At 42.8% G+C, this 288,358-nt stretch overlaps 1 protein-coding gene and 1 long non-coding RNA gene across 3 annotated transcripts; both read left to right on the top strand.

The window, feature by feature from the left end:
• Positions 1-31,608: 31,608 nt before the first annotated feature.
• Positions 31,609-151,451, top strand: SCY2 (SecY protein transport family protein). 2 transcript variants are annotated; one of them, XM_086790984.1, is made up of 14 exons: positions 31,609-31,940; positions 66,105-66,142; positions 66,282-66,782; positions 67,001-67,089; positions 124,553-124,632; positions 124,773-124,862; positions 125,002-125,093; positions 125,604-125,687; positions 147,323-147,464; positions 147,723-147,839; positions 147,947-148,070; positions 148,331-148,454; positions 148,607-148,713; positions 150,774-151,451. In XM_086790984.1, exons 1-14 carry the CDS (start codon positions 31,735-31,737, stop codon positions 150,861-150,863), a joined length of 1,884 nt encoding a protein of 627 aa, XP_086647110.1. In that variant the 5' UTR covers positions 31,609-31,734; the 3' UTR covers positions 150,864-151,451. The 2 variants fall into 2 exon arrangements, with proteins under 2 accessions (XP_086647110.1, XP_086647111.1); XM_086790985.1 differs by lacking the exon at positions 125,604-125,687.
• A 127,456-nt stretch (positions 151,452-278,907) lies between these two features.
• Positions 278,908-279,969, top strand: LOC147607060 (uncharacterized). Its single transcript, XR_015264912.1, has 3 exons — positions 278,908-278,992; positions 279,156-279,327; positions 279,470-279,969. It is a non-coding gene; the product is annotated as an uncharacterized LOC147607060 (long non-coding RNA).
• Positions 279,970-288,358: the final 8,389 nt, after the last annotated feature.

The following is a 288,358-nucleotide window of genomic DNA, read 5'->3' on the forward strand; positions in this document are numbered from 1 at the left end:
GATACTTTTACACTGAGTCGTGCAGGTTCAATATCCAAGTCATCCTTGTCAAGCAAGGTGAGTGAAGCCATGTTCACATGTAGCATTTTCCCTTGATATCTCTATTGTGCTTTGGCTTCCCTTGCCTTGGCTTCTTCTCAAGCTTGTTTGATTTTTTCCTTGACTACCTCTTTCTTTTGTTTCAAAAGATGCTCTTAGGCAAGCATTTCTTAGGTCAGGGGTCTGAAATACTTTTTGACTTTACTCCCATTGATGTAACCTTCCATTTCTACCCCCTCGATAGTTTCAATTTGGACAGACCCTTGAGGGATGATTTCGGACACTCTAAAGGGTCCTAACCCTCTGTAATTTAGTTTCTTTTTCTTGGTGCTCCCAACTCCATACATGAGGAGGAGATCCCTCGTTTCTAATTCTTTGTGTTTCAGCACAGGTTATGGTCGAACCAATGTTTTCTTCGTAGTTTTTTGACCATAAGCCCATGTGATGCAATCAGCCAAGTTTCATCCAGTTAAGTCAACCAACCTCTCGATTAACACATTTTCCATGAGCCTTTCTTGTACGGAAATTCGTTGACTTGGAACTAAAAATTCCATAGGCATTACCGCATCAATGCCATAAGCTAGACGAAAGGGAGTGTATCACATTGCTACCTTATATGATGTACAATATGCCCATAGTGTTGCAGTCAACTTGTGTTCGCAATTAGTACGACTGGCTTCTAAGGTTTTAGTCAAAATAGCACATAAAATCTTGTTCGTGCTCTTTGCTTGGTCATTTGCTTATGGGTATAAGGTGATGATTTGCGATATACTAGAAGGAATCCTATAAGTAAATGTTCAATCACCTCATTAATGAAATGTGAACCCCAATCACTGACTAATTCAAGTGGGCAGCCAAATCTAGAAATGATCTATTCATATAAGAACTTGGCCGCCGTAATTCGAGCATCAGCTCTTTTAGAGGCTCTCACCTCTGCCCACTTAGTGAAATAATCCGTGGCCATGATCACATAATGGTCTTGTGAGATGGATGTGTTGCTGGACTAATGGATCTAACAAAATCAATACCCCATTTCTCAAATGGTTGTCTCAAAATCACATGGGTGAGTGGCATCATGTCCTTTTGTTGGGGAATAGCAAATCGTTGACATTCCTCGCATCTCTTCACAAATTCTATGGTGTCCCCGAATTATGTAGGCCACCATAGTCCCGCTTGAAGCACTTTGCGAGCAGTAACTTCACTAGCAAAATGTCCTCCATCTATTCCCGAGTGTGCTTCTTCTAAGATTGTGACAAACTTATCCTCCCGCACATACAGGATATCATCCTTGCCTAGCTTATATAATTCTCTAGTAATCAATTGGTAAGGTACAGCCAACTTAATAAGCAGACGCATTTTATCCTTGTTCAAAGGTTGATCTTGTGGGAAACCATGAGCTAGATAGTCGGATATTTCCTTGTTCAAAGGTTGATCTTGTGGGAAACCATGAGCTAGATAGTCGGATATTTCCTTGCTCCACTCAGGCACCATGTCAAGTTTGAACAGACAAGCATCTGGGAGGTCATCGTCAATGCTGGTTGCAGGTTCTCTATTTGGGATTCTAGACATATGGTCTGCCAAAACATGTTGTGTTCCTTTCCTCATCATCATGACCGTAAAGTCAAATTCCAGGAGTAGAGTGAACTTGCGTGTGATCCTTCTTATGGTGCAAGGCTTGTTCACTAGATATAATAGGGCCTGATGGTCCACACAAAGAATACAAATTTGTTAGCTAGTAAGTAATGTCTGTACTTCTTTACAAAATAAACCATGGCCAACCCTTCCTGCTGCTAAGTGGTGGCATAGTTTACCTCTGCATCATTCAGTTAACGAGTGGCAAAGCAAATTAGGTAATCTAATTTAAATTCCCCAAGTTACGCCAATACGCATCCTATAGCAAAGTTTGATGCATCAATGTGTATGTGGAATACAAGATCCTAGTTGGGTGGTCTCAGGATTGGTGCACTAGTAGCTAGTACATTCTTTAACTTATCATAGGCCTCTTGGCATTCCTCAGTACATTCTTTAACTTATCATAGGCCTCTTGGCATTCCTCAGTCCATTCAAAGACAATGAGTAATCTATATAATGGCCTGGAAATTTCAGCATTAGAATATGATGAAGCATCGATAATACCCAATGTGGCCCATAAACCAATGTATACATTTGTAGTTAATTGGTGGGGGTAATTCCAAGATCAAGTTTACTTTTCTCTCATCTGTGGTGGAAATACCATTCTTAGACACAATGTGCCCTAAGATTACATTGTGCTTGACCTAGAATTGACACTGTAAAGGGTTTAAGAATATACAATATAATCGACATCTCTTAAACACCTTTCTCAAACAAGCCAAGTGTTCAGACTAGCATGAGTGTGCACACAGATCGTCAATGAATACCTCCAGTCACTTTTGAATGCCATGCACATCAATCATTGAAAACTAGCTAGGACATTGGTGAGACCAAAAGGCATAACGTTACAAGCATATGTTCCCCATATCGTATTGAAAACCATCTTGTGCTGGTCTTTTGGTGCTATGGACACCTGATTATAGCCTGAAAATCCATCTAAGAAGGTGTAGGCTTCTTCACCTGCTACCCATTCTAAAATATGTTCTGTATAAGGCAGTGGGTAGTGGTCCTTCCTAGTGGCTACATTGACCTTTTTGAGATTAACACAGACTCTCAATTTTTCATTCTTCGTTGGCAAAATCATGATTGGTGAAAGCCAATATGTGTGCTCATTTTCATAGATGAAATCATGATTGGTGAAAGCCAATATGTGTGCTCATTTTCATAGATGAAATCCGTAGTGACGATGAGTTTATCAATTTCCTTCTTTACAATCGCTGCATATTTCAGAGTCATTTGGTACGGCTTTTGCATGAATGGTCTCAATCCTTCCATGTTCAGAATAGTGTGTTGAACCACCTTGGGTGGTACACCCTTCATTTATGTGTAGTTCCAAGCAAAACAGTCTTTGAATTATTTTAAGAGAGCAATGAGCTCTTCTTCTTCAGTCGTAGTTAAGCCTTTAGCAATGTAGATAGGTTTGGTATCTTCCCCCCTGGCTCTGCAATGTCGACCTCCTTGACTTTCGCTGGTCCGTCTCGTAAGACATGGATTGGCTATTTTCCTTTACTCTTTTGGCCGTCAATTGGACCACCTTTCGTTCATCAATGGTGTATGTTTTAAAATGGTCCATCGAGAGTATCCATCGAGAGTAGGTATGGCTTGTCATCCTCCTTATCTTTTGTCCGAGCCATCACTTTCCTTGCCTTGCGCTTGGCTTCAACTAGAGCCTTGCGCTTGCCTTCAACTAGAGCCTTGCGCTTGCCTTCAACTAGAGCCTTGCGCTTGCCTTGCGCTTGCCTTGCGCTTGGCTTCAACTAGAGCCTTCTTTCATTTTCTACGTCCTGCCTTCATGAGTTTAGGCGTTTTCGGCTCTTGTGGCATAGCCTTTTCCTCTCATTTTCCTTCCACGGTTATCTTACTCAACTTCTCACCCTAGTTCTTAGAAAACTCCTCGTGCACCTTAGTGACCTCGAGATATCTTAGCCACCACTAGGCATGCATGGGTTTACTTTGTAATAGGGCATTTCATTGAGCAATATACCTCTTTTGTTTTCACCATCTCGTGAGGTGTTGGGTGTTGTTGTTGTTGCAACCTTGTAATGTAGACCCTTATGTGCTAGAGGCTTCATCCTTTGTTTCCTCTTCTCTTGGTTGCATATCTACCATGCACACTGAGGTGGTAGAAATATTTCTCAATTCAACGTATTGGGCTCCTCTGGGGAGGTAAGCACATGCATCTAGTTTTCACTAAAATCTAGAGGTGGAAGCGATGCGTACATTTCAACCTCTTCCTCTTCCACGGAATTCTCCTTAACTGGTTGATAGACTTGTAAGGATGTAGTTTGTTATGTGGTGACCAAATCATTTCCAAACAATTGTCCTTCCATGGGATGTGCCGTCCATGTATGTAGATAGATTTTTAGAATTAGGCGAATCCTTTCAAACATACACTTGATCTAGCACGCCTAATCATGCACCAATTTAGCTTCCCAGGGTCTGCCCAAGATAATGTCATATGAATCCGGCTGTGTGCAGAAAGTCTATTACAACAAATGTATGATGGTAGCGGAACAAAAAGACCTTAAGTCTAACATTTTTCAATAGCCCCATTGGTCTTAAGGATCTTGTAGATTAGATCTACTCTTGTCAATTCTAGTTTTTCCAATTTTCCTAACATCGTTTGGTAATAATGCTCACACCCACACCTTTATCCAAGATAGCCAGTGCTTGGTACCCGTTATGGTGGATTGGAATCGTGGCATTCATATCATCACTATCATAATACCGGCTCACTTGGTTGACATGTATTTTGATGAACCTAGGTGTTCCTTCTTCCTCATGCACTAGGTTTTTCTCTGCCAGAGGTGACTGGATCTCCTCTGTAGAGTGGACATGGGGTTCATTCTTCCTTCAACTTAGTCCTTAACATCTGCCCACAATGCCGGTGTATTGCGTAACAATGGTCCTAGTGGCATATTGATGTGTGGACAGTATTGCTGTTGCGAGATTGCCTATGTCTCTAGGTTCTTTGGCAACAAGTGAGGGCTCCTTCCACGTGTTTGTCGCATATTCAACCCTAGGGAATGAATGGTTTGACAAATCTTGATCTTCTTCCTCAAACATTCTTGCCATGAGATCACTGTGAGTCCCTTCCTCGGAATCTTCTAGAATTGGAGTAGGTACATCCAATCTCCTTTCCTTTAACGACTCATTTCTTGGTGGATACACTGTATCCCTAGACTGGTTAGCCCTCAATTTGGCTTCGTGATTGCATTAACACTCTTCGACCAGGGCCTTAGCTTCTTCAAGCTTCCTTATTTCTTCTTTAGCATTTGGATATTCTCTAATCCCCTTAGGGGTTGCTAGTCTCTTCCTTGCAGTTTCTTGGGTATACCCATCCTGTTTCGGCACTTGGTCACCTTCTTCCCTTTGATTGGGTGGATTTGGTGTCAATGGTATCTTTTTTGGATCCATCCTGAATTATGACCATAGTATCTCCCTTACCCACTTTTTTCACTCTTCTCCTTCTCCCAGCCTTAGAGGTTGTAACACCTCCTGGGTTTTTCTCTTTGTCCACTTGTTTTGCTTGTGCTCGTGTTAGGACATTCAGTGGCGCGATGTTTCTAGGTTGCACACTTATAGTCCTGGTGGCATGGTTAGAAGTAGAAGTAGAGCCACTGGCACGATATGGGTAGTCCTTGATCAGATGATCAATACCACACTTAACACATGAAAGTGGTGAACTGGTTGAGCTAACACTAGATAATCATTTATCTTATGATCTCGGACTCCTCTCCGAAAGCAAGGCAATAACTGATCATCAATTACCCTCTCTCTCAACTTGCATCTCTAAGTTCAAGTGTTTGAGCAAAGAAACATAATCTCGTATATGGACTCATTATCTTTTTGCTTGATGTTGTGGAGTTGTGCCACAGGACTCCATTTGTCTCACCACTTTGAGCGAAGCTTGGTATGAACACATTTTTAAGCCAAGTGAAATTGACTTTTCCCCCATGCTTTAGTGTTTGATACCATTGGTGGTTTTTCCTTTCTAGGGTCAAAGAAAAAGCAAGTATCATGGTTACAACGCTCACTGGCCCACATGTTTCACAGGTAGACTCAAAGACCTCTACGTGTTGGATTGGGTCCACATCTCTTGAGAATTTTTCCACAAGCTTTGAAATAATATGTGGCTTCATCTAGGATGGTATGGATTCTAGGGCAGTGCCTAGTTCCCTAACCATACCTCTGCCCATTTCAACAGTTATATTTAGCAAATCCGCCCTTGTGACCGCATTTAGATCTATGTTAGGATCCACAATTGGCCTTCAAGGAGCTACCCCTACTTAGACCATGTCCTCTTCCTGCATTGATTCTTCTATTCAATTCAGGTCTATGGTTGGGTCCAGGTAATTCCTCGTTGCCTAGCTAATTGTTAGCAGCCTCAGCCAGAGTTGGTCTCCCTCCTTCTATTATTCCCATCCACATGCTATCAGTGGCATTTCAGTGGCATTTCTAGATGTTTTTGATTCTTTGACACGTTGTTGGAATGGATTCAAATTCTCCATTTCCCTCATTCTTCGCGTATCGAGCTCTTGTTTTCTTAAGCTCAATAGCCGCAATTGTCACTCTGCCTCAGCCATCTTCAAGTCTATTTCCACTTCCTCCAATGTGGGGAAGAAGACTTAACCTGTCCTAGCAACGTTTTCCTTATCTCTCCTAACCCTGGGAGTCATCCCACTAATCCTCACTGTGTTAGTATTCCTGGGGCAAGAAGATTGGGTTTGGTAAATATGGTCTTAGACCGTATCCCGACGGGCCCGTGCGCCTGCAGATTGTGCTTCATCTTCTCCATGCCGTGATGGAGGTTGAAAAATCCCCAGGCCATAACAAAGGTTCCGCTTAATCTCGTAAGAGAAGAGGGTTTTTCTTCCTTTCTAAGGCTAGAGAATCTTAGCCCTTCTTCCATGGATTCCTCACTTGTTTTTATGGTGGTCATATTCCTCCAAGCTAAAACACTCAATTGAGTGCTCCGCTGAGGCCTGAGCCAACACTTTTTTAGTAGGAAGAACCTGGGTGATTTAATGCATTATCATCAGGGGTAAGATCATCTCCAATGAGTTTCCCAAACCTCAAGTGCATGAGAGTATGTTTCAACTGGCAAAATAACTACTCCAACTGTTTCACCGAACTGTCTTTTCTGGTCTTAAAGTAGCAAACCTCGTGAAATAGCAAACAATGGTTCACGTTATGAAGTAGTAGACTACTGCAGTTCACGTCGTGAACTATGTTTCACACTGCAGAAACTTGTGTTTCACATTTCGAATTTTCAGCTCATAATTACTTTAATTCGAGTCGAATAGACTCCAATGGTGCAATTAGGGTACTCTCTTACCTTTGGTTTGACAACCCTTAATTCGTGAACTAGCAGTCCGTGAAAGGTTATTTCGTGAACTGCTAGCACGTGAAGTATTAACTCGTGAAGTAGCAAGTTATGGTTCACGTCGTGAAGTAGTCTACGCTTTATGCCATAAAATAGGGTGTGATACACGTCGTGAACTACTTCGCTGCTATTTCACGACGAGATAAGATTTTTTGGTTTCGTTGTGTCAAATGTGTCAGGATAAGATGCCCTAATTTTAGTAATGTAATCCCAAGATTCCTGGTGTGCTGATTACGGAAAGGGTTTCATACCGTGAAGTAGTAGGTTATGTCACGTTATGAACGGTTTCCTGCACTTTCACATGTTTACAACCGCGTCAACAGAATGATTGTTTCGAGGGTGATTTCCCTATCAAAATGATCCAGAAAGGTTAGGCCAAGGATTAGGAATGCAATGCAAGTCACGAGTACAACCAATGGCTCCTTGTTTTTGTAATTTTTGTGTTTTTTAGAAAAAACATTACAATGCATGCCACCAACTGCTAGCTCATGCTGTAGGTGACGAAAAACAACAAAATTGAAGGTAAACGAAGTGTAGCTTTCCTCTAGGTACTACCAAGTACTCACCCACACTTCCAACACACGATTTTCCAGAAATACTGTAATTCCTTCTCTACCACTCAAACCTTATCGACACCATTTCTTCACAATGCACCTTCGAAATGCAAAGGCAATAGTGAATCTTGCATAGTGGGAGCTGAAGCTCTAAGAGGATGAAAGAAACAATGGTGTTTCCTTGGCAGCGATGCCAAAAATGTTATGGGCTACCGCACCTCCCAAGAGGGAACTCCAAACAACCGCAATCGGGAGAGCAATAGACAACAACAATCATTTGGGTACTTACCAACGATTCGAGCTCACGTCCCTTGAGGCTCCCCAAGCTTGCTTTTGGAAGCTCCAATCCTCCGATCTCCATCTCACGCTGTCATGCGGAGTCGCTCGCACCACAATGCAAGGCAATCTACCTCTTACTCTTCCACACACATGCATAGAAGAGGAACATGCACTAGAGCACACTCTCACTCTCTCTCTCTCTCTCATAAGACACAGCAAGAGCTCTCATAGCACAAAGGGGGATTGTGTCCTTTTATTATGAGAAATTACCTTATATACATTTGGCCCTTATTCACACTTGGGCGCCAAAAACTTACTAACTAAGGCCTTGGGTGGCCAGTATCTCAAAATGTATAACTTTTATAGTGCCTTTACATAACACTTATTAATGTCCTCAATTGGAGGAGCATCTTTTTTAATCCAAAATAGGATTAACAAGGAGGTTGAAGATGGTTAAGAGCTGTATATACCATAGTTTGAACCAAGTTTGTCAGCTTTGAATTTTGGATGCAACATGCGTGTCTAACCATAATTGTTCGTGGATAAGGGCTTGCATTTGAAAACAAATTGTTGCTAATTTAATGGAATACTTTAATGACAATGGAATCAAAACATTTGGAAGGTTTGAAAATGAGGAGGAGCACAGAGAATTCCATGCTAGAACCCACTTAGATTCGAGTAACAGAGCAATTGTCAATGCTACGGTACTTCAAGAACCTATTAATGAACATCAGACTATTTAGGCACATAGAGATATGGCACGATGCCCTGTTTATTTTAATTTAAATGTGCTACCTATAGATGAGACCGCTCCTATTGATAATTTTCAATCTATTTGTTATGATGTTGGTGATGTGAAAGGTATTAAATCTAAATGTCACTCTATAAGGTGTGTGTTTTCATTTCCTCAAGATATTAAACACCCAGCGACTATGGTGGTATATTCCAGAGATTGTACTCTTCACTCATTTAGGAGCCCTTTCTTATAAATGCCATTTTTGTGGTACTCTAATTTGGAAATGTGAGGCGTCAGGAAAGCTTGGACAATGTGTGGGCAAACATTGTTGTACAAGTCCTCCTCCTGCATTGGTTGGGTTGTTACTTGGTAATGATAATGTAAGTAAGGAATACATAAAGAATATATGCTCTTATAAGAATGCCTTGGCATTCGTTTCACTAGGTGCTCACTTGGATAATCAGTTCACTAGGGAGGAGTATTCAATTTTTGAATCCATGGAACTACCTATCATCATGTTGGTTCTGTAATACCAGATGAAATAGGAGATACGGCTCCCAAATTTTCTCAATTATATGTGTATGATACGAAGCATGAATTGGAGAATAGACTTCATGGGATGCCGTGTTTAAATCATAACGTGCTTGAAAGGTTGCAAACAATGATGTATGAACATAATTCGTACGCTTGTGCACTTTGTACAATGAGAGAAATGTTACAATCAAGTCCACATGCAGATTTGAGAATGGTCATCATCTCACTGAAGCACGATCAACGTTAAGGCAATACTTGGTTCCTACAGAAAGTGAGGTAGCAGCTATCATGATGGGTCAAGGAGATAATTTTCATGTGGGATATACAGATATTCAAATAATGTTTCGCACATGTGCTATAAAAAAATAATCTAACTTGCATCGTTCATATATGCCTCTATTATATGTTGTTCTATTTCCTCGAGGAGAGGATGGTTGGCATGTTGGAATTCCAGTCCATGGTAGAAATAGATAAGGTTCAAATGAGGAGACAAAGACTGTAACTTAACGGCAATATTATGCATATAGACTACAGATAAGGGAAGATATAAATGCATGCCTTCTGCGCAGTGGTCGACTTTTGCAACAGTACATTGTTGATGCATATAGTAGCATGGAAGAATCAAAATTAGTATGGATATGCAATAATCAGAAAGCATTGCGTGTTGAATTATACCAAGGCCTTTCAGACATGGTTAATTTAAGTGATGGGGTCAATAGCGTCTCTAGGGGCATTGCTGGACGTAGGATAGTTCTACCAACTACCTATACTGGGGGGCCTTGATATATGCATCAATTGTATGACAATTGTTAGGAAGATGGGTTAACCTGATCTCTTTATTACCTTTACTTGAAATCCTAAGTGGGATGAAATAAGCAATGCTTTACTGTCAGGCTCCTATTGGGTTAAGCTGCCCAAGATCGACTTGACTTGACGGCATGGGTTTTTTATGAGAAGTATAAGGATATGATGCACTTATTGGTGAAAAAGCATTATTTGGAAGGATAGTGGGATTTGTTTCTATTATTGAATTTAAAAAAAGAGGCTTGCCACATGCACATATATTATTGATATTGAAAAGCGGATGCAAACTGATTGAGATTGCTCACTACGATATGTTGGTATGTGCTGAACTTCCTGATAAGGTGATGTTTCTTGAGTTGCATAACATAATCAATCATTATAATGTCCATGGACCACCCTGTGGGGAACTAGATATGTGCTCTCTTTGCATGGTTAACGAGAGTTGCAAACATCAGTATCCTCGGAAGTTTTCTGAGACTACTAGCGTTGATGACAATGGGTATCTAATTTACATGCAGGGGCGAGACGATGGTAGTTTCATCCAAGTGAAGGATCATAGGGTGGATAGTCGATGGATTGTCCCATATAACCCTTTTCTCTCTATGAGATACAAAACCCATATTAACATAGAAGTATGCTCTACCATTATAGCAGTGAAGTATTTGTATAATTATGTATACAAAGGACATGATAGAGCTACTATAGAGTTGCAAGATACACATGGGGTTATTGACGAGGTTAGTCAATATCTGGATGCACGGTACGTGTCCGTGTTAGAGGCTAGCACTTATACCAATATAATTTGCATGATGAAATGCCTGATATACAAAGGTTGCATGTTCATCTCCTGATGCACAATAATGTGATATTCAATGACCAAGATGATTTGTGTGATGTAATTAGTTGTGACAGAAACCAAAAAACTTCTCTCAACAACGAATGGTTCAAAGCTAATCAATTGTATGCATATGCAAATAGCTTGCTATATGTTGATTTTCCTTGCAAGTGGGTGTGGAATACAGCTCTTCAATCATGGACTAGAAGAAAAAAGGGAAATATAATTCGACGTATGTATAATGTTAGCCAGAGTGCAAGTGAGCAATGTTACTTACGCATGTTACTCACAGTGTGCAAAGGCTGTAAATCTTTTGAGGATGTACGAGCAGTGAATGGACATTTGTATCCCTATTTTAAGGCTACATGTGAAGCCAGAGGAATGCTGAAGAGTGCAAGTGAGCAATGTTACTTACGCATGTTACTCACAGTGTGCAAAGGCTGTAAATCTTTTGAGGATGTACGAGCAGTGAATGGACATTTGTATCCCTATTTTAAGGCTACATGTGAAGCCAGAGGAATGCTGAAGAGTGATGAGGAGTGGTATATGTGTCTTTAAAAGGCTGCATTTTAGAAAATAGGATTCCAACTGTGTCACTTGTTTGTCATTATACTGGCTTTTGTGAGCCTATATCCCCGGGACAGCTTTGGAACAAATTCTCCACGGAACTTTCAGATGATTTTTTTCATGCCTTGCAAAGCAGAGATGGTTCGTTGATGTTGGTGTTTGTCATTCTATAGCAAAGAATCAAGCTTTGTTGTACATGATGCAAGACCTCTTACAACAATATGGAAAGCGGCTACATGATTTTGAAGGATTTCCTAATCCTCGTAGATCAAGTGTTGCCACTGTCAACAATGGTTTGTTGATGGAAGATCTGATGTTTGATTCTGTTCAACAAGCCAATTTGTCTATTTCCATGGAAAGGAGTCTAAATAGTTATTAATTAAGAGCATTTGATACTATCCTTGAGGCTATTTCTTTGAACCAGGGTGGTGTATTTTTCCTTGATGGACCAGGTGGATCAGGCAAAACATATCATTATAATGCCTTGCTATATCGATTACGTGGAGAGAATCAAGTTGCATTGGCATGTGCATCATCTAGAATAGTTGCATTGTTACTTTCAAATGGTTGTATAGCACACTCACGTTTCAAAATCCCATTAGTTATTAATGCTTTCAACACATGTGGTATCAAAGCTAATAGCCCATTGGCTAAGGTGTTGAATCTTGCAAGGTTAATCATTTGGGAGATGAGGCTCTAATGATGCATTGGTACGCATATGAGGCTTTGGACAGGACATTGAAAGACATTATGCAAAGTGATATGGTGTTTGGTGGGAAAGTTATGCTCTTTGGTGGTGACTTCAAGTAAATCTTACCCGTTCGGCAAAGGGATCGCGTGAGGATATTGTTGATGCAATGTTCTGCCCGTTACATGTTTGGAGATATGTGAATATTTTAAAGCTCGCCCAAAACATGCGGGTCAGATAGAGTGCTTATGATTGTACATAACAAGAATTTGTTAAATGGACTTTACAAATTGGAGATGGCTCTATAGGGGCCATTCAAACAATCAAGGCAGAGTGGTAATTCCACCACGAATGTTGATCCATGGCAACTCCCTTTTGAGTTTGGTAGAATGGGTATACAAAGATCTTCTAAGAGTGGAGGATTATGCATGCTTCTTCAAATATTGTGCTATTCTTGAACCACGAAATGTAGAGGTTGATGAGATTAATGAACTAGCCTTGAGTGCATTACCCAGTCTTGAAAGAGAATACCTCAATGCAGATTTGGTTGTTTCTTCTGATGAGAATGACATAATATTGTATCCAATTGAGTACTTGAATAGTTTGAACTTAGGTGGTGGTTACCCTCCTCACTCCTTGCTTATAAAGATTAATGCTCCTATCATGTTGCTCCACAATTTAGACCCTGGTTGAGGGCTTTGTAATGATACCAGATTGATATGCTTTTTCAAAGACCGTGCTATTCTTGCACCATGAAATCTAGAGGTTGATGAGATCGAGTGCATTACTTAGTCTTGAAAGAGAATACCTCAGCGTAGATTCGGTTGTTTCTTCTAAGAATGACGTAATATTGTATCCAATTGAGTAGTGCTTGAACAATTTGAACTTAGGTGGTGGTTACCCTCCTCACCGCTTGCTTCTAAAGATTAATGCTCCTATCATGCTGCTCTGCAATTTGGATCCTCACGCGGGGACTTTGTAATGATACCAGATTGATATGCAAGCAATTTCACTCAAAGGTGATAGAAGCAGAAATCATTACAAGTACAAACATTAGATACATGGTCTTTATTCCTAGGATAATATTCATACTAACTATGCTTCAATTGCCTTTTGACATGAGAAGGAGACAATTTCTTGTGAGGTTAGTTTTTGGTATATCAATAAATAAGTCCCAAGGACAAACATTGAGTGTGTTGGGACTTTATTTGGCCACACAAGTATTCACACATGGACAATTGTACGTTGCTATGTCACGTGTTAGATTATTTGATGCAGTGAAAGTGTGTGTAAAGCTGTGGAACACAAAAGCAGCATAGAAGGTTCAAACGAAGTCCTCATAACCAATGTTGCCTACAAAGAGGTATTGCAAATGGCATGCAGAAGAATGTTAATGTAATCTATGCCCAAAAGGTAGAGAGCTATTGGATATAGCAGCCTACAAATGCATGAGATTATATTCATAGATATCTTTGTATCAATGAAGTAAGCATCTGAAAAAGGAGAATCTTTGCAAAGATGTGACATGTGCAATCTATGTTGTCTTTCAGTAAGCATGCATGCTTTGAAGTTTATTGATGTTTCTTTTAGAATGACAATTATTATATAGAGATGCGAATACATGAAGTTAAATAGGACATGGATGTAAAATCCTACTATTTATCTCACATTGATGCTACACTTTTTGGTAATATTGATTTGATACGTATAAATCTACTTACATTGTGCGGATTAAATGGTTAACATTGACGTAAAGCCACCATGTAGATCCACAATAGGGAGTGCCCCATCATTGCTCAAGGGGTGGTTCAAATTGTTGAGATGGATGAGTACTATTTGTTTTTTTAACATTTGGACAAGCAAATGTTTGCTTTTGACTTGCTTTTTTATATAGTGTCATTATTTATTTTTCTTGCTTGGCTTAAAATACTGAACGTCCATAGAGAGAGAGAGAGAGAGAGAGAGAGAGAGAGAGAGAGACCTCAAAGTCTAATGTAAATTATTAGTGTAGTGAGTGTTATATTTGATATTTGATATCATGGGTATATTAGGATGGATGTCAAATATTTCATTTTTTATTAGTGTTATATTTGATATCATGGGTATATTACTTAGGATGGATGTCAAATATTTCATTTTCATAATCATTGTTTTTCATAATCTATTTAATATCCATGGCTCAATGATATCTTGATATCTTGATATCCAAGCACTATTTCATCTCCTACTCACTATTGTCACTCTCATTAGCTGAGTCATGATCACCAAATACAATTCTCACATTTGTCCTCTCTCTCTCTCTCTCTCTCTCTCTCTCTCTCTCTCTCTCTCTCTCTCTCTCTCTCTAGCAAGATTGTCTCTCCTTTATGCGCCCCCAACCTGGGATGAATGAGGCGGTGCTGTTTCAGATGATTGTGCCCTTTGCACAACCGCTGAGGTCTCGGTCTGCACCAAAGCTGTAACCTCCGCAAGACCCACTTGCAGCCCATTCTGAGTGATTGGATACAAAGCCAACGCATCATTGTTTGCTCTCTCCACCTCCGCTTGTGTCTCTCGAACCCAACCCTCATCAAATGTGAATGAGTTGAACAACCCATGCATCCTTCCAAACCTCCCTCTTTTGTGTTTGTTCATCTATATTAGTCTTTGGTGTTGAGGCCTTTCTACCTCTCTTGGTCACGAGGGCTTTGTTGAAAACTTCAATCTCCTACACCTCTGCATCATCTGTTTGTTGGACTCTACATTTTATTGGAAGCTTTTTTACCTTTTTTGGGACAGAAACCCCAATCCACATCACTTCTCCCTTCTGGAGGCAAAGATGAGATCTCCATCTCTGCTTGTGAGGGTTGCGAACTTTGATGCACAAAGCGTAAACGCAAACGGTGAACCATCGAGAAAGCGGACAAAAGAAAAGTTCCTGGAACAAGTGGGGGACATGTAAATGCCGAGGATGAGGATGCGGGCAGTGTCAAACTATTGGTTGGAGTGACTGGCACATGCATGTCAGGAAAGTAGGATGCATGACCTAAACGCGTGGCACTGGGCCAATCAAATACCCCGCCATGCAACCCTGCCTTATACAGATAATACATAACAAAGAGATAATACAGAACAAAGATGATACAAAACATGCATAACAACATGCAGAGTTCTTATGAAGTGTTTAAGGATGGGAGCAAAAAAACGTAGAAAATACAGCATGCTAAGATTCCTATATTTTCTGTATAGGATGCTATGATTCCTGTTGTATAGAAAAAACGCAGAAAATACAACATGCTATGATTCTTGTTGCATATTTTCTATATAGGATGCAGAGTTCCTATGAAGTGTTGAAGGATGAGAGAAAAAAAATGCAGAAAATACAGCATGCTATGATTCCTATATTTTTTTTATTCCTTCTGTTGTATTTTCTACATAGCATGTTGTATTTTCTGCAATAGAAAAAACAGCAAGTAGAAACAAAAAAAAAAACGCAAGAAAATACAACATGCAGAAATGCAAAAAATACAATAGAAAAAATTACAGAAAAATACAACAGAAAAAAATGTAAAAAATACAACAGAAATTCCAACATGCAAAAACGCAAGAAAATACAGCATGCAAAAATGTAGAACCTCGTCATGTCTATACAACATGCAGAATATATAACATGCATCAGAAAATAAAGAAGATATGGAGTTTGAGGAGCAAGAAAAAAAAAACGCAGAATATACCTGGATGGAGATTGCTCTGCAAATCGATCTGGTGTGCTGAAAATTGGTCTGTAGTAGCAGCCCCCAAGCACAGAACCTGATTTATCATTGTAGAATGGCGGGAAGGAACGACTGCATAGTTCACCAACTAATCGCCGATTGGCTAGAGATAGGTGTGCCCAAGTTCGGGCAGCCAAGCTTGGCTGCCCACGCAAAGGCAAAACAGGAGGAGGAGGTGGAGGCCATGGTGGCATACGAGGAATGCAGGCGCGAGGCGGTGCGTAAGGCGCTAATGCATGGCGCCTGCATTCATTGGTCCAACGCCACGCGTTTAGTTGGGTGCGAGGTAGTGTGTAAAGTGCCTTAATTCATTGTGAGCAAATTGGGTGACTAGTAGCTAGTAGGGAGGTGATTTTTGTGAATATATCTATACAGGATTAAGGGAGAGTGGCCCTCCCTCCACGTGGGCAAAGGAGGGGGGCCTATTTCAAAATACTGCCTCCTCCTTACAAGCGTGACGTTCACGCTTGCATTTGAAAATACCCAGTCACGTCACGCTTGCATTTGAAAATTTGAAAATAGCCGGGTCCAATCAATTCCAGTCGCCTGCTGTTCCACGCCTGCTGTTCGCCTCGACCTCCACACGGTGCAGGTACGTTTCTAAGGTTCCCTCCACGTGCATTGTCTGCTTTTACTCCGTGTCCATTGTCTGCTTTTACTGCAAGACGTCTTTCATGTCGGGATTGCGATACAGAGAAACGTGGGTGGTGTTAGTGAGGATGGAGAGGTCACATGCAGTTCTGTGTAAGGCCATCGACAAGTATAGCCATTCATATGAGGGAAGGCAAAAATACAAAGATGAGAGGGACTGATAAAAAAACAAGATGACCTACATCTGCACGAATTTGTTTCAGCTTTTCTGCTCGCCATTCTGGATCCCACCATCTCTGTTGGCCACCTCCTCTCCCTCCTTCACCACCTCGGCCGCCTCCTCTCCCGCCACCGCCTCTGCCTCTTCCACCCTGTCGGTTTGGACCTCCCCCTCCTCCTCGCATGGCCATGGAGAACGCTTTTGACAGCTGACTCCTATGTTGCACCACTGAAACAGGGGATGGAACCGGAGGAGCAAAGGGACACCAAGATCTACAAAGCACAACTATGTTGAGCTGCAATCTGCATGGGTAAAAGGACAATTGCGTCAAAAATCTACAACCTGCAGCAACAACTAGGCAATCTGCAAGTGACAGCAAGCCACAATTAGGTCAAAATACGCAAGAGGATTCCTCATAGCATCAAAAACGCCCTAGAATATACATGCAACACACAGAGAGAGAAAAGAGAGCAAACACTGGCATGTTGGCACCGTGTTTGCTCTACCTGGACCCCATCGATGATACGCCTGTCGCCCACGTCGTAAGGGTGTCGTAAGGGTGCAGCGTCGGGTTGCAGCACATGTTCATAGCCCGCATCTGGGTGAGTTCTTCATGGCGTTGATGAGATGGAAGACGGAGCCGCCCATAGCCCGCATGGCCTGTTCCAACAACAAAAACAACTCCTCTGTTTGCATGCAACAACAGCTCCTCTGTGTTGCATGCAAACAAATTGTGAAGGTGGTGATTGTGAAGGTGCTTACATGAGAGTGGGGAGGCACGAAGGGCAAGTAGGGAGGCAGGGAGGGGCGCTGCTATGGAGGAGAGAAGAGAAAAAGGTTGAAAGAGACATTCTCTATGAGGACTTGGTCTTTGAGTAAGTCCACAGAGCTGTGAAATGCTGAGAGCTAGCTTTCTGGACTGACTCAAAGACCAAGTCCTCAAAGACAAAACACAAAACCAGAAACACAAGCCGACTCCAAGCCTGGACGTAGAGGCGGCACAGAGAGAGAGAGAGAGAGAGAGAGAGAGAGAGAGAGAGAGAGAGAGAGAGAGAGAGAGAGAGAGAGAGAGAGAGGGAGGAGAGAGAGAGAGAGGGAGGGAGGGAGGGAGGGAGATGATGCATGCATGTCCACCACGGCGCCCAGAAACAGTGAGAAGCTCTCTGCAAACCGACTCCAAGCCTGCAGCCAGCCTGGACGTAGATTCCACCAATGCGCCCAGAAACACTAAGAAGCTGCAAGCCGCCTCCAAGCCTTGACGTAGCCCAGAAACACTAAGAGCTTTGCCCAGAAACACTGAGAAGCTCTCTGCGTTTACGTGCAAGAAGCTGACTCCAAGCCTCTGTGCAAGAAGCCCCGACTCCAAGCCTCTGCGTAAAGGCGAAAGAGAGAGAGAGAGGGAGGGAGAGGGAGGGAGGTAGGCAGGGAGATGATGCATGCATGGCATGTTTCTCCACGTGGCGTAGAGGCGGTAGAGAGAGAAAGAGAGAGAGAGAGAGAGAGGGGGGGGGAGATGATGCATGCATGCGTTGACGTGGTAGAGAGAGAGAGAGAGTAAAATGATTTAAAATAAAAAGTGATTTATCTCTCTCTCTCTCTCTACGTCAATCCCCAGTTCCCCACGCGTTCACGTGGTAGAGAGAGAGAGAGAGAGAGAGAGAGAGAGAGAGAGAGAGTAAAATGATTTCTCTCTCTCTCTCTCTCTCTCTCTCTCTCTCTCTCTCTAAATCGTTTTACTCTCTCTCTCTCTCTCTCTCTCTCTCTCTCTCTCTCTCTCTCTCCCTCCCTAAAATAAAAACTGATTTATCTCTCTCTCTCTCTCTACGTATCTCTCTCTCTCTCTCTACGTCAATCCCCACGCATTCACGTGGTAGAGAGAGAGAGAGAGAGAGTAAAATGATTTAAAATAAAAAGTGATTTATCTCTCTCTCTCACTTTTTATTTTAAATCATTTTACACTCTCTCTCTCTCTCTCTCTCTCTCTCTCTCTCTCTCTCTCTCTCTCTCTCTCTCTCTCTCTCTCTCTCTCTCTCTCTCTCTCTCTCTCTCTCTACCGCCTCTACGTCAATATATATACAACAAAATAAATCACTTTTTTATTTTGAAAATCCAAAATCATTTTACTCTCTCGAGAAAGAGAGACAGAGAGGGAGAGAGAGAGAGAAGGAGCCGTTTGTATATATATATACAACAAAATAAATCACTGTTTATTTTGAAAATCCAAAATCATTTTACTCTCTCTCTCTCTCTCTCCCTCTGCCGCCTCTACGTCAATGCATGGTGGTGGACATTTAGAAACTTATATATATATATATATATATATATATATATATATATATATATATATATATATATATATATATATAGAGAGAGAGAGAGAGAGAGAGAGAGAGAGAGAGAGAGAGAGAGAGAGAGAGATTTGAATTATACATTTTATTCGAAAGAATCGTATGTTTTCAGTAAAAATTTAATCGAATAATTTGAAGAAACTTATTGTACGATAGAATGTTACTAATATATAAGCCAGCCAGATTTGATATTTTTGTTGTTGTGAAACTTTACTGAACTTTTCCTCTTTGTAGAGTAAGAATGTAAAACTTACAAATGGATATTTAAATATTAAAATTATATATTTTCTTAAGCATAATTTTTCATTTATAAGTGAATAGTCTATTACATATTTTTAATATTCTAGATTACATTTTTGAAGTGAATAGTCTATTAAATATTTTTCCTCTTTGTAGAGTAAGAATGTAAAACTTGAAAATGAATATTAAAATATTAAAATTATATATTTTCTTGAGCATAAATTTTCATTTAGAAGCTTAAGGGAGACTGGCCCTCCCTCCACGTGTTTTGTTATACACACACACACACACACACACACACACACATATATATATATATAGAGAGAGAGAGAGGGAGAAAGTGTAGAATAATTTGGGTTTTTTAATTAAAAAATGATTGAGAAAAAGTGGTTGCATTTTTGCTAGCCTTCAAATTTTTAAAAATTTTGGTTATTCTATGTATGCCAGGCACCTCAGTTTGCTAGCTTTGAGCTCCACGTGGTCGTGCCTTCGCCTCCTCGAGCTCCTCAACCGCCTTTGTAGAGTAAGAATGTAAAACTTAAAAATGGATATTTAAATATTAAAATTATATATTTTCTTAAGCATAATTTTTCATTTATAAGTGAATAGTCTATTAAATATTTTTAATATTCTAGATTACATTTTTGAAGTGAATAGTCTATTAAATATTTTTCCTCTTTGTAGAGTAAGAATGTAAAACTTAAAAATGGATATTTAAATATTAAAATTATATATTTTCTTAAGCATAAATTTTCATTTAGAAGCTTAAGGGAGATTGGCCCTCCCTCCACGTGTTTTGTTACACACACACACACACACACACACACACATATATATATATATATACATATACATATATATATATATATATATATATAGAGAGAGAGAGAGAGAGAGTGTGTGTGTAGAATAATTTGGGTTTTTTAATTAAAAAATCATTGAGAAAAAGTGGTTGCATTTTGGCTAGCCTTCAAATTTTTAAAATTTTTGGTTATTCTATGTATGCCAGGCACCTCAGTTTGCTACCTTTGAGCTCCACGTGGTCGTGCCTTCGCCTCCTCGAGCTCCTCGACCGCCTTTGCCTCCTCCAAGTGCAAACCAGAACTGGTACTGCGCTGCTACCTTGAACTCGATGCAATTGTATACATGAGTGTTGTAATGAATTGTTTTATAATTAATGATTCAACCTAATATAAACATCAATTCAAAACCTTCCTAAAAAGTCAAAGACTGATGACTTTTGATTAATGTGATAAAGATTTGGATTGTTTTGTTTTAAATAAAATATTTATTTATATAGAATATATATATATATATATATATATATATATAGAGGACTACCTAAAGATTTCAAACAAAATGTATTATATATATTTATCTATACCTTAAACTCGATGCATTCATGGATGGGAGAGGAGGCTATTCACATGAACGGCTTGATGTCAACGGTGTGGCCAACGGCAGCCCCTTCGCCATGGCAGAAGGAAACGATCGATCACTGTCTTGGTTTTTGTTGTGATACCTGAGAAGCCCATGGGACCAAATCCCTTCTGCATTGCATTGCCCCTCATACCTCTTATGCTCGAATTATTGACATACACGCCTTCAAGAACAGATTCCTTTATGAAAGTTGGCACAGTATGTGTCCTCTACATGGGGAACATGCATGTTGTTCAAACAATGTGTCCTCTACATGGGGAACATGCATGTTGTAATGAATTGTTTTATAATTAATGATTCAACGTAATATAAACATCAATTCAAAACGTTCCTAAAAAGTCAAAGACTGATGACTTTTGATTAATGTTTGATAAAGATTTGGATTGTTTTGTTTTAAATAAAAGATTTATTTATATAGAATAAATAATATATATATATATATATATATATATATATATATATATATATAGAGGACTACCTAAAGATTTCAAACAAAATGTATTATATATATTTATCTATACCTTGAACTCGATGCATTCATGGATGGGAGAGGAGGCTATTCACATGAACGGCTTGATGTCAACGGTGTGGCCAACGGCAGTCCCTTCGCCATGGCAGAAGGAAACGATCGATCACTGTCTTGGTTTTTGTTGTGATACCTGAGAAGCCCATGGGACCAAATCCCTTCTGCATTGCATTGCCCCTCATACCTCTTATGCTCGAATTATTGACATACATGCCTTCAAGAACAGATTCCTTTATGAAAGTTGGCACAGTATGTGTGCTCTACATGGGGAACATGCATGTTGTTCAAACAATGTGTCCTCTACATGGGGAACATGCATGTTGTAATTAATGATTCAACGTAATATAAACATCGATTCAAAACGTTCCTAAAAAGTCAAAGACTGATGACTTTTGATTAATGTTTGATAAAGATTTGGATTGTTTTGTTTTAAATAAAAGATATATTTATATAGAATAAATAAATATATATATATATATATATATAGAGGACTACCTAAAGATTTCAAACTCACATGATATTTTACATATTCGTAGGTGAATCCCTTGGGCCCGCACTCTCATCCATCTTTTTAAATGAGTTTCCTAAAAGCTAAAATTAGGTGAACCGCCTTCAGACATATATAGATATATATACAAATACATATACATATATATATGTATGTATATGCATATACATATATATATATATACATATACAAATACATATACAACCATATATGTATGTATATGCATATGCATATGCATATGCATATACATATACATATATATATATACATATAGATACATATACATATACATCATGTGGATACCTTTTTACCATTCATTCACTTGAGCGTAGTTGGGTCTTAATCTATTCTACGTACGTGTCATTTAGTTTCTGATTCACCGTTTCGATTATTTTCATAATCCATTAAGAAATAAAATTTAAAAAATATTTCATTAATATATTTCTTAATGATGTACAGTATGGATAACGAGGGGGAAATTGTGAGGTGTTCCATGGACGTTCAGGATAGAGGCCATTGTGCAGAGTATTCAAGACCTCAACAATCTGAGGTAAGAGAAGATAATGAGAAGACTCAACAAATAATGCATGCTTTTAAGCAATGCCAGAGGAAACTAAAAACCTCTACTAAGTGGGTGCGACGTAACCATGGTAAGAAGACTCGAAATGGAAAGAAGACAATAAATGTAACATCAGAGAATATACTCCATTTGGTCAATGACACAAACTCCCATGTGTTAAATGTGGAGAGCTTGATTGTTGGTCTTGGTCAGTGCATAAGAAATCATGGAAGTGGGGAGAGCAGTTCAACTCGAGAATCAGTTTCTGCCATTATAAGTAACAATCACGAGATTAAGGATATTGTCGAAGCTACCTACCTCCACGTAATGGATACATGTGGTGCTTTCGGAGCACACCTATGTGATATTGGTTGTCGAAAGACAATTGATGCTATAAAAGAGCAACAAGACAAGTTAAGTGCCCATGTTGATAGGCTTGGAATGGAAGTATCAAGCCTTAAAGTAACATTGAATAGGTTTGGGGCTTTGCTTACCCAAATGAGTCGTAGATTGCAAACACGTGGAATGTAATTACTCAATTGGTTCACCAATTAGGAGTTGATCTTATGATCCTTTTATAACACTTATGACACTATTATTTTTTTGTAAGTTTGGGCTCTAAGTACTCTAATGATAATGATGGTCGTTTACTTACCAAAATGAGTTATAGATTGTAAACACGTGGAATGTAATTATTCATTTGGTTCACCGATAAGAAGTTTTTGTTATGATCCTTTTGTAATGCTTATGACAGTATTTTCTTTTTGTAACTTTGGGCTCTAAGTACTCGAATGATAATGATGGTTCTTTTTGTCTCTCAGATATCATTGAGAGAGAGAGAGAGAGAGAGAGAGAGAGAGAGAGAGAGAGAGAGAGAGAGACAGATTGATTTATATATGTGGATATAATCTCTTAGTATTTATATGGAGATTATAGAGAATGTCTCTTTTAATGGTTTTTTATAGGAAATTCTCTTTTTATGGCTTTTTGTCTCTTATATGTACATGGGGGGAAGAGAGAGAGAGAGAGAGAGAGAGAGAGAGAGAGAGAGAGATTTCTAAGCTTGGTTTGGTCATTGGTAGACATTGGATGTTGATTTTATAATGTTTTTGTAATATTTGTGACATTGTTATTATCTTTTTATAAGTATATATGTAATGTTTTATGATTATAGATTTTGTCTGTTATTTTTATAAATGTAAGTTTTAAGGAAAACTGTGAAATGAAGTTAAGGGGATGGAAAGAGCTCTCATCTATTCTACTTTGTGGATCAATGTAGGTACATTAGCTTTTCATAGGACTGCCATATTGTTGATTTGTCATATAGTTTGGGTCTTCCTTAGTCTTTTGAGGTAAGCTGCCAAAACTTTACTTTATTTTTGTTTTTCTTCTTAATTGTATGTTTATTTTTAGAATTTATGATTTTTAAATACGAATAGTTCGATATAGTTTGATAAGAGCATAAGGATTTTAATGCTCATGAGAAAAGATGAAACTTGGCAAAGATCAAATAAGTTTATGACATTTATTTACCTACATATAAGCACAATCTAGCTTGAGTCAAAGGGATGGATATATATATATATACATGTATATATATATATATGCATATATATATATATATATATATATACATGTATATATATATATATATATATATATATATATATATATATATATATGCATATATATATATATATATATATATGCATATATATATATATATATATATGTATATATATATATTCATGTATATACATGTATACACACATATATATATATATATACATGTATATATAGATGTATATATACATGTATATACACATGAATATATAGATGTATATATATATATATATATATATATATATATATATATACATGTATATATATATGTGTGTGTGTGTGTGTGTGTGTGTGTATATATATATATATATATATATATATATATATATATATATATATATATATATATATATATATATATATACATGTATATATATATATATACATGTATATATATATGTATAGATATATATACACATGAATATATAGATGTATATATATATATATATGTGTGTGTGTGTGTGTGTGTGTGTGTGTGTGTATATGTATATATATATGTGTGTGTGTGTATATATATATATATATATATATTTACATGTATATATATATGTATATACATGTATATATACATGTATATATATATATATATACATGTATATATATATGTATATATATATATATATATATATATATACACACATGTATATATGTATATATATATATATATGTATATATATATATATATCTATACATATATATATACATGGATATACATCTATATATACACGTATATATATATTCATGTATATACATGTATATACACATGTATATATAGATGTATATATATACATATATATATGTATGGTGTGTGTGTGTATATATATATATATATATACATATACATGTGTATATACCCACTTGAGACTAGACCGCTTAACGTCGACTTAGAGGATTATTTCTACCCAATCGATGGGGAGACTTGAACCCAGGTGGGTAAATGTCATCCCAAGACAGAGAGAGAGAGAGAGAGAGAGAGAGAGAGAGAGAGAGAGCTTTTTAATCTTTTAGTATGTATGTGAAGATTGGAGAAAATCTCATGAGGGATTGTATATTATGTGTATACACAAATATTATAGAAAAAATATTGCTATTTTTATTCAATGTTTACTATTTTATAATAAAGAAACTGACTTTACTATTTTATAATAAAGAAACTGACTTTACTATTTTATGATGGAATTAGGTTTATAGCAAGAATGGTAGAGACACGTAGTTTGAGGCGTCCTCTTCAGACCATTTCCTTGAATGCTCCAAGGAAAAGAAGAAGAAATGAAAAAATAAAATGTGCACAGGAGTCAAGGGATAGTGAACCTCATTGTTGTGATGCAAGGATGCATAATGTTAGCTGTAATACCGGTGATGTATTGATGCAAGAGACTCATAGGATTCTTGCAGAAAACGATACCTTTTGTGCACAAAGACAAGTAGCAAAAGAAACTTTGATGTGTTTACCTCAATCTAGCACTAAGAGGTCTCAAATTGCCCTGGGTGGAGATAAAAGGATATCTAACAAGAGTGCTAGAAGTGTTCACCGTGAAATTGCTAGGAATAGGACTCTTTTGAAAGAAATAACAAGGGAAATGGCAAGTGGAGTTTATTCAGGGATATCACTGGTTGAAAGTTTGAGACTTACAAGAAGGTACCGTCGCTTCATCGCTAGAAATAGGACCTCTTATAATGCAGCTAGAAGAGTAAATGAGGGTAATGCAATTACAATGTGTTCCTTTTTTGCCCATGAAGAGAGAGAAGTACCATTTGCTAATACAATAAGAAGGGAGAGTATCGAAGAGATTCCCTCTTATGTATTTGAAAAAAGAAAGGGAGGGATTTTGTCTATCCTCCATGAACTCCCGCCCGTACAAGGTACACATGCAGCTACTTGGCCTTTGGTATATTCGTGCACTTTAAGTCACTCATTAGGAGGGATGACACATGAGTGTCGGTTTTGTGGAGCACAGTTATGGGCAAGTGAAAAGAAGATGAGTTGTGGACAGGTTCTTGGCAAATATTGTTGTAAACATGGGCGTATGTCTGTTCCTTCACTTGCTGAACCACCTGAGCCATTAAGATCTCTTTTGATTGGTAGTGACACTACAAGTAAAAAATTTCGAGAAAACATCAGGGCTTATAATAGTGTGTTGGCTTTTTCATCATTGGGTGCACAAATAGATGACTCTCTCTTTCACAATAGTAGTGTCTATACTTTCAAGGTGCATGGGACTGTTTATCATCGGATTGGGTCCTTGGTCCCCAATAATATGTACAATCCTAAGCCACAGTTTGCACAGTTGTATGTGTTTGATACTGAGCACGAATTACAAAATCGACTAGGTGTCATGAATGGATTGGAATCCACAACCCTAGAAGCACTTCAATCGATGATGCACACTTCTAATCCATTTGCACAAGCTTTTAAGTATGTGGGAAGAATGTTGAGTGACAATCCAAGTTTGGATTTGAAAATGACTATATGTGAGACGAAATCCACATCTAGGCAGTACTCAATGCCAACAGCTTCGGAGATTGCTGGTATCATGATTGGTCAAGGTGATGATCATAATGTTGGTCGTCGTGATATTTTATTGCATACTCGAGAAGGCACATGCAAACACATCTCTAATTTGCATAGGTGCTATATGCCTCTTTTGTACGTCATGTTATTTCCAAGAGGGGAGGATGGATGGCACTTGAGAATCCCTTATGCTGATGCACAAGTGAGTGCATTGAGAAATGGTCATTGTGTGACTCAACGACAATACTATGCTTGCTACGTGGTGGAAGGTTGTTGCAACAGTTTTTGATGCCTATTTGCAGTGTTGAAGAGTCACGATTATCTTGGCTACGCCATAATCAAAAAAGTTTGCATTCAGAGGTTTATAGTGGTTTAGCAGACATGCTTCATGTGGAAGGAAGTGGAAGTGGTATTGCAGGAAGGACAGTGGGAAGTAGAATAGTGTTACCTTCCAGTTTTACTGGTGGGCCACGACAAATGTATCAACTTTATCAGGATGCCATGGCAATTGTTCGTTCAAAGGGCAAGCCCGATTTATTCATTACTTTCACCTGTAACCCAAAGTGGCCAGAGGTATTAGATGCTTTACTCCCAGGGCAAAGTGCATGTGACCGGCCTGATTTGACTACTAGAGTATTTCACCAAAAACATTCAGATATGATGAAAAATATCGTGAAGAAGGACCTCTTTGGTAAGGTGATTGGACATGTGAGTGTCATTGAGTTCCAAAAAAGAGGATTGCCTCATTCACACACGTTATTGATCTTGGATAGTGCCCATAAACCTAAGACTCTCCAAGACTATGACAGATTAGTATGTGCCGAATTGCCTAACAAGCAAATGTTTCCTGCTCTGCATGATGTCGTGTTGCATTGCAATATCCATGGGCCCTGTGGGCCATTCAATCCAAGTGCAATTTGTATGGATAAAGGGAAATGCACAAGGAACTATCCACGAGCTTTTGCACAAGAGACTACTGTGGATGAGAGTGGTTACCCCGTGTATATGCGTCGAAATGATGGAAGAACTGTGGCATTGAAAAAGTGTAATGTTGATAATAGATGGGTTGTGCCATATAACCCTTATCTTTCAATCACATATAATGCTCATGTAAATGTGGAAATATGCTCAACAATATCAGCAGTGAAATATCTTTACAAGTACATATACAAGGGGCATGACAGAGCAACAATAAGATTTAGCACTGTACAAGGTGGGGATGTTAATGCTGCTTGCGTAGTCGATGAGATTCAGAGGTATTTGGATGCACGTTACGTCTCTGCATCAGAGGCATGTTGGAGACTCTTTGAGTATGATTTACACAATGAGAAGCCTGATGTGCAACGGTTGCAGGTACACTTAGATGGGGGTCATCATATTATCTTCAGAGATGATGATAATATTGCAGATGTTTTTCAGAGGGAAAATGTAGGCAAGACTACTATGACTGAATGGTTTACCTGTAATCAACAACATCCTGAAGCAAACAATACATTGTATAGTGATTTCCCTCAACAATGGGTTTGGAACTCCAGGTTGAAGAAATGGACCAAAAGAAAGATTGGAAACACTATAGGGCGCATGTACTTTGTAGCTCCTTTGGCAGGTGAGGCATACTATGTTCGCCTACTTCTTACAATATGTAAAGGATCTAAGTCATTTGAAGATTTGCGTTCGCTCAATGGTCACATCTATCCTTCTTTCAAGGCAGCTTGCATTGCCAGAGGGATACTGGAAGATGATTCTGAATGGGTTGCATGTATGGAGGAAGCATCATCTATGCAAAATGCCTTGCAATTAAGATGTCTTTTTGGTACTATATTGATATTTTGTGAGCCTTCCTGTCCAGGAATATTGTGGAAGAGATTTCGAGAAGAAATGATAGAAGATTTTCTATACCAGTTATCGAGAAGCAGGGGTCAGTTTATTGGTATTGAACAATTAGCTGAAACTCATGCACTACTACATTTGGAAGAAATTCTTCGTGCTCAGAGACGGACATTGGCAGATTTTGAAGGGATGCCTGAACTAAACAGAATTGATTTGGAAGTCTTGGGTGAAAATACATTGCTTTTGGAAGAGAGATCTTTTGATACTGTGGAACAATATAACCTGTCAAGTGCTATGGAGTCAACTTTAACAGATAGCCAGCGTGTTGCTTTCGATGCTGTAATGCATGCAATTGCGACAGATGCAGGTGACATTTTTTTCCTGGATGGTCCGGGGGGATCGGGCAAGACCTATTTGTATAATTGCTTGCTTGCGCGAGTACGTGGACAAGGGTATGTTGCTTTGGCCACTGCATCGTCAGGTATTGCTTCTCTACTCTTGGCGAATGGACGTACTGCACATTCTAGATTCAAGATACCTCTGGAGCTAAACAATTCTTCAACTTGCAAAATCCCTGTACATGGACAACTTGCTGAGGTTTTGAGAGTTTGTAAGCTCATTATTTGGGATGAATGGATATAAAATTGAGGCTCAGCACTTCGTTCACATTGTGTGGGGGCTAGGTGATGGCCTCTATAACACCACCAATAGACACACAAGAAGAAAACGTGTAAGGATCAGAACTTGGAGACCCTAGGATCCTAGCTCAAATGACAGCATCAACTCAGGCTCAATCCCCTAACCTCTGGCGGCTAACACAAATGGGAACCTCTACACCTTTCAGTATGACCTAACCACTACCTCCAACCATCCTCCACTATCACACCTTAACTTCAAAACTTCAAATATTTCACCCAAAAGTCTCTTAGGACCACAGCTGACGAGTAGCTGACCTAAATCTCTCAGGACCACAGCTGACGAGTAGCTGACCTAAATCTCTCTCAGCCCCAGACAACCCCAGACAAATCATATATTAATTGTACTCAAAAGAAACACAATTTGATGACCCGATACCAAAACAAATGTATGCCAACATTAGAACCAATGATTCATCGTTATGCTTTCGAAGCATTGGATAGGAGCTTACAAGATGTATTATTCTCAGATAAGCCATTTGGTGGAAAGATTGTATTAATGGGAGGAGATTTTAGACAAATCTTGCCTGTTATTATGAAGGGAAGACGTGAGGATATTGTTAATGCAGCATTGTGTCGTTCCTTTCTATGGAACTCTATCAAAGTTCTAAAGTTACCTGGAAATATGCGTATTCAATCAAGCAATACTAATGGATGCAATGAGTTTAAACAGTGGGTCATGAATATTGGGAATGGAGTGGATTGTAGCAATGATAATACGATGGTGACACTACCAAGTAATATGGTCTTGCAAAGATCGAGTCTTAAAGACTTGGTACATTGGGTATACTCTGAATTGGCTATCACTACGACATATGCTTCATACTTTAGTGAGCGTGCTATTCTTGCTCCGATAAACAGTCAAGTGGATATTGTGAATAAGACAGCTTTGGATGCAATGCCTGGTGAGCCTAAGCAATATTTCAGTGCAGATTCAATTCTTGAAAATGATGAAAATTCATTCCTGTATTCCATAGAATTTTTGAACACAATCGACCTTCGGGGCAGATATCCACCTCACTGCTTGGTTTTAAAGTTAGAAGCTCCTGTTATTTTGCTTCGTAACTTGGATCCAAGACGTGGACTCTGTAATGGTACGCGGATGATATGTAAGGCCTTTCACTCTAAAGTCTTGGAGACTGAAATCATCACTGGTACTAAAGTTGGTGAAAGAGTATTTCTTCCACGGATTACCTTTATATGCAGCGAGGCCCAACTACCATTCACCATGAGGAGGAGACAGTTTCCCGTGCGGCTGGCATTTGGCATGTCAATAAACAAATCACAAGGCCAAACCCTAAATGTCTTGGGGTTGTATTTGGTGACTCCAGTGTTTACTCATGGACAACTGTATGTCGCGTTGTCACGAGCACGGTCTCCTCATGCTGTTAAGGTGTTACTTGAGGATAACGCTAATGTGGAGTGTTCATTTGATGATCTTCAAAGTTATACACCTACAACAAACAATATTGTTTATAAGGAGATCTTAATGACTTCAGAGTGACAAGTCAGGTTTCTTATTTAAGTTCTGCAATTTGATTAATTTTGTTGTGATTTCTTTTTTTATACATATTTGTCCATGGTAAAAGTACCTATTTTTGTTGTTTATGTTTTGACAGACATGTCTAAGATTACCTTTACATTGGACATGCCTTTGTCGAGGATAGTACGTGAGTTTTTCTCTATATTTGCTTAACTTTTCTTGATTACAAAGTATGGAACATGACATTCTATACTAATGTCTATCTGTATACAGAGCCACCGCTATGGTCAGCTCCTATTACTGCAGGTCACGTAGCAGGGATTATGATTGATGCTTATAGGGATGGGTAAGTATAAGTGTAATTGTTAGGCATTGTATGAATATTTTTTGAACCTATATATAAATAATTATATAACCTATTTGTTATGCTTTGATTTTAGGATATTACATGACATTGATACGTTTATGGTAAGAGTTGTCGACGAAGGCATTGAGATGTACGGGATTGGTGTTCCTGATGAGGAGTGGGGTGTCTATTTGTTTTGGAGAGAGATGGACAGATGCTTTGCATCATTTGAGGGGTATTCAGTACCCGATGAGTGGTTGTTTCTTACATCCATCATGGCCATTGGTATTCGTTATGCGTTTTATACTAGAGCTCCTCATGTACCATTTACTCGATGTTCTATTGTACGAGATAATTTTGATTATGTTTTTCTATTATAAGATTTTTTTGAGATTTTATTTATCGATGTGTCGTTATGTGCAGATTTGATTTATCATTGTTTCGTTTGTGCAGGTCCTTTGCATTCATCGATAGTAGAGCATGTGCGGGATGGATCACCGCTTTACAATAGAGAGCGTATTGTGATGAGGAGACAATTGAATGATCCTTCTCACAAGAGAAGAATTCAATTTGTTGATTCTGACATTACTGACTGAGAATACGTATTTTGTGGTGCATTTTGAGAATATGTAATATTGGTCCTTTTTTGCATCTTCGTATGCTACATTACTATGATATTTTTGTTTTCGCCATAAATCTACGAGACATGGATGTTATTTTGAGATATGTATATATAAAGTCACTTGAAATAATGTATTGTGTTTACTTAAAACATGACCTAAATTGGAAAAACTGAGTTTATTTTTTCTAGAACTCTACCTGTCGGCCGCAGCAACGCGCGGGTCCAATACTAGTATATTTGAACTCGTGTGTTCAATTTTAATTTAGCATATATTTTTTGAATGAGGCCTTGATCATTTTCGCCATAGCTAGGACTCAGGATAGCTTTATTACTCCTGCGTTTGGAGGACATAGGGGCAACGAGGACGAGTCCTGCAGGAGTCACCATGCAGGCTCGCAGAAACCAGCTCTCCTGTGTGGAATCCACACGCCAGCTTAGTTCCATACCTTCCTTCCTCACCAAAAAAAAATCGTTTCTATGCAAAACCTTCGTTCTCCGTGTTGCTGAAACGACCCTGCAGTTCGAAGGACACAACCCAAGTTGGGAGCTTCCCCGGACTGTGCGATTTAAGAGCTTCTTCCGCAACACCAGGTAGCTTTCAACATCTGTTGCTTCAATGAATGTAAATTTGTATTCAAATTTTTGTTCTTAACAAGCCATAACTCTATAGTGGTGTGAGTATATTTGCCTGAAAATAGGTGAAGTGTTTCTTAAATACTGTCACATATCATTTTTGGAAATTTGTCAATCTTTGAGTTAATTTAGGGGGTTTACAGAACATGGGTGGAAGCACTTGTGTGTGTGTAGAAAAAGTGGAATGAATCCCAAAAATTTTCGAACATCCTGCCCGCTCAGAAGGTTGGCCTGCTGCTATTCCCCATCCATATTCCCGCCCCTGCCCGTGGGTTTTTCGCCTGAAAATCCGCTTCCACCCAGGAGCAGATGTGTAAACACCCTTAGAATAAAAATGTCAATCTTTGAGTTATTAGAAAATGAAAATATGTGAAATTTTCACATCGAGAGTCATCATTGCGGAGGCTAAGTCAGTGAAAGTGGTGAGTTTACTGCTGCTTTGTGGACTTTGACAGTGTCTGGCGGATACACCTTTTCAAATGAGTCCAAGAATTGACCTTCCCGTGAAGGATGGAAGGGGAGCATGGTTAGTTAGTACGAAAGGTACGATACGGTACGGTACGATAAAATACGGTACTAATTGGTACCTTAAAATTTTTTGAGGTGCGGTACGATATTAGTACGTTAAAAAAAAATACTTCCTAAACTAAAAAATTGTAGACAAGAAGTTACAAAATAGTAGAACCATGAACATAATGTCATCATGCCATTAGAGTACAAAATTGCTACAAAAGGATAGGCCAAAAACTATATCATCATGAAGGCGGTGATTGGAGCTCGAGGATCCCCGCCTCACATATGTGCGAAGGCCACCCTTTGCCGATACGAGAGCTAATTAAAGGAGTTACTTTCTGCCCCCCTCACTCCGGATCCTTCTGCTTAAACCAATCCGTGTCCATTAAACATGTTTCGCGTCCGCATCCATAAAGTAAAGTATCCAATTTTAAGGGAAAGGGAGCAGCCAATATGCTTCAACATTCGAAGATAGAAGGCGGAGGCCTATGAACTCCAATTGCTCGGCCCCGTCCATGCTGACTCCTGGTGCTGCGAGTATCTGCTGCCACAAGCTCACTATAGAGCTCCATGAAAAGTTAGAGTCTGTACAGTGTACACAAAACATAAAAGTTATGAGTCATGACAAGTTAGAGTCTAGACTTGTCACTTACCTGCGTGGGACTACCCATACTAAGAATGCCCTGCATCATGCGCAAGTTAGTGCGGCAGTAGACGAACCGCTCTAACTGTCGTGTGCTTAGTCGATTGCGTATCCTCGTGTGTATGAGAGAATAGGAACTCCAGTTCCTCTCACATGCACCCGTAGAACAATCCTGGGCTAGGACCCTTAAGGCTATGGGTTGGAGATGCTCTAGTCCATACCCAAAATTGTCCCACCAAAAAAGGGGCTTCACAAGTGACTCCCTCCTCCAGCAAGTGGGAGACGAAAAGGAGGTTTGACCTCGTTGATCAACATAGCAGCCCAACTCCTCTAGAAAGGCATTGTGCTCATCAACTGGCACAGCTCGAAGCATATATGCATCCCGATCTTGTCGAAGCTCCCTATCGGTGCAAACTACTGGAGACTTGTAGGCTGGATGTACCAATGCTGCAAACCCGTGGATTGGTTTGTGCATCCACCTCCATCTCTTCTGTGCAATCTCCATGATTTGTGCTCGCTCGTCAAATGTAATGTCTGTGCAAGCCTCCAACTCCACAAGGGCAGCTCTAAAGAAGTGGACAAGAAGGCCCATGGTGGACCCCTCGCAATTCGTCATCCGCAAGAGCCTATAGAATGGAGTCATAGCAATGACAATTGCTCGGACTCTAGTCCAAAATCTCTCCTGTAGGCAAAAGCGTTGCATGGCTTTGGCCTCTTCAGTGACGTGCTCATCCCATTCGTTCCACATGGTGGAAACAACTGTCTGGCGAAGGGCGGGCCTCACATCGTATAGACGCTCCAAAACCAGCCACATGTAGGCAAAGCGGGTGGCCGATGGCTTCTTCAAGTCAAGCCTGCTATGCTCACGAAACATAGCAAGCACCTTCACCTTTAGCATGAAGAAGTTGACAATAGATGTAGCTTGTTGCACAATCCTCTTCACCCACCCGAGCTTCGCCACATCCTCCATGAGTAAGTCAATGCAATGACTCGCACATGGAGTCCACACAATGGTGGGGAATTCCTCCTCAAGCAAGCCGCCCATGCGTCGACAATTTGATGCATTGTCGGTGATGACTTGCACCACGTTTTGAGCCCCAACCTACATGGTAGATAAATCATATGAGTTGAGGGCTTTGCACAAATGACAAAATCAGCCACACTTAAGTAAAATAATGCTTACCTCTATGATCGCTTGCCTAATATGGCGGTAGATGAAACTCCCGGTAGTCTTTCTCCCCCTTCTCCCGGTGTCAACCGCACGCAAGAAGTATGTGCCAAGCGGGCAAGACACAAGGATGTTGATAATGCCACGCTTCCTTTGATCACTGCATCCATTTGTGAGAATAGAACATCCATACTTCGTCCATGCGGCTCGAATCGGGTCAAGGGCTCGATCAATTCTCTCCTTCTCTTCATCAATCTTCCTCGTGTGCATAGCCGTGTAAGAGACCCCCGTCCACCCCTCACATGGGCCCACATTCGCAATCGTCGTCACCATCTTCTTCCATTGCTCCTTTTGGAGTACATTGAAGGCAAGATTGCATTCAATAATGGTGCGAGCAATCTCTATCTCCGCAAGGCGTTGCCGCTCCTTAAGGAATGCAACCGAACTCTCACACTACCTGTGACTTGGTGGAGAGAGGGTTGCACTCCTTCACGCTCCACCACCCTTTGCCTTTTGCCCGGTGCGGAGGCGGACCGTGCATCCGTGGAAGTGGCAGTGGAGGATACACCACTGAAAGAGCCGGTGGCCGCTTCATCATGTGCCGATGGTGGTGCTGGTGGTGGTGCCGGTGCGTGTGTTGATGATGCTCCTCTACTTGAATTTGAGCCGCCGCTCATCTTCGAAATGTCATCGGCAATGCTTTGCGGAATCTCCTTGCATGGGGCAACTTGTCCCCCAATCTTTGAAAGGTGCTGGAGAAGCCTTGTTGTTCCACTGGTGTATGACTTGCCGCAATATCGGCATGTCCAATGATGGGAGTTGGACTTCTTGGTGTCCTTCTCCACATTGAGGCAATGCAAATCAAAAGCCTCATGCTTCTCCCGAGGCATGATGGATAAGAGAAGGGCTAAAGCGTGGAGTAGAGGAGAGAGCGTAGAGAAGACGAAGTATGGGAAGAGCTTGGAGGAAGAGAACTTGGAGTAGAGGCTCAAGTGGGATGGAAGGAGCTTGGAGGAGGGTGGAGGAGGGTGGAGGAGAGGCTTGGAGTAGAGGCTTGGTCCTTGAGGCTTGGAGTAGATGGAGGGTCGTGGAGGAGAGGCTTGGAGTAGATGGAGGAGAGGCTTGGTCCTTGAGGCTTTTATAGAAGGACTCAGGAGAGATGAAAGGAAAACAACCAAAAAAACAGGCAGAAAACGGCCAGAAAGATGGGCAGAAAACGGGTACTTCCAACGGGCAGAAACAGGCGAAATTCGTACCTGATCGTACGGATCCGCACAGTACGATTCGTACGTACGGCCAGATCCGTACGACGTACGGAACTAAGCATGATGGGGAGTCATGGCGCTGTATGAGTCAGTTACAGGGAGAGTGATAGCACAAGCCCCTTCCTCTGCTTCTGGCCGTGGAACCCCGATGACGATGAAATCAACAAGGTCATATGACTCCAGCACAGACTCCATCATAACCTTCCAGATGCCGTAATTGTTCCCGTCCAACTGACGGTCCACTGGGAACGTGGGGAGAGTCGGGATCTTCACTTGCTTCTCAGCCATCTCTAACAAATCTGCGATCGCGGGGATGTAACTGAAAAAGGGTGGGTGGGTGGGGAAAAAAAAGCTTAAACCTGCAAGTGGCTGTCCAGCACCTTAGCCCGCCTTCCTCTTGCAACTTCTCTTCCTGACCAGTCCAAAACAGTCCAATCAGCAACCTAGCTATCCCCCTCTTGCTCAGAAAACTCCCAAGATCTATCAAGAGCCTAGGGCTCTGATACCATGTCAAAATATGCAGCGGAAATGATAACCAAACTTGGGTCCACAAGAGCAAGTAGAATGCAGAAAATCAGCACCTAGGGAGAGTCTCCCTGGCTGCCTTGCTTTGTTCTCTGTTGTGTTTTCTTATGAGCAGAGAGGATCTTTTGTAGCCCTACGGGCATTTTTATATAACTAATGAAAAGATCTCTTCTCGGAAAAAAAAGTAGAATGCAGAAAATAGACAGCACAAGAGACACTGAGAGATAGGCGTGTAAACTCTTCTCTATACACAAGATCCCATACAAAACTGAATGATAAAGTGGTGAGGAGCATGGGGCCTATTTATATGCCCCATGGATGCAGTCGGCCAGCGCATGAGGGCTCTCCACGACTGCATCAAGCAGTCGGCCAGCAGAGAATATCTCCACGACTGTGTAAAACATGTCGGCCAGCCACCAGCACATCCACGACTGCAGCATAGGCAGCCGGCCAGCCACCAGGAGCACATGAGGTGCAGTCGGCCAGCACCATGGGCTCCTGCCAACATGTGGCATCCATCCACACCATGGAAAATGGGGAAAAAATATGGGGAGTGAGGAAAAATGATAAAACACCTATACAGGGCAACAGAGGCCCTGGTGTCTGATTAAGACAGGAGATGACTTCTAACAGGTGGAACTGGATGCAATAGAGAAGAACAAAACTTGGGAGTTGGTTTTGAGGCCGTATTCGGAGCAAGTCTGGATAGAAAACTGACAAGGGAAGGTCAGGAAAAAGAAAGAGAAGCCAATGAGGAATAAGGAAAAGTGAACACAGGGCAAAGTACGCCCACAAAGTTAGGAGCAGCAACCCTTAAGAGGAATATGACGTGTGGGAGATGTTAGAAGTCATCTCCTGTCTAGATTTATACACCAGGGCCTTTGTTGTGGGTGTGCCCGCCCTTATGAGGTGTTTTATCATTTTTCCCCACTCTCCGTATTTTTCCCCTATTTTTTCCCATTTTTCTGAGGCTTGGGAGGGCTGCCAGGTGATGCCAGGAGCACTCTGAAGCTGGCCGACTGCATCTGTAGCAGTCGTGGGCTGTCTGAGTGCTGGCCGACTTGTTCTGTGCAGACATGGGGCACCAGATGCTGGCCGACTGCTGTTTTTCAGCAGTCGTGGGTTTTGTCCAGTCGTGGGCCTCTTCCAGTGCTGGCCGACTGCCCTCTAGGGGAGTATATATAGCTCCTCAGCCCCCATACCTCATTTGTATCATATTCGGGATCTTCTTGTGTATATCAGAGCAGAGTTACACGCCTACATCTCTCTCTTTTTGTGCTGTTTTTTCTGCCTGCGTTTTTGCTCTTGTGTTCCCAGATTTGGTCATCATCTCCGCTGCATATTCTGACATGGTATCAGAGCCTAGGCTCTAGATAGGTCTTGGGATTTGTGTGAGCAAGAGGGGGCTGTTTTGTGGCTGATTGGTGGACTGTTTTGGACTGTTCGGGAAGAGGAGAAGCAAGAGGAAGGCGGGCTGATTTGCTGGACAGCCACTTGCAGGTATCAGTTCTTCTTTGTTCCCACCCACCCACCCTTTTCAGAGTACATCCCCGCTATGGCAGATCTGTTAGAGATGGCCGAGAGACATGTGAAGATCCCGACACTCCCCACGTTCCCGGTGGACCGTCAGTTGGACGGGAGCAACTACGGCATATGGAAGGTGATGATGGAATCCGTTCTGGAGTCCTACGATCTCGCCGATTTCGTCGTTGTTGGGATTCCACGGCCGGAAGTAGAGGAAGGGGAGTTACCGTCAACCCGAAAGGACCGGGAGGCCCAGACACAGATGTGGGATCGTGTCAACGCCAGGGTCCGTTCGTTTATTTTCCTCAACTGCACACCACAGGTAATTAATCATATAAAGCATATGACGCTGGCCAGAGGTATTTGGCAGCATTTGGCCTCACTTTACAACAGGGTATCGCCCATGAAGAGGATTTCCTTGGAAGTACAGATGCGGGTTATGAGCCCTGCAAAGTCGTCGACGATGCGGGAGCATATTAACAAGCTGCAGGCTCTTCAGCAGGAGGTTCTTCAGGCTGGGAAGGAGATATCGTCAGAGGACATGGCCATCACGTTGCTGTCACATTTGCCCTCTTCGTACTCAGCATTCTACTCGTCGTTGATTACCAGTGGCAGGCTCAGCACCATCACGTGGGAGGAGCTTGTGCCCATGGTCTTGGACCAGGAGGAACGATTCACGAACCCTCCTCAGGGTGGAGGTTCGGAGGCCTTTACTGGCCAACGGTCGAAAGGCCGTAACTCGGGCAAGGGGAAGGCTTCATCGGAGAAGTCTTCTGAGAAGATGTCCGACGCTGACCGCGAGAAACTAAAGGCAGAGAGGACCTGTAATGATTGTGGCGAGAAAGGCCACTATTGGAGGCAGTGTCCCAAGCGGAAGACCGAGAAGGGTGAAGACTCCTCAGCAATCACGAAGACTCCGGCTTTTGTGCACCTGGAGGTGATGGACACAGATGCTTCATTTTCTTCAGGCAGGGAGGAGATTGGAGGACTTTCCGCAACGGATACTCGGGAATGGATTCTCGATAGTGGTGCTTCCAGGCACACGACTCCTTCCCGTTCCGGTTTACAGGATCTCTGCAGGCTTTCTGGTCATATTCTTACTGGGGATACGTCCACTATCCCAGTTCACAGTGAGGGCAGGATGGAGATAGTTCCCGATGGCAGAGGGGGGAAGCATTCCTCCCAGGTATTGTATGTTCCGGCACTTGGTTTTCATCTGTTGTCAGTGCATCAGGTTTGCAAGACTGGCGTACGGGTGGAGTTTGATGAGCATTTTGTTGCTCTCCGGGACAAAGCAACAGGCCAAGTGGTTTGGGAAGGTGGAGTGGAGAATGGAGTCTACAGGCTTTCAGCACTCTCTCTCCCAGGTCCTCAAGATTGTGATGAGTGGCAGTGTGGTAATAGCTACTCAGGTGTGGATACGCTGCAGGTACAGGCTTTCCGAGACCAGGTGGTGGATAGCTTACCAGTAGATGGCAGCAGTTGGCAGGAACTTTCCAGTACTGAGGTTGGTAGTTCTTGTGTTCGTGAGTCAGAGGAAGCTGAACAGGTCACTTATGCTCTGATGTCTCGTCGTGTTCGGGACATAGAACTTCCAGTAGTTGAGGATGTTCTTTCCACGGGGACCTTTCGGAAAGCTAGGCAGGTGGCAGGTGCTTACTTGCAGAAGGAGGTGGTTTCTCCAGGCTTTGTGGTTCCGGATTCAGAGGGGGTGGTTGACAGGTTTCAGAAGGCCTTGCGTGGTCTTCAGAAGGTTTCCAGGACTTGCTTGTGCACCGTAACAGGTGTTGATCCTTGTGAGCAGTGTGATGTCTCTGTGATTCAGAAGCTGTATGGTTCATGGATCTGGTTGATGGACACCGGATTGGACGGGAGCTTCCTGATGAGGCAGTTGAGCTCTTGGTTGCAGATGTCTCTTTGTGAGGCAGGATTGCGTTTCCTGTGGTTTCTGCGGCATGCGAAGGATCATGGACTCTTGTACACAGGAGGGGGATTGTTGGATGGAGTCCGACTCCGCGGTTGGAGTGACTCAGTTTGGGGAGGAGATTCGGACACGAGGGGATCTACTTATGGCCCAGGAGCAGTTTTACGGAGCAGGAGGAGGTTACATTGCAGGTTTGGGCTTCCACTGGAGGAACCCATGGTCATCCAGAGGCACTTTGTTCGTGAACAGATTGTTGCTGATGACATCTTGCTGGAGTTCTGTTCGACGGAGGACAGTACAGTGGACCTCTTCACGAAGTCGCTCTCAGGATTTGCTCAGGCGGCACCCCAGCTCCCAGTGGTTGGTTACACAGCCAGGAGCTGAGAGGGGGTGTTAGAAGTCATCTCCTGTCTAGATTTATACACCAGGGCCTTTGTTGTGGGTGTGCCCGCCCTTATGAGGTGTTTTATCATTTTTCCCCACTCTCCGTATTTTTCCCCTATTTTTTCCCATTTTTCTGAGGCTTGGGAGGGCTGCCAGGTGATGCCAGGAGCACTCTGAAGCTGGCCGACTGCATCTGTAGCAGTCGTGGGCTGTCTGAGTGCTGGCCGACTTGTTCTGTGCAGACATGGGGCACCAGATGCTGGCCGACTGCTGTTTTTCAGCAGTCGTGGGTTTTGTCCAGTCGTGGGCCTCTTCCAGTGCTGGCCGACTGCCCTCTAGGGGAGTATATATAGCTCCTCAGCCCCCATACCTCATTTGTATCATATTCGGGATCTTCTTGTGTATATCAGAGCAGAGTTACACGCCTACATCTCTCTCTTTTTGTGCTGTTTTTTCTGCCTGCGTTTTTGCTCTTGTGTTCCCAGATTTGGTCATCATCTCCGCTGCATATTCTGACAGGAGAATCTCAACAAAATGAAGCTAAACATAACATTGGATTAAATGTTTGATTTGATGATGCCCAACTACAAGCAAAAGATTCTCCAGACCATAGTGTCGAGTGAAAAGTTGGTGCAAATACCCGTTGAGGAAATGGAGAATCCAGCTACAGAATGTAGAAATGTGGAAACAATTCAGGACTATGACACAGCTGTTCTAAAAGTGACCATAAAAATAATAGGGTAGACGATGTCACGCGTCATTCTAGATGGAGGATTTGGAGTGAATATAATATCAGATAGCCTAGCAAAGAAGCTAGGAATTGCAAAAATGCAGCTTGCTCCATTGCAGATTAGAATGCCTAATCAAAGAAGGGTTCGGTGAGTTGGAATCATCAAGGGAGAGAAAATTGAAGTGACAGGATGTATATTCCGTATTTAAATGACTGAGATCGCGGGGTGCATATGCCATGCTGTTCGAAATACCGTGGCTTAGAAGTAGATGAATCAAATACAACTGGGAACTGACAGGATTACAATCTGGAAAGGAAAAAGAAGGTATGCATCTTGGTTTCAAGGAAGGACAAGTTAAGTTTAGCCACAGTCGCCCATTGCATGCAGAAGGTCTAAACTACTTGGAAGGGGTGGAAGATGACGATAAACAACATACCCTGAGAGAGAACTCGAACATGCTATCACTCTTCAAAGTAGACATAGAGCGGATTGTCCAGAACTACGATCCAAAAGTTCTAGTTACCCAACTTGAGGTGCTAATGACTGAATAAAGACAAGACAATCAAGATAGGATAACAGAGATACAGGCAGAGCAAGAGCAGGCCATGTTTGTTCTCAAGCATGAACATGACAAATTTAAGAGACATAATATCAGAGTGCAGGAAGATAAGCTTGAGGAGATAAACCTAGGAGATGATCAAGAGCCTAGAGTAGTCATAGTTAGTGCAAAATCGAGTAAAGAATTCAGAGAAAAACTCTTGGAGCTATCGAGATCCTACAAGGATGTATTTGCATGGAACTACTTTGACATGAAAGGAATTGATCCTATCTTCTATCCGTACAAGATCAATCTAAAGGAGGATGCAATTCCTATAAGGTAGAGGAGGTACAGGATTCAATCCTAACTACACCAAGCAGGTCAAGGAAGAGATAGATAATCTATTGAGAGTGGGATTCATCTATCCCATAGATAGAGAAGAATGGCTATCACCCATAGTCAATTGTCCCCAAGAAGAATGGAAAGCTTAGAATCTGTATAGACTACCAAAAATTGAATGCCTCCACAATATCAGATCCAGTTCCCCATACCATTCATATATTCTCTATGAGATACACTCATTTTTTAAGGGATTCAATAGTTACAGCCAAGTGTGCATGGATCCAGAGGATAAGGAGAAAACATCCTCTGTGAGATTGAATGGGGGGCTTCCGCCTTGAATGTGATGACCTTCGGGATGAAGAACGCTCCACACGTTCCAGAAAATGGTGCAAGAAATATTTTATAAATATTTGACCACCTTCATGAGGGTTTTCATAGATGATTTCAGTGTGTTTGGGAAAAAAGAAGACTAAATAAAGCACCTCATGATGTGTCTGAAAAAATGCAAAATGGCCAGACTGAGTCTCACCCTGCTAAGTGTGCCTTTGGGAGACTAGTCACAACAAGCGGAACCCTATTGGGGTACATATTGTGCCTTTGTGACTGGTTTCAAGCAGATCCCTATTGGGGTACAGTGTGCCTTTGCAACTGGTCACAAGTGGATCCCTATTGGGGTACATAGTGTTCCTTTGCGACTGGTCACAAGCAGATCCCTATTGGGGTATATAGTGTCCATAGAAGAACTAGTAGTGGACCTAAAAAAAGTGGAGATCATAGGAAATCTGCAACTGCCCAAGAATACCAAGGAGTTAGCTAGATTCTTGGGATTGATCAAGTGGCACAATAGGTTCATGAGGTTTTTGGCCAACATGGCAACACCCCTATATAGTCAGACCGTGAAGGATGTAGAATATGTCTAATCAAGAGCATGTCAGTAAGAATTCTTGAATCTAAAATGGATGTTGTCACCCGCACCAATTCTTCAACAACCAAATTTTAAGCTTGTGTTCCATGTGTTGGTGGATGCTTTCGACTTTGCCATAAGAAGTGATTTAATGCAAGAGTCACATGAAGTCTAGTTTTGACCGGTGTATTATGCAAGCAGAAGACTGTCTAAGCCAAAGACAAACTATTTCACTACAGAAAAAGGATCATTGGGAATGATCTACTCAATCAAAAAAATCAGGCATTATCTACTGGGTAATGTCTTTGAATTTCATGTGGACTACAAAGCACTCTTGTATCTAGTGAACAAGCTAGATCTAGCAGGAAAATTAGGCCGATGGATGTTGTTGCAAGAGTTTCAGTTCACCACCCATCAAGCACACCCTAGGAAACAAACATGCATTGGAAGATTTCGTGTCCAGACTGGAGTCACGAGAAACTGCTTATGGGGTGGAGGATGATTTCCTAGATGCTCACCTCTTCATCATAGATGGAGAGAGACCAAGTTGGTATGATGAGATTGTTCAATTCCTTTCCTACTTGTCTTTTTCGGAGTGCATGTCAAGAGATTAGAGGAAAAATATGACTCTCCGAAGCAAGTCATTCATGGTGGTGGCAGGGCAATTGTACAAGATGGGCATAGACCACAATCAAGGAAGCTACTTTCTCAATAAAGTGATCAAGAAGATGATAGAGCAATACATGATCATACACAAGAAATCAACAGTCTACTATACCCACAGGCTAATGTGGAATCCATGAATAGAATCCTGAAAGGACTTCTGGTCAAGATAGTCAATGAAAATAGGACAAATTGGGACACAAAACTACATTCTGCATTATGGGCATTCAGGGATAGCTTAAAAGAATGTGAAGACTTCTGCCATTCAACATGGTGTATGGGCTAGAATCAGTAGTGCCCATGAAATTTCTCACAAAAAGTCTTAGAATAGCCGTGGAAAAAAGATTCTCTCCAAAAGAATCATAAGTTCATAGAATCAAGCAACTTCTTTAATTGAGATTGTGGATAATTGAGATTGTGCAGAAAACAAGGAAGCTCCAAGTGGAGAGGAACACAAACTTTAAATCTTTAAGGATGGAGACACAATCTTGTTATTCTCCTCAAGAATGGGACCTCCCCCAAGAAAGCTGAAGATGAGGCCCATACAAAATCATCAGAAAATGGGAACGGGAACCTTCAAACTAGCAAGCCCCAATGGAGAAAGGTTAAACAAACTGGTGAACAGATATAGGCTAAAGCCTTATCATGGAAGGATGCCAGAAGAAGAAGAGACACAAGCAGGACAAGCGCGTCAAGAATTGGAAAGCATCCAAGGAGAATAATCTGAATGTTGTCAAGATTAGGAATGGGAATCAAGACAAGATTGTGGAAAGAGAAAGGGCAAAGCTGAAGATCTAAAAACAGAAACCATCAATGTAAATGTAATTTCAGCATGTGTAGAAAGCAAAAAGATAGCTGGCAATTGCATGGAGGTGGTAGGAAAATTGATGATGGCGCCAAGTAATAGTGTGCATGGATGGAAAAGAAAAGGTGTCACATCAATTTTTCCCCACCACTACTCGGCCATAAACAACCTTGTAACTTGTGCAATAGGCACTGATACACAATATTTAAAAATAATTTTAAAAAATCATGAAAACATCAAGCAATTATGGCTGTACCAAGGGGAGGCGTGTGCTAGGACAATGACTGGGAGGCACTGTAGTTTCTTGCTCAAATGCCTAAACGCCTAGCTAGCATGTTCCTATTGTGCAAAAGCTATATTTTTCTCTACTCTTTGCTTTTCTATGCTACCTACCCTCCCCTTTCTAAACTTTATTGTGATCCCTACCCTCTATCAGCCTTCTCTAGCTATCTATTGTGCAAAAGCTTTGTTCCCTACTCTTTGCTTTGTTGTAGTACCTACCCTCCCCTTGCTAAACTTTGTTATGATCCCTGCCCTGTATCACCCTACTCTAGCTATCTATTGCTTGGCATTATGGTGGATTTTGAGCACCTGTCATCCACCCTATACAAGGAAGCAGATAAACATACATTTGGCTAGAGAAGATGGGCTTGAAGGAGTTTGCAAAGCTGCACTGGGAGGAGCTCCAACATAACTTCAAGGTAGGAGAATAGCTAGAACATCTTTAGCATCCCAACCTCATCACACTCCCCTCAGGAGAGAAGAGGGAGTTCAACCCCTTTGTACGTGTTTGAGGTGTTCCGCTTGTTGCCGGTAGAAGGTGAAGTTAAAATAAGGCATACAGAAGATGATGGCCTCATCACAAAATTCAGCTTGTTGGAGGAAAAAGAAAAAGAGTACAAAATAACCAAAATTGTTGATGAGGAGAGGAATAAATAACTTGTGTTTAATAAGGGTATAAATGGAGGAGCAACTAGAACACAAGGCAATCAAAGAAGAAAAAATGGCCACTTTTTTGGTGGGAGTCATTTGGTTATCAAATGGCTCAGGTACAAAAAGTGGTTTTGAGAGTCTTGTCACAGGTGACTATTGAATATATAGTGTATACTCTAGTCTCTAGAGTCGTAACTACTAACTAGTTCTTACATTCTAATTTCTAACTCTCTTATTTTTCATAGGATTGCTCTTCGGGGGCATGTGAAAGGAACTGGAGTTCCTACTCGCTCATACACACAAAGATACGAAACCGTCTCAGCACCATGCAGTTAGAGCGGCTTGTATATTGCCGTGCTAACATGCGCATGGTGGAGAAGATGCATGACATGGAGATCTCCAAACAAGTAGAGATCTCCAGAGTTCAAAGTTGAACTCATTAATAATGATTTATAAATGCATGGCTAAAGTCTAATAATTTATAAATGTTTGAACTTTGCTTTCAAGTGAATGTCGACGAGTTCAAGTTGACAGTGGAGTGTCCACAAGGAGCGAGATCCAGATGAGGAGGCCATATATGCTGATCTCTATAAGGAGCTAGAGGAGATTGACCGTCGAGTTTCTCGTACTTGTAGAGGTCGTGTAGCTAGAGGTGGTACACGAGTAGGAGGTCGCGGATGCACTGTTCGGCGTCCGACTTCGACCTTGATGGCTACATATGTGAGGCTCAACTTCGAGGAGCACTTTAGCACCTGTTGTTGAAGAAGAGGATGCTCCTATTGCAGGCATCAGAGAGCCCAAGTACGATGATGAGGGCAATGTCCTTAGCGAGGGCAGTTTTGGGTTGGCCTTTGATGATGGAAGCACCTCTAGCAAGGGCATTCCTTCCCCTAGTGATTTCTCTGAGGAGGAGGACTAGAGTCTAGACTCTAGTCTCTAGAGTCTAGACTTTAGACATTTTTGTACTTAGTGTTGTGACTAGTCAGTGGTCACAACACACTTTTTTGTATTTCCTATTGTAGGCCGTGAGCCACGACTCTTATTTATGGCATGTTGAATGTTCAGTGTTCATGACTCAAGTTTTTGTACTAGTTTATGTCATATGACAAATTACAACTTCTCTAGACTTTGCATCTCTAAATATGTACAAATATCTTTTTTTCAAGTGTTTTTTAAAGCGGATCGTACCTCAATCGAACTTATTTTTCAAAATTTAAAAGTCCCGTACCGGTATCGTTTTTTCGTACCTTCGTTTTGTACCTGACAACTATGCTGTAAACACATGTAGAAGCACAAAATACAGCCAACAAAAGCATGCACCTTGATGCTTGGCAACCAAGCACAGGAGCAAGGCAGCCTGAAGAAGAAAACGCTGATGTGAGAAGCCTTCGGGAGAAAGAAAATGCAGCTATGATGAGAAACGTAGCCACTGTTTTGATCGCTAGAAAATGTAGCAGAGGGAACGATAAAAAATGCAAAGTAGAAGGCAGCCAGGTACCTAAGTGACTGATACCATGTTGGAGTATGCACAGGCGGAAGCATAGAAATGAAATGAAATGTTATATTAACGTCTTCAAAAGGCCATAATGACCTATGAGACCAAAAAGTTACATCATGGTGGATCTGATACAATGTCTGGATAAAAAACCAGAAAATGAAAAATAAAGATGATACTACGGGCACCTAGAAAATGAAACTGGAACTGGAAGGTAAACAGAAACCCTTATAGGGTGTGAATATAGTGAGGGGGGGGTACGCTATGGAGGTGAGTGGAGTACAGTGAGGGGATACAATATCATGTGGGACGGGGGGGTACACTATGGAGGTGCCTCCATCTCATAATATGTGCCGCATCGGACGCTGGCGGATCTCCTCAATATCCTCTGTGGTCAGCACCCCGACTGGGTGTCCCGCATGTCTCGCAAGAATAATCCGAATCCGCCGCTGCAACCTCCGTCTATGCTGGGACGCCCTCCTCCATAGTCGTGGGCGTCTGGACCACCCAAGCTCAATCGCACGATCAATCAGTGTACCGCTGGTGTGGGCGGTATCCATGTCCTGCTGCTGCTGTGGTCCATCTGGCGCAGTGATGGCTGGACTAAAGAAGTCTGTAATGTGCCTTTTAGTCTGGCTCTCTGTGCGCCTAAGCAGGCTATCTCTATATCTCCACAGCTCAAGCAAGAACAATCCCAAACACCTCTGGTCCTGGTACCCCATGACTCTGGAAAGTGGTCCAAAACCCTCTCTGAATAAACAGTGGAAACGACCACGTATCTCATAGTATGCAGTACAATGGCATATATAATGCAGCTTTGTCTCTGGCTCCCCATGGCATACTCGGCATATCCTGGCCTCAGCTGGTATACCTCTATATTGGCCAATCTCAATCTCAAGCTGGTGTGAGGATGCGCGAATCTGACCAATAGCACATCGTACTGCATGAGACAAGTGTGCATCCATGTAACTGGGTCTGATCACAAAACCATTTGCTGTGAGCTGAAGAAAATGCTCTCTGTAGAAAGCCATCTTCGTGCCCAGCTCCTCAGTCGGCTGTATCCATGTCCTCCTAATGTCCATCCAGCTGAACTAAATCCTGACGGATGAGTCTGGTAATCTCTGTCCGTGTGAGAGTGAGAAAGAAAGAAAGAAAGAAAGTTATATTAACGTCCACGGGAGGCCGAATCCGACCTATGGGACAGATCAGGTACATCCATTTACATTCCACTCTGGGTATCGATGCCAAAGAGGCATAAAATTGAAAAAAAATAACTCAAAATGAACTCTTAAGACTCTTAAGAGTTTAAGTTACAATGGGTTCTATTGCATCTAGTTCGAAATTGAGGTTCAAAATAAAAATAGCTATATTTCATCCATGGATGGATTTGCTCTTGAGGGGGGTGGGGTACGGAATTCTTTAATGATTGCTTGTCCTCCTCTGTATATTGCCCATTTGCCATTCTTTCTTGCTTCTTTAACTTTATTCAGCTCTGCCGATTTGTTCTTGAGTTGTAGCGGGGTGAGTTCATCAGCTATCCATACCTTTGTCCCTTGGAGAGACCTTGTTTGCTTCATCACTGCTATTTTCTCATTGTTGTCCATATAGGAGACTTTTGCCTGTGTACCCTTTACTATAATAGAGATAGGGTCTCCTAAGTCCACGAAGGGGACTACTTTGCTCAGTTGTGCTGTAAGTACATCTGTATCTAATATGTAGTCTTCTCGAAGCTCTTGAGCTATGTCTGCCCTATCCCAGCCTTGAGGAAGACCACCGACTCTGATTACCTTTTTGTTACTTTCCATTCGTTCCTTTTCTTTGACCGCTGATATGACTTCTTTAACAAAATCTTGTGAGTTAACTGAATTTACCTTTGAAACATGGTTTGTCGTTTCTGTTTGTAGTGTTGTAGGTATGGGTCCTTCTCGTGCTTCCTCTTGCTTCGTCTTCATGGCTTGCACTTGCACTTTCAGTTCGTTGATTTGTTCATCTTTCTTGATAGTCTCGTGTTTCAGTGCTGCTAATTCTCCCTGGAGTTTCTTCAGTTCTTGCATGAGGTAGGCTTCCCATGGTGTCGGCTTGCTCATGCAGAGAATACTGGAAGGGAGGCAATCTGTCCATGCTAAAACCATGTGCCTGGAACCAAGATATCATCTGTCCATACCAACAAGCCGTGTCTCCCTGTAAAGCTAACTGTCGGGAGGACTCAAGGGCGAGGCGTGCGAGAGCAAGGGAGAGAGAGAGCTTGATGACAAGATCACCTTTCATTATAGCATGAAGCTTTTACAATGGCAATAGCCAACAAGAGAAGTGTTGCACTGTGCTTGGATTGGATTGATGAAGTGATTATGAGGAGGCCCCTTTTATAGTGATGTAGGGAAGCTGGCCGACAGTCCATGACCTACAAAAATGGATAAAACCCAATAAATAGGCAAAGCCTCAATACATTGAGATGCACAATATTCTAACAGCTTTTTGGTGATCCAGACAGATGGAGAACAACCCATCCCAAAGTCCATTCCAATATCCGAGGACAAAGAGGAGTCATCAGGTGAACTTCAGATTTTTCTCTCCGAATCCATTGAAGAGGAGGATGAGATGAGCAACTCCATAGTGGTATTTTTCATGCTAGCTGAGCATCTAGAGGCAAAGGGGCTAGTTTCAATGCCTGGAGTTCCTGAGGAGGCAATGGGAGAGACATCATTGGAGACAGTAGGTCCAATAGCCATGCTATTGGAGTGAACCAGTGTGTGGAGAAGAGAGCGAGCAAGCGAGCTCGCCAGACGATCTGTACCGGGGTGGAGCGGTGGATCATTGGTTTCAATTTTGCTCCAAGTTATGTAAAAGGGGATGCCATGTGCACTCTCCTAGGTGTGATGTGGACATGCTACTATCCATTGGCTACCTCAGAGGTTGAGTGCGTGGCCGGATTCGTGTGTTTTGTAAGGGCTCTTGTGATAGATCATTTTTAATATTATTCAGGCATTCAATGAGAAGCCTAGTGTGGACAGAGTTATTGGGTTATTGTGTGAATACACTTAGTTGGACATTATTATTAGGGTTGGGAGTTGGTAGCCAACTAACCAACATTAGACACTATAAATAGGAGTCTAGGCTTTAGCCATATTCATTTTTTGATCATCATTGAGTCATTGAGAACTCAAGAGCAGTGCTACCATTGAGTATCTCTATTTGACATTGTATATATTTCATGATAGTAAGACATGGTAGAGTAGGTCATCTCTCTCTACTATTTATTGAGCATGAAGAAGTAGTTTGTGCATGGGTTTAAGTCTTTGATTAGGTACTAATCGCAATCAATCAATTCATAAATACGCTTTGGCAAGTACCCATGTTATAGTTTCTCTCTCATGGGCTTTGTATGAATCACTTACTTCCATTTCCCTGAAGTTTGGATGCACCACTATGATCCCTTATTAGACAAGATATTAACCGGCTTGGCCACTTTGACCTTCTTCGACTACATATCCACAACACATGGCTAGATCCACTAGAGCCTCCCACAAAACTTTGTATGAATCACTTACTTCCATTTCCTTAAAGCTTCTCTCTCATGGGCTTTGTATGAATCACTTACTTCCATTTCCTTAAAGTTTGGATGCACCACTAATAGACAAGATATTAATTGGCTTGGCCCTTTGCAAGATGCTGAATGAAAATTATTAAGACAACGGAGAGAAGAGAGAGAGAGAGAGATGGTGTAGAGTTTTCTTTGTATGAATCACTTACTTCCATTTCCTTAAAGCTTCTCTCTCATGGGCTTTGTATGAATCACTTACTTCCATTTCCTTGAAGTTTGGATGCACCACTATTAGATAAGATATTAATTGGCTTGGCCCTTTACAAGATGCTGAATGAAAATTATTAAGACAGCGGAGAGGAGAGCGAGAGAGATGGTGTAGAGTTTTCTTTGTATTATAGTACAAAAAGGTGACATAAATGTTTGTACGTCTTCCTAGCCCTTGGTCTACCCCCAATAGGGTGACCTGTGGCCTTCTACATGCTTCTACTGACGTCTAAGCTTCTTCATAAGGTTGTGTTTTGATGCAAATGATGGCTTATGCTTTTATAGACTTGGATGGAGCTGGTCAGCCAGTAGAAGAGGCTGTCGGCTCGTTGATTTGTCCACGACCTGATAATTCAGCATTAAATTTTGACTCATTCACACATGTGGTCTTGATGTGATCCATGCTGCTCACTGGCTGCCCAAACTTATACCGATTGCTCCTATGCCCATAAACTAGCCTTGCTAATGTCCTAAATAGGGAATATGCTGAAATATTATGAGATTATTCCATGAAAAGGGGAGCACGTGACATCCCCTCGTGCTAAACTTGATGATGGGGTGGACACTTCGTCATCCTTCCTTCCTCCCTCCCTGGACTTTTAACTTTGACTTAATGCTTGACTTTGACACTTTGTGTGAACACCTTCCACTTTTGATCTCGACTTCCAAGTCTTGTTGAAGAGCTGAGTATCTATTCGATTGCCGTCCCCTTGCCTGCAATTCCCTTTCCCTTAACACAACGGTGGGTCACTTGTCGGAATTGATCATGCCTATTGCTAGGCCTTTGGAACTGATCTAAGAGCTAATGATGTACTGATTCTGAGTACATACCCCTAGAGAATTCTTTCCTCCAAATTTGCCTGTTACAGACCACTCCATATGCTACCTAGCTGCATTCTTCTGATGGATCTGTGCACCTTCTCGGGACTATGCTTAGTGAATGAGCCTAAATGCTGTGATACCAATGTTGCATGCACGGAAGCTTTACTGCTTAATTCACAGTCCTAAGATGCTGAATGAAAATGATTAAGGCAGTGGAGAGAAGAGAGAGAAAGAAAGATTTTATTAACGTCTTCCAGAAGACCGAACTCGGCCTATGAGACAAATCAGTGTATGTGTGTGGGGTATCCTTTGTCATCCCAACAAAATGAAAAATTACTGAACTAAAAAGCTGAATCTGGGTGTGCAATAAGTACAATGAGTGGGGGAGGGGATGGAGCTCTACTACTAGGAGAATGCAAAGCTATATGCATGGAGTATACAATCATGATATGCAACCTAGCTAGCTCCATCCTGTACCATACTGGGGGTATAAAATGGTATACATCAATGAAGGGGGTGTCCACAGCTCCCTGAAGAACATGCCTGGGTCTGCTCTGAAGCGAGCCAGTCGCTCCCCACCCTCTCTGTGAAACTGAGCTCTGATCTCTGTCATCTCTCTTTGGTATAGGCGTGGTGTCCAAAAGCCAAGTGTCCTCTGTCTCCTGCGGGCTGTGAGAGTCTCTGCTCTCTGGAGAGTAATTCCCTGCTGTGTAGGGGCTGGGAGTGGGATGGATCTCTGAAAAAATGTAGTAATCTGTGTCTGTCGTCCCCCCTTTGGAGTTGTCTGAGCGTGTAATGATGTCTCTCTGTGACGCTGTATGTCTAGAATGAATCTCCCCAGTATGTGTTGGTCTGTTGCCTCAAAGATCTGGCGTAGGGAATGTGGCTCTTTGAATAAAATGGGAGATCTCTCTCTGATGGCTGTATATGCTCTGCATGTGCATACATAATGCTCCTCACTCTCCACCTCCTCTCTGCACAATCTGCATACCCTCTCCTCTCGGGGGATCCGTGCTGCTCTGCCAGTCTCGATCTCCAATCGATGTGATGAAACTCTAAGCTGACCAATAGCCACTCGGGAGCCGTGTGGTAAAAAGCCCTCCATGTATCTAGGCCTCTCTATAAATCCATCATCAGTGATACTCATGAAGTGATCTTTGTAGTATAGCATCTTCGGTGGAAGAGACTGTGTAGGCGATATCCATGTCTCTCGTGTATAGAGCTGCCATAGGTCCTGTCTCAATACTCTGTTCTTCTCACTATGAGAGAGACGGATATGTGGTGCATCCCTGTCATACTGGAATGGTGGTAGACATGCTTAGTTCCGTACGTCGTACGGATCTGGCCGTACGTACGAATCGTACCGTACGGTACTGTACGGACCCGTACGATCATGTACGAATTTCGCGTGTTTCTGCCCGTTGGAAGTAGCTGTTTTCTGCCCGTTTTTCTGGCCGTTTTCTGCCCGTTTTTTTGGTTGTTTTCCTTTCATCTCTCCTGAGTCCTTCTATAAAAGCCTCAAGGACCAAGCCTCTCCTCCACCACCCTCCATCTACTCCAAGCCTCAAGGACCAAGTCTCTACTCCAAGCCTCTCCTCCACCCTCCTCCACCCTCCTCCAAGCTCCTTCCATCCCACTTGAGCCTCTACTCCAAGTTCTCTTCCTCCAAGCTCTTCCCATACTTCATCTTCTCTACGCTCTCTCCTCTACTCCACGCTTTAGCCCTTCTCTTATCCATCATGCCTCGGGAGAAGCATGAGGCTTTTGATTTGCATTGCCTCAATGTGGAGAAGGACACCAAGAAGTCCAACTCCCATCATTGGACATGCCGATATTGCGGCAAGTCATACACCAGTGGAACAACAAGGCTTCTCCAGCACCTTTCAAAGATTGGGGGACAAGTTGCCCCATGCAAGGAGATTCCGCAAAGCATTGCCGATGACATTTCGTGGAAGATGAGCGGCGGCTCAAATTCAAGTAGAGGAGCATCATCAACACACGCACCGGCACCACCACCAGCACCACCATCGGCACATGATGAAGCGGCCACCGGCTCTTTCATTGGTGTATCCTCCACTACCACTTCCACGGATGCACGGTCCGCCTCCGCACCGGGCAAAAGGCAAAGGGTGGTGGAGCGTGAAGGGGTGCAACCCTCTCTCCACCAAGTCACGGGTAGTGTGAGAGGTTCGGTTGCATTCCTTAAGGAGCGGCAACGCCTTGCGGAGATAGAGATTGCTCGCACCATTATTGAATGCAATCTTGCCTTCAATGTACTCCAAAAGGAGCAATGGAAGAAGATGGTGACGGCGATTGCGAATGTGGGCCCATGTGAGGGGTGGACGGGGGTCTTTTACACGGCTATGCGCACGAGGAAGATTGATGAAGAGAAGGAGAGAATTGATCGAGCCCTTGACCCGATTCGAGCCGCATGGACAAAGTATGGATGTTCTATTCTCACAGATGGATGGAGTGATCAAAGGAAGCGTGGCATTATCAACATCCTTGTGTCTTGCCCGCTTGGCACATACTTCTTGCGTGCGGTTGACACCGGGAGAAGGGGGAGAGACTACCGGGAGTTTCATCTACCGCCATATTAGGCAAGCGATCATAGAGGTAAGCGTTATTTTACTTAAGTGTGGCTGATTTTGTCATTTGTGCAAAGCCCTCAACTCATATGATTTATCTACCATGTAGGTTGGGGCTCAAAACGTGGTGCAAGTCATCACCGACAATGCATCAAATTGTCAACGCATGGGCCGCTTGCTTGAGGAGGAATTCCCCACCATTGTGTGGACTCCATGTGCGAGTCATTGCATTGACTTACTCATGGAGGATGTGGCGAAGCTCGGGTGGGTGAAGAGGATTGTGCAACAAGCTACATCTATTGTCAACTTCTTCATGCTAAAGGTGAAGGTGCTTGCTATGTTTCGTGAGCATAGCAGGCTTGACTTGAAGAAGCCATCGGCCACCCGCTTTGCCTACATGTGGCTGGTTTTGGAGCGTCTATACGATGTGAGGCCCGCCCTTCGCCAGACAGTTGTTTCCACCATGTGGAACGAATGGGATGAGCACGTCACTGAAGAGGCCAAAGCCATGCAACGCTTTTGCCTACAGGAGAGATTTTGGACTAGAGTCCGAGCAATTGTCATTGCTATGACTCCATTCTATAGGCTCTTGCGGATGACGAATTGCGAGGGGTCCACCATGGGCCTTCTTGTCCACTTCTTTAGAGCTGCCCTTGTGGAGTTGGAGGCTTGCACAGACATTACATTTGACGAGCGAGCACAAATCATGGAGATTGCACAGAAGAGATGGAGGTGGATGCACAAACCAATCCACGGGTTTGCAGCATTGGTACATCCAGCCTACAAGTCTCCAGTAGTTTGCACCGATAGGGAGCTTCGACAAGATCGGGATGCATATATGCTTCGAGCTGTGCCAGTTGATGAGCACAATGCCTTTCTAGAGGAGTTGGGCTGCTATGTTGATCAGAGAGGTCAAACCTCCTTTTCGTCTCCCACTTGCTGGAGGAGGGAGTCACTTGTGAAGCCCCTTTTTTGGTGGGACAATTTTGGGTATGGACTAGAGCATCTCCAACCCATAGCCTTAAGGGTCCTAGCCCAGGATTGTTCTACGGGTGCATGTGAGAGGAACTGGAGTTCCTATTCTCTCATACACACGAGGATACGCAATCGACTGAGCACACGACAGTTGGAGCGGTTCGTCTACTGCCGCACTAACTTGCGCATGATGCAGGGCATTCTTAGTATGGGTAGTCCCAAGCAGGTAAGTGACAAGTCTAGACTCTAACTTGTCATGACTCATAACTTTTAAGTTTTGTGTACACTGTACATACTCTAACTTTTGTGCCTTAATGTGTAGGTCAATGTTGACACTTTCACGTTGACGAGTGAAAACTTTGCAAGTGTCAATCAACAACCTGATGAGGAGGAGGCCAATCTTCATGGAGCTCTATAGTGAGCTTGTGGTAGCAGATACTCGCAACACTTGGAGTCAGCATGGACGGGGCCGAGCAGTTGGAGTTCATAGGCCTCCGCCTTCGACATCGGCAAAGGGTGGCCTTCGACATCGGCAAAGGGTGGCCTTCGCACATATGGGATCCTCGAGCTCCAATCCCCGCCTTCATGATGATATTCCATTGCCCCCTCATGATGATACCCCACTGCCTAGAGAGCCCTTGTTTGATGATGATGGCAACCTACTTAGCGAGAATGATCCCCAGAGTGTCTCGTCCACCTTCGAAGAGTCCTCTTCAGAGAACTCTCTTGATGGACACTCTAGTAGTGATCATGTTGATGATCATGCAGATGTTAGTGATGATGTAGACTTTTGATATGTTATAGCTCTCTAGGCATTGGGCATCTATCTCCTTCTAGCCCATCGATGATGTATTGTAGTATGTAGTATCATGTATGTACGCATGTTGGCGGTCGCCCATGCCATGAGTTTTTGGCCTATCCTTTTGTAGCAATTTTGTACTCTAATGGCATGATGACATTATGTTCATGGTTCTACTATTTTGTAACTTCTTGTCTACAATTTTTAAGTTTAGGAAGTATTTTTTTTAAAAAACGTACTAATATCGTATCAGGTACCAATTAGTACCGTATTTTATCGTACCGTACCGTATCGCACCTTTCGTACTAACTAACCATGGTGGTAGATGATCCATGTCTAGGCCATGCTGTGAGAACCAATGTGTGACCTTTGCATACCATGATCGTCTGTCTCCTGCCTCAGCCAGGTGTCTAGATGCCTCAAAAGCTTTGTATGACAATTTGTCCTGTGGCATCTCTCTGAATCTGTCTAGCTGGCATATAGTCTGGAATATGGCCTCTACCATCATAGGAGGCGCAGCAAACTCTGATCGGATAATGTCATGAGGTATTGACGGTTTGCTGTGTATCATGTGTGCCATCATGAGGGCCTGTGGTCTCTCTATCTGTGTCCACCAATGGGTAGCAAGGCCTGGCGCCCATACCGTTGCTCCATACATCAGTGCTGGGGTGATTAATGTGTCAAATAGCCACCCCTTCGTCCGGGGCTCCTGAAAATGCGCCTGGTGGTGGCACTGTCTCTCTAGCATAGTCAATGCTGCATATCCCCGTGTCAATCCAGCTTTGGCTGTTGAACCCATGGTGAAGTGCGTGGCTGCTGGCAGAGAAGGTAACCCCTAGGTACACGTATGATGTCACCACCTCCACCTGGCGTCCTGCGAGAGTGAATGTTAGCTGACTCCTGCCCTGTCTCGATGTATGAAAGAACATAACCTTGGTTTTCCCAAGGTTTACAGTAAGACCCCTCTGTGTGCAGAAATCATGGAGTGCATGTAGATGCTGCTGTAGACTTTGTGGAGACTGAGACACTAATACAATATCATCAGCATAAAGCATAATATGTACTGAGGTACCTGCTAGATCAATTCCATCTCCGCCTCCCCGTGTAATGAAGTCAGCCACCTCATCAATGTATAACCCAAATAGCGTGGGGAAAGTGGGCATCCTTGCTTCACACCAATGGTGCTAGCAATAGTCTCGGGCATACCTCCTGGGCATCTGACTCGCCCAAAAACCTGCGCATAATAGGGTGACCTCTAGCCTTCTAAGCTTCTTCGGAAGGTTGTGTTTTGATGCAAATGATGGCTTATGCTTTTTTAGACTTGGATGGAGCTAGTCGGCTAGTAGAAGAGGCTGTCGGCTTGTTGATCTGTCCACGACTTGGATAATTCGGCATTAAATGCTGTCTCATTCACACGTGTGGCCTTGATGCAATCCATGCTGCCGACTGGCTGCCCAAACTACTGCTGACTGCTCCTAAGCCCATAAACTAGCTTTGCTAATGTCCTAAATGCTGTCCTAAACAGGGAATATGCTGAGATTATGCCATGGCACGGACATGACTCCCTGTAGCCCCACGGCAATGGGTGACTTTGGCGGTTGATAACGGTACATACGCATAAATGGGCTAGAACCCGTAGCCACGGTGGGGATGGGGGTTGCCCTCTATTGTTGCATGTGCGGAAGCCTTGTTGTACTGATCCACAGCCCTAAGCATGATTAAGAACAAGATGCTGATTAACACATGATTAAGATAGAGGAGAGAGAAGAAGAGAGATTAGTGTCAGGTTTTCTGTATTTTAATATGGTACAAAAAGGTTGCATAAATGCTTGTACATGATGTAGGCCCTTGGTCAGCCTTGGAGGGGTGACCTTTGGCCTCTACATAACTCCTACTGACTTATGAGATGGATGATTGAATTATGAACTTGCTAATGCTGAATTTTGATTTATGCTTATGTATATGTGTGGGATGCCAGTGGGCCAGCACTAACTGCTGTCGGCCTGTTGCATGGACAAAACTGTCATATTCCTGACTTTACACATGTGGAGGAACACCATGGAAGAGTAGGCATAGACCCTGGTGTGTGTTCCAGGCATGGTTTCCGTTTAGTACATGTGGAAGGGATCCATGGAAGGATTGATATCCTGGTGTGAGTTCCTAGCATGGCTTAGTACATGTGGAAGGGTAGATACCGTGGTGAGAGTTCTAGGCATGGCCATGAAGTCTCATGGAAGGGTGGACACCCTGGTGAGCATTTCTGGTACTTGTATGCGCGGTGCCCGAGATAGGTTTTGCACAAGATAAATAAGTTGGCAGGTGGAATCTAGAATATTGTGCATAAAGCATTTGTGTGATGTGACATGCATGAATGACTTGTTTTAGTTGCCTAGACAATGTTTGGTATTTCTGCATGTGATTGTCCATGGGCTCTGGGGACGCTTGGAAACCCTCTGGATGCGTGTGTGCACACCTGTTTGGGACTGAGGCGGTGGTCTTATGTGTTTTGTAGGTGGTAAGCGACCCTAAACTCAATTTATAGCTTATATTTTATTATACTAAGGTTTATGAGTGCAGGTGTTCACATACACTTAAATTTGGGTAGACAGTTTATAAAGTGTTCACATACATTTGAAATTGGGTGGACAGTTTATAGAGAGTTCACATCAGTTGGAACAAATTTTTAATGAAACTTGGCCATTACTCAGGCGTGGGCACTCTACATGCAAGGTTAGCTTCCACGAGTTGCTAATCTAGGCAGGAGGAGCTCAGAATCAGCTAGGCGCCCTACTTCTGGTAGTTTCTGGAGTGCTGGACACTCTAGGGTTTGGATAGGTGTTAGTTTGCATGCTGGCCAAGACTGTAGGAGCTGATCGACTCCTTCCAGGGCTGCATAAGGGCTGATTGCTTGCTCCTACAGGTGCTACAAAGCTAGGCGCTTCTTGCCCTCTCTTCTTTGGTGCAGGTGACTACTTCTGGCTCACTTTTGGGGCTGGTCAACTGCTGGACAGCAGGCATAGGGGCTGGTTTTTGATGCTCCAAAGGCCTTGAACTCAAGGTAATCAACAGGACACCCTTCTCTACACATGGGGTGATCTGTTCGACAAGATTTTGGGCTGAAAACAGGGCTGTACAGTCCATTTCAGCAGGGTTCTTTACGACGAAATCGAAGGCAAATGGTGTTTATACCTACGTGAAGTCTGTGGCTCTAAGGGCGGAATCATCGGGTGGCTAGAGCTAAGGTTTTCATGGCTGGTTATTCGGGACAGCTCTACTGCTAGAGGGTGTGATCAGGTACTAGAGTATGGCTGTGCCCGAAGGACTCTTGGAAGACTGAGACCGAAGTCTCAAGTATTTGTTTTACTTGTTTTCATCATATTGTGGATGTATTTGGTGCCAACCGGCAAAGTGCTTACTCTCGGGCACCCGTTTTCTTGTACAGGAACACTTTGCTGGTAATAAAGATACCTCGGGAGGGGCTGGCCCAACTTCAGCCCCTAGTGTATGTCTTGTGCAGGCTTTTATCTCTGTTTGCAATGGTTTTAAAGCATGTTCATGTGTTGTCAGGTGCCTATGTATTTTGCCATGATCATATGTATGGGTTAAGTTTTTCTGTGCACACGTTTCCGGATTGTGACAGAAAACCCCGAGGAAAAAAATGATTTAAATGCTGTGCTTGTCTTTTGGTCTTGCCCACACCTGCTGCCCCTTTCTGTAGCCTCTGGCCGCTTGCTGCACAAGGCTTTGCTGCCAGCCGACATGCTGTTTGTTGCCAGCCAACAAGCCCCTGTGACATCCCATGAGGTGGATGCTGCTGAATATAATGCTAATGATGTTGATGATGATGTGCTGATGAAGATGACGTTTCTATTGAGGAGGAGGATGATGATTCTACTACAGATTCTACGCTGATGATTAGGCAGGGATTAAGAATGTTCCTGCAAATGTTTAGCCATGGCGTGGGTGTGCACGTGACATCTATGGTCTCGCTGTGCTGAGCCCGCCAAATGTGCCATGTTGCAAAGCTGCTGATGATTTCCCACCTTTGACAAGTGCTAGGGGGATCAGTCGTCTACTGAAGAGTCGGGGTCGGGGATAGATTCTATCTTGCAGTGGGTGAGCTTGAGGGCTTGACCATGTGCTGTCTCCTCATAGTGGAGCAAGGTTGCATCCGTATATGTACGTACCTTATGATAAGGTACATTTTAGTGTACGGTCCGGTATTGTGCCGTATGGTACGGATCCGTACGTGGCAGTTGTTCCCCAAGATCCTCCCGTAGTTACTGATTTTTCACCGCCCGTAGGTGACCGCCTATAGCCACTTATTTATCCACCCATAGGCGATGCCGCTGAGGAAGCACCAAGGGGGGTTTTGAACCCAAGACCTCTTGGTCCTAGGGAAACACCTTCACCACTTGAGCTATCACCTCATTGGCAAGTACGTGGCAATTTTTAAAAACATTTTGGGCCAAAAAAAGCCCTAGACCGGTTGCCGTTACCGATTTTAGCTGACTTATGCAAAGTGCGAATGTAACCACTCATTGATACAGACATTGTAGGGAGAGATGATGATGATGCGGTGCCAGCTGCTGCGGTCACTGCCATTGCAGAGCGAGAGCTGAGAGTATGATAGTGAAGGAAACATGTTGATAGATGGAGATCTTGAATCTTCATCTTCTTCATCATTTGATGGTGATGAAGTGGATTGATCATTGAGCGCTTTGCAATGTGCAGTGATAGTGACACTAGTGACTAGAACTATTTTTTTGTCTTCTCTAGATAGTAAACTGTCTTTTAACTTTTAAATTTTGATTGATTGCTTATAGTATGTAACCCGTGGCATTTGAGTCATGGGGAATTGAACGTTTGAGTGATTCCATTTCATGAAACCTATTTATGCTTCTGTTTACTGATAGCTCTCATTTTGTTAATTGTGTTGTTGTTCAGAAATGAATTGTTTTTCAAATTTCAAGTTTGCAATTTTTCATTCATTTTTCTGTATATATATATACTATATAGTTTATTTTTTATGTTTTTACATACCTTACGTATTCAATGTACCTCAAAATCTCAACCCGTACTTGAATGTGTACCTTACTTACCTGATTCGTACCGTGCGTTACGTACCTTTTCACCTTGTAGTGGAGGGTGGGTCTTGACTCTGTCACCTAGGCAACTACCCAGAGAGGTGATGAATAGTTGAAGAATCCTCCCACACTTGCTGTGCTTTGGGACAGTCCCAAAGGCAATGTCACTGCGACTCTTGTAGTTGGCTGCACCTCATGCACTGTGTAGGATGATCACCAATACCTAGCCATGTGCCAATTGCTAAACTCTTGTGAGCTACCTCCCAGAGGAAAAGAGAGATGCCCCAGGCTATGTGAGTCTTGAGAACTCGCGCCCAGAGGGTGACTATTGGGCACTTTGAAGAGGCGGTTCTAGATCAGTGGGCAGAGTCGCTCCTCGTTCGAGGTCGGGGGGAGCTGCCCAAGGGATGGCTTGAGGTGACCCCCAGCTCTCATCAAATTGGCTACAAATTTATCCTTAAGGACAGTGCTTAGGCCTCGGGATCGGGCCTCTGTGAAGATCCATCATACACTGGGAGTCCAAGGGCCGCTAAGTGAGGGGGTCCGAGTTGAGATCTGGTCAATTAGAAAGGCCTTCCAAGGCTCGCTACCAAGTAGAAGGCCTCTGATGATCAACTTGCTCGGTAGGGCTCTACCGCTCTGCTTTGCATAGCCAGATCAGTGATGCCCAATCCTCCATGTGCACAAGGCTGAGTAGTCACCCTCTAGGCCACTTTGGCCTGAGCTAGCCAGCCGTCGGACTTGCTCCACAGAAAGTTTCAGATCAATCTCTGTATAACAGACCCATGCACGCTTTGGAAAACATCCAGTAAGAAGTGATGTACCACATGGTGGCGAGGAGCACATGGTTGGCCACGATCACGTGGCCGGTGGGGGGGGGGGCGGTGCTCCAATACAAAAGTTTCTTCCAAATGCTCAGAAGAAGGGGGATTGGCTGCTGTTGCTCGGCTGAGATGTGAATTCCAACTTGACACCTGAGGTCTTTGACAAGAGTGCCCTTGGGGATCCATCGAAATGACTCAACTGGGTGCCAAGCTTGGGGTGGGTGAAGATCCTACCCAAAAACTACATGACTTGTGCCAGTTGGTCTGAGCTCCGGAGGCTAAGTAGAAAGACTTGATGGCAAGGGCAAATCTTTGAAGGTTCCGGTTCTCTGCTAGGGTCCATGACACTTACCAGAGTTTGGCCGCATACCGGGGAGACTCCGCTTCTCCAAATCAGACCAGAGGATGGACGGACCTAATCTCTCGTGCATTGACAGATTTTGTGGATGAGTGGGCTTGCAACACAATTGGTTTGATTGATATCCTTGCAAGCACCACATTGTCAAGTTCATTCGCCAATTGTCCTCCTAGAGGACACATGGAGACCATAGCGTCAACACAGTGTCCGCATCCTTGACTGCTTGATCCAGGACCTAGAGATCGCCAGAAGAGTTGAGGAGATTGGAAGACCCTCACTTTGAGGCCAGGAGAGGCAGCAACAACGGTTGACTCTGGACTACAAGAGATCAGCACCCTTTTACTACAGAGCGCAGCTCAGGACAGACTCCTCGATTCAGAGAGCAGGAGAGGAGTCTCCGTAGAGGCCTACGCTCCCTCCAACGACTGCACGAACTGACCCGAGACAGTTCATGGTTAGAGTCTCATACGGAGGCAACCCGCACAAAGATTCGATCGATTGAGGAGAGGAGAGTGGAGTATCGATACCATGCCAGGGCCTCCTTTTGGACTCAGGCCAGGGACAAGATCGCCCGTGATTTCTTTGAGATAGCAGGACCTCACCATCGCAAAGATGGCATTCAGAGGTTGAGCCGCCCAGATGGTACCATAGAGGTAGACTCCCCTCAAGTTCAGACCATAGCAAGAGGTTTGTTGAGAGATCTCCTTTCAGTAGATTCCCTCACCTTGCAGGCGCAGGTGGCGTGGGAGAGAGTCTAGCAACATACGCGACAGGTGGTGCTCCCAGGCGTCCAGGCCCTCTTGTGCTCCCCGTGAGGTGGTACCTTCAGCTATTTCTACCTCTTCGTGTTGTTAAAGAAGAACCAAGGCCAGAGCTTGCTTTGCCACTTGATCAAGGAGCTCGGGTTTTGGATCTACCTCCTTACCCTTAACTAAATCGATCACAGCAACGTCGCGGACCTCAACCTCATCATCGGAGCCTTGTTCATTCAATATGAGAATGAATGTTAAATCCATGACAAAAAGTTGGTGCCGATGTTTCCCTTAGCACGGGCAACCATTTCCTGAGTGGAGAGCACCTTAAAGTGCCTATCTTCTTGTACAGCTTGTTGGTACCTATGCAATCTCTTAGGATAGTTTGCATCGGTCTTGTTGATGTATTTCTCTCTCATTGAGTTGTGAGATTCACCTCGAGCCCTTCCATGGGGCAAGTGTCCAGGTGAGGATGGCTTGTCAGTCTCTCTCTTTCTATGTCATTGGGATCTCATGAAAGGCGGTTTCATGGCTGCCTTCAATGAGATCATGGCCTCAGGTCACATGCCGGAGCGACTCTCTGAGGGACTGATTCACTTATGAGGGTGGTGATCGTTTGGAGATTTGGTAGTCGGCCCCATCACCCTCCTAGGAAGCGCTTACAAAATCCTCGCCAAAGCCATCAGTTGACGCCGGCACCCTCATCTCCCCGACCTGATCCATGGTACCCAAATTGGCTTCATCGAGGATAGGAGCATCTTGGATAACATCTTCACCTTTTGGGAGGTGACGAGGCTTCGCAGGGAGGACATGATGGCAATTCTACTTCTGGATATTGAGATGGCTTATGATAGGGTCGATTGGGCTTTCTTGGAGGTTAGTTAGGTCCTCATCTAGGGGGCCACTAGGGTCAGGTTTCCGATCTCCACTTTAGTTAGACAAGGATGCTCCCTCACCCCTTTCCTCTTCCTCTTCATGGAGGAGGTGATGAGCTGCTTTCTCTCCGCATAGGAGATAGGACTCCAGGGGCTCTGCCTCCCCATCAAATCCCAAGAGGAGCTACCTGAGTTCGCATACGACACAGCCACCTGCCTATCGGGTCCTCAGGGAGAGGACTAGCTCCAAGGGACTATTGAAGGCTATCTAGATATTACCTCCATCACTCCGAAGGGGGGTTTGTTGGATATTTCGGAGTCTAGTAGTGTGTCCATTAGTCTGAACACCCCTTAGGCTGTGAAGAGCCCTTATTAAGGTCTAGGTCAAAAGATGAGGCTTGATGCCTACAAAAGCAATGAGATGGTGGAAGTACTATCATAATTCATTCATCCTCTATTGTGATGAGATATGCCATGGACATTATTGTATGACTTTGGTCTCATAGGCCCATTGGGTCTTTGGTAAACGCTTGATCTCTCTCTCTCTCTCTCTCTCCCCCCCCATGCACCATTGTTATGACTTGAGCTTCCATCATATGTCTCTACTTGCACTCTACTCCTACACACCTACCATGGATATCTTTCATCCGCCGTAGCTTGCTTCCTAGTCTTGTGAATATCAATACTCTACCCGCTGAAGAACCGGGTTGCCCTCAAGGCTCTGGAGCGCAATAACACGAGGAAGATCCTCTGGGGATGCAATGCAGACTCTGATGGACGGGATGCCCACTTTCCTGGACACCACTGATGCGGCCGTCTGCAAAACTTGCCTTATTGATCGATTCAGTGGGTGATACTCCTTCTGGAGGTCGGGGAAGTAGAGTCACAGGGAAACCGAATACACTTGTGAGGGGGTCAGATGTAAGGTCGAATCCATGGTGCCATCTTGCGAAGAATGCCTGAGTTCTGCGTATCATGAGGTGATGGGACGTTGTTGCAGCACACGATCAACCAATGTTGTTGAATTTAACTCCCCATGAGAGTGGCCAAGCCCAAGAAAATGGATGCTCGTGATTTTGCCGAGCTTGCCGATGAGTGCTGCCTAGAGAAAATCCCAAATTTGCCTGTGCACAGGGTGGCTCCCCACGATTTTGCAAACCAATGAAGAGGTGGTGAGGGAGGATACTGTTGAAGCTAAGAGTTGGAGGTCCGCCTCTGAAAATAGGCAAGTGACAATGACCTCGGAAGGGGATGACAAAGTGGTTGTGGTTGGAGTCGACGGGAGGTGACTGGGTGGAGAAGTCGGGGATGAGGCGTGCCAAAGCCGGAGATCCCAGTAGGTAATCTGCGTATTAGCTGCCTCGGTGTGCAACTCCGAGCTACAGGAGGTGTCTCCGAGATGCTGTCACCTTCTTGTCCTGTGATGATCTCACTTGAGGCCCTTGTCACTGATATGTCTGATGGGGTTATCCAAATCAAGTAGAGGAACCTGGCGGCTCCCGGTCCTGGTGTTGAAGTCTGCCAATAGGACTACACCAAGGCAAGAGAACTCCATGATATCACTGTAGAGTGGTAGGAAAGGTGATTGGCCATGCTGCTAAGCATATGGGAAGTGGCTTGGTGGGAAACTGCATAACTATAATATGGATAGCTCTCCCTCTGTAGCCGCACCCATAGGTACCGTGCCTCCTCGTCTTGCCAGACGATGGTGTTTTGTTTGGCAGCAAGAGCCACCATTAATTAGTGTAAGTCTGGGGTTTTGGATTAGTGATTCTCTGTAGGCAGATTGGGATTTGGATGTGGGGTTCACTTGGGTTTAACTGGCCTCAGACTTGTCACCTCAGCTCTACACCTGTCATTGTAGCTTTTACTCGCCATTCTATTTCATGGGAGGTGGAGGCAGAAGCAGCTCATACGGTAATAGTATTGCCTCCTCAAATGAAGGATGTGTCCCTAGCCTTTCCAAGATATCTTCTAACACCTTGGCTGCCAGGTTGGCATTGACATCTCCCCAGCACAATAGTTTGCACCTAGCATTATCAGAAAACTTCAGCATTGGAGCATCTTGAGCCTTGGCGGTTAACGAAGTGTTGCAGGCCACTGCTATCACTTCTTGTTGGGTTGCTCACAGGGGATGCATTGGCCAGTTCCGACGCCTCATTTGGAATTTTCCGTTAAAAGTAGTGTGATAAATGTGTGTAATGACAAACTTTGCCTAAGCTTGATGATCAAATGTAATAAGGTTCAATTGTATGGTTGATAAATGATATGAAGAGGTGCAAGTGTGCACGACTGTGGGAATGCTATGAAAGGTGGCAACCACCTTGATTATTTGTAATCGTGTAATCATTGTTCTTCATTCTTTGGTCAGCATTAGATGGCACAGTACACACTAGGGCTAGAGTTGCTTGGGAAACCATTATCCTATCCAAGCAAGAGGGGGGATTGAACATCGTAGATCCAGAGGTGTAGTGTAAGGCGTTGCTTTGTAAGATGATTGTCAGAGAAAGTCTCCCTGGCAACTAAGCCTTGGAAGGACTTTCTCATGTAGCAGGTTACGAGGTTTACCTTGGTTAGGGGAGGTGACTGGATATACAGCCCACGCTTTATCTTTTTGAAGGCAGAGCATCGGCCTGCTAGAGTGTGCCATTGCAATTCCATACTACCATGAAAATTTTAGGCTTTGAGGAGGGATTCTTGACACGTCAGCCATCCAGAAAGATTACTGCCCCCTCAGGTCCCCCTCAGGTTTGGAGAAGCCCCTTTGCTCACACATTTTACAATCTGCACTTGGTTACTGATCTTGCAATTTGGAACTCAGTTTAACATATATTATTTAGTGTTAATGGCATTCTAAACTCCAATATTTTTATGCAGGGTCCATGGCATGCGGTTGCTGACTTTATATGTTCCAGGTTAGGCTTTCAACCATTCCGACCAGTCATCATTTGATTATTGAATGCCTCCTTGGCTTTTGGTCTGTTCAACATAATGTCTTCTGTATCTTGCTCAAGGGCTTCTGATAGACCCTCTTTCTTACTTTGATGAGCACAGCAAATCAAAGAAGAGTGTATGCAGCTAAACACAAACCAACTGCAGCTGATATGAATGGAAGTTTAGCCAATCAGTTGGACAACAGGGATGGGTATGACGGAGACTTGACAAGTGTATATCAGCAGTCGCAGGGCTACACATCAGAATGCACTGAAGGGTCATCATCCTTAGAAGGACTTGACAAAGGAGTGGATGCTTGGAAGTCTTCAGAAACATCTACTTCTTTCAACTTGGAGGATTCCTTGGCAGAAGCAGAACTGCTATCAAGGTCAATGCATGTAGGCAGGAAACACTTCAAAAACAGGTTTCTCCTTCTGCCCAAACTGGGTACAACAATCAAAAAGCGTCTAGAATCCTTCTTCAAAAGTGAAATCCGACAACGGGCGCTTGTGACGCTTTTGATGCTTATTGCTGTACGTGCTGGCCATTTCATACCTCTTCCGGGTTTTGACCGACGGTTTATGCCGGGGGATTACCTCATGTATGCTTCCAGTGCAGGAGGTAGTTACTCTTAACCCAGATTTTTAAGATAGGAGGCTTTTATATTAAAGATTTTGAAGTGATATCGATTCTTCTCTTGTATATGGTCAGGATTAAGTTTCAAAATATGGGAGTTTTTGGTATGTGCATGTGCTCAAGACTTGCTTGAAGTGAGGGCCTGTTTATTATTTGTCTATTTTGTGATTCTAGTTTCAACTAAGCCAGTAACTGGTTTTCAGAAGGGGCCGGTGACCTTGTTTCAGAAATGCGACTGTCTCTTTTTCAGCTCGGGATCGGTCCATACATGGGAGCTTCAATAATCATGCAGGTTTTCCCTTTGATTAAGTCCCACCACCTGCTTTTTCCCACCCAAAAAACCTAATACTCTTACACAGCTTTTTTCGTTAATCAGGCCCAACTGGTTTTTTAATGCTTAATTTACTTTCTGGATTAGAAGCACTTAATGCTAATAAGATTCTTATAAGGTTTATGGGAGTTTCCTTATCGATGGCTTTGAAGAACTGTGCCACGGATGAGACTATACAACCAGCCACATTCCCATTCAGGATGAGAGCGCACACAGACCACTTCTGACATTAACAGAGGAGGGGCTTATACAATTGCCCAAATATCTGGGAATTCACCTGTGAGATGCATTAAGCATAGCTTTGAGTATCATCACATCAGTTGCACGTAGTGACTAGGTGTGAGAGAGTTGACACGAGCACATGGAGCTCTGAAAGTACAACGCATGTGACACAAGAGGTGGAGACTGATGAGCATGCACTACTTTCTTGTCCAGCATGCTGTGAGACCTCTGAGGGTGTTTTCCGAACGTGCACGTATGCGACACGGGGTGGAGACTGATGAGCATGCACTACTTTATTGTCCAGCATCCTATGAGACCTTTGAGGGTGTTTTCAGGAATTGATGACTAGAGATACGTGGCCCTTTTCTTACTAGACATAAGAATGGGAAGAGGGAAGGAGCAAAAGGGGGGAAAGGCCAGAGGGGCTGGGTGGGAGAAGAAGAGAATCTCGAAGGTAGGAAGGAGATGGGAAGGAAGGCGGAACAGGAGTGCCCGTAGTAGTGCAACGCGATGGTGTGACAATGCTGACGGGAGAAGACGAATGGTAAGCTACCTATGGCGGTGTTTAGTTTGGAGACCTCAAGGGTTACGAGTTCGGCCATCGAAAGATCCCCACGACATGTTGAGGAGAGTAAAGGTGAGTGGTTCCCTCTTTGCTAGCTCTTAGCCTTAACATTTTTGGCACCATTGGCAGGGAGAAAATCCCTTAGCTTTATCATTTATTTTTCTCTCATCTACGGTTTACCCATTGCTCACACTCTTGAATAGTGGAGTGTCACGAATGAGAGTGGGATTTGATGGAGATTTGTGTGGAAACGGTGTGGTTTTTGCTTTTTTTTTTTTTCTCTCTTTTATGTTGCACATGATAATGAGGAGGAAGGGGAAATGCACTGCAAGGGGGGAGAGGGCAATGGGAAGGTGGAAGGGGCAGTTAGGTAGTAGAGGGACCTGAGTTGAAGAGGCCCCCCCCGCCCCCACTCCCCCCATGCGCGGACCTCCTGGTCCTGGCCTTAACAGTTGTTCATACTACCATAAATGTAAAAGGGGTGCCCAAACTTGGGCTGTCCACATCTTGTTAAAGAAAGGGGCACTTGTTTCCCTCATTTAAATGTTTTTTGCATGTACATATTAGCCATTAAACCTTATAAACAATAAAAATGGGCCAAGGGTAATACTCACCACCTGCAAAATGCACAAAATACATCATGTACATATTACCCACAATAAAATGGGCCTAGGGTAATACTCACCACTTGCAAACTGCACAAAATACATCATGTCACGCCCAAATAAGATCATGCACATGCGTCCACGGGATTCATAGGCATCTCCAATCCTGTGGACATTCACAGGCATTTAGTCCAAGCAATGTGCACACCATTCATGTGCACGCATGCATGTCGTATGCATGCCCATGGACATTCACATGCATTTAATCCAAGCAATGTGCACACCATAAAACAGGTGCACGCATGCATGTCACATGACAAATATGCTTAATGCATCATGCACCATTGTTTTGACCTAACTACCTAGCAAGTGGAGCTGCAGGAATGAAAAAATTATGTTATCAGCTTGGAGGAAGGGGAGAAAAGGCATTGCCCAAGGGCGGAGGGGGGAGACATACCTAGCGCTTCACCATTGATAATCAGTTACTGACTTGCTTTGCCAGCGAGGTAGTCTAGTGGTGTGAATTCTTTCAAAACTACCTAGCTCCCAGTATCGCACAACAAATTATCGTGCGGAACACACGTTGGCTTTATGCAATCCTGCCCTCTCAGTGTGCATTTGACCCTAGAAACCCTAGTAATGAAGAGAGCTGAGGCACTTGCATATGTAACTCGTCTATGATCATTCTCTGGTTTTGGAGTAATGTCCTCCTTGGACTGCTTCTTCGTGTGTGCCCTCTCAGTGTGCATTTGACCCTAGAAACCCTAGAAATGAAGAGAGCTGAGGCACTTGCATATGTAACTCCTCTATGATCATTCTCTGGTTTTGGAGTAGTCTCCTCCTTGGACTGCTTCTTCTTGTGTGACGAACAATCTCTTGCAATGTGCTCCGTGGGGTTACACTTGAAATATCGCCTTGCCGACCTCTTGGCTTGGAACTCTTTCCAAGAGAGTGTAGCAGGTTAGGTTGCCCAGGTACACTAAGAGGATATGGCAGTTCACTCTTGGACAGTATGTCCACGGGAGTCACAGGATAGAACACGAGGAAGAAACGATGGCATAACACACTTACTTAAGCAATATTTAATTAAACTGGATAAGCAAGGAAGAGGTAAGGAACAGTGCACAAGAATAATGTACTCCACTTGTATTAGTACGAACCAACAGTTACAAACGCCACTCAGTGCACCGTGCACACTCATGAGTGGTCACAGTGAGGGATACCACACTCTGCTTAGGACGGAATGACACAATGAACACATAACTCAAGTACAATGGAATAGCACCGAGTAACACAGGGTAGCCTTGCAATGGACAAGGTGGAACTACATGATAGCCTATATCCTTTTGAATAAAGTAGAACACCTCATAACTCTGGAGAGTCACGAAGATGCCGTAGGTGACCATTGGTGAGCATCTTCTATCTTTGGAAGGTGCCAGATGCACGTAGGTGTAGTAGTGTGTGCATCTCCTTTCTTGGGGTGCGGTGCCTTAAATGCCTTGGAGCGGTGTGTGTCGGGACCTTCATGCTACTTGGAGCATCTTGGACCGCAACAATGTAACATTGTAACAATCCATGGTGGCTACAGGTCTCTCACCACTAGAGAACTCATCATCCTCGATGAAGCAAAGAAAAAGGAACATATGGGATGGTAAAGCCAAGAATCAATAACATAATGAAACTTAAATGAATGGATAAATATGCTGCCATTACATTTGGAATTGTGTTACTGTTCAATTGGTGGTGAGGCTCTCGTGTCAAGCGCCTCAACATTGTGTTAGCCTACATACACCTCCTTTTGCCCAAGGAGCACTACGTGAATTCAATCAATGTCCAACAGTGAGTTGGAAGTGGAGAGGGCGAGTATGAAGGCCTGTGTGTGGGGGAGGCGATTAGGTGGTGCGAAGGCAACCATGGAAGTATGCAGAGGGGCGAGTAGGAGGTGCGAAGGGTGACTATGGAAGTATGTAGAGGGGGGTGAGGTGCAAAGGGGCGATTGAAAGTATGAAGGGGGGCCGAGTATGAGATGGTGGGGAGGCGAGTAGAAGACGGTTGCCAAAAGGAGACGTGTCATATGCACTCTACACTGCAATGCATGGTGACAAGATGGCTCATCATCAATGCAACACTGTACAACAGTAGAACCCTTTAGGATTTGATATTTGTTGTACGCCGTGACCCCATTGTAATCCTCAATCTAGGATATGTCAGGCATGAGCTACGTAGGTCATTCCTCTTCCTTAGAAAGTTAGTCAGTCAGTCAAAGTCCCTTAACCCACTTGGAGAGAATCATTCATGCATGTAGAAGTCAGTAGAAGCCTTAGGGTTTGCATTAGATCATGTTTGCATTTTGCATAACATTCATCCCATATGCATATAGACCATCTAGACCATTGCAGAAGCCTTAGGATATCATCCAGTATTTTATCCTATTTATTTGGCATTTTTTTTCATATTTTTGCAGCATTTAATACCATTATTTCACATATTATCTAGTTGTGTAGCTTTATGAAACCTGTGCCAACCAACCGACCAGCCATCATACCCATATAAATAGCATCGCTTATTGCATTCATTCCTCATTCAGCCATCAACCTTCAAGCGTTTCATCCTTCAGCACAAGGAGCATCAACGATTGAGCATCCAATCCTCATCATCAAAACGCAGCACCATTCAGCATTCAGCCACTTCAGAACCTTGTGTTTTGAGCATATACACAGTTTTCAGCATTCATCATATCATTGTTTTGCTACAGCCCTTTCGGTGAAGGTAAAACACATTCATACATTCATTTTCAACATACATTCACAGCCTAGAACAGTCCCAATCAGCCCCGTCTCTCAGCCTCAGATTTGCAGCCTTCCTACATTCCATTGGAAGAGTGCATAGGCTTGAGATCGGTCATCATTGGTGCTTCTACAGCCGTGTACAATTCAGCCCGACTCTTGGTCTTTCAAAGATCTTGTGTTTGTCTTATCTACAGTCCAAAGTTAGTCCCTCAGTCATTCTCTTCAAAGATAATAAAGCAAATACTCCCAGCAATAGGAGGGGGCCCTTTAGTGGGTAATTTGGGACCCAATAAGATGTACAGATCTATCTCTCTCTCTCTAATATCTTAAAGTAGTTTGAAGTGTTCAAAGTGGATTGCTAAAGACTCGCGAAACTTAGGATAAAGAAGGCGGTGTGAGACTTGTGTGACAGGATCCCTTATTACGCATAATTTCGCTTCATGTTACAAGACGAGCAAGAGATTTGGGTTGGGGGGGGGGGGGGGGGGGGGGGGGAGCACGGGCAGGTGGTGTAGCCAAAAGGGGGCGAGCAGGAGGGTTGACGGGGGGGTGAGTAGGAGATTTGGGGGGGGAGGGGGGGCGGAGCATGAGGAGGTGTGGAGGGGCCGCGTAGTCTACATGACTTCTATCCTCTTCCCCTCCCCCCCCCCCCAGGGATGACGGGGGGGGGTGAGTAGGAGATTTGTGGGGGGGGGGGGCAGCATGAGGAGGTGTGGAGGGGCCGTGTAGTCTACATGACTTCTATCCCCCCCCCCCGAAAAAAATAAAATAAAACATAAAAAGAAAAACCCAAAAAAAGAGAGAAAAAAAAGATGTGCTCTTCATTCTCTCTCCTTCACACCTTCTCATGTTGCATTCAAATCTACCAACATCTCCTACTAACCCTTGGGCACCCACATTAGAGTCTCCCCATCACCTCCCCTTCATACTCGCCCCCTTCACACCTCCATTGCCTTCTTGCCTCCTGCTGGCCTCCTTCTCAATTTGCCCCCCTTCAGACTCCTTGGTTGCCACTTTCACCCGTGTCATGCTCGCCTCCCCCCCAACTTCATACTTGCCCCCTTCGCACCACTTTGTACAATCAGAGTAATGCTCCTTCTATCGTGTTAAGTCCCAAAAACCAAAGCAAGAAAATGAATGTAGAACATAATGGTGATGAAATCGTTGATGACGAGCTATGGTAGGGGAAATTGGAAGTGGAAGAAGAGATTATGGGGAAAGAAAATAATAGGGGGGGTGTGAAGGAAAATAATAGGAGGGGTGTGAAAGAAATATTAGAGAGGGAAGAAATAAGACAGAGTAGAAAGAGGAACAAATAAATAAATAGGAAAATTGAGAAATGATAGTGGAGGTTGTGTGAGAAAAGTCGAAGATCTTAGGCTGCCTGTTTGCAGAGGCACATTGTGTGATGGCTTGTGTGCACGAGAAGCTTGGGTGCCTCTACCATGCTGGGAGCCCACCTTCAAGGACAGAGAAGTGTCATCGGTATCCCCATCATTGCAAGCATTGACGTGACTAGAATCCACTTTGGGGCTACCAAGGACATCAGTTGTTCCATGGGCTTGCACTCTGTGGCCTGGCATGTAGCCAATCAAGGATTTCTGAGTCATCACTGTAGGGTATCACACCCTTCTCCTCTTGTGGAGACTCATGGGGCATTACTATGTTGGCTCCCCGGACACCATGATCCACACCATCCTCTAGTTGGAGTTCAAGGTGACCAGTTGCTTGAGGAAGCCACAGCTTGTCATTTTTCCAGTCATGAAGTACACTAGCTTGCCTCAGCTAGGGACGTCCGATCAAAAGGGAGTAAGCACCATGAATTTGGGGTAGCCTGATCACCACAAAATCCAGAAAGAAGCTAGTGCCTTGCACATCTACTCTGACATGCTCCACAATGCCCATGGGGGTAACATCCTGCAAGTTGGCCATTTTGACAGAGAAGTTGGTAGGTGAAGTCAGGCAACAGATTCACTCTAGATCCTCCATCAATGATGGCACCAGAGTGAGAGATTCCATTGATCTGAATTGTGAGGCAAGGACTGCGGTAATCAGTGAGGGAGGTAGTGGAAGAACCAATCCCTAGACAGCCTGCACACGAGTCGCCCACCACTAGAACACTCTGTATTATCCGGCTTGGCTATGGTCTGGAGCAGAGTGCTGAGTTGTTGGTGCATAACTGGACTGGAGTGGATTAGGTCATACAAGGAGACTTTTGCTTTGAATTGGTGCAGGAGGGTAACCATGGAAAGGGGTGAGTGCCTATCTTTGGAGGGTTCTTCTGGGGGCTTCCCAAGCATGGGTGGAGCAGTCTGGAGATCCTGCACAGCTTGTAGGAATGCATGATCTATGTGACATTATTCAGTAGTGGGGAAGAGTCCTTGGCATCCTGACTGTTGGTGGAGGCACGTTCTGGTGGTCCTAGAGCCTTGCTCTGAGCCCGAGTGAGTTCTGCAGCAAGGGGGTAAACCTCATCTGGATTCTTCTTGGGGCAACTAGGAGATACATGGGAGAATGTTGGTTGGGGGTTGGGGTGAGCCATGGAAGTTGAAGGAGTAGCCTCAGGCTCACCTACTGAAATCAAGTGAGAGACAGGAAATGAGAAACCCCTCTCTGAAGAGATAGTGGAATCTCTCCCGAATCTGATAATATACAGTGCACCTGCATATGAAGGGCTCCTCTAATTCTACCTCCTGCCGGCACATAGTGCATATACTCTCCTGATGAGGTATCGACATGGCTCTCCCTATCTCTATCCTTAGGCGATGCGATGACACCCGCAACTGGCCCACTGCAATCCGCATGGCATGTGACACGTATATGTCAAGATATGTGGCCCTCAGTATGAAACCATCCTCTGTAAGCCTCATGAAAGTATCCATGTAGTATTGCCATTTGTGTGAGAGTGGCTCATGTTTTGTGATCTAGGTATCTTGTATGTATAGTCCCAATAAATCATATCTGATCACCCGGTTCCTGTGAGTGTGAGAGAGCCCGATGAATGGGGAGTCTGGGTCATACTGGAGTGGGGGAGGTGATCCATCGTGAGTCCCTACCTCATGAACTAGGTGCATACTCGGCTATACCATGACTCGTGCCCATCTGCTGCTAGCTGCTGGGAGGACTGCAGGGCGAGCCTCGGGAGTCTCTAGGGGGCCATGGCATTGATCCTGTGAATGTATGTGACTGTCTGGAAGAGTGCCTCTACCACCATGGGTGCTGTAGCAAACTCTCTCCATGAGAGCAAGAGAAGCATCAATCTAACCTCTCCAGCATGGCTCATTGAGAAGACTAGTCCTGTAAAAGTGACTCCCAAGCACACATATGAGTGCAGTCTCCATTGGGCTGCCCATGTAGGTGAAATTGTCACATGCACCCTGCATTGGGGTACACACATTGACACATTGGCATGATCATTGACCCCATTGTGAGCCCTCAGTCCAGGGACAGTCAGGCACGAGCTATGTAGGTCAATCTCCGAGCCATAGAGCTCTTGGAGAATTCATCAGCTAGAGTGCATGTAGCAGTTAGCCTTAGCCTAGGTCTTGCACTAGAAGTGTAATAGCAATGAGCATATTAGGTCAAGATGACCAGCCCATGGCTGGTATTCCAGTTGACAGGCAGGTTAAAGGCTGTTTACAGCCCTGAACCTCTTCTAGAGGCAGCTGACAGCATGGGGTAGCTCTATGGACCCGGTCGGCCAGCATCAAATTAAATCCAGGCAGCAGATCAGGTCGTGGAGCGGACAAATAATGCCAAAAATCAGCATTAAATGCTGTGCAGCGAGCATTTAATGCTGCACAGTCTGCTGCCCATTCTTGCTGTTGGCCGACTAAAACTGTTTGACAGCTTTATACTAGCCGACTAGCAGCCTGAAGCCATATATAAGTAGTCGCATAATCCCTCATTCATCATTCAGTATTCAGCAAAGTTCATCAGCAGTTCAAGCAGCTGATATTTGGCCTATCATCTCCAGGCAATCATTGAAGATCCTCTTCAGCATTCAGCCAGTATATGTGCAGTCCTTCAGCTATTTGGACTTGCATAAGTGGCCCAAATAGTCTTTTGCAGTGCCTCGGATTGGTGGATACTCAATGGACGTATGGTGTTCCTCGTCCTTGCGTATGGTGTTCCTCGTCCTTGTTTTCTCAAGCACTGTACAACATTCTCCAAAGAATAATATAAACAAATACTCCTGCTTGCAGGGGGGTGATTGGGACCCAATACTATGTCATCTACTTCACTTCTATTCTCTTCTTTCTCTCTACTCTGTGAATTGGATGCTAAAGATCTCACCACATAAAGGTATAAAGAAGGCCATGTTGTGCGTTACCACGATCAACCTCATTGCATGTAACATTAGTATCGGAGCATCAGGTTGGTGACCCGACTCGGCTACCTAAAGAAGTGAGAGCATCTGGTAGATGGTAATACTGCAGTCCGGAAAAAAACACCTAGGCCTCCACCATGTCGGGAGAGACATCCCATCAAGAAGAAAGCCAATAGAAAGTTATGGAGGCACAAAGCTTTGAACTTGACACACCAAAAGAAAGTATGTTTCTGCCAAGCATAGAAGAGCTCTTGAGAATAATGGAGCAAATAAATTCTCTGAAGATGTAGCTTGCCCACAGAAAAAGAGAAGCCCAAAGAAGGCATCTCAGATCTGGCACATATGTTCTTCAGTATGGAGGAACAAACAAGAAAAGATGATGAAAGACGTGAAGAAGCAAGAAGAAAAGCAACAGAAGAAAAAAATAGAGAAGAATAGAGACGTGCGGAGGAACAATGAGATAAGGAAGCCACATGCAAATATGAGGAAGACTAGCACCATCGAGAAGCCGTCGACCGAGAGTTTGAGCAAATACTCAACTAGGAGGCTATGCAAATTGAGCATCAGTAGACAATAGCGTAGATTCTGGCATCTCTCCCCGAAATGCCTTCGAATACCTCGTCCTCCACCGCCGCTTCTACCACCTTCATATGAACCTCTCCAAATTTTAGTAAGTATGATAAGTGTGATCATGCTATTGTTACTCAGTTTATTCATCAATTTGAAGCACATTTTCCTTTAGCTAAAATTACAAATCTACAAGATAAAGTCCATGTGGCAGCCCCCCAACTCACTGGGGAAGCTGCTACTTGGTGGTAGCATCGGTCACAACTTCACACAGACTCCATCACAAGTCAATTTCAATTTGATTGGACTACCTTCGTGGATAACCTCAAAGCCCGTTTTCTTCCACCACAGTACATGACCAATCTTGCTTAGTCTAATGCAGTTCAGACATCACCCGGAGTGGAGCAAAGGATGGCTGGTCTTTTGTCTCAATACAACAACATCATACTTTGAGATGATCTCCCAGGACCGTTGCATAGAGTTGGTTTTTGGTTTAGAGCCTCCCAGTAAGTTCCCCTACCGCCTTTCTAAGGCATTGGAGAGCCAGCTTGAGCAATAGTTATCCTAGCTACTCTGGTCTGGATTTTTTCGACCTTCCTCCTCCCCATTTGTCGCTCCAATTCTGTTTGTCCAAAAGAAGGATAAGACCACATGCTTATGTGTGGATTACAGGGCGCTCAATAAGCTAACTGTTAAGAATAGATTCCCCATGCCCAGAATAGAGTACATCCTAGAACGACTCAATGGTGCAATTTTTTTCTCTAAGATGGATCTTAAGAGCGGCTACCATTAGGTTCGGATCTTTGAGGCTGACATTCCAAAAACCGTCTTCAAGACTGAGCGTGGCCACTATGGACTCACCAACGTACCAGCGATGTTTAACAAGACGATGTCTCCGGTTTTTAGGGATCTCATTGGCAAATGCATCTTCATCTTCCTGGATGACATCCTTATCTTCTTAGGGACTACAGAGCAGCATGAGCGAGACGTGGCACAAGTTTTGCAACTCTTGCAGGACAATGAGTTGTTTATTAATGCCAATAAGAGTGAGTTTGGAGTATTGGAAATCCATTACCTGGGATACATCATCAGTTTATCAAGTATTAGCCTCGATCCTAAAAAGGTACAGGCCATTCTTAATTGGGATGTTCCCACTACAGCCCACAAAATCCGCTCATTTGTGGGTCTTTGTCAGGCCTACATTACACACATGGATAAGTTTTCTGATCTTGTATCACCTCTCACCGACTCGCTCAAGGGTGTGAATACTCCTAGTCAGAAAGTGTCCATCATGGACAAGGCTTTAGAGGCATTTGAGGCAATGAAGAAAGTTGCCTTTGACTCACTAGTTTTGAAGTTGGCGTCATGGGAGGATCCTTTTGAGGTGATTACGGCTGCCAGTAACCTAGCCATTGGAGCTGTTTTACTGCAAGATGGTAGGCCAGTGGCTTATTATAGCCGCAAGTTGAATAACGCTGAAAAGAATTAATCGGTGTATGACAAGGAGCTTTTGGGAGTGATGACCGCGCTTAAACATTGGAAGCACTTCCTTTACAGGAGGGACTTTACAGTTAAGACTCATCACTAGGCACTTAAATGGTTGCAAACCATGCCTAGTGTCCAATGAAGTGACATGCAATCCAAATGGAGTCAATTGTTTCAACAATTTGAGGGAATGATTGAATATTTCCATGGTAAGAACAACTCCTTTGCTGATGCTCTTAGTCAAAAGGCACAATCCAAACATTGCAGAAGTCCATTGAGCTAAAAATTCAAGGCAAAGACCTTGATAGCATGAAGGCACATTATCTGGATTCGGAAGAGTTTGAGACTCAATATGAGTTGGCCCTTAGTTCAGAACTAGGTCACTACAGTATACAAGATGGTTGGTTGTTTTTCAAGAACCGTCTTTGTGCGCTATAGGAAAAGCGCCAAGTTCTTCTCCATGATGCCCATGATTCTCTTGTCAGAGGTCATAGGGGTATCAACAGTACCTTGGAGAAGTTAGAGAGGTCATTCTTGTTGGTCGTGTCTGCCCGACCACCTCCGGCTCGTTTGTGTGTGAACAGGCTTACACACGGGCATTTTTTCCATGTGGCTGGACAGTTTTTTTCCCGTGTGAACACACTCCAGTGTGTTGGGCACTTGCCCTACCTTCATTTCATTTCATAGAGTTGAGTACATGTTTCCGGCATCTCTCTCTCTCACTCACGTTTTTTGCAGAGATTGTCTGTGTGTCTGTGACGTGTGTGTGCAGGAGCAGCCCTCACCCCTTCCAACTGTCATGGCCTTGTGAAAATGGAACAGCACAAGTGTGGGCATGGTGGTTGCTGAGCAAAAATATTAAATGATTCACATTTGGGGTGCTCGGACAGAGATAATGATGTGTGGACATCTCCAGGTGTGAAGGGGGGAACTAGAACATTAATATTTTAATGTTTTATCTATAAGTTGCCCCTAGGCCTTAGTGGCCCCTAGGGAACTTTAATGTTTATTAAAGTTGGGGCCCTAGGACAATTTTGGAGAAAGAAAGAAAGAAAGAAAGAAAGATTTTATTAACGTCTTCCAAAAGACCGAACTCGGCCTATGAGACAAATCGGAGTACCTGTATGGGGTATCCTCTGTCATCCCAACAAAATGAAAAAGTACTGAATAAAAAAGCTGAATCTGGGTGTGCAGGGGATGGAGCTCTATTACTAGGAGAATGCAAAGCTATATGCATGGAGTATACAATCATGATATGCAACCTAGCTAGCTCCATCCTGTACCATACTGAGGGTATAAAATGGTATACATCAGTGAAGGGGGTGTCCACAGCTCCCTGAAGAACATGCCTGGGTGTGCTCTGAAGCGAGCCAGTCGCTCCGCACCCTCTCTGTGAAACTGAGCTCTGATCTCTGTCATCTCTCTCTGGTATAGGCGTGGTGTCCGAAAGCCAGGTGTCCTCTGTCTCTTGCGGGCTCTAAGTGTCTCTGCTCTCTGGAGAGTAATTCCCTGCCGTGTAGGGGCTGGGAGGGGTATGGATCTCTGAAAAAATGTAGTAATCTGTGTCTGTCGCCCCCCCCTCTGGAGCTGTCTGAGCCTGTAATAATGTCTCTCTGTGGCGCTGTATGTCTAGAATGTATCTCCCCAGTATGCGCTGGTCTGCTGTCTCAAAGATCTGGCGTAGGGAATGTGGCTCTCTGAATAAAATGGGATATCTCTCTCTGATGGCTGTATATGCTCTGCATCTGCATACATAATGCTCCTCACTCTCCACCTCCTCTCTGCACAATCTGCATACCCTCTCCTCTCGGGGGATCCGTGCTGCTCTGCCAGTCTCAATCTCCAATCGGTGTGATGAAACTCTGAGCTGACCAATAGCCACTCGGGAGCCGTGTGGTAAAAAGCCCTCCATGTATCTAGGCCTCTCTATAAATCCATCATCAGTGATACTCATGAAGTGATCTCTGTAGTATAGCATCTTCGGTGGAAGAGGCTGTGTAGGCGATATCCATGTCTCTCGTGTATAGAGCTGCCATAGATCCTGTCTCAATACTCTGTTCCTCTCACTATGAGAGAGACGGATATGTGGTGCATCCCTGTCATACTGGAATGGTGGTAGATGATCCATGTCTAGGCCATGCTGTGAGAACCAATGTGTGACCTGTGCATACCATGATCCTCTGTCTCCTGCCTCAGCCAACTGTCTAGATGCCTGAAAAGCTCTGTATGATAATCTGTCCTGTGGCATCTCTCTGAATCTGTCTAGCAGGCATATAGTCTGAAATATGGCCTCTACCATCATAGGAGGCGCAGTAAACTCTGCTCGGATAATGTCATGAGGTACTGACGGTTTGCTGCGTATCATGCGTGCCATCATGAGGGCCTGTGGTCTCTCTATCTGTGTCCACCAATGAGTAGCAAGGCCTGGCGCCCATACTGCTGCTCCATACATCAATGCCGGTGTGACTAATGTGTCAAATAGCCACCCCTTCGTCCGGGGCTCCTGAAAATGCGCCTGGTGGCATTGTCTCTCTAGCATAGCCAATGCTGCATATCCCCGTGTCAATCTAGCTCTGGCTGCTGAACCCATGGTAAAGCGTGTGGCTGCTGCAGAGAAGGTAACCCCTAGGTACACGTATGATGTCACCACCTCCACCTGGCATCCTGCGAGAGTGAATGTCAGCTGACTCCTGCCCTGTCTCGATGTATGAAAGACCATAACCTTGGTTTTCCCAAGGTTCACAGTAAGACCCCTCTGCGTGCAGAAATCATGGAGTGCATGTAGATGCTGCTGTAGACCACCTGGGGACTCAGACACTAATACAATATCATCAGCATAGAGCATAATATGTACTAAGGTACCTGCTAAATCAACTCCATCTCCGCCTCCCCGTGTAATGAAGTCAGCCACCTCATCAATGTATAACCCAAATAGCGTGGGGGAAAGTGGGCATCCTTGCTTCACACCAATGGTGCTAGCAATAGTCTCGGACATACCTCCTGGACATCTGACTCGCCCAAAAACCTGCTCATATAATGCATAGATGCCCCATGTCATATCTGCTGGTATGCCAAGAGACTGCAGGCGCTGAAAGAGCCTCTCTCGTGGTACTGTGTCAAATGCCTTGCGGAAATCCACAAAGCAGCAATAGAGCTTTCTCTTCCTCACTCTGGCCTGATCAATCATACATCTCAAAGTGAATACATGGTCAGTGGTAGAGAAAGCTCTCCTGAAGCCTGCCTGCCCTGATGAGCGTAAACCTGCTCGCTCAGCATATAAGCTAAGCTCCTGCTCCAGCACTGCACCATAGAGTTTGGCTAGCACGTGGCCAACCATAATCGTCCTGTAGTTGCTCGGATCGAGCATATCCCCTGTTTTGTGAATCGGCACAATGGTGTGCATCGTCCACTCCGTAGGCAAACCCTCTGCTAGTGCCCTGTTAAACAAGTGTGCAAGAAAAGGAGCTAAAGAATCTACTGCATATATGAGATGCTCACCCTACAGGCCCATATGGTCGGCGGCCCGTCCATGCTGTAGGCGGCGGATAGCTTCCTGTACCATCGAGTGGGTAAAGAAGCTAGCTGTGGTAGGTCGAGGCTCCTGTGGCTGAGGTATAGGTGGCTGCTGTGGGGCATGGTATAGACCCTCTGCATATGTGTGCCATGTCTGTGGGTCTGCAATAGGTGTCGGGGTCCGGGGCTCTCTGAAGTGCCGCCATGAGACAGGGCTATCTCTACTCATGAAGAAATGAAAGATCTCTAGCTCCTGTATCTCTGCGAAGGCCCGCCTTTTGCGGCGAGTAAGTCTCCTCATCTCTCTCCTCGACTCCTGCTCTGTGATGGCTCCCAAGGCTCTCTGTATGCGGAGTCCTGAGTATAGGGCTCTGCACTCGTCATCATACCATCTGTTCTGGGGCATAGTCCCAGGTCTCGCAGGCTCTCCTGAGTGTACACGATGTGGGAAGCTCTGTAATGCAGCCGTGTGTAGGAGTGATGCGAGCTGGGCTGTAATGGTATCCATAGATGCCAGGGGATCCATGAGTAGGAGCCCATCCTCTACTCTGCCAGTGTATATGTCTGCCATGTCATGTGTGAAGTAGATGGTAGTGTGTGGCGTCGGTATGTGGGGGGCTGGTGATACTGGTGATCCGGCTAGTGAAAATGCCAAGTATGTATGATCTGCCCCAATAGGACGAGGTGGAATGGAGAATGAGGTGACAAGCTGTGATGCCTCCAAAGACCCCATAATGTAGTCTACCACCGTGCCTCCGGTCCGTGTATGACCCCCATGTGGGAAGCATGTCAGCCCTCCTGATCCCGGCCACTGTAGCATCCCGTTATAAATAACGAGACGATGCCTGGCTCCCAACTCTAGTAAGTGGTCCCCATAATGCCCTCTGTCTGGTCCAGTGTCCTCTGATGCCCGACTAGCCCCTATCTCCTCTGGATCCACAGGGTGGAGGATCTCCATGTCATCATAGTCATACACCTCACACTGTCTGCTCTGTGTGTGGGCATTGAAGTCGCCCGTAAGAAATACTTCCCCTAGTGTAGAATAATGCATAATCTCCTCTGACAGACAAGTGTATGGCGAGGCTCCTATCTCCTCCTCCTGTGGCATGTCCTCTGTACTGACGTAGGAGGATCCTGATGGAGAAAAGTAACATAGAGCTATGTATATAACCCTGTCCTGTGAGAGCTGTAAGCTGATCCACATGTATCTGGCCTCTGGATCCTGTGCTACCACTCTCAGTCTCCCCTGTAGCTCCCGTCTGAATAGGACTGCTACTCCCCCCGACCCTCTCGAGGTACCCTGGCGTGTGGTCCTCCTATATGCTGACTCCCACTGGAATCCCTCTACTCGAGGTAGCCCTCTCTCTGGGCTCTGATGTGTCTCTGTCAGAAGTATGATGTCTCTCCCCACCATAACATGCTCCAGTCGTCCAGGCTGCACCCATAGTGAACCATTACAGTTCCATACTGCTATGTGTATCTCTGTCAGTGGCCTGGTCTGTGTCCCATAGGCCCCAAACCGCTAATCCATGGGCCGGCCATCAATGATGACCCGACCATCTCGATAGAAGGCCTCTCTCATCTCTCTCTCGATTGAGCTTGGGTGGTCCAGACGCCCACGACCACGGAGGAGGGCATCCCAGCATAGACGGATGTTGCAGCGGCAGATTCGGATTATTCTTGCGAGGCATGCGAGACACCCAGTCAGGGTGCTGACCACACAGGATATTGAGGAGATCCGCCAGTGTCCGATGCGGCACATATTATGAGATGGAGGTACCTCCATAGTGTACCTTCCAGTTCCAGTTTCATTTTTTAGGTGCCAGTAGTATCATCTTTATTTTTTCATTTTCTGGGTTTTTTTATCCAGACATTGTATCAGATCCACCATGATGTAACTTTTGGTCTCATAGGTCATTATGGCCTTTTGAAGACGTTAATATAACATTTCATTTCATTTCATTTCTCTCTATCTTTTTGGGGAGTCGTGCATGCCTCTCTCATCTCTCTCTCTCTCTATCTTTTTGGGGAGTCGTGCAAGAAACAAGTGTGGAAGAGAAAGGGGAAGTTGGTCGACTGCTGGCTCTGGTTTTTGCTGCTGTTTTCTGTGCAAAGCTGGCCGTACAGTCCACGTGCTGCAGGCCGTACAGTCCAGGAGGAATCTGCCCGTACAGAATTGCTGCTGTAGGTACAGGCTGTGCTGATAGTAGCTGAAGACGGGTACAGAACTGCTGCTGGTACAGTTGTACGGACAACTGTACGGACAGGGCAGGTGCTGGCGGCGCTAGACAGAACAGGTACAGGCGGCGCTGAACTCAGGCTGCGCACAGGCTTATACAGGTGAAGGAACCTGCAGGTACAGCTGTACGGACTACTGACCTGTACGGACAGGTACAGTCGGTTCTAGATCTGTTCAGTTCTGAGCAGTAGCAGGCAGTGTATCTCCAGCTGCAGGCTAAGCTTTCCCACAGTTATCTGATACATCAGACAAGTGGTTGCAAGAAGGCAAGTACACATTAGTACGATTGGCTTTGCAAGTGCAGAACCACGAGCTGATTTGGTAAGCTCTAAACTTGTTCATCTGTCTTTCTTTCCATTGGCTTATGTCTGCTGCAGAGTTGTGCTATTTGGCCCCTTGTGAGAGAAGGTGTATGGCAGATTGAAAAGGGTGGAAACAGAGATTGGACAGTGAATGTATGTTTGTGCTGAGTTGTGGAATCATGTGCATGAGGTATGCCAGATGTATGCTCAAGGCTGTCTTGCTGAATGGTCTTGGCTGATCAGAGGGAAGCACAGAGTGTTGCTTTGAGACACAGATCTGTGTGTGTGAATCCTCTGTGCTAAGAGGTATTGTGGGCTGCCAGATTGGATATACAGGTGTATTCTCTTGGCTGGTTTTGTTGTACTCAGCCTTTCATATTTTTGAAATTGAATAAAGAAATACCGCAAGGGGCGCCAAGCTTTGGGGCCAATAGGTGTCGGTTTTATTTTGGATTTGGGGCACTCTAGCTCCAATCACATTTGTTTTTATATCTGGACTACAAGTGGAAGGGTGACTGCTAGTCTACCGAACTTTGGTTTCTACCAGAGGCCAGTTTCAAGGTTCCGTTGCTCGGACCAATCATCAACTTTCTTAAGGGGGTGAGCTCGTGGTTGACTCGAGGAAAGTCATTGCTGAAAAATTCAGCAACATGTCTGATACAGAAGATGAGTACTTCTATCATGAAGAGGAAGAGCAAGAGACCTCTCCTGAGAGAAATGAATCCGAGGTTATTCTTGCAGGAGAACAGGCTGCAGATGTTGAGCAGTATGAGGATGTAACACAGCCAGAAGATGTGCTTGGTAAAGAGGAAGATGATGCTCAGTTTAAAAATTGTTTGGCTGGTGTTATGGATGTGTTTATGCAACTCACACAAAGTGAGAAGTTTGCTGAATTTATGAGATCCCGTACAGAGCCCGAAAAGAAGAAGAAGAAGGTGCGTTCTAAGAACCTTCCGCAGGGTCATAGTGGTGCCATTCCACAGGATCCATCTTTTGGACAGTTTCCGAACATGCAGCATGCTTATGGAGCTAACTCTCAGAGTTCCTTCTTTGGACAGCCATCTATTCCTCAGCAGACTATGCATCCAGGTTATTTTGGTGGTGGCTCGGTGTTCCAATCTATGACTGGGGGTTATCCTCAGGGAGGCATGGGTATGCCAGGGCCTTTTGGAGCTAATTTTCAGCCTGGTATGCAGGGGAATATGTATGGTGGTATGCAGTCCGGAATGCAAGGAAATATGTTTGGGAGCATGCAACCTAGAATGCAAGCAAATATGTATGGTGGCATGCAGCCAGGTATGCATAATGGAATGTTTGGAAACATGGCTGGAATGTATGGCATGCCAGGTGTGGGAATGGGTAATGTTGACCCTATGATGGGCATGAATGTTGGGGGCAGCAATCTTGCGAAGCCACTTCCATATGATAATCTAACGCCTATGGGTAAGGCGAAAGATTATAAGGAAGGGGGAGCTGCTGTGAAATTTGATACATTCAGTGGAGCCAAAGATAAATTAAAAGCACTTACCTTTTTACAGCAGTTTGATGCTGCTTTTTCTGGTGGGAATTACACAAAGTCCTCTAAAGTGACAAAAGCTGCCACTTTTCTCAAAGGCAATGCATTGCAGTGGTGGTCTACTCTTCTTCTGCAGGGCATAGCACCCACTACTTGGGTACAAATTAAACAGGTGTTCTCTTCCGTATGGCTCACATCTACATTTGAGGTGGATGTTATGACTGCATGGCACAAGTTGGATGCTTCAAAATGTGAAAATTTGGAAGACTATAACAAGAAGTTTTGGGAAGCTTTACTCCCAGTGACTTCTTACCGTGCAGTGCCTTTGTCTGAGCAGGTAGAGAAGTATTGTTGTGGGCTGCCCAAAGAGGTGCGTGCATGGTTAGTTAGTACGAAAGGTACGATAAGGTATGGTACGATAAAATACGGTACTAATTGGTACCTTAAAATTTTTTGAGGTACGGTGTGATATTAGTACGTTAAAAACAAAAAATACTTCCTAAACTTAAAAATTGTAGACAAGAAGTTACAAAATAGTAGAACCATGAACATAATGTCATCATGCCATTAGAGTACAAAATTGCCACAAAAGAATAGGCCAAAAACTCATGGGAACCGCCAACATGCGTACATACATGATACTACATACTACAATACATCATCGATGGGCTAGAAGGAGATAGATGCCCAATGCCTAGAGAGCTATAACATATCAAAAGTCTACATCATCACCAACATCTGCATGATCATCAACATGATCACTACTAGAGTGTCCATCAAGAGAGTTCTCTGAAGAGGACTCTTCGAAGGTGGACGAGACACTCTGGGGATCATTCTCGCTAAGTAGGTTGCCATCATCATCAAACAAGGGCTCTCTAGGCAGTGGGGTATCATCATGAGGGGGCAATGGAATATCATCATGAAGGCGGGGATTGGAGCTCGAGGATCCCCGCCTCACATATGTGCGAAGGCCACCCTTTGCCGATGTCGAAGGCGGAGGCCTATGAACTCCAACTGCTCGGCCCCGTCCATGCTGACTCCTGGTGCTGCGAGTATCTGCTGCCACAAGCTCACTATAGAGCTCCATGAAGATTGCCTCGTCCTCCTCATCAGGTTGTTGATTGACACTTGCAAAGTTTTCACTCGTTAACGTGAAAGTGTCAACATTGACCTACACATTAAGGCACAAAAGTTAGAGTCTGTACAGTAGTGTACACAAAACTTAAAAGTTATGAGTCATGACAAGTTAAAGTCTAGACTTGTCACTTACCTGCTTGGGACTACCCATACTAAGAATGCCCTGCATCATGCGCAAGTTAGTGCGGCAGTAGACCAACCGCTCTAACTCTCGTGTGCTCAGTCGATTGCATATCCTCGTGTGTATGAGAGAAGGAACTCCAGTTCCTCTCACATGCACCCGTAGAACAATCCTGGGCTAGGACCCTTAAGGCTATGGGTTGGAGATGCTCTAGTCCATACCCAAAATTGTCCCACCAAAAAAGGGGCTTCACAAGTGACTCCCTCCTCCAGCAAGTGGGAGACGAAAAGGAGGTTTGACCTCTCTGATCAACATAGCAGCCCAACTCCTCTAGAAAGGCATTGTGCTCATCAACTGGCACAGCTCGAAGCATATATGCATCCCGATCTTGTCGAAGCTCCCTATCGGTGCAAACTACTGGAGACTTGTAGGCTGGATGTACCAATGCTGCAAACCCGTGGATTGGTTTGTGCATCCACCTCCATCTCTTCTATGCAATCTCCATGATTTGTGCTCGCTCGTCAAATGTAATGTCTATGCAAGCCTCCAACTCCACAAGGGCAGCTCTAAAGAAGTGGACAAGAAGGCCCATGGTGGACCCCTCGCAATATGTCATCCGCAAGAGCCTATAGAATGGAGTCATAGCAATGACAATTGCTCGGACTCTAGTCCAAAATCTCTCCTCTAGGCAAAAGCGTTGCATGGCTTTGGCCTCTTCAGTGACGTGCTCATCCCATTCGTTCCACATGGTGGAAACAACTGTTTGGCGAAGGGCGGGCCTCACATCGTATAGACGCTCCAAAACCAGCCACATGTAGGCAAAGCGAGTGGCCGATGGCTTCTTCAAGTCAAGCTCGCTATGCTCACGAAACATAGCAAGCACCTTCACCTTTAGCATGAAGAAGTTGACAATAGATGTAGCTTGTTGCACAATCCTCTTCACCCACCCGAGCTTCGTCACATCCTCCATGAGTAAGTCAATGCAATGACTCGCACATGGAGTCCACACAATGGTGGGGAATTCCTCCTCAAGCAAGCAGCCCATGCGTCGACAATTTGATGCATTGTCGGTGATGACTTGCACCACGTTTTGAGCCCCAACCTACATGGTAGATAAATCATATGAGTTGAGGGCTTTGCACAAATGACAAAATCAGCCACACTTAAGTAAAATAATGCTTACCTCTATGATCGCTTGCCTAATATGGCGGTAGATGAAACTCCCGGTAGTCTTTCTCCCCGTTCTCCCGGTGTCAACCGCACGCAAGAAGTATGTGCCAAGCGGGTAAGACACAAGGATGTTGATAATGCCGCGCTTCCTTTGATCACTCCATCCATCTGTGAGAATAGAACATCGATACTTCGTCCATGCGGCTCGAATCGGGTCAAGGGCTCGATCAATTCTCTCCTTCTCTTCATCAATCTTCCTCGTGCGCATAACTGTGTAAGAGACCCCCGTCCACCCCTCACATGGGCCCACATTCGCAATCGCCGTCACCATCTTCTTCCATTGCTCCTTTTGGAGTACATTGAAGGCAAGATTGCATTCAATAATGGTGCGAGCAATCTCTATCTCCGCAAGGCGTTGCCGCTCCTTAAGGAATGCAACCGAACCTCTCACACTACCCGTGACTTGGTGGAGAGAGGGTTGCACCCCTTCACGCTCCCCCACCCTTTGCCTTTTGCCCGGTGTGGAGGCGGACCGTGCATCCGTGGAAGTGGTAGTGGAGGATACACCAATGAAAGAGCCGGTGGCCGCTTCATCATGTGCCGATGGTGGTGCTGGTGGTGGTGCCGGTGCGTGTGTTGATGATGCTCCTCTACTTGAATTTGAGCCGCTGCTCATCTTCCACGAAATGTCATCGGCAATGCTTTGCGGAATCTCCTTGCATGGGGCAACTTATCCCCCAATCTTTGAAAGGTGCTGGGGAAGCCTTGTTGTTCCACTGGTGTATGACTTGCCGCAATATCGGCATGTCCAATGATGGGAGTTGGACTTCTTGGTGTCCTTCTCCACATTGAGGCAATGCAAATCAAAAGCCTCATGCTTCTCCCGAGGCATGATGGATAAGAGAAGGGCTAAAGCGTGGAGTAGAGGAGAGAGCGTAGAGAAGATAAAGTATGGGAAGAGCTTGGAGGAAGAGAACTTGGGGTAGAGGCTCAAGTGGGATGGAAGGAGCTTGGAGGAGGGTGGAGGAGAGGCTTGGAGTAGAGGCTTGGTCCTTGAGGCTTGGAGTAGATGGAGGGTGGTGGAGGAGAGGCTTGGAGTAGATGGAGGAGAGGCTTGGTCCTTGAGGCTTTTATAGAAGGACTCAGGAGAGATGAAAGGAAAACAACCAAAAAAACGGGCAGAAAACGAGCAAAAAACGGCTACTTCCAACGGGAGAAACAGCGAAATTCGTACCTGATTGTACGGATCCGTACGGTACGATTCGTACGTACGGCCAGATCCGTACGACGTACGAAACTAAGCATGGGTGCGTGATTATTGTATCAAGACTCGAGTAACGAACATGTCACAGATGATAGAGAATGCTATGACAGCTAATGCGTTACTCACTGGAGGTTCATCTGGGTTTAAAGACAGTAAGAACTCGAGCAAGAAAGCTGAAAAATCTGGGCATGCTTCACGTGATGCTAAAGGGTCTTCAGAGACGCGGTATAAGAAGTTGCCAATGCCCAAGAGATCTTCTGAGGAAAGATAGGCTTTGAGAGATGCTCGAAAATGTTTCTACTGTACTGAAGAGGGACATATGTCATTTAATTGTCCCAAGAGAAAGTCCCAAAAGGACACTGACAATAAAGGAGAGCCCAAGTCAAAGAAACCAAAACCTTCTGCAGGGTTAGTTCCTGATCTTGTGGGGGAACAGCCAGGTGGTGAAGAGACAGAGTTGTGCAGGGCATGGGGCAAAGTGAGAGATCAGAATGCCTTGACATTCTTTGACACAGGTGCTAGAGCCAACTTTATTTCACCGGATTTGGCTGGCCGATTGGGGATTCGTGCAGAGGAGATGGGGCCGTTATATGAGGCTAACATGGCTTGTCCAAGGTATGCAGAACCCGTCACTCCTATCATTGGGAAGCTCAGGCTTCATTTGCAGGGTTATGTGGACAGCGAAGAGTTTTTCATCATGCCACTTGATGGCTGTGATGTTTTGTTGGGTATGCCATGGTGCCACAGAGTACATGCGGTGGTGGATACATACAATAGGAAAATCACTCTCACTCATAGAGGGAAAGAACATGTTTTGGATGTAAAACTTGAAGGAGAATCTGTTCCTATTGTATCAGCTTCGGCAATTTCATCAGTAATGAAAAAGCATCTTTTCGCGTACTTGATTTATGTGAAGGATGCACAAGATGATGAGTCTAAGTCTAATTTGTCTATGCTAGATAAGGACAGGACTGATTTCTTATGTGGGTTCGATTCCCCATTCCGAGGATCGATGACATTTTGGACCGCTTATAGGGCTCCACAGTCTTTAGTCGCATTGACTTGAAAAGCGGGTATCATCAGATACGTATTAGACCTGAGGATGTGCATAAGACAGCCTTTCGAACCACGTTTGGATTGTATGAGTTCTTGGTTATGCCCTTTGGTTTGACAAATGCACCTGCCACATTTAACAGAATGATGGACAGGATTTTCAGGCCTCATAGAGCGTTTGTGGGCACATTCTTTAATGATATGATTGTGCATTCACAAACTGAGGAAGGGCATAGAAGGCATTTGGCCATTGTGTTTGCAGTACTCAGGAACCATAGGCTGGTTATTAATGGCAAGAACTGGTTATTAATGGCAAGAAGAGTGAGTTCTTTTTGCAAGAGATACATTTCTTGGGGCATATTGTGTCTAAGCATGGAGTCCGTATGGATCTAGCAAAGGTGGAAGCAATTCTTAATTGGCCAAATTTGAGGACTGTGCATGATGTACGCAGCTTTCTAGGATTGTGTTCCTATTATAGGCGATACACACGGTATTTTGCTGAAATTGCTTCGCCTCTTCATGCCTTAACAAAGAAGGCAACTCCGTTTAGATGGGCTGATCGGAAAATTACAGCTTTCAAAAAGCTCAAAGAAAAGCTTACTTCGGATCCAGTATTGGTGTTACCGGACCTCCGAAAGGCTTTTGTTGTCCAGTGTGATGCATGTGGAAGTAGCATTGGGGCAGTTCTCATGCAGGAGGGACATGTGGTAGCCTATGAGAGTAGAATATTGCAAGATGCCGAGAAGCATTTACAGGTTTATGAGAAAGAGATGTTGGCAGATTGCTCCTCCTTGATTTTTGTAGGCGTAGCATGTCTCCCCCCTTCCTAATTTGTGTGCACGGTAGGTGGACTATTGGGGCGTGTTTGATGCTCTTTTTTTTTAGCGGAGATCTCTGCAAATTTTTTATTAACAAACAAGAAAAGAAAAGAAAAGAATAAAATTTGCTATTGGTGCCAATCACCGAATATAGCCTAGGGGAAAAACCCAATGGGAGAAAAGTGCCCTGGCTTGTCGATCTTATTATGGAGTCACTGAGCTTACTCTTGCGCTGGTGGTGGATCCGTGTCCTCGTCTGCTGGAAAGATGGTATCAATTTTCTCAGGATGCAGGGACAACCCCTCACAAAAACCGGCCTCTGGAGAAGGTGGTAGAGGAAGGAGTGCTTCCTCACTAAAATATGGCATTGGTTCTATGGGAAGGTTAAGGAGACAATTTCGATTTTGAAACTGCGCAATATAGGTACTCATATTGATCCAATATTGACATGTTGAGGCTTGGGGAAGGAGGGCTTGCAAGATCGGTGGTTGCAAGTCATTTAAGCTTGTATCCCTCCATTGTTGTGCTTGAACCTCCTCAGGTAATCTACGTTGATTTGGTCCTCTCTCTAGTATTCTCACATTAAGAAGATTATGGCGTTGGGGTGTAATTCCCACAATTTGCTTCATTAAGCCCGTGCCATATCGTCTAAAGTAAGAGCGGCATATCCAACAAATATGTGAAGCTTCTCCTAATACGAGCCGTGCACACTCTTGACAATGTGGAAATGGGTGATGCTGTTGATAGAATAACGTGACAAAGTGATGCCCACAGCAATTTTCACCTAAGGGAGCATAGAAGTACCTAGAATGTGTTTGAAACGGAGGAGCACTATAACCCCCGCGATGATCAGGTCGAGTACTATCAGGGTCAATGCATAGTGGACATGTATCTCGCCAAATATCCATCAGGAGTTATCTGGACGTAGAACAATGAAATTTAGAACACTCATATCCATCATTACAATTCCAAAAAAACAAGATTATCTCAAAAAGAACACATCTTCTAAAGGCATAAGGAACTACATTATTCAAACATTGATTTACCAAAGAGCTTCAATTGTAGTGTTAATGCCTTATCTTTGGTTTTTGGTATATCCTTTTTAGGTGGGGATTTTAGCAATTGTCTTGGAATTTGAGCAAGATAAGAGGATTTAGGCATTGAAATGCTAGAATCTATGCTCAAATGAGACTCATTTGGACTTGTCTTAGGTACACAAGTTGATGGTTGAATTGTGTAATAAAGAGAAATTGGGACAACCGGTGTTTCATTACATGTTTTAGGAAGATCAACACAAGTAGATTTGTAGGTGCTATCACAGCCACCTTTCCTTTCTTGAAGAGTTTGTGTTGATTTCTTTTGCACCCACTGATATGGAAAATCAAGGGTGGCTTTTGGAATCTTTCTGAAACACTCTTTTACCCCTAGCAAAGCATGGCATTTTGGAAGCCAAATTGCTGTTGCACCCTCATAATAGCCTTGTGCTTTAAGAACATGTTTTGGGACCCATCGAGTAACAATTCGAGGTTTAGGCTTGGAAATGATGTGCTTTGTAGGAGACTTGGCAACTGGACTAGATGGTACAAGTTTGTACGCATCTTTGGGTAGCCACATTGATAATTCCTTCTTGCCCGGCCTTCTTTGAGCAGTAACTAGAGTAGTTGGAACATGCCAGCCATGGCCCTCACTTGAGTACTCATCAATTATCCACATCATTTGTTTTGGAGCTTCAAGAGCAGATTTTGAGAGTGGGTTGTGTAAGGTAGAAACATTACCCCTTTGACAAGATAAAGCTCGTGGAGTAGCAGATCCCAAGATGCAATCAGAATCAATTTGCAACTTGTATTGTCTATTCTTCCAATCTAATGAGCAATTGGTAGCACTTAACCACGATCTACCGAGAACAACCTCTACTACTGCCTTGGACTTACGTGCCACATAAAAGGGCATTGACATCTGGTGATCCTGAATGGTCATCATAATGACACATTTTTCCTCTATAGGGTTATCTTCTCCTGAGAAGCTTCTAGGTCCACAGGAATTTGCACAAGTGGTGGTTGACCCAAGGCTATCCAGGTGTCAAACGAGAGAACATTATAATCTGCACCAGAGTCAATTAAGGCAGAGACAAAGTAGGTAGTCTCATGAAGATGAAGGCACACTTGAATATTGAATGGATCGACATATGGTTCATCAGTAGCCAACTGTATGGCCAACATAGAAGCTCTGCGACTCTCCTTGGCTTTTGCAACTCTAGCTTTAGCCTCCTCTTGAGCCTGACGTTTAAGTAGGTCAAGTGCTTCTTTCCGTGTTTGTGCAGCATGCATCTGTTGAAGCATGGCTTCAGTTAATGGTTCATTGTATTTCTTGAGACGACTTCCATTAATGAAGTTAGGCATTTACTCACCTTCAAGTGTCTCTAAACGCACTGCACCACTTGGAGTAAGCTCATTAATCACAAACGGTCCTATGCCACGTTTCTTGAGCTTTCTCTTATGCTTCTTAAGTGTGTACAAGAGCACAAGGTCTCCTTTTTTGAATCGGCCAGTTGTTACATTTCTATCATACCATTGCTTCTGTCTCCTCTTCTCGGCATACATCCCCATTACCGCCAATAAGCGGGTCTCATCAAGCTTTTCCAATTCGTCAACGCGTTGTGAAAGCTCATGACCAGTCCAATCCAATTGTTTAGCTACCCGTAGAGTAGGTACAAGAAATTCAATGGGAAGAATTGCATCTAGCCCAAAAGCAAGTTCAAATGGGGTTGTGCCCACAGATGTTTTATAGGCTGTCCTATATGCCCAAAGAACTGAGTGCAACTTTTGCTCCCAATCAGTCCTATGTCCCTCAACAATCTTTGTGAGTACTGTGCAGAGAATCTTATTAGTACTCTCAGCTTGTCCATTGGTCTGGGGATGATAGGGTGCAGAACGCTTATGAATTACCATAAATTCTTGAAGCAAAAATTCTATGACTTCATTTACAAAGTGTACACCTTGATCACTGACGATCTCAATAGGTAAGCCATAGCGTGTAAACACGTACTCATACAAGAACTTGGCTGTGGTTCTGGCATCATTTTTGACTGTTGCCTTTGCCTCAACCCATTTGGTCAAATAGTCAGTTGCCACTATAATATATTCAGCATGCGTGTTACGAGCTGGAGGTGTAATGGGACCGACAAAATCAATACCCCATTTTGCAAAAGCACGTGTGCTTAACATAGGCCGCAATGGCATATTGTCCTTTGTGATGGGAGGTTTGGTCCTTTGACAATCGTCACAATGTTTCACATATTCTTCGGCATCCATTTGTAAGGTTGGCCACCAAAGCCCAGACCACCTAATCAACTTAGCTGTGGTATTGCCAGAAAAGTGTCCACCCCCAACACCTGCATGTGCATGAGTTAAGATTTTCAGATAGTCAGCTTCACATACACACATGCGTAAGTTGCCATCCTTGCCCCTCTTGTAGAGTTGGCCCTCTATCAGCATATAGTTTGCCGCTTCAATTTTAATAGCATGCTTTCGATGTTTAGGAATTTTTTTGATCCGTATGACCATGCTGAAGATAGTCCACAATATACTTACTCCAACTTGGTGTAGTTGAAATTTGGAATAATGTGACATTATGAATTGGCTTCTGAATTTTACATGAAGCACAGTTACAAATAAATGTTTCAGCATCTGCATGCATGGTAGGCCACCATTGTCCATCCTGAGATATACGTCGCACACAAGTAGTAGCTGATGCATGGATTCCATCGATACCCGCATGTGCCCATTCCAAGATTTCCTCATATTGGTCGGGGTTAGGTATAAGCCGCAACACTCCATCATTACCCTGACGATATAATCTTCCTGAGATTAACTTGAACGGTCGCCATAGGTCCACATTAGGACCTGCTAGTTGTATCTGCCCACTTGTCAAAATTTCTAAAATGGATTCCGACCATCTAGGAGCTGTCTCTACAAGGAAAAGTGTTGAATCTAACATATCATCATCCACACCCATAGGAGCTTCGCCAGAGGTGATTCGAGACAAGTGATCTGCCCTAAGATGAGTTGTTCCTTTTCGAACTGCCACTTCAAAATCAAACTCAAGAAGGATGATAAACCACCTTACAATCCTTCCAGTTGCACAAGGTTTATTCACCAAATATAGCAATGCTTGATGGTCCACAAAAAATATGAATTTGTTTGCCAAAAGGTAATGGCGAAACTTTTTCACTGCATATATCATGGACAATCCTTCTCTTTCTGTTGTGGTGTAATTCTTCTCAGCATTGTTCAACTGTCGACTAGCATATGAGATTGGGAAATCCTTATTGTGTTCTCCCGATTGAGCCAAAATACATCCAATTGCAAAGTTTGAAGCATCAATATGGACATGAAAGATTTGATTCCAATCTGGTGCCCGTAAGATGGGTGCAGTCACTAATGCTTGCTTCAACTTTTCAAAGGATTCCTCACACTTATCAGTCCAATTAAACTTTACAAGAAGAGCATATAATGGTCTGGCTAGGACAACGTACATGTAGATGAATCTACGGTAATAGCCACAATGTCCCATGAATGTTTGTACCCCTTTAGGGTTGATAGGCCGAGGTAATGAGACAATGACATCAATTTTATCCATATCTGTTGAAATCCCATTGCGAGAAACAATATGGCCCAAAATTTTCCCTTGTCTTACCATGAATTTGCACTTGTCAGGATTCAAGCATATACGATAAAGTTGACACTTTTGAAACACAAGTCTCAGGTGTTCTATATGATCATCACGCTCTTGTGAGTGAACACATAAATCATCCATGAAAATCTCAAGTAATTGCCTAAGGTACTCCTTGAATACATGACTCATTAACCGCTGAAAGGTTGCTGGTGCATTTGTTAGACCAAATGGCATAACACGATAGGCAAAGATGCCATCTTCAGTAGCAAAGGCTGTCTTGTGTTGATCCTTTGGATCAATTGACACTTGATTGTAACCGGAGAATTCATCCAAGAAACTATATGCCTTTTTCCCTGCAACTCGTTCCAGAACATGATCCGTGATTGGAAGTGGGTAATGATCACGGACAATAGCTGCATTTACCTTCTTGAGGTTTACACATACTCGAAGTTTTCCATTTTTCTTGGGCACCACTACAATAGGGGAGACCCATTTTGTTCAATCTCATAGATAAATTCTGCCTCTAAGAGCTTGTCTATTTCTTCCTTTATCTTCCGTGTAAAATTTTCATTGGAAGTACAAGGACGTTGCTTGGAGGGTTTTGCATCCTCTCGCAATGGAATTGTATGCTGACAGATGCTTGGATCAACTCCTTTGAGGTCTTTATAACTCCAAGCAAAAACATCGCGATACTCCTTTATTGTTTGTATTAATAACTTCTCCTCATCTAAGGACAAGTCTGTGGCAATCCACACATAGCGAGGCTCTTCTCCTGGCTTAGCAATATCAATCTTTTTTGCATCTTCTGGACCATCGTATGAAATCCCTGGCATGCTTGGTTTTTGTCGCATGGGCTGTTGAAGAACAATCTTCCGATCTTGAAGAGTGTACTGTGTGAAATTGGGAGGAACATTGAGACCTTGTTCTTGTCCACTTGAGTCTTCACTCATTGAAGACCATGCGGTTTTGAGCTCTCCTTTGCTATCTTGCATCGGATTTTTTTGTTCAACCGTTGTCTTTGCACTTCCGATACTCTCTTTTGAATCGGTTTTAGACTTGAGTTTTGGTTTTTGTTTCTTCGTTTTTTTACGATTTTTGCTAACAGTTGTTAGCTTTTCTCCCGCTTGGAATCCATCTGATCGTTTTATTTGGTCTTTGATACTGTCTTGTGCTTGGACATAGTATAGATATCCATTCTTTCCTGAGAAGTGAGGTGGTGGTCGAGAGTTTTCACTCTTAGACTCCTCCTTTTCTTTTTGTAGTCTCTCACGTTGTTCCCGCTCATCTTGTTTACGGATTCTTTTATGGCTCTTACAGCATTTACGTTTAGGTCTGCTTCGAGGGATCTCTACCTGAACCTCTCTTCCTCTCAAGAGTAGGCGTGCCTTTCCTAACTCTTCCTCAGGGATTGTCACATCATTATTAAAATCAGAGTCCCATCCATCTTCCTTATCAGCATCATTAGCAGATTCGAGTGTCAAATCCTCCACTGAGACTTCCTCGATAAGCATAGCTGTTGTGGATGTATCCCTATAGTACAAATCATCTAGAAGGGCACGTGGTTGTACCATTCGTATAGGAATAATATCATATCCATCTGAGTCACAAAATTGAATTGGCTTAGGTAAAGCACATGTCGATAATGTTGCAAGGACATGACTCCATTCTAGTGGATCAATTAAATGCTCAAGGAAGGGTTGTGGAATGTATGCCTCATCTGATACACTTCGATTACCCTTAAGTCTCTCAGTGTTGAAATCCCTACATGAGGCTCCACACATCCACAGATCTTCTCGCCCGTCTGACAATGTAACTCTTGAGCCCTCAGATGAAGCAGAATCAAACTCATCTATTGGAGACCTTGTTACATCACGATATGAGTGATTCCTTAGGTTGACCCTTGTGATGACAGAATCATGTCGGAGGTACAAATAATTGTATCCCCAATCTTGAATCATTTGAAATTGTCGCATGAATGGTCTACCCAATATCACTTCATAGTTTGGATGTTTTTCAAAATCCACTACTGCAAAGGTGTGCTCATATTCAATCCCACATGCGGTGACCAATATGTTCTCAAGCAGCCCAAGGGGATGTTCTAAGCTTCCATCTGCTAGCTGCAAGCGCATCCTGGTACTCCTAATAGCTGGTTTGCCCCACTTTTCCCAAATGGACCTTGTCACAATGCCCACTCCTGCACCACTATCAAGTATTGCAGTTGAAGCTACTTTTCGCACTTCTAATGGGAGGGTAGCATTTCCCTGATCGTCCTCACAAAATTTTCCTACTTTGTTGATAGGGACTGGCATAACGTGCTTTGTCTCGGGGTGTATAGTACACTCATGGTGACCCTTTTGTAGCAATACCTGCTCTGACAAACATGTGGCAATATCATTCCACAACTCAGGTCGAATTTTTATCAAATCAAGCAAAGGTAAGGTACAAGCCACTGGTGCTGACAAAATAGCTTGCACCATACTCATATCCTTCTCCTTTGTCAACCTTTTATGCATGGAGGGTATCCTCAAGGTTTGAGAACAGTTCTCATATTCTCCCAGATATGATGGTAAGGTTTTCATTGTATGCTTACTTCTAGGAGAAACAATTGTTTTAACTTCCTCCTGAATGCTTGGGCGTCTAAAGTTGTTTTCCGTGCCCCTGGTAAAATCCACCTCAGAGAATGGAGGCGAACTAATAGAGGACATGTTCTCATTAACTTTCTCATGAACTGCGGCCCACATCTCATTTGCCATGTCCTCATTAGCATCAATAACTTCATCATTGCATGGGAAGACAAGGCTAGGTGGTGGCAGATTACCTCCTTTCAATTGGGTGTCAATTGGTGCAGACCTTTCGCTATGAGCTTGTGAAATGAGCTCACTTTTCATTTCCCGACTCGATGACACTTCTGGTATGGTTTCTAATGTTGGCTTAAGAGAGGTTGGGCCCCGAGGAATAGGTGGTGGTGGTCCCTCAAGTATTGACTGAGCTTCCCTAATGAGTTGCTGATGTACAGCTAGATTGATCTTCTCCTCACGAGGGTTTGGGTATTCTTGAAGCTTCTTGGGTAGCTCAGATAAAGCTGCAATGCGACTTCTATGAGCATCAATGATGGCATCTAGAGTCTCATTCACTTTATCCACAAAAACAGAACCCCCAGAACTATCCTCGGTTGTACTAGTCTCATCTTGTTTAGCACTAGGCCCAGGTTGAGGTTGATGCTCCTCATGCACTTCTTGGGATGTAAAAGTTTTATCCCTCATGTTTTGTTTAGAGGCTTCTTGAGAACTAGTGGATGCACTTTTAGTTTGCTTGTTTCGGTTCTTCTTCCTCCGAGTGGTTTTTTTTCTATTGGACTGTAGGGTCTTGTCCACTAGATTTGTCTTTGCATCCCTTGTTCGAGGTGTCTCATCAGTTTGTATTTCGGCATTTCGTGTCTGTGATCTAGTCATGACTCTAAGTGGCACGACATCCTTATTCTCAGATGAAGGTGGTGATGGAACTGTCCCTACAAGGTTGAGTGAGACCTTTGGTTGAGAGGTGCCTTCCTCATGTGGTTTCAGCAGACAATCCTTTGGGAAGTGTTCTACACAACACCCTAGACAATATCTTTCAATTGGTGGAAACTGTTGTACTGTTGTATTGAATCGAGATGCTTGCCTTGAGCGATGTGGACAATCACGAGCCCAATGGGGTTCTCCGCACTCATAACAGGGGCCCATTGATTTGGCCTCTACTTTCCTTGGCTGCCATTGACCTGAGGGGCCTGGAGTCCTAGGTTGGTAGCCGCCTAGCAACATTAAAGAGTTTTGTTTCCCTGGTTGAGTGTCCAGTGCTGGGCTTGGGTATGTGGGACTTTCAAAGATATTTTCTTTGGATGAATATGATACATATTCCTCCTCCACATAGCCTAGGTTTACCAAGTCTCTACACATATTTGAATTGTCGTAGTCCACAACCCTTACAGGAGCAGTCCCAGGAGCAGGAGGTTGAGCACCAAGAACAGGTCGTGCTTGCTCTTGTGCCATCGGTGGCTTACGTTCAAAATTAGTATACTGTTGATACATTTGTGGAGCCACTCCACCCCTTGGCTGCTCACGTTCCTGTCTCATTCTCGCAATGCGAGTACATTCCTATGTGGTATGGGTAAAGTTCCAAGCGCAGGCTTGGCACCACTTTTTTGTGGGTTGGTTTGTGACAAGAGGAGAAAAGGTATTACATTCCTCTGTTTTATGGTTACCGCCACATGCTCCACAAAGATGAGGACCTGTAGAAAGTACACTCCTCATTCTCTGCTGCTGTTGTTGTGGCTGCAAGGGTGGACGATAGGTCTGTCCCAATCTCCTTAGTACTAGGTTAGCTATCTGGTCTGGATTTACTAGCGCGCTAGACCCTGAACTTTGGTCATCACCCCACTTATCTCTAGGTTTCACCTCTGGGCCAGAACCATCTTGGACACATCATGGATTTGAATCTGGTTATGGCAGCCAGTTTACAGGATGATGATGAGCCTGATTCATTTGTGGATGCACGAGATAATGTGCATTGGAACAAAGCCATGCAGGATGAAATTGATTCTATTAAAAAGAATCAAACATGGGATTTGGTTGATCTGCCCAAAGGCAAGAAAGCCATTGGTACTAAATGGGTCTATAAGTTGAAAAGACATGCAGATGGATCCATTGACAGGTACAAAGCCCGTCTAGTTGCAAAGGGCTATGCACAGAAAAAGGGCATTGATTATGAGGAGACATTTGCTCCTACATCCCGTATGTCGACACTTAGGTGTGTCATTGCATTGGCTGCACATCGTGGTTGGGTTGTTCACCAGTTGGACATAAAGACTGCATTCCTACATGGGGACCTCGAGGAGGAAGTTTATGTATTTCAGCCCATGGGATTTGCAGAACATGGTCATGAGGGGAAAGTATGCAGGCTGAAAAAGGCCTTGTATGGTTTGAAACAAGCTCCACGAGCTTGGTATGCAAAAATAGATGCTTTTCTACTCACTCAGGGATTTGTCAACAGTCCATCAGAGACCACTTTGTATGTGAAGAAAGAAGAGACAGATCTGCTGGTCATCAGTCTTTATGTGGATGATCTCTTGCTCATGGGATCAAATGATGACAAAATTGCAGCATTTAAAGAGATACTGCAACAGACATTTGACATGTCTGACTTGGGCCTTGTACATTACTACTTGGGCATACAGTTTGTGCAGGATAACAGAGGCATTGGGTTGTTGCAATCACGTTATGTTGCTAAACTTCTGGAGAAGTTTAAATTTCAGGATTGCAAGCCTATTAGTACTCCTATGGAGCCTGGGATGAAACTGTCACTACAAGATGACAGTGTTTCTTTTGATGCCACTACATATGCTCAGGCTGTTGGGTGCCTCATATACTTGTGTAATACAAGGCCAGATATTCAGTATGCAGTCTCTCAGTTGAGCAGATTCATGCACAGCCCACGGTTGTCACATTGGCAAGCTGTGAAGCGTGTATTCCGTTATTTGCAGGGTACCTTGTCTCTTGGGTTGCTTTATCCTGAGGGGGGTGACATGCAGTTACATGCTTACAGTGATTCAGATTGGGCTGGTGATTTTGATACCAGACATTCCACTAGTGGGAATTGTTTCTTCCTTGGCGCTTCATGCATTTCTTGGCTAAGCAAGAAACAGACCACAGTGGCCACTTCATCTTGTGAGGCAGAGTACATAGCAGCCTACACTACTACTGTTGAGTGTGTTTGGCTGCGTCGTCTTATGACTGATATGGATATTTCAGTGGAGGAGCCTACACCTATCTATACTGATAGTCAGAGTGCCATTGCTGTGGCCAGGAATCCTGTGTTTCATGCTCGCACGAAACACATTGAGATTCACTATCATTTTGTTCGGGAGAGACTCCAGGCAGGAGATATCAGTCTGATCTACTGTCCTACAGATCAGAATGTGGCAGACATCTTCACCAAGGCATTACCACGTCCGAAATTTAAAGCATTCCGCAGTGCTTTGAATTTGTTTCCTTTTGGTGGATGATGTACAGTGATCACATATCACTCCAGGGGGGTTTGTTGGGTTTTATGCTGTGTATGCACCCAGAGGAGTGCTAGTGATCATCAGTAGGTTACTGGGGCACTTTTTACTTCAGTTAGTGGAGGTTTTTCCCCCCAGTTTAGTTCAGTTTCACTTATATGCAGTTTATAAGTGTTTTGGTCCACCCGGCACATTTATGGCCGGTCATGTGAACACTTATCCTTTAGGGGTCACTATCATGTGGCTTGTACTTCACTTTTATTATTCATTGAAGAGTACAGCAGTCGTGTTCACTCCCTCTGCTTGGTTTTCCACGCCTGTTTGCTTTCTGTAAACCCTAACCCTAACCCTGTCCTGTCTTCAATTTTCAGTCTACATATGGTGCTAGAGGTGGTCGTGGATACACACCTCAGAGAGGCAGAAGTAATCCTCGTGGTAGAGGACGTTGGCAAGGCCAACAACAAACATCTATGCAAAATGTGGAATGCCATTACTGTGGGAAATTTGGTCACATGGCACGTGATTGTTTGCGCAAACAAAATGATTTGAGAGGGGGTAGAGCACAACATGGTGGACATTATGCACAACATGGTGGAAATTATGCAAGTGGTGGAAATTATGCATCAAGCAGTAATGATGGCAGCGCAAATCACTTGTTTGCCATGAAACATGTTGTGGGATCTATGATGACAAATGCTGAAAGTGATGACACTTGGTATATGGACTCTGGAGCATCAAACCATATGACTTGTCATGGCGAATGGTTTGAGCATATGAAGCCTATGGATGTGAAAGGCTATGTGGAGACGGGAGATGATACCCAATATGCTATCACGCGTTGGAAGTGTACCATTGGTTATGCACAATGGTGAAACAAAGTCTATGGAGCAGATGTCTTATATGTGTCTTCTATTACAAAAAGTTTGGCCTCAGTTGGTCAAATAGTGGAACAGGGTTTACAGGTTCGTTTCAACGAGCATGGTTGCTTTGTTGAGGATTTCAAAAATGGATGTAGAGTCATTGCCAAAGGAAAGAAAGAAGGCATGTTATTTAAGTTGGATGCTGGGATTCCTGAGTTGAAATCAGCCATGTTCTCTAAAAGCCGAAATGTGGTACAGGGCATTGACATGTGGCATAAAAGGATTGGACATGTGAACATACAAAGGTTAAAGAATATGCAGGCAAGAGGCATTGTTAGTGGGCTGCCTAGATTCAAGTATAATGGAAATATGCATGTTTGTGATGCCTGTCACTTTGGAAAGCAGGCGAGGTGGCCGTTTCCTAGAGAAGGCAACATGAGTAGCATGCCACTTGAGATAGTTCATAGCGATGTATGGGGTCCTGCACAAAACCCATCCATTAAAGGCAGCTTATATTATGTGACATTCATTGATGATTTCAGCAGAATGACTTGGATTTACTTTCTCAGAGAGAAAAGTGAAGTGTTGGGAAAGTTTATGGACTTCAAAGCTTTTGCAGAGAAGCAATATGGCTCTTGGATAAAATGTTTGAGGACAGATGGAGGTGGTGAATACACCTCACATGCTTTTGAGGATTTCTTGAGAAAGCATGGCCTAAGAAGGCAGTTAACTTGCAGATACACACCTCAACAAAATGGTGTTGCTCAGAGAAAGAATAGAGTCATTTGTGATGTGGCCAGGGCAATGCTCAATGAAAAGAGCATGCCAGATTATTATTGGGCAGAAGCGTGTGCCACTGCTGTGTATGTACTTAATAAGACACCCACAGCAGCTATACATGGAAGTACGCCAGAGATGCGGCTTACAGGTTTTAGGCCAGACATTGGACACCTCAAAGTGTTTGGTTGCATAGCTTATGTACAGCTGCCGGACGAGAGAAGGAGAAAGTTGGATCCTAAGGCAAAAAAGTGTGTGTTTGTTGGTTATGGCTTTCGGATGATGCCTAGAATTTGTTGGAGATGGGATCTAAAAGGACAGCTACCCGTCAAGAGCCACGTACTCTTGATGTGCGGGTCTCGCCTCGGAAAGCTCACTCCCACTCATACCCGGCTATGTATGGTAAGCCCCTCTTAGGGCTTTGATGAGTCTTTGTATAAAAAATGACATCCCTGCCTATGAGAATCTCGCTCAAGCCTCCTGGATTCGACCATAGCATGCCATTGCAGTTTCATACTGCTAACCTCAGGTGTTTGGTCTTATAGACCCCGCGTCCCTATTTGGGACGGCGCTCAGTGATAGTATGCAACTTGTAAGTTTGGGCATAGTCCGTTCTTACCATTTAGTTTGCTTTAGCTCAAGTTTCAAGCTTTACAGGTAAGGACGGACCTGTACTTGACATATCGTGATTTTGCTATGCATTACGCATATATGACCTCTTTGGTGAAGCATGTGGAACCTACATGCTATACAGAAGCTATTGGGAAGCATGCATGGGAGAAGGCAATGGATGTTGAGATGAACGCCTTGGTTCATAATGAAACATGGGATTTGGTTGCCTTACCACAAGGCAAAAATGTTATTGGTTGCAAATGGGTTTACAAAGTGAAATGCAAGTCAGATGGTTCCATTGAACGCCATAAAGCGAGATTGGTAGCTAAGGGTTATGCACAAACCCAAGTCTTGGACTATGATGAAACATTTAGTCCAGTTGCAAAGATGGGAACAGTGAGAGCAGTCATTGCTATGGCTGCAGCAAATGGTTGGGAAATGCGTTAAATGGATGTGAAAAATGCATTTCTAAATGGTGATTTACAACAGGAAGTTTATATGGCACAGCCAGAAGGATATGTATACCCAAAGTATCCCACTCATGTATGCAGATTAAAGAAAGCATTATATGGTTTGAAGCAAGTACCTCGTGCGTGGAGTGATAAGATAAGCTGATATCTTATCTTCCTTGGATTTCAGGTTTCTTCAACAGATTCTTCACTTTATGTGAAGAAAACAGATCATGGGATTGTCCTACTTGTCATCTATGTGGATGACTTGATTGTCACAGGAGATCATGCTGCAGATGATATGCATGTCAAGAAGGCATTGAGTGGGCAGTTTGACATGAAAGACTTGGATGAATTGAGATATTTTCTTGGGATTGAAGTGATCAAAGACCATGCAGGTACATGGTTAGTGCAACGCCAATGTGCATTGGATATGTTGGCAAAATATGGGATGACAGGGTGTAAGCCAATGAGTTTACCTTTGGAGCAGAATATAAAGCTAGGTGTAAGCCAATGAGTACACCTTTGGAGCAGAATGTAAAGCTGCGGGCTGATTTTGGTGAGGAGTTGGATGATCCTTCTATGTATAGAAAGATGGTTGGCAATCTTATTTACATGACTATCATACGCTCGGATCTCAGTTATGCTGTGGGGCTAGTAAGCCAATTTATGCAGAGCCCCAGAAAACCTCATTTGGATGCAGTGAGACGCATTATGCGATATGTAAAGACCACTGCACATTATGGTCTTCTTTATGAGCATGGTAAAGGCTTGGATATACATGGCTACACAGATGCAGATTGGGCAGGTAGCTCGTATGACAGGAGGTCTACTAGTGGTTATGCCTTTACATTTGGAAGTGCAGTGGTGAGTTGGAGTAGCAAGAAGCAACCTACTGTTGCTTTATCTAGTACAGAGGCTGAATACAGGGGTGCAGCCATTGCTACATGTGAAGGAGTATGGTTAAAGAATCTCTTGGCTGATTTGGGTGAGCCTATTGATGGCAAGGTTGTCATTCATTGTGACAACATGAGCAGCATACAGTCAGCAAAGAATCCAGTTTTTCATGCGCGGACCAAACACATAGAGGTCCACTATCACTTTGTCAGAGAGAAAGTGCTGGATGGTACAGTGGATTTGCAGTATGTTAAGACTGAAGAGCACGTGGCCGACATCTTTACAAAGCCACTTAGCAGGAAGAAGTTTGAGTACTTCCGTACTATGTTGGGAGTACGTGGGATGAGCTTGAGGGGGAGTGTTGAGAGCTTTGATAGCCCAAGCTCATCTACATCTTCATCTATGGCAGTACATCATGAGCTTGAGAGGGGCTGTTGAGATTCAAGCTCGATGTCAGCTTGTGCCAGCTGCACTATGTACTGGCATGTTAGGTAGCAGCATGTGTGAGACATAAATGACCGCATCCATCTGGTCATAGTGTGTGGACATTACCTAGGGTTAGCTGTGTGTGGACACAACATAGTGTGTGAGTTGTGTATTATGAATTATGGCTTTATGCATTGTGTGAGAAGGGAGATGGCTTCCCTCTATGGTTAGGGTTTGCAATATACATTAGGGTTTGCTCCTGTGTGTGTGTCTCTGCCGCCCTACCCTCGCCTGCTGTACGTTGCGTGCTGTGCGTCGCCCTTCCATCTTCTACACACCGCCTGCCATACTGCCTTGTGCCATGTTGAAACCGGCCTGACGGGCGGTGAAACAAACACTCGCACATAAAACACTTCAACGCCATTGAGGACGTAGAAAAGGAAAACAAACAAGGGGAGCTAGAGTGCTCCTACCAACAGTACACGGACACCGATTGGTCCCAAAACGCAGTGGCGCCCCTTGCGGTATTTCTTTAATTGATTATAAGAGCTTTGATTACAATAAAGCTGGAAACTCAGCCGTCATAGTAGAACTCCTGAAGCCTGCAAAGAACTTGCATCATGGCTTCTTGTCCACCTGGCATCCACAAACAAAGCCAGCCATTGTTCACATCGAAAGACTCTCTCACATTGAGTTTGCATACAAAAGCTTTCTCCTATGATCAGGGCTGCCACAACCATCCATAGCCTCTCACACTATGAACAGCATCACACCCTGACACATCCAGTGCTTCTGCATCACAACAGACTCCCAAATTGTCTCTCAAAAGAGAACTCGTATCACAGCACAGCATACCATACAGTCGACACACCTGTACCAACCCTCTCTACCTTCTAAGGAAACTATCCATCTCTGTCATGGATTCCCTGTCCCCTGCCCAATCAGTAGCAAGGCTATACCAAACATGTGTCCATTCCTGTACCTTCTGCCTGCATGTGACCTATCTCCTGGAGAAACCCAAAAACATGTTTCCTCGAGAAACCTACGACATGTTTCCACATGAAACCCTTAGGCCTGTTTCCCTTTGAAACTTCTGGCAACATAGAGATGCCCATAACTGTAGGTCCCTCTGTTCCTTTCTAGCAGGAAGAAGACAATCTGCTCCATGAGCACGCAGCAATGCGAGCTTGCATCACTCCCATGCCAAGAAACATAACCAAGTGACATGTACTTGCAGCCAAAAACCCAAGCACATAGCTGAATTTGCAGCCAAACAAAAACAACCCATAAACTGTCCCAAAACAGTCCGGGCTATGCGCCTCCTTCTGCCCGCCTCCTTCCAAGAGAAAGAGAGCGTGAGGATCTGTTGGCTGGGCGCTTTTTGCAGCCAGCCCACCAGCCTCTCTTCCAAGCCAGTAAAGCACGTGTCTGTGCTGCATCTGCCCGCCTAGACCTTCCTGCAGGCCTATCCACTTTTCAGCAGAGAGAAAGAAAGAGAGAGAGAGAGAGAGAGAGCAGTTCTGGCTGTCCCTACGTGTACGCCTCTGTTTCTCCTGCAGTCCCCTCTTTCCAAGAGAGCCTCCCATGCCCTGTTCAGTCCAACGCCTCTGCAGTTGTGCGCTTCCTACAGCGGCTTGCAGCCCATCGCTTGCTTCCATGAGAGAGACAGAAGCACGAGAAAACCTGCTCTCCGTCCAGCACAACCTGCAGTCCAGCCCTGTTCGTACACTGTACCAGCAGTCGTACAATATTATACTTGTTGTCGTACCTGCCTGTGCTGCCTGTACCAGCAATTGCAGTCGCCTGCAGTAGCCGCCGCCAGTACCTTCAGCATCCGTACGCTGTACTTGCAGCAGCCGTACAGATCTGCATGAGTTCTCCTGTGCGCAGCCATCATAAGCAGTCCACTTCTCCTCCCTTCCACACATGAGAAGTTGCACCCTTTTTTCCAAAAAGCTAGAGAGAGGGAGAAAAGAGAGAGATAGGCCTCCAAAAGTGGAGTAGCCTCTAAAAAATGCTTAGGGGCCTCCCAAGTTTTAAAACTTTTGATACTTTAATTTTTGGTCACCAAAGGTTATAAAACCTTTTCAATTTAAAGTCTCTTTGCCCCCCTTCATACTTGGGGTTGTACACACATGGGTTTACTTTTTGACTCCAACTTGATGCCATTCACACTGTCCACCATGTCCCCGTGCACACCTGCATACTATCCAGAAAAAAGCACAGGGTTGTGACATACCCCCCTCTTGAAAAATGGCAAGCGTCCTCGATTGCACTCAATGGCAGAGTAAGCATCTTATGAGCAAAGACACCCCATATGGCAAAAACAATGGCCCTCCAATGCATTTGGGTGATAAAACAATCATCCTGCACAATAAGCCACACTGTCACACCAAAGTGACAAACACTTCTTGCTTGTTCCTTCAGAACCTACAGCAAAAGTCTCAAACCAAATGGAAACACGTTATCTGTGTTAGCCAAAAACAAAACCATGCATCATTCTACATATGGCACACATATGGATTCGCAAACAATATGCTCCTCAAGATGCTCTACCTACTCTAAAGTAACAGTCTAAGGGCTGCTCGCAAGCCTTACACCCATGGGCATCCCGCAGGCATCCCGCAGGACCCATGACTGATGGTACAACATGAGCATATGAAAGCACTCAATGCATCCAAACACTACATCCACTAAGTACTTTCCCACATATGTCTCATGGCCATCCCGCAGGAGTGACACCCAGTGGTGCATCCATGAACATAATAAAGCACTTGATGTATCATACCAACATACATGCATCACACCACACAATCCAGAGTATTTCCCAATGTATTCTCAATGGTACCAGAATACAAAAATAAAAAGTGTATGCATACATGCACAAATAGAGTTCAATCCATATATGAACCAAACCAACTCTAGGACTGCTCTCAAGACTTATGCCCTCCATAGAGTTATCCATAGTTGCAGTTATAGTTCAAGGTGCTTCCGACTGTGAACCATACCCAACTTTACCATCTCATGTGTCTAGAACACAAGATCATAGAAGTCCCATAAGGAGATGTACTGTCAGCCTCAGTACCTTCGGGTGAATACAAAGATGTCACCAAGCGACTCCTAGATGACAACTGAGCCTGTCTGTAACAAGGGAGCGGAGGTGCTACCCCCCTCTTGAGCATCAGGCAATGCTCCAGACCTATGCTCTGTTGAACCTGAATGAGCCGTAACAAGAGTCGACTCCAACTCAAAGGCATCAAGATAAAGCTGCAAATCCTGAGGTGAATCTGCTAAGTCACCCTCCTCCATCCACTTCGCATCCATCAGTGAACAGCTCTTGAACTTCACAGGATAGCGACGGGAAACTTTACCCTGTACCTAATGTGCCAGTATCTGCTCGAGAATAAGAACCTCGTCAAGTTCCTCTGAATCCATCTGAGCCTCATCTGATACATCCTCAGGCACCCAAAACCTGCTTGCACTCCACCCAAGTGGTAAGCACAAGTCCTCGATGAAGCATAGTAGATCACCACTGCTAAACATAGAAAGAAACTGTCTTCCGAACCCATGAAGCCTCTATGAAGATACCACCGGTGACAAACTGTCAAAAGCCATAGCCTTCAACGCATCTCCTGCACCATAACACTTCAACTGCTGCTTGTTCCTGGCCGACTACTTCTTGTCCTTGGTGTCTTTTCTCCTGAACTTCATCTTCAGCTCTTGCTCTTCACCTCATATAGGCAAAGACACACAATCCTGCACTGTGTCCTGCACTTTCTTTTCACTTTCCTCATGTTTAAGCTTTTGATGTGACTCTCATGAGACAACCACGAGCTCGCCCCCTTAGGAAATTTGGCGATTGTCCCGATCAAAGCAACCACGGACTCGCCTCCTTGAGAAAGTCGACGATGTCCCGGCAAACAGAACCTTGAAACCGGCCTGACGGGCGGTGAAACAAACACTCGCACATAAAACACTTCAACGCCATTGAGGACCTAGAAAAGGAAAACAAACAAGGGGAGCTAGAGTGCTCCTACCAACAGTACACGGACACCGATTGGCCCCAAAACGCAGTGGCGCTCCTTGCGGTATTTCTTTAATTGATTATAAGAGCTTTGATTACAATAAAGCTGGATACTCAGCCGTCATAGTAGAACTCCTGAAGCCTGCAAAGAACCTGCATCATGGCTTCTTGTCCACCCGGCATCCACAAACAAATCCAGCCATTGTTCACATCGAAAGACTCTCTCACATTGAGTCTGCATACAAAAGCTTTCTCCTATGATCAGGGCTGCCACAACCATCCATAGCCTCTCACACTATGAACAGCATCACACCCTGACACATCCAGTGCTTCTGCATCACAACAGACTCCCAAATTGTCTCTCAAAAGAGAACTCGTATCACAGCACAGCATACCATACAGTCGACACACCTGTACCAACCCTCTCTACCTTCTAAGGAAACTATCCATCTCTGTCATGGATTCCTTGTCCCCTGCCCAATCAGTAGCAAGGCTGTACCAAACATGTGTCCATTCCTGTACCTTCTGCCTGCATGTGACCTATCTCCTGGAGAAACCCAAAAACATGTTTCCTCGAGAAACCTACGACATGTTTCCACATGAAACCCTTAGGCCTGTTTCCCTTTGAAACTTCTGGCAACATAGAGATGCCCATAACTGTAGGTCCCTCTGTTCCTTTCTAGCAGGAAGAAAACAATCTGCTCCATGAGCACGCAGCCATGCGAGCTTGCATCACTCCCATGCCAAGAAACATAACCAAGTGACCTGTACTTGCAGCCAAAAACCCAAGCACATAGCTGAATTTGCAGCCAAACAAAAACAGCCCATAAACTGTCCCAAAACAGTCCCGGCTATGCGCCTCCTTCTGCCCGCCTCCTTCCAAGAGAAAGAGAGCGTGAGGATCTGTTGGCTGGGCGCTTTTTGCAGCCAGCCCACCAGCCTCTCTTCCAAGCCAGTAAAGCACGTGTCTGTGCTGCATCTGCCCGCCTAGACCTTCCTGCAGGCCTATCCACTTTTCAGCAGAGAGAAAGAAAGAGAGAGAGAGAGAGAGAGAGAGCAGTTCTGGCTGTCCCTACGTGTACGCCTCTGTTTCTCCTGCAGTCCCCTCTTTCCAAGAGAGCCTCCCATGCCCTGTTCAGTCCAACGCCTCTGCAGTTGTGCGCTTCCTACAGCTGCTTGCAGCCCATCGCTTGCTTCCATGAGAGAGAGACAGAAGCACGAGAAAACCTGCTCTCCGTCCAGCACAACCTGCAGTCCAGCCATGTTCGTACACTGTACCAGCAGTCGTACAGTATTGTACCTGCTGTCGTACCTCCCTGCGTTGCCTGTACCAGCAACTGCAGCCGCCGCCGCCAGTACCTTCAGCATCCGTACGCTGTACCTGCAACAGCCGTACAGATCTGCATGAGTTCTCCTGTGCGCAGCCATCATAAGCAGTCCACTTCTCCTCCCTTCCACACATGAGAAGTTGCACCCTTTTTTCCAAAAAGCTAGAGAGAGGGAGAAAAGAGAGAGATAGGCCTCCAAAAGTGGAGTAGCCTCTAAAAATTGCTTAGGGGCCTCCCAAGTTTTAAAACTTTTGAAACTTTAATTTTTGGTCACCAAAGGTTATAACACCTTTTCAATTTAAAGTCTCTTTGCCCCCCTTCACACTTGGGGTTGTACACACATGGGTTTACTTTTTGACTCCAACCTGATGCCATTCACACTGTCCACCATGTCCCCGTGCACACCTGCATAGTGTCCAGAGAAAAACACAGGGTTGTGACACATGTCCTGAGTACAGATCTGCAAAATTTGGGGCATTTGACATCTTTCGAAAATTTCAGTCCTTACGGATTTTAGGTTTGTGGGTTTTGCAGATTTTGACCTAAAATTGCTAAAAATTAGCAAATTAGTTGCATTAATTTTGGGGTTTTTCACCATTGAGCCTACAATTGCAATATTGGCATTGATTTCAGCAGATTTGGTGCATAATTGCACTAGAAATTGGAGATTTTGCAAAAATTGGCACTATTTGCAGGTCTATAAGAGACATTTGCAGGCAATTTGGGTGTTACAGGCACATTTACTTGGCATTACAACATTTGGTACAGGTGACAATTGCTTTAGCAGATTTACTGGTGCAGATCCGGTTTAGATTTGGTCTAACTGGCTGCCTAAAAATTGGGGCTTTTCTACATTGAGTCCATTTTTGCAGCATTTGACCAATTTACCTTTGATTTTGCCGGGATTTGAGCACTTGCAGCTCTTACAGGTGTCAGCTGATCGTGTTTTTCACGGCACATGTATACATTTGTGGTTTGTTGCTGTATATGTATGCCATTGTGGATACTTTGACAGATTTGCATCATCGTGCACTACACTTGCAGATTTGGGACATGCATGTGTGATTCTTGTGGTGAAGGAGTTCCCTTTCAGTCCATTGATTATCTTGCTATTTATCTCCCGCATTCTTACGGTTTTACTGGGCATTGCCTACTCGTGGTGACTTGTGACAGATTTACTGTGTTGTCATGGCCAACAGTAATAATGACCTCTTTGGCATGCTATCTCAAGAGGACAAGCTCAATGGGGATAACTACCCTATGTGGGCTTATATGATGCGTCATGTATTGGTTGCTAAGAATGTATGGCTATATGTGGATGGCATAGAGGAGCGACCTCTAGCACCTGCTCCAGCGGTAGGTGAAGTGATTCCCACTCACCCTCCTGCAGGTCCACCTCCTCGTTCTCCTCCTACCCAGTTGCAGCGTACTTGGGATGCTAGGGATGCTTAGGCCCATGCGTTGATTGCTCTCTCGTGCCGCAGGCATATCATTCCGCACATTTGTTCCTGCACCACTGCAAAGGGTGCTTGGGATACCTTGGCGGCGGCGTATTCAGGTTGCAATGAGGCTCGTGTTGAGACTGACCGCATGCTTGAAGGTGACTCTATTGATCAGTACCTTACGCATGTGAAAGACCTACGAGAGCAACTCATTAACATTGATCAGGTCTTGACAGATGGCTATCGTGTTCAAACAGTTTTGCGTAATTTGCCTATCAAACATTTGGCACCACCACTATAAGGTTGTTGGCTGGCAATGCACCTAATGGGGTCACTTTTGGCAACCTTGTGACTCTCTTGCTCAGTGAAGAGCAATCCAGTTCCACCAGGAACAATATGATGTCTGTTGAGTCAGCAATGGTTGCTCCCTTTCGTGGGAATTGATCTGGGCCTAAACCTAGCCCATTGGATCCTCCCAAGACAGAGGACAAGCCTGAAAAGAAAAAGTGCTGTAATTATTGCAGGAAAACAGGGCACACCATAGAGGAATGCAGGAAGCGTATTGAGAGTGAAAAAAAGAAGAAGCTGGCATCTTCTTCCACAGGTGCAGATCAGGCCAATTTGGCTGCACATGTATCAGCCTTGACCATTACATCTTCATCACCTGCAGAGATGTCTTTTGATGCCGTTGCTTTTGATGACTATGCTCTATAGTCAGTACTTCTTGGTATGCATTGTCTGGCAGATGCATTTCAAGGGGGATTTTACTTGTCCACATGCCGTTGGTGATGCCTCATGGTCATTTATGCTTGTTGACCCTTATTCGGTTTTGGTATCCAATTGGTGGTTTGCCACAGACAATCACATCAGATAGAGATCCCAAGTTCACGTCCCATTTTTGGAGAGCATTGTTTGACAATTTTGGGACCAAGTTACACTGTCTAGTGCATTCCATCCACAAACAGAAATCTGTAATCAATTGGCCTTTGACGTTCTCAAATCATACTGCCATGATGAGCAGTCGAAATGGGAACATTACCTTCCATTGGTTTAGGCAATCCTAAATGATACTCACTCATGGAGTATTGACCGGATGCCGTATGAGGCAGCATTTGGTCTCCGGTTCTCATCTCTTTTGATGAGATAGGTTTCACCATCTCTAGAGGCCAACAAGACTACTGAAACATTTTTGGCGGAAATCATTGAGTCAGTTAAGGAGCATCTTGCCAAAGCTCAGGAAGTATACACCCGGCAAGCCAACAAATCCATGCGAGATGTCAACTTTAAGGAAGCGATTCGGGTATTCCAGTCGACAGCCAGGTTGAGGGTTGCTTACAACCCTGAACCTCTTCTAGAGGCAGCTGACAGCATGGGGTAGCCATATGGACCTTGTCGGCTAGCATCAAATTAAATCTAGGCAGCAGGTGAGGTCGTGGAGCAGTCGGCCAACAACAGGTGAGGTCGTGGAGCAATCGGCCAATAGCAGGTGAGGTCGTGGAGCAGACGGCCAACAGTAGGAATTGCGGTCGGCCAATAGCAGGTGAGGTCGTGGAGCAGTCGGCCAACAGTAGGAATTGGCAGCAGACTGTGCGCAGCATTAATGTTGGCTGCACAACATTTAATGCTGATTTTGGCATTATTTGTCCACTAGAACTGGCCGACCAGCAGCCTGAAGCCATATATAATTAGTCGCATAATTCTTCATTCATCATTCAATATTCAGCAAAGTTCATCAGCAGTTCAAGGAGCAGATATTCATCCTATTATCTCCAGGCAATCATTGAAGATCCTCTTTAGCATTCAGGCAGCATATGTGCAGTCCTTCAGCTATCTGGACTTGCATAAGTGGCCCAATGAGTCTTCTGCAGTGCCTCGGATTGGTGGATACTCGGTCGACGTACGGTCTTCCTCATCCTTGCGGTTGGCAGTCATATCACTTGTTTTCTCAAGCATTGTACAACATTCTCCAAAGAATAATATAAGCAAATACTCCTGCTTATGCGTGGGGGGGGGGGGGGGGGGGGGGGGGGGGGGGGGGGAAGGGGAGGGGGGTGGGGGCTCTTCAATGATGGGTAATTGGGACCCAATACTGTGTTGTCTACTTCACTTCTATTCTCTTCTCTCTCTCTCTCTCTCTCTACTTTGTGAATTGGATGCTAAAGATCTCACCACATAAAGGTATAAAGAAGGCCCTGTTATGTGTTACCATGATCAACCTCAGTGCATGTAATAGAAGCTTAGTCGAGATGTGAAAAGAGGGGATGTGTTAAAGATCATAACCTTGGTTTTCCCAAGGTTTAATGTGAGATCCCGCTGTGCACAAAAGTCGTGTAATGTGTCAAGATGCCTCTAGAGAGCCTCTTGAGAATCTGCAATAAGCACAATTTTATCAGCATAAAGTAGTATGGAAACAAGGATACTTCACTTCTATTATCGCACTATTATGATTGGTCACACACTAGCACGATTGTATGCATCCATTCTTGAGCAGCAGTCGAGTAGATGGGCAGAGAGAGAGGGCATTCGAGCAGAGGGACAGACAGGGTTCAGGAGAGGTTTCTCTACTCTTGACCACATCTTGACTCTGCGGGCCATTATTGAGGAGGGAAGGTCACATGGGCGACGGATTTATTGTAGCTTTGTGGACTTCCGCAAAGCATTTGATACAGTGCCCAGAGCCAGATTGATGAGGCGATTACAGGAGATGGGGGTACCCACAGAGCTCATATGGGGGATTATGGCTTTATATAGATCAGTTGCAGGACAGGTACGCACCCCAGAGAGGGTCTCTACTTTGGTTCACTCCACTATAGGAGTGAAGCAAGGTTGCCCGTTATCTCCTTCATTGTTTGGTATGTATGTGGATGAGGCCTCTGACTACATTGAGAGATTGGGGGACAGAGGAGCCCAGCTAGCAGGTACATGGATCCCACTATTGTTATATGCTGATGATATTGTGTTGATCTCTGACTCCCCTGAGGGTATGGAGCGTCATCTGGATGCTTTACATGAGTTTGCACATGATAGTGGATTGTCTGTCAACCTTGGCAAAACCAAGGTTATGGAGTTTAACACCACGCCACAGTGGGTTAGGCGATCAGCTCCCACATTTACATATGGGCAGGAGATTGTGGAGTATACAGATGCATGTACATATCTTGGGGTAGTATTCAGTGGGCCAGTGTTTTCGATGAGGAGAGCAACAGAGACTAGATTGACTAGAGCACATGCAGCCGTGGGTGGTTTGGAGAGGATGTGTTCGCAGGTTTAGTTTCAGGAACCTCGAACGAAACTTTGGCTTTTTGACACTCTATTGACATTAGCTATGCTTTATGGAGTGCAGATATGGGGACCTTCAGTGGGCCATCACAGCGCAGGCGGGTGCAGAGGTATGGAGAGGCCTTTGGTATCTATGATTGCTAGGATTATTAGAGCCAAGGCCGTGGTACCTCATGAGATTATTCGAGCAGAGCTGGCGGCTGCCCCTCTGGTGATTGAGGCTCTTACGAGATCAGTCTCCTACATACATGGCTTGTGGGATCTCCCCCGAGACAGGTATACACGCCTCTCCCTTGAGTCCTCCCGACAGTTAGCTTTACAGGGAGACACGACTTGTTGGTATGGACAGATGACATCTTGGTTCCAGGCACATGGTTTTAGCATGGACACATTGCCTCCCTTCCAGTATTCTCTGGAGGCACCCTCTCTCACTCTCACACGGACAGAGATTACCAGACTCATCCGCCAGGATTTAGTTCAGCTGGACATTAGGAGGACATGGATACAGCCGACTGAGGAGCTGGGCACGAAGATGGCTTTCTACAGAGAGCATTTTCTTCAGCTCACAGCAGATGGTTTTGTGACCAGACCCAGTTACATGGATGTACACTTGTCTCATGCAGTACGATGTGCTATTGGTCAGATTCGCACATCCACACACCATCTTGAGATTGAGATTGGCCGATATAGAGGTATACCAGCTGAGGCCAGGATATGCCGAATATGCCATGGGGAGCCAGAGATAGAGCTGCATTATATATGCCATTGTACTGCATACTATGAGATACGTGGTCGTTTCCACTGTTTATTTAGAGAGGGTTTTGGACCACTTTCCAGAGTCATGGGGTACCAGGACCAGAGGTGTTTGGGATTGTTCTTGCTTGAGCTGCGGAGATATAGAGATAGCCTGCTTAGGTGCACAGAGAGCCAGACTCAGAGGCACATTACAGACTTCTTTAGTCCAGCCATCACTGCGCCAGATGGACCATAGCAGCAGCAGGACATGGATACCGCCCACACCAGCGGTACACTGATTGATCGTGCGATTGAGCTTGGGTGGTCCAGACGCCCACGACTACGGAGGAGGGCATCCCAGCATAGACAGAGGTTGCAGCGGCAGATTCGGATTATTCTTGCGAGACATGCAGGACACCCAGTCAGGGTGCTGACCACAGAGGATATTGAGGAGATCCGCCAGCGTCCGATGCGGCACATATTATGAGATGGAGGCACCTCCATAGTGTACCCTCCCGTCCCACATGATATTGTATCCCCTCAGTGTATCCCCTCACTGTACTCCACTCACCTCCATAGCGTACCCTCCCCCTCACTATATTCACACCCTAAAAGGGTTTCTGTTTACCTTCCAGTTCCAGTTTCATTTTCTAGGTGCCAGTAGTATCATCTTTATTTTTCATTTTCTGGTTTTTTATCCAGACATTGTATCAGATCCACCATGATGTAACTTTTTGGTCTCATAGGTCATTATGGCCTTTTGAAGACGTTAATATAACATTTCATTTCTCTCTCTCTACTTTGTGAATTGGATGCTAAAGATCTCACCACATAAAGGTATAAAGAAGGCCCTGTTGTGTGTTACCATGATCAACCTAAGTGCATGTAATAGAAACTTAGTCGAGATGTGAAAAGAGGGGATGTGTTAAAGATCATAACCTTGGTTTTCCCAAGGTTTAATGTGAGATCCTGCCGTGCACAAAAGTCGTGTAATGTGTCAAGATGCCTCTAGAGAGCCTCCGGAGAATCTGCAATAAGCACAATTTTATTAGCATAAAGTAGTATGGAAACAAGGATGTGTGCTAGTGATACACTTCCTCCCCCTCCTCTATCAATGAAGGCCGAAATCTCGTCGATGTAGAGGCCAAAGAGAGTGGGAGAAAGTGGGCATCCTTGCTTCACTCCAATGGTATTGGAGATCTCCTCTGATAATGCTCTTGGGCATCTCACCCGTCCTATGACCGACTCATATAATGCCATGATCCCCCAAATTATGTCTGATGGTACCCCCAAATCCTAGACTCTTTGTAGTAGTCTGGCTCGAGGTACCGTATCAAATGCTTTGCGGAAATCCACAAAGCAATAGTAAACCCGTTGGTGTCTTGCTATGGTCTCTTCTATGATGGCTTGGAGGGTGAAAATGTGATCCAAAGTAGAGAATGACCTGCGGAAGCGCGCCTGCCCCTGATGCTGTGTGTCCATGTCTCTCTGCTAGTGTGTTGTGCTCAATCTCAAGTATTGACCCATAAAGTTTGGCCAATGTGTGGCCAATCATAATAGTCCTATAGTTGTTGGGGTCCATGGGATCCTCGGCTTTGTGGATTGGTGTGATGATATGGCTGTCCAGGTGGATGGGAAGCCTTCCGAAAGAGCCCGGTTGAACATATGGGCTAGGAGGGGTGTCAGAGTCTCCCCTGCATGGGAGATGTGCTCTGCCAAGAGATCCTCGTGGTCCTGTGATCGACCGTTTTTGAGTCTTCGGATGGCTCGGGCTACCATGTCATGTGTGAAGAAGGTGAATGTAATGGGACATTCATCTTGGACGATGGAGGGAGGAGGTCCTATAGGCTTCAACCAATTGACATGGAACAAATCATGCATGGTCCAACTAGGAGGTAGCTTCAGCTTCATAGAAACCTCATTGATCCTTAATAAGAATGGAAAAAGGTCCAAAGCTCCAAAATGATAACTTTGGGAATCGCTTGCCCACCTGTTTTAACCTTTGCTTCATAATCCTGAGATATACCTAATCTCCTTCCGAGAAGATCACATCCATTCTGTCCTTGTTGGCCTGTCGAGTATAGGTCTCCTGTGCTTTGAGATAGTCCGCTGTACTAGAGCCATGTCTCTTCGGGTAACATGTGAATGCTCTTGAGCTTGGCCAATGAGCCATGCCATTAATTATGACCAATCCATGAGCTTCCGCCAAGTTGAGTAGGTAGTCTCGATATGTTGTGCATGGTGCCATATCTGCCCTTAGTTTCCTCAATATCAACCTCCTGGTACATGGGGTCCTCTGTCACAAAAAAGGTCACCTGAACACTAGCAGTCTGGGCATTGAAGTCCCCTATAAGAAGGATGTCTCCTATCTTGGAGAACTCAGTTATGTCACTGTAAAGGGCCTGGTATGGTGAGTGTTCCCTGATGCATATGGGGATTTGGCTGGGGCGAAGTAACAAATTGCAATATATATGTCACAGGCATCCTCTGTCGTGACCCTGATCCACATGTACTGTGCCTTCTCATCCCGTCTAATCACCTGTATCGTATGGTGGAGCTCCTTTCTGTAGAGCATAGCTACACTTCTAGATCCCGTGGTCCCTCTAGTGATGCGTGGCTGCTAAAAGTCTCCTCAAATAATCTTGCATCTAGTCACAGGCCCCCATTACAATTCCAGATTGCAATCTGAAGACTGGGCTCATAGGTCGCGTGCCATCATTTGGCACGTCTCTGGGTGATAATCAGCCTCACGTCCCTGTATACTGACCATTTTCCGGACTTCCATGCCTCCAAGATGCGTGGCATACACTCCTTCTTGTGTACCACTTGTGCCGGAGTTAGGTCATCCACAAGGTAAATCTTCTCTCCTTTGAGGACTCTACTTCTTGCAAGGAATGCCTGTTTGGTTTCCACATCTCTAAATTTAATGATAAGGGCCCTTTCCCTTGTTGTGTCTTTACTTACCCCCCAAGACTCCACAAAGGTGGTATCAAGGGCTCCAAGTTTGCCACAAAGGGCCACGGCATCTTCCTTAGCTGATGTACCCTTTTTCCATCCCACTACCCTGATGTGTAGGGCTCTGATTTGCCTCCTTTTCTCTTCTTTCAGGGTATCACCTGATTGGGTCCCAAATACCCTCTGAAGGGCCCCCACCAAGGACTGGTGTATTTACTTTATTGAATGATGTAAAAGATTGACTTCCTTCCTTGGCTGGAAAACAGGAGCCTGAAGACGTCCGATTCTTGACCTTCAAGTTCACCTTGGCGTTAGCCTCCCTTTGGCTGTCCTGTCCCTTGGAGTGCTTCAACAAATTGTGAATAATCAGACACCTTACTCCTATGCGTAGCCCATGCTTATATAGGGCACATAAAGCTGGTTGGCCAGAGTTGGCCTGTTTATATGACCCACGACTGATATATATAATATATCACGCCTTGCTTTTGACATGGGTTCACACAGATACATGCTGGGTTGCTGCCCGCCTGCTGTCAGGGCCCCTAGGGCCTGGTTTACTGCTACTGAAGCCTTTCAAAGGCTGCCGACTAGTTCCATGGGTCCCATGTGGCTGATGCTTGGACATGGGGGCTTCCTTGGCCCCTAGGGTGGCCCACAAGGGGCTGCCCTTTATGTAGGCCAGGCTCAAAGAGCCTTATGGGGTGGCCCAACAGGCTGCTCCCTAGCCTACAGCCCTACATACCAATGGTATGCAAGCAAACAGGATTCTGGCTCCCTGAGCTAGTGTCCTAGGCAAAGCTTGATACTCCTCTACATCATTCTAGAGGGCCACACATAGTACAGATTGGCATTGCTCCATGTGTGGGACATACCATGGCCATATACGGGACTTGTACATTTGACCATGACTATCTAGTGGACTCTTGGTTGTCTCGTCCTAGACCAGGGCTCACGAAGGGCTAGTATCACTCCAAGACACTCCGCTTGCCATATAGATATGTCTACGTGGCATCCAAGCCATAGTCACAAGGGACGGGGGACGGGGACGGGAACGGGAACGGGACGGGGGACGGCCATAAGTAGGGAACGGGGACGGGGGAGGGAACGGCACTCAAAAAATACTTTTTTTTTAAATTTTTCTACTCTACACTTATTCTACTTTGGAAGTACATCAAAATGAGCACAAATTTTCACTAAAATGGTAAGCTTTTGAGTCATATTAATAATTAAGTAGATACAAAATGAGTCATGACTCAAGAGTCAGGAGTCAGGACTAAGCCTTAAGGAGGCAGAATACATGGATGGACTCAAATGAGTCAATGACAAAAAAGTGCTGAAGACTAGAGGCTAGAGGCTAGAGTTAAGTAGTAAGGCCCATGAATCATGATCCATGAATGTTCATCCACGTGAAGTGCTCGCCTCATGGTCATGGGTAGCTTGTGCCAAAGAAGCATCAAGCTCATCCTCAGTCTCATCCTCACTGGCATGTTGCTCCTGCACCTCATCCTCTTGTTGCTCTTCTTGTTGACTCATCTCCCACTCGGTGAAGGAATCTGCCTTCGTGGTCACGCTCTTGCAAAGCATTCGCAAGTTCGCGCTGACGAAGACAAGGTCATTGGTATGCTCTACCCCGAGTCGGTTCCTCTTCCTAGAGGCAATGTGGTTGTAGGTACTTCAAAGTTGCTCCAAGCAAGAGGAGCTGACGGCCTGGCTAAGTATGCGGATGGCAAGCTGTTGCAGCTCCGGTCCATCTGAACCAAAGTCCTCCCACCATAGAGTAGCGCCAACTTTGGAGCGGTCAACCTGTGCATCATGACAGCCATAGGAGCCATGAAATGACCTGTACATCGAAAGCTGGTCCCTGATCTTGCGCCTAACCGATGCATCAGGCACAAGACGATCCAAGATGATCCTCCATCCAGCGCTCACCTCCCGGTCGCTCTCTTGCTTGTTGCCTTGGAATTCTGGGTCCACCACATAAGCTGCTGCATGCAATGGAGAGTAGTAGGAATTCCACCTTCCTAGACACAAGGCATGGATCTCCTCGTATCTGTCTTCGTCAGGCACGAAGTCTTTCAACTTCTCTATCATGCGATCCATGGCCTCGTAGACCTTGCCTATGCATGGTTCAATAGCGTCTACAATCCTCAATAGGTGGACAATCCTCAATAGATAGTAGGGCGGTGGCCCGCGGGCCTTGTGTGAGAGCCTAGAGGCTTGGAACTTGGAAGTTGGAAGCTAGAAGAAGCTTGAGCCTTGAAAGCTTGAGCCTTGAGAGTTGTTTGTGCTTGTAGCCTTGTAGAGGCTTGTTCTTATATAGATAGGCAAGAGAGAGAGAGAGAGAGGAAAGCCTCAAGGGCAAGAGAGAGAGAGAGGGCCAAGCCTCAAAGGCTCAAGGCTCAAGGGCCAAGGCCCAAGGTCAAGCCAACAGCCATGAACGGCTAGAAACGGGAAGCGCAATGGCCAAAAACGACGAGCGCAACGGCAAAAGACCGCGAGCAACGGCTCTCTGCCGTCCCCGACTGGCATCCCCGTCGCCGTCCTTGTGAGAAACGTGCCGTGGGGGACGTCTGTCCGTCCCCATTCGCTGTTCCGTCCTGAATCGCCGTCCGCGTGTTCCAAGGAGCCGTCCCCTCCGTCCCCTGTGACTATGATCCAAGCGCGGGATGCACGTGACATCCTTGTTGTTATAAATCCCTAATTTCTCGGGACATGCGTGTTGGCCAAATGAAAGTTTAGTGTCATGTTTCCCTTGTCCTTCCAATATTGTTGCATTGACGTATGTATCTATACAACTACAAACAAATACGCCAAATAGTTGTGTCAAGATATAATCTAATGGCACAAAGAGTGCACCAACAAATAGATGTTAGCTCAAACTACACAAAAATACCGAGTTTCCAACCAATCCTATAAGAAATGGGACTCGAATAATTCCCAAAATTCCTAAATTTGTCTTATATGATGAAGAGTATAGTTCCTAAGAGTTATGTATATCAAATGATGGACTCTAAGATTATGTCAAGGCGGTCCATAGAGAACGATCTCTCTCATGACATCCAACTAAATGAGAATCATCATGAGAGGGAAATATTCTCTGCCAACCTCTCTTCCTGGCTGCAAGCACCATGATCCACTTCCTCCCCGAGTACCACCTATATCACCTGTAACTTGGATCAGCAATGGTCGAAACGTAGAGGTTCTCAAAGTGGCTAAGGAGACTCAATCTACACAATGAGCCGAGGAAAGAAGATGCTAAAATGTGAAGGCTGTCATGTCACTGCTTTGTAGATACGTCCATATCGTATATCACAAGTAACACATTATTTCACATCACCATGGTCAAAGATATCCCAGGGTGGACGTAGTTCCACAGGGTCTCCAAGACTTTGGAGTGATGGACTTCCACTAGTTCGATGGGGTGTAACCCAAGGACATGTTAGGGAGGGAATATGTTACAACCATCGTCCTTCAGGATCTCTATTAATAGGATTGCGTGGACTTTTGGTAACCTTAAATTCATTCCAATTTGGTAGGGTGAAAAGTAGCTGGAAGCCGTATGTTGTCTTTAGGCTGTTTGAGGACGTGGTACATACACATAATTGATGGAGAGTCTAAAGTAGATGTGAGTATCTTCGAGTTTTGTGTGAAAACACAATCTCTGTTCAGTCTTAGATGAGGATTGGACATGGGGGATTTGTGGTTGGAATATTGTACTGTAAGTACATGCATAGGACTTGTTTGAGCATTAAGTGGACTAGATCACGAGGCAGAGTTTGCTGCGGCACCAATGTTGATGGAGGCCCTGTTTGAAACAATCACTTATATATAGAGGGTGAAGGTGATGGATCAACTTCAACTCCCCCAACTTGTACTACAATCATCACAATAGATAGCAGCTAGAGGAGAGCATTCATCCTGGTATGGCTTAGTACTCACTTGGTTTCAGGGACATGGACTACAGATGGACCGGTTCCTTCCATTTTAGTGTGATCCACATTCCCCATACATTAGGCTTACACATCAGGACAGGAACCGGGTGATCCGATACGATTTACTAGGGCTATACACACGTAACACATGGATCACCCAGTAGGCCCATTGCATACCCAGATGTAATACTATAGAGATCATTTCATAAAATTCACAACAGATGGTTTCATACAGAGACCAGGTTATCGGGATGCCTTCATGTCCCATACTATGAGGATAGCCATTGTCCAGCTTAGGGTATCATCCCATAGATTGAGGATAGAGACTGGCAGAGGTGAATGGATACCCAGAGAGGACAGGACATGTAGACTCTGTCAGACGGGGGTTGAGTCGGAGGAGCACGATGTTTACTTGTGCCCAGTCTACTATGAGATCAGAGGGAGATTTCATTGTCTATTCAGAGAGGGCTTTGGACCCTTGTCCCGGATCATGAAGTACCCAGATCAGAGGTGCCCTCTTCCTACTGGAGCTCAGCCAACACAAAGAGTCACTACTTAGAGATCCTCGCCCCCAACACTCCTCCTCTCATCTTACCATCACCAGTTTTTCCCCTCACCGCAGTGGATACAGGAGCCTATACCACAGTGCCCCCTCACAGCAGGGCCGCAGGCCCATGGGAGTCACATCAGATCGGCCACACACTCTAGAGAGCTAGATGCCCTCGTCCCGTCGGGGATGCCGGCCACCCCCAGCTCATCAGCCCTAGATTCAGGAGATCCTGGCATGCCGTTGAGCAGCCTCATCCTCACAGCAGATTTCAATGCAAAAGATCAAGGCAAAATGAAATATCAAAACTAACTACATGAACACCAAAAGTGAGGGTATAAAACATTTCAATATAATTACCTTAATCTCTTGTTTAGTGGATTCTAAAATCCTCCAATGACAAGATGGGTGTCAAAAATCCTCTTCTTGGCAGGCTGGTTGTATTTGTAGGGCATGTTTTGGGTGAATTGCGTAGCTTTGAATCAAAAGCTAGAAAAAAGTTCTCTATGTCACTTTACAGCCTTCCTCTTGCAAGATCAATCCAAGGATGTAGATTTACTATGGGGTTAAATTTATTATATATAGATGATGTAATCTTTGATGTGAAGTGCCAAGGCTACATGAATGAGAGAATCGTGGAGGTATCTATGCAAGTTGTAATGGCTCATAAGAGACGCTCATATTCTTGTTTATACATGCTCCATGTACTGACTTCTATGTTTCTATTTCCACGTTGTTTTGGTCATGGTAGTAGGTGCTTTGTTACATTGTACCCCACCTTGTCCGGCTGCGTAAGGAAGGTTCCGAAGGTGTGAAAAGGATCAAACAGTATACGTGAGTATTTTTCTCAAACCAAACAAGCAATTGAAATTGCAATATTCTCTTTAATTTTAAGTTCTAAATCTCCTATCTCAGGGTCTTTTGTTACAAAAATTAGAATTAAGGGCTCATATTGTCACCTATTTGAAACTCAGGGAGAGGTTGGCCTTTGCTATTGCTGTTGTTCAAGCTTTTATCATCTCAATGCAGTCGGTTCCGTATTCGGTCTATGCTGCAAAGAACAGGCTTGTGTCCTGATGCAACCTTCTTTGGTTTGAGTTCTATGAACAGTCAAGCTGTAATCGATCTCATTCGACCATGAAGAAAGTGATGTGGGATTTTATCTTGATTGGGTTCTGAATTGGCTTATATGTGTGATTACAGATTCAGATATCTGGCCATGACTACCACACTAATGTCTGTTGGAGCTCTTTTGATCAATTGGATCTGCAATCAGATAACAGATTCTGGCTTTGGTAATGCAAAATTATTTTATTGTTTGAATAAATGCACCTTAAAACTTCATCCGTATGGTGTCAATTACAAGCATGTCAACTATTCAACAGCACAATCCAGGATATACATGTGCCTCCAATCTTGTGATGCCATGTGGCACTTCCTTTGGCGAGCACATGGCACCCAGGAAAAAAGAAATAAAAACAGTTTTTTTTTGGCCAATCTCTTAGTGCACACTTGACACAATTTAGTGATGTCACATGCTGCTTGTTTCAAGCATATATATGCCATTGTTTGTGAGAAACATGAAAGCTTCAAACGTTTAAGTCAGGAATTATATTTACTTAAATAAAGCAAATATTTCAATTTCCAATGGCATTTGGGTTTGTCATCTAGTAATCATGTTTTTTTCCCTACTTTTGCAAACGTTTAAGTATTTACTTAAATAAAGCAAATATTTCAATTTTCAATGGCATTCGGGTTTGTCATCTAGTAATCATGTTTTTTTTCCCTACTCTTTACTATTGCAGGACAGGGGCCGTCGTTGTTTATATGCGTAAACATTTTGACAGGCTATGCAGACTCACTTTATAAAGTTGTATCTAGTCTCATATGTGAGTTTTTTGCAATCCTTTCATGCTCAGAAACAATTGTGTATTTTACCAAAACTAGCGTAATAAGATGACACAGTGATCATAATATTTCACAGCACGCCTGTGGTGTGGGCAAAGCTTCCAACTCCATGTGAAATTGGACCAGCAAACAGGCCTGCAATGTGAGGAAAATGTGCCTTATGAAGCAAGTGTGGAGAATGTCTGGTTTTGAGTACATTGATTCACTTGCTATCTATTTGAGTGCACTAGACCTGAAGGTAGGCCACCTGAGGAGTAGGTTGCCAAAGGGGAGGTGTGGCAGTGTTGAAGGTTGGCGGAACGGTAAGAGAAGCAACGGCATAATGGGCAGGGTTAGTGATTGTTGAGGCAGCATGTGGGGCTTGTTGCTGATGAAGCTGATAGAATCCTTTCAGATAGTCAGTCTTTATCTTCATGTCCCCCCTTTTCACAGAAGGAACAATATCTCCTCTTTGGGCATTCCTGGATGGTGTCTCCCAAAGACTGGCTTATGGCACACCACAATCCCTTCTTGGCTTCTTGTTGGATCTTCAGTTCTTCAATCTTGAGTTGGAGCAGAGTGCTTTTCTCATTTTGAGATTTTTGGCTCACTTTAGCTGAGCCACTGGGCCATCTAGTGGTGTAGCCATTGGAGGTATAGAGCCCGCATCACGCTCAAACATGAGACGTGCATTTTCTAGTTGGGAGGTTAGCTCTTGAAATTCCAGCAAAGTGGTTGGTGGTGGCCGACTCTCCTGAATCTTTTGCAGGGTGGTCGTGGGCAAGGCCTGCGTCACCCATTGATGCACCAAGAAGTCGCCAGGGTAAGTCGGTAGGCGAGCCACTAGCACTGTGGTCCACATCATGGGTTCTGACACACTCCCTTGGTAGCAGTTGTAGTTTCCCAAGCTCCTGGAGAAGGCGGTCCTCATAATTACCAGGTCAGAAGGTGTGGAGGAAGGTGTTCTTCAAGGTCGCCCAGTCCACAAAGTGGTCAGTTGGGAATTGTCTGAACCAGTTGTCTGTAGAGCCTTCTAGAGTGGATGGGAAAAGTACCAAGAAGGTATCCTCCCGCTCAAGACCTCGGCTCTTGCACAGAAATAAACCGCCGGATGTGGTCATCTACATCTTCAGTGGTGGATCCTTTGAAAGTGGGGAGTTTGCTGGCCCAACACTGGAAAGGGGTTCCGGGCCAGGAGGGTTGGCTGGGCCTCCGGCATTGTTACCGAGGGTGGCATTACCAAGGTTGGCTGCTATAGGGAAGGGTGAAAGGGGATCCCTGGGAGGTACGTAATTGAACGTCCTCTGGCAATAATAGCATATTGAGAGGGGACTCTTGGCTGGGCTGACCGGACTACCACAAGAGTGTGTATTGGGCATTTAGAGGACACACAGAAAAGAGATGAGCTAACAGGACTCGAAGTTTTGAGTGTCCCATTGGTTGGCCAAATTTTTAGTGTACTTGTAGCAGGGTTGGTTGCATGGCACACTAAAGTGGTGGTTCTACTCTGGACAGTATGTCCAGAGTCCTCAATACTCACGACACAATTTACACATGAAGAGACTAAGCCAGATTAGAATACGAGCATAGCACAGTGACAAGAATACTGTAACATTACTCGCATGACTCCCAAAATGCTGTTACATTCCCTTTAGTGTACCGTGCACACCCAACAGTGGTCACAGTGAGTAGGATGACACACAGACAGCACTCAATGAATAAGACTCAATGAACAGGACTAGATGGAAAAGGATGTCCCCAAGGATGAGCTGAGGGGCCATTTAAAAATATTCCTGTGAGGCGGAGTTGGTGGCATCTCCTATCCTTGGTAGATGCCCATTGGAGTGACTGCGGTGCCTTCAATGTTGGTGCGTGCACCTCTCATGTATCCGTTCGTGGTGGGCTCTGTATCCGTTTATGGTGCGCTTCCGTTTCTGGATGGTCCACCGAATGCTCTGGGATGGTCCAGTGGAACAGTCTGGTGTGGGCACCTTAGTGGCTACACTGTTTGCACTTTCTTTTACTTACCTTGCCCAAAGCAGCCCAGGCTGATGGTCCTGCGTTTCCCTCAAGTAGGTTGGCTAGTAGGTCCTGTACTTCCACACAATGTGAATTTTCGAAACAGCCTGCATATTGGAAAGTATATCTTATAGCCTATCCAGAGCAGATGCATGTAATATCCCTCGACGACTGGTTCAACACAACCTGCTCATGGTGCTGCTGTTGAAATGCCATGCAGCTCTCTTGGCGACTATCGCCTTTTCTCAGCACCCCTCGTATTGGCCTTCTGCACTGCTGCATGGTGCACTTTCAACCTTTGCTTGCCCGCCTGCTACTTGGCGTCTTCGCACTTTTTCTTGCTGCTGCACTCACCTGCTTCACACTCGGCGCCCTTTACAGGTGCCATCTACCTGCCCCACCTTAAGACAGCTTCTGTATGACTGGAACACCAAGCAGGTGACGTCAGCAGTTCAGCAAGCGGCGATGAAAACGCCACTCTTGGGTGAAGATGAAGATGAAGAGCGGTTCATGCTTGTTTCATACTTGAGGGGGGTCTTGCTTTTTGCCCAAAAGCTAGCCATGCTTTTGTTTTTCTTTTTGCTTTGCTTTTGTTCTGCTTTTTGCTTTGTTTTCCTCTTTTTCACTTTTTACATTGTAATACTTATTCAAAGAAGGCCAGCTTCTCCCAAGAGCTTTGTGCTTTGCTTTTCCAACTTTAGGGCCTTGCTTTTTGGCCCTAGAGTTGCTTTTTAAAAAAGCAGCTTTGCTTTTTGGTCCTGCTCAATTCTCTCTTGGGAGTGATTCTCATGGCTCGCGGTCAACTCAGTTTGACTTTTTGCTTTCTTTGCTTTTTGATCAAAACTGGTACTTTTCCATGTGCAAACCTTATGGTCCCTATCCCCATGCCTTATTCCACCAGTCGAGTGTCTTGGCAAGGGTTCCATCATGTGAATAATACTAGGAAGGCCAAATATTTACACTCAACAAATGTGCCAAGCTGCTATGCTGCTGCTGATCTCTCATCTCGTGAGCTAGCGTGTGACCCTGGAGTCCAGGGCCGCATTGAAACTGCCGCTAGAGTCGTCATAGAGATGCGCATGTGAGTGAGGCTCAATGCGATGGCTCGTCCATCATCCTAAGAAAGTAGGGCCTTGCCCGCCTTTGCAACTCAAGCTACATAATACAGCCCCCCCATGTGACAGTGTGGGTGGTGCTTGGACCAGAGGTGTGTAGGCGTAGGATGCGCTGCCATACATGATGTGCTTGGGGGCAGTCTCACAGGTACGTCACTTGCTCTCCCTCGGTGTCGCCGCAAACGGCAATAGCTCGCAGGTCTGCCTGTGATCGCTAGCCACGTGCCCACAACTAAGCTCCAATGGGCTAAGAGCCAGAGAAAGAAGATCTTCTGGGGACAGAAGCTGATCCAGAGTCTCCGCTAGAAATCCTCGATGAAAGTAGCTGGGACTCCTTGGGCCTGCCAATGCATCTGCATTGTGGAGGTGCCATCTGCGGTCTCGAGGAGGATCCGACAACCAAGCCGGGTGGAGTAATCAAGGAATGGGATGGCCTCCTCGGGATCTTGAATCAGTGGGTCTCTCCACTGCCAATCACAGGGATCCCACATGCAACGGCTATGACCTCAAGAGGGGGGGAGGGGGGGGAGGATCTATGGTCCACTCTCCCCTCGATAATGGTTGATGCGGAGTGTGCTTGTGTGGATCTTTATCTTCCATAGTAAAGCATCTGATGCAACGTGTGCCGTGGCTTTTAGGGCCTCGTCAAATGTTGAAACAACATAGTGATGCCTTAGTGTGTGAAAGTTTGAATGGTTTGAGAATGCTAGGTGTAAAATGAAGTAATTAAGGTGGTTCACAATGATCAAGAAGCACCATAGTGAAGCATAATGGAACACTTAAGCTAGGAGTAAGACATTGATTAACATAAGCATAGGTGCGATTAGTATAATCATGCACACTTTGTATCAGATGAGTGGCCTCTTAAATAGGCATCAAAGGTACATTGATTCTCTGAGAAAACTCGTGGGCATGAATTAAGAGGGAAACACCTACATCAACTCCTAAACCTCCTCCATAAAGCCTAGAATCTCTCCACCTCTCCATAACTCATGGGCTCTGACTTTTAACTCAACTATAGGAGCTTTTGCATGGATAAAATCATAATGAACCTTAGTCCCTTGTTCCCTAATGTCATAAAGGATATTTTGGAGTATTAGTCCAACAGCCCTCCTTGACAAAATATCCATAACTAAAGCTGATGACAATGCTAGTCCTAGTTGCTGTTTACAATGATGGATATGATAACCATGCTGGTGCCCGTAGGTCTTACTCTAGCTAGGTTTACAATGCCATTTATGATGAAAGATGCTAGATCCTAGTTATGTTTACAACTAGTTTAGGATATGGAGATGATTGTGGTAAGGGTATGTTCTCTTTTAGAAAGCCCAACTATCTTGAAGAAAGTTGGCCTCATGTGAGGCTCCTGCTTCTTCCTTTGCTATATCTCCACTTGAATACGTTTCCTTTGCAAGTAAGGCTTTTTGAGCCTTTTTCTTGAAAAAATAATCCTTCTCTTCATGGTTGGCTCTCCCGCAGAAGTTACAAGACTTCTTAGGGAACTCCTTTCTCTGAAAAGGTCCTTTGAAAGATGTCTTTGATCCATGTTTCTTGTAGCCTCCTTGGTTAAAGTAAGCACCCTCATTATAAAGGTTTCCTTGTCTTTGCTTGATCTTCTTCTCTTCTTCAAGTAGAGAAGCCTCTACATCCAGTAGTGAAGGAGAAGGGAGGTTGGTAAGTGTGGTAACAATGTTACCATACTCATCTTGTGGTAGACTCTTTAGAAGCACTGCAGTAACTTCATCATCTTCAATGTGTTTGTTGATTCCTTCAAGTTGGGTTAGAATGCTCATATAGTTTAGATGAGTGGGAAGAGAATCCCCCACATTCATTTTTAATTCAAACAACTATATAAGAAGAGAGATTTTGGAGTTCTTGGCTTGTGCTCCAAAATGTATATCAAGTGTCTCATTTGAGGTTTCTTTTCCATCGATATGGTGGATGAGATTATCACTTAATCCTAAGGCTATATTGGCAAGTGCTTTTTCATCTTTGGTTAGCCATGTAGCCTCTGCAACCCTTGTGCTTGGTTTCTTATCTTTACCATTTGCAACATTCCACAAACATTTCTTCATCAAAGTAAATTTAACTTTAGTTTGCCATGTGTGGAAATTATGTCCTTCAAACTTATCTGTCTTTGGTGAATAAGCCATTGTAGGGAAGGTCTTACCTTTGGGATGAATACCCAACAAGCAGTGTCTAGTCCCTTTACAGATTTTAATGGCAAGATAAACTGGAATTCACCCTCACCATACACATGCATGTTGTTGCTCAAAAAAACACACAGACCCATAGCCCTTGCATAAGCATAGTAGTGTGGCTTCTTTTTGATCTTTGTAATCTTCTTTTTAATGTGGTTTCTATTAGATGATTAACTTGAGCTTGGCATAATGAAAGTTCAAAAGAAGAGTGAACATGAGCTTTTACTACTAATAAGTAATGAACTTGTAATGAGCAATGAGCTTCCAAAACTAATGGGCAACCACAATGTGAGTTGATAGAACTTTGTAACACCTTCCCAATATCATGAATAAAGACCCAATTGCAAAGAAATTCAGAGATTAATCCCAATTAACCTCTGATTAGTAGAGATCTCTTACTGTTTTCTGTGCAGAAAACAGTGCGCTAGTGGAGGATCATTATGACCAAGTTGTGCTTTTTTGTTGTCAAAATGCTTCAAGGCTGCCATAGAACAGTGAGTCTAGATGAGTTTGAAATCATCAATCACAAGATTAGCCAATATGTAAAGTGATTAATTCTGATTTTACCAGAATGCCTTTCTAAGAGGTGCCTAGGCCTGAATGTCAAGGTAGATGGCCTCCATTTCCAAAATTGGCGTCACCAGCGTGCATAGTCACCAGAAACGTTTGGGGGCAAAACGTTTCGGCCTTAAGCTAAGAAACGCCAAGGTTTCGGTTTTTTTTCTATATAATTTTGCATTGCTAAAGTTCCAAACAATAGGAACTTTTAACATTTTGAGAAACTTTTTTTTTTTTGAGAAACCAAAAAAATGAGGAGTTACTGAAACGTTTCGAAACATTTCTTGCGTTTCGGGGTTACGGGGTTTCTCACTCCAGAAACGCGTTTTCATGTGACTATGCTAGCGTGTCAGGCGGGTCCGAAAACCTTTGTAGCTCAGAGGAATTAGACGAATTTGCTGCGGCGAAGGAGAGATCTTTGTTTTTCTCAGAAAAAAAGGCGCCATTTGCAAGCGATAATTCCGATGATTGCGAGCTCGATGCATAGGGGTTTTTTGATTAAACCTGAGCGTGGTGACCTAGCTTCAAGGTTTTGAAGTTGGCTCACTCAATGATGTTGAGTGTGGGTTGATTTCCACCCTCCAGTGAGCACTGGTTTGTAGGAGAGGCATAAAATAGCATAATCTTCATTAATTTTGGGATTAATCAAGAGATTTAGTTGGTAATGATACTGATAGAAGAAGTAGCATGGCTCTGATACCAAATGAAGTAATTATGGTGGTTCATAATGATCAAGAAGCACCATAGTGAAGCATAATGGAACACTTAAGCTAGAAGGATTAAGACATTGATTAACATAAGCATAGGTGTGATTAGTATAATCATGCACACTTTGTATCAGATGAGTGGCCTCTTAAATAGGCATCAAAGGTACATTGATTCTCGGGCATGAATCAAGAGGGCAACTCCTACATCATGTCCTAAACCTCCTCCATAAAGCCTAGAATCTCTCCACCTCTCTATAACTCATGGGCTCTGACTTTTAACTCAACTACTGGTGCTTTTACATGGAAAAACTCATAATGAACCTAGTCCCTTGTTCCCTAATGTTATAAAGGATATTTTGGAGTATTAGTCCAACGCCCTCCTTGACAAAATATTCATAACTAAAGCTGATGACAATGCTAGTCCTAGTCCTAGGCTCCATAAAGGATATTTTGGAGTATTAATCCAACATAAAAGTGATTGGATTAGCTGGATAGAGTGTGAGTAGGATAAATAAGATTGAGTGATGAAAGGGATGAGGTCAAATGAGTGATGTAAGCAATGCTGTTGAGATAAGCCTTATTCGCTATAAATGTTGTACTTGGCCTCACCTTTGGGTGTGAGCATTTTGCAATGCAATTTAGGAGTTGGTTGTGAGTATATCTTGTGTTCTTTTTGAGCTTATCTTTTAGCATGTCGTTCTTATTCCAATTTCAAATTTAATTGCATTTTTTTACCATAGCCATGCTTAGACCCATGTTTTTCAACATTGTATTAGAGCCATGTTTGTGTATGGGGTTATGGAGGACTGATTAGCATGATTATGATCAGAGCTATTACCCTTATTTTATTAGACATTAGACGCTTTGGCATCCCCTGTCTGCAAACATGCTCTACTTTTGGAACTTATTCTCACTATGATGTACGGACCCCATTTTGGGGACTGAATTTTGGAGTGGAGGATCGAAGGACTATAGGTTATGATGCTCACATATGATCAGCCACATGAGATTGTCTTGGCTGGGTTTGGGACAGTACCCTTGGCCCTAGATGCCATTTTCTTTATTATCAAGTCTACGCTTTTGAAAAGATTGCCTTCCAAGATTGGCACTTCAGTTACTTGATTCCTCTAGACAGCTTGCACATGGGGGGGAGAGCAACTCTTGGTACTCATGCATCATCAGTTGGTTTGACTTACATGGGCTTCAGATGGACCATTTTCCTCTCTTTAAGTATAGCTCGGATACCCCCATCTTGGATCTTTCACACTAGGAGATCAACCATATCATCTCTCTCCACCAAGCCCGAGTTCTAAAGAGAGCATTTTTTGCAAGTCACTGATGATGGGTTCATTGATGAGGCTAGTCATCTCCACCGACTTAATGCTCATGCCATGAGGCTAGTTGAGGGTATCCTCCCAGCACCTTTGGATTGAGACGGCCCCTCCTCAGACATTTAGATCCTTGTCCATGAATGTGGCAAATTTACGTTTCAAACTAGGTATTGACTCCCAAGTTGAGTCATCGTCAGCTGTATCTCAATCTTATATGCAGGGATCAACTTATTTCTAAGCTTCCTCTCCTTGAAGTCAAAATGAGCTGTGGCTCATGTGGAACAAAGGACAAGTCCTCAACGTTAGCAAGTTTTTGAGGTGACACAAGCTTGTCCTCGCCGCCGAGTTTTTTTTTTCTTCCAAAGAAAGATCGTTCTTTTAGTCTGTCATGTGCAAGACATGTGCATGCTCATCCCATAGCTATTTCCTGAAGGGCAGTAGATAAACATAACTTTTAGGGCATGAGCAGGGCTGAGGGAATCCCAAGAGGCATATTGTTGATGCAGGATTTGGCCGAAAGGGTACTGGAAGTCCATGTGGCTGGTCGGCAGCAGATTGCATATTAAAAGTTTTAGCCAAGGTTAATAAGGTCATTCAGTCCCCTAGGGAATGAGTCATCAGGCTAGGACTTCTAGGAGTTAGGAATCCTTTTCAAGGGCAGCTTAGGGCTTTGCCAAGTTGTACTACCTTTTTTTACTATATGAATATACTGAAACTCAGCTCTCTCTCTCGTCTCTCTCCATCTCTTGCTTGCGTTTTGCATCAGCATGTTCCAGGAAGGTGTTTAGGGCTGAAAGAAAGCTCCTAGAGCTCTCGCATGTGGCATTGGTATCAGAGCTTTAAGGTTGTTCTGAGATATTGTTGCTGCCCATGTCCCACCGACCCTTACTGCTTCGCGCATGGATGAAACCATAGCCCGTGTCTTGATCTTTTGGTGGTGTGGTGCCCAGGCAACATTGTATTAGTATCAGGTTCAGCAAGGCTAAACATTGATGGTGTCCCAGATGAAGGTGCACAGTCCAAGGAGAGTAATGCAAGACATGGAAGAAGTTCCTAGGACGTTGGTTGGTGGTGTTCCACAAGACACAAGGGGAACGACAATCGTGTGAGTTGGATGCCACTTCGGGCATACCAGGAAAGGCTTTTAGGCAACAGTTTCAAGGGAGGATGATCCTCCGAGGGGTGGAGTGAGAGTGCCAGGCTCAATACTCAGGAAAAGAAGACCAAAGAAAGCGTTCAGGGATGAGGCAAGAAGGCAAGGGGACAAGGTGGAACAGATGCACAGATTTTTCTTAGATTTGGAGTAGCAATGGAGAACAGAGCAGGGTTTTCAGTGAAAAGGTTGCTAGGGAGGGAGATGACAGGTTTGGGAGTCCATGAGGAGACAAAGGGGATGATGACAGTCATCCAGGGTCAGAAGTTGGAATCCCATCTCCAAGTTTAACAGAGGGGGATGTCATGTGCAAGACATGGGCATGCTCACGAGTCACCCAAGAGCTATTTCCTGAAGGGCAGCAGATAAACAGAACTTTTAGGGCATGAGCAGGGCTGAGGGAATCCCAAGAGGCATATTGTTGATGTAGGATTTGGCCGACAGGGTACTGGAGATCCATGTGGTAGCACATTGCATATATGGGGTATTTTCTGCTGGCCAACAGCAGTTGGCAAGCCTACAGGGGGTCCCAAAGCCTATAAAAAGTCTTAGCTAAGATTCATTAGGGGTGAGACTCAATGCAAGGCCTCGTCCATCATCCTCGTAAAGTAAGGCTTTTCCCACCTTTGCAACCCAAGCTACAGCCCCCCATGTGACGGTGCAGGTGGTGCTCATATCAGAGGTGTAATACTTGATGTGCTTGGGGGCAGTCTCACAGGGAATGTCTTTTGCTCTCCCTCAGCGCTGCCACAAACGGCAATAGCTCACAAATGGCACCAGAGAAAGAAGATCTTTTGGGGGATGGACGCTGCTCCAAAGTCTTGCTGGAAATCCTCGATGAAAGTAGCCGGGACTCCTTGGGCTTGCCAATGGTGTTGTGTTGTCAACGTGCCATCTGCAGTGTCGAGGGGGATTTGATGGCCGAGCCGGGCAGAGTAATCAAAGAATGGGATGGAATCCTTGGGATCTTAAATCAATGGGTCTCTCCACTGCCACTCTTGGGGATCCCACTGTATGTGAACCAATGGGCTGTTCTTCCAAAGCCATAAGCGCAAGGATGCAGCGCCTCTGACCACCACACGGACCCGGTGAGGAGGGGAGGGGAGGGTATCATTGATCTGCCACCCGGATGCTGTCAGGAGGGCACTTGGTCCGAGCTCATGAGTGCTATTGAGGCAGCCATGTGAATAACCAAAAATCACCAGGGGAAATCTGGTGCAGATGAAAAAGGTCATCCATGGGATGTCATGGGGATTCTTGGGAGGGAAAAGCCAATCCGGTGGGATGGCAGAGTCGATATCGCAGATCATAATGGAGGCTCCTCTAAGGGTGCTCAGAGGGTCCTGCTGTGTGGGCTCCGGGAGTTGACATTAACTCTGCCAGGCGCCCAGAGTCTGAGCTGGCTACGCATAGAGTTGGCGGCCCCAAGAGAGGTGAGATCGGGTGCCAATCATGTGTCCTAAGGAACTCTGAAATGACGGTTTCAGGCCAAGGCCTATACCACGCCCCACAGCAGCCACCTATACCTCAGCCACAAGAGCCTCGACCTACCACAGCTAGCTTCTTTACCCACTTGATGGTAAAGGAAGCTATCCGCTGCCTACAGCATGGACGGGCCGCCGACCATATGGGCCTACATGGTGAGCATCTCATATATGCAGTAGATTCTTTGGCTCCTTTCTTGCACACCTGTTTAACAGGGCACTAGCAGAGGGTTTGCTTGCGGAGTGGACGATGCACACCATTGTGCCGATCCTTAAAACAGGGGATATGCTCGATCCGAGCAACTACAGGACAGTTATGGTTGGCCACGTGTTGGCCAAACTCTATGGTGCAGTGTTGGAGCAAGAGCTTAGCTTATATGCTGAGCGAGCAGGTTTACGCTCATCAGGGCAGGCAGGCAGGCTTCAGGAGAGCTTTCTCTACCACTGACCATGTATTCACTTTGAGATGTATGATTGATCAAGCCAGAGTGAGGAAGAGAAAGCTCTATTGCTGCTTTGTGGATTTCCGCAAGGCATTTGACACAGTACCACGAGAGAGGCTCTTTCAGCGCCTGTAGTCTCTTGGCATACCAACAGATATGACATGGGGCATCTATGCATTATATGAGCAGGTTTTTGGGCGAGTCAGATGCCCAGGAGGTATGTCCGAGACTATTGCTAGCACCATTGGTGTGAAGCAAGGATGCCCACTTTCCCCCACGCTATTTGGGTTATACATTGATGAGGTGGCTGACTTCATTACACGGGGAGGCGGAGACGGAGTTGATCTAGCAGGTACCTCAGTACATATTATGCTTTATGCTGATGATATTGTATTAGGGTCTGAGTCTCCAGGAGGTCTACAGCAGCATCTACATGCTCTACATGCACTCGATGATTTCTGCACACAGAGGGGTCTTACTGTGACCCTTGGGAAAACCAAGGTTATGGTCTTTCATACATCGAGACAGGGCAGGAGTCAGTTGACATTCACTCTTGTAGGACGCCAGGTGGAGGTGGTGACATCATACGTGTACCTAGGGGTTACCTTCTCTGTAGCAGCCACGCGCTTCACCATGGGTTCAGCAGCCAGAGTCAGATTGACATGGGGATACGCAGCATTGGCTATGCTAGAGAGATAGTGCCACCAGACACATTTTCAGGAGCCTTGGACGAAGGGGTGGCTATTTGACACATTAGTCACACCGGCACTGATATATGGAGCAGCGGTATGGGCGCCAGGACTTGCTACCTATTGGTGGACAAAGATAGAGAGACCACAGGCCCTCATGATGGCACGCATGATATGCAGCAAATTCCAGACTATATGCTTGCTAGACAGATTCAGAGAGATGCCATGGGACAGATTGTCATACAGAGCTTTTGAGGCATCTAGACAGCTGGCTGAGGCAGGAGACAGAGGATCATGGTATGCACATGTCACACATTGGTTCTCACAGCATGGCCTAGACATGGATGATGGACCATCTACCACCATTCCAGTATGACAGGGATGCACCACATATCCGTCTCTCTCATAGTGAGAGGAACAGAGTATTGAGACAGGACCTATGGCAGCTCTATACATGAGAGACATGGATATCACCTACACAGCCTCTTCCACCGAAGATGCTATACTATAGAGATCACTTCATGAGTATCACTGATGATGGATTTATATAGAGAGGCCTAGATACATCGAGGGCTTTTTACCACACGGCTCCCGAGTAGCTATTGGTCAGCTTAGAGTCTCATCACATCGATTGGAGATCGAGAGTGGCAGAGCAGCACGGATCCCCAAGAGGAGAGGGTATGCAGATTGTGCAGAGAGGAGGTGGAGAGTGAGGAGCATTATGTATGCACATGCAGAGCATATACAGCCATCAGAGAGAGATCTCCCATTTTATTCAGAGAGCCACATTCCCTACGCCAGATCTTTGAGGCAGCAGACCAGTGCATACTGGGGAGATTCATTCTAGACATACAGCGTCACATAGAAACATCATTACAGGCTCAGACAGCTCCAGAGGGGGGACGACAGACACAGATTACTACATTTTTTCAGAGATCCACCCCACTCCCAGCCCCTACATAGCAGGGAATTACTCTCCAGAGAGCAGAGACACTCAGAGCCCGCAGGAGACACAGGACACCTGGCTTTCGGACACCACGCCTATACCAGAGAGAGATAACAGAGATCAGAGCTTAGTTTCACAGAGAGGGTGCGGAGCGACTGGCTTGCTTGAGAGCAGACCCAGGCATGTTCTTCAGGGAGCTGTGGACACCCCCTTCATTGATGTATACCATTCTATACCCCCAGTATGGTACAGGATGGAGCTAGCTAGGTTGCATATCATGATTGTATACTCCATGCATATAGCTTTGCATTCTCCTAGTAGTAGAGCTCCATCACCTCCCCCACTCACTGTACTTATTGCACACCCAAATTCAGCTTTTTTAGTTTAGTACTTTTTCATTTTGTTGGGATGACAGAGGATACCCCACACAGGTACAGTGATTTGTCTCATAGGCTGAGTTCGGTCTTTTGGAAGACGTTAATAAAATCTTTTTTTCTTTCTTTCTTTCTCTCTCTCTCTCTCTTATGGCATTGGATGGAGTTAGACATAGATCTGCATAGCATGCTTGTACTACCCCTTCAGCATATAGAGATGCATCTTGCCTTAGCACTCCATCCACATCCCCACCCCCCTTATATTGTTTGTATATGGGCTCCACCGATCCATGATGATTCACAGTTGTATCCAGACACATGCACACTTTTTCTTTTGTTTCTTTTCTTCCGATGACCGGAAGAACACAGTTGTATTATTTTTTGTCTCATAGGCCGACTTTGGCCTCTCGTAGACGTAAATATATCTTTCTCTCTCTCTCTCTCTCTCTCTCTCTCTCTCTCTCTCTCTCCTCTTGGCAGGTGGGGGGAACCTGGATGAGACCAGGGTAGAGAAGTTGCTAGGTGTGGAAGAGCCTCGTTGCAAACTAGTCCTGGAGGGGGGCATCCGAGAAGATCCATTGAATCACCCGGTGTCCATGGGCTTCTGCGTGTAGGAAGCCACGAGGAAATGCAGCTCAAAAAATCCTATCAGGGCTCCTCCTCCATGAGCCCGAGGCTGAATTAGTATGCACTAGGCCATCTTTGCCCGAGCTGGGCGACCATCTCCCTCGGATCAAGAAAGTTCCGGATCAAATGCTGCACTTGCCCAATGCAAGAACAATGAAAGACCTAACATGAGGTAGTGTACATGGTAGACAGAAGAACTTCGTTGGCTACCACTGAGCGCCTTGCAAGTGATAACTAGGCAGAGCTCCAATATAAAAGCTTCCTTTGAATGCTCGGGACTGTTGCTCCGGTGAAATATCAATGCCCACCTGGCATCCGAGATACGGCACAGCCGTGTTGTAAGGGATCCATCTGAACTTATCAACTGGGCACCAAGTCAAGCTCGGAGTGTTATTAATTCAGAAGCCACACGACTTGCGCCAGTTGATCCACACTCCAGAAGCCAGATTGAACTCCTCAACTGTTGTTGCAAAGCCGTGGAGGTTCCCTTCTGACCCCGTGAGCTAGGCTGCTGTGTCATTTTCAAACTCTGCATCAAGCAACTCCTCCATGATGCCAATGGGCAAGCACAACCTTGGAGGCCTATATCATGAGCTCGAATAAAGGAATTCATGGCCTCAGCCACGACCTTGGAGGACTAAATCATGTGCTCTAATAAAGGAACTCATGGCCTCATCCACAACCTTGGAGGCTTATATCATGTGCTCGGAGTGTTACTAATTCAGAAGCCACATGACTTGCGCCAGTTGATCCACACTCCAGAAGCTAGATCGAACTCCTCAACCGTTGCTGCAAAGCAGTGGAGGTTCCCTTCCGACCCCGTGAGGTAGGCTGCTGTGTCATTTGCAAACTCTGCATCAAGCAACTCCTCCATGATGCCAATGGGCAAGCACAACCTTGGAGGCCTATATCATGTGCTGGAATAAAGGAACTCATGGCCTCAGCCACGAAAAGGTAGAGGAATGATCCAAGCGGGCGCCCTGGCGCACTGAGCGGGAAATGGCAAAACGCTCTCCTTCACCACCCTGAAGAACGACCTGGCTTTGGGCTCTCGTGTGTAGAGGGCTGCAACTCCTCGGATCCAAGCATGCGAGAATCCAAGTCTCAGCATATTTCCCTCCAAAAGGCCCAAACAAATCTGTCATATGCCTTCTCGAAGTCAAGAAGCAAAATGGCCATGTCCTCCCCGCTAAGCTTGGCTGTGGCTGTCGCCTCCCAAAAGGTGAAGATGCTATCTAGGATTCTGCGGTCTCGGATGAAGCGAGTGTGAGTAGTAGGGAGGGAAGGCTGGAGGCCCTTCCACATAGGAAGTGCCCAGGAGAGGATGGTCTGCCAGTTTCCCTCTTCCTTCGCCATTGGGCCTTCATGGGAACAGGTTTTTGGGCTTCTTTCAATGAGGTTATGCAGACAGGCTTACTCCCTGAGTGCATTTCCAAGGGTCTGATGTGGCTTATCCCAAAGAAGGGTGGTGATCGCGCCTAGACATCCAACAGTGGAGACCCATCACTCTCTTAGGGATGGCATACAAGATCCTCGCCAGGTTAATCAGCCTGCGCCTCCGGTGCGGCTGCTAGCTCCATGTCAGAGAATGGGCAATCCAAGTGTGTCTGCAGGTGCTCCAAGACACAAGGCCGAACACGGCTCCTAACTCGCTGGCGAGCCGCCTCTTCCTGAGGGGAATCTTGGTCAGTAGTGAGCAAAGAGCTGTAAAAGGTCGAGGCTACTTCCCGAATCCCGGGTTGAGGCTCTGATGCAATAGATTCGTCTGGCCGGTGAAGAGCTCGAATCCCTTCTTGCCAAAAGTGGGGTCCTGAGGCGGCATAAAACTAATGGGAGACCCTGTCCCCTGCCAGGGTACAGAAGGAAGCCCATGCGTGGTATCTGTACTCAATCCACTGCTCCTCGAGGCTCTCCAGAAAAGTGCGGGCTGCCTTCATCTGGGCGTGAACCAGCGACTCTCTTACGGGGTCTGCCCCTGAAACCGCTGGGGAGAGGCTAAGCCGCAGCGAAGGCTCCTCTCCTGCTCTCTGAATGCCCTGAGTCTCTTCTGACGTCTGAAGGAAGGAGCTAGTCTCTAGCAGCGTGGCATCCAGCTTGACCAGGATTAAAACTGTGAGAGGCCCAAATCTCCTCAATCCGGGCGGAGATGGAGGGGTCCTGAAGCAAGCGGTCAGGAATCCTCGCAGAGTGCTGGCTGTCTGCCTGGCCTGGCTTTGCAAGGGTGATAATCACTGGCACATGGTCAGAGAAAGCATGCTGACAAAGATGCCAATCATGCCTCCCCTGTTGCAGATTGGGAGAAGGGGAGGCTGCCCTCAGTGTAGCCGAACTCAGGAAGATACCAGATATCCTCCATGGGTGTAGAAAAGATGCTCCTCCCAAGTGGTGCCCTTGGGGCCAGAGATGGTCGGGTCAGGACATTCACCAATGCAGTCCTTGGGATCCTCAAGCATGTTGAAGTCTTCACCCATGCACCAAAAGTCTGCCATGGGGAGTCCGTGTCGCACCTGAAGCTAGAAGGTCGTGCACTTAGCGGCCCCATTGGGGGCGTAGATGTTGAGGAGCCTGAGTCGGGTCTCCCCAATGTGTAGGATCAGCCACTCGGCATGGCTGGGGATGATCATGCACGACTCTTCCACCAAGGGGCAAGAGTCTGCTTCACAGAGATGCATACTCCTCCCTGATTCCCCTGGGGCCCAAAAGCTGTGGGACCTGATTGTGTGGCTCCTGCTAGGAAAGAGCTATGGGTCCTGTGTGCTGTGAAATGATGCTCCTGAACCATGAGAATATCAAGATCACCACCGACCAGTGCTTTCTGAAGCTCCTCTTGGATCCTCTGCATGCCTTGTCAAAAGTAGGCACTGCACAGACCTCGGATGTTCCATGAGGGAATCCTCATGGTGGGAAGCTGACGTGGCGTGCAACGGCTAGAGACTCTATCAATGTCAGTAAAATGAGCGTCTCTCAGCATCCGAGAGTGGTATGTCACCTGCTCGCGGAGAGTGGCCTCCATCCCCACGTCAGTCCAGGTGACTACGGCTCTCACACTCAGGGGAAATGAGAAGACAATGGCTCCTGGGTGGGGGGAGAGTGGTAAAGTACCACAAACTCGCAATGGTGGTGTCCTGTTCTCCTGAAACTGCTGCTGAATCCATTAGGAGATGCCTGAAGAAAGTGTAGTTGACTGGGTATCCCAACAGAAATGGGGGGCCTCTTGGAGGTGAGGCTGCGTATGCTGTCAATGGTGAAGAGTAAATCTGGGTCTCCACCAGGTCTGAGAAGCTTTGGAAAGAGTGCCAACGGCGGGTGGTATTCCTATGCGAGAATTTTGGGTTTTTTTTTTGGGGGAGGGTGGGGTGGGGTGTTCTCCGGCTCTGGGAGAGGAGAAGGCTCTCGAGAGGGTGGTGGGAGCAAGGGAGGGGGCGGAGGAGGATTGGGGGCAAGGGTCCTTGCTCTGACGAGGTCTCCACAGGGTCCGGGGGGTCAGCCTGTGGATGGGGCAGGATCGGGTCCATGGGGGTGTGAGGGGGGGGGGGGGGGGGGGGTCCCTGCTGCGGTCAGAGGCGAGGCTGGCAGCCGCCGCCTCCGAATGTAAGGGCTCATAATGGTTCCTCATGGGAACCGGTACCTCGGGGCCTGTTCCCCCTTAGGAGGAATCATGATGAGGAGTTTGCGGATGAGGCTCTTGGAGTGGGTGCCCCTCCTTTACAAAGGCTTGGGGCTTCCGTTATGCTCACACTGGCGGCGCTATGCACATCAGTGCTTCCAAGTGCCTTGCCGCAACTGTTCACGATGGAAGGACTCGGGTGGCTGTACAAGGTCCTCCATCGGCTGGGGGATGGAACCATCCGCGGACTCTCTCGTCCTCTGCTGCTAAGGTGGCAGAGGGGCTGGTTCGGGGTGGGGGATGCCAACCACAAGGATAAGGTGGGGCTCCTGGGGGTGGGGGCTGTCGACCATAGTTACCACGGAACGGGAACGTTCCGGGAACGTCGGATGCTAGAACGGGAGCGGGAACGGGAACGGGAGCGGATCGGGAACGTCGCGGAACGCCACGTCATATGACATGTCAGCATATGACACAAAAAAATGTAACTTTTTGTATACGGATAGCCAAATATGCTTCCTAATATTTGCTCCCCCAAGACATGAACATACATTTCTGCAAGCAAAACAAACGTTCCGCCATTTTTTTTTTTTTTTTTTTTTGCGGAACGTTCTGGCGTTCCGGGAACGTGCCTTCGCCCGGAACGGCGTTCCGGCGTTCCAGGAAGGCGGAACGACGTTCCGTGGTAACTATGCTGTCGACGACGAGGCTCAGATGGAGCTCCCGCTTCAAGAGCTGTGTATGCCTGGGGCTGAAAATTGTCTGCTGTGCCCCGTCGATGGGGTCATGCGCATGCCAAATGTTCAATCTGGCCGGCAGGTGTAACACTTGACCTGGGAGGCCAGGTTACTCCACCTGCTGAATGAAATGGGATTGACGACGGAGCTGGGGGGGGCATCTCAACTACCTGACCAACTATCCTGCCAATCGATGGAAGCACTGTCAGGTATTCCTTGGGGAGTCTTGGGAAGCACATTGTGACCGAAAAGCCTGTTGCCTGTGCTAGCAGGCTTGACTCGTTCGAGAATCTAGTGTGCCAGTGTGCCAGTGTGCCAAGAAGAGCTGCACCTCTCGTACTGGTCAAGGACACTCACGGGTGAGGGTTGAGGAACCAAACCCATGAACTTTATGTCGGTGATCTGGCCCTGGTTGCCAACCAAGGCTAGTGATAGAAGAGGCCAAAAGCTGAAATTCCTCAATAGAAAAAGTACATCTATAAGTTGCATCCGTCAAGGTAGATGGAGAGATGGTCGTTCGGGGTAGAGTCCTCCAAAAAGTGGGGTGGGCGGGGTGCGCAACGCAAGGTAGTAGATGACGTAGGAGAACTAGAAAACCTATGCTGCAAGGGGGGTCGAGCTGAAAGAGCAGGGCAAGAGGAGGCCGAAGGGAGAAAGGGGGGCAAACAAGAAAAAAGGGGGGTGATAGTTCTCATTCCTCGAGCAAGGGTTGGAGAAGGCGAAGGCGGAGGGGGGGCATGGTGGCAGCTGGGTGGTTGGCAGGGTGCCGCGGGAAGGAGGCGGCGGCGGCGTGCAAAGAGGCACTGCAGGGTGGCTATTACAGGCGGCGCAGGCGGGGCTGCAGCGGTGCAGGCAAAAAACAAAGGCAGCAGTGGCAGGGCTCACAGGGCGGCACTGCTGCGGTGGAGGCGGTGCGGGAAGTGGGCGCTGTAGAGTGGTGCAACCGGCTGAGAAATGGTGGAGACGGACACTTTTAGAAGTGGCTACTGGTGAGGATGGGGATAAAGATGATGATGAGTCTCCACCAGCACTTCTTCAAGATTACCACGAGTTCTTTCTATGCTCCACCATGAGGGTACAAGTTTCTTATATACTTGATGGGGGGGTTCATGCTTTTGCCTTGCCTTGCTTTTGCTTTTGTTTTATTTTTTTTGCTTTTGCTTTGTTAAATATGAATAATAGTCAAAGTTCTTGATTTGTGCTTTTACAATCTTCAGGGCCTTGCTTTTTGGCCCTGGAGCTGCTTTTTGATCCAGTTCGATGTCCTCTTTTCAATGGTGCCCTCAGCTTTTGGTCAACATAGTTTGACTTTTTGCTTTTTCTTGCTTTTTTGACAAGACTGGTGCTTTTTCCTATACCAACCTAAGGATCCTTGTTCCCATGTGTCCATCAACCTGCCCATGTGTCTAGGCATGAGTTCCATAATGTGAAAAGAGCTTGGAGGACCAAATAGTTACACAGTGGGTTTGTTGCGTGCTCACTGTTGCGGGCTGTTACGTTCGCCTGTGCTCTGTGTAGCGTTGTCTGCGTTGGTTACTTGGGATTCATGCTGTCGATCTTTCACCCTTCACATAGAGGACCCGTTGGTCTTGGGCCGTTTGAGTGTTCCAATCACCCAACCTTTTGGCAGAGCGTACCCTGGGCTCTGATACCACTGAAACAAGAAAGTACACGGGACCTCGGGAAGCATGCCAACAGAAAAATATAGACATGAGAGAGACACCAGATTGGGTCCCAAGTGTGCCCCCCCAAGCGTGTGCCGAAAGCACCCCTGCTTGAGTATTTTTATAGTATTTTATTTCATCAAAAATAGATTACATGGCTATTTTAGCCCAAGGTTGCTCTATAAGCTTTCTTTTTACAAAAGTTGGATAGTAAAATATTTCAAAAATCTCACTCTGGTGACAATAACGGTGTTCCAAAGCTTATAGGAGGATAGAAAGAATAGGATAACCTTGAGCTTAAACTTTTAGAGAAGATAATTGGTGGCATTAAGCTTTCCATCAGCACCGAATGGTGGTGGGTGGGGTCTTGCAGAAGATGGCATTTTCATAAGTGATTGATAGAGAGTAACTACCAAAGAAATTTTGTACCAAGCCGGAGCTCTGATACCATGTAACAGGATACAATGTGTGATGTATACAAGAGAACACTCACAAGTAGCATCTTTCACAGCACAAAACTCTAAAACTCAAATTGCACAATTGCAAAGATAGAGAAGATTACTATATTATTGAAGTGGTACATTAGAAAGCAAAGCTCCACACGTGTTTGCACTTGTGAAGGGAGCTCGATGGCTGATTCAGAATCGCTAAGATGCAGGTTGTATGCTAGTAGAAGCTAGGGAGTTAACTCACAATGATGAACTGATGAATAGAGTAGAGAAGGGGCTGGCGGTGTATCTATATAGGCTTGTATACGCGGGGCGGCCATGATATGACCTTGTAGGTACGTGGTCATAGTCGGTGCCACTGCCGGTGGAGTAAACTTGGCTCACAAAGATGTTCTAGGTACTACTTGATTTCCCTACCTTCTACGGCTTAGCTTGGGCCCCACAATGTCAGAAGGGTGTCCAAGAGTAAAGTCTACTTACTCCATGTGTAGACCGTTATGGGATAACGGTCCAATGTTGCATGTAGCCTATTTGGTAGTGTGCCAAACCTTATCCAAGTAGTCTCTTAACCAAGTGTGATGCCGTGAGACTCTGATAAGGCATCACTCAGGGTAGAAAGATCAACAGGACACCTCTAAGGCCTCCATTATAGACTTCTTTTAGGTGCCATCAAGCGACCACCACCTAGGCTCACACATACCAGAGAGAGAGCACACATCACAGCAGAGCCCGTGATGGCACCATGCACCGGGGGAGTCACTAGAAAGATGGGGCAAGCTCTGTCGAGCCGGACGACCCCATCCTTGGAGATCTAGACCCTTGAGTAGCCAGGTGCAGATCCAAGACATCTTCAGACGCCTTAGAGATGCACCGTCACAGGAAATGAACATTGCTGTACTATAAACCGTTTAGGAGCAGAATGACATTTGATGAGCTTTGTATACACAGATCTACATAGCGCATGGGCCCGTATTCTTTGGTAGATGTTTTGTTTTTTAACGGGTTTCTTATGTCCAATTATTTATGGATCATACATACTCATTCTTAGTCTCATAGCCCCTTTTCGTCTTTTGTAGATTTTACAATCTTTCTTTCTCAATGTACTTAACTTACAGACCTGTCTTTTGTTGGATGGTAATAAGATTCTTTCTCTCACTTTCTCTTGAATGTTTCTTTGATTCAAATTCTTGTATGCAAAGGTATATTTTTTCTATGGAAATTCTCTCTGGTTGAGAAGTTTTCCCAATAGTTGTATGATAAACTCAGCTCTCTAGTATTAACACGATCTTTTCGATGTCCCATTTGTAGCAGGTAAAAGTTATATGTAGGCACACATTAGATTAAAGCATCTGCTACACCAATTATGTTGTCCTTGTGTCTGAGATAACCTTGTTTGTGTTTGCGCATAGAGATATGGCAAGCATGATGAATGATCTTGTATGCTATAATTTAATTTATATGGCTGAGTGGATAAGATCAGATGTGAAAACATGTTTAGCTGCACTTTCTAAAACAATATCCTATGTTTGACAGACGGGGGTGGAAACTGGGGACCAACCGTGTTTGCATTGTTCGGATTCTCCTTGTGTTTCACTGTGTGTGCAGTGCTAACATCTGCAGGCCAGCGAAAAGTTAAACTTCAGTATTACAATTTTGGTCTGGCCCCTACAGCAGGGTAAGTGTGGACATTATTTTGATTTTAACCATTTATATTTTGAAGATGAAGTGATATCCTTGTATAGGGTCATGCATAGGTGGAATTACTTCCAGGACCTCGGGTATGGTGTGCTTCTGTTGTGGGGACTGAACAGGCACCAAGACAGTTCCAAATGGGCCCAGAAGCTGCCCCTAGACTGTTTGGGATGGACCCTGGAACTGCACTTAGACCAAAGGTTTTAATTTTTTACCTGACACTTTTCTCCTCTTCCTCCAGTGCAGGCAGATCATTTACTGAAGTGGAACCGTATATCCCGTTCAATATCAATCCAACTGGCATGCAGCCTTTACTTGCGACAACAATACTAATGTCTCTTCCTGGCTTCTTTGCAAGGTTGGTTTCCAGTAAAGTACATGATTGCATTTATCACTCTAGGTGTTCTGGATCTTGACTATTTTTCAAAGTTTAGGAATTCAATCGCACGCTTTTGATCTGTTCAGGATGTATAGAAATCAATTTTGGATAAACCTGAAGGATGCCTTGACACCAGGGTCATCTTCAAATCCTTTTCTTTACCATCTAGTTACCGTCTGCCTCATCTTTCTATTCAACATACTCGATCTGGTAAATTTATCTAAAACTCAATCCATCAAAAAGTTTGCCCCCCCTAGAAATAGACATGAAACCATGTCGTGTTAGAAGATGTGATGACACTCTTCAAAATGATTATGTAGTATGTAACATTTTTCATGCACGTGCACACGTGATGGAGGGCATGTACATGCTCGTGTACACATGCAGGCAGCCGCGCACACGTACATGCATGCATGCGTGAGCATGTGCACATAATACATGCGGGCTAATGTTAAGTCTGGTCAATACAGGGTAATATTCCTGTAGAAGTCAATCAATATTTGATGAAAATCGGGGCAAGGATACCTGGAGTCAAACCCGGACATCAAACTGTGGAATACTTGACAAAAGTGCAAGCTTCAACTAGATTTTGGGGTCAGTATCAGGACTTGTGTTTTGTTGTGTGTTCATAAGGTCCTTAACTGCATAATTCAACAATTATTTGTGTTATTGAACACAGTCGTGTGCATTGATTATTTCTTTCTGAGGTTATCTTCTGTTTAACCTGCTGATTACTTTTTCTGCAGGAGGATTGATGCTCAGCCTTCTTGTAATGGCATCAACGTTTGTTGACAACCAATTTCGCCATCTTCATCAGGGTGACACCATTGGGTTTACATCTATGTTAATCATTGTAATAACCTCCCCATAAAGTCAATTTAATGCAATAATATTGGGCTTGTGTGTGCATGTGCTTGTGCGCATGTGGCATTCATTCTAAGAAAGATATTGCTTCTATTGCCCTCGAATCCTGTGGTATGTTGAGCAGGAGAGTATGGCATGCTTGTATTGCCCTCGAATCGTGTGATATGTTGAGCAGGAGAGTATGGCATGCTGCTCTCTCTCTCTCTCTCTCTCTCTCTCTTTTTCCTTGAGTAGATCCTTTTGTAATAGCAACTTGAGTTCCCACCCGAAAGTGGCTTGGTCTCCTGGTTCAAGGTGATACAATTATGACCGTACGTGGCTCAGATGCTGCTGCCAGGAAGCCAATGGGGATTTGAACTCGGGACTTCCCCTTCCCAGTCACAAATCCACATTGCTAAGCCACTCACCCATTGGCCACTTTCTCTCTCTATTGTGTAGTTGTTTTAAGAAATACTTGGACCAGCAGGTTTTTCTTGGTGCAAAATGTGAGCATGTTAAAGAAGACGATTGGTTCGACCTCCCTAGCCCACTCATGCATCTACATGCACCCATCTGCCATTTGGGAACTTGAATGCTTGTATGCCTGGCTTGTTTGACTTCCCGTCGGCACCCATGCTTTCCAACACTTTCTCTGTTTCTTGCTGACTTAATGAAGCCTGAGTTGCTTTTTTCATCTCTTCTCCTTGGCACTTGAGGGATTGAGATCTCTACCCCTTACTTTGGGCTTCTAGCTCTTTTCTTGAAGTTCTTTTGGCTACTATGTGGATACTGAACTCTGCTCAAGAGGTGTTTCCTCTTCTATAAAGCAGGCTGTGCTGTTGGCCTGCAGTAGGCACCCGTAAAAAATTCCCCACGTGAGGTGCTGTTTTGGGGCTGAAAAAGGGTAGCAAAGGCTGCCCAAAAGTTTTCTTAAATTTCTGTTCACTTTGTCCATGCTATATCCCTTCAGTGCTGACCGTGCAATTCCCTTGCGTGCACCTAATCTATCTGTGTGCATTGCTAATCCTCATTTCACTCCATGCATCTGTCCCTTTATCAATTAGGACTTAAAATAGCCAACACTTTGCTAAACACTAACCCTTGTGTTTGTAATCACGGGGTTTGGTGCTCAGGCATCTTACATCCCCTCTTGATCATATTGGAACATTGAGGTGGAGAGTCATCTCCAATGCTGCTCATGGCTCTGGTACATCTTCATGTATATGTACCAGGTATTCTGTGTCCAGATAGAAAATAAAATCTTTTGAGACCCTTGGTCTGAACACATCTTTTTGGCCCATCATGAACTGTATGGGCACATGTTTGGGTCCCTCAAGGTATCTCAGGAATATCTCCATGAATATTGGTCCAAACATGAAGCCTATTTGGCAATCTGCCGAACCTTCCTATGCTATCTAGCCTGAGTAACTGTCCGTTGTTCATATAGGGCCCGGATGCTGCACACCCGGGCTGCTTTACTGTGGCTATTCCTCATAATGGGAGCCTTACATAAATGAGCTAGCTGAAGCCTGGTCAATGGTCATTACATACTGAGGGTGGAACATTGTTTTTTACAAATGTACACTTAAGCCATACTGCCTTGTGTAGGCCTCTGTGCATAATTAACATTGTCAGAGTATGATGGGGTTAGAGCAATGCTTAAGAACTAATTATATATAAAAAATTATCAGTTAATGAGTTGAGTGTAAAGTGACCTCAAGTTCCAGGATACATAGAGCCACACAGATTACCCAACAAAGGTCTTCAGCACATGGGAATTCCCATGAATGACTCTTTGTTTCTATTATGTATACTCTAGATGAACGTGTGTGTGCGAGTGTTTGCAGATCTGATTCAAGTAGAGCGCCCAGTTTTTTAATTCTTCAACTTTATGACTTTCCATGTGGGAGCAAAGCTCTTTTTAGAACAAGGGTAGCACTCGTGGATCTCATAGCATGTAGTGCATTTTAGTTAAGCATGTTCCATAATGGTTAAGGACGTTGAGTGCACTGAGAGAGAGAGAGAGAGAGAGAGAGAGATTTTAAAAACTAATGTAATCACATCATGCAGGTGGGTGCAATTTTGGATTTGAGAAGAACCTATTTGGCTTATAATGTGATGCCTTCACTTAGCAAAGTTTTGAAGCGCCTTGAAGCATAGGAAAGCCATCTGTTCTCCTCCCTTGTTGGAAGGACAGGCCATAATACTTGCATAGTTCTAAGTATATGCAACCTTATGGAAAATGAAGTAAATTCTATGATTATGTTCGGATCAATGGAGTGGCACGCCTATATTGAGGGGAAATGAACTAAACAAGCAAGGTTCCTCTTGTGCTAAGTGCTGAAGTATAAGGTGGGTAGTGACTTGTGGCATCATGTTTTATGACAGGGCTATGGTTAAGGTTTGGAAAATTTCAACAACTCTCATGGGCTGTCATGATCCTTTGCTGAAAGGAAAAAGGTAGCCATTGGCATTTGATTTGTTGAGAAAGGAAATTCCCTATAATAATAATTTCTCCTTAGTAACATATTCTTTATACAGTGCAAACTGTGGTGAGTAACTATGATTTTTGACAACCAATTGATGAGATCATTCCTGCACTTCCTAGTAAGCACATTTTTTATGATGCTTTTAACCAGTATTTGTACAATGAATTTTAGCAACGTTTATGTGCAGATGGATAAAAGAACAGTTCTCTTTGTTTTGATAGTAGTAATTAAATCAAGCCACTCTGTTTATCAGTGAAAAGGATGGTTCACATATTCAAACCTAAAATGTTTTAACTAAAAGCTTTCACTAGGTCTATCAAGCCTCAACTATAGGGTTTCCACTGTTTTTCCCACAAAATCTCTTTCACACACACACACACACACACACACACACACACACACACACATATATATATATAGAGAGAGAGAGAGAGAGAGAGATGTATGTGTAGTGTGTGTGTGTGTATAATTAATTACACACACACACACGTGTGTATATACACATCCCCTATATATATATATATATATATATATATATATATATATATATATATATTGGGAGGGCTCACACACACATACATACAAATATACATACATACGTAAATATATTGTATGTGCATGTGTGTGTACCTATATACATATATATATATTATGTGCGTGTATCTACACGCGCATGTGTGTGCGCACACTCACACACACACACACTAGATACGTATGTTATATATATATATATATATATATACATATATGTGTATGTACACACACACATACATGAAAGTTATCCCAGCTTGGTATCACACGTCCTTAGAGAGCGGGAATCACTATAAGTGTTTTGCAGTGAAGAGTTTAGAGACTTTTCGAATGACCTAAATTATAGTGGGTGCGTTTATCCAAGTTGTAGATTTGGACACCATTGCTTCATAGCTTTATTGTACATCCTTTTGGTGTGTTTTGTAATCTTTGATGTAGAATATTATGGCGATATTTATTAATCCCTAAACGGGTTGATATTTCTCCTTGTGATGATGTTGATTGCATCCTTATGAACTTTGTTGTGGGAGAATTTAGAAGCTTGTTGTTGTTGGTCTTAATATTAATTTAATGCTCAATCATTTGAAAAGAATAGAGAAGACTCGTGGGAGAATGGAGAACCGCGTTATTGTTGTTCTTGATGTTAATTTAATGCTCAATTGTCATTGTTCATTTGAAAGGAATGGAAAAGGCTTGTTAGTAATTGAGAAGTTAGTGATAGGTGGAAGTACTTGAACTGGATGGCGGCCTCTATGAGTGATTGCATTTTTTTAAATTTTATGAGTATTTTTTGTATTTTGTATTTTTGCTGATTGTTTTTTCCTTTTGGGCAGAACAGGCACGGTTATAATATTTTATTATTATGGTTGTATAGTTCTAAGGTTGGTTAGCAATAGGGGGTTATGCAAATTTTGGACTGAAAAATATCCTCTAAGAAAGTATAAAAAAATGATCTAATCAATGAGGATTTATTCTATGATAAATATGCACTTTACTATTGCACAAAATTATTCATAACTATTTTACAATAGGTTTTGTCCATAATGAGAAACTATTGCTCAATGTTTTTACTCAGACTTACTTTGGTGTGGTTTTTTTCAGGGATCTTCTATGGGGATTTTTCAAAGAGCTTAACTCATGTCTTTTTTAAAGACAGAGAAGTAGAGGCATTCTTGTGCTTTTCTTGGGTGTTCTGTATGCATGTGTTGTATGTTCTTCTTCTTGGTCCAGTCCTATCATAGCTACAACTAACATTTTTTTGAATCGATGAACTCGAGTTAGCTACACGTAGTCATTTGAATAAAGACCTTGATAAAACTTAATAATAAATAAATAAACAATATTAAGAGCATCATTATTTAAATAAAACACCAAGAAAAAAGATAAGACCATCATTTAATTGCTTATCTTCACATCATTCGTTTCATTGAAAAAACAGTGCTCTATAAATCGAATTGGATTGGCGATAACTCTCCACTCACATGTGTGAGAATCGGTCTCGGTAGAGACCTACTAAGCCGAAAGATTTAATATCATACTAATCTCAATAATAACTAAAAAATATTAAAATATAGACTTACAAGTTTGTTGATGTATTTCATTCATCCATATAAATCTTCTACTGATGCTATATGCTCTATTATTGTGATTATATGCTTCGCAAATTTGTACATTGTAAGATAAAAATGGGAAAACATTAAAGGCATACATAGAGATTATGAAAGAGATAGAAGGGAGGCACACTTGCTTTGGGGTTTCCATCATGACACGGTGAGGTGCCTTGAAATAAATACTTATAATTTTGCATCTCCCTAGACCAAGAATCGAATCCATGAAATGTGATGATTTTTATTCAATATTGATTGTTATTAAGCTTGAGTGGCTCCTAAAATAAAAGATACTGAATAAGGGACATTTTCATTAGAAAGTACTCTTTTTATAGAGGAAGAGAGAGGGGGAGTAACTCTCATGATAAGGGAACAAAAAAACTTTGATAGTATTGAAGGGAGCACTATTGCACCGATGTCTTAATTCATCTTGTGTTCTATTTGTATCTCTGTAAGCTAAGAACGTAGGATCCACTATGCAAACTTATCTTTGGATGATGTCATCCGCCTTCTCTCAAGAGACTAACAAAAATAGAAAGTTAGTTTCATAAAGAATTCCTTTTGAATATGGTTCTAGACAATCATGAAGGGCCTACTGTCATCCGCCTTCTCTCAAGAGACTAACAAAAATAGAAAGTTAGTTTCATAAAGAATTCCTTTTGAATATGGTTCTAGACAATCATGAAGGGCCTACTGTACACCTTAAAGCGAGAAGAATGATTGCATTTTTGATCTTCCTTCTCTTGTCTCTTAGAATTGCCACGTCTTTACCTGTGGGTAGTCAGTATTCTCTTTCCATGGACAGACATGGTCTACACATTAGAGCTTTGAGACATATCCGAGAGTGATTGTTCATTGCGTGCATCCAATGTGAGCACCCTTTATTGTGTTTCTTGAGCCCTTTGTTTTGCTAGTTTTTGAGACTCTTCTAATTTTAAATGAGGTGCCTTCCTTGTTTTAACAGCATGGGTTACTTTTTCAACCTTTATCTTGCCACCAGCATGTGCTAGAATTTCAAAGGTTTTTTTTATCTATCCATGGGCTAGGCTCAATTGATTTATCGAATCTATAAGGCACTCTTCTTAGAGAGTGTATATCTTTATCCAAGTGTAACCCTATGAGCATATGTAGCCAATATATAACTGTCTTGCAAAAACTCAATCAGAATATCTTATAATGCCCCTTGCAAACAATCGAGATAACATTTCTAAATGCCTTCTATGCTTTTGTGATATGTCTAAGTACTTATACATTTTGTGAGAACCGTCCAGTTCTTCCATGCTTCCTTAGAGGACTTATAGATTTTGCCTTCGTCGTCGTTAGGTACATGTTCTACCTTTATAGGTGTTGCCTTAGTAGCAAGGCATGTTCCTATCCCCACTTTTCTTCTTATCTTATTTGTTCTTGCCATGTAAGAAAAAAAACAAAGAATATAAGTAAAAAACAAAGTGGGTACCCACCGTGCGAGGAGGGTACAATTGTGGTCATGTAACCCCTCCTTGAGTGGTTTGTGGAATTTCAGCCCCTCTAAAGATCTTCGGATGCCCTAAAATCCTAAATAATGGAAGATTTATGTCATAGATGAAAAATGCAAAAATAAGTTACAGAGATAATGTAGTTGCTCTTAGATATTGTAGATGATGCCGGAGATGTTACATGTTTGTTGCCGATGGTGCTGATGTTGCCTCTATGGAGTCACTATTATCGATGGTGGCATTGTTGGGAATCCAGAGAATGCAAAAAAGAAGAAGCATAAAACCAAATATGGGGAGGGTTTAAATAGGTTCACATATTCGAAAATAAAAGATGTGTTTTTCCTTGAAAAAAGTAGTGTCGATGTCCAAAAAAGAGCCGTTTCTAATTGAAATTTGGAAAAGTTTTATACTACCCAATGTCCTTGGGAAAAGAGCTCTTGTGCTTTTTTAAAAAGATACGTGTTTTGGAAAAAGAGCGCATGCGTTTTCAAAAAAGAGCTCTGTTGCTTGAAAAAAAATCTACATCGAAAAATAAAACTACCTTGAAAAAGAAAAAGAGCATTGTTGCTATTCAAATTGGGCTATGTGGTTTTGGAAAATGAGCAAAGAAGCTGTTTTATACTTGTCACTTTAAAAAAATTCTTTGTTTTAGGAGCCAAGGTTTACTAGGCACAAAATGTGTCTGTTTTACACGTGTGCTTTTTCAAAAACTTGTGCGAGTGTAAATATATATACAACGACCTAAGAATATGGATTTTATTGATAGGTAGACGCTGTAGCCTTTCAAGAGTCTTGGCCTATTTTGACTAGCCTTCGCTTCTTTACAAAAGCGTTCTCTAGAACCTATGAACTTTGTATGGGAGATCAAATCATAAATATTCATTCCATTCATTGTTGGATAAGGTTTTTGCTTTTTTAGTTCTAAAGTCTCATGTGTTTATGGTGTAATTTAATATATGCATGTGATGCACTTAACTGATGGTGGGTACCCTATCATATGAAGAGAATGCTATAGAGAATCTTGGAGTCATCCTCTTCGCACGGTGTGAGAGAATACCAAATGCACACATACATGTACTACATATAGAGGCAGAAGGTACAGGTTCCTATTGGAGGATGTTGGACTAATGTGCTACATATACTTGAAAGCGGATGGAGATGATAACAGTGACACTAAAAAAGACTCTACCATGCCACTGTTAACTAATGTATGTACTCGAGATTCAGTAGAAGATTAGGAGATAAAGAACCCTCTAGATCTCGAAGTTGAGGTAGAGCTTAGTAAAGGACTTAATACATTGCACAACTCAAAGCAAGCACAATAACTCAGGAGGAGAATGTTAGTGGAGAGAAATTAGAAAGATAGGTGAACTTGCCATGCTTATCATCATTTAGTATCAACAACAAAGACTTTGGCTTACGGTCAGATATAAAAATGATGGAATTCTTAAGGGAATATTAATATCTTGCTACCATTGTACTTATAATTGAAGACGAGGAAGATTCGTGGATTTTAAGACCAACTTCTCTTATTTGGACACATATATTATGTTAGTGCATTGAAGTTCCTCAATGTTATTAAAATTACAGCAATGTGATGAGCTATGGTGGATCAAATGCTAGAATCAACATCATTAACAAAGAGATTAGACGATAATTAAGATGTGATTAGTGAGCAATTAACTGATAACTTAATATAGGCATGGATAATCAAAAACCAGCAAATTCTCATTAGGCCAATGCTCTCTCCTTGATTCACTCCACCTCTTTTGCTTGATTCTCTCCACCTCTCCCAGAATATCTCCACACCTCCTAAATCTCCCATGCTACCCTTTATTCTCTTCCTGTAGATTCTTCTCACCTTTTCACAGGTTCTCTCACATTTACAGATTCTCTTTTACAGCCTCTAGCCAAGGGCTTGTTCCCGCACACACCCTATTCACTTGTATATTTCAACACCTCCCCTCAAGTGAATACTCCTAGCACACCTGGACCCTATACCAAGTTTCCCTCTTACTTGATAGTCCGCGACCAGTGCCTCAAGTCCCTAAACTCATAGTCCTTTACACACTCTCTCTCTATGTGTCCAAGGCTACTACAAGTGCCCGTGACCTTGACTAAAGTGCTCATACATACATTTACCACATGGCCTACATTATCAGTGGTTTTACTCTGTTGGGGCAGGTTACATTGGGTTGTGGGGTTTCTCTCTCTCTCTCTCTCTCTCTCTCTCTCTCTCTGAGATTTTCACATGGCTCCTCACTTCTTGGAGCCTCACATCTTCTCGTCTTTAGTCTTCTTATCGTGGGTGGCAGCTTCTCTTCACGCGTCCATGTCTTCCTTCAATGCTTCCTCTAGCTTTTCTTCTTGGTGTGGATCTTCCTCTTGGAAAGAGATGTTCTTTTTCTTTCATGGCTGGGGCCATGAGCTTGACCGTCAGTTCTTGCTCCATGATGTGAGCAACATGTTTTAATGTTTTGTTGACAGTTATTTTGGGCTTTTGATGTTTATCTTGTGTCATTATTCAATGCAAACCCAAATCTATGCGGGAGGTCTTGCCTCTTGCCTTATTCAGGACAAGGGTAGTGTCTGATCCCATTTTTACACTGATGTAATGTGCCCAATACATAATGCATATAGCATTCATTCTTATGCACATTCCCAAATGTAACTTTGGCTGTGAATAATCTTGAATTTGAGTGTGATTTGTAGGCATTAACCAAGGGGTAAATGCAAAATGATGATTATTACAAATTTATCAACATAATTTTACCAAAAATTTCATGGGCACCGCAAGGTTTCTATAGACGTTCTGGAGAGGCATCATTTTGGATTGGTTTTGCTTGATTTTGGGTGTTTGGGTTGTGTAGCGGCAAAGATTTGGTGTGCACAGCAGCATCTACAGTGTCTTCAACAACATCGACCATCATACTTTTGCCAGTAAAACTCTATTCTCTACTCTGTGTTATTTTTCATACACTTTGCAAGTGATTCAGTCAGTTGGCAGCCATCCAGGGTTGCATCGAGTGAATACTGAGTACTTGCAGTGTGTTGAAAGATTTTGCATTTGATAGAAAGTCATGTGGTTGGCAGTAGTAATGTATTCAGCATGTTGTCTGCTGTGAGGACAAACTTGATGAAACTAACTACCCATTGTGGTCCTATATGATGAGGCATGTACTGGTTGCTAAAGGCCTTTGGAATGTGGTCAGTGGTAGTGAAACTCATCCTGTTTCACAACTACCAATGCAACAAGGTGGTGCTGCAGGTACATCTGGAGTAGAATCTGATACAGATGTGGCTCCTCCACATGCACCACCAGTACCTCCCACTACTGTTAAAACGAGATGGGATAGAAGAGATGCACATGCACATGCATTCTTACACTTTCTGTGAAGCGAAGCATTATTCCTCATATTCGGTCATGTAAGACTGCAAAACAGGCATGGGATGCACTTGCTGCATTATACCAGGTGCACAATGAAGCACATCTTGCATATCTGCGTAAATAGTTGAAGTCTGAGCACATGAATGAGGGAGACTTAATGGATAGCTTCTTGACCAAGATCAAAGATTTTAAGGGGCAGCTTGCTAGTGTGGATGAGATATATCTTGATAGTACATTGGTGCCCACAGTTCTCAATGCATTGCCGAATTCTTATCAGAGTTTTGCCTCTACCCTTAGACTCATGATGAAGGGAAATCCAAATGACCTTGCATTTGATGAGCTAGTTTCAGTACTCTTGCGAGAAGAGCAATTTAGGCAAAACAGATCTAATATGTAAGTTGGTGACCAAGCTTTTGTTGCCAATCAGAAAGGCAAAGGTAAAGCTTCTTCTCATGGTGGCTATAAGCCAAAATCAGAATCCTCAGGTAAGGATGCAGAGAAAGAAGGTGATAAGCCTAAAAAGAAGGGTAAGTGTCACTATTGTACAAAACCAGGGCACTACATACATGAGTGCAAGAAAAGGCTAAAGAAGGAGAAAAAGAAAGAATCATGCATGGCTTTGGGGGCTGATGCATCTGCACCAAGGGTAGAGAAGAAGGAATCTACAAGTTTTGCTCAAGATGATTGGGCATGGACTGTCCATTGCAGTTATGACCCTTCTGTTCATGATGGATGTATGTCAGTGGTAGAATCGGATGCTTGGTACTTTGACAGTGGTGCTAGTAGGCGCATTACTTCATAAAAAAAATTATTCTCATCTCTGGAATATGTCCCAAGTGCAGGAACCGTCACATGTGCAAATGGTTCCTCATATCTTGTCAAAGGAGTTGGTAGAGTTGTGCTCACTATTGCAAATGGGGGTGTATTTACTCTTTCGAAAGTTTTTTATGTGCCAGGCATTAAGAAGAACTTGCTGTCAGCTTCTTTCAGCCTTAGCCTTGTCAGGCTTGACGGTGAAATTTGTGGATGACACATGTACAATTCAGGATAGAAATGATGGTTATTCTATCATTGCCTCAGGTACCTTGTTTCATGGCCTATATAAGATGGATGTATTTGAGAAGTTGTAGCATGATGCTTGCTCAGTCTCTACGACTAGTGCTATGAGTGATGCAAATTTATGGTATGCACAATTTGGCCATTTGAATTATGGCAGTTTGTTATGCCTTCAAACGCATGATATGGTGTCTGAGTTGCCAACTCTTGAGACCCCTACTAGACATGTATGTGAGGGGTGTATTCTTGGTAAAATGCATCGGGCATCATTTCCAAAGGATGGATCTGTGAGAACTGTTAAGAAATTACACCTTATACATAGTGATGTATGTGGTCCTATGAGGACACCATCTATTGGGGGATATCTCTACTTCGTCACCTTTATTGATGATTACTCCAGATATAGTTGGGTGTATCCATTAAAGCTTTTTGTATCCATGGCTGAAAATGCATGTGAATGTAAAGTTGGCACCCTTCGTTCAGATTGAGGAGTATATGTCCAAGGAATTTCATGCATATATAGCTAAAAAAGGCATAAGGTATCAATGTACAGTGCCATACACACCTCAACAAAATGGTGTGGCTGAGGGGAAGAACATGTCTCTCACGGAGATGGCACGATGTATGGTGAAAGCCCAAGATTTATCTCATGGTTTTTGTTAAAGAAGGCAACTATGTGTGCAAACTATGTGTTGAACAAATGCCCTACCGAGACCTTGCAGTCTAAAACTCCTTATGAAGCTTGGCATGGTAGGAAGCCTTTTGTGGCTCATTTGCGTGTTTTTGGTTGTCTTGCTTATGCTCTTGTGCCTGAGCAACAACGCAATGAGCTTGATGATAAGGCAATTAAATGCATATTTGTGGGGTATAGTTCCAGAAAGCAAGGGATATAGATTTTAGTAAGTAGAGATGTTGTTTTTATTGAAAACTCAGTTCAGTCCATGCTTTCATGCAAAAAATAGCAGAATGTATGTTCACATGACATGTTTGATTCGCTCCTACCTTTGTTTAATGGAGGGAAGCTATATGTAGAGCAATTGAATGCTCAACCAAGTGCTGAAATTCAGCCTGTAAATTAGCCTTTTGATGAGGCAATTATTGAGGATGTAGTGGATAAGGAGAGAGCAGCCATAGAAGAATCTAGGCATATGCCAAAATGGCTTGTGCAGACATTGAGGGATAACAAGTTGGCATCTCCTTTACCTAGCAGAACTCGTGCAGGTTCTCATCATGCAGATTATTTTCATGTGGATCATGTTCTCATTTCTACTTTATGTAATGAGGAGGAACCTGTTTCCTTTGAGGAAGCATAGGATGATGATCATTGGATGCATGCTATGCAGGATGAGTATAACTCTATACTCAAGAATGACACCTGGTATTTGACAGATCTACCTCATGGCAAGAAGGCCATTGGTATGTACTAAGTGGGTTTACAAGTTAAAACACAAAGCAGATGGTAGCATTGATCGCTCTACAAGGCTAGACTTGTTGCAAAGGGGTATGCCTAGCAAAAGGGCATTAATTATGAGTAATGAGCCCTTTGCACCCGCATCTCGTATGACTACCATTAGGTGTCTCATTGCTTTGGTAGCACATTATGGTCGAATAATGTACATCAGTTGGTAAGACTGCATTCTTGAATGGTGATTTACATGAGGAGGTGTATGTATCGCAGAGCCTCCTGGTTTTGATGTGAAAAGGGAAGAGTCTAAAGTATGCAGGTTGAAAAAGGCTCTTTATGGCCTTAAGTAGGCTCCTAGAGCATGGTATGAGAAGATTCATGTATACTTGGTTGCAAATGATTTTTGCAACAGTCCAACAAAGAGTACCCTCTATGTGAAGAGGAGTAAGGACACATTTTTGGTCATCGTTCTATACGTTGATGGCATGCTGCTCATGGGACCCAATATAAAGAGCGTATTAGAAGTTGTTGCGAGGAACCCTGTGTTTCATGCTTGCACTAAGCACATTGAGGTGCATTACCCACTATGTCAAGGAAAGACTCTCTGCCAGCAAAGATCAGCTTGATCTATGTGCCTACACATGACAACATGGCAGATTTATTCACGAAGGCTCCTCCGCGTGAAAAGTTCGAAGCTTTTCATAAAGCTTTGGGCTTACTACCTTTTCAGGATTGATCAGCCATACCCTGTACATGTTCACATCATCGCTTCCCAGGAGGGATTTGTAGCATTATATGGTAGTGATGTGTGTGAACACACTTAGGACCGCCGGGGCATTTTTTCAGAGTTTTTTCCCCCGTGCATATGTACACCCTCTTATCTCTTCATTTTGGGGTGTATACTTATCTTTTGTATCTGGCACACATTTGTTCATTCTCTATTCTAGTGAGTTTGTGTGCTCTCAAGCTTCTCTATCTTGTGTGTGAGCATTGTTAAAACCCTAACCCTAATTCCAACACCTCCTTAGCTTTATTTTTCTATGAGCTTGTAGTGTGATAGGAAAGATCAATGAAGAGTTAGATGGTTTTTTGGTTCCAACTCTGTGGCACCAGAAAACCAACACACTCTTCATCTTTAATTATTTTTTCTCACCCTAATATCTCTTACAAATGGGAACATCTATCACCATTAATGTGAGAATGGAGGGAAACAAGAGAGAGCTACCTAGAGAGAAAGGAGAGAAATTAGAAATTCATACTATGAAGTCAATAGTAAACATAAAAAGAACATTGGATTATTGAAAATAAACCATACACTCAAAGAATACTAATAGAATTTCTCAAACAAAAAAAATAATTAAAATACTAACCTAGATTATAAAAATGTTCAAATCTAACACATTTAAGATAGCTAGAATATCAATAGTATCAGAAGTTAGGTTTCGCCCTAAACTTGGTCGTCAGGGTGTATAAAAACAATAAAATATTCAATGAATCTATTATAATATTAGTAAAATGTGGTCCTAGAGAGTGTAAAAAAGAGAGAGAGTTAATATTTTAATATTATCTTTTGCCTCTCTCTTATCTATGTGGAAGTGAGAGAAAGCTCTTAGACGGTCCTTTTTTGGTGCAAATTTGACCTAATGTGGAGAAGAGATGAAGGGTCCGTAGGAATGCAGATACAATCATCAAAATGAGAGTATGAATCACAATCCCTCATTTGATACATTGAAATAATGTAAGATAATAGCTTCTTTAGTTTTATGATTTCATTCTTGTTGAATTGTTGCTAAATAAACTTGAGGAGGATTGTCCCTACATTCTTAGTCCTACATGTTTTTTTTCTTTTTTAAGTGTATTTAAGTGCTCTTACAAGAAGATATACAATGAAGTACATAAAAGTGATTCATTTAGACTTTTGATATAGTTGATGTTGAAGTCAAAACCATTGAAGAGGCAAATGAAAGAATTCAATCGACATGCGAGGCTAATGGATTACTTCTTCACTACTATTATATTAAGAGTGGATTTTGGGATTCTATGATAAATATAATCTTTTATAAGGGTCTCTTTTTTGGTGAGGTTGATAACTTCTTGTACTTGCACCTTTTAAGGGAAATCTAGGCTATGGGTCATGTATCATGGACTAGGATTTCACCCACCATTGTCTCCCCATCCACAGAGACAAACTTGGAAGGATGTCGATGGTGAGTCTATAATAGTGCTTTTAACTTTGCAGTTCTTTTGCCAATGGGTGAGTAAATAATTGTGTTTTACTTACGAAGCGTCTGCTATAGTGGTTAGCTAAGGGAGATAAAGAATGACAAGATAATCAGCTCGCCCATCTATGCTATAGTAGTTAGTTAAGTGAGATATCTAAAGAATGACAAGCTAATCAATTCGCCCATTGATATGTTGGATTTTGATGATTGAGAATCTTGGTAGATTAGTTATGAGTATTATCCTATTTGTGGACTCGTGGTGTAAGTGACTTTTACTCGGGCATGAAAATCTAGTGTTTTTCACATAGGCATGAAAATAAATAGATTTTTATACTGATATCATGTGATCAAAATTTATTGATCTCCTCACTTAAGGCATGACTTGTGGAGGTTTCTTGATAATGTTGGCACTTACCTTTGTAAGTAGGTTGATTGTTTAGAAGCCCCTATGTGGCATGAAAAACTAGTTGAGTCATGGCATGAAAAAATAAAGTTTTCCTTGGTGTCCAAGTTAAGCTTATTTGGGCTTCTTACATATATGATGAAGTTAGATAGCCTCCTTGGTGTAGTATTGGGATGTTTTGGATGACACTTTGTAGCATGAAAAAATAATCGAGTTTTTCATGACATAAAAAACTAAAATTTTTCACAGTGTTCATGCCATTCTGCGTGCTTAAAGTCCACCACTCTAATCCCTTCCAAGCCACGAAAATTGGTGGAGAAGGGATAATAATGGCCCAAGTCTTCTATTACTTATAGATGATCCCATTTCTTGGGACTCTATGGGATATGGGATATAGGCGACCAGGTCAGGACCTTCTAACACCCTCCCTTGCAGCTAAGATGTAAGGTACCCAGAGGCTGTGATGATACGAGGCTCAGAGGCTTCTCGTACTGTCAATGGGGGCCAGTTCTCGGGAGGTCACTATTAGCATAGCCTTGCTAACATGGGAGAAAACACATGATCCTACACACAGCCATGGAGCATACATATACACATGAGTATGGAGTAAGAGACATGGTAAAAGATACAAGCAAAAACATCGCAGTGTATTCCATCTTCATCATCTTGTGTATTGTGTTCAATTTGCATACAAGAGGGGCTTTATATAGTCATCCAACCATGTGACTCTTGAGATACCCATGTGACTATTGGCCTCTCATAACCTCCACAAGATCCTAACTCCCCCACTAGCCCTCTTGTAACTACTTCTTGATATGACATCTTTTAATAACCAAATCCCACAACTCATTAGCCTAAGCTAATGCTACTAATGCTAGGGGGTGTTCACACCTAAGCTAATGCCAAAATGCTAGGGGTTGTTCACACCCATCATCTCTCTTTCCCTGTGTTTAATTGGGGATGTACTATCTTCTATCAATGCTGCCAAGTACATCATGAAAATATGTGAATAAGTAGCTGCTAGAAGATACAATGTAAGCCATTTCAAGTCATACTATATAATCATGTTGAACCACATAAAATTGATGATAGACCAAGGAGATGGTGGGAAGATGATTTTCGCTAAAGAATCCACAAGTATATGCTGATTAAGAATCTCATCCATGGGCACTCAAGTGTGCTACCATCTGTGTTGGTGAAGCTTCATCTCCGGAAGTCTGTCTCTGAGAGTCTGGGAAGTTTTCTTATGCTCTGGGTATCCACAAAGTGAGTCCTCCCTTGGATCTCGAAATTACAACACCCAGCAAATAATTGCGTTCCATAAATCATCACACCATTTTCTTATGCTTTTAAGATTTTCATTTTGGTTTATATTCTATTTTCCTTGAACTTACAGAGACGACTCAATAGGAACCTCGCTGAGACTCTCCTCCAGACCTCATGACTTCTCTTTGGGACTTACGGGCATCATGGTAAGGATCTCATTGAGCCTCTCCTCCATTCCTTCAGACTCTTGGACTTATAGGTGACGCGGTAGGGACCTCACAAGGCCTTTCCTCCAGACCGCAGGCCTTCTCTCTTGGACTTACATGCGTCACGGTAGGGACCTCATCGAGCCTCTCCTCTTTTGTGTCATGTCGCGTCGTAGTTTTTAATGCTTTTATTCATATAATATTTCAAGGCAACGTACAAGAATTGATGTATTTGCAATTACAAAATTACCTATGTCCATTAGGTTGTATACCTTGAGTTTCCCACGGAGGTGAAGGATGCATTCCATGTACTTCATGCAGTAGGCATAGATGAGCTAGATCATCAAAGCCAACATGTCGTATGCCATATGTGTGCTTCTTTTAATGCGCTCATGAAATCCTTTAGATGTTTAATTGCCTTCTTAACTTTATTATGTGATTTAGATTTGTGCACGACATGGAAGATTCCCTTGAGCTCATTCTCCAATGATAGTGCACAATACGACTTCCAGTGATAGTGCTTACATAAATAGAATTGACAATCTTTTTCGTCGTGACACAACTCACACTTTCTCCATATTTTTAGTGTTTGATTTGATCAAAGCCCCCACAACTAATGTACCACACCAGTGCAAGACCTAGTGTGCTCCCAATAAGTAGAGCTTGGTACAATACCAAGGTTCTTGCCGTTCATACGTAAGGTTTCTTGATCTTAACTTTTAGTGTTCATTTTGTATTTCCCGTGCTCAGAAACTTACGCATGCTTGAAGCCTTTCAGGGTCGAGTTTAAGAACTCTTTTGATGGTTCCCGGAATGCTGCCCTAACATTTGTTGAGATGCTGGCACATGCTTTAAGGACAACAACAAAAACATAAGAATTAGGCATTAGGTTAAAAAATGCGATGAGGTTTGCATGGGCGGGTCCGATTTATTGAAAACTTGATTTGGTTCATAGAGATTGCGAGAGGCAGATCGGGTGGCTGCCCAAAAAGGGGTTGGATTGGAAACCCACTTTGAATAATAAGGCGCTGCACCTCCCTGCCTGGTATTATTAGCACAGACCAAAGAACAGGAGGAGGAAAGGGGTGTGAGTAGCTGCCATCGCTAAAAGCTTCACAACTTCCTAGAATCTCCATTTCACTTTGTGTTTTTTGTTCGTTATCATTAAGACAATAATTAGCGCTAACATTGGATACTTAAGATATCACAACCTTAATTTGTGTTTTCTTGTTCATTATCCACCATCAAGACAATTATTAGCGCTATCATTGGATAATTATCACAACCTTAATTTGTGTTTTCTCTCATACCTAGTGTGCAGCTAGAAAAAAAAAACATATTTTTCTACCAATCAAAATAAAGACGAATCTCTCTTTCCTTAAGAAATGCTTAAGTATTAGGCATTAGACTTCTAATTAAGAGCTTGTGGGCAAGGAGAGGATCGAAGCTTCTTGTCCCATCGTGATGACCAACGTGTTAGCATAGCCTTGGTAACAACAAGGGGGAAAATACATGCTCCTACACATATAGCCATGGAGTACACATGTACACATGACCATGGAGTAAGAGACAGGGATTAAGAACATGATAAAGATACAAGCAAAACATCTTAGTGTATTCCATCTTCATCATCTTATGTATTGTGTCCAATTTGCATACAAGAGAGGCTTTATATAGCCATCCAACCATGTGACTTTTGGGATACCCATGTGACTATTGGGTTCCCATAAAGTCCCTAAGATCCTAACTCCCCTACTAGCCCTCTCGTAAAACCACTTCTTGATATGACATCTTTTAATAACCAAATCCCACAACTCATTATCCTAAGCTAATACTACTAATGCTAGGGAGTGTTCACACACAAGATAATGCCAAAATGCTAGGGGGTGTTCACACCCATCTCAATAGTCATCCATCCCATTAGTGTTCACGCCACTGTACGCTTAACTCTAGTCCCTTTGAAGCCACGAAAATTGGTGGGGGAGGGATGAGAATGGCCATAGTCTTCTATTACTTATAGATGATTCCATTGCTTGGAATCTATACATGTGGGATGCAGGCTACGACCTTCCGACACCCTCCCTGGGTGGGCTAGGATGTAGGATACCTAGAGGCTCTGATGATACGGGGTTCAAAGGCTTCTTGCACTGCCAGTGATGTCATGGTTGGTACCCTTAGGATTTACCCACACAGCTTTCTTTTTGGCACGTGGTTAAACGGACATATCAACAAGCTTGTCCATCCACTCATACAAGCATTCGGCCTGCTAACAAAATTCCAACATGTCCTCCCTCGCTTTGATACCATGTTGAAAATTGGGGGCCACTTCTCGGGAGGTCACCCATCTGAATAGTATTCACACCATTGCGCGCTTAACCTCCACCACTCTAATCCCTTCCAAGCCACAAAAATTGGTGGAGGAGAGACGAGAATGGCCCTAGTCTTCTATTACTTATTATAGATGATCCCATTGCTTGGGACTCTATGTATGTGGAATGTAGGTGGCCATGGCACGAGCTTCTAGTGTTGAAGTTAAGCTTATTTGGGCTTCTTGGCACAATAGATGATGCTTAATGTATACTGCACACATGTGACATGAAAAAACCAAAGCTTAGTTTTTTATGGGATGAATAACCCAAAGGTTTTCTCAATGTGTTTTCATGATCCCATGTGAGTATAACACATTTGTGATAATGTATCAATGTTTGGATGCCAAACATTAAGCTAAAGTGCGGCGTGAGAAACCATGGTAGTTTTTTATGACATGAAAAATTCATAAATTTTTGTTGTGCTAAGATCTCTTTTCCTTTTAATTGTTGATTGACCTTGACATCAAGTAAATCATATAGATCAATTTTTTTGGTGTTTCTTCCATGATTAATGTTGATGTAGAAAACCAAGGTAGTTTTTCATGTCGTGAAAAACTAAAATTTTTCACGGTGCAAAATTCTTTAAAAAATGGGTATTTGAGATGTAGCCTCATCTCCCCTAGCACATCAACTTTTGTTTATAACCATTTTTATGCCTTTCTTGATGGCATGAAAAATCATTCTAGTTTTTCACGGAGCCATAAATACATAGATAATTTTCCATGCATAAAAATCTCATGCATGTAACTTAGGGTGGATTTGAGTTGATGATGAAGCGTAATAATGTAGATGTCCATTAGCTTTGCCAAATTTTACACGTATAAAAAACTAGTAGTTTCTTAGAGTGTGAGAAACTCTAGATTTTCATACCGGTGATGTTGTTGTAGATTTTCATACCGGTGATGTTGTTGTAGATTTTCGCGTTCAAGTTTTTTTCCATCCCATGTATCAAAGAACCATGAACACTTTGTTCTTATTTGCACACTTGAGTTGTCTTCTTGTGTTTACCCTCCTTTGCACACTTAAGTTGTCTTCTTGTGGTTACCCTCCTTTTTGTGAGAGGGTGGGTTCTTTTGTTGTTAGATCACAGAGTGGGTTGATGTACATTATGTATGCAACTAAGTCTATTTTAGATGAAATAGGAAAAGATGTTGAAGCTTGAAGTTGTCCCTCATTAAATGGCGAGAGGCAATAATAGGCAAGTTTACGTGTTGATTTCCCTTGTTGAGTTGAGTATAAGCAAGTTCTTGTGGTTTATCCATTTTTTGAAGAGCCGATTGCTTTTATGAGGCTTGGGTCTATAATAGCAAGGTTACCATTGTCGAGGTCATGTCAATGGATTTTCCTTTGTCGGATGTAGTTATGACCTTCGATGATGCCTTAGGGATTGGGTTGTCAATGATGAAGTTTGGTCATGTGAACCTTCTTCTCCTTTGGTGAGATTGGTCGAAAAGGGATTCTAAAACATGTTTATAAATGGTTGCTAGCTATGTGAGGTTATTAAGCTAGGGATAGGAGCATATTTATTTGATGGTGAGAGGTTAAAGTTGAAGAAATAGTGGATTTATCAGAGAGGGTTATTGAAGGAATAGTGGATTTAGCAGAGAGGGTAATTGTTGGAGAAGGTGTGTCTTCAAGTAGAGGAGCTTTTTGAGAGGAAGCTAGTAGCCTTTTACATTGAGCATCATAGAGATAATTCAGTGTTACATCTTTATTATCACAAAATGTTACCACACCAACGCTGTGTTGTTGACCTTCAAGGTGATGTATTATTGGTGAAGTATACTTTAGCTTAGGTAACAACAAGTCATTCACATCCCAAAATTAAACATGCTCCCAACACATACTCAAGCACAAAGAACTTCCAATTCAAGGACTTAGGTTATATATAGATTGTTTATTCAGAGTACCCCAAACATGGCATGTTTATGTTTGTTATAAATGGAATCCACTCAAGATGAGTTTATTATGTGCATGTCAACTTAACATTTCCACCATATCACCATTGTCGAATAAGTTGACCTTGAGCTAGTGCAGTCTTTTTTGCCCTGACTTGGTCTGCCACTTCTCGCATGCTCTTATGTACGCCTTGTAATGCTACAGGTATATATTTTATCATATTTCTTGATGAATTAATAATCGTTCAAAAATATGTTTAATTTAATTTGTGCAGCATTCAGCTTAATGGAATGTACATGTGAGCACAAGATTAATATATGTGCAAATGTGCACAAAATTATTTTATGTAGCTAGGCCCATTAGTAGTATATTTGGGCAAAGGTTTTTATATGTACAAACCTTAGGGATTTTGATATGGTTAAAAATATGTGAGGCGATACCCCAAAAGTGAAAAAGCAAGCCCAATTTGTACGCTTGTCTATTCTTAGCTCCTTGGGCTATTTTTATGAATAAAATTCTCTAAATACTCAAGTCGTGAAGAGAGCTACACACTTGAGGGGGAAGATTGCACCCAATCTTGTCTTTTGTGTGGTATTCTCTATTCTTTACTCTTGATGGTGATGTTATTCTAATTCTCTTGTCTTGTGTTATGCTAAGTTATTTATTTCTCAATTCATTTCACCTTTCAACTAATCTTCAAATCAAAAACTGTCCACTAGAGCATGAACATGAATTTGAAATTCCTATTTATAGACAAGTGATAGAGCAACCTTAAGACCGAAAATAGCAAACCTTAAGACTGAAAATGGCCATTAAAATTGGTATCAGCTGTTTTCATTGTGTAAATCGATTTTACTTCCACGTTTGGCTTGATTCTCTATTAGCAATGAATCCCCCGACCAATCAATTGGTCCACCAAGAGGAGCTAGCACATGTATTTACAAAGCTTGTTTACAAAAATGGTGTGCCAAATAATAAAGTGGTGTGCGACTTCTTCTCAATCCTCAGAATCCTCTTCACCTATAAAATAACAAAAAATAAATTAGTAAAATAAATATTCCATAAGCATACAAATCATCATCACACACATGTTTGCTAGGTGTAAGTACCCCGAGAATCACCTACATACGAACCAACTAAAACAAACATTGGAGACCCTAAGCATAAGTCAATATCCACCAAACGTATTAATATTTATAATGGTATCACCCATAACTACCTTGGTGGAGAGGGGTATTACTGCATGGGAGTGCACCCATTATCCTTGGTGGATTGAGTAGCCCCTTGGAGTTATCCCTAAGCAAGAGCAGCAACTTCATGCCCGTAAGTAAACTCAAACCTACTTGACACTCTAAAAATTAAGATAGTTGTAAGCGTTAAGGGTTTTGGTCGTTGATTTGTCTTATTTTTATGCATGAAGGCTTTCTCCAAGAAAATCCAACGGTGGGTTTGAATGTGAGCATCACATCTCCACCCACAAAGGAGGTGACACAAGTATTTAGAAAAAAGATTTCAAAGAAAACCAACAAAGGGAAAGAGAAGATCCATGGTGAGGAGCCATTTAACCAAATAAATAGGGTGGTTATAGAGGATGGGCATGGGGATGAGAGTGAGCCATCCCCTTTGATTTGTAAGAGGGGGAAAAATATGTACCTACCACTATGAGCATGTCTACGGTCCCTAAGTCCATCATGGATCATCCGGCTTCAGAGAGACACCCAGCAATGCGTACTATAGGTGCAAGACTTTAATGCTGTGCTAATTTGTGAATTTGAAATGAACGTTACTTTACAAGGCTTCTATTTGTGTTTTGGTTAACTCTATGTAAATATGTATGGCAATGGAAAGGGGACCAATACGCAACTTTTGTGGATGCCCTTTTGGTGGATGTGGGGGGTAGCCATTGATGACTTTGCATGGGATAGGTAGAGTATTTGCATTAAACATATTATATAGTGGATTTGAAGCCAAGCTTGCATTGAAAGTTAGCTTAGCTAATATGTCTTTACATTCATGTAGTATTAAGGAGTGGTTTGAGACCTCAAACTCTACCTTGTTTTGCCATGCGTACCACCACCATGGAGTATCCTCTAATACAATGGCTCGACTTGTTTTTACCGATTTCCCTACATCCATGCTAGTGCATGGAGTGCATGTTGCCTCACCAGGTAGACAAATTGTTAGAACACATATTTTATATTTTAATTTCATTTCATATTGCACTTATAATTTTCCTGCTAGAAATTAGAGGGAGTACTTTCCTGACATTCCTGAGTGGAATGTATTGACCACACCATTGTTGAGAGGAGTCATGGAGATTACAGAAAAACACCTTGCAGATGAGGGATTCCTTGTTACTCTTTGTCTTGCCTAGGACTTGGTCAAGATATTGAAGTATGCAGGGAAATCTGGACTATAACTTCATCATTCACGGACTCGTGTGGGATGGTGGTTACTTACATCCACACACAGGAGAGCAGGTGTGTGTGGTAGAACATTGATATTTTATTAATAATTTTGTGCCTTATAATTATTTTATAATAGATTTGTTTGTGCAAGTCACCGATATCATGAATTAGCTTGCTCTATCATAATTTAAGAACATGCGTGTGCCCCACTATGACAGAAAGGCGGGTGAGGAGGTATCTCATCTCTTGTTCCCAGCAGTTTTAGGAGTTGTATCACAGAGGTCCATGCACGCGTCGACAGTGATTTCACCTGAGTGGATGGGGTACTAGTCAAAGGAGGGGCTGAGCGCTCTAATACTTTTTTTGGTAATTACACTAACTACAAAAATGTGTGTGAGTTATTTTCTGTTTTTTTTATAGTCTATTAGTAGTGACTTTACACAAACTACAAAAATGTGTGAAGTTTCATTGATTCCTTTTTTTATTGGCTATAGTTGCTGGCGACATTCACACATGAGGAGGATTATGTGATTGATGTTTTGGCTGGATGTGGTGGATTGGGAGCAGCTTGTGCTGAGGAGATGCACCATTGTTTGTTGTTAGAGGTTGATTTCTATGTTTTTAGTGAGTGCCTTCAAAAGAAGGTTTGTGGGCCATCTCCTAATGACAATGATGAGTAGTCGTGTGGGCATTTTGATTGTGCACCGCTCTTACCTTTACCTCTATGTTTCTATGTGCTGTTTTGAAAAAAACTATTGTAACTAGAGACATGTAGTTTGGGTTCCTTGTTTTGTGGAGTAAGATATTGATCATTTTGAGATATATATGGTTTCCAAAGTAAATATTTTTTTTCCCTCAACCTCCATAATACAAAATGAAATTTTTTACGGGAGAAAGTATCATAGGATGTCTTGCAAGGCACTGTGTCTCATGTTTGTAGGCCATCTCCTAATGACGATGATAAGCAGTCGTGCGGGCATTTTGATTGTGCACCGCTCTTGCCTTTATCTCTATGTTTCTATGTGTTGTTTTTGAAAAAAACCATTGCAACTAGAGATATGTATTTTGGGATCCTTGTGGAGTAAGATATTGATCATTTTGAGATATCTATGGTTTCCAAAGTAAATGTTTTTTTTGTTGCTCAACCTCCATAGTACAAAATGAAAATTTTTATGGGATAAAGTATCCTAGGATGTCTTGCAAGGCACTGTGCCTCATAGTAGTCAATGTGGAAATTCTCATTCTCTGTGTGGTCACATACAAAGCTCTATACAAATGGTGGTTTATTCTTCCCTTCAAAAATGTGCCTTGGAGGTAGCTTCCAAAGGCATGGTAAGTAAGTTATCTCTCAATAATATCCATTTACAAAAATTTAATGGTTGTTTATGTGGGGGATAAACGCATCATATAGGTAAGAAATGTAAATTTGAGCCCCAAATTAATGTGGAAATGCTCAACCTTTGTGTGGTCACATAAAAATCTCTATACAAATGTCTTTTTATTATTCCCTTCACAGATGTGCCTTGGATGTAGCTTCCAAAGGCATGGTAAGTAAGTTATCTCTCATTAATATCCATTTACAAAACTTTAATGGTTTTTTATGTGGGGGATAAACGTATCATATAGGTAAGAAATGTAAATTTGAACCCCAAATTAAAAAAGCTCTAAATTTCTTACAAAAGTTCTAAATTAGAAGCTCATAAATTTATTATGCCCCCATGAGACTAGGATGGTCCAATTCCTCTTCGACTGGGAACCTAGTTGAGTGTTAGTTTAAGGTGTTGCTATAGGAATTTATGATGGGTTAATTGAAATGGATTGGTTTTCCAAAACCAAAACCGATATTCTTTGATCCAAAGGAACTATTTCCTTTCTCGACCTCAACAAAAATCAAGTCCAAGGAAGCAGAGAGATGAGCCACCCTCAGATACAGCTAGTTAAGGTAAGAAAATTGTTAAGGTAAGAAAATTGTTAAAGGGCTTAAGAAGAAGCAAGCTATTACATGATCAAGATAAACCTAGTGGATAAGGTAAGAAAATTATTAAAGGGCTTAAGAAGAAGGAAGATATTACATGATCAAGCTAAACCTAGTGGATAAGGAGTCTAACACCACGGAACTTGATTAGCTAAGTGAATATGTTGACATCTTCCTAGAGGACCTTACTAATGCCAATAGTCCATGATGTAGATCATGAGATAGAACTCGTACCAATCTCGCGACCCCACCAAGAGAGCTTATAAGATGGCCCTTGATGGAAGCTATTGAGCTCAAAGAACAATTGAGGCAACTTCTGGACCAAGGGTTTATTCATCCTAGTATCTCACCTTGGTGGGGAGCACCGGTTCTCTTCCAAAAGAAGGAGGACAGAACCCTCAAATTATTATGCATTGACTATAGGGGATTAAACTAGGTAAACCATAAAAAATAAATGCCCTAATCCCCATATTGATGAGATTATTGGCCAATTATATGGTGCCCAAATGTTTACCAAGATAAATCTTAAGTCCCCGACTATTACCAAACCAAGATCACGTAGCAAGCAGCAACAATATATTCCTAAGATAGCCTTTAATACTCTTGCTATGGGAATTATGAGTTTAGAGTGCCACCCTTTGTACTAACCAATTCCCTAGCCACATTCAATTAGCTAATGTGAGAAATTTTCAAGGAGTAGTTAGATGACTATGTGCTAGTATGCTTTGATGAAATCACAGTGTACGCAAGGTGTTAGAGATTCTAAGGAAACACAAGCTCTTCACCAAAAAGAGCAAGTGCACCTTCTTCACTAATCGTATTGAATACCTAGGCTTCATAGTGTCTTAGGATGGGATTTTAGTAGATCCATCTAAGGTACAACCACTGATAGACTAGTCAAAACCAAAGAACGTAAAAGAAGTTAGGGGATTTTAGTAGATCCATCTAAGGTACAACCACTGCTGATAGACTAGTCAAAACCAAAGAAAGTAAAAAAAGTTAGGGGATTTCTAGGGCTGACAAGGTGGTACATGATTTTCATATCTAGATATGCCAAAATAGCCACACCCTAACTTCTCTTCTGAAAAAAAGTGTACCTTTTTTAGTGGGCTCCCATGTGCTAATTTCTCTTCTAAAGTGCCTTTGACAAGCTAAAGGTAGCTTTAGTCACCAATCCCATCTTAAAGCTACCTGAGTTTGGCAAACTGTTCGAAGTCATAACAGATCCCAGTGGATTTGCTATAGGAGTTTTGATGCAAGATGGAAGGCAGTAACCTATAATAATGAGTCTCGAAAGCTTAGATCTCATGAGAGAAAGTATGCAATCCATGATTTGGAGTTATTAGCAATTGTTTATGCCTTAAAGTTATGGAGACAATATCTTCTAGGACAAAGGTCCACATTGGTCAATGACTATAAGAGCTTGAAATGGATATTTACATGCATCCAGAGGAGATGGATGTAGATTCTCCAAGAATTTGACTTCAAAATTAAGTATAGGCCAAGGAAGGAAAATGTGGTTACAAATTCCCTCAATACGAAAATTTCTTTAATGGTAGTAAGTATGATTTCAAACCCCTTATTAGAGTGGGTGAAGGATCCTTGGCAAAAGTGACAAATTCTTTTTACCAATTGTATCACTATTTTTACAAGACAAGTCTAACTTACCTCATGAAAGAAAGAGCTATGCTTGATGAATACATGGTTTAAGACACTTTTCCATAGTGCTTTCTTAAAAATTGGTGTGGTCCATGTGGGTTCTTTAAAGTAAGAAATGGAGGGAAGGGGGGCGAGGGGGGGAGAAGAGGTTGGGTTTGGCTCAAAAATGTCAGTGGGTTTCCAAACTTGGAGGGGGTGGCAAAAGAGAAGAGGATGGGTTTGGTTCGCTAATGTCAGTGGTGGGTGACAATTGGCATCATGCTCTATCCTCTTTGTTTTGCTCACGGCGGGCTTTTCGCTTCTTCAAGTGATGTGATAAGGGTAGACAATAGCACCATCACTGGAATGGCTTTTATAGATCTCATAATGGACTATCAATTCATACCCTTTAGCACACATGGCCAAAAAGGGGATCCTTGCTACATCATAAAAAGGGCCATTTCAGACTAAAATGGTTATTGTTGCATCATAGTGGGAAACCCCATATGTTTTTTAAGTCATAAGTGATAAGGGTAGACATCAACTCTACTAGAATGGTCATGGTGGTGTCATAGTAGTAGGGGATTCCTTTTTTAATGTTTTTGGGCATATGTGCTTAGGGTAGACATTAATAGTCCATTATGAGGGTAGCAAGGATTCCTTTTTTAATGTTTTTTGGGAATGTTTTCTAAGGGTACCATTATTAGTCCATTATGAGATCATTCCAATGTATCTTGGATCCAAAAAAACAAGAAACCCCCCTTCCTATCATGATAGTGGGAGATGGGAAGGGGTTCTTTTTTTTGGACCTTACTATGCATTGGGATGGCAATGAGATAGAACATATGAACCTCATAATGGACTATTAATTCTTACCCCATGCACACAAAATATGAAATGTGAATAAATCATCATAATATACATCCATTAGACACAAGTTGACATTGGGCAAAAACTAAACATAAAGGCATTAATTTTTTTTAAACAATGTGAATATGATTATTTATTGAAAAAACACTCAAGGACATGGATACCATCCCTCAAACCTAAGATCCACCCATCACTTTATCTACTCCTCATCCTTATTCAAACATCCTGTTTTCTCTTGCATCTTCTTCTTCTCATTTTAGCTTAATAATTTGACTTTCCTATTGATCACCTACTAACATCACTAGAGATTGGGGTATTGTTAAAATGGCAAGTGAATTTGGGTATTGTTTGGGACATCATAGCATAGCGGAGGCTACACTCCCCAACCCACACACTTTGTCAATCTATGAATGCAACCCGGTTAGCGCATAGAGGCTATCCCGAATGGGAGAAGATTAGTTAACCACACACTAATGACTTCTAGTCCTACTCAATCCTTCTTCAACACTCAAGCAATCAATCTAACATAATCAAAGCATCAAGATTAGGCTACACTTAGGCACAAAAATGCAACTTATGCAAAGAATCTAACATGCAAAGAGCTATCACACAAGCCTCAACTACACATCATTTCATGCACAAGCTTCATCACATACACTCTACAACTCACAAATCAGATTTTAGCATCAAAACATCATTAAGAAATCTAGATTAGCAAGTGTGTAGACCATAACCTCATATCATTGAAAATGTAGAGAATAGAGAGTACAAGATTGAAGCATGAATGGAGATGGAGAGCCTTGGGAGAGCACATGAGAAGGAGCTATGGAGCAAGCTCTCTCTATGAGCCTCTCAACCAAATGACCAAAGAGTGTTTTCTAGCTCTCAAATGGGCCACTTTTTATACAAAAACTCTAGAACTCCCAAAAGTTCCCATGTGGAATTATTGTCAAGCCCTCTCCCACATTCATCTACAACTTGGAATTCTTTACAAGAGCCCTAAGTGTCTTTTTTGTTGCATCCTTGTATTGATCAACACTCCCCCTTCCTATTTTGCGCACGTCCTCGAGCGCGGTAGTAGCAAGAGTTGCAACAAAAAATAATGGATACAAGTAAAGTCTTTTATTGAAAAAAAGAAAAGAAAAGAAAAGAAAAGAAAAGAAAAGAAAAGAAAAGAAAAACCAGCAATGATAATTTCACACTTGAGCATACAAGTGCAAGGCTGATTAAAGTTTTAATGAGTACTAAAATAGGTGAGTAAAGACTAGTCAAAGTGAGACTTAAGTGGTAGATAGTGCTATGCAAAGGCAAGTGTGCTTTGTACACCGCCGGTTATGATCTCAGTCTCAATGTCCTACAAGTATTTAAGTTATTCCTAAGTGGCAAACCTACTCCTAAATATGAGCAAAGGTGATTGGAACTCTCTCTTTTTTTCTTTTTTTTTTTTGATGTGTGTGTAGAAGGTGATAAAGATTAAGGTTCCATCCCAAAGAGACCCAAGCAATGGCCAAGAGACCTCCGCCAAGAGAATCTAAAGACCGCTAAGTATCTCAAGGGGGCGACAGACCCTTTTTCTTTCTTTTATGACCTAAGGAGTATCCCATGAAGATGAGGGCATAGGTCTCGAGGGCCCATAGTGTACCCCAGAGTCCTACCAACATCTATCAAGGCGATAGATTCCTCAAAGGTCTTTTTCTGAAGCTTTTAGACATCAGTGTTCACCCCATGGAAACCAAGGCATCGGCCCCAAGGTGCTAAGACAACCCCAGGTCCTACCAAGCATTCCACATGGCTGTAGACACATCATGTCTCAATTTACTTTGTATATATATATATATATATTTTTATGGTATATTTTTTTAACTCCTAGCAAACCATGGCATTTTGGAAGCCAAATTGCTGTTGCACCCTCATAATAGCCTTGTGCTTTAAGAACATGTTTTGGGACCCATCGAGTAACAATCCGAGGTTTAGGCTTGGAAATGATGTGCTTCTTAAGAGGCTTAGCAACTGGACTAGATGGTACAAGTTTGTACGCATCTTTCGGTAGCCACATTGATAATTCCTTCTTGCCTGGCCTTCTTTGAGCAGCAACTAGAGTAGTTGGAACATGCCAGCCATGGCCCTTACTTGAGTACTCATCAATTATCCACATCATTTGTTTTGGAGCTTCAAGAGCAGATTTTGAGAGTGGGTTGTGTAAGGTAGAAACATTACCCCTTTGACATGATAAAGCTCATGGAGTAGCAGATCCCAAGATGCAATCAGAATCAATTTACAACTTGTATTGTTTATTCTTCCAATCTAATGAGCAATTGGTAGTACTTAACCACGATCTACCGAGAACAACCTCTACTACTGCCTTGGACTTACGTGCCACATAAAAGGGCACTGACATCTGGTGATCCTGAATGGACATCATAATGACACATTTTCCCTCTATAGGGTTATCTTCACCTGAGAAGCTTCGTAAGTCAACAGGAATTTGCACAAGTGGTGGTTGAGACCCAAGGCTATCCAGGTGTCAAACGAGAGAACATTATAATCTGCACCAGAGTCAATTAAGGCAGAGACAAAGTAGGTAGTCTCATGAAGATGGAGGCACACTTGAATATTGAATGGATCGACATATGGTTCATCAGTAGCCAACTGTATGGCCAACATAGAAGCTTTGCGACGCTCCTTGGCTTTTGCAACTCTAGCTTTAGCCTCCTCTTTAAGTAGGTCAAGTGCTTCTTTCTGTGTTTGTGCAGCATGCATCTGTTGAAGCATGGCTTCAGTTAATGGTTCATTGTATTTCTTGAGACGACTTCCATTAATGAAGTTAGGCATTTGCTCACCTTCTAGTGTCTCTAAACGCACTGCACCACTTGGAGTAAGCTCATTAATCACAAACTGTCCTAGGCCACGTTTCTTGAGCTTTCTCTTATGCTTCTTAAGTGTGTACAAGAGCACCAGGTCTCCTTTTTTGAATCGGCCAGTTGTTACATTTCTATCATACCATTGCTTCTGTCTCCTCTTCTCAGCATACATCCCCATTACCGCCAATAAGTGGGTCTCATCAAGCTTTTCCAATTCGTCAATGCGTTGTGAAAGCTCATGACCAGTCCAATCCAATTGTTTAGCTACCCGTAGAGTAGGTACAAGAAATTCAATGGGAAGAATTGCGTCTAGCCCAAAAGCAAGCTCAAATGGGGTTGTGCCCACAGATGTTTTATAGGCTGTCCTATATGCCCAGAGAACTGAGTGCAACTTTTGCTCCCAATCAGTCCTATGTCCCTCAACAATCTTTGTGAGTGCTGTGCAGAGAATCTTGTTAGTACTCTCGGCTTGTCCATTGGTCTGGGGATGATAGGGTGCAGAACGCTTGTGAATTACCATAAATTCTTGAAGCAAAAATTCTATGACTTCATTTACAAAGTGCACACCTTGATCACTAATGATCTCAATAGGTAAGCCATAGCGTGTAAACACGTACTCATACAAGAACTTGGCTGTGGTTCTGGCATCATTTTTGACTGTTGCCTTTGCCTCTACCCATTTGGTCAAATAGTCGGTTGCGACTATAATATATTCTGCATGCGTGTGACGAGGTGGAGGTTTAATGGGACCGACAAAATCAATACCCCATTTTGCAAAAGCACGTGTGCTTAACATAGGCCGCAATGGCGTATTGTCCTTTGTGATGGGAGGTTTGGTCCTTTAACAATCGTCACAACGTTTCACATATTCTTCGGCATCCATTTGTAAGGTTGGCCACCAAAGCCCAGACCACCTAATCAACTTAGCTGTGGTATTGCCCGAAAAGTGTCCACCCCCAACACCTGCATGTGCATGAGTTAAGATTTTCAAATAGTCAGCTTCACATACACACATGCGTAAGTTGCCATCCTTGCCCCTCTTGTAGAGTTGGCCCTCTATCAGCATATAGTTTGCCGCTTCAATTTTAATAGCACGCTTTCGATGTTTAGGAATTTTTTGATCCGTATGACCATGCTGAAGATAGTCCACAATATACTTACTCCAACTTGTTGTAGTTGAAATTTGGAATAATGTGACATTATGAATTGGCTTCTGAATTTTACATGAAGCACAGTTACGAACAAATGTTTCAGCATCCGCATGCATGGTAGGCCACCATTGCCCATCCTGAGAGATACGTCGCACACAAGCTGATGCATGGATTCCATCGATACCCGCATGTGCCCATTCCAAGATTCCCTCATATTGGTCGGGGCTAGGTATAAGCCGCAACACTCCATCATTACCCTGACGATATAATCTTCCTGAGATTAACTTGAACGGTCGCCATAGGTCCACATTAGGACCCGCTAGTTGTATCTGCCCACTTGTCAAAATTTCTAAAATGGATTCAGACCATCTAGGAGCTGTCTCTACAAGGAAAAGTGTTGAATCTAACATATCATCATTTTGAAGCATCAATATGGACATGAAAGATTTTGTTCCAATCTGGTGCCCGTAAGATGGGTGCAGTCACTAATGCTTACTTCAACTTTTCAAAGGATTCCTCACACTCATCAGTCCAATTAAACTTTACAAGAAGAGCATATAATGGTCTGGCTAGGACAACATACATGTAGATGAATCTACGGTAATAGCCACAATGTCCCATGAATGTTTGTACCCCTTTAGGGTTGATAGGCCGAGGTAATGAGACAATGACATCAATTTTATCCATATCTGTTGAAATCCCATTGCGAGAAACAATATGGCCCAAAATTTTCCCTTGTCTTACCATGAATTTGCACTTGTCAGGATTCAAGCATATACGATAAAGTTGACACTTTTGAAACACAAGTCTGAGGTGTTCTATATGATCATCACGCTCTTGTGAGTGAACACATAAATCATCCATGAAGATCTCAAGAAATTGCCTAAGGTACTCCTTGAATACATGACTCATTAACTGCTGAAAGGTTGCTGGTGCATTTGTTAGACCAAATGGCATAACACGATAGGCAAAGATGCCATCTTCAGTAGCAAAGGCTATCTTGTGTTGATCCTTTGGATCAATTGACACTTGATTGTAACCGGAGAATCCATCCAAGAAACTATATGCCTTTTTCCCTGCAACTCGTTCCAAAACATGATCCGTGATTGGAAGTGGGTAATGATCACGCACAGTAGCTGCATTTACCTTCTTGAGGTTTACACATACTCGAAGTTTTTCATTTTTCTTGGGCACCACTACAATAAGGGAGACCCATTCAGTGTGTTCAATCTCATAGATAAATTCTGCCTCTAAGAGCTTGTCTATTTCTTCCTTTATCTTCCGTGCAAAATTCTCATTGTAAGTATAAGGACGTTGCTTGGAGGGCTTTGCATCCTCTCGCAATGGAATTGTATGCTAACATATGCTTGGATCAACTCCTTTGAGGTCTTTATAACTCCAAGCAAAAACATCGCGATACTCCTTTATTGTTTGTATTAATAACTTCTCCTCATCTAAGGACAAGTCTGTGGCAATCCACACATAGCGAGGCTCTTCTCCTGGCTTAGCAATATCAATCTTTTTTGCATCTTCTAGACCATCGTATGAAACCCCTGGCATGCTTGGTTTTTGTCGCATGGGCTGTTGAAGAACAATCTTCCGATCTTGAAGAGTGTACTGTGTGAAATTGGGAGGAACATTGAGACCTTGTTCTTGTCCACTTGAGTCTTCACTCATTGAAGACCATGCGGTTTTGAGCTCTCCTTTGCCATCTTGCATCGGATTTTTTTGTACAACCGTTGTCTTTGCACTTTTGACACTCTCTTTTGAATCGGTTTTAGACTTGAGTTTTGGTTTTTGTTTCTTTGTTTTTTTACGATTTTTGCTAACAGTTGTTAGCTTTTCTCCTGCTTGGAATCCATCTGATCGTTTTACTTGGTCTTTGATACTATCTTGTGCTTGGACATAGTATAGATATCCGTTCTTTCCTGAGAAGTGAGGTGGTGGTCGAGAGTTTTCACTCTTAGACTCCTCCTTTTCTTTTTGTAGTCTCTCACGTTGTTCCCGCTCATCTTGTCTACTGATTCTTTTATGGCTCTTACAGCATTTATGTTTAGGTCGGCTTCGAGGGATCTCTACTTGAACCTCCCTTCCTCTCAAGAGTAGGCGTGCCTTTCCTAACTCTTCCTCAGGGATTGTCACATCATTATTAAAATCAGAGTCCCAGCCATCTTCCTTATCAGCATCATTAGCAAATTCGAGTGTCAAATCCTCCACTGAGACTTCCTCGACATGCATAGCTGTTGTGGATGTATCCCTATAGTACAAATCATCTAGAAGGGCACGTGGTTGTACCATTCGTATAGGAATAATATCATATCCATCTGAGTCACAAAATTGAATTGGCTTTGGTAAAGCACATGTCGATAATGTTGCAAGGACATGACTCCATTCTAGTGGATCAATTAAATGCTCAGGGAAGGGTTGTGGAATGTATGCCTCATCTGATACACTTCGATTACCCTTAAGTCTCTCAGTGTTGAAATCCCTACATGAGGCTCCACACATCCATAGATCTTCACGTCCGTCTGACAATGTAACTCTTGAGCCCTCAGATGAAGCAGAATCAAACTCATCTATTGGAGACCTTGTTACATCACGATATGAGTGATTCCTTAGGTTGACCCTTGTGATGACAGAATCATGTCGGAGGTACAAATAATTGTATCCCCAATCTTGAATCATTTGAAATTGTCGCATGAATGGTCTACCCAATATCACTTCATAGTTTGGATGTTTTCCAAAATCCACTACTGCAAAGGTGTGCTCATACTCAATCCCACATGTGGTGACCAATATGTTCTCAAGCAGCCCAAGGGGATGTTCTAAGCTTCCATCTGCTAGCTGCAAGCGCATCCTGGTACTCCTAATAGCTGGTTTGCCCCAGTTTTCCCAAATGGACCTTGTCACAATGCCCACTCCTGCACCACTATCAAGTAGTGCAGTTGAAGCTACTTTTTGCACTTCTAATGGGAGGGTAGCATTTCCCTGATCGTCCTCACAAAATTTTCCTACTTTGTTGATAGGAATTGGCATAACATGCTTTGTCTCGGGGTGTATAGTACACTCATGGTGACCCTTTTGTAGTAATACCTACTCTGACAAACATGTGGCAATATCATTCCACAACTCAGGTCGAATTTTTATCAAATCAAGCAAAGGTAAGGTACAAGCCACTGGTGCTGACAAAATAGCTTGCACGATACTCATATCCTTCTCCTTTGTCAACCTTTTATGCATGGAGGGTATCCTCAAGGTTTGAGAACAGTTCTCATATTCTCCCAGATATGATGGTAAGATTTTCATTGTATGCTTACTTCTAGGAGAAACAATTGTTTGAACTTCCTCCTGGATGCTTGGGCGTCTAAAGTTGTTTACCGTGCCCCTGGTAAAATCCACCTCAGAGAATGGAGGCGAACTAATAGAGGACATGTTCTCATTAACTTTCTCATGAACTGCGGCCCACATCTCATTTGCCATGTCCTCATTAGCATCAATAACTTCATCATTGCATGGGAAGACAAGGCTAGGTGGTGGCAGAATACCTCCTTTCAATTGGGTGTCAATTGGTGCAGACCTTTCGCTATGAGCTTGTGAAATGAGCTCACTTTTCATTTCCCGACTTGATGACACTTCTGGTATGGTTTCTAATGTTGGCTTAAGAGAGGTTGGGCCCCGAGGAATAGGTGGTGGTGGTCCCTCAAGTATTGACTGAGCTTCCCTAATGAGTTGCTGATGTACGGCTAGATTGATCTTCTCCTCACGAGGGTTTGGGTATTCTTGAAGTTTCTTGGGTAGCTCAGATCAAGCTGCAATGCGACTTCTATGAGCATCAATGATGGCATCTAGAGTCTCATTCACTTTATCCACAAAAACAGAACCCCCAGAACTATCCTCAGTCGTACTAGCCTCATCTTGTTTAGCACTAGGCCCAGGTTGAGGTTGATGTTCCGCATGCACTTCTTGGGATGTAAAAGTTTGATCCCTCATGTTTTCTTTAGAGGCTTCTTGAGAACCAGTGGATGCACTTTTAGTTTGCTTGTTTCAGTTCTTTTTCCTCCTAGTGGACTTTTTTCTATTGGACTATAGGGTCTTGTCCACTAGATTTGTCTTTGCATCCCTAGTTCGAGGTGTCTCATCAGTTTGTATTTCGGCATTTCGTGTCTGTGATGTAGTCATGACTCTAAGTGGCACGACATCCTCATTCTCAGATGAAGGTGGTGATGGAACTGCCCCAACAAGGTTGAGTGAGACCTTTGGTTGAGAGGTGCCTTCCTCATGTGGTTTCAGCAGACAATCCTTTGGGAAGTGTTCTACACAACACCCTAGACAATATCTTTCAATTGGTGGAAACTGTTGTACTGTTGTATTGGATCGAGATGCTTGCCTTGAGCGATGTGGACAATCACGAGCCCAATGGGGTTCTCCGCACTCATAACAGGGGCCCATTGGCTCGGCCTCTACTTTCCTTGGGCTGCCATTGACCTGAGGGGCCTGGAGTCCTAGGTTGGTAGCCGCTTAGCAACATTAAAGAGTTTTGTTCCCCTGGTGGTTGAGTCTCCAGTGCTGGGCTTGGGTATGCGGGACTTTCAAAGAGATTTTCTTTGGATAAATATGATGCGTATTCCTCTTCCACAGAGCCTGGGTTTACCAAGTCTCTACACATATTTGAATTGTCGTAGTCAACAACCCTCACAGGAGCAGTCCCAGGAGCAGGAGGTTGAGCACCAAGAACAGGTCGTGCTTGCTCTTGTGCCATCGGTGGCTTACGTTCAAAATTAGTATAATGTTGATACATTTGTGGAGCCACTCCACCCCTTGGCTGCTCACGTTCCTGTCTCATTTTCACAATGCGAGTACATTCCTGTGTGGTATGGGTAAAGTTCCAAGCACAGGCTTGGCACCACTTTTTTGTGGGTTGGTTTGTGACTAGAGGAGAAAAGGTATTACATTCCTCTGTTTTATGGTTACCGCCACATGCTCCACAAAGATGAGGACCTGTAGAAAGTACACTCCTCATTCTCTGCTGCTGTTGTTGTGGCTGCAAGGGTGGACGATAGGTCTGTCCCAATCTCCTTAGTACTAGGTTAGCTATCTGGTCTGGATTTACTAGCGCGCTAGACCCTGAACTTTGGTCATCAGCCCACTGATCTCTAGGTTTCACCTCTGGGCCAGAACCATCTTGGAATTTGAAGTTATCGGTGAAATCCATAGCATCATGGCAACACTCATTGAAATTTGTATGCTTCTTCACATAGAGATGTGTATGCAGTGTTGAATTTTTGAGTCCTTTTAAGAAGAGAGAAATTAATCGACTTTGGGCGGGCTTCTCATCTTTTGGGCAACGATTAATGTACTGCTTCATTCTATTTACACAATCTCTAACACTCTCATTCTCGCCTTGCTTGAAAGAGTAGATGTGTGCTACCGTGTCATGTTGAATTCCCATCAAGGAAAAAGCAGCAATGAATCTCTCTTCCAAAACTCGTAAAGAAGATTTTGTCTAAAGCCTCTAGTGCCTGAAACCAAGCCAAGGCTTTTCCCTCAAGAGTGAGTCCAAATCCTTCAATTTGAGTATGCTTATCAGCCACTTGCTCAGCTTGAACTGCTTGCCTAAATGCTGCTACATGGTCGTATGGATCTCCCGACCCTTCATACTTTTTTACCAGTTTCTGAAGAGTTGATGGCCTTACTTGTCTTGAATACTCATCATAGGGCCTACGGCCTCTCACTCTCAGTGGGAATTGTTCCTCTCTTTGGTAAGATGGTCCACATGTATCCAAAATTGGTGTGGGTCCCCTATTACCAGCCTCACCAAACCCCTCCAAAGATCTTGTCACCCGCATTTCAGGAGGTGCATTAATGGGAGGCCGAGTTGGCTCCCCTCTCCTCCGATTGTCATAGTGAGAAAGATGTTGTTGTGGTGTGACCGGTGGTCGCACATTTGGTGTAGGATGATATCTTGGTGCTAGAGTTGGGCTACTAGCAGTGGTCCACTTGGATGTTGAAGGTCCCCCTCTAGTGAACTCTCGTAGGGGAGGAGCAACATTTTCTCCAAGAAAGGCTGTCTCTCCTGGTTTGGCTGTATTTGTTGAGAACACTTCCATGAATAATGGTTGTCCTTTCCACGTGAGTTCCCAAATCTCTTTCCAATCTAAGGTTCGGTATTCATTGGCCCATTTATCAATTATTCTGTTCATGTGTCCTGCAAGCTTCTCAACTACCACCACCAGTGCTAGAGGAAGATCTAGCTCCGGCAATTTAGTTGTGGCATAATATCCCTCTAACGAGTCCTTATAGACCTCTTGAAGTGGGTCATCCTGTAAGACCTTTGTCATTGGAATTTGTCGTACAAACTCCCATTGGTTCTCAGCCCCCTGATCCATTTTGCTCTTGCCTTTCCTATCCCTTTCCAAATTTAGATCTACAAGAAGTAAATCATCTATGGATGGTTTTGAGGACTGGGCATTGGATGGTCCAGGCATGTCCGGCTCAATGAGCCAGTCATCTCTAGACTCCCTTGCTCTGGAAAGTTTTGATAAGTCTAAAAACTCGGTTTTAGAGAGCTCCCCTAATTTGTCTACATTTTCTGGATGGTAGGTGACTTCTTCGTAGAGCGAACACCATCTCCACCCATGTACATGTTACCCTGGTCATTGACTAGAGGTGCTCTATCAAGTTCTAAGAAAATGTCTGCGATCTTAACAAGATACCGTTGTTGTGGGTCCCTAAATATCTCAGCTCCTTGAGCATTTGTGTAGACATATTGGAGTCTCACATTAAGTGTTAACCCCATGGTGTCGGCTTCAAATGGATTAAAGGATCTTGTGGGTGTGCTATTTGGGGCTAAGGGATGACTATTTGTCGGCCCTAGATTGTCCATGGACAATGAGCTAGTTGTTCTGGAGGAAAGGGTATCGGATTGGGATTCAGAAAGGGTTTCAGCAATATCTGCCAAATTTCCTACCGATTGGGTCCCACTTTCCTACGTAGGTACTCTAGAAGGTGCCCTAGGTCCTATGGCAGGATCTATAAGACGTCCCGACCGCAAGTGCATAAGGTCAAATTTTTTTGTTTTTTTTTTTTTGTTTTTTTTTGTTTTTGTTTTTATTTTTTTAATATATATATATATATATATATATATATATATATATATATATATATATATATTTTACCCTACCTAATCACTAAATGCAACTAAAATGAGTATGTGTGGTGTAACTATCTATCCTATTTTTTATTATTATTTTTAAATAATAATTTTTTAATATGATTTTATGTTTTTATTTTTTTAATTACTAAAATTATGAATCACGCTAAAAAAAATACTAATTATGCACAAAGTTACAAAAATTAAAAAAAAATGCAAGTTACACTAATTATGCATAAAATTTAAAAAAAATGAAGAATTACAAAATATGCAAAAAAGTAGACTCCTAAAAAACACTTAATTTATAGAATTTCTATTTCTTTTCTTTTGTTTTCTTCTCCTTTTGTTGTTTTTTTTTTGTTTGTTTGTTTGTTTGTTTTTTCTAACTAATAAATTTCGTGCCAATTACAAAAAATATGAATCTACTAATTATGCACGCAATTACAAAAATTCTAAAAAAATAAAAATAAAAAATGCAAGCTACTTTAATTATGCAAAATTTTACAGAAATTTAAATAATGAAAATGGACTCAAAATACAAAAATAAAAATTGTTTTTCTTTTTTTTTCTTTCTTTTAAAAAAAAAAATAAATTTATTATTGTATGGTTTTTTTTTCTTTTTTCTTTCTTTTTTTAATCTCTTTTTTCTCTTTTTTTTTTAAAAAAATTATATATATATTTTTTATTGTTTTGTTGTTTTTATTTATTTATTATTATTTTTATTTAAAAATACAAAAACATGAAAAATAAAAAAAATAATTTTTTTTTGAAAAGCACCAACCTTATCCTCCAACGCTTCGCCGCCTCTCGGATTCTGCGCTGGCGCACCCACTCACCCGTTTTCAATGCTTTGCCTTCCACGCTCGCATTCAATGCTTCGCCTTCGGCGCTCGCTTCTTCTTCGCAGCTCTTTCTCTGCTTGCTTCATAGCCACTTCTCCTCCATGCTTTCGCCTCCTTCACCGCCTGCGTTGGCCACAGCAGCCGCCTGTTTCGGCTTCTTGCACTCCACGCAGACCTTTGCTTTGCTTGCGGCCCCTCCTTCTGCTGTCGCCCAACCGCCGTCGTTTGCTTCAGCCAGCCTGCACCCAGTTGCCTCCATGCAAACCTTCGCTTTGCTTCACTAGCCAGCGGCCGACAACACTCTTCTTGCGGCCAGCCTTCCACACCTCTCGCGCAGGTCACCTTCCAGCTCTCTCACACCTCGCTTGCAGCCACCGCCGTCCACCTTAGCTTTGCACTAGTCACCTTCCAGCTCTCTCAGCAGCCTCCACGCAGGCTTTACGGCCTCCTCGCCCTACTGCAGTCAGCCGTCAACCAATGGAGAGCCCTCACATGGGCCCTCGCCTTTCTCTCGTCTGCTTGCGTCTGCTACAGCCACTTCACGGTCTTCTCGCTGGTCTGCTTACTTCGCCACCACCTCTTGCCGCCTACCTTAGCTGTAGCTCCACACCGGCCAACACTCTGCAGGCTGCGCCCACTGCAGACGCAGCGCTCGATGCAGACGACCCCCTCCAGCTGCCACGTCAACGTAAAAAATTATATATATATATATATATATAATTTTTTTTAAAGCCGCCTTGGTCTCCTTTCAACCGGCCGCCCACAGTTGCACGTATATATATATATATATATATATATATATATATATATATATATATATATATATATATATATATCTATTTTTCTGTTAACCCATGGCGGACATTGCGACGTACTATATTTTACGTCATTAATTTAAATATTCTGAGTCATGGGCCGGGCTTGTCGGCACCATATGTTAAGGATGAAGGGATTGGGTGATCGCCGATGAGAGGCGCACCTTGGATATCAGTAGGATAAGGGTTAGGGTCGGCCGGCCATGTATGGACACCCAAGTGTGAACGGCCAAGTCAGCTATAAGAGTCAATTGTAACCCTAAAATCCTCATTCTCATGTGTTGTGAATACAAGAGTGCTCTTGCCTTATCTCTTTGGTTTCCTTCTCCTGCGTGTGTGTGAGAGAGAGAGAGAGAGAGAGTGAGAGAGCGATCGAGCACTGTGTAGCGGCACGGTGGCGGAGAGGCGGTAGAGCGGCGACGGCGGCTTCTCCTTCACGGCTGCGACGCGGGAATCCTTCAAGGCGGCGGTTGAGCGGTGAGTGACACACCCTTTGGCATTCTGTTTGAGCTTCCTTCCCTGGTTGTATGCTTGCAGCCATTCGTGGCTCGCATACGGTGTCCGGCAAGTCCCCAGCTACGACCTGTGCGGCAAAAGCGCACATTTTTGGCGCCGCTGCCGGGGAGTTGCCCTGCACCAAGCTCCAGTTTGCAGCTCGGCTGCTGTGTGAAGTTTAATCTACACTGTAGGAAAGGCGTCTATGTTGCTGTTGAGGTGTTTCTGTGGTTTTCAATCTCTGTTTCTGCAATTTGTCTTCTGTATTCCTGTTTCTTTTGTTATATTTTCGCTCCGCGTGTGGGCGTACGTTCTGTTATCTGGTTTCTGCGTGTGAGAGGGATTTTTGAATCCCCAGATCTGTGCTGTGTGTGCGAACTGCACCGCGGCTAAGGCCGAACCCTAAGGAAACCATAGAAAACTTATCCCACAAAAAAAAACAGAAAATAAAAAATAAAAAAAATTAAATTTTATTTTCAAAGAAAGAACCGAATGTGTGGAGAGGAAAGCTTTTCTAATTGGAGAAAAAAATTTTGAAAAGAAAGAACCCCAATTGACCCACGACCCACGACCCCGGCCTCGGTCTCGGTCTTTTGATATATATATATAGGAGAGTGAGCCTCCATAGCTTTCTCTCAAGTGAGAGCTTATGGGAAGTCGTGCCCTATATGTAGCCCACTCCCCAAGGAGTAAAGTGAGCATGTGGGATAAAGCCCTCACCCTTTCCTCCACAAGCAAATAGGCTTTTGCCCCTTCCCCCCAAAGGAAACGGACTATTTTGAGGACTACAGGAGCTCTAGATAGGCGAACACGGTGCTGTAAAGCACACTAGGACCCTTTAAACGATACGCTCGTTTCGAGCTATCACACGCCCTAGTCCAAGTTTGACCGTAAGTAAGGGGGTCAAAATCGAGTTAAAAACAATCTAAAAACAAGTAAAAACGAGGTGCAAAATACCCAAGAAACCACTTGTGTGGGCTTCAAGGGTAGTTACCAACGCACGTAGGGTACCCACGTCACATGCATCTACGTTCTGGTCGGGTGCTAGAGCCTGAACCACTAGAAAGCGTTTCACTCTACGCAGGCTCACACCATCCCTCCACGTTGGCATCTTGGCCTTCGGCTGGAACCCAAGGGAGTGCAACCCAAGATCCACGAATAGTGGATAATGACTCATCTTCTGACTCAGAAGCCATGGAAGGACACCCTACCAAGAACCCTGAGGAGACAAGCCAAAACATGCCAGTGTGGGCCCCACAACCCGGATCTAGCATGTTTAGTCGTCTAATAGAGACCTTTAGTAGAGCTACACGCTCTGAACATGCGACAAGCGAAGTAAATGAGGAAGGAGGGGTAGTAGATTCGCCATTCACATCTTATGTAGACCCTACCCTCCCAAAGAGTGTCCATGTGGATATTCTACCCACTTCGTTCAATGAGGGCCCTACTGAGCTACCACATTCCGATGCTCTTCCTAAAGTAGAGGTCCCTAGAAGCCAATCCATAAGAAGTGACATTGCGTCCACTTCAAGAGAACCATTTGGCACACCAAGTCTAGATGGGATATTTCTCAATGAAAATTGGGAATATGATCTACACACAGAGACTCTAACTGACCTATACACAGGTTACACATACCATGTAGGTTGGTTAGAAGTCCTACGATCTACATCTAGCGCCACTAATCTAGAGGAGCAACAACACATGATATGTGAGGTGATTCATAGAATTATCCAAATTGAGAGGCAAAATAGGGGAGTGAACTTAGGTTCCACTGGCCCTATGAGATTTTTGGATACAGGCAAGGCCAAACAACCAACCCTATCACAATTGGAGACTCCCTCAGTGAGTCCCATAGACCCTTCATATGTTGTTTCGCCTGGAGTCTCAATGCAGGTTGAGCCCACGAGTAGTAACTTTAGCTTTCCAACCTTGGCTCAACTTTCCATTAGGGAATCTGTAATGCCTACCCCAATGATGAGCATAGCTGAAAGTGCACCTGTTACCGCTGTAGTTAGTACGACACCGCTACCTAGTGGAACAGTACCTACAACAGTGCGTGCCAGTGCCTATCAACCATATGTACCTATCGCTACTCATGCTCATGTAGCTCCTATGCCTCTTAGTATGCCAATGGCGTATGCTCCACGACCACCTTATCATAACCATTATCCAAGGGGAGCTAGGCCTAGCCACATATCATATCCTACATCATTTGCCAACTTACTCAGACCAACGCCAACTCCTATCAGCCAGGCTATCCCAGAAGTGCCTCCACCAACTATGCCTGCTCACTTAGGTGATCTCGCAGTGTTTACTCAGACGATCGGACGATCCATTGCGGAAAACATGCGGGGCATGCCTGAGAGAGAACCTAGAAGCAAGGCAGTACAAGTGGCTAAGCTCACTCAAAACTTCAGGGGTAACGAGGATGTTAGAAAGCACATTGAAGTCTTTGAACATGTGTGTGATTCCTTGGAAGAGCACAATGAGCTGCATAAGTGTAAAGCCCTAGGCTTAACCTTAAGTGGGAAGGCCGGAGATTGGTATCGAACCTTAAGGGTTGAAGAGCGCACTCACTACCCCACTCTCAAGAGATTGTTCTTGAAAGAATACATACGTGAGGGTGTGCTTTGGGGAGTAGCATCTCAACTCCAAAAAGCTGAACGTGAGGAAGGGGAGTCAGTGAGAGACTTTATAAGTCGATTGAAGCATCTAAATTCTCGCTGCACTCCCGATGAACGCTTCAATAACAACCAACTCCTCGATAGATTCATCCGAGGATTGCGCCACGAGGACATTTACAATGGCCTAGTCATTAGAGGTCTTACAACGTGGGAAGCAGTCACTGCCAATGCAATCCAGTTAGAAGACAACTTGATGATTGCAGGTAAAAAGGTGTCTTCAGAAACAAAATCCGTTAGTTCGCAAGTATCTGGGCACGAGCCAATGATGGTAAAACCAATTGCCAAGGAGCCCAAGATCTCTGAAATGTCTGTGACCGACCTTACTAAGGCTCTCCAAGAATACTTTAGGGGTAATCGAGCTCCTCAGAATAGCCATATGTACCCAAGAAGAGAGCAACAATGGTGTTCGGTGTGCTTAGGACCACATAGCACGAGTGAATGTCCCACATTTAGAGTCAAATTCAATGGGAATTGCAATGCATGTGGTAAGTATGGCCATCAATCTAAAGTTTGCCTAACACTTAAGCGAATGTTGGCAAACCAGGCACCACTAGCTTGGTCAAACACACCTCAAGTACCCGCGCTAATGCCTGCACAACCTATCGAGCAACCGTCACAGCACATAGTTCCAAGGAATCCGAATGTAGTCCAGTCTGTGCCGTTACCACCGCCAGTGTGCTAGGACCACAACCTCCACATCCAAGGATTACCCCTGTAAACCAGATGGGTTGTGAGTCACATAGTGCATGTGGGGATTATGAAGAGGAGATAGACCCTACTGCTCCATGCGGGATTGATACGTTTGAAATGATTCCCCAGTACTACATGGAGGATCATTTCGGGCAAGTTAAGCCTGTATATCAAGCGGCTGCTCTCGCCACAAGAGGGCAAAACCTTAATACCTTGGCGAGAAGACCACCTCTTCAATGCTATGAGTGTGGTGGACCGCATCGTGTAGCGGAGTGCCCTAATAGGCTACAGAAGATCGCTACTCAAATGCAACCAAATCAAGGGAGCACATCGGGAATGCCGGTACTTACATGTAATCGTTGTGGCATAGATCATTTGATCGCTCAATGTCCACATAATCCTAATGCACCCAAGATTACGCCATTGAATTTGGTTGAGGTCACCAACCAAGCACGAGGAACCACACCCATTGTACCCGTGAATGTAGTTACACGGTCAATGCTTCAAAATCAAAACTACATTCTTGAAGAGAGGGATACTGCATCAATCGCTCAGGCAAAGAAAAAGAAAACACGACGAAAGAGATCGCTTAATGCCACGAGCTCCAAGCCCAGTTCAAAGACCAACATAGGGACAGGAGACGACCCCGTGTATATGAATGATCCTGAAGATGATTCCGATTCAATAGAAACCATGGGGACCAAAGCCACTACCTTAAGGGAGGAACCCACTCGGGAGCTCAATGACGGAGAATCAAGCGAGTACATAAATAAGGGGAAACAGAAGGAAACTTCCTCGGCCCCACAACCAAGTCAGTTAATGCCCTCTCGTCCACCTAAACTGACTGAGACTCCCCAAGACAAGCCACGTGGGCCAAAAACCCTCAAGAAAAAGATTGGTACTTACCCAAATCCAGTTGAGGAGATTGAACAAGTGCAACACTTAAGGGGTTTGGTGGAAGAAACACAAAGAGAACTGGAGCCAAACCCGAGAAAAATCAAAATTCTAGACACAGTGTTTCCTACGCAAGTTCAACCTCACAGGAACCATAAACCGTTAGCGATACCTAGTATCATTCGGGAAGAAAGTGAGGATAGGACATCAGGAAGTGGGCAAACACCCTTTTTGCTTGAAAGAATGTTTAGTGAGGGAATGCCTGACCCCATCGAAGAGGAAGTGATTCCATCTTCACCAGTTCCTAGTCAAGGAGCGATATCTCAAAAAGTACCATTGAATGTGTCTAAGCTAATGGATTTCATGTCCTCTGAGATCAGAACCATAATCATATCCAAATTATACGGAGATCCTGAGCTATTCTTAGCTCTTCGGGCATTTCTCAATGGAGAACTAAAGGCGGGGTTACCACAATTTGCAAATATGGATAGACCCGACACGCTTCAAGATGAAGGGGAACATTGGGATCTACAACCCAACTTTGATGAAGATTCGGTCGTGGAAATACCTGTGAACAAGTTGGGACAGTACTTTGAAGGTGACGAATCTAATGCCACCCTCCCCATTACTACCAAGGGATTAACTCTAAAGGGAATCCTTGATGGTGGTGCTGGAGTGAGCATTGTGACTAAAAACTGTTGGGAATCTATGGGAAGGCCTCACCTCGAAGTCACAAACATAGTGGTTAAGATGGCAAATGGAACCATGGCTAAACCTATTGGAATGTTAAAGGACCTCAAGATCAAGGTCCTGGGATACAAGGTAAAACATACCTTCATTGTAATGGATTTCTCCAAGCATCCTATGTCATATCAAATGATCTTAGGACGTCCTTTCATGAGGGAAGCACAAATGGTGCATGACTGGTCAAAAAACCATGTCTATCTACAATTCCAGGACTCTGTCATTCGAGTTGATCTTGAGAATGGTCGTGCGCATCCTTTAGGAAGCAAGGTTATCATTGATAATCGATCGGATACCACTATTCACTCTGCCCCATTAAGATATTGCTATACATGCAAAAAAGAGACTGATGATGGGAAAGATTCTCCTTATATGGATGTCCTACCGGGTATGACTGAGTCGGATAACGTGGATTGGGTACACCTAGCGGCAACCATAGACACATGGGGGAATAGAGGCACAAGCTGGGTAACACCTGAGGGGCAAGATATGCCACCGTTAGTGCCAATAAACATGATAGGTGTTATGCACTTGACTCCTGATGGCGAGAACGTGGCAAACTCCACCGACACTGAAAGTAGCGAAGACTCTGATCAATGCAACTCTGAGTATGAATCTCAAGAAGAAACTGACCCTGAGCCTGATGGGGAAAATGAATCAAATATTCACCCAAATGTGGAATCAAGGTGCTCAAGGCCTAGGACAGTGGCCTCCTGCAGTTCATCCGAAAGTGAAGATCGACCAAGTGAGTCCAAATCTGATAGAAACAAAAATCAAAAACTTGGTAAGAAGAAAACGAGACATAAGCGCCAACGCTATCGAGCTAATGTACGAACTGCAATAAATAAGGAGAGATCCACTGCAGAATGGCTTAGTTATGTAGGAGCCATTGATGCTCATCGGAAGATAGCGGATAATTGGGGACAATACCTCCAAAGTGTCATGTGGTGTATTCCGCAACCTCATGACGTCGCCCAATTAGAAATCGAAGAGAAGCCAAAACTAAGTCGTACTGCAAGAAGGCGGCAAAACCAAGAGTTGGCTCAACAACAAAAGGAGGCGGAATTAAAAGAAAAAAACCGGGCACAACAAGAACCAGTAGACTTACACCCCGCACCCGAGCATTTCAAATCATTCACCACAGGGGAACGTAAAGTAGTCTACACAAAAGCCCAACGAACGCCTACCAATGGGAGTAGCGGTGTCTACGATGGCCCTGCGGTAGTTAAGGAGATAGACTTAGCAGATCCGGGTGAGGAGTCTAAACCAGTTTTTATTGCTCAAGACCTCACCAAGGCGGAAGAAGCTGCACTTACGAAGCTTCTTAAAGAATTCAAGGACATATTTGCCTGGACATATCATGATATGAAGGGTGTCCCACCCTCGGTGGTGCAACACACGATTCCAATGATTAGCACTGCTAAACCAGTCCAGCAACGTCCCTACCCAATGAATCCTAAGTACGCAAAGATTGTACAAGAGGAAATTGAAAAGCTGGTAAAATGTGGATTCATATATCCTATTGAGCACTCAGAATGGGTTTCTCCGATAGTCATCGTGCCAAAGAAGAATGGGAAACTCAGAGTGTGCGTTGATCTCAAAAAGGTTAATGCAGCCACCAGAAGGGATCATTACCCCTTGCCATACTCTGAACATGTGCTTGAAAGAGTGGCAGGCAAGGAGGCATATAGCTTTTTAGATGGGTACTCGGGTTATAATCAGATCACAATTGCGGTCGAGGACCAAGCTAAAACAGCATTTATCACGGAGTTTGGAGTGTTTGCCTTTCGCGTCATGACTTTTGGCCTGACCAATGCACCTGCAACATTCCAACGATTGATAAACACGGCCTTTAAGGAATATCTAAGGGACTTCTGTGAAGCTTTCTTAGATGATCTTTGTGTTCATTCCTCTTGGGACGAGCACTTGATGTGTTTACGAAAGATATTTGAAAGGTGTAGATTATATCGCATCTCCTTGAATCCTTTCAAATGCCAATTTTGGGTTAAACACGGAGTTATCTTAGGACATATAGTGTCCAAAAATGGGATTTCCACTGACGAGAGTAAAATCAAGGTCATTCTAGAATTACCCCCACCCACCAACTACAAGGGAGTCCAACGCTTTATGGGCCACGTTGGTTATTATCGAAGGTTTATTCTCTTCTTCGCCGAGATAGCTCGACCATTGTATAAGCTTCTCATCGCGTTTATTTGGACCGAAGAATGTGACCGTGCCTATGAGCTATTAAAGAAGGCCTTGGCGAGTGCTCCAATCTTGAGAATGCCTAACTGGGATTTACTCTTCCATGTGCATATTGATGCATCAAACTTTGCTATTGGGTGTGTGTTAACTCAACCTGGAGAACACAAGCTAGACTACCCCATTAGCTTTGCCAGTCGCTAGTTGAACGATGCTGAGATGAACTACACCACTACGGAGCGAGAAGGGTTGGCAATGATATATGCAGTAAGGAAATTTCGTTATTACCTCCTTGCCACCAAGTTTGTTTTCTATGTGGATCATCAAGCATTATTGTATCTGGTAAACAAACCATGCTCCACAGGAAGAATCACACGATGGCTATTGATTCTCCTTGAGTTTGATTTCACGGTTGTTGTGAGACCTGGCAAGAAACATGTTATGGCTGATCATTTGTCTCGCATACCTAATGGTGAGGCTCCTACAGGGGTTGATGATGACTTACCTAACACTTCCCTGTTCATGGTGGAGACAATGCCTGAATGGAGTGAGAAGATTGTTAACTTTTTGGTTAATGGCTTTCCACCCAAGGAGCTTCGTAAAGATCTAGCTCGAAAGCTAATCAAAGAATGCGAACCCTATTGCCTGATAGCCGGGACTCTTTATAAAAGAGGAAAGGATGACGTTCTTAGGCGTTGTGCCCGAGAGGATGAGTATCTATACATTTTGCAAGAGGCACATATGGGCGTAGCCGGTGGTCACTTCTCAGGAGACTTAACTGCGCGAAAGATCTTACAATCAGGGTATTGGTGGCCCACTATGTTCCAAGATGCATTACTCTTTGTGAAGGGTTGCGATGAATGCCAACGATATAAGAAACCCCAGAGGAAAGATCAGATGCCCCTACATCCGATCAAAGTAAACCAACCATTTGAAAAGTGGGGTTTAGACTTTGTAGGTCCAATTAGTCCAGCGGCCCGAAACACACAATCTCGCTATATTATTGTGGCCACTGACTATATGACCAAATGGGCTGAAGCGAAAGCGACACGTAAGGCAGATGCGAGGACAACAGCCAAGTTCCTCTTTGAAAATATAATCACACGATTTGGTTGTCCTTTTGAACTTGTGAGCGACAATGGTACGCATTTTATAAATGAAGTGATTAAGGAGCTCACAACAAATTTCATGATATCCCATCATAAATCTACTCCTTACTATCCGCAAGCGAATGGCCAAGCCGAGAGTACCAACAAGACTTTAATCTCTATTTTGACAAAGACAGTTGAAGCTCATCGCACGGATTGGGATCTAAAGCTTACGACAGCTTTATGGGCCTATCGTACTACGTACAAAGTGGCTATTAATTGCACACCATTCAAAATGGTATATGGCCAAGAAGCAGTCATGCCGTGGGAATTTGTCATTCCTAGTCTTCGTGTTGCTACTCAAGAGGGTTGGGATGGTAATCCCTTAGCAGAGCGTCTGTATATCCTTGAGCGACTAAATGAAGAAAGACAATTGGCTGTATACAATGCCCTTGTGGAGAAGGATAGAAGGAAAAAATGGTTTGATCGCCATCTAAAGGACAAGGACATCAAAGTTGGGGATAAAGTCCTAATGTATGGAGTGCGAAACGAAAAGAAGAAGCTCAAATATGCTGGCAAGGGACCGTATAGAGTATGTGAAATTACACCACAAGGTACCATCAGAGTGGAGACTCTCGACGGAGTTGAAACCATTGGATTCCTTAATGGGAGTAAATTCAAAAGATACTATGACCCCCTGAGCCAGGAGGAGTTACACGCAATCCATCAAAAGAAGGCAGCTAAAGAACAGGCTGAGCTTAAAAAGATACAAGCAAGAGTCGAAGCCAAGGAACGTCAACAGCGTGCTAGGAGACAACGAGAAGCCAACTTGGGAATTACGCAAGTATTTTTCGAGGAAGCAGAAGAGGATGCACTGGAATCTGACCCACCTCTAAGATACCCAATTGAGTTACAGAGTCCTTATGGGGAGGTGCTGTATAATGCATTGTTGGATACAGGAGCTCAACACAATTTACTATCATATGGCGTGTGGTGTCAACTGGGAAAACCACCTTTAACCAAGAGTTCTATCCAAGTTCAAGGAATCAACAAGAAGAAAACCCCTGTCTCAGGAATTCTGCACACTCCGGTTGCCTATGACAAGGGAACCATAATTCAAAGCTTTTTGGTTATGCCTGCTGGCACCATGGAAGGGACTGTAATCTTAGGGCGCAAATGGATGATGGTCACCAAGTGCAATATCGATTGGGCAACCAGACAAGTCACAATGCAAGAACCAACACTAGGTCTGACCGCTCAAAATCCCGCACCTAAGTCATCCACTCAAATATTAGATAATGAAAAATCACAAAGTCCAGTGGCAAAACCATCTTCGATTGTAGGCCACCCCTCTAACGCTTCAACACCAAGAGTGGAAACAGGCACGGTGGTCCCTAAAGCTTCGCTTACTATGCCAAAGAGTACATACAAATGGGTCCCCAAAGCTTCGTTAACAGCTACTTCCCCTGCTCAATCTCGTTCAGCCACCAAGAAGCCTGGTAAAAGGAAAGCAGCTACCGACCCGAGAAAGGGCAATGTAACATCGCGATGGATCCCTAAAAAATTATTAGTAGCCCAAGGGTACTACGAGGGAAATGACCAGATTTGGGTCCCTAAACATAAGTTGAATCCCTCTACATCACCTGTAAAACCTTGCAAACCAATTGTTGCCACCCCAATGACAATTCAAGACCGTGGTAAGGGAAAGGTAATAGAGTGCTCCGCACCACTTCTTCCAGAGTTAGCTTGGATTCCCAAACGATATCGATCATTACCACCTAGCTCAGGAAGGGGGGAGCCACATGAAGCTTCTAGCTCCTCATGCCAGGCACACACTCATATAGAAGTTTCTACATGTTCTACACCTACTCTTGTCAACACCCAAACCGATGAGCCTACGTCTCCCCTTGTAATAGTATCATCGGAAACCATTTCCTCCATTCGTCAATGGGAGCGTACATTACCATCTCTGCAATTGGATGTGGCCACAAGGGTCATAAAAAGCTATCTACCCACATCACAACCTATGACCCGCTGGACAAATTGGTTCCAAGAGGCTGCAACATCATTGCAAATAATATGATCTGCCCAAGGAAAGGGGGAGCATGTACTCACGCTTGACATTCTAATGCTTCCTCCTTAACCTTCTCCCCTGACCATGTAATTGCCAAATTCAAGGGGATGTATATATATAGCTTTATACATTTAAAAAAAAAACAAAAACAAAAAACAAAAAATAGTAAAAAGAGCAAGAGCACAAAAACAAGAGAAATATCCGTATACAATCAAGAACTAGATTGTCCTGTCATAAACCTACTGATGCTATATCTGTGTTTGCAGATATGGCAGATGCCCGATCATCATACACTTCATCCACTCCTACCTTTGGTGAGAGGTATCATCTGTACCTTTCTCAGATATTCCACATGTGCTATCCTGTAATTGAAACTGAATGGGATCAAATAGATGTACTAGCCAGAGAAGAAAATATTGAGGAATTAGAATGGCTAATTCGCCTATTGACCATGACTGACCCCTACTCCGTAGAGGACATATCCCCGATAGCCCAATACTTTCCTTTTCCACAAGATGACTATCCTCGCATGGTTACATTTTTGATGAGTTTATGTGGATGGAAAAATGAAAAGGAAATATCTGACAATGATGAATGGACGGATGAAACTCATGGCACTACTGAGGTTGACTTTATTTGTTTGGATGATGCGGATAGAGGCTTAGCCTTAGGACTAGAGCCAGGACTCTACAACATCCTCTTACCGTATCCTCAGTAGTAGTGTGGTGACTGGTAGGTAGGTTAGCGTTTTCAAGTTTTTTCTAGTTTAGATTCCTTAAACAAGTCTTGAAATTTTCACACTGATGTGCCTCTCGAGGTATACTGCTTGTTAGTTGATTGTACAGGTTGAAAAGTTTGAGGTGGGTTCGCTTTCAAGTCCTGAGACTGCCGCAACATTCATCAAAATATATCTCATCAAATTGCAAGCTGTCTCGTCAAATCAAGGAGATCTCCAATTACAGGTGTAATTCTTCCATACCCACTCTCTTTCGTTTTTACTGTTCAATCAATTGCATAAACTATAATGCATGACCACATGGAAATTGTCAATGTACTACTTAGTTTTTGAAGTTGCTTGCATGCTAGTGTAAAACATTAATGAGCTTAACTTTATTGGAAATATTCCTAGGCAGCATGATGTCTTTAGTTAACCTTGGAATACGATTGTCTTAGGTCTAGGGTCAAACCATCTTAATGTTTGACACCTGGCCATGTGTGTGTTGACCTCTAGGACATAGCTATTACCCCTTTGTCGAAAGGATGCAAGACAAATAATAGTTCAGGAGCAAAGATCAAAAGAAATAGATTTTAAAAAAAAAGCCTACAATAAATGGCAATACAAGTCTTAATGTGCTTTAATGTTGGCCTATCGCCTTATTGATACTTGGTAGGCGAGGAGTATTCTACTCCAAACCGATGCCTTGGTTGATAGGGGATAGCCTTGCCTAAAGTGAGTTAATAGATTCCTGGATAATGCCTTGTGTTAAACATGGTACCAGGATCGATGTTAGTTTTGCCTTAGGAAGGTCGCCATTGTGTGTAAAAATTGTCACGTGCATTTTTTAAAAAAAAAAGAGGCAAAAAGCTCCTGTAACTCTGATGTTTCTTGTGTCCCTAGGCTTGTGGTATTAACTTGTTCTTAGAGTAGACACAGTGTGGTCATCTGTTTATTTATTAAGCTTGGTTATTTTCCTAGACTTAGGCCAGTTATAAACCTTGATTAACCTTTGACACCTTGCTAACTCTTGAATTCCTTTCAATAATTTTAAACTCCTATTAATTTGCTACACTAGCTCACTCATGTGACCCTTAAACTAAGTTCTCATAGCAACATCCATTGTGGTCTCACATGCTTGAATTTATCACTTTATATCTTTTGAATTCCAGCATACATTCACTCTACTTCCCTGTTTTGCAGACGGTCTACCACAACAACCCTCTCGAGCTTACCATACCATAGCTTCCGAGGACGGAATCTACATCAGGAAGGGGGGCATGTTAACCCATGGCGGACATTGCGACGTACTATATTTTACGTCATTAATTTAAATATTCTGAGTCATGGGCCAGGCTTGTCGGCACCATATGTTAAGGATGAAGGGATTGGGTGATCGCCGATGAGAGGCGCACCTTGGATATCAGTAGGATAAGGGTTAGGGTCGACCGGCCATGTATGGGCGCCCAAGTGTGAACGGCCAAGTTAGCTATAAGAGTCAATTGTAACCCTAAAATCCTCATTCTCATGTGTTGTGAATACAAGCGTGCTCTTGCCTTATCTCTTTGGTTTCCTTCTCCTGCGTGTGTGAGAGAGAGAGAGAGAGAGAGTGAGAGAGCGATCGAGCATTGTGTAGCGGCACGGCGGCGGAGAGGCGGTAGAGCGGCGACGGCGGCTCCTCCTTCACGGCTGCGACGCGGGAATCCTTCAAGGCAGCGGTTGAGCGGTGAGTGACACACCCTTTGGCATTTTGTTTGAGCTTCCTTCCCTGGTTGTATGCTTGCAGCCATTCGTGGCTCGCATACGGTGTCCGGCAAGTCCCCAGCTACGACCTGTGCGGCAAAAGCGCACATTTTCTTTGCTGCGCTTGATGGAGACGCCTCCCCACACAATAACAAAACAACAAAACAATAAAAAAAAGGCCGCCTCCAACACTTCCTACCTACCTCTCGCCAACCCCGTCAAAGATGCAAAAACAGAAAGTACTTAAATCTGAATAATGGCGGGATTTCTCTACCGCAATGGGGTTTTAATTTTTTTTTTTTTGCTTCTAATCAAAAAACAGAAAACACACAAGGCGCCCTTGAGATCACACACTCAATGCCCTTGCAAACTCTACTCTAATCTACCCTAATCCACGATTTTGCAATCAATGGAGCACTTAGTAAGAAGTAATGGTTAACACCCTTCACTAACTTAGGTGTGCATTCCCCGACAGCGGCGCCATTGTTTGGGACATCATAGCATAGCGGAGGCTACACTCCAACCCACACACTTTGTCAATCCGTGAATGCAACCCGGTTAGCGCATAGAGGCTATCCCGAATGAGAGAAGATTAGTTAACCACACACTAATGACTTCTAGTCCTACTCAATCCTTCTTCAACACTCAAGCAATCAATCTAACATAATCAAAGCATCAAGATTAGGCTACACTTAGGCACAAAAATGCAACTTATGCAAAGAATCTAACATGCAAAGAGCTATCACACAAGCCTCAACTACACATCATTTCATGCACAAGCTTCATCACATACACTCTACAACTCATAAATCAGATTTTAGCATCAAAACATCATTAAGAAATCTAGATTAGCAAGTGTGTAGACCATAACCTCATATCATTGAAAATGTAGAGAATAGAGAGTACAAGATTGAAGCATGAATGGAGATGGAGAGCCTTGGGAGAGCACATGAGAAGGAGCTATGGAGCAAGCTCTCTCTATGAGCCTCTCAACCAAATGACCAAAGAGTGTTTTCTAGCTCTCAAATGGGCCACTTTTTATACAAAAACTCTAGAACTCCCAAAAGTTCCCATGTGGGATTATTGTCAAGCCCTCTCCCACATTCATCTACAACTTGGAATTCTTTACAAGAGCCCTAAGTGTCTTTTTTGTTGCATCCTTGCATTGATCTTCATTTGTCATGCAACAGGTATTAGAGCCATACATTATTCCTTGAGTATCTATGCACCATAGGATAGATTAGATTAGGAAAATGATTGGTTTTCTTAAATAATTTTCAAGCAATTTTTCCCTCTTTTTCCAACCTCCAAAACATCAAGAATCAAAGTTTTTTGATTCATTCTCTTTAAGGCACACTTGGGATCACGGACATTAACTCAAAGAGATACAAAAAATCAAAGGAGGGTTTTATTGATCAAATCAAAAGCATTATAGTGGGCAGTAGTAGGTGGTGAAAATTCCAACCTAAAGGGTAAAATTTTCAGATTTCGTGTATCAATCTTGATGTTTGTTGGCTCATGGGTTCAATGCTTATTCTATGGAGGATGTGTACAATAGTTTGTTGAGGACAAACATAACCATTGAAGCTTTAATTTTCAAATCATTCTCTACACTATTAGAAACAAATTGCATCTATTAAAAGGGTAATGAGTGCTAATTATATTTAATTTCTAGAGACATTGAGGATTATACTCTACCATTGGGTGTTGCTAAACAGTTGTGCCTCATCAAAACAAAATTTCCCCTTGGTTTAGTACCACAAATAACTCTCCCAAATTAGGGTATTTTTTGGTTTTGCAGTATTTGAATTTGAGAGTGTTAATCTTATCAAGTTAGGGTATTTTTTGGTTTTACAGTATTTGAATTTGGGAAGTGTTAATCTTCTCAAATGTATATCTCCACTTTTGTAAGAGACTATACACTAGCTTTGGGTAAATCTATTGCAAAGGCCTTTCCATCCTTATAAGGAAACCCATGGCAAATCCACTCATAGTAGATAAATTTGATGGTGAAGGTTTCCATACATGGCAAGTAAAGTTTGTTCTCATCATAAAAGATGGGCTTTGGGGGATAATAAGTGGAAGAGATAAATGTCCAAGATTAGAAGAGGAAGATAAAAGATTTGGATTGGAAGAGATGAGAGAGATCTGGCCATGATTGCATCAAGTCTAGGTGATAGTTTCACCCACCAGAATGCATCTGAACATAACTCTAAAGGTGCATGGGATGAACAAGAAAAGCTATTTTGGTGCCAAACAAAATAACTCTAAAAATTTAAATTTTTATGTTGTAAATTAAAGAGAGAGTCACTCTAAGCACATTAAAAAAAAATGAAAAGTATTATATGCAACAACTCCCATGATGTTTCTAATAATTCTCAAACTATGGAATAGGTGGAGAAGAGAGGTGATCAATCATGTACACCATGAACAAACTTTTCAAAGTCTAAACATGGAAGATGATTAGCTAAGGAGGGTTTCAAACAAAAAATAACACTCTACAACACGTGTACTAGACACGGCTAATACTTTGTTGTAAAGTGCAAAGCAAAATTCATACATGATGGGCAAGCATATTGGAGCATGTCCAAGTTTTGAAAAGCTCATTGAGAGGGAGAATGCGCATGCACGTGAGAGATAGGAAAGTATATTAGGCATCATAGGAAAATACATTTTATGGATAAAGATGTGGACACAAGAGATGAATCAAGTCACAAAATCATAATGGAAACACCTATACATAAGACATTTTGGGAAATTAGGAGAACTCTAATGGGGAGTCGAGTAAAGTGTTTGGGTCATATAGGGAGTAGTAAGTGTGGTCACATGATTATAGAATGTGCAAAAGGAGTACCTGTGCCATCTTTTTTTTCAACAAGGTCCCATGTTGCTTACATGGGTTGTGGATAAGAGCATTGACCATCCCCCACAGTGTGTGCCTACTAAATGGCCAGTGGCCTCTTGAATGAAGGTAATTTGAGTGTTGAGGAGGTTAACGCATTGGTGCTTGTAGGTTCTAAATTACAGGGTAAGACAGTGGGAAGGGAGAAAAAAGCTTTTATGATCTCAAGTCAACCAAAAATGCCTAGGATTCAGAAATGATATGTCACAAGACGGCTGTTGCACAAGATATAGAATAGGCATTTCAAAAGAAGATACAAAAAGAACTAGATAAGCACTAGATATTAATGCACAAGTTACACAAGTGCATGTGTTTCAATCTTCCAAACATGAGTCTTTCACCATTGAGACATTTGGAGAAGGTTCTCATATGAGAAGTTATGATGCGCAAATAAAAATGCATCCATCATACTCATGTCCATATTTTTTGGGAAGGGTCAAAAAGCAAAAACCCTACTTAGCATGCAAGCACTTGTGCTTTGTGTACATGAGAGTTATGCGATTGAGCCAAAATGAAAATATGTTTATCCACCAACCAATTTTAACAGAAAGAGAGGCAATCGAATTTCTACATAGAGAACGAACTTGCCTTGAATTGGTTTAGTAGAAAACTCATGTTCCAAGTTTAACTTCATAGATGTATAGGATGCGTAAGAATATTATAGGGTATCATTTTATTGGAATAATTTAATTTTTCTTTTGATTGGGATGTAATGGTTCATGAGTGGTTCATGCAATTAGTGTGTGTGTGTGTGTGTATGTGTGTGTGTGTGTGTGTGTGTGTGTGTGTGAGAGAGAGAGAGAGAGAGAGAGAGAGAGAGAGAGAGAGAGAGAGAGATGTCACACTAATGTAGCCAAAAAAGGAGCCCTCGTTATTTTAAAACCACTCTCCATTTTTTGAAAACTGCTTGCTCGAATTTGCTCAGAAAAAAAATACCTCGAGTTGTTATGCCCGATGAAGAGCATCTCTTACATCATTATCTTGTTCATTGCCCGGGGCAGCATTGTGTCGAGGCATCTCAGAATACACTTTCAAGTTATTCTTATTTGTACAAAACTCTCTCTCTCTCTCTCCATACAATGCTTTTCAACAAAATGAGTTATTGAGATCTTTTATTAATCAAAATCTTGGCACATCATTGTTGATTCTCAATCTTGGGGGGTTCACCTAAAAATATGTAAGTATACCACGTGAGTTCAAATGAAGGGGTTCTTTAATTCAAAATTTAAAGGTAAATTTACAGAAATACATTTATAGAAGGAGTTCTTTAAATCGATTTTGGAAAAAAAACCCATAAGTCCATAAAGAAAAATGGGTCATTTTATTCATGAAAAACTCACAGGTAAGGGGTTTTTTAAATACCCCTTGAATGAACATGATACATAGGGTTTCTTAGTAGTGCACCCCCCGAGTTCTCACTAGCCAAAAGATGCATCTACACCACATGCCTATGAATACCGACTTCTCTTATGGTAGATATAGCATGATGTGATGTAGTCTAGACACAGATTCATCTAGTGGAAGGAGAGTCTGTCCAGAGATTCTATAGTTGTTTATGAGTAATAAAATTGACTATTTATCTTGGGTGATCCAAGTTAGTTATGAAAGTGAACCCAACCAACTGTGAAAGTGAACCCAACTAGCTGTGATGCACGTGAAACATGCATATTAATTGATAAATTCATTGTGAGTGAATCCGATCAACTCTAAGACACGTGTGACGCATGCAACAATCGTGTAAGTTTGATCGTGAGTGAATTCGATCAACTCTAGGACACATGCAATGCATGTAAAGACATTGTGAGTGAATCCAATGCAAGAGTGAATCTGATTAATTATGTGTGATGCATGGTAGTGAATCTAGATAAGGATTTCCACTTTTTAGTATTATTTTTATGTGATTCCAAAGTAATTATGATCTAGCATTCTGGACTATTTTTGAGTATAGATCATAAGTTTGGGACAACAAAGGTGGACATTGGATGTGATTATCTAGTCGTGCACAAGTTTGCAAGTTATTTGATTTTATATGGTTTGGCCCATTGTACACATGTTGGGCAAGATTTATTTTTGAGGAGATACTTTAAAGCATTGAACTATGGTTAAAAGCCCAATTTTGGAAAAGGCTATGCTATTTATGGCTCCAAGGGCTAAAAATATGAAATACAATTAAATACCACGTGGAGGAGGCCAAACACGTGGGGGGCGGGGGGGGGAGATTGCACCCAATCTTGTGTTCTTGAGTTTATGCTATAGTGTGGTGCAAAGTCTAGGTTAATTTATTAATTAATTAATTTGTGATATAATCAAATCTCCATCATGTACCAAAGGTCCTACAATCAAAGCACGGAAAATTTAAGTGTTGAATTTGGTTCATGGAGACTTGAAGAAGAAAAATCAAGAAATTGATTTTTTCTCAAAGGTTATTGGCTTGGAGCAAATTCAAAGGCTTTTCAACAAATTCTAAATATTTGCATGGGAAGTGGAGAGCTTGCCAAAAATCCTGCAAAGGGTACTTACATCAACGTTAAGCTCAAAAATTAAAGAAGAGGCACTAAGGTATGAAAAGTTACAATTTTTTGTCCAAAGGACAAGAAAATCACATTGATCAAAGGGCAAAAAAGGTGGAAAACCACTCTGTAAATCCACCCTCTTCATGAAAAAGTGATTTTTTGATTTCTTTGGCCTCTTGTTAATCCATCTCTATGGATGGAATAAGCAAGGGAAGGGTGATTGCACTCCATAACAGGTTATCTAAACCAATGAGCATGTAAGAGATGTATAATGGACAACATGAGGCTTTTCTCAAGTTGATTTATACTTAAAATTACAAAATGCAATTAATAGAGCAAAACCAATTAACTGGGATTAATTGGAAGTAATGAAGCTTGATTTTTGGGTTGTCAAAGAAAAAGGTTTTTTTTTTAATCTCCAAGCCTAGAATCATGAATTGGCATGACGATCCTTCTTCTCCAGCGCTCCTCTCTGTGCTTGGCCATTGGCAGCAGGCTGCTTTGTGAAGTTTATTGAGGCTTATTACAAAGCTTTAGTTCAAGCTTTATTTAGCTTTGATTAAAGTTTAGTTTTAAAGATTTAAAAGTTAAAGCTTTTATCTTTTAAAGGCTTAGACAAAAAGCTTACAAAAGCTTTAAAATAAAGCTTTTACATACCTTCAAAGAGGGTTTACAAGTGCAGTTTGTGGGCATCAAAAATCTCAGCACAAAAATTTTAGATTTTTGGAAAAATCATAACAATTTTTTTGCAAATTGTTTGAGGAGAAAAATCTAGGTAGAGGTGGTTCCTATGTAAGGCTTGACAATCTGGAATGCAAATGAATTAACACCAAAATCAATACTTTTTTGGCTCGTCTACAAATTTCAATAAGTGGCCAAGATAGGCATTATTTTTCGGTAAAATTTTTGAGGTAAATTTTTTGAAAATTTTTCGAAGTGATTTTTGAAAATTTTTCAAAGCAATGGCAACCTATCCTCAACCTCCTATCATCCAAGATCAGCAAAACGCTCTTCAAGCTCAATTCAACCAAGAAAGAGCTAAAAGAATGGAATGGGAGAAAATAGTCAACAAACAAGAAACATTGTGAGAGGTGCCCAAGGCTCAAAACAAATATGGAGGGTGTCAATAAATAATAAAGATATGATGATGTGTAAAGATTCCAAGGTCGCAAGGACAGTGTGGTAGCGGGGAGCATAAGCTAGAAAACCAAAATAGAAGGTGTATGGTCAAAAGGGAGAGATGGCGAAGGTTCCAGAAGATGGGGAGGCAACAAGAGGAAAAAGGGGGTTTTTTAGGACAATCAGGGGGATAAACAAAAAGAAAAGAGACGAAGGAGTTATGACAAGTGAAACAGTGAGTGAAGTGAGGAGAAAGATCTATAGTGAAGTAATCTATCTACAAACAAGAGTTCATCTAGTTTTTAAAGGGAATGTAAGAGATGTTCAGTATCGAGGTGGATTTGGAAAAATCAAAGTAGAGAAGGTGTTAGAATCCAGAGAATCATTTAGAAGCAATGTACTTAGTGGTTTCTGTGAGGCTTCTCTGTTAGAGACATGATCTTATCCAGAAACATGTTCAATTGCTGCTACTATCGTAAGTTAGCTATTGGAGAAATCATAGTCAAAGAGTGTGTTCTAGTGTGTACTAGGAACTAGTTTATGAGTCTTTGTGTGAGAGAGTGCCACGTGTCACTTTGGGAGTTATCCCATAAGCATATGGTACTTGAGTGTGTGTGTGTGTGCTCACTCTATGAGAGTGATGTACTTTCTTGTGTGTCACATCAATCAAGTCAAGCTATCTTGGTCTACATGTAAGTACTTGTTCATTGCTTTCATTTCCTTTTATTTCCATTTCATTATGTTTGCCATCTTTCCTTTCTGCACCTAGAGTTAGCTTGCTATCCTGTTCCTTCATATGGTATCAGAGCCATGCTTCTCCATGGGCAACCCTTGGGGGTGAAGGCCGACCCACAAATGGAAGTTGGTCTTCCTCCTTTGGTTGCCCACTCCCATGAGGTGTTCTCTTCTCCTCTCCTCTCCAACCCCGTATGCTTCCTTTCTCTCTAATGACCGCGACTTCTCTTGATGTCACCTTGCTTCATCCTTCTTTCCCACTTCAAAATTAGCATCTCCTCCATATTTTCAAGCTACTGGCTGACTCTTCTACTTCTACATGCTATTGGTGGGCAGCTAGGAGGGTGTTGAAATATACAAGTAAATAGGGTGTGTGCAGGAACAAGCCCTTGGCTAGAGGTTGTAAAAGAGAATCTGTAAATGTGAGAGAACCTGTGAAAAGGTGAGAAGCATCTACTGGGAGAGAATAAAGGGTAGCATGAGGAGATTTAGGAGGTGTGGAGATATTCTGGGAGAGGTGGAGAGAATCAAGCAAAAGAGGTGGAGTGAATCAAGGAGAAATCAGTGGGATTGGATGCTTGGATGTAAACTCTATAAATTGAGGCATTGTCCTAATGAGAATTTGCTGGTTTTTGATTATCCATGCCTACATCAAGCTATCAGTTAATTGCTCACTAATCACGTCTTAATTATCAATAAATTGCTCACTAATCACGTCTTAATTATCATCTAATCTCTTTGTTAATGATGTTGATTCTAGTATTTGATCCACCATAGCTCATCACATTGCTGTAATTTTAACATGGTATCAGAGCCTAGCCTAGAATCCATCAAATTTATGAGCCCATTATCTAACTAATTAGGATTAGTAGTAGATGATTAAGAAATAATCACTTTTTGAGTTGTTTTCAAGTAGCCCACTGCACACCCGGCCAGTGGAGGGGCTTGATCTCCCTCCATGAGCAACATTAGGGCAAGCCCTTCTATAGTCAGCCTCCCCCCCACAGCCTCCCCCCCAGCCAAACAAATCGGTGCAACAAATCGCCTTCTACATCTCAGGAAAATCGCGATTCTGCAAGCGCATTGTTTTTGAAGAAAATTTGATATTTTTGCTGCTCCAGATCAAATTGCTCTAATTCCTCTTGGCCCTAGGGGTTTTTAAGGGTGCTCTACAATGAAGATAGAATTTTATTTGATCAAGTCTACAGTGAGATCCAAGCTCTTCATCAAATCTGCAGGTGACTTTGGTAAAACAAAGATTAAGCATTCAATGTTTGGTCAAATCTTGTGTTTCTTGGCTTAATCCTCTGCTAGACTAATTGCTATTGATGGCCTTGAAAGCATTTGAGCTCATTTGAACTCTAAGGCCTTAGATCTGGACTCCCCGCATACTCTGTTTTTTGCACACAAAACAAAGGATTAATTTACTAATCAGTGATTAATAAATACTAATCACTATATTTTGGTGCAATTGAGGGTTCAAATCAACCATTAGGTATCTAGTACAGATCCCTATAACTTCATATTGCAATTCGGAGATGGTTTGATACTCCAACCATTCCGTACAAATTGGTTACCCTCGATTTAATGTAATTTTTGGTAATTTTATGCTGATAAATCTGTGTTGTAATCATCTCCTAAACACCAGATTGAGTTGTAAAAGGGTAGACACTACCCTTGAATCTTGAAATTGGATCAAGAGGTAAGACCCCCTTCACATTATCATGAGTACGGCACAAGAGATAGCCAAATTTAATGGGGAGCAGTTTTACACATGGCAGACAAAAACCATGTATCTGCTCATGAGGAAAAATCTGTGGGGACTAGTTGAGGGAAGAGATGAATGCCCAGAGGTGAGAGGGGAAAATGAGTGAAAGAGCAGGAATGAAAAAGTATTGGGACTTATTGCACTCAGTTTAAATGATGAAATCATTTATCACATCACAAGGATACAATGGGCAAAAGATGCATGGGATGAAAATAAATTATTTGGCACACAAGCTAAAAATTCAAAGATAAATCTATTAATGCAATTTTACAAATTGGATATGAAGGAAAGTGAACCTTTAATCACACACTTGAACAAATATAAAAGCATTAAGCAACAACTGGCAGAGTTATTGGCAAAAAGGTAGAAGATGATGAGGCACTAGCAGTGCTTCTGAAGAGTGTGGACAAAGGTGAATATGAAAACATTGTAGCAAAACTGAAGAATGTACTTGAATTGAAGCTACACGAGATAGAAGGAGCTCTATTAGAGCAAGAGACCAGAGGCAAAGAGAAGAAATGGCTTGACTCAAAGTAGGAGAAGAAAAAGCATTCTTCACACGAGGAGGATTCTCTCAAGGACGAGGACGAGAAAGAGGCAGAGTAGGTGGAAGGACCTTCACTTGCCAACACATGGCAAGAGACTGCTGCTATACAGCAAACCCAGTGGGCAAACCCAGTGGAGAAGGAATGACATCAGCAAACTTCATGGAGGCTCCTAAGGAAGTGGAGTCGGATCATCTTTTCTGAGAGAGAGAGAGAGAGAGAGAGAGAGAGAGAGAGAGAGAGAGAGAGAGAGAAACCCCACAACCCAATGTAACCTGCCCCAACAGAGTAAAACCACCTCTGAGCCACCGATGATGTAGGCCATGTGGTAGATGTATGTGTGAGCACTTTAGTCAAGGTCACAGGCACTTGTAGTAGCCTTGGACACTTAGAGAGAGAGAGTGTGTCAAGGACTATGAGTTTAGGGACTTGAGGCACTGGTCGCAGACTATCAAGTAAGAGGGAAACTTGGTATAGGGTCCAGGTGTGCTAGGAGTATTCACTTAAGGGGAGGTGTTGAAATATACAAGTAAATAGGGTGTGTGCGGGAACAAGCCCTTGGCTAGAGGTTGTAAAAGAGAATCTGTAGATGTGAGAACCTGTGAAAAGGTGAGAAACATCTACTGGGAGAGAATAAAGGGTAGCATGAGGAGATTTAGGAGGTGTGGAGATATTCTGGGAGAGGTGGAGAGAATCAAGCAAAAGAGGTGGAGTGAATCAAGGAGAAATCACTATCAGTTAATTGCTCACTAATAACATCCTAATTATCATCTAATTTTAATGATGTTGATTCTGGCATTTGATCCACCATAGCTCATCACATTGCTGTAATTTTAATAGAGGGGTCATGGTTCTTCTTCATGGGCAGCCATAATCAACTTTGGAGGTGTTTCATGATGCGGGCAGCAAGCTGCGCTGTCATTTAGGCTGTTTTTTTGCAGGATGGGCAGCATGTATCCTTGTTGTGGGGCATGATCTTTTGATCCTTGAGCAACGTTCTTGGGGTCATTTGGAGCTACCATTCGTGGGATAGAAAGCCATTTTTGTGGTGGGACTGGTCAGCCGACTACTGTGTTAACCATCAAGTCTTTTGAGCTCAATTCCATTGCAAAAACAGTAAGTTTTTAGTTTAGATTTGAGTCATGACTTTGCTTTCTTCTAGTACAGTGTTCATGGATAAGTTCAAGGGGGAAGGCTTTCCCACATGGCAAACCAAGATGCAGCGTGAAGGAGTCTGGGATGTTGTTGAGAATGACACAATTGATGCACTTGATAAGCCACAAAGAAAAATTTGGAAACAACAAAATGAAAAAGCCATTGACCTCATTGGTCTCTGCTTGTGGGTGGCAGACTCTCTCATTCATCACGTCGACTTTACATCCACACGGATAAGGAGATCTGGCATCGATTGGAGAGAATCTTTGGTAACAAGGTCACTAATTTCAAAGTTTTTCTAAAATTGAAGTTTTATGAGCTGAAAATGTTCGACGATGAAGAGCTAAGTGATCATCTCTCCAAATTTAATTCTCTTGTTCAACAATTATCAAGTTTGAAGTGTTCTCCAGATGATGAGGACAAGATGGCAGTACTAATCAAAAGCATGCAAGGTATTTCTCACTTTGAGCAGACCATTGAAGTATTACACATGGCCGCTACTACATATGATGACTTGGTTGCTCTTCTCATTGAGAAAGACTGCCAAAACAAGGAAACCACTTCTACATCATTGACCTTAAGCACTGAAGAGGCACTTATCTCTCCCAGCAGATGGAAAGCCGACAAGAACATCATATGTAGATACTGTAAGCGAAAAGGTCATATTGAAGCCAATTGCTTCAAGAAGAAGGAGAAAGAACAAGAACAACACCATGCTAATCTTGTTGTAGCTCCCAACATTGACGACATTCATGCACTTACTGTCCATGTCATCCTCAATGATGAGGATGACAAAGATTATTGTTTCTGATTTCTTCGATGTGTGTATGGGTGCTTTACCCTTGAATTATGTATAAAATGGATGAAATAAACAGTGTGATGTGTGATGGTTAATAAGGGTCCTCTGCCCTGGGTCCCCCAAAAATGTGTATTGGTTTTTTCTTTGATATGATGTATTGACACCCAAATCAGAGTAAGGGTAGGTGATGAGGGATGGTTCTCTCACTGCTGGTCGTAAGCTGACGACTGAGAAGTCACTATCACACGGGAGGTGTTGGATAGTTGGACTTGCTCTTTGCAGTATTGCGGTGGAGGGGGGATCAGTCTACTCCTTGTGTGTTGGGTCTCACACTCTTTGCTCTGAGGGGGGATGTTGGAGAAATCATAGTCAAACAGTGTGTTCTAGTGTGTACTAGGAACTAGTTTATGAGCCTTTGTGTGTCAGAGAGTGCCACGTGTCACTTTGGGAGTTATCCCATAAGCATATGGTACTTGAGTGTGTGTGTTCACTCTATAAGAGTGATGTACTTGTTGAGATATCAAGCTCATCTAGTGAGGCGGTGAACACTAATGACCCACCTGAGGGATAGGCCCCACACTTACACCACTGGCATGGTTGGTGAGATCATGGGTGATATGCGGCTAGTGGGATAACAGGCTGTGTCAGCCATTCTAGAGACTGGCATAGTTATAGCGGCAGTTTATTTAGTTGGGTTCACACTATAGAGAACCCTAATATGTACTTGGTTGAGTACCTTTTCATATTGTGTGTACTCTTATCTTCGTATATGGTGTGTTGAGTGTTGTGTGAAGAAGAAGAAGATTTTCAGCCTCTCATCTTGTGTGTTCTCTTTTAGGGTTTTGTGAGTGTGTGTGTTGCAAGAGCTCAAGCTCTCTTCTCCCCTACATCTTTTCATGGTATCAGAGCCTGGTTCATGCTAAGGACTGAGCTGCAAGCAAGAGAAGCATAGGAAGCGGTACGAGGGTAAGAGCTTCAACTACTCTTCCCTATTTGTGTTGGCGACTACACCCTTGTCGGGAGCTCTACGGTAGGCACCAGCAAACGATCTCTGATTGAGGAGCTTTCTTCGCGGGAGTAAAGCTATAGGGCAACTATACTATTCTATCGGACTAAATTTTTTGGGCCGAAAACGCGTTTCGGGCGCGTTAGGACCTTTGTTTTTCAGAAAGCATGCGATTTCGAGCACTGCGGGTAAGTCATCGTTTCTATGTAGAACTCTGTTTTAAGAACTGCAGGAAGACAGATTGGTTGTGCAGACATTGTGTGTGCTGCAACAAGGAGGTCAATCTTTTCCATTGGGTGTATGTATGCACATTGAGGTCACTGGTTGTGACATTTGAGTGTAGTACAGTACCGCTGCAAAAAATACAACAGTTTGTGCTGCAGGACAAACCAGAGTGCTGTTTTTGGTAAATTTGTGTGTCTGGCAAGATGTCAAATGATGGCATAAACCAGATTGTTGCTAAGAAGCTTGATAAGAAAAACTTCCATGCTTGGAGGTTTAGGTTGACAAATTTTTTGATGGGAAAGGACATAGAAGGTAAGCATGAAGAGGCACCGGAGATACCGGAGATCAATCCAACTGTTGCAGATGTGAAAGAGTTCAAGGATTGGAACCAAGGAGCCAGAAAAGTTATATATTAGCTCTCTATTAATATTATACAGGACCCCATGATTGGGCACATACAGGATGCCAAGTCCCCCAAGGAGGCATGGGACACCTTGGTAAAACTCTATGAAACAAATACCAAGGCACGAAAGATACAGTTGAAGAATGAACTTCATACTGTGGAGAAAAAGAGTATGTTTGTGAATGACGATGCATTGAAGATCAAGGGTATTGTGGAATCCCTTGCATCTATTGGCGTTTCAGTAGATGATGATGATAAGGTGAAAGTCTGTCTACATGGTCTTGGGCCACAATACAAGGCGTTCAAGACGTCTATTCAGACTCGAATGCTATGCCTTTGATGAAAAGGCCACCCCCTTCTCTTCTTTACATTCTAACCTTTCTTAATCCTAGAAAGATTAACTAAGTGATTGATTAAACTCTTCTTATTGTTTACTCTCTTGAACTTAGAAAATTGTGTAGATTAGAGTTCTATAATTCTAAATTGAGTTAATTAAGTTAAATAAAGAAAGATAAAAAAAGAGAAATGGTCAGCCATACAAAGGAGGTTATGGCAAAATTTTCCAGAATTTTGTGAAAAAGAAAGTTTGTTTTTATGTTATTCCGAAAGAGTAATTCCCACCATTTTTGCATCTAAAAGAAATATTCTCATTACTCCATGTACATATTCACCTATGAATATGCATGGATATCAGTGATATTAATTATTAAATTTGATTTCTATGCATAGAAAGATGCATAATGGAATTTTTTTATTACAAAAGTGTTATTCTTATTAAAATTGATTTCTATGCATAGAAAGATGCATAAAGGAATTTTTTTAATATAAAAGTGTTATTCTTATTAAATTTGATTTTTATGCATAGAAAGATGGATAAAGGAATTCTTATTAAATTTGATTTTTATGCATAGAAAGATGGATAAAGGAATTCTTTGTATTATAAAAGTGTTATTCTTATTAAAGTTGATTATGCATAGAAAGATGCATAATGGATTTTTTTATTACAAAAGTGTTATTCTTATTAAATTTGATTTTTATGCATAGAAAGATGCATAAAGGAATTTTTTTATTATAAAAGTGTTATTCTTATTAAATTTGATTTCTATGCATAGAAAGATGCATAATGAAATTTTTTATTACAAAAGTGTTATTTTTATTAAATTTTATTTTTATGCATAGAAAGATGCATAAAGGAATTTTTTTATTATAAAAGTGTTATTCTTATTAAAATTGATTTTTATGCATAGAAAGATGCATAAAGGAATTTTTTATTACAAAAGTGTTATTCTTATTAAAATTGATTTTTATGCATAGAAAGATGCATAAAGGAATTTTTTTATTACAAAAGTGTTATTCTTATTAAAATTGATTTCTATGCATACAAAGATGCATAAAGGAATTTCTTTTATTACAAAAGTGTTATTCTTATTAAATTTGATTTCTATGCATAGAAAGATGCATAAAGGAAAAAAAATTTATTATAAAAGCGTTATTCTAATAAAAATTGATTTTTATGCATAAATAGATGCATAAAGAAATTCTTTTTATTTTAAAAGTGTTATTTCTATTAAATTTGATTTTATGCATAAATAGATGCATAAAAGGATTTTTTTAAATATAAAAGTGATATTTCCATTGAAGTTGATTTTATGCATAAATAGATGCATAAAGAATTTTTATATCAAAATTAGAATTCTCTTAAATTCTATGAGTATTTGATAAATGAATAATTAAATACTCTAAGAGAGAAATTTCTATCGTTTTATATTCACACAAATTGTAAAAAGAAAATTCAAGAAATCTATCGAGATCAAAATATTCAGATAAATGATTAATTTATTCCTCATTGAAATTCGTAACTAATTTAGAAATCAGTTAAGTGAATATTCAAAGAAAGAAATTCAATAAAATAGTAACTGAATTATCAAACCTTTTCGAGAAAGATATATGTGAATCGTGATGTGAATAGATGTGATGAGATATCATGTGAATCAGATAGATGTGAATGAATGGATGGATGGGCTGTGATGTGAATAGGTGTGATGAGATGTCATGTGAATCAGATGTGATGAGATGTCATGTGAATCAGATAGATGTGAATGAATGAGATGTGATGTGAATAGATGTGATGAGATGTGATGTGAATCAGATAGATGTGAATGAATGGATGAGATGTAATGTGATGTGAATCGGGATGTGAATGAATGAGATGTGATGGCATGTGAATCAGATAGAGGTGAATGAATGGACGAGATGTAATGTGATGTGAAACGGGATGTGAATGATTGAGATGTGATGTCATGTGAATCGGGATGTAAATGAATGATATGTGATGTGAATGAATGTGATGTGATGTGAAACAGGATAGATGTGAATGAATAAGATGTGATGTCATGTGAATCAGGATGTAAATGAATGATATGTGATGTGAATGAATGTGATGTGATGTGAAATAGGATAGATGTGAATGAATAAGATATGATGTCATGTGAATCGGGATGTAAATGAATAATATGTGATGTGATGTGAAACAGGGTAGATGTGAATGAATAAGATGTGATGTCATGTGAATCGAGATGTAAATGAATGATATGGGATGTGAATGGATGATATGTGATGTGAATGAATGTGATGTGATGTGAAACATGATAGATGTGAATGAATGAGATGTGATGTGAATGGATGAGGTGTGATGAGATGTGAATATGGGTAGATGCAAGTGGATGAGATGTGATGAGGATAAATGAGGAAAGATGTGATGAGATGGAAAAATGATGTGATTGGATGAGAATGGGAATACATATGAATTGGATGTGGATTAAGTAATGTGGATTGATGTGGAACAATGCGGAAAGATGAGAGCTCGTTATAGAAACTGTATTTATGACCTATTTTTCTTAAACGATTGTTTTATGTCAATAATGCTTGGGAAGCATTTTGACTATCTTGTGAATGAGGGCGTGGAGGTCTATCTATTAAATTTGCAACAGCTGTGACACGGAGAGTCAACGGAGGACGTCTCACATAGTAAGGTCGGTCGACGTCTTGACCAGCCTCGGTTCAATTTAAATGGTGAGCTTGTAGTACAGTGGATGAGGGACTAAGGAAGCGGTCTATGGGTGAAGCACTAGGTGACCTGGGAAGGATCCTAGAGGGTGCTTACCATACGGTGCTCGGGCTCTGGGTCGCCAAAAGATACCCACACGTGCATCGTGGAAGATATTGGAGCAGGGAGTAAGAGTTGTTTTCAAAATTCGGGCATGGATCTGGTTGATTGACCTTGCTAGTCCTCAACGGATGAGTCCATGGCTCTTTTATATGGATCTATTGGTTAATCTTGCTGATCTTCAACGGAGATTCCATTTTGATTTTTATAAGTGAATATATTGCCAGGTACTATGAGCTAGGAACTATCAAAAAGGCCCCTGAGTGGACAGGTGGTGAGCGTTCTGGTTGCCAATGATGCCATAGGTACACCGATGAAGGAAAAATTAGAAATTAGGATTCAACTGGATATTTTGGAGGATTATGATCAGTGATACTATAGTTCATTAAAAGATTATTTTAAAGACAACTAAATTTGTGAAAAAGGCAATTTCATATTGGGTGTGTAAGTGGTGTGACTAGTTTTAAGTTTACATCCGGCTAGGGGGCCTGGGAACTCTTTTCCCTAGGACTACCCGGGACAAAACCTAACCAAATTCTTAAATGGATCCCATTACTATAGTGGTTGGTGGGCGGTTGGCTAACCCACGAGACTGGATGGGGTTAGGCTGGACTGATGGATCCCTAAAATGAAACTCAATTCTGTTATGGTACGATAGATGAAGTAAATCTCGGCGGATAAAAATTGTTCTATGGAAAAGAATCAATGGTTGTGTCTCTCAATGAGGAAAAAAGCGTTGGTCTCTATGATCCAAGTGCAAGTCTTTTCCTTGATCTGACTATGGGACTTACGGGCTCGGTCAGATCAGTTCAGTTAGTTAAAGCTTTTGACTACGTTAGAGTAAAAATATTTTGGCAGAATCGCCCGTGCTTTCCGGGCGAGGGAAGTTTTTCCGGGTTCGGTTTTGGAAGAATCGAGGGATTAGTCTCTTGTCCATATATACATGGGCAAGGCCCCGAGTGAGGGACCCTGCCCTACGCAAGAAGTGCTACTTCTGCTGCTAGCACCCCAGAAGTCGTTGCGTGGAGGGGACAGGGATCTTTCAATATGCCTTTACAAAAATATTTAATCTTCATCCACTAAGTACTTATAGGTCCTGGCCTTCACAACATACAAGAGTATGAGCCTGCAAATTAGACCAAAATTCTAACGACACCTGGGAGATCTACTAAATCCAACGACACTTGGGAGATCTACTAAATCCTATCATCACACCAATGTGGGGGGATATACTCACCCCCTATACAGTACCAATGAGAGATCTACTCAATCCCACTACTATAAAAAATATCGAAGGATCTACTCACACCACCAATGTGTAAACCACAGATACATGGCTCATTCATTTGTACATTGGAATGATCCATGTTTAGTTCGATAGGGACCACAAACTTAGAGAAACAGCTTCGTGTGAAGTCCCCAGAGCGGGTAAAAAAACCACATGGCATTACACCCTCCCACCTATGGGGTATCATTAGAGGCCACCACTATAGAAAAAAGAAAAATAATAATTTCGCAAACAAAAGAATTCCTTCTTGAAAAGCATGCACTAGGCATCAACAAGACAAATCATAGTGGCATGAAACCTTTGAAACAAGGAGACACTTCCCCTATTCAAGAACTCAGATCATAATTTTAGGGCAACTCTCAATTCTATGTTTCAAAACCCAAGTTTACGTGGATTGGTCAAGAGTAACATAAGATTATATTCTTAGCCAATTTTACGCATCAATACCCTTTAAAACCTCAAACTTTGACATATTAACTATAATCTTGTTTGGTGCCATTAGAAGGTCATCTCACTGGTCTTCTAAAAGCATAGATATAAAAATTAAAATAAAAAGAAGCTAAGGTTTGGGACCAAACTAGGTGTTGATGAAAAATAGGTAGAGGGAGAGGAGCCACACACACAGGAGCAAACCCTAATGTATATTGCAATCCCTAACCATAGAGGGAAGCCATCTCCCTTCTCACACAATGCATAAAGCCATAATCCCTAATCTACAACACACACACTGTGTTGTGTCCACACACACTGTGTTGTGTCCACACACTCCTAACGCTAGCTAATGTCCACACACTATGACCAGCTGACCAGCTGGACACACACACAGGAGGAGCAAACCCTAATGTATATTGCAAACCCTAACCATAGAGGGAAGCCATCTCCCTTCTCACACAATGCATAAAGCCATAATCCCTAATATCCACAACACACACTATGTGTTGTGTCCACACACTCCTAACCCTAGCTAATGTCCACACACTATGACCAGCTAGACGCGGTCATTTATGTCTCACACATGCTGCTACCTAACATGCCAGCACATAGTGCAACGGGCACAAGCTGACATCGAGCTTGAATCTCAACAGCCCCTCTCAAGCTCATGATGTACTACCATAGATAAAGATGTAGATGAGCTTGGGCTATCAAAGCTCTCAACACTCCCCCTCAAGCTCATCCCACGTACTCCCAACATAGTACGGAAGTACTAAAACTTCTCCCTGCTAAATGGCTTTGTAAAGATGTCGGCCACCTGCTCTTCAGTCTTCACATATTGCAAATCCATTGTACCATCCAACACTTTCTCTCTGACAAAATGATAGTGGACCTCTATGTGTTTGGTCCGCGATGAAAAACTGGATTCTTGGCCAACTGTATGCTGCTGCTCATGTTGTCACAATGAATGATAACCTTGCCATCAATAGGCTCACCCAAATCAGCCAAGAGACTCTTTAACCATACTCCTTCACATGTAGCAATGGCTGCACCCCTGTATTCAGCCTCTGTACTAGATAAAGCAATAGTAGGTTGCTTCTTGCTACTCCAACTCACCACTGCACTTCCAAATGTAAAGGCATAATCACTAGTAGACCTCCTGTCATACAAGCTACCTGCCCAATCTGCATCTATGTAGCCATGTACATCCAAGCCTTTACCATGCTCATAAAGAAGACCATAATGTGCAGTGGTCTTTACATATCGCATAATGCGTCTCACTACATCCAAATAACACCATATTAGTGAATTTGGGAATTTCCCAGTTCCCATTTTTGAATACTTAAAAAAGGGGACATGGATAACATGTTTGTAAGTTTCTCAAAACCCTATCATATGACCTATCATTGGAAAGCGCTTGAAAAATGGAATCTAAAGAGCTATAAAGCGCTCATTTTGGATTAGTGGTGTTCAAGTTATAGTTAATCCAAACTTTTGACCACGTGTCCCAAACTTGTGAGAAATTCCCATATTCCCCAATATGGTGTTAAATGAGGTTTTCTGCCTTAGGATCCAACTTCCTCCTTCTCTCGTCATCGTCAGGCACATGTACATAAGATATGCAACCAAATACTTTGAAGTGTCCAATGTCTAGTCTAAAACCTGTAAGCCACATCTCTGGTGTACTTCCATGTATGGTTGCTGTGGGTGTCTTATTAAGTACATACACTACTGCGGTGGCACATGCTTCTACCCAATAATAGTTCGGCATGCTCTTTTCATTGAACATTGCCCTGGCCACATCACAAATGACTCTATTCTTCCTCTCAGCAACACCGTTTTACTGAGGTGTGTACCTGCAAGTTAACTGCCTTCTTATGCCATGCTTTCTCACAAGAAATTCTCAAAAGCATGTGAGGTGTATTCACCACCTCCACCTATTGCTTCTCTGCAAAAGCTTTGAAGTCCATAAACTTTCCCAACACTTCACTTTTCTCTCTAAGAAAGTAAATCCAAGTCATTCTGCTGAAATCATCAAAATGAATGTCACATAATACAAGCTGCCTTTAATGGATGGGATTTGTGTAGGACCCCATACATCGCTATGAACTATCTCAAGTGGCCTGCTACTTGTGAAGGGAGGCGGAGAAACACGGAACACCTCTATAGCAATGCCTTTCCACAGTCCGGAGTACACACCAACATCAAGAAGAAAGGGCACCAGTCAACTTCTCAATGAGCTGACACAACATTTAACATCTCAAGCATGAGACTTTGTCTCTACCCTCATTCAATTTTTCAAACAACTGGGGGAAGCCTACATACACTTGATCAAGACATGCAAGGGGAGATGGGCACATCAACATCTGCCACCCTCAACTCAATTGATACATATGCATATAGGGGTGCACCCTTATTATGAAATAGGCTCACGGCCGTAAGCAAAAGGATCACCACAGAGAAATGGTGAGAGAACCATTTGCCATAGACAAGGTTACATTCCATCAAATATGAGCTTTATGCAAAACTTCAGTTTCCCAAGAAAAGACAGTAACAGTGAGTAACTTCAATTCTCCCAACCTGGCGAGCAGTGTGTGGCTGGAGACATAATCACTTTATGGTCTTCAGTCTGTTTGTTGAAGAAGCACACCACCATACATACATGTTCTCTCAAACAAAACCAGAAGGCTGTATTTCTCATACACATGAGCTTTCCACAAAATCAGAGACTTGGTTATCATGTACATGGGTTTTCCAATGCCACAAACTGGTGATTCCTCATGTATATAGGAGTTATTTCACAAAAGAAAAGAGAACACAAAAGCTGGCCAGCCGTTACTTACATTGCATGGGCTGTCATCATGACAAAGATCCGCACTCTCAAGGCGTGGCACCTTCTCTTGATTCATACAAGTAGCGTTGCAGCTTCTCCTCCTCTCCCAAACTGGAGTGCCGTGGGCTGTTCTGAAGGTACTTCTCTTCAAAGAAGACGAGCTCATCCCCTTTCTCTCTCAAACACAGAAGGCAGCTTCTTACTCATAAAAAAAACACACGGCCTTCCACCTTGAAGACGGTGCCTACTCACACAAAGGCTACGTTTCTTCCCTTACTCACATGGGCTGCACTCTCAATGAATATTACAATTCCCTTCACATACTGGAACCTACACGCTCTCCCACACTCTTATAATCCTAGATTGCGCAGCTTTCGAAGAGCCTCATAGCTATGCAATCTCATTTAAACTCGTGGGCTGCAGCTCTCCCACTCACACACTGGAAACGCTGAGGACATTCTACGCATCTCTGCAGCTTTCTGAAAATCGCAGAGCTGGAGACACTCCCACACACCCATAAAACTGCAGCAACTCATCTTTAAGGGAGATACTGAACACACCGCTCTCCTGCACATGGGACACTTCCCTCCACTGGAATTTCCGAGAGCCCTCCTACATGCGGATGAGAGAGCAGCGCAGCTCCTTTAGAGCTAAGTTCTCATTTACACTTGTTGAAAACACTGAGAGCCTTCTACATACTCATGGAGAGTGCAGCGCAGCTCTCTGAAAATCTCAGAACTGAGCTCTCCCTCACATCCATAAAAACTATAGCAGCGCTCTTCCACTCACACAGCTGCGCCTAGAGCATTGAAGCTGCGGGTAACATCTCTACCATCCATTCCGCTGCGCAGCGTTTCTAAGCATTTAAGAGGCGAGCTCTCTACACACTGAAAACTACACTGCGCCTTCTCACTTCTACACACCTGGCCTGCGTTTTAGAGCATTAGAATGGCAAGATTTTCCTACTACAGCTCCCCTTGTACACATTAGCTGAGCCTCTCTCTGAGAGCTACAGAAAACACAGCTCTCCCCACACTCTTGAAAACACAGAGCCTCGCAGCTTCCTCATGCAAAGGGCTGTGCTCTTTTTCATTAAGGCTGCGAATACTACCTCTCTCTTTTTTGAGCTTGCTCCCCTCCTCTCTTTATACACAAGCGTGTGCTGCCCATTCAACTTAAGAATATCATATTGTTCATAATACATCCAACGTATGTCAGAGAGCTCACCCCACCTTCACGTGGCTCCCTTTGAATTTTGAGGCTAGTTGAGGAACTTTTGAAACCATCCAAGGCCACCTTCTATTTTAAGCAAACCTTGCATTAAATCCCAAGGTGACTCTTTCATTCAAGGAAGACTTTGCACCACACACCTTTGTTTCCCATGAAATGCCAAGGACCGGTACTGTAGCTGACCTCCTCTAACGGGTCCCTATCCAGTTTTTTTAAAAATACTGCTTTGCATGCTCACATTATTTGTCAACAACCTTGTCCATACATGATAGTGCCAAAATCTGTCTTGTGAAACTGATTCTTATCTCTTACTTCTTCCATTTATTATTTATCCAGGTAAACCAATAACTAACTGTACACATTGCACATTTTTGTTAGATCCGTTCACATGTGGCCTTATACCCCCTTTGGCCCTTGGAGATGGACATTCTTTATTTGTAAATGCCATGCATGAGTGTGTACATATGCCAAGAAAATATTACCAAAAAAAACCTAACATAGTTTGCCCATCCCCTAGCCTGCTAGATCATTCATGGTCAGCAGAAAACAGTGTCGTGAGGCTCAATGCATCTGATATCACCATGTTCTCAAAGACACTGCTTTTCACTTCTTCAATTCTTTCATCCTTGTCTACCATCATCAGTCGTGCATGATATAACTTGAGACGTAAACCATTCACCCTTGATACATGTGGCGTTCCATCAAGGTCAGCCAATTGATATGTGCCATTAGCAAAGCAATTCATTACTCTGAAGGGCCCCTCCCATTTCACTTGGAACTTCTTTTGAAAGGTTTTATCCAGCTTACTGTTATAGCGTAGCACCAAATCACCTTCCTCAATACCCTTCTTCTTAATCTTCTCATTTATCTTTGTCAATGTCCTATTTTGCATCTTCTCGTAATGTTCCAAAGCCCTCATCCTGTCCAACTGAACCTCTTGTAACTGTAAGAGTCTTTCTTTAAATGTGTTGCTAGATGGCCCTAGCAGCTTTTCTAACATTTTAACTGCAGGCAACTCAACTTCCACAGGTAACAAAGCTTCTTTACCATACACTAAGTGAAAAGGGGTAAAACCTGTGCTTGTTTTCACCGATGTACGATAAGCCCATAAAGCACTGAACAGCTCCAGATCCCAATTCTTGCCCTGATGTTCTGTCACCTTTGCAAGAATGTGTATAAGTTCACCATTGAATCTTTCATTCAAACCGTTGCACTGCGGGTAATAAGGAGTAGTAAAATTATGCTTAATCCGCATTTTGGCACACAAGTATTCTAGCAAGTCAGCTCTAAAACCAGGCCCTTGATCAGAAAGAAGCTCCAAGGGCACCCTAAATTTACAGCAGATGTCTTCATAAACAAACTTTGCAACATCTCTTGCCGTAATTTGCTTCACTGCTCTAGCTTCTGCCCACCTGGAAAGATAATCCACCGCTGTCAAAATATAACTCTTCCCCCTGCTGGTAATGGGTAAGGGTCCTACTGCATCAATTCCCCACTTTTCAAAAATGTCAAAGGCCAAGATTGTCTTGCGCAACTCTGGTTTTAAAACTCGTTTCCCAAATGCCTGGCACCTTTTGCATGAGCTACACCAGTGATGCACGTCTTTTTGTATACTTGGCCATATGTAACCTTCCTGTAAGATTTTGTGCAATGTGATTTTAAATGCAAAGTGGCCACCGCACGCTCCTTCATGATTCTCCTCAAGCACTCTGTACAGCTCTTCCTTCCATGGTACACGCCTTAACACCAAGTCAGCCCCTTGCATGTATAAGGTGTCACCAATGAGCTTGTATTTGCAAGCTCTGCGTACAAACCCATATTCTTTGCCTTCTCAATGTCCTGGGGAATGACTCCTGTCAACAAAAACTCTTCTTCCAGTGTCAGACTTTCACGACCCCGATAAAGTGGCAGATATGCTTTTAACACATATAGCTCACCAATCATTCCCTGTGCTGCTTCATGTGCTTCTGTATTAAGAGAACGCTCCACATGCCGAATGCCCCATGCTTCAAACTCCTTCAACAAGCTCTTGATTTTGAGACACTTGTTCCTTAATACAGGGTTTTTGCTCTTCCATACTCCTAGTATTTGCTTTACCACCAGTAGAGAATCTCCTCTTATGCATAGTCTCTTTACACCATGCTTAATGCAAATGTTTAGCCCTGCTTCCAATGTAGAATACTCTGCTTCATTGTTAGTATGAGCATCAACTTTGAATCCCTTTTTACAAACCAGCTTACCTTGCTGGTCATAAAGAGCTATACCACCCGAAGCTGCATCATGGCTCTTCCTGTATGAACCATCAAAGAACAAAACATGAGCATTGCTTACTTCTGCCACACTTTCTACCTTTCTGACACTTTCCTCTTTGACAAGTAGAGGGTTTTCCTTATAAGTTAACAAGTCTGCCAAAGTAGCTCTGTTGCTTTCTTCCACCAAGAAAGAGAACTCAAACTCCTGCAATTCAATCACCCACTTTTTCACTGCCTTAGACATGTTTACACCATTGATTAGCTGAGGCAAGAATGTGTAGCTAGTTAGGAATACAAATGGCTTTGTCAAAAGATATTGGCGAAACCGTCGGCAAGCAAACACCACACTTACCATTACCAACTCTATTTCTGACAATCCCCTCTCTGCAACTGACTTTACCCTACTAGCACAATAGACAGGGTGCATATATTGGCTCCCCTTCCCTTTTTGCAGCAACATAGCACCAATAGCATCCTCTCCTACTGAAGGATTTACATAAAAAACCTGTTCCCAATTTGGAGCCTGTACCACTGTCATCTCCCCCAAGACTTCTTTGACTCTTCGAAACTCCTCTTCACACTTGTCATCCCATTGCAAAGGATCGTGCTTTGCCACCTGTTGTAATGGATATAAAAGCTGTGAGGACAATGAAATGAATCTTGACATGTACTTTACCTTCTGAATGAATGTTGCCAACTGTTTTGTAGACTCTGGAGAAGGAAGAAGCATGATTGCCTTGACCTTGTCTGGATCAGCCTCAATGCCATTTTCTGACACCATATGACCCAACAATTTTACCCTTGGTTTTGCAAAGAAACACTTCTTGGGATTGAGTTGGCCACCACAATCATTATATTGCTCCAGCACCATCTCCAGCTTCTCACAGTGATCCATGCGTGTGCTGTAGACACAAAAATCATCAATGAAATCCTGTACACATTTTCCAATGAATGGCAGGAGCGCCCAATTTGCTCTCTTTTGATAGTGAGCTGGACCATTTGTTAGCCCAAATGGTAGTACTGTATAGCAAAAGCAGCCCCATGGCGTAATGAAAGTAGTTTTCTTCTGATCCTCTGGAGCAATCTTCAACTGGAAATAGCCTGAAAACCCATCACACACACTGTATCTTTCATGACCCGCCACTGAATCCAGGATTTGATCAATGAAAGGTAGTGGGTATGGATCCTTCTTTGTAGCTGCATTCAAAGGTTTGAAATCCACACAAACCCTCCATTTCCCGTCCTTTTTTGGAGTGACCACGACTGGGCTTACCCACTCTGTTGTCTCCACAGGGCATATAAAACCAGCCTTTAGTAGCTTGTCCACCTCTTCTTGCAAAGCCTTCATTTGCTCTGGACCCATTCTCCTTAATCTTTGACGTACTGGCTTGGCTCCTTCCTTTAGCTCTATGTGCAGATCTTCCCCTTTGAAGCCCCGAACTTCTTCATACGATGTGATGAATAAATCTGGATATGTTGACAACATCTTTAAATACTTCTCCTTCTCCACGACTGAGAGATCTGTGCTAATCATTCTGGCCATCAATTCGTGTTTCTCATGTGGCTTCACCTGGGGTTGCATTAGCTCTTCAATCACCTCATATGGGCCTTTAGACTCTTCTTCAATTCCCTTCATGGATGCGACTATGCTGGTCTGTTCAAAGACCCTATCCACCATCAGAAATGCCACATTTACCTCTCCCTCACTACTAGTGGTGGTGCCACTATCCCCATCTGACTCAGTGGAAGACTCTTCACTACTTGAATTTTCCCCTTCTTCATAATCTTCATCTAGTGGCTTCCTGCTACTCATGTCAAATAATCTTTTGCCCCCTGTCTCCCCATATAAGCTGATTGTACCGTGTCTCCAATCTTGAACGGCCCGCACTGCGCGTAGCCATGGTCTTCCAAGGATGATAGGATAAGCCCCTAATCCTGCTGGCATTACATGAAAATCTACTACCGTTTTGACTGCATAGGCTTCGATTTCCAAACTCTTCACTACCCCTAGACACTTGATCTTTTGATGGTTTGCCAGTCGTATGCGGAATCCTGAGACTCCTTCTACTGTCAGGCCCATCTTTTCCACACATGTTTGAGTGATTACACAAATTTGTGCACCACCATCCACGTATCCCTGCCCAAGATTCTTTCTCTTGTGCCAAACATCTACTATGGGACAAATGTCTGAAGACTCATCAATGGCCAACACTCTTACTGACCCTCTGTTGGGCTCCTTCCCCAGCGGGCTGACTAGTTTCTTCCATTGGCGCTTCAGCTTCGGTATCATTTCCACTAGTTGTCCAAAGGTCACATCTGCCTTCCTACTGTTCAGGTCCTGTTTCAAATCATAGCTATCCTGCCCTTCCCCTAGTGGAAAATCTGAGACGTGAAATTTTTGGCGAGCTCTCCTTTTCCTTTTAGCTTTCACATCTTCACCCTCATGACTCTTCCCTTTTTTTCTACTGGGACCTGCTTCATTTCTTCCTTCTTTATCCTCTGTAGTTCTCTTCCCAATAGGCATTACTAATGTATCTTCCAACATTGCTGCCTTCTCCAAGGTGACCACACATAACACTTTTGTCTTTCCCTTGTCCTCCTTGGTCAGTCCACTAGGTCCTGCCTCACCCTTAATCTCTATGCCATAATCATTTGACCGATTTGGCAATTGTGCAGGCAATGGATACATATCTCCACCCATTCTTGGTGGTTTATCACATTGTGGGCTGATGTGGCCAAGCTCTCCACAGTTATAGCATGTGGGCAACTGCCTCCAACCCCTGCCGTTATTCTGTCCACCAAAACCATTCTTTGGTTGTCCTTCACCTCCTGGCTGATTTGCAAGTCTCATACGACCTCGATTATTTCCCACATTGCTTAACATATTTAGACTAAGATTCTTCATCAAATCAACCACTTGCCTCAAGTCCTGCCTCAGTTCATCATCTTGTGCTGTAGTAGTGACCATTGCTGGCACAACTTGAGTAGTTACTGAACCCGCATCTGCTGGATGCACCTCCTCTGGAACCCGACTTTGCATGGAATCCACTTGCTTCATCTCTGACACCATAGGTAGTGAGCTCACTCCCAATTGGGTTAGTCTATTCAACTTCCACTCTTTGTTCCTTGCCACCTCCAATGCATCCTCGTATGTTCTTGGCTTCTTCAATTCTACCCTCCAACGCAGGTTTTCCTTGAGGCCAACCAAGAACCGATCCTTCTTCATCATATCTGGTGGGGGCACTTGTGGCTGCAAGGCTTGACACAAGCTCTCCCATAATATGGAAAACTTCTTGATGTAATCATCAATGGGCTCCGCTTTTCTTTGTCTCAATTCCTGTATTTCATGCCAAACTTTGTCTGGATCTTTCACCTTCACAAACTGTGCTGTTAAAGCCTGTCGGACATTATCCCAAGTCAATGGCATAGGTGGATCAGTCCTCTGCAACTCCTCCTCATAACCCTTACACCAGCTCCGTGCATCACCCTTCAAACAGATTTGCAAAAGGCGTAACATTTGAGCGGGTATCTGGATATGGTTGCTTATGCACGCAACTTCCATGTTTTCTAAGAATTCTTCCACACTCTCATCATTTTTTCCATGAAACTCTGGATAAGGGAAAGCCATGGTTACCCAAAAAAACCTTTTTGACACAGATGCGAAAGCAAAACCTTCTACTAACTTAATCCTCAGAAGAAAACTTCAAAACATTTCAGGTTTAGAAGAGGATGAACACATGCACATCAAACGAATTTGCATAGTTAATCATTGGAATTACCACCGGCAAAGGAGACTCCAATATTTCCCTCAGTCTTTCTGGCCCAAACATATATGCCACCTGCTGTTGAAAGAAAATTTTTCTGTCCACATGAACATTTATCTGAATTCTTTGGGTAAAATGGAAGGGAGTAAATTGAGGTCCATTGTGATTATCCATTGAGAGTGGCCATCCAACTCCCAAGAGGCACGACTGGCTAATTTCCCAATTCTGCCAGAATTTTTAGGCAACACATCAACTGTGAAACGGCACCAATCCCAAGAATTTCAGCATGCAAACCATTCTTAAGCTGGCTGTCAAATCAAACTAATATAGCATAATTTTAGAAGGCATCTGTCACACAACTGTCCTGGCATAGCAGTCATTCACTGAGATTGATCACATGCACATGTTTTCAGTCTTGTAAACTATAGGTTCTTGGAATGCTCCTCAGTGGGGGCACCAAAAACTGTGAAGGGAGGTGGAGAAACACGGAACACCTCTATAGCAATGCCTTTCCACAGTCCGGAGTACACACCAACATCAAGAAGAAAGGGCACCAGTCAACTTCTCAATGAGCTGACACCACATTTAACATCTCAAGCATGAGACTTTGTCTCTACCCTCATTCAATTTTTCAAACAACTGGGGGAAGCCTACATACACTTGATCAAGACATGCAAGGGGAGATGGGCACATCAACATCTGCCACCCTCAACTCAATTGATACATATGCATATAGGGGTGCACCCTTATTATGAAATAGGCTCACGGCCGTAAGCAAAAGGATCACCACAGAGAAATGGTGAGAGAACCATTTGCCATAGACAAGGTTACATTCCATCAAATATGAGCTTTATGCAAAACTTCAGTTTCCCAAGAAAAGACAGTAACAGTGAGTAACTTCAATTCTCCCAACCTGGCGAGCAGTGTGTGGCTGGAGACATAATCACTTTATGGTCTTCAGTCTGTTTGTTGAAGAAGCACACCACCATACATACATGTTCTCTCAAACAAAACGAGAAGGCTGTATTTCTCATACACATGAGCTTTCCACAAAATCAGAGACTTGGTTATCATGTACATGGGTTTTCCAATGCCACAAATTGGTGATTCCTCATGTATATAGGAGTTATTTCACAAAAGAAAAGAGAACACAAAAGCTGGCCAGCCGTTACTTACATTGCATGGGCTGTCATCATGACAAAGATCCGCACTCTCAAGGCGTGGCACCTTCTCTTGATTCATACAAGTAGCGTTGCAGCTTCTCCTCCTCTCCCAAACTGGAGTGCCGTGGGCTGTTCTGAAGGTACTTCTCTTCAAAGAAGACGATCTCATCCCCTTTCTCTCTCAAACACAGAAGGCAGCTTCTTACTCATAAAAAAAACACACGGCCTTCCACCTTGAAGACGGTGCCTACTCACACAAAGGCTACGTTTCTTCCCTTACTCACATGGGCTGCACTCTCAATGAATATTACAATTCCCTTCACATACTGGAACCTACACGCTCTCCCACACTCTTATAATCCTAGATTGTGCAGCTTTCGAAGAGCCTCATAGCTATGCAATCTCATTTAAACTCGTGGGCTGCAGCTCTCCCACTCACACACTGGAAACTCTGAGGACATTCTACGCATCTCTGCAGCTTTCTGAAAATCGCAGAGCTGGAGACACTCCCACACACCCATAAAACTGCAGCAACTCATCTTTAAGGGAGATACTGAACACACCGCTCTCCTGCACATGGGACACTTCCCTCCACTGGAATTTCCGAGAGCCCTCCTACACGTGGATGAGAGAGCAGCGCAGCTCCTTTAGAGCTAAGTTCTCATTTACACTTGTTGAAAACACTGAGAGCCTTCTACATACTCATGGAGAGTGCAGCGCAGCTCTCTGAAAATCTCAGAACTGAGCTCTCCCTCACACCCATAAAAACTATAGCAGTGCTCTTCCACTCACACGGCTGCGCCTAGAGCATTGAAGCTGCGGGTAACATCTCTACCATCCATTCCGCTGCGCAGCGTTTCTAAGCATTTAAGAGGCGAGCTCTCTACACACTGAAAACTACACTGCGCCTTCTCACTTCTACACACCTGGCCTGCGTTTTAGAGCATTAGAATGGCAAGATTTTCCTACTACAGCTCCCCTTGTACACATTAGCTGAGCCTCTCTCTGAGAGCTACAGAAAACACAGCTCTCCCCACACTCTTGAAAACACAGAGCCTCGCAGCTTCCTCATGCAAAGGGCTGCGCTCTTTTTCATTAAGGCTGCGAATACTACCTCTCTCTTTTTTGAGCTTGCTCCCCTCCTCTCTTTATACACAAGCGTGTGCTGCCCATTCAACTTAAGAATATCATATTGTTCATAATACATCCAACGTATGTCAGAGAGCTCACCCCACCTTCACGTGGCTCCCTTTGAATTTTGAGGCTAGTTGAGGAACTTTTGAAACCATCCAAGGCCACCTTCTATTTTAAGCAAACCTTGCATTAAATCCCAAGGTGACTCTTTCATTCAAGGAAGACTTTGCACCACACACCTTTGTTTCCCATGAAATGCCAAGGACCGGTACTGTAGCTGACCTCCTCTAACGGGTCCCTATCCAGTTTTTTTAAAAATACTGCTTTGCATGCTCACATTATTTGTCAACAACCTTGTCCATACATGATAGTGCCAAAATATGTCTTGTGAAACTGATTCTTATCTCTTACTTCTTCCATTTATTATTTATCCAGGTAAACCAATAACTAACTGTACACATTGCACATTTTTGTTAGATCCGTTCACATGTGGCCTTATACCCCCTTTGGCCCTTGGAGATGGACATTCTTTATTTGTAAATGCCATGCATGAGTGTGTACATATGCCAAGAAAATATTACCAAAAAAAACCTAACACTACTCATGCTGCCTTCTTTAGGAAATGGCAACCTCTCTTGCTTTTCAAACTGGCAAGCATCACAGACATGCATATTCCCATCATACTTGAATCTAGGCAGCCCACTAACAATGCCTCTTGTCTGCATGTTCTTTAACCTTTGTATGTTCACATGTCCAATCCTTTTATGCCACATGTCAATGTCATGTACTACATTTCAACTTTTAGAGAACATGGCTGATTTCAACTTAGGAATCCAAGCATCCAACTTAAATAACCTGCCTGCTTTCTTGAATTTGGCAACAATGACTCTACATCCATTTTTGAAATCCTCAACGAAGCAACCATGCTCGTTTTGTGAAACGAACCTGTAAACCCTGTTCCACCATTTGACCAACTGAGGCCAAACTTTTTGTAATAGAAGGCACATACAAGACATCTACCATAGACTTTGTTTCACCATTGTGCATAACCAATGGTACACTTCCAACATGTGTGATAGCATGTTGGGTATCATCTCCTGTTTCCACATAGCCTTTCATATCCATAGGCTTCATATGCTCAAACCATTCGCCACAAACCATTCACCATGACAAGTCATATGGTTTGATGCTCCAGAGTCCATATACCAAGTGTCATTACTTTCACCATTTGTCATCATAAATCCCACAACATATTTCATGGCAAACAAGTTATTTGCGCTGCCATCATTACTGCTTGATGCATAATTTCCACCACCATGTTGTGCATAATGTCCACAATGTTGTGCTCTACCCCCTCTCAAATCATTTTGTTTGCAGAAATAATCACGTGCCATATGACCAAATTTCCCACAGTAATGGCATTCCACATTTTGCATAGATGTTTATTGGCCTTGCCAATGTCCTCTACCATGAGGATTACCTCTGCCTCTTTGAGGTGTATATCCACGACCACCTCTAGCACCATATGTAGGCTGAAAATTCTGTTGTGGGGTGACCTATTCTGCCATGCACGACCATTACCACCCACGACCACATGATGCAAATCTCCCCCTGCCTCTAAATCCCCTTTGTGAATAGAAAGCATGATTCCTGTCATTATCATCATGGCTAGTAGATGCATCATGAAAAGAGTCACCGAGTTTGATTTTCTCAACAAGCAAGAGTGAAACCAACTCATCAAAATCTGGTAAACCTATACTTCATACCGAGATAGATGTATCAAAGGACTTGTACTCCTTGCCAAGACCACGCAAGGCAATGTCTACCAGATCATCATCAGGCATGGGGGCTGTTACATTCCCGTAACGCCGCTACGGGCGTTACCACAAGAGGGGACGACCTTTGGCTCACCACCCAGCCATAGAGGAAGAATGAGGATTGCCCCTCATCCCCCAGGCTATATAGTGTGTGGCCTGCCGTCCACACTAGCCTAGCCACCCATGACTCCGCATGGGCGTCCTCTCCCACTGAACCCCGGACATGGCCATCCGGTCTGCCGCCGTCGCTCACACGCATTACAGCCTACGTGACATTACCCCCCCTTAAGAAGAGTTTTCATCCTCGAAAACAAACTGGGGAAACCTTTTGGAAATTGCACTACGGCGTTCCCAGGTTGCCACCTCCTCATCCCTATCTGTCCATTTTAACAAGTACCTCCTAGTACACTTTATGTCGGGTTTGTCTATCACGATACTGTAGAATCTTTTTAGGTTCATGTGGTATCTTTGGTGGCTCTATCAAGTCCACCAAATTCTCTGGAGAAACTGCGTTCTCTAACCCGTGAACTGATTTCTTCAGTTTATTGACATGGAAGACAGGATGGACTTGAGAACTCTCCGGTAACTCAAGTTTATATGCTACGTCCCCAATCTTCTTAAGGATTTTAAAAGATCCACAATATCTCAGAGAAAGTTTATCACACTTTCCCGTTTTCATGGTTTCTGACTGCGCAGGAACCTTAAGGAATACAAAGTCACCTTCTGCAAAGGTCACCTTTCTTCGTCCTTTATCCGTATAAGTTTTAGCACAATCCTGAGCGCTACGAATGCTCTCTCGTGTGGCTCTGAGCATATCATTCATATCTTCAAGGAAATCCTTGACAAATTGAATCTTCTCCTTTTCTAGGCCTACAGCCATCGGAGATCTCGGCTGGAATCCTTACATTAACATGAATGGTGTAAATCCAGTCGCTGAGTGTTTGGAGCTGTTATAGGCAAACTCCAATAAGGGCAAGTACTCTTCCCAATTAGATTGCTTCTTACTAACATAAGAATGCAACATATCCTCTAGAATTTGGTTAACTCTTTCAGTTTGACCATCAGACTCCGGATGATCTACCGTACTCATACTCAGAGTAGTATCCAACTTTTTGAAGACTTCCCTCCAAAAATGATTGTTTAAATTTCTTTCTCTATCCGACACTATATCTGCGGGCAGGCCATATAGCTTGTAGAAATGTTCAATAAAGAGTTTTGCCAACTCTGGCGTTTTAACAGTTTTCTTCGTGGCAATAAACTTTGCCATTTTAGTTAATTTGTCCACTACCACCCACACCGAGTCATTCCCTCGACTCGTCTTGGGTAAACCGGTAATGAAATCCATGGAAATGCTTTCCCATTTCCCTTGAGGAATCTGCAGCGGATGGAGTAGTCCTCCAACCTTAAGACGTTCATGTTTATTGACCTGGCACTTACTGCATTTCAGCACATAAGTCTGGACGTTCTTAAACAAACTAGGCCAATAAAATTGTCTTTTTACTAGTGCATAGGTCTTCTGAATCCCAGGATGACCCGCAACTATCAAAACTATACCCCGAAGGCTCGGCTAGCCTTTCCGGACTAAATCTCGCCTCGCTACTCGCCGCACCTACGGCCAGTCTCTCCAGACTAGCATTACATGCCGACGAGGAAGGTGGGCGAGGCTGTGACAAAGTGCGTACGCGTACAGTGCACCAGACCTCTGTAAAGACAAGATCATGCTCACACAAGCCATGATCATGCTCACACAAGCCATGATTTGGTATTTCAACCAAAACCTTAAGGCAAATTTCATGCCTTGATTTTGCATCATGTCATTAGCACAGAAGCTAATGTACTGGAGAGCACTCTAGTAGCGCAAGTTCTTAGACCATGCTACTAGATATTTGTAGACTACGCTACCATGTTGCATCACCAACTTGTTAAAACTTCTCCTTGGAAAGCTCTACGGCCATAGGAGAAATAAACTAGATCCAATCTAATCATGAATCACAAGGATTAGTTCCAAAGTTGAGAGATACTTTCTCTCTTAGAGTAACATCTTGGCACAAGCATATGCTCTAGAATTTTGTTGAGTTTCTAACTACCATCAATCTACGGATGGTTAAACTCCACTCTAACTCAGAGTAAATGTAACTTTTTGAAGATTTCCCTTCAAATATAACAATCAAACTTCCTATCTCTTATGCCATACTATATATGCGAGTAGACCATATAGTATGTGGAGATGTTTGATAAAGATTCTTGCACCACTACGGGTGTCTGGAGTTACATCCAATCAGTTACAACTCTTTGTTGCTATTACCAGACACAACCCTTCAAGTATTGTCTGGACTCACACAACTATTCGAGTTTATGTGATATTTGAGGATATCCCCCCTTTCCCTCAAGAAAGGTTTTTTGTCCTCAAAAAACTCTACTCTCAAGCGGACTACGCGCTAGTGTCATAGGTCCAAGAACAAATCTAGACCGTGTTTAATATCATATGTTATATTCTTGAGTCCTTCCAAGAAACTTTTAAACATCTTACAACGAAGATGTGGTATAGTGTCTATGCACATATGGTGGTACTACTGATAAACTGCTTTGCAACAAATCAGTGGTTTCACACTTGTAACAAAGTGCTTCATTGTTGCATATTATTACCCTTCATAAGCGGTTACACACTTATGAATCATTTGGGTGGGTTGTACCATCTATCAAGAAAAATTCCAAACTAATAACCACATTATCAATCCACAGATAATGACTGAGCTTGCTGCGAAGCCATAGGTTGCTAGATAATTGATGGTAATTACACAAGCCCAATGTCTCATTACATCATACATTCAATATAAATGCAAACATCACAGTACTTCGTGATGATGAACTTAGGAATTTCATCCTATCCCTGTTTGGTGTTGGTATGAAGTATAACTATAAGAACATTATTTGCTGCCTCCTCATTATAGCGGCAAAGCTACCTACCCATCACAGGTGGCAATCTCTACCAAGCTATAACCAATGATGACAAGCAAATAAACGAGTACTCTTGTAAGTTCTTCATAATCATATCTCGCACCAAACTCATAATCACTATGGATTAAATGCCAAGGCTTGCAAAATTGAATGTTGTCTGATAGGTAGAGGGGATCATCAAACTACGGATGACCTCGACAACTCACTAGGACTAGTGATGTGTAACTTTTAAGTTACTCCATTCTCCTTGCTTATTCCATACCATCGAACAAATCGGTCCCTCGATTTGAGCAACGTCAACATATTTATGAGTACCTCGATACTCATGGATTGTGGTTTGGTAATTTAAAATGTTGATCTAGAGTATTTTTCACTCGAGGATCTTAATTTAATTAGCAGCTATGTATTAGTAGTGAGTAACTACGTACCCACTATCATCACACTAGTAGCTCCATACTAGTCTGTGAGTAACTCCGTACCCAATGGCGTACCTCCCCCGAGTGGGAGTACCATATACAACCATCTATAACAAGATGCTTAAGTCACTTGCTGCTAAGAAGTGACTACACAAATTGACCCCTTCATTGCACATTGCAGTACAATCTCTGGTATTACAACACGAATTTTTGGACGTCCTTATCATAGAGGTCAACTTAAAAACTAGTGCATAGGTCTTGTGGAGTCTCGGCTGACCTAACCACACCACTGGTGACTTCCTACAAAAAATGTGGCGTCGAAGTCACCACCTATGTACTTTAACTCCGTAAAGTACATGGTCTTCATCTATCATCTATGGAAAGTTGTAAAACATTCCTACGATGGATTTTTATCACCCTAAAATTATTGTGCACTATTTTAGTGTGAAGAGCTTTTTTCCTGGGTACCATGGTTCACCCCAAGCTCATCTTTTGCTAAATTCTCCGATTTAACAAAAGATATGTCTGCCTCCGAACACTCCAGTTCAGCCCCAGACTTTGAGTTTACTTCTTAACACTCCGGTTAAGTCAAAACTCACCAGATACAGTAGGATTTACCACTAAGCTCTCCAGCTTAGCCTCCTATCCTAACTCAGCGCCCGAGTTTATGTACACTACATATGTCGGATCCGATACTAACAACAACCAGGCTCATCTGGAGTGAGATACTACTCACTATTGCCATGTAAAACCTTATTAAATCCTAGAAATGCTCCACTCATTTCCCAGGGGTCATACGACTTATAGGGTTTACACGCACATGAACTTTGTAAGCAAAATAGCCTGTCTTACAATATTACAATTGCTTATGTAGGAAAGTAATATATTTCCCAAATTCATGTGGTAGCAATTAAAATGTGCTCACAATCGCACACTTATGTTGAACATAGGCAAGACTACACTTGCAAAATGCTATAGGGCGTCCCCCATGCATGAAATTGTCCAACCAAACTAGTCTTACTGCTAACCTCTAGATTTAGATCACTCTGGAACTAAATCACTCTGTTAGCACTAGTACACCATCATGGTCTTGCTACCTAGAGCTTCTCCGAACTCTGTAAACTGGGTTTTATCCCATCTTATGGCTATATTTGGTAATTTTCAAAGTTCAATTTTTTATCTTGCACACTTTATCACTACAGACAAGTGTACATACAGACCTGCCAAAGAGTCAAGTTACATGCACAAGCCTTGGCGTCCCATTCCACCAAGACTACAATCAATTCCGTGAGAATTTGATGTCCCATACCATCAAATTACCACCAAACCAATTGATGTGACATATAAAAAGGCTCTTTCTCCCCTCGAAAGATCACCACAAACTCTCGAGCAGTGGGATGTCGACGCATGGCAATAAAAAGAAGAGAAAACCATGCTAGTAAGTTTAAGAACAGTTCTCTTCAATCACTTCTATAAGGGCATTGAGCATTACATCTCAAGACTATACCCCTTCAGATTTACCTTTGATTTCTACAAATCAATCCTAAATCTGCTATTATTATCTAGGCGTATGGTAATCCTTTAGATCAGTACTCCTAGATAAACCATTCAATTGAGTACTGCTAGCAGCACTGCTAGCCCCTTTATCCCAAGTAATACACACTTTAGGGATTCTTTTACAAGGCAATCTACGTGACTAAATCAAACTAGTCACTACTCTCTAGGCCCAAGTAGTGACACTATTTTGTTACTTTTAACAAGGGCCAGCTTGCCTCTACGGGCCATGGCTCTCTTGTTGCTACAAACAGTAAGCAACTTGTTTGGACACAAGGCATAACCACATCAAGACTACGCTTGTACATGGTTTTCATTTGCCAAAGTTTATCACAATCTTCTAGCATCTGTTAAAAGATTGTGAAGGGTTATGAGCACTATGGCTCAATTAGGCTTACCTTGATTTCTCGTGATAAGCTCTTCGTCTAATTTGGGCACAACTGACGCCATTGCCGGTCCTCTTAGCCCAAGTAAAACACACTGCAGTTTTAGATTTACACTATAGCCAAACTACGTGACTTTGATGGTCAATACTAAGTCTATGCTCAGCTTAAATTTAGTCTCTCTGAACCATGTGTGATCACCACATGTGCTACTTTCGAGGCGCTACAGCCATAGACGTGTTCACTAGGCACAACGGCCATAGAACAACTCTCTCTCGAAGGACTCGGCACTACGGCCGTGGGATTTGTCTCTCTCTTAGCACGCGACGCTACGGCCGTGTGCGATGGGTCTCTTTCGTGGAAAACAGGCACTACGGCCACACGGCACGACGGCCGTGTTGGGTTTGTTTCGTGGGGTGTACCGTTGTTTTGTGTGTTATGTTTTTTTTTAAAAAAAATAAAATAAAAAAATAACGAGCCGGGCCGGCCCTCGCCGCTTCGGGCGTGGCCGCTCGCCCGTGGGGAGCGTCCTTAGGGCCGCCCGTGGGGAGCGTCCTTAGGGTCGCCCGCTTCATTTTTAATAAAAAAAATAAACAATTAAAATATATGTTTTTTTTTCTCTCCTTTCGTGCGCTGGGCTGCCTGGTGGTCGTTGGTGGCCGCCTGGCCGCCCGCGCTGGGTTGGCCGCCGCTGTGGGCTGGCTGGCCTGGCCGCCTGGCTGGCCCGGCTGGCCACCTAGGCTGGCCGCCTATTCCTTAGACGGCGCATGGGCTCTTCGCTTCGCCCCACCTCAACTCCAGTAGGCCAGCGGTCTTCTCCAGCGCTTCTTTTCATGCAGCTCTTCGCCCACACAAACGACGCATAAAAATGGCGCAAACGATTCTCTCGCCCCACATAATGCGTTTCAGCTTTCATTCGTGGGCTGTCTTCGCGTTTCCAAGGCAAGCCCCCCCCAGGCTCTTCAACGCGGCCGTGGGGCTAGTGGGGCTAGTCTGCGCAGTGAGGCTGTTCTTCGCCCCCCCCCCCCCACACAATTGTGCTCTTCAGTAGTCTTTCGTGGGGCTGGTCTGCACCCCCCCACCTCCCCCAGACACAATCTATGAAACGAATTCAACGTAGATTCAACGTAGAAAATTTCAATCGCATAGAAAAAAAAACAAAACAAAAATCGCTTACTTGGTTTTGCTTGCTGTGTGTGACAGGGAGAGAGAGTGAGAGAGAGAGAAAGAGTTCTTCCCTTCCATTCTTCCTTGGCCGCCTCCCTCCACACCCTCCATTCGAGATAAGGGTGAGAAGATTGTGGATGAAAACCATCGAGTGGGCTCCGGTCCCTCGTTCACGCGCGGACTCTCACGATCCCCTCGAACCACGCTCTGATACCAGTGTTACATATCCGTAACGCCGCTACGGGCGTTACCACAAGAGGGGACGGCCTCTGGCTCACCACCCAGCCATAGAGGAAGAATGAGGATTGCCCCTCATCCCCCAGGCTATATAGTGTGTGGCTTGCCGTCCACACTAGCCTGGCCGCCCATGACTCCGCATGGGCGTCCTCTCCCACTGAACCCCGGACATGGCCATCCGGTCTGCCGTCGGTCACACGCATTACAGCCTACGTGACAGGGGCATTGATTGTTGCCAATGCATCTGCATACTTCTTTATCTCTTGTACATAATCATGGATGCTCCTTCCTTTTCGTTTCACATTATGAATCTGTTGTCTCAACTATCTACTACTGAGACTTACGAGCACTAGTGTCTGTATCAAACAGCTTTACCAATGTATCCCATGCATCCTTGGGATTCTCAGCATCATGTATATGTATGAGTATAGCATCCGAGATACATATAGACAGGTAATGCAAAACTTTGTATGCTCTTTCTGACCATTGCTTAAATGAGCTACAACATGTTGCTTATGAGCTACAACATGTTGCTGTGTAGGTTGTCGGGGTAGTTCCGGCTTTGGCTCTGCACCTGTAACAAGGTTCCAAAAACCTTTTCTCTTCAGAAAGCTTTTGGCTCTGCACCTGTAACAAGGTTCCAAAAACCTTTTCTCTTCAGAAAGCTTTTGATCCTGTACTTCCATGCCTAGAAGTTCTTCCTATCCAACTTTTCACCCATAATCTGTACTGGGTTATTTGACATATTTGCTCAATGCAAATGCGTCGTCTGCACACGTCCAAATCTGTAAATGAGCCTTCCTCAACTTAACCACACTATAATAAGTGTTCCAGATACTCCAAAGTACTCAACAAACTTCACTTTTGATGTAGAAAATCAAACTGATTGCATCCAAAATGAACTAGCATACGCAGTACAAGGTACCCTGTTTTGGCATGCTTTCCAAGACCTTAAATTGCAATGTAGTGGTTCAATCAAGTGTGGATAACTTGCATTGACACCTAAACAAGCTCAATGTTGCATATCAACACCAACCAAGATGCGTACATACCAAATTTGTCAAATCCCCTTCTCTGTTTTGAGAAAAACGAGTAAAACCAAAAAAGACCAGTAGTAAAATTGCTCTAATTCCTTTGATTCTTGTCCAAATTGAGAGACTAGGAATTCATTAGCTTAGCATTGATGTCTACTAACTCCAGTAAAAGGAATTAGACCGATTGTTTAAGATGAGAGAGTAATTAGCCGATTAATCACCCTCTGTTTCACTAATCACAATAGACAGTCAGTTTAATCAGCTCATAATCAGCTCCTTAATGCATAATTGCTTCAACCAATCATATAGCAACCTCCTCAAGTATGTGTATCACACAATTGCTAAGCAATTTTTGGGTTTAATTGATCACACCAATAGAATTTGGCCTCCACTTATCAAAAATATGAGAAAACTACTCTGTTTTTGCATATCTGCCTGCGCCGCCTGCTGTAGGGTTGATTTGAGGAGCTTAGAATGATAATTGATGGTATATTTAGATGCCCAACACACCTAGGCATGTTCCCAATCCATCAATGTAGTGATTTTTACAAAAACCTAGCTTTAATTGCATCCACAATGAGCATCATTTCTCTGTTTTTGTAAAGGCTTCAAATCAGTAATTTTCCTCTCACATAAATGCATCAACTTGGCTCCAAATTCAATGTAGGGCTTGCACATGAGTTGCCAATACATTAATCCTTGTCACATACATGTTCCTTTGCAAAATTGCATCTATTTTCACAATACATCACTGCTTTCAAGCTCCATTGGAAAGCTTGCAAAAAAACCAGAATTTTCTTTTGCTTTGGGCAACCCTGATTTGCTTTGTTTGTGCTTGAATCACCTCCAATCTGCTCAAGGGTGTTTAGTAGTCCTTACCCGGTAGGCCAAGCTCTCATATTTGATGGAAATTGGTGTGCTTCCAAGCTTCACAGCTTCTTCTCCCTCTTCTCTCACTCACTCATAAACCCTAATAGAGAGTACCAGGCTCTGATACCATGATGAAAAACAGGTAGAGGGAGAGGAGACACACACACAGGAGCAAACCCTAACCATAGAGGGAAGCCATCTCCCTTCTCACACAATCCATAAAGCCATAATCCCTAATCTACAACACACACTACGTGTTGTGTCCACACACTCCTAACCCTAGCTAATGTCCACACACTATGACCAGCTAGACGTGGTCATTTATGTCTCACACATGCTGCTACCTAACATGCCAGCACATAGTGCAACGGGCACAAGCTGACATCGAGCTTGAATCTCAACAAGTGTGAACAAGGTTTATAAATTATTAGTAGATTATAATTAACAAGTGAACTGGTAATTAATTGTTTAATAGCCCTAATTAAATCTTGAATAACCTAGAATTAGCGTAGAACTATTAGGATGTAGTCCCAATCATAGATTAATTAACCCTATTTGCCTAAGTGTTGCCTAAGGGCTAACTAAATAATTTGGATTTGGACTAAAAATAGTAATTTATCAAGAAAATCTAGTTGGATAATATCCCTAGGTTTTAAATCATAAAACCTTGTAGGAGTGGTAGACTATGATTTATAAAGGATTTAAATGGGTTTTGGACATATAATAACTCCACAAAGACTAAGGTCAATTTTTATGCATTCTGTAATTTTTAAAATTACACAGTTAATAAAAAACACAAGGATTTGGTGAAGAGAAATAATTTAAAAAATAGGAAATTTGAAAAAGGCCAATAGTACATGTCGTACTTGGTTTGTATAAAAGCCATACAAAATTTGAATTTGATAAATATGACTAACCTTGAGTAAAGGTCAATTTGAGTGTATTGAAAGAAATATTGATGAAGGAGAAGCCCTAAATCCAAGGAGAAATCCACAAATTTTCCTATTGGGAGGAAAAGCTTGTACAATTGTCCACTATATGTACTTGTAGCCACAAATTTGAATCCCCTAAGGAATTTAAATTTGATAAATATGACTGATCTTGAGTAAAGGTCAATTTGAGTGTATTACAACAAATATTGATGAAGGAAAAGCCCCAAACCTAAGGAGAAATCCATAATTTTTTCTCTTGGGAAGAGAAGTTTGTACAATTGGCCTTTGTGTACTTTTGGCAGCAACCAATTTGAGTCTGCAGTGAAGGGGACTTAGGGGTTTGCACTCATTAGCATGGAGTACATAGATGTCCCACTCATTAGCATGGAGTACATAGATGTCCCACTCATCCTAGGGAGTAGAACCTAATCATGGAAAGACTACCATGAATAAGCCATGAAATCTTGGGTCTAAGCTCCAAGAAGACAAGATGTCTATATCAAATGATAAGGTGATAAAAGGTATGAAAGATCCCTGTCCCCTCCGCACAACGAATTCGGGGGTCCTAGCAGCAGAAGTAGCACTTCTTGCGCAGGGCAGAGCCTCTCACTCGGGGCCTCGCCCATGGATATCCGGACAAGAGACTAATCCCTCGGTTCTTCCAAAACCGAACCTGGAAAAAACTTCCCTTGCCTAGAAAGCACGGGCCATTCCTCCAAGATAATTTTATTCTAACGTAGTCAAGAGCCTTAACTAACCAAACTGATCTGACCGAACCCGTAAGTCACATGGTCAGATCTAGGAAAAGACTTGTACTTGGATCATAGAGACCAACACTTTTTTCCTTATCGGTCGAGAGACATAGCCGTTATTCTTTTCCATAGAACAAAGACTATCCGGGATTTAATTCATCTATCGTATCATAACAGAATTGAGTCTCATTTTAGGGATCCATCAGTCCAGTCCCATGGGTTAGCCAACTGCCCAACCACTGTAGTGATAGGATCCATTTAGGAATTTGGTTATGTTTTGTCCCGAGTAACAGGGAAAAGAGTTCCCAGGCCCCCTAGCCGACGCTTCAAGCAAAGTTCAAGATAGTCACACCACTTACACACCCAATATGAAATTGCCTTAGCTGTCTTTAAAGCTGTCTTTAAAATAATATTTTAAAGAAATCATAGTATCACTGATCATAATCCTCCAAAATATCCAGGTTGAATTCTAATTTCCAATCATTCCTTCATCGGTGTATCTATGGCATCATTGGCAACCAGAACGCTCACCACCTGTCCACTCAGGGGGCCTTTCCAATAGTTCCTAGCTCATAGTACCCAAAAATATATTCACTTATAAAAATCCAGTTGGACTCTCCATTGACCAGCAGATCCATATAAAAGAGCCATGGACTCATCTGCTGAGAACCAGCAAGGTCAATCAACCAGATCCATGCCTGAGTTCAGAAAACAACTCTAACACCTTGTTTCATTTTTCTTCCTCGACGCACGCGTGGGTATCTTCGGTGACCTACAGCTCGAGCACCATATGGTCAGCACCCTCTAGGATCCTTTGCACAGGTCACCTAGCACTTCACTCATAGGCCACTTCCTTGGTCCCTCATCAACCGTACCGGAAGCTCACCATTTAAATCGAACCAAGGCTGGTCAAGACCTCGGCCGACCTTGCTATGCGAGACGTCCTCCATTGACTCTCCGCCGTCAGCTGTTGCAAATTTAACAGATAGGCCATGACCTCATTCTCACAAGATGGTTAAAATGCTTCCCCAACATTCTTGACATAAAAAAGTGATTTAAAACAGGTTATAAATACAATTTCTAATGAACTCTCATCTTTTCACATGGTTCCACATCATTTCCCGTTATTCCACATTCTTCTAAATCAATTCACTTTGCTTAATTCCCATTGTCCTTCATCCATTCTCATCCAATCACATTATATTATATTATATGTATTTCCATCGTCCTTCATCCATTCTCATCCAATCATATGTATTTCCATCGTCCTTCATCCATTCTCATCCAATCACATTATATTATATTATATGTATTCCCATCGTCCTTCATCCATTCTCATCCAATCACATTATATTATATCCCATCACATCTATCCACATCTATCCTCATCACATCTCATCCATTCTCATCTACCCATATCCACATCACATCACATCACATCCATTCACATCACATCTCATCCATTCACAACTACCCCGATCCACATCACATCACATCACATCCATTCACATCACATCACATCACATCCATTCACATCACATCACATCCATTCACATCACATCTCATCCATTCACATCACATCTCATCCATTCACAAACTACCCCGATCCACATCATTCATTCATATCTATCCCGATTCACATCACATCACATCTCATTCATTCACATCTATCATCCCGATTCACATCACATCACATCACATCCATTCACATCTATCCTGATTCACATCACATCCCATCTATTCACATCACATCACATCACATCCATTCACATCTATCCTGATTCACATCACATCCCATCTATTCACATCACATCACATCACATCCATTCACATCACATCACATCACATCCATTCACATCTATTTACATCACATCCATTCACATCTATTTACATCTCATCGCATCCATTCACATCTATTTACATCACGACACATTCACATCCATTCACATCTCATCGCATCTATTCACATCCATCACATTCATTGCATTCCCATCCCATCACATACATTCTATCCACATTACATCACATCTATATCCATCCATATCTCATCACATCCATACACATTCCATCTCATTCATCCACATCCATCCAGTCATTCACATGCACGTCTATCCATATCCATCCATAAATTCACATCCACATCCACATATATTCACATCACATCACATTTCATCCACATCTCATCACATTCACATCCACATCCACATATATTTGCATCACATCACATTTCATCCACATCTCATCACATTCACATCCACATATATTCACATCACATCACATTTCATCCACATCTCATCACATTCACATCCACATATATTTGCATCACATCACATTTCATCCACATCTCATCACATTCACATCCACATATATTCACATCACATCACATTTCATCCACATATCATCACATTCACATCCACATATATTCACATCACATCACATTTCATCCACATCCACATCCATTTACATTATATCACATCTTATCACATCCACATCCACATTCATTTACATCACACCACATCTTATCACATCCGTATCCCCATCCACTTACATCCCATCACATACTTTCACATATCCTCACATCTCATTCTCATCTCTTCATTCACATCCACATCCATTTACATCACCTAACATCCCATCCACATTCATTTACATCACACCACATTCATTTACATCACACCACATCTTATCACATCCACTCACATCTTATCACATCGCATTCACATCTTATTTACATCTATTCACATTTAGTAACATTTTCTATTTTTGATACCAATGGGACTTTTCTAAATTTCTGCCAATTGCTTGGCCTAGGTAAAGGTTCTTTTTCTCAACGGATATTTTCATATTCTTTCTCAATTTTCTCAAGTGAAATATATTCAATATTCTTCTTTTTGAGTAAAAGATTCATGGGATTTACAAAAATCAATTCTACCCATATTTCCCAATAATGCTCAAAATTCCACTTTTGATAAATACTCATAATTTGAATTATGCTAAAAATTCCTCTTTTTCTATTTAATTTCTTGGATCTAAAATATCATGGGAATTCCTCTTTTTGCATTTAATTGATTGAATTCCAAATGTCATGAGAATTTCTCTTTTATCATAAAATAAATTTATCTAAAATTCTTCTTTTCTTTAATAAAAATATCCATTATTCCGAATATGCCAAGAATTCTACTTTTACCATTTAAATGATTGAATTCCAAATAGCATGGGAATTTCTCTTTTATCATTTAAATTTTCTCATGCATAAAATAAATTTATCTAAAATTCATCTTTAAATAAAATATTCATGGGATGCTGAAGACAATGGTGGAGCCTTGGAAGGGGAAGCTTCTTCAACCATGTGCAAGAAAGGAGATGTGGACCTCACTAGTCTTCACCACCAACAAAATGAACTTCTTCTTGATGAGTCCAGCAGGTACTGAAAGGGAGAATTACTTAAAAATGTTGGATGGATTTCCTAACCTTTCTGCAAACAGCTACTCACAAGTATGCCAAGTTACCCTAGTAGAGCACAAGATTGATCTCAAGCCCCAAAGTAAGCCAGTGGTACAGCGCAAGTAGAGGTGCTTAAGAAGGAGGTAACTAATTTGCTTGAAGCTGGATTTATTTTTCCAGTAGAGAATTCAGAGTGGATTTTCCCAGTTGTAGTCACTCCCAAAAAGGGTGAAAAATGGCGTGTGTGTGTGGACTTTCGCCCTCTAAATGCATGCACAAAGAGGGATTATTATCCTCTACCCTTTCAGGATGAGATTTTGGATCAAGTTGCAGGTCATGAGTTGTATTCAGTGTATGATGGATACTCTGGATACTTCCAAATCCGGATTTGTGAAGAAGATCAAAGGAAAACCTCATTTATCACCCCTTGGGGAGTGTATGCCTATAGGGTGATGCCATTTGGCTTGACCAATGCACCAGCAACTTTTCAACGCTTCATGAGTCAGGTATTTGCACCTTACTTGGGAAAGTTTATAAGGGTCTTTCTGGATTATTTTTGCATTTATTCAAGCCGCATGGATCACTTTTCATGAGTGAGGTATTTGCACCTTACTTGGGGAAGTTTGTAAGGGTCTTTCTGGATGATTTTTGCATTTATTCAAGCCGCATGGATCACTTGGAAAAGTTGAGGTTGTCCTTGCAAAGTATTGATGATGCAAAAGGGTGTCTTAATCCTGGAAAATGCCGCTTAGCACGAAGGAAGGTGGTTCTCTTGGGACATGTTATCTTAGAAGAAGACATAGAGATGGATCTTGAGAAGGTGCAGGCAATTGTGGCCCTCCCACCACCTACCAATGTAAGGGAGGTAAGGAGGATTTTGGGTAAAACAAAGTATTACCAATGCTTTGTTGACATGTTCTCTGAAAAGATGTATCCTATAAATCTGTTAACAAAGAAGAATGTTTCTTTCCAATGGGGGCCCGATCAAATTCAATCTTTTTGTTTGCTCAAGGAATGCATGAGTCAAAGTCCAATTGTGCAGCCTCCTAGGTGGGGGGAGGACTTTTATGTGAACCCAAGTGTCTCATCACATTCAGTGGGTGCTATACTCTTGCAAAAGGGAGAGCAAGGGCGTATGCAACCAGTGTATTATGCAAAGCCGACAACTGACTGATGCTGCCGAAGAGAGGTATGGTGAAATGGAGAAAGGTGGTTTGTCTCTTGTTTTTGCAGTAAAGAAGTTCAGGTCATACTTGTTACCTCGCACTAAATGAGCTGGCGCTATAACTATGCGAGTCTCTAGAATGGCTGTCTTTCTTCCTCACATCTCAACCTTCTTTACAATTCTTGGTCCGCAAACCCAATCCTGCAGGAGGGAAGTTTGCAAAGTGGATTTGCGAGCTGCTTCAAGAATTCTCTTTCACTTTTATTACAGAAAACACCACTAGGGCCTCTCTTGCAGATTTGCTTACAAGGAAGGAAGAGGAAGAAGGAACAGGAACAAAGGAAGAAGTATATGAAGATTTGGAGCACCAACTGCTTTCACTATGCATTTTGATGATGGAGCCTTTAGCCCTTCCAGGCAATGTGGGGCTGGGCGGATAGTTTTATTTGATCCAGAAGGAAAAGAGGTATGGGCCAAGGGTAGGGAATTTCCAAAGGCTATATCAAATAATGTGGCTGAGTACAATGCATTAATTTTGGGATTAGAAGATTGCATAAAAGATAAAATTAAAGAGGTAGAGGTTAAAGGGGATTCACAATTGGTCATCCGACAAATGAAAGGAGAATATAAGGCAAGGAGTCCTAATCTCCAAGAATTGTATAAAAGGGCAAGGGAGTTAAAAGAAGCTTTTGAGTTTTGTAAATTTGTGCATGTAAACAGGAAGGATAATCAAAAGGCTGATGAATTGGCTACTAAAACCTTGGCTTCTTTCAAAGTAGCTACTCTTGCATTAATGGATGCAGGTTGGCCTGAGCTCCAAGATGTTCAATACTATTTAGATACAGGATGCTTCCCTCTTGGATTGAATCCTCAATATAGAAGCAAAGGCTTACAAGGAAAGCTCATCCTTACACAATTCTAGGGGATGTTCTTTACAAGCAAGGTAAGGATAAGATTCTTAGGAGGGTAGCGAGCCTGGAAGAATCTAAAAGGATTATGGAATCATGTCATGAATGTTCAGGTCACTTTGCCTCAGCCAACACAACTCAAAGGATCCTTAACACAGGGTATTATTGGCCTAGACTCAGCAAAGATGTCCATGAGTGGTGCAGAAGCTGTGAAGTATGCCAGGCATATGGGCATAAGCAATTGGTTCCCAGACCCTTAAACCCTATCCCAGCATATGGTCCATTTGAAAGGTGGGGATTAGATTTTGTGGGCCCACTTCCTCGTTCCTCACATGGGAAGTATTACATATTGGTGGCCACAACAGATTATGCAACAAGGTGGGCAGAAGCAAAGGTAATGGTCAATAATAAAGCAGTGGCTATGGCATCCTTTCTCAGGGAATACATATGTGCTCGATTTGGGTGTCCATTAGAAATCCTTACGGATGGGGGGAGGTCTTTCAGGAATGACTTGATTGAAGCTTTGGTGTAGAAATTAAAAATAAAGCATGCTATGTCAACTCCCTATTATCCCCAATGTAATGGTTTAGTAGAAAAAACTAATGGACTGCTTTGTGGATCTTTGTCTAAGCTAGTGGATACTATGAAGAGAAAGTGGGATGTGCATTTGCCACCCAGAGGTCCTATGGGCCTATAGGACAACTCACAAACTCTCTCTTGGTTTCACACCTTTTTAGTTAGTTTATGGAATGGAGGCTATTTTGCCAATAGAATTGGAAATCACAAGCCTTCGCACATCTTTTGCACGCTTGAATAATGAAGAAGAAACACATGCCTAACGCCTAGCACAACTGGAGATCTTGGATGAGAGGCGACTTCAGGCACTTCAAAATTTGGAGGCTGCACAACAACGGCGCAAGGCAAGGCATGACACTCTCACGAAGAAGAAGAAGAAGCCAAAACTCACGCAAGGAAGCTTAGTCATGAGGTATGATGGTCGTGTAGAGAAACGGTTAGATAAGAAGCTTCTTCGACGATGGGAAGGCCCCTTCAGGATAAAGCAAAAGTTCAAAAATAACACCTATCTTCTAGAGGATGCAAGTGGCCAGGAGGTTCCCGGACGTGCCAATGAGTACCGGCTAAAGATATTTTACCCTCGAGCACCATGGCCAGCAGACCCCCAAGACAAGCATGGACGATCTGCTGGGGGGGGAAGATCTGACATGAAAAATTGATATCTTTCATTTTCAATTTTGTGCATATTTTGATGGTTTCTCAATAGTAATAAGGTGGAAGCTTGTCTAAGAAGATTGCGGTGCCCACAATGAAATAACAGCATGGTGATGCGGCGGCTACCCCGATAACAGCATTCTATCTTCAAATATAATGGTTTTACTTGATTTAGGGTGCACACATTGTAAATGCCACAAGTATGCTTGATAAATACTTTGGTATGGTAGATAGGCTAGTGATGTGGAAAATAAAAGTGGGCCTTCATGCTCACATGGATTTTAATTGTATTATTAATATGGTATTCACCATAAGGCTACAACTTGGGGAGTGTGGAAGGCATGTGGAGAAGTGTGTGTAGGTGCATAATTGGGAAAGATTCTTCTAGAATTCCTACATGGAAGAGGAGAATTCCGCCATGTGTAAGTGGGATCTCCACCTACATGCCACTTAGACTTGGCTATTATCTCATCACACTCTCAAAGTCAAAAAGTCTTCAATTTAATAAAAATCAATAGAAGACTTAGCCTAAGAGGATAATTGATGGTGACATCTACCCTTATGTCACCGAAGGGTTGAAGATTTTTATGTTGTAATTTGTAACAATGGAAGAGAGGGTGATTCTCCACCTATAAAAGGAGCCCTTCTCTCCCTTTTAAATCAAGGAATGAGCCCTTCTCTCCCTTTCAAACCAAGGAATGAGCCTCCTCAATTGAGCATTTTGTGTCATTGCCATTCTCTTATCTTTCAAACCCCTATTCAAACACTCTCTTTACATGTGAATGTCTCATTTAGCATTAGCTCCTCATGCTTAACCCAATTTTGGACCTCTTTGATGATTCATGATAAGTGGGATAAGGAGTTATTATCTTGGTGGGCTTGTGACTTCTCAAGGTAGCCCTTGCCTTATTGCCGCCCTCCTTTGGAGGTACCAATGGTTTTAGCGGTAATGAGCATGTGAAAAGATTTTGGGGACTATAGGTAAACCTTTACGATTGTCCGCTGAGCAATGTTAATCCTTACCCTCTAGCTTGAATCATGAAGGAGATGAAAGGCAAGAGGCTATGTGAAAATTGAGGTTTCATGCAAAGAGAGGGAAGTGCAGTTTTTGTGGTCTAATACCGAATTTTCAACCGATAATTACTCATCACTCGGGTGTTGGTTTCTTAAATTGATCATATGGCTAGGAAGCTCTTTATATGCTCTTCCCACTCATGTAACTAATTTCGTAATCCCTCACTTCATTGATGATCAGAATTTCTTCCAAAGTTGCTAACTTTTAGGCAAATTTTGGAGACTTGTAGTAAAATGCTCATAACTTTTCGCTCGGTTGTCCGTTTTTGAAAGTTTTTATATGGGCACGAAGCTCTCTTCAAGCTCTATGCACCTATGTAATCCTCTTTTACACAGCCGATATAGATTCAAAACCGCAATTCTCTATGTATCTCTATTTTTTTTAGAATGTTGGCCATTCTTTCTTCTTAATAATGATTAATTCCTCTTAATCTCTTATCAAAAAGCCAATCCCACGTGTCTTATCCTCTTGTAAGTGATTGCTATATTCATTTGCTTTAATATGTTCTAACCAAATCGCCCAATTCGAATGGATGAACCTTACCAATATTCCCCGTATGTTTCCGTTCACATAATCCTGAGTCGGAAGATTTTCTTCCAACAAAGAATCTCCCTCTTGTTTGGAGCTGCAAGACTGGTAGAAATTCTTGCTTCTCTGGAGCCTTTCATCTTCCCTCTTCCATGAATTATGATCTCACCTTTGATATGTATATCTTTATCTTAACCTAGGGAGAGAAAGGGAGGTGAGGAGGTTGTGTGAGGTTTCATACAAGTGTGTTTTGATTCTAAGAAGTGACCGAAGTCCAAACCCCAACTTCGTGTCACATCTTTTGGTGGAGGCGGCGGGCAGGTTTTACTTAGAATTATTCTATTTTAACCTCAAGGTCCCGCATGATTAAAGAAAAGTTATTTTGAAACAAGTAAATTTTCCTTGTTGCTACTCATCTTTTGGGTACAAGATGTTCAACATTCTGGTGTTCCAAGGATCGGAAGGAGAAGACCCGGGGAGTTATCTCCGAGAGTTTAACCGAGCATGCCACTTGATGGGTTGGTCTATGAAGGAGAGGGCAGAAATACTTCCAGATTTCTTGGAGGGTGTGGCCTTAACTTGGCATGAGGCTTTGCCAGAGGAGTCCAAGAATGATTGGGAAAGGTTGACCAAAGCAATGAAGGAGAGATTTGGGACAGTGGAGTCACCAAATGCTTTACTATTACAATTGGATCAAATTTTCCAAAAGGAAGGAGAGTCGGTTTCTGCCTTTTCAGTGAGGTCTTTTCAGTGAGGTATGAAGCCTTATTCATCAAATATCAACAAGCTGCTTTACATGTTGTTGCTTCTTCTTCTTCACCTTCTATGGAAGATTCAAAGAGTTCTTTAGCAATGGAGCACCTTAGGATGAGCAAGTTTATCAGGGCTTTGGATCCCCACTTGCATGGAAAAGTTCTAAGCAAAGATCCCACTAATTTTAAAGAGGCTCTTCGTATTGCTTTGAAGAAGGAGGCCACTCTTCATATTGAGTCCACATTCCAATCTTCTCCGAATGTGCCAACCCCACACGAGTAGAGATAGCCTCAACATCTCAGGTACAAGCTCCATCCTTGGATCATAACATTGCACAACTTATGGCAGAATTTTCCGATTTGAAGTTACACTTAGTCAATGCAAGGCCACCTAGGGTTCCACGAGCTGAGGATAAACCTAGGGATAGAAGTAGTGTCACATGCTATGAATGTCAAGAGAAGGGGCACTATCGCACTGAGTGTCCAAAGTTGAGGAAAAGTGAGGATAAAAGTTTAGCACTTTTAGAGGAAATATGCTCAGAAGAAGAGGAAACATTGATGCCATTAATGGCAAAAAGGGGTCGTAAAACTAGAAGCCAGGAAGAAGAAGAACAAGAAGATAAATCTGAAGAAGAGGAGAAAAATAAGAAGAAGAAGAATTCGTCTAGGAGAAAAATTGGACAATCTGACTTTCCTCTTGGACAAGGATCTCTTAGTTATGACCTCTTAACAGATCTTGGGGAGAAAACAGCACAAATCACATTTGGGCAGCTTTTGGCACTCTCTCCAAAGCTCAAAAAGGAATGGGGTAAGCTGGCTAGCACAAGGGAATCTAAGAAAAAGAAGAAGAGGGATAATGGAACTCCTATGGTTCAGAAGGTGGATATTGACGTAGGAGATGATGTGCCTGTGATTGATGTCATCATTGAGGGGCAAACAATTTCTAATGCATACATTGATGGAGGTGCGTCAATCAATGTCATGAGTGAAAAAACAATGAAAGATGCTGATTTAGAGTTGTCTTCTACTACATGTTATCTCAGAAGAAAGCATAGAGATGGATCCTGAGAAGGTGCAGGCAATTGTGGCCCTCCCACCACCTACCAATGTAAGGGAGGTAAGGAGGATTTTGGGTAAAACAAAGTATTACCAACGCTTTGTTGACATGTTCTTTGAAAAGATGTATCCTATAAATCCGTTAACAAAGAAGAATGTTTCTTTCCGCCGATCAAATTCAATCTTTTTGTTTGCTCAAGGAATGCATGAGTCAAAGTCCAATTGTGCAGCCTCCTACGTGGGGGGATGACTTTTATGTGAACCCAAGTGTCTCATCACATTCAGTGGGTGCTATACTCTTGCAAAAGGGAGAGCAAGGGCGTATGCAACCAGTGTATTATGCAAGCCGACAAAATGACTGATGCGAAGAGAGGTATGGTGAAATGGAGAAAGGTGGTTTGTCTCTTGTTTTTGCAGCAGTAAAGAAGTTCAGGTCATCCTTATTACCTCGCCCTTTTTTCTTCCTCACATCTCAACCTTCTTTACAATTCTTGGTCCGCAAACCCAATCCTGCAAGAGGGAAGTTTGCAAAGTGGATTTGCGAGCTTCAAGAATTCTCTTTCACTTTTATTACAGAAAACACCACTAGGTCCTCTCTTGCAGATTTGCTTAAGGAAGGAAGAGGAAGAAGGAACAGGAACAAAGGAAGAAGTATATGAAGATTTGGAGACACCACCAACTGCTTTCACTATGCATTTTGATGGAGCCTTTAGCCCTTCCAGGCAATGTGGGGCTGGGGGGATAGTTTTATTTGATCCAGAAGGAAAAGAGGTATGGGCCAAGGGTAGGGAATTTCCAAAGGCTATATCAAATAATGTGGCTGAGTACAATGCATTAATTTGGGGATTAGAAGATTGCATAAAAGATTGCATAAAAGATAAAATTAAAGAGGTAGAGGTTAAAGGGGATTCACAATTGGTCATCCGACAAATGAAAGGAGAATATAAGGCAAGGAGTCCTAATCTCCAAGAATTGTATAAAAGGGCAAGGGAGTTAAAAGAAGCTTTTGAGTTTTGTAAATTTGTGCATGTTAATAGGAAGGATAATCAAAAGGCTGATGAATTGGCTACGAAAACCTTGGCTTCTTTCAAAGTAGCTACTCTTGCATTAATGGATATAGGTTGGCCTGAGCTCCAAGATGTTCAACACTATTTAGATACAGGATGCTTCCCTCTTGGATTGAATCCTCAATATAGAAGCAAAGGCTTACAAGGAAAGCTCATCCTTACACAATTCTAGGGAATGTTCTTTACAAGCAAGGTAAGGATAAGATTCTTAGGAGGGTAGTGAGCCTGGAAGAATCTAAAAGGATTATGGAATCATGTCATGAATGTTCAAGTCACTTTGCCTCAGCCAGCACAACTCAAAGGATCCTTAACACAGGGTATTATTGGCCTAGACTCAGCAAAGATGTCCATGAGTGGTGCAGAAGCTGTGAAGTATGCCAGGCATATGGGCATAAGCAATTGGTTCCCAGACCCTTAAACCCTATCCCAGCATATGGTCCATTTGAAAGGTGGGGATTAGATTTTGTGGGCCCACTTCCTCATTCCTCACATGGGAAGTATTACATATTGGTGGCCACAGATTATGCAACAAGGTGGGTAGAAGCAAAGGCAATGGTCAATAATAAAGCAGTGGCTGTGGCATCCTTTCTCAGGGAATACATATGTGCCCGATTTGGGTGTCCATTAGAAATCCTTACGGATGGGGGGAGGTCTTTCAGGAATGACTTGATTGAAGCTTTGGTGCAGAAATTAAAAATAAAGCATGCTATGTCAACTCCCTATTATCCCCAATGTAATGGTTAGTAGAAAAAACTAATGGACTGCTTTGTGGATCTTTGTCTAAGCTAGTGGATACTATGAAGAGAAAGTGGGATGTGCATTTGCCAGAGGTCCTATGGGCCTATAGGACAACTCACAAACTCTCTCTTGGTTTCACACCTTTTTAGTTAGTTTATGGAATGGAGGCTATTTTGCCAATAGCATTGGAAATCACAAGCCTTCGCACATCTTTTGCACGCTTGAATAATGAAGAAGAAACACATGCCCAACGCCTAGCACAACTAGAGATCTTGGATGACAGGCGACTTCAGGCACTTCAAAATTTGGAGGCTGCACAACAACGGCGCAAGGCAAGGCATGACACTCTCACAAAGAAGAAGAAGAAGCCAGAACTCACGCAAGGAAGCTTAGTCATGAGGTATGATGGCCGTGTAGAGAAATGGTTAGATAAGAAGCTTCTTCGACGATGGGAAGGCCCCTTCAGGATAAAGCAAAAGTTCAAAAATAACACCTATCTTCTAGAGGATGCAAGTGGCCAGGAGGTTCCCGGACGTGCCAATGAGTACCGGCTAAAGATATTTTACCCTCGAGCACCATGGCCAGCAGACCCCCAAGACAAGCATGGACGATCTGCTGGGGGGGGAAGATCTGACATGAAAAATTGATATCTTTCATTTTCAATTTTGTGCATATTTTGATGGTTTCTCAATAGTAATAAGGTGGAAGCTTGTCTAAGAAGATTGCGGTGCCCACAATGAAATAACAGCATGGTGATGCGGCGGCTACCCCGATAACAGCATTCTATCTTCAAATATAATGGTTTTACTTGATTTAGGGTGCACACATTGTAAATGCCACAAGTATGCTTGATAAATACTTTGGTATGGTAGATAGGCTAGTGATGTGGAAAATAAAAGTGGGCCTTCATGCTCACATGGATTTTAATTGTATTATTAATATGGTATTCACCATAAGGCTACAACTTGGGGAGTGTGGAAGGCATGTGGAGAAGTGTGTGTAGGTGCATAATTGGGAAAGATTCTTCTAGAATTCCTACATGGAAGAGGATAATTCCGCCATGTGTAAGTGGGATCTCCACCTACATGCCACTTAGACTTGGCTATTATCTCATCACACTCTCAAAGTCAAAAAGTCTTCAATTTAATAAAAATCAATAGAAGACTTAGCCTAAGAGGATAATTGATGGTGACATCTACCCTTATGTCACTGAAGGGTTGAAGATTTTTATGTTGTAATTTGTAACAATGGAAGAGAGGGTGATTCTCCACCTATAAAAGGAGCCCTCCTCTCCCTTTCAAATCAAGGAATGAGCCTCCTCAATTGAGCATTTTGTGTCATTCCCATTCTCTTATCTTTCGAACCCCTATTCAAACACTCTCTTTACATGTGAATGTCTCATTTAGCATTAGCTCCTCATGCTTAACCCAATTTTGGACCTCTTTGATGATTCATGATAAGTGGGATAAGGAGTTATTATCTTGGTGGGCCTGTGACTTCTCAAGGTAGCCCTTGCCTTATTGCTGCCCTTCTTTGGAGGTACCAATGGTTTTAGCGCGGTAATGAGCATGCGGAAAGACTTTGGGGACCATAGGTAAATCTTTACGATTGTCCGCTGAGCAATGTTAACCCTTACCCTCTGGCTTGAATCATGAAGTAGATGAAAGGCAAGAGGCTATGTGAAAATTGAGGTTTCATGCAAAGAGAGGGAAGTGCAATTTGTGTGGTCCAATACCCAATTTTCAACCGGTAATTACTCATCACTCGGGTGTTGGTTTCTTAAATTGATCATATGGCTAGGAAGATCTTTATATGCTCTTTCCACTCATATAACTAATTTCTTAATCCCTCACTTCATTGAAGATCAGAATTTCTCCCAAAGTTGCTAACTTTTAGGCGAAATTTGGCAGTTTTATAGTCTAGTAAAATGCTCATAAATTTTCGCTCGGTTGTCCGTTTTTGAAAGTTTTTATATGGGCACGAAGCTCTCTTCAAGCTCTACGCACCTATGTAATCCTCTTTTGCACAGCCTATATGGATTTAAAACTGCAATTCTCTGTGTATCTCTATTTTTTTAAGAATTTTGGCCATTCTTTCTTCTTAATAATGATTAATTCCTCTTAATCTCTTATCAAAAAGCCAATCCCATGTGTCTTATCCTCTTGTAAGTGATTGCTATATTCATTTGCTTTAATATGTTCCAACCAAATCGTCCAATTCGAATGGATGAACCTTACCGATATTCCCCGTTCACATAATCCTGAGTCGGAAGATTTTCTTCCAACAAAGAATCGCCCTCTTGTTTGGAGCTACAAGACTGGCAGAAATTCTTGCTTCTCCGGAGCCTTTCATCTTCCCTTCCATGAATTATGATCTCACCTTTGATGTGTATATCTTTATCTTAACCTAGGGAGAGAAAGGGAGGTGAGGAGGTTGTGAGGTTTCATACAAGTGTGTTTTGATTCTAAGAAGTGACCGAAGTCCAAACCCCAACTTCGTATCACAATACCACGGAAAAATTTACCTCACAGGTGATGAAAGCCAGATTTGTCTATTTGGAGTTTGCTTATTGATGACATATGTACCAGATGCCCCTAACTTTATTGTCAGTACCCCCTCCTACATATATCAAAAGTAAAAGCCTTCTAATATCCAAAATTATCAAAAACATGAAAGAGACTATAAAAGCTTTTTATATGCTTGCTTATTTAACCCTCCCCACATGATCTATGTCAAACTCCTCAATATCACGTTCCTCCCCAAGCTCCTGCAGAATAGAAATATAGCTGTGGACAGACTTGAAAAGCTTTCCTCTTGTTTATACCAACAAATGCCTGAATCAATCATCTCATCAACACTCACATCAACTTTCTCCTGTATAAGTTCATCTGCTTGTTTGTGAAACTCTCTCTCTCGTCTAGCAAAGAGCTGCAAGAAAAGGGATAAAGATCATTTGCAGCACCAAAGACATGTTCGATTAGGCATTCTTCTCTGAAAAAGCTTAGGACCAGATTATATGATATCTTACAACCAAAGACTCATCACTCAATTAAAAAGAGACAACACAAAGGGAAAGATACACATGGCAGCAAGCTAGTCACTTCTCTAGAGGATAGATACAACACTATCTATATTTTCCATATAGAAATTAAATAAATCAATGGAAACTATGGAAAAAAAATACACAACGTGTGTAGGAAAAATGAGCAAATTGTGTTGTATTGTATGTATATACGTGTGAATAAATAAGCAAATAATGCATACCTACATCAATATCTATGTATACGTGTGTGATATGTTTATTTATTTATGTAATAAACAAATTTATCACATAGGGATACATACAAACACATGCATACATATATACATACATGTGTGTAGAGGAGATGAATCATACACGTTCATACAAACATACATGTGTGTGGGGAGAGAGAGAGAGAGAGAGAGAGAGAGAGAGAGAGAGAATAATTATGTTTATTATACAACCGTACACGTGCACACGTAGATACACACATACACACATGCATATGTGTACTAGTATGTTTTAAGGCGGCGTAAATGCATAAAACACCTACATATAGACCCGGATATGTGTATCAGTAACTGTAGAGTCCAACTCTATATTTGAGCATGTGCATGTGTAGGATAGAAAAAACTGTACATCCATTTCATTAATGCATGTCCATATAGTGATGAAACCCTCATGTCAGACATGTGTATAAAACACCTACATATAGACCCGGATATGTGTACCAATAACTATAGAGTCCATCTATATATTTGAGCATGTGCGTGTGTAGGATAGAAAAAGCTGTACATCCATTTCATTAATGCATGTCCATATAGTGATGAAACCCTCATGTCAGACATGACGGAACCCTAAATGTCAAATGAGATAAAATGAAAACCGACTGTCAAATAAAATCCAATGAAACCCTAATGGCAGGAGATGGAGAACCTTTATGTCGAATGAAACGAAATGGAACCCTGACGAAGATGAAACCCTGATGTTTATCTCACCTGTAATTGGTGGGCAACGTGTCTTCTCCCAGAGATTTTGTAGAAAGTCTGCAGGTTCGGATGTCATCTGCTCCTGCTCTACTGCCGCATGGAGAGAGCGATGGAGATGATGAAGGGTGAGCAGAAAACCTATCCACACATCGAGGTGAAGGTGACCCAAAATTCTGCAAGCAGCAGGAGGATGAGGAGCAGACGCATACAGAAAACTACGATAGCATCGAAGAAACCCTCTTGGCAGTGCTCGGTAGCCGCATATCTTCATAGAATGATTCGTGATAATCCGCAGGAGGAGCTTGAGAACTTAGAAGGGTTTTAGCAGCAACTTTCTGAGCGTGTGTGGGGGGAAACTTTTGAATATTTGTGTAAGAGAGAGAGGGGGGTATTAACGTCAGTAGAATGCAACACAAGGGCATATACGACCAATGGTGGGACTTGAACTCGGGTGGATCATGAGAAAGAGAGAGACACACACACACACACACACACATATAGAGTGAGAGAAACACTAGAACGCATTTGTTACATCCATCTAATGTAAAGACCAACAATGAAAGTTCTCACACTTGTCATTCTCGCAACCTAGCTTAACAACTCCTCATAATCAATACCATATGTCTGTGCATAACCCTTGGTAACTAGTCTTGCCAGATCTATCTAAGTTATACTTGACCTTGTACACCCACGTACATCCAATTATCTTCTTATCCTTAGGCAAAGGTAGTGATTCCCATGCCGCATTTGTATCCAATGATGCCATCTCCTCGTCCATGATATCTTCTCGTTCTTGATTTCCAAGTGCTTCCTTAAAACAAGTGGACTCTGTTAAGGATAACATGCTACCTTGCACACAAAAGAGAAAGAAGAGAAGAAGGTTGCACACAAAAGAGAAAGAAGAGAAGAAGGATGCATGCAAGAGTCGAGTCCAGAGAGTTGCACTTAGCCAAACCTAAGAGGATTAACTCCTCGATGTGAAGCCGCTAGGGGCTCACTCCGCCTCTTCTTGTGTCACCTAAGAAGAGATCCAATAGCTAGGTAGAGAGCAAGAAGGAGGGAGCTATGGAGAGCTCAACCTCTACTTCATGCAGCTAGCATGCAAAAGGGACATGGTAGATAGCAAAGAGAGGGTAGAAAAGATGAGAGAAGAGAGCATTACCATCCTTACTTACATACACCAACAATCCAACATGCAAGCAAGAACACAAGCTAACATGAAAAGATGAGAGAAGAGAGCATTACCATCCTTACTTACATACACCAACAATCCAACATGCAAGCAAGCAAGAACACAAGCTAACATGAAACCACAAGCTCAAATGAGAAACAAAGAGAGAAGGCAAACTCAAGTGAGACAAATGGGATTGTCCCTTTTCATATTCCATAAAATGACTTATATACAAGAGCTCATAGTTACAATGTCCACTGCCCATTCACAATTAGGGGCCCAAAACTAGTCTTCCTAGTTTCTTTAGCTCTATGTACAACTATTCCTCATGACCGGCGTTACACAAGCCGTAAGCTCGGTCATCCCATTTCTCTTATACAATGAGCGCTTTGCACGATTACAAAAGATACATTACAAAGGGTGTAGCCACGTAAAAGATAATGTTAACCAGAGTGGTTAACAGACTCTATCTAACCAGTGCTTTAACCAGAGTGGTTAACAGACTCTATCTAACTAGTGCTTTAACCATGTAAGTATTAGACTCTCCATGTCCACTAAGCATATATGATTACTACTCTACATGTGGGACATCATCATTACTTCTTATGTCTACATCTTTAGTTGCTTTCATTGGTACATAGCAACTCTCATCAGAGACAACATCTTTGCTTACTCACATCTCATGAGTGGTAGGGCTATAGTATCTAAAACCTTTTACTCTAAAGTATTATCAATGAATATGAATTTTTATATCTTTGGATCCAACTTGGTTCTCACTTCATGTGAGAAACATGCATATATGAAATACATCCAAACACTCTCAAGTGAGACACATTTGGTTTTATGCTTGTAAACTTCTATTTAGGCATCATATCATGAACAATTATAGTGGGGGTCATGTTCATAATGTAAACAACAGCTTGCTACTACTTCAACCTAAAAAAAAATTTGGCATATTCTTTTCACACATCAAGGCATAAGCAACTTCTATAATGTGCTTTGTTTTTCCTTTCTACAATACTACTCTATTCTCTACTCACTAAACTCATTAGAGAAATATTCTCTCCCAAGGTATTTGATCTATATACCTTTTTCCTTCTCAACAAGATTTAGATCTCTAAATATAATCAAACACCTCACTTTTCCCCTTCATAAAGTAAACCCACAGTTTCCTAGTGTGAAGTGTGATTATCAATGAATGTAACATAGTACCTACAACTACAATTGTTGCAGTCTTGGCATACATCAAAATGTATAACATCCAATGGCCTTGCACTGGCATGCTTTTCATGTGGAAAAGCATGTTTGGTCTGCTTGTTAAGCTAGCATGCTTCACATAATTTGTGCATATTGTTAACCTTAAACTTCAACAAACCTACAATAATATTTTAGGCCTACATAGACTTTAGCCGATGTATATTCGCATGACCAATGCATTGGTGCCATATGTCAATATCTAATGACATATGTCATTTGAAGAGTTGGTTGCAGTGCTCTTACAAGAACAACAATCCTGGCAAAACAAAACTCATATACGTGTGAGAGATCAAGCATTCTATCAAGTCAAAAAGGTAAAGGCAGAGTCTTTTCTCAAGGCGGCCTACAAGCCAAAGGTAGAATCAGTCCAGTCTTCTAGGGCAAGGATGGCGAGAAGGGGGGTGATTAATCTTTCTAGGATTAAGAAAGGTTGGAATGTAAAGAAGAGGAGGGGGTGGCCTTTTCATCAAAGACATAGCATCTGAATTTAATTCAATTATTTGCAAAACATAAAAATCAAGAAAACCAAAGACTTTTTCATTAAAATTTGTAAACAAAATAAGAAAATTAGCTTACATGGAGCTTGTAAGCTCTCCTTTGGCTTGAGGGATTGAGGGTTCTACTATTGTTTGAAGCAATAGTGGCCACCAATTCACTTTGGAGAGGATTAGGCCAAAAACAATTGAATAATTAAAAAATTCAATGTAGATGGCTCAGGACAGAAGTAGAGTAATAGTGCATAAACACCATTAAGCTTTTACAAAGGAGGAGGCTTTTATTTATAGGAAAAAGTGAGCCTCTAACCAAGCAAACTGATTCTAGAATTTTTCAGATCAGTTTGGTCAATTTTTGACCATTTTTGGGCCAGTTTAGCTTACTTTTTGGATCTAGTTTTGAAATAGGAGAGAGGAAAGTGAGCCTCTAACCAAGCAAACTGATTCTAGAATTTTTCAGATCAGTTTGGTCAATTTTTGACCATTTTTGGGCCAGTTTAGCTTACTTTTTGGATCTAGTTTTGAAATAGGAGAGAGGAGAGATGAAAATAGGAGAGAGGAGAGATGAAAATATCTCATTTTTTAGCCAGTTTAGCTTACTTTTTGGATCTAGTTTTGAAATAGGAGAGAGGAGAGATGAAAATATCTCATTTTATGTATTAAAATTTGGGGCTAATGATGAGAAAAAGGTGGCTACTTCATGAGGGGAGATCCCCACACTTAGGTGTCAAAATTTAGTTTTTTAATTCTTTTCTTTGGTCCTTAGTCCACTCTTCATCTTATGTGAGCATTTACTCATTTTTGGGGGGTTTTTCTTTTATTCTTCAATTTATCTCCTCTCTACATTTGGATTAATCTTGTTGGTCCATAGGAACCTTAATTGGACCATAATCTAAATTTTTTTAAAAATCTGGACCCTTAGGCTAAGGTCCTTTATACCTATTTTCAATTAATTCCAATTGCACATTGGAAAGTTCTTTTTGAATTTTTGTTTCAGGGGAAACCATTTTAGATACTAGGAGGATTTTTATATCCAAAAATATCTCAATTTTGAATTACCTCCCTCTAGACATTTTCTCTCTCCAGGCCAAAATAGGGTAAAATAGGATCTTTCTTTTATTTCAGAGAGGGAAAGAATTGTAAGATCAGAAGGGGAGGTTCTTACACCTGCATACCTCAAAAGCTGGAGGGAGGAATCTTACATCCTACCCCACTTAAAAAACACGAGATGTCATCTCGCAAACTAGAGAACAACTCTTTCCCTTAAGATCCAACTGATTATGGGGTTCCTTATAGTCTGGTCAACCCAACAGAATCGTGGGATAAAGATCCCTTATATAGAATTCATCATCAGATAACAATTCATTCAAATCATATCATTCATATCCTTAACACAATAATGGTCCATTAGACCGAAATTTCCATCTGAATACTCCTCCATGGGAATTTAAATTATACAGGTTTTCAATGTCACGGGACCCTTTAATCTTCTTGAAGAAAATAATCAAAAACTCATAAAATATATCAAATATTAAAATAAATACTTGAATTAAATTAAAAATTAAAAGCATATAACAAAACATAAGGCAAGAGAAAGAAAAACATCACCATCAACACATGGGTGCAATCTCCCCCCCCCAACGTGAGTGGCTTCTTCTCACGTGGGTATTTGTGATATATTCCAAAAGTAGGCTTTGAGCCAGTACACATCCATATTTGGACTTTGTCATTTAATTAGCCTTTGTCCTCAAGCCTTCTAAGGTTTGCTCAATTTTCTAATACAATAATCTAACTTGTGCACATATGCACATTACAAAATAAATCAACTAGTGCTCATACACACACTGTACAATAAATTGACGCGTGCGTACACACACATCACACTGATGTCAAATGCCATAATACAGCCATAAAATATTGTGAATATAATAATGAGATCTGTCCACACGCCACGACTCAATCCACCATCCGTGCGACACCTAAATCGGTACCCTCGCACTGTGCAACACCTAAATCGGTACCCTTGCACACCTCATCACCTAAACTCATAAACATAAACCACGTCAGTAGAGTAACAATCAATTGACATCGCATCAATCAATCCTAACGTGTTCATGAGAAATAGGTATCATAAAAAATATATAAATCAAATATATAAATGACCATGACTATCATTCGTCATCAAATAACATGGATCATAACAGTCCCCCCTGTTGGAAATCAACTGTCCTCAGTTGCACAATCAATGAGTGGATGGCTTCATGGCACAAGTGGAGGACAAGATCATCACATCAAACAATTTCTGAAAATAAAACTAAACAAGTGAACGCATGTGAAATGTATCTAAGTGTCCCATTCCACAGAGGTACCTTCCACATACAAACACTCGCTGGTGAAAGATAGAAGACATAGATACGTCTGGTGTAGCCATGTGAAACTAATCTAATGTCCCATACCATAGATTAATTCCACACGACACTACCTAATTCCCTCTGAAACTTTCATTCTGACATAACTTTTCTCTATCCTCAAAATTAGACTACAAGTCTTATTCCAAAAATGAATTAGGTCGAAATGGAAATTCTTATCAACTTAAGATTGAAAAATAATCACTTACATTACTGTCAATAACTTGATGAATTCTGGGGATTTGTTCTTGATCTTAATCTTGTAATTGTCTAACTAAATTCAAAAATTATAATCTTTGAATAGGTTGATAATTCTTGAATTTGTGAATCTTACTTGTAAACAATGAAATCTAAAGGGGATCTTGATCTTAAGCTTAATCTTAAACTTGAAATCAAAACTTGAAGAAAGATAGACATCTTGCGCCCTAGTTGATAGCAAGAACTTGATATACTAGTAATGAATCTTGGCTTAGATTAAAAATACTTGAATGGACGAAAATTGAGAGATTAGTCTTTAATTAATCATAATTATAATTCTTGAATAAATCTTGTTCTTAAGGGGTTTAAATATTGTGGTTGAATATATCTTTGACTTAGAGCAATTCTTGGTCTAGAAAGAATCTTGTACTTGGATAGATCTTAAACTAGAACACTTGAAAATTTAGACAAAACTTTACTTGAATTGGTATAAACTTTGTAATTGTGATTGGTATACAACTTAAGCTTGGTTTCTAGTCACTTGAGAGCTATTTCTAGTCACTTGAGAGCTATTTTTTTACTTTTCTCATCATCACTAAATTCGATGGTGAAGCAATTGATAACTTGAATCAAAGACTGGAGAAACTTGCTTGGTTCTTGAATCTTCAAATTGGTCTTAATCTTCTATGAAATGTCTAGCAATCATTTTTACTTGAATTTGGGCAACTAGATCTTGAAGATAACTTTTGCTAATCTGGTCTCGATCTTTCTAGTTAGGTCACGGTATCTAAAATTCTTTTCAGGAGCTAAAGTTTTCTAACTAGGTCTAGAAGGAAAGAATATTCAGAAAACAGATACAAAAGCAAACAAGAAATTGTATACAATAAATAATTTTTTTACACATACCTCCACCTTTGGTTAATGTGTCAAGTGCGTTAACCTCTTCGATGTCAAGCATGTCCTTTGGTGCAATTTGGTTCTTCTTTTTAGTTGGGCAAGATTTAGCATAATGTCCCATCATCTTACACCTGAAACACTTGAGAATAGACAGCTTGGATACGATGTCATTGGTCGGGCTATGCATGTCAGATGCTTCCACAGTTTTAACTTTCTTCTTAATATATTTGTTCATTCTAGACAGATGTCGTTCAATCTTTCTTTGAAAGTTGTCCCGATGCTCTCGTTCTTGATTCAAAAGAATATGGAGAGAATCAAACTGTTCCTGAATAGTACGACGGTGCTGCGGATATTCACCCATTTCCTGACAATTAAAAGGAATAGGAAAAATTAAAAACAAGAGAAAAGATAGGGTTTCTTATCTCATATGGAACGTCGAGCTAGATGTGAGTCCTGCCAAGTTAGCTCAATACACAAATGCATAATTTTTCAAGAAATAATCCATGTACTCTTTAAAATTAGAAAACTAGCCATAGGTTAAAGCAACATTTTAATGATATCTTCACTACTAACAAGCTGTTTATATTATTCGTACTTCATGAGGATTTAGAAAACAACATTATTCATAAGAATTTGACTAAAGTCTCAAAATTTCTCTTGAGGTAAATTCTAAAAATCAGTAGAAGAAATCCAAACTAACTATATGTACATGGGATCCTTTTCCATAAAATATGATGGGAATAGTCAAAAAAAATATTTTCTTTTGTAAAACATTTTACTGATCTCATTTGTAAAGCTTTAAGCTTATTTGTAAGCTTATTTGAAAGCTTTTAAAGCTTTAAATCGGGGTCTAAAAATTCCCTCCCCCCCTGAATTTGCAGTGCTTGGTGCCGCCCGGCGATCGGATGGAGACAAGAGCACGCTGCCACCCGGGTATGAAGGAGGGAGCGAGAGAGAGAAAAAGATCAATTGGAAATTATATATATATATATATATGGCTTTTACTCATTTCTCACAGACTGCGCTTTTTACTAATTGAGAGAAATTAAGAAAAATCCATCACCTCCCACCCTTGATTATAGAATTCAGACAGCCCTATTGGTTTAGCAATCATGCTATGACCCTCCATGCTCCTCTCCTTACTCTTTCAATCCATATGGATAGATTAAGAAGAGGATTAGTGAAGAGGAAGGTGGTTTTATTGTTTTGGGAAACCCACTAATGGTTTTCCACCTAATTTTACCCTTTGGGCAATAGATTGATGGAGATTGATTACCCAATGGTTAAAAACAAACTTTATTTCATCCATACATAAACAAAAATCCCTAAACGTGTTCTTCTTTAATTTGAATTCAAGAAAATTACCAAAATCACCTCTGTTTTTGTCTCTTTCACCTCTTTTGACCGCCTTCAAGAAAATTAAATTACACCAAAGCTCTGATACCACTGTCACTCACAGAACCCTTTAATCTTCTTGAAGAAAATAATCAAAAACTCATAAAATATATCAAATATTAAAACAACTACTTGAATTAAATTGAAAATTAAAAGCATATAACAAAGCGTAAGGCAAGAGAAAGAAAACATCACCATCAACACAAGGCTGGGTGCAATGTCCCCCCCCAACATGAGTGGCTTCTTCTCTCGTGGGTATTTTTGATATATTCCAAAAGTAGGCTTTGAGCCAAAAATAAAGTACACATCCATATTTGGACTTTGTCATTTAATTAGCCTTTGTCCTCAAGCCTTCTAAGGTTTGCTCAATTTTCTAATACAATAATCTAACTTGTGCACATATGCACATTACAAAATAAATCAACTAGTGCTCGTACACACACTGTACAATAAATTGACGCGTGCGTACACACACATCACACTGATGTCAAAATAATATCAAACGCCATAATACAGCCACAAAATATTGTGAATATAATAATGAGATCTGTCCACACGCCACGACTCAATCCACCATCCGTGCGACACCTAAATCGGTACCCTCGCACTGTGCAATAAATTGACGCGTGCGTACACACACATCACACTGATGTCAAAATAATATCAAACGCCATAATACAGCCACAAAATATTGTGAATATAATAATGAGATCTGTCCACACGCCATGACTCAATCCACCATCCGTGCGACACCTAAATCGGTACCCTCGCTTGTGCAACACCTAAATCGGTACCCTTGCACACCTCATCACCTAAACTCATAAACATAAACCACGTCAGTAGAGTAACAATCAATTGACATCGCATCAATCAATCAATTGACATCGCATCAATCAATCCTAACATGTTCATGAGAAATAGGTATCATAAAAAATATATAAATCAAATATATAAATGACCATGACTATCATTCGTCAAATAACATGGATCATAATTTGTCATCCCTTGACTTGATCCACTGGGTCAAGTGTGTCGTCATTCCAGTTTTACGAACATCATCACAGGGACTCGTCCCATTCATCCTCATTGTGGTTTTTCTCAGCTTATCGCTTTTCAACCAAAAATTCAGGAACCATTCATTTTTCAATCAGAATCCAAATCAACTCATCAGTTCTCAACCATAATTTTAAAATCATATCAACCACATTCGAATTCATCATCTGGATAGCATTTTTGCTTATAATTTCAAGGTCCTAGATTTACTCGTATATATTGCCAGTAAAGAGCTGCAGTTATACCCTCGGTATATACGGGTAGTCACGGTCCTTGGAATTTTAAGGTCAATACCATCATGTATAGGCCTCAAGAAAGTCAGGGATTCCATGTTATTGCAGTACTTCCATCTGAAGATCCAATTACTAATTTATGAATTTCAGTCTAAATAAAAATTTGTATGAATTTCATCACATTTCTAAAATTTTACTATTACTTCATAAATTTTTGACATTTATGGCTTCTTGGTTGATCCACTTTAGCCAATTTACTCTGATACCAGCTGAAATATCCCTGTCCCCTCCGCACAACGAATTCAAGGGTGCTAGAGCAGAAGTAGCACTTCTTGCGCGGGGCAGGGTCCCTCACTCGGGGCCTCACCCACGGATATCCAGACAAGAGACTAATCCATCGGTTCTTCCAAAATTAAACCCGGAAAAACTTCCCTTGCCCGGAAAGCACGGGCGATTCCTCCATGATATTTTTACTCTAACATAGTCAAGAGCCTTAACTAACGGAACTGATCTGATCGAACCCGTAAGTCCCATAGTCAGATCAAGGAAAAGACTTGCACTTGGATCATAGAAACCAACGCTTTTTTCCTCATTGAGAGGCACAGCCGTTGATTCTTTTCCATATAACAATTTTTATCCGGGATTTACTTTATCTATCGTACCATAACAGAATTGAGTCTTATTTTAGGGATCCATCAGTCCAACCTAACCCCATCCAATCCCGTGGGTTAGCCAACCGCCCAACCACTGTAGTGATGAGATCCATTTAAGAATTTGGTTAGGTTTTGTCCCGGGTACCAGGGAAAAGAGTTCCCAGGTCCCCTAGTCGGATATTCATGCAAACTTAAAACTAGTCACACCACTTACACACCCAATATGAAATTGCCTTTTTCACTGATTCAGCTGTCTTTAAAACAATCATTTAATGAAACTATAGTATCATTGATCATAATCCTTTAAATACCCACTCTTCAAATCAATACAGCTAAAGGATGCTGATCCATCCAACTTTTCAAGGATGTCATCAATGCGTGGAATAGGAAACTTGTTCTTCATTGTGAGCTTGTTTAAAGCCTTGTAATCCACACACATTCGGAGGATCCATCCTTCTTTTGTACTAGAAGCATGGGAGAATAGAATGGTGAAGAGCTCAACTGAACCAAACCCTTCTCCAAAGCTCATTTACTTACTTCATAATCCCCTCTTGATGTGCGGCACTTACATGATATGCGGGTCTGTTAGGTGGAGAACTACCTGGCACAAGGTCTATGTGACGATCCTCTGGTCTTTCTAGAGGTAGCTCCACGGGCAATGTGTAAGCAAAGTAATTTTTAAATCCATTTAGGAATTTCAGACTATCTTGTGTTAGAGTATCCACATGAACATCACTATGTTCTACATTATCTCGAACGAAAACCAAGTACGCAGAAAGGCTCTTTTTCATTACTTTATTAATTTGGATACAACTGGGATTGAATCCCCTGCATCAATAACATGCTTATGGCCCTTATGCATGAAAGTAATCTTATTGGTCTTGTAGTCCTTGAAAGGCTCAAGACGGTGATGCCATGGTTTGCCAAGTAACACATCACATCCATTGAGTGGAGCAACTAAGAAATGCCCATGATCGAGATATCCTTGAATATGCACATGTAACTTTCCAATAAGAGGAGTAACTTACACCTCCTTTCCCATATTCGAGGTCCTATGGAGTTGCCATATGAGTAGAGATGAAGTTATATGTGGTACAATCATCAAACATGAAAAGAGCGGGCTAATCCTTAATTTGAGAGCGGGCTAATCCTTGAAAGGCTCAAGACGGTGATGCCATGGTTTGCCAAGTAACACATCGAACGAATCCATTGAGTGGAGCAACTAAGAAATGCCCATGATCGAGATATCCTTGAATATGCACATGTAACTTTCCAATAAGAGGAGTAACTTTCCCATATTCGAGGTCCAATGGAGTTGCCATATGAGTAGAGATGAAGTTGTCGGTGGTACAATCATCAAACATGAAAAGAGCGGGCTAATCCTTAATTTGGCCCCATGCTTTGCATACAACCCTCTCTTTATTGTCATACCCTGTATTTCCGTGTACTTCTGGAGCTGCATGCACATTTACTTTTGGTTTCTTGTCCTCTTCTTTCTTTTTGCGTTGCGGGCAATCCCGAAACATGTGGTCTTTACTCTCACAAGAGAAGCACTATGTCACTAGTTGGGGATTCTCTATGCTTCCGGACTTATGGACGGGCTCCATATTGTGGACATGACACCTCGTGGTAGGGGACTTACGCCGACGCCAAGGGTCATGTGGACTGGCACCTCATGATAGGGGCTGATGTCTACAGTGTACACCAAGGGCTAGTGCTGAGTAGGTTGATTATGAGAGGTTGGGGATTTTGGTCTTCACCCATATCCAAATTATGGTTTTCCGGTTGGCTTGGGGACGTAATGTATATGCCCAGAATAACCGCTTGCTACAAGCTAAATGCAAGGGAGATTATCCAATACATTTGTATGCATGGCATACTTGCAAGCTTGGTATTGTTTTCGCAAGATCTGTGTCTAGTTTACGAATAGGGGATGCTCTCTCGTGAACCGTGCGCATGAATGTGTATTCTAACCTAGCTTGTGGGTTGTAGACAAGTGATAGGTGTGACTCTGAACTCCTTTTTTTTCCAGAAAGAAACTTCTATTAAGTATGAGAAAAACATACAACAATCATAGCTATAAGCTGGAAAAGAATAGAATCACCCCAATATGTAAGGTGATTTCAACCACTGTGAGAGGAGCATCATGATGCCATGTAAGACCTGTGGTACTAAAGGAAAAGAAGATGCCATGGTCCCATTCCCGCATAAATATCACACGCTTTGCCTGCGCAGAATGAGAGGGCCCCTGAATGCGAGCCCAAGTAGCCATAAGAGTATGGATGATATCACCCCATATAGTACTAATGCACTGAGACCCAAAAATCTGGACACCCTCAATAGCCTCCGTGCATCTAGCTCTCCAGATCTACCATGCTATAATACTGGCAATAATCTCCCAACTAGTTTCAATCCTCTGTCTAGGGGGTGTATAATCAGAGTGAGGAACATCCTGCAATAAACCATGCTGGGCAATACCTCTACGAATGAAGATAGCAAAATCTATACCACTACCCTCATAAAAAAGCTGCGGACCGGATTGGGAGAGCCAAGCATGTAAGAATAACCAAAAGAAATGAGAGATACATTAGGACCTCAATGGAAGGCTTCTTGGGCCCTTTTATTTGGCAGTTTAAGGGAGTCAAACCTTTTCTCTTAAGAAGAAACGTTTTCTAATTAGAAGCTTCAAAACGGCTACTTTATTCGAATTTGAATTTTGGGGAGAAAATAGAATTTAAAATCTAGCGGATAAAACCATATCATGTAACATATCTATGGAAAGCTCTTGATGCGTAGATCACGGATCTGTAATCTCCGCTCAAATCGGAGCTTGTATGTAGAAGTTATGGAGGTCCGAAAATTGTAAAATTGCCCCCCCCCCCCTTTTTGGGGGAAAAAGTGCACCCTTTGACCACTCTTACACCTCTCTTAAAAACCCAACATTTCAGTCCACATGGCAACCCCCCATTTGGCTATTCCTTAATCACCTTGATTAGGCTTGGGCAAATTAAAGGGCCCAAGAAGACCCCATTCACTTCCTAATGTGGCTCCTTCTGTATGAGTGCCAAAGTCTATGCCAATATCTATGTTGTATCACTGGAGAAATATCATAGCTCTCCCAATGAGGTGTGAGAGTAGGGATCCTATGCATCTGTCGAGTGAGGAGGAGAAGCTTGGCATTCCGGACAGTGAAAGTGAAAAAAGGAAGGCTTTTCAAAGGATCGAAGGCATCAATCCACTCCCACTCTCTTGGATCCCACTGAAGATATCTGATAGGATTGCCACCATAAAACCACAAACACCAAGAGCCATGAGTCACTATTTGAGGAGAAGGGTCAACGAACCAGTGCTTCCCCGAGCGACCAACAATCCTCACTGGACTAAGCCTAGTATCTGGGATGATCTCGTCCATACTACATCTCCTCAATCTCCCACCAGGCATGATAGAGTAAATGAGGCAATCTGTATCCTCCTGGCCCGGGAGAGCAATGACTTGCAGAGGTATGCCTATTCTCGAAAAAACTCCCACCCAACTCGGATGATAGTCTTCGTGAAAGGTCCCAGACAGCCACTCATGCGGAATAGCTACATCAATCTGATCAATACAAATGCGAGAGCCCCTAAGATGCTGAATGGATGCAGCTCTCCGATCCTCTGGAAGACTCTTAAAGGTCTTCTAAGCAAGAACTGTGTATGCACATCTCTCCCATCTTGACCACTGCATATAACGAGATGCACCAAGTGGCCGACCAGCCTCATCCCTAATGAACTCGTTCCACATAATAGGTTGTCGATCTGACTCGTCCAAAGACCTAGGAAGCCTTTGTCGCAAAAAATATCTCATGCTTCTCCATGCTCTGACAATGGTTGCAATAAGAGGGGAAGATGGTGCCCTAATATCAGCCTTTGTGAACAAAAAACGTGTGCTGGGCATCCAGTCTCTCCCGACCCTGGGTGTACATCCCCGAAAATCTGAGACAAGAAAAAATCCTTCCAAGACTCACTGAATAACTGTGAGCCAAGCTACCCTGGCACGAGTGTCCGAGGTCACGAGAGAAGCACCAACAAGAGGCAATAAACCAAGCTGAGGCAAGCAAAACTTGATTAGCCACCAAAGCTCTGGAGGCTAAATCTTTAAATCTCCTGGAGCTCCAATGGAGGAGCTTCTTCTGGATACTCATAAGTACCGAAGCAAACTGCTGTGCAGGAGAAATATCAATCCCAACTTGGTATTCCAAATATCTAGCAGTGCATCCTCTCTTGATCCAAGTAAAACGAAGCTCTGCACCCCAATCAACTCTCGGTGAATCACTAACCCAAAAACCAACAGATTTGTGCCAATTAATGAGTGCCCCTGCTGCCAAACAAAACTCCTCTAGTGCTACCCAGAAGAAACATAAGCATATATGTGAAGCCTCCAAAAACAGGGCTATGTCATCACCTAACTCAGAGTCAACCAATTCCTCTTGACTATGAAGAGGCAACCTCAATCCCAAAATACTAGCAGTGGAGTGAAGAAAGATGCTCATGGCCTCTGCAACTATGATATATAATAATGGGGTCGTACTTAGTGAGAAATCTGAAACCGCTCTCCTACAAAATTGGCTGATGTTCACTGCCTTAGCAAGAATCTTATAGGCAGTCCCAAGTAAGGTGATAGGTCTCCACTAGCCAATCAATGTCTTATCCCCGCTCTTAGGAATAAGATAAATAAGCCCCTCAGTGAGAGAAGAAGGCATAGAACCTGTGTCCCACATCTCCTGCAAAGCCAATGTGATCTCAGCCCCGATCTCATCCCAAAAAGTAATGAAAAAAACAAGGGAGAGGCCATCCTCCCTTGGACAGTTACCATGAGGTAAGGCATGAAGAGCATGACTGAACTCTTGCATAGAAAAAGGGGCATCCATAGCGGCACACATCTCCTCAGTGATCAAATGTGGCAATGCATTCCAAACCTTCCTTTGTGTCCTGTGTCTCAAATCAGAATGCGGCTCAGCACTAAGAAGCTGGCAATAGAAATCAGTGGCAATTTGTCTAACCATAAGAGGATTTGAGTGAAGAGTGCCATGTGAATCTTGCAACAACTGCCTGACACTATCTCTGGCATGAGATGGGCCGTGAGAAGCAAAGAAATGTTTGTTACATCTGCCACCCATCTGTGTCCAAAAGGATTCCTGGGCATGGAAACAGTACTCCGCGCGCTGCTCAAGAGAGTGATGAAGTTCTGCTCTAACAGTACATAAAGAATCTGCAACCCATTGAGCATGAGGATGTTTCTTGTGCTCTTTCTGCAAGGCAGCCAATCTATGTCTAATATCCCTTTCCAAGTCCAAGGCCTCTTGCCTCTTAGACAGGGCACATGTGTGATAAAAGTCACTAATATCACAGAGAGCAGAGGCCAGACTTTGAGAGGCCTATAAGAAATCATGAGATCTCCAAATATCAAGCATACGATGCGATAGCTCTGCATCAGAAAACAAATGATGGGATGCGTACATGGGGTGCTGATCCATGGCAATTTGGATCTCTAATACATAAAACCACTGGGCAATGATCCGATTTGGAGGTGCCTGTAGCAATAAAAGTATGTCCACCTCTGTCAACAAGCACCCAATCATCCACATAAAATCTATCTAACCGTGCATAGATACATCCTGCATCTCTTCTCCTGTTAGACCATGAATAAAGAAGAGTGGATGGACTCCTCAAAATGTCATCCTCATGCCAACAATCTCTGCCATGAATGGAGAGTATAAACCTCTCCCAAGATGCTCTTTTAAGAGGATGCACCAAGCCCTCATGTCCACCTCTTTTATCCGTTGGCATCTCAATCATGTTAAAATCCCCACCAATAATCCAATGGTCAGCAAGAGGCATCAATGTAGTGAGAGATTTCCAAAAGGCAATCCTCTCACCCCTATGGTTAGGAGCATAGAGGTTGAGAATACCAATGTGTGTAGTACCCTGCATAAGAAGGATCCACTGCGCTCTCGCAGGCAAAATGACACCATGTCCAATGATGCAAGGCAAGATCAAAGCTGAAACAGAGATACAAACACCACCCTTGGTACCAACAGTCGATGACCAAAAGGTGTGTCCCGATAGAAGCTTGCTTGATCTTCCACACTGACTAGCATCCAGTTTATGCTCTTGCAAGAGCAATACATCCATAGGTCCACCTGTGTGACTGCACAATGATGTTGGGTTTTTACAATTTGTTTCTGCCGACACGAAAAAAAACCCCCAAGACCCTGAATGTTCCAAGAGACAATCCTCATAAGGACTCAGAGTAGGAATGACCAGATCTCATGGTCGATGAAGGATCCCCTTTAGAGGCGGAAGTACGTCTCGCATAGGTAAGGGAGGGAAAATCTGACTATGTAAACCTCCGGGGAAAAGCCAGGGCTAGTCCACAGAGAAATGGAGAGGTACCATGACAATGCAAATGCGCAACATCATCCTCAAGGGTACAATCATCCTGTAACTGTAATGTAGCATCCTCCTGTGAGGGATCTAGATCATGTGCCTGCAAGGCCTCATCCTCCAAAGAAGGATCAACATCTTGTGAGAGGCAAGAGCTGCATAGGGGTTAGGATGCTCCACAAGGGGTGTGGGTGAAGGGGCAGGTACGGGGGTCCGAGGGTGCCTGCCATCCCTAACTACAACCCAACGCTGTGTGGTCTGCTGCTGTGGCAAAGGAGCAGCTGGAGTCTCGACATCTACAGAAGGTCTCTCATGGGCAGGACCACGCCGCCTCCTAACATGGCCCCTTGATCTGGGACAATCTCTAGCAATGTGACCCTGTCGACGCGACAAATCCGACACTAGTCAGGTCTGCTTGCTATCTCCATCCTCTGGCAGAAATGAGATCCGTCAGGTCTCTGAAGCATAACATGATCATCAGTAATCGATGGATTAGGAACAAGCACAAGGACCCGGGGTACACCATCAAGAGTGGCGGTAACGGCCACGGAAGTTGAGGCGAGAGAGCTTGGAAGGACTGGTACCTCTAGAACCTGGCCAAAGGATGCCCCTATGGAAGCTAAAAGTTTCCAATAGGACCAAGGAAGAGTAGGGAACCGTAGTGAGACCGGGGTAAGGTGCTAATCCTCCACCACTGGATCAAAGCCCCCCACCTGGTACTGAAAGAAGAAAATCTTCCTAGGACCAAGAGGGAAGGGGCTGCCAAACAAAGCCGCCTGAGAATTAGCTTCTGAAGAATGAAAGTCCACCTGGAAGAAGACTCGACCAAGCAAACGAGTATCCTGAAAGTGCACAATCAGCTCCGAAGGGAGAGCTACTAGAAGCCATTCACGGGCCTGCAACCGAACGAGAGGGGTGGGAACCATAAACTCTTGCAAAAAGGGTGGTCTGGACCTCAAGGTCAATGTCGTGCTGAAGAGAGGTGAGCTCATCTTGTGAAAAATTGATGATTCTCCCGGACGAGAGATTGGCTGCCGGTAGAAGAAGCCATAAAACCAATCAAGAAAAGTGGGTGCCCGACTTGAATCCATATAAAATTGCTGCTGAAAAAGAGGCGGGTGCAGAGTAAGGGGGGCAGAGGCGGGAGCTGAAGGGCGGGAGCAGCTGGGGTAGCAAGGGCAATGGGGCAGGCGGGGGCAGCAGAGGGGTAGGCGGGGGCTGAAGAAAGGCAAGCGAGGGCAACAGAGGGGTAGGCGGGGGGTTGCAGATGGGCAGGCGAGGGGGCAGCAAAGGGGTAGGCGGAGGCCACAGAGGGCAAGCGGGAGCAGCAGAGGACCAGGTCGAGGCAACAGAGGGCAAGCGGGGGCAGAAGAGGGACTGGCGGGGGCAGCAATGCAAGTTCACCTGACTCTAAACTCTTTCTTTAAGCTTATTTGAGTTTTAGCTCACTTTGTTGTTTAGCAAATCCACACTTCATTAAAGTACGGCCAAACAACTTATAAGTGAGTTTGGGTTTCCACCCTTCATTAAAGACTGGGCGGACAGTCCTGTTGTCTCGAGAGACGGTGAAGGCGAACCATACAATCTGGAGAGTCCACTGGGGAGGGGCTCCAAGAAGGAGCTTCTGACACCGTGAAAAGGAGCCTCTCCAGCCGACCACTTGGAGGCTCAAAATGATGGCTGCTGCTAGACCTGGAGCAAAGCAGTAAAGAATTCTACCCCAGGATGTTGCACCACTTTGTCGTCGGAATTGTTGGGGCCTTGCTAAGAAGCACAAGCGTGGGTAGATGCCAAATCTTGGACGACATTTTCTGGGTTGGCCATATCTATCTTCAAGATGGTTAGACAACCTCCATTTAAGCCTTCTGCGCATCAAAGCTCACCTTTATGCTAAGGAGTATACATGTAAGTTGTGAATTCATGATGACGAGTAGCTAGGAACTAGTGAAAAGAGAACCCAAATAAAGACTTTCCCCAAATCCGATCTCGTGCACTCATGAAATCTATGGACTCTACCCTATCCAAGTAGTCATCATAGCAAGTGCTAGAAAAGGAAAAAATTGCAGGTTCCCTAGGCTCGCCCTAAGCTCTAAAGCTAGTGGTGCCCAACCGTAGAGTGTCTTCATATTCCTTTGGTCCGAGCCCTTTGGTGAGCTCACAGTTTATATGTTGTACCCTGTTTGCGCACTGGAACCACTTGCGTGCAAATGTGGCTAAAGCAAGGTTAGGCTCTGATACCAACTGTAGCGCACTTGTCCTTATGTGCTAGGGTTTTCAGAAATAGAAAGAGAAGAGAAGCTGTGGAACTCAAACACACAACATACAAACTTGCTGTTTTATTGGCCAACTGCCGCATGGCACCTGTGCTGACAAAATGCCTGCGCAGGGCTGCTGCCCGACTGCTTCTACTTGATAACAGGCAGGTTCTTCATAGAAGAGGGCATTGCAGGTGTTCTTCCACTGGTGGTGGCTTCGTTGCTGTAAGAAACAAAGCTTGCTGCAAACAAGACTGTCTGTACTGTTGATACAGACTAAGCTATCCCCGAGGGGTTTTCTCTGTCTCTCTCTCTCTCTCTCTATATATATATATGCACAACACCATTGTATCTATTTGACTGTGATTCTAATACATACACGCACGGAAATGCTTTTTCCTCTTTTTCTTTTTAGTGACTGCCTTACATGTGGAATTCCTACCAGGGCTGTTTTCTGGACTGTAGAAGACTGGTCTCTTCCTTGAATGAAATTTTGCCCTGGCAAAGTTTGGAGCATACCCAACGCTCATAGATGCATCATTTCAGTTGGTTACATACATCCAAAGGAGTCCTCACATTGACATTGAGCATCCATATAATGGGACTGACATCTCATGGACTTGCCTTTCCAATGCACACACAATCACAAGCAGCCATACTGATCAAACGAGAGCAAAACAGAGTTATTAGAGATGATCTTTGGAAGCTTTACATCCACAGGACAATGATAATACCAATTATAATGGTATGGCAAAACATGTCCCTTTTTCTGATGCAGTCCTTTTTGTTTTCATGGACATGCTATGGCTGCTTTGCACTCTGAGGATGGTATATCACTGTATGACCACATATTGTCATCATGTAGCATCACATGGATACTTTAGCTTATGTAGCTAGTTTCGTACCGTTTTTCTTTTCCATGGTTCAATATTCATCATGGATACACTGTACTACCTTTTTGGTCTCAGAGATCCTTTGGGTCTTTTGAAGACGTTAATATAAATATGTCCTCTCTCTCTCTCTCTCTCTCTCTCTCTCTCATACATCTCTAAACATAAGATTAGATGCAAACACGCAGCCCACAAATTTCTTGTACAGAGCATGGGATCTCCCTCTTTGACAAACAAATATTTGTAATGCATGGCTTTGCTGTTATAGCACTTTTGTATTGAATCTGTTCAAGGTATCAAAGTTTGTGTCCACATTTTCTTTGGAGTTGTATGCAGGATTTATTTTTAGAAGTCTCAAAAAACTATTAGGGTTGAAGACAGCAAGGGGGAGAAAAGTCATAAAAGCGTCTTGTTCTCTTTACCTTACTTGCCAAGCTCTGGAATACATTGATTAGTGTTTATATTGCATGTTGAAGTGAGAAGGGCCTTGCATGTGCCTTTCTTGAAGGCACATGAAGCATTCTTTGAAAGAGGCAAATATCTCAATAATGCATAGTTTCAATTTTGTAGTTCAAGTTTTAATAGTACTGTATGGACCCATCAAAATTGAAATTGATTAATTCAATTTGGTCCATATGTTGTGTGGTCAAAGAAGCACTCGAGGCCAAACCTTGGCCCCCAAAAATCTCTCAATTGCATTTATAGGATCCTATAAGAAAGGAGTGCACTCAAGAAAAATGACACCACCTACATTGGGCCTTTGGGCCCTTGACATTCAAGGTAGAAGAAAACCTTCCATGACTTTGCAGGTCCCCCTAGTACTTTGAAACATTGACACTCACTAGTGGATTGAGCTAATCAACCATGACACTGAAACTTCCAAGCATCACATCCTCCAATAACAACAAGAGCTCAAGAGCCGGGATGCATACATTCGTCGGGGAAGAGGACTGGAAGCTTAACCATTCCCAACAAAACTACTTCAGACCGCACATGAGAAGAATGCCAAGCTTAAGAAAGCCACACATGAAATCTATGGACTTTCAAATGAGCTTGTGGCACCAAAGCCACCCAAGAAGAGATAGCCCACACTAGGGCAGTGCTCTACCTGCTCAATGGTGAGGAGCTAAAATAAACATTAAAAGGATGGCAAGGCATGTTTTATCTATAATTACTGGTTGTCTGGAAGAACGTGGACGACAGTGTTATGTTGATTGTTTTGTCAAAATCCTGGTAGTGGCTAGATGAGGTGCTTCTCTCATGGCTTCTTGCTAGTGGATGGTGTTAGCACATCGGGTTTGTTGTACTAGTTGGTTGCTTTGCTTTGCTGGGTTACGGGAGGGCAATGGTTTGAGCTTACCGATGGATTTAATGAAGTCGGTTGGGTTGGTATGGTAGTGGTGTGGCCACTTTCAGTGTTCTTGGTGGAGCGAGAGGTCGGGGGGAGGTTCTTGTTTTTAAAGAGCCCGAGGTTGTCTTGGTGTGTCTAATGATGATATTGGAGAGGCCTCTCTCTCTCTCTCTCTCTCTCTCTCTCTCTCTCTCTCTCTCTCTCTGCCAACCAAGCTCTCTAGAGGCCCCTCTCTCTCTCTCTCTCTCTCTCTATCACACATTTCTGTCTCACAGACACTTTGTCTCTTTGCACTCTTGCCACATACATACTTTATGGATGGCTTGGGTTGGTGTGGTAGTGGTGTGGCCTATGGTGAAGTTGTGGGAGGTTGGGGGAGAGTTTATTGTTGTCAGAGAGGCCGGGGTTAGCTTGGTGTAGCCAGTGATGATGTTGGAGAGGCTGCTTTCTCTCTCTCTCTCTCTCTCTCTCTCTCTCTCACACACACACACACACACACTTTCTCTCTCTACACATGCACTATGAATATACCAATGGTGTTGATACAATGAGTCTAGTCGAGCTTATTTGTGAATTTTTCCATGCATTCATGGCATTTAGGAGATCCTGCTTGTTTGCAAACATAAGAAGAGGTCGACCACTTGTCTCACGGCACATTAGAGGAGGCTATCAATTTGTTGATCGCAGGGAATACCTAGCTGTATGTCACATAGGAGTCCAACCTGAGTGGCACATGCTGTATCTCCTCACAGTGAGATCACCAAATGTGGCAAGAATACATGGCTGCAACCAGAGAAGTCTACATTGACCCCAAGTTCATGCCAATCAAAAGGTGGTGGTCTTGGCACATGTTCCTACGTTAGGATCAACTATAACTTCCATACATTAATGTCCCCACACCCCTCACCACCACCACATAGATGTTGAGATATCGAGCTCAACTAGTGGTACAACGGACATTGATGACCCGCATGGGTGATAGATTCCAAACCTATGTCACTTGCACGATTAATGCGATTAGGGTTGAGATGCCGCCAGTGGATGACAGGCTGTGTGGTGACAGCCACTTTGGAGTACTAGAGTTATGGCATAGTTATAGCGCTCACTCATATAGTTGGGTTTACACTATAGACCGCGACTACTTTGTATGTTGTTGTTGTAATTAGAGAGTACTAGAGTTATGGCACAGTTATAGCACTCTCATATAGTTGGGTTTACACTATAGACTGACTACTTTGTATGTTGTTGTTGTAATTAGAGAGTACTTTCCTTTTATGTATGTAATCTTACCTTTGGTTATATGGTTGTAGAGAAGAGAAGAAGATAGAAGAAAATTCAACCATCCATCTTTCTTGTGTCTTGCACTCTCTCGTGTGTGTGTGTGTGTGTGTGTGTGTGTGTGTGTGTGTGTGTGTGTGTTTGCTTTTTTGCAAGGAAACGCAAGCTCTCTCTCTCCTCCCCACATTCTCTTTATGGCATCAGAGCTGTGGTTCGTGTAAGAGCTAAGGAGGCAAGCAAGAGGCAAGAACAGGCAAGCAAGGAAGCGGTACATGGGTAAGAGCATTACTATCTCTTTCTCTTATTGGTCTAGGTACAACACCCCTCAGTAGCTCCGAGAGCTACAGATCTCCGATGATTGAGGAGCTGTCTTCACAGTCTTGGAGGTGCCTGTGTGGTGCGTGGTACTCTGGACTACTCTTTTACAGCCATAATCGTGTTTCGGACTCTGTTCTATCACTATAAGGTATTTTTGATAGTTTCAGGAAGTTCTGGTTGAGAACTGTCTCTGGTTAAAATCTGGTTATTGCAATGCAGCAATGCATTTTGGGAGTGCAGACACTGTTTGCACATGTATTGTTGACATTGGGTGTATGTACATGTACTTTGGTTAGATTTGGTGATCTACAGGTTATGCTGAAGTACAGTTGTTGCAGGAGTCACAGAGTTGCATATAGAAATTGTTTTCTCTGCAGATTTTTGATTGTTGCAGGAAAACATGACTGACGAAATTAATCAGATTTTCAGTGAGAAGCTAGACAAGAACAACTTCCATGCTGGAAGTTCAGAATGACCAATTTCCTTATGGTGGGTAAAGGATTTTGGGACTATATGGAAGGAGACAATGAGGAGGCTCCAGAGTTGTGTGAAGAGAATGCCACTCTAGTAGACATAAAGGCACTTAAGGATTGGAACCAGGGTGCAAGGAAAGTCATGTATTGGCTTTCAATTAGTGTCACACAGACATAATGATAGGACACATACAGGATGCCAACACTCCAGCAGTTGCATGGCAGAATTTGGTACAGATGTTCTAGACCAACACAAAGGCAAGTAAATTGCAGCTAAAGCAAGAGCCACATACTGTGGAAAGGAAAAGCATGTCTATCAATGAGTATGCTTTAAAGATCAAGGGCGAATCCCTTGGGTCCATCAATGTATCGATGGAAGATGATGATTTGGTGAGTGTTTGTTTGAATGGGCTTGGCAAAGAGTATAAGCCATTCAAGACCTCCATTACAGTCAGGGAGAATATTCTCAAATTTCAGGACTTAGAGTCTATGCTGATAATAGAAGAAAAGGCTTTAGGTGGACTCTTTTTCACACAGCAAGAACACATCAGAACATGCCTTCTACTCCAATTCAGGTAGAGGCAGAGTTAGAGGTCGTGGTCGAGGCTAAGGTGGTGGTCGAGGCCAAGGTGGTGGTCGACAAGGAAATCGAAATTCTAGACATCAACAGTCCAATGATTCGCCAACAGCAATCATCCACAGGTGGAAGAGGCCAGTCCGCATGGAACAGGTGTCATTACAAATATTGACATATAGCACAAGCGCATTGGTAATGTGAATGTACAACGACTGAAGTCTATGTAGGCCCAAAATATTGTTACAAGTTTGCCAAAGTTTAAGGTTGATGGTATGCACAAAGTATGTGAAGCATGCCAGCTTGGTAAGTAGGCCAAACATACTCTCCCACATGAAAAGCATGTCAGTGCAAGGTCATTAGATGCCATGCATTTAGATATATGGGGATTGACCACAAGACTGCAACAATCGCAGGTTGTAGGTACTATGTTACATTCATTGATGACCACACTAGGAAAGCGTGGGTTTACTTCATGAAGGAAAAACATGAGGTGTTTGCTCACTTTTAGAGATTTAAAGCCTTGGTTGAGAAGGAAAAAGGCATGCGAATAAAATTCCTGAGATCAGATGGTGGGGGAGAATATTTCTCCAATGAGTTTTGCAATTTCTTGAGGAAGCAAGGTACACTCCAGAACAGAATGGTGTTGCCGAAAGAAAATATAGGCATATTGTAAAAGTGGCACGTGCCTTGATGGTGGCTGAAAAGAATATGCCAAATTATTTTTGTGTAGAAGCAGTAGTAGCAACTGCTGTGTACATTATGAACAGGACACACATTGTAGCTATTCATGGTATGATGCTTGGACAGAAATATACAGACATAAGACCGGATGTGTCTCACTTGAAAGTGTTTGGGTGTATTTCATATGTGCATGTTCCTGATGATGAAGTGAAAACAAAGTTGGATCCAAAGGGAGAGAAATGCATCTTTATTGGTTATGCTATGGAGCAGAAAGGTTATAGATGTTATAATACTTGTGAGATGCGAGTAAGCAGAGACGATGTTTTTGATGAGATGATTAGCTGGTATGCACCAATAGTGAAGGCAACAGAAGATGTAGATGTTATAAGTGCTGATGCTACACCACATGTAGAGCAGCAATCGTAGGTGCTTAGTGGACCTAGAGAGTCTTCTAGCAGTGGATCCAATGTTAGCCCATGGTCAGGCAGGTTGAGGACAAATGTAGGTACACATGTGTGACACAAAGGGAAGAAAAAGGTAGATCAACCTTTGTGCTTGATCTGTTAGTGTCACTCATATGTGGATGGTGACTCTAGTGGCTTTGAACAGATCCTTGATGAGGAGCTTGGCATCCCATCTGTGGTTACTCCTGATGTAAGGAGAATCAGGGCTGTTTTGAGGATACCTCGCAGTGATCCAGGGGTACACAGGTCTACGAGGATTAGGTATCTTGTTGACAGGCTTAGATATGATGGATATACGGCCCATCATTATGCTTACATAGTTAAAGGAATATAGGAACTGGAGCCCACTTGTTTTGAGTGGGCACTTGGAAATAAGAAATGGGAAGATGCCATGAATGAGGAGATGGCAACATTGGATACAAATACAACATGAGAGTTAGTGCCTTTGTCCAAGGAAAAGAAGGAAATTGGATGTAACTGGGTGTATAAAGGCAAGCATAACGCTGATGGTTTAGTGAACAGATATAAGGCAAGATTGGTGGTGGCCAAAGACTATGCGCAGACTTATAGCATTGACTATGAAGAGACATTCAGCCCGGTTGCAAGAATGGCAACCGTGAGAGCTGTCATTGCTATGGCTGTAGCAAAGGGTTGGTATTTACATCAGATGGATGTAAAGAATGCCTTCTTGCATGGTGATTTTCAAGAAGAAGTTTACATGATGCAGCCACCAGGTTATGAGAGTGATGCACATTGAGATTTTGTGTGCAGGTTACGCTTGAGATGAAGAATTTGGGTGAGCTATGAAATTTTATGGGCATAGAGGTGGTGAGATCACCTCATGGCATTTTGTTATTGTAGAGGCAATATGGCTTGCACATGTTGTCCAAGTATGGTATGAAAGGCTATTGCAGTGCCATTGTAGCATAACACAAAGATTTCCACCGATACAGGTGAGCTTTTGGAGGACCCCACTACATAGAGGCGCATAGTGGATAGCTTGATCTACATGACCATTACTAGGCCAGACTTGAGTTATGCTATTGGACTTATGAGTCAGTTTATGTAGGCCCCTAGGAAGCCACACTTGGATGCGGCTAGAAAGATTCTTAGGTACAGAAAGTCCACAGTTGATTATGGACTTTTCTATGAGACTAGCATAGAGATACAGCTACATGGGTACATAGATGCTGATTGGGATGGCAGTGTTGTAGACAGGAGATCTACCAATGGATTTATGTTCTCATTTGGGAGTGATGCTATGAGTTGGAGCAGTAAGAAGTAGCCAAGAGTTTCCTTATCGAGTACAGAGGCAACGTACAGGGGTGCCGCTCTGTGGGAGCTTGTGAGGTAGCGATTAAGATATCAAGTGCTCTTTGAAGATCAAGGGCATTGTGGAATCCCTTGCATCAATTGGTGTTTCTATTGTTGATGATGATAAGGTGGAAGTGTGTCTACGTGGTCTCGGGCCACAATAGAAGGCGTTAAAGACGTCTATTCAGACTTAGGAGGACATTCCCAACTTCACAGATTGGTGTCAATATTGAAGAGAAGAACTTGGGTGAAGATAAACAGTCTTCACAAAACAAAAACAGTTCAGAGCAGTAGGCCTTCTACACCTACACAAGTGTAGGTAGAGGATGAGGTAGAGGTCGTGGACATGGCCAAGGTGGTGGCCGAACAGGTAATCAGAATTAAGGTCAGCAACAACAGTTCCCAAGATTCACAACAACAACACACAGGTGGAAAAGGCCAGTTTAGAGGCAGGGGGAGTCAACAAGGTCGTGGTAATTGGAAAAGGCAACATAATGATACATGAGGGTGTTTTTATTATGGTAAGCCTGGACATGTGCAGGAAGATTGCTATAAGAAGAAGAGTGACATGCAAAATGGAAAAGTACAACAAAACAACTATGCGTCCTCTAGGAGAAATAATGAGGACAATGTTATGCAACATGTGGTAAATGCTATGTCTGGAAATGATGTAGCAGCATGTAAGGATGATGTATGGTATGTTGATTTAGGTGCTTCGAATCACATGACAAGTCGTGGGGTGGTGAGTGGTTCAAGGGAATGAAGAGTCTTGTTGAAACAGGGGATGACACTGCTCATCCGATTGCCCATGTTGGAGATGTGCCATTGTCTATGCAGGATGGTAAGGTGAAGTACCTTGCAGATGTACTTCACGTTCCGAACATTACAAAGAATCTGGTTTCTGTTTGTGCCAGATGATTGAGCAGGGTTTGTAGATCTGGTTTGACCCTGATGGATGTTATGTAGAAGACTTTAAAGATAAGTGCAGGTTGGTTACAAAAGGCAACAGAGTGGGCAGAATGTTTACATTGAATGTAAATATGCTTGAAGTGAGTGCTACAATGTTTGCAAATGGTTCAGGAGTTTTTGCAGATATAGACATTTGGCATAAGAGAATTGGACATGTAAATGTGCAAAGAATGAAGTCTATGCTGACTAAAGAAATTGTGACAGGGCTGCCTAAGTTTAAAGTTGAAGGTATGCATAAAGTTTGTGAAGCATGTCAGTTTGGAAAGCAAACAAAACATGTATTTCCACATGAAAAAAAGTGAGCAGGAATGTACTAGACGTTGTGCATTTAGATGTATGGGGTCCTGCGAAGACTATGTCTATGGCTGGCTCTGCAAGTACTACGTTACATTCATTGATGACCACACGAGGAAAGTGTGGGTGTACTTCATGAAGGAGAAGAGTGAAGTGTTCACTCATTTCTAGAATTTCAGAGTTATGGCTGAAAAAAAGACAGGAAAGCATGTGAAGTGCCTAAGGTCAGATGGAGGGGGAGAATACTTCTCCAATGAGTTCTTTGAATTCTTGCGAAAGAATGGCATTTAGAGATAATTTACATGTAGATACACTCTGCAGCAAAATGGGGTTGCTGTGAGTGGAAAAACAGCCACATTATAGAGATAGCATGAGCATTGATGGTAGAGAAGAATATGCCACATAGCTATTGGGCTGAGGCTATGTCTACAACTGTTTATATCGCGAATAGGACTCCTACTGCAGCCATACATGATGTAACGCCAGAGGAGAAGTTTATTGGCAGGAAACTTGATTTGTCTCACTTGAAAGTTTTTGGATGTATTGCATATGTGCATGTGCCAAATGAGTTGCATACTAAGTTGGATCCAAAAGCAGAAAAATGTGTGTTTATTGGGTATTCCCTTGAGCAAAAGAGATATAGATGTTATAATCCTGCTACATGTGAATTGAGGGTAAGCAGGGATGTTGTATTTGATGAGATGAGTAGCTCCTATGCTGCTGAG

Source organism: Cibotium barometz, chromosome 56 (assembly GCF_041138505.1).
Source record: "Cibotium barometz isolate CiBa-2024 chromosome 56, ASM4113850v1, whole genome shotgun sequence".
Taxonomy (NCBI): Eukaryota; Viridiplantae; Streptophyta; class Polypodiopsida; order Cyatheales; family Cibotiaceae; genus Cibotium; species Cibotium barometz.

What these genes read in the sequence shown, in the direction of transcription:
- SCY2 (XM_086790984.1), top strand. Translation starts at nt 31,735, where the DNA reads ATGCAGGCTCGCAGAAACCAGCTCTCCTGTGTGGAATCCACACGCCAG. An exon ending in AGCTTCTTCCGCAACACCAG is followed by an intron (nt 31,941 to 66,104) that starts GTAGCTTTCAAC and finishes ATTTTTATGCAG; the next exon opens with GGTCCATGGCATGCGGTTGC. An exon ending in GCTGACTTTATATGTTCCAG is followed by an intron (nt 66,143 to 66,281) that starts GTTAGGCTTTCA and finishes TGATGAGCACAG; the next exon opens with CAAATCAAAGAAGAGTGTAT.